The sequence below is a fragment of the Peromyscus eremicus genome, chromosome 9, assembly GCF_949786415.1.
Source record: "Peromyscus eremicus chromosome 9, PerEre_H2_v1, whole genome shotgun sequence".
NCBI classification, from domain to species: Eukaryota; Metazoa; Chordata; class Mammalia; order Rodentia; family Cricetidae; genus Peromyscus; species Peromyscus eremicus.
This window is the reverse complement of record NC_081425.1, coordinates 51,632,259-51,876,051: the sequence shown is the minus strand read 5'-3', so window position 1 is coordinate 51,876,051 and position 243,793 is coordinate 51,632,259. Positions and strand designations below refer to the sequence as shown.

General features: G+C 48.4%; 7 protein-coding genes and 1 pseudogene across 10 annotated transcripts; 2 read left to right on the top strand and 6 right to left on the bottom strand.

The window, feature by feature from the left end:
• Nucleotides 1–4,928: 4,928 nt before the first annotated feature.
• Nucleotides 4,929–52,388, bottom strand: Slc39a14 (solute carrier family 39 member 14). 2 transcript variants are annotated; one of them, XM_059273366.1, is made up of 9 exons: nucleotides 52,289–52,388; nucleotides 18,525–18,803; nucleotides 16,300–16,486; nucleotides 13,516–13,685; nucleotides 10,414–10,533; nucleotides 9,564–9,752; nucleotides 9,243–9,450; nucleotides 8,187–8,371; nucleotides 4,929–6,467 (listed from the first exon to the last, which is right to left on the bottom strand). In XM_059273366.1, the coding sequence occupies exons 2-9, from the start codon at nucleotides 18,786–18,788 to the stop codon at nucleotides 6,321–6,323; spliced, it is 1,470 nt and encodes a 489-aa protein (XP_059129349.1). In that variant the 5' UTR covers nucleotides 18,789–18,803; nucleotides 52,289–52,388; the 3' UTR covers nucleotides 4,929–6,320. The 2 variants fall into 2 exon arrangements, with proteins under 2 accessions (XP_059129349.1, XP_059129351.1); XM_059273368.1 differs by lacking the exons at nucleotides 13,516–13,685; nucleotides 52,289–52,388 and adding an exon at nucleotides 15,537–15,706 and having other exon boundaries at nucleotides 18,525–18,799.
• Nucleotides 52,389–58,570: 6,182 nt separating this feature from the next.
• Piwil2 (piwi like RNA-mediated gene silencing 2) lies at nucleotides 58,571–127,859 on the bottom strand. Of its 2 annotated transcripts, none has more exons than XM_059273364.1 (23): nucleotides 127,751–127,859; nucleotides 124,627–124,863; nucleotides 121,702–121,789; nucleotides 121,394–121,532; nucleotides 113,071–113,274; nucleotides 112,304–112,414; nucleotides 102,780–102,897; nucleotides 102,028–102,152; nucleotides 100,969–101,049; nucleotides 100,561–100,674; nucleotides 91,033–91,221; nucleotides 90,466–90,550; nucleotides 88,884–88,973; nucleotides 86,884–87,024; nucleotides 84,588–84,701; nucleotides 83,252–83,440; nucleotides 81,790–81,891; nucleotides 80,261–80,377; nucleotides 78,673–78,761; nucleotides 76,419–76,524; nucleotides 61,435–61,688; nucleotides 60,826–60,933; nucleotides 58,571–59,261 (listed from the first exon to the last, which is right to left on the bottom strand). In XM_059273364.1, the coding sequence occupies exons 2-23, from the start codon at nucleotides 124,816–124,818 to the stop codon at nucleotides 59,105–59,107; spliced, it is 2,913 nt and encodes a 970-aa protein (XP_059129347.1). In that variant the 5' UTR covers nucleotides 124,819–124,863; nucleotides 127,751–127,859; the 3' UTR covers nucleotides 58,571–59,104. The 2 variants fall into 2 exon arrangements, with proteins under 2 accessions (XP_059129347.1, XP_059129346.1); XM_059273363.1 differs by lacking the exon at nucleotides 127,751–127,859 and adding an exon at nucleotides 127,396–127,575.
• Nucleotides 120,926–121,014, bottom strand: LOC131920199 (small nucleolar RNA SNORA70; annotated as a pseudogene).
• Nucleotides 127,860–138,789: 10,930 nt separating the features above from the next.
• Polr3d (RNA polymerase III subunit D) lies at nucleotides 138,790–144,227 on the bottom strand. The gene is made up of 9 exons (XM_059273365.1): nucleotides 144,104–144,227; nucleotides 143,735–143,904; nucleotides 143,085–143,128; nucleotides 141,884–142,035; nucleotides 141,617–141,741; nucleotides 140,611–140,782; nucleotides 140,004–140,269; nucleotides 139,688–139,840; nucleotides 138,790–139,549 (listed from the first exon to the last, which is right to left on the bottom strand). Exons 2-9 carry the CDS (start codon nucleotides 143,897–143,899, stop codon nucleotides 139,427–139,429), a joined length of 1,200 nt encoding a protein of 399 aa, XP_059129348.1. The 5' UTR covers nucleotides 143,900–143,904; nucleotides 144,104–144,227; the 3' UTR covers nucleotides 138,790–139,426.
• Nucleotides 144,228–159,331: 15,104 nt separating this feature from the next.
• Nucleotides 159,332–169,183, top strand: Phyhip (phytanoyl-CoA 2-hydroxylase interacting protein). The gene is made up of 5 exons (XM_059274354.1): nucleotides 159,332–159,569; nucleotides 163,116–163,300; nucleotides 164,518–164,692; nucleotides 166,752–166,869; nucleotides 168,127–169,183. Exons 2-5 carry the CDS (start codon nucleotides 163,136–163,138, stop codon nucleotides 168,659–168,661), a joined length of 993 nt encoding a protein of 330 aa, XP_059130337.1. The 5' UTR covers nucleotides 159,332–159,569; nucleotides 163,116–163,135; the 3' UTR covers nucleotides 168,662–169,183.
• Nucleotides 169,184–176,345: 7,162 nt separating this feature from the next.
• On the bottom strand, nucleotides 176,346–219,582 carry Bmp1 (bone morphogenetic protein 1). 2 transcript variants are annotated; one of them, XM_059273361.1, is made up of 20 exons: nucleotides 219,411–219,582; nucleotides 210,991–211,104; nucleotides 207,699–207,863; nucleotides 207,405–207,522; nucleotides 206,941–207,119; nucleotides 206,450–206,555; nucleotides 204,357–204,481; nucleotides 203,716–203,831; nucleotides 193,683–193,785; nucleotides 191,849–191,965; nucleotides 191,507–191,652; nucleotides 191,203–191,398; nucleotides 190,456–190,581; nucleotides 189,630–189,790; nucleotides 189,089–189,269; nucleotides 185,125–185,250; nucleotides 182,496–182,623; nucleotides 181,906–182,119; nucleotides 179,697–179,947; nucleotides 176,346–177,061 (listed from the first exon to the last, which is right to left on the bottom strand). In XM_059273361.1, exons 1-20 carry the CDS (start codon nucleotides 219,580–219,582, stop codon nucleotides 176,927–176,929), a joined length of 2,979 nt encoding a protein of 992 aa, XP_059129344.1. In that variant the 3' UTR covers nucleotides 176,346–176,926. The 2 variants fall into 2 exon arrangements, with proteins under 2 accessions (XP_059129344.1, XP_059129345.1); XM_059273362.1 differs by lacking the exons at nucleotides 210,991–211,104; nucleotides 219,411–219,582 and having other exon boundaries at nucleotides 206,941–207,156; nucleotides 207,699–207,810.
• Nucleotides 219,583–220,524: 942 nt separating this feature from the next.
• Sftpc (surfactant protein C) lies at nucleotides 220,525–223,691 on the bottom strand. Its single transcript, XM_059274352.1, has 6 exons — nucleotides 223,637–223,691; nucleotides 222,145–222,303; nucleotides 221,675–221,797; nucleotides 221,345–221,455; nucleotides 220,864–221,014; nucleotides 220,525–220,651 (listed from the first exon to the last, which is right to left on the bottom strand). Exons 1-5 carry the CDS (start codon nucleotides 223,676–223,678, stop codon nucleotides 220,874–220,876), a joined length of 576 nt encoding a protein of 191 aa, XP_059130335.1. The 5' UTR covers nucleotides 223,679–223,691; the 3' UTR covers nucleotides 220,525–220,651; nucleotides 220,864–220,873.
• Nucleotides 223,692–230,199: 6,508 nt separating this feature from the next.
• Nucleotides 230,200–236,924, top strand: Lgi3 (leucine rich repeat LGI family member 3). The gene is made up of 8 exons (XM_059274351.1): nucleotides 230,200–230,624; nucleotides 231,441–231,512; nucleotides 232,140–232,211; nucleotides 232,532–232,603; nucleotides 232,700–232,771; nucleotides 233,556–233,725; nucleotides 233,873–234,037; nucleotides 234,823–236,924. The coding sequence occupies exons 1-8, from the start codon at nucleotides 230,419–230,421 to the stop codon at nucleotides 235,638–235,640; spliced, it is 1,647 nt and encodes a 548-aa protein (XP_059130334.1). The 5' UTR covers nucleotides 230,200–230,418; the 3' UTR covers nucleotides 235,641–236,924.
• Nucleotides 236,925–243,793: the final 6,869 nt, after the last annotated feature.

Genomic DNA, 243,793 nt, shown 5'->3' with positions numbered 1-243,793 from the left:
AAACGAATTGTGGAAAACAATTGGTGAGAAGAGGCTGTGATGTTGAAAACACATGGATCTCTGATAAGCCTTTGCCTCTTTCCCAACTGCTGCTGTTTTTCCAAATATATGTAAAATTTTATTATAATTTCCTTAGGCTTAATTTTCTTTAGGGGTGGCTAGGGAATGGAGAGTGTACTCTCTGGAAAAAGGCCTGAGTTCAGTTTCCAGCCGCTCACCACCAACTCCAGCTCCAAGGGATCTGATGCCCTCTTGTGGCCTCTGAGAGCACCTGCAGCCACATGCGCAATGCCCACCCCCCCATACACATAATTAAAAATAAAAGTCTTCTAAAATTACTTAAAATTTTATTTATATGCATGACTGTTTTTGCTTGCCTGTATGTAAGTGCAGCATGTATGTGCCTGGTGCCTGAAAAATCCAGAAGAGGGTGTCAGATCCCTTGAAAATGGAATTACAAGTGGCTGTGAACCACCTCATGGATGCTGGGAAACAAACCTGGATCCTCACCAGGATGCCCCAGATTGTTATTTATTTAGAAGGGGGGCACTTGTAGAGAGCCGTGCACGGCCGCGCCGCAAGGATGGCACCGGCATCCGGCTTCTGCCTTCCCAATGGCAGGTGCTCCTTATTTGGGTAAGGCTAGGATCTGGCTTGCTTCCGAGCACCTGGACCTAATCTGGCTTGCTTGCGTATGTCTGACCCTATCGGCATTGTCCACGTGGCACCACGGGGTTGATTGCCCAGTGGCTATAAAGGGCGTGGGCTGGCTTTCCCAAGAAGTAAGAGAGTGTGAATGAGTAAGAAAAAGAGAGAGAGAGAGAGAGAGAGAGAGAAGAAGAAGAAGAAGAAGAAGAAGAAGAAGAAGAAGAAGAAGAAGAAGAAGAAGAAGAAGAAGAAGAAGAAGAAGAAGAAGATGGCTTTCCCCGGGGTCAGAAGATTATTCAAGGTTCCTGAATAAACTGCTTGGAGAAGAGCCTGGCGTTGCATCTTCCTTGCTGGTCGAGGCGGACGCGACAGGCACTCACATATGCCTAAGCACTTTTGTGGAGGTCAGAGGATAACACACAGGGGTTAGTTCGTTCTTTCCATCATGTGGGTGCCAGGGTCCTGGCTCAGGTCATCAGGTGTGGAGGAATGGCCTTTACCTCGAGTCATCTCACTGGCCCATACACACACACACACACATTTAAAGCTGTCTAGAAGACACGGATTGTAATTTGATGTATTCCAGAAGAATGAAGACATTGACTTTCAATGGGTATTGTATGGATAAACCATCAGTCTTCAGGAATGTGTATCCCATGCTAGACCACAAAGTGTACATGCTCTTTAAAATAGACAGGCATTTGTTTTTCCAATGTTATGACCTGTGTCCATGGAGTATCTTTGCCATTTCTCAGAATGGATTTTGCTCAAATCAGACCTGGGTACCACTGACTAGAAAAGCGGCAGCGAGGAGGGAAGCCTAACGACTTACTTCAGAAGACATGTCCAGTTTTAGTGCATTTCACCCCCTCCCCCAACGGGCTTAGCTGGCTAAGAGTATTACAAAGAGATGTCAGCGGTGACAGTTCTAATCATCTTAAAGGCCTGTTTACTCCAGGGCCCTATTGTCTCCGGCGCCATAATTTCACCTCTTTTAAGTAAGTTTCTACATGAACGTGGGCCAGATAAGGAGACAGCAAAGCCATCACTCAGGAACCAAACCCAGCCTAGGAAAGTAGTTAAGAGCACGTGGAGGAAGAGTCCCAGAGAAGGGATGGATGCCAGTGCTGCGGCCCACATCCTTTGTGACACCACCAGCACATGTGCTGAAAATGAATGCAAATTAAAAGACCAACGGGAGGGGTTGGAGAGATGGCTCAGTGGTCAAGAGTCCTGGATGTTCTTCCGAAAGACCCAGGTTCGATCCCCAGCACAACTGCTGGTGGCTCACAACCCTTGCTACTCGGGTCCCAGGGGATCTGATGATCTAGCCTCAGGCACTGGGCATGCAAGAGGTACACAACGTGTACATGCAGACATAACACCCATTCACACACACACAAAGACCAATATGATTTGTGGATGCTGTCCCAGGATAGGTGGTTTTGCAGAGCTATTCTAAGCTGGGGGGGGGGGGGGAATACTGTTTTGCCTCAGGCTGGGGCTTAGAGCAAGTCTATTACTGCATCCCAGCACCACCAGAATAAACCTTAATGGGCTCTTGCTGAAATGTTAAGGTGTCAGGATACTATTAGAGGGTTCCATTTGTTAATGAGCCGACTCTGATACTCAGGACACTGCTAGTAACTGCTGACAATTCACTGTAAGATTTTAAAAAAGCTTTTAAAATCTTTATTTTGTGGGCGCTGGTGTTTTACCTGCACGCATGTCTGTGTGAGGGTGTCAGATCCCCTGGAACTGCAGTTACAGACAGTTACGAGCTGTCGTGTGGGTGCTGGGAATTGAACCCGGGTCCTCTGGAAGAGCAGCCAGTGCTCTTAACCCCTGAGCCATTTCTCCAGCCCCTTCACACTATAAGATTTATTCCTCAGCAAACTATGATGAGATCTCTGTGTAACCATTAGCATATGAGTCCCCTGGAAGTGTCGCATCCAGTAAGAGCTAAACCAGAATGGTGTGACATTTAAACACCACTTCAAGAACCTACACAGAGTAATTATCCATAAAAACAGCCCCTGATTTTTTAAAAAAGGGCAAGATGGCTCAGTGGGTAAGGTCGTTTGTCACCAAGCCTGATGACTTGAGTTTGGTCCCCAGAAACCAAATAGGAGAGAATACCTGTACACACGCCCTGGAATGCATGAACATGCCTACTCAAATACACATGCACACAATAAACATGACGAAAAATAAAGGAAAAGTAACGTAGAGTTCTATACATACAGTCTTTACTCTTTCCAAGGCCTCATCCACAGCTACGTCCTTTGTTCCTGAGCTACACACTTGGCCCAAAGTGAATCATTTTAAAAAGAAGTGTATTATAGGACATATGAAGTCCCTTCTAGATTCCCATAGGCAAAATGTAAGCCAGACCTGGTTAAAAACAAAACAAAACAAAACAAAAAAACCCTTTGTAAATCAGCAACACACGATCGCCACCTTGTGTCAAAGATTCTTCATTACAGCCCAGATCTTCAGGCCAAAGACCACACTTGGGACTCTTACCAATTCTTACAGAATATAGCTTTATTTATAGAATCTTACAAATAAAACACTTACAGTCCACATGACATAAGTTATTTTATTTTCTAATTCTTCTCATAACACCTGAGTTATTTTAAAAAAATACTGTGATGGAACTGTAAAGGGAACTATGAATAAAATCCTCTTTCTTTTTGCAAAAATCACCCAGCTTATCTGCATCTCTTTGGAAGAGGGTTCACTAAAGCTGGATCGTAGGCGACCCAAACAGAGAAGTCATTTAAAACCTAGGGTGAAGTGTTACTGAAGAACGCTCCCCTGCTGACACCAGACACGAGACACTAAATATTGGGGTAAGGGGTGGGTGACAAAAGGTGAGGTCAGGGATGAGGTGTGAAGTGACCAGACCCTATCCCTGGCTAAGGGATCCTCTATGTGACAAGCACTTTCCTCGATAGTGTTAGCAGGGGGCAGAAAGCTACAGGCAATAAGGCCGGAGGGGGAAAGTCTGCTAAACAACTCACCACCCCTTGGACTTCTAATATGTACAAATGCTTAAAACAGCAAGTTCAACATTTGACAGTCAGAAAGATTCAGTGGCCACGATTTCAACTCACTGGGCAAATCTGTGCCAACAGCCAGAGATCATCAGCTGGACCGGAGCACCCCACCCCACCCCCACCTGAGTCTGAAGAATGAGGCTCCAGGATTTCCCTTTAAAGGCAGCTGTCTGCACAAGAAAGTTCTCTTGAGTTCCTTGAAGTGTGCGTGGCAAGCACCCTATCTCATGTTTAAAACTCTTCTAAAGCCCCCGTCCTCCTTCAGCATGAAGGGGATTCAAGGAACAACAGCATCTAGAGGGGATTCTAAAATTAAATTCTAGTACACAAGAACGTGAACTAAGCAAAGCGGAATCTTCCAATCTTTTTTTGAGGTGTGTGTGTGTGGTGGTGCTGGGAATGAAATTCAGGGTGTCACACACACACTAGGCAAAAGCTCTACCACCGAGCCACACCCTCCGCCCACACATAAAAGAGTACTAAGTTTTATGTTTTTAATCTTCAGTTTGTCTGGCTGACATAGGATCTCACTATGTAGCCCAGGCTGGCCTGCGACTGATTCTCTATGAAGCCCAGGTTGGTGCAAAACTTGAGCCTCCGACCAACTCGGCCCCCTGAGGGCTGAGATTACAGGTGTGAGCCACCACGCTGTGCTCAGTCTTAAGAATTTGAGTGTCAATCTCTGCTAGGTCCTGACGTGGTTGTCGGAAAAATAAAACAGAAAAGATAAAGACTCCTCTTCAAACGGTGACAACAGTGAGGATGACGATGACATAAACTACTAGATTCTGACATAGAAGGAATTGGTTCTTTGGTAAAACTGGACCCCAATCCTACCAGGACCTGGTCCTGACATTCAATCTAGAACCGTGATTGCTGAAGTTTCCTCTTCCTCCTGCCTCTTCTCAAACCCACCCGAGGCAAGAGAGGTAAGGGCGGGAGAGAAACCGAGCAAATCTCTGTGTTCCCCGAGGTGTGTTGTCAGGGTTCCTGGTTTGCAAGCATGTTTCCCCAAGAAGAATGAACATATATATACACATGTGTTCACACATGCACACATATATGTGTTCATATATATACACATGTGTGTGTGTATATATGCATATATATGCTGTTTTTAATGGACAGTTTTCCTGGGTAAGAACAGAAAGACTCAGGTGTTGGCAATGAACCAGTTCTGTCAGCCATGCAAACAATGGCCCCTGGGCTGTGACTGAGAAAGGCTCCGGGAGAGACTGGCTCCCCAAAGTGGCTAAGGAATCTGCGTTATCAATATGATAATAATATATGAATTCACTTAGTGAACCTGGAGATTAGCTCCCCTGGAAGCCAGAGTTCTGAGGAGAGGGCTCCACAGTGTCTGAGGCCGGCCTGCGGTGTGAAATGTCAAACATAACCATCCATTTTTCCGGAGCCAAAGAAAGCGCTTTATACTCAGCTCAATTCAGGCTTCAATCCTGTTGCCTGGGGCCAGGGAGGAGGTGGTAGCTAGACAGTGTTGCCTTTTAAAACTCACTGGCAGCAGTGACGTCCGCAGCCCTGACCTCAAGGTCTGACCTCAAGGTCCAGAGTTCCTTGGTATTCAACTATTATTTCTGCAATTAACAAGTCCTAAGTCTGGCCAGCACTGACCCCATTTCTGATTACCTTTGTCACAATAAGGCATAAACAACTGTGTGCCGATTCTGCGTCAGGTTCACCTAGGCAGAAGGCTAGACCAGGGGAGATTAATTTGTGCAATTTCCCCTGCAAACATCTTAAATGTGCTCCTAGTGAGGCATCTAAAAAGTATCTAGAAAAGGAAGCCAAGAGGGTGTGTGTGTGAAAATCAGGGCAAATGAATTGATTTAGTGCAGACCTCTTGCCACTCCGAAGACTGTCCACAGTGGCTCACCTGGCTGCCTGTGTGACGCAGATGCTGCACACAACCAGCATCCAGCATCCTAGTGGGGACCAGAGAGCACCAAGGAGACAGGCCATCCACCACTAGTTCTACCTCCTTGTCACTCGAGGTGATCCCCTGCCTCATCTGCTCAGAATGCCAGTCTCTTTCAGAGAACAGTTAACTGAACAGACTGAAAAAAACAAACAAACAAACCAGGATTCTTATCTTCTGTCCTTTCTCTGTAAAAAACTGAGAACCCATGTCAAGATGGACTGACCTGAGGTCCAGGGTACACACATGCAGAATCACAGGCCCCCAAAGCTAGAAACCACCCTGATATTTCTAACTAAACCATGACCATTGGCTTCATCTTTACATTGTAAAAGATTCAACATCTCTCGGTGCTTCCTCCGAGAGAAAGAGATAGACGGGGGTGACCAGAAGGAAAAGGGAGGTGTGTCCTACATGAGGCATTTCAGTTCCAGAATCATCCGTGGAAAGGGTCGGGGAGACGGTTTGAGGCACTACCTAGAGATTCCCGGGGCAGGTTCTTCCTGGGACAGGATATTTTGAAACAGCTGACATCTGAATGCAGGCAGGCAGTCTGTGCCAGTGTGTAAAGAACTGCCTCTTCCATGATGCTTCATGGATGCCGAGTCCTCAGGCCGGGGACGTAAGGCCCAGAGTCTGATGCAAAATGCCACTGGCTCCCCGGGGGCGGGGTCCTACCCAATCTGAATCTGCCCTGAGTACATTGTGAGGACCAGCATGATGGAGAAGCCGGTCAGGAGGCCAAGATTCTGGATGACAAAGGGGACCAGGAAGCTGTCCTTCCTCTCATCCTCTTGACAGACCTCGTTCATCTCAGGGAACTGAGAAAGGAGAGAAAAATGTGAAGGTTACAGTTTCCGTTACCATCTTACCAGTTGTGGTGATTGGGACAAGTTATGGTTTGAATCCACCCCCACCCACCCCCAATTTCCGGTGGTGGTGTTTTGGAGGTTCTGGTGACTTCTCTAGAGGAAGTAAGTCACTGGGGGCATTATCTTTGGCCGTTCCCTAGAGCTCTCAACAATATGGCTGCCGGAAATGGGACCAGAACAATGCCAACACCAATTGCCACATCAGCATGGACTGGAGGAAACCTCACAAAGCCCCACCCATAGATGAGGAGTTCTAGGAAATGACTACTCAGACTTCCCCAGGGATGAGCCCTCTAATTGGATATCCAATACACATTATACATACAAGCATCATCAAATGGACTCAGCAGTTTGTGTTTGTGTGTACATAACATATATGTATTATATATATATGTGTATATATATATATATATATATATATATATATATATATATATCAGTGATAATTAGAGAGAAAGGCTATGAATTTGAGAGGGAGCAGGGCGGGGGAAGGACAACACAGGTTTGGAGGGAGAAGGGGCAAATACAGCAGTCATGAAATTCTCAAAAAATATTAAAACTTCAAAAGAGACATAATGTTACCACTATTTGTGATAGACAGGTTATAAGTAATGTTCTTTCTCTTTCATTCTTTTCTTTTTGCCTACACATTACAACTTTTCTATCAAATTTAAATAAGGACCCTGGCCCGAGTACAATCAATTTTCTTTAATGACACCATAACAGAGGGACCAAAGTTCACCCTTTTAAAGCCAATGATGGGCTGGAGAGATGGTTCAGTGGTTAAGAGCACTGGCTGCTCTTCCAGAGGTCCTGAGTTCAACTCCCAACAACTACATGGTAGCTCACAACCATCTCTAGTGGGATTTGATGCCCTCTTCTGGTATAAAGGTGTACATGCAGCTAGAGCTGCATATACATAAAATATACATATGCCTAAAATAAACAAACGTAACAACAAAAACCCAAACCAATCACTCACTGGGATAGTAGTTTACACCTGCATGCCTAGCACCCAGAGGCTAAGGCAAGGCTACAATGACTTCAAGGCCAGTCTGGGCTAAAAAGCGAGATTCTTGTCTCAAACACACACAAGAAACCCTAATGCTGCCTTGAAACTGTTGATTCTATCATTTTTGATTTTTACAAATGTGTTGGATGTGTATAGGCATTTTGCTTGCACATATGTCTATGGACCACATTGGTGCTTGGGCCCTCGTAGGACAGAAGAGGTTAGATCCCCTGGAATTGTAGCCTCAGATGGTTCCACGCCACGCCAGGGGTGCTAAGAATCAAACCTGGGTTTTCTTCAAGAGTAACTAGCACTCTTAACAGTGGAGCTGTCTCTTTAGCCCCAAATTGTTACATCTTAAATCAGCAAATCGTGCGGTATGTGAAAGAGACCTCAATGAAGCTGTTATTAAAAACAAAACTATGGGCTGGCAGGATGGCTCCGTGTGAAAGAGAGTTTGCTGCCAAGACTGAGGACCTGGATTTGATCTCAGGAACCCGTAAGATAAGGAAAACCAGCCCCCACAAGCTGTTTCCCACAAGAATAAACTCGCACCCATACAAAAATCAATGTAAAAAGAATGAAAAAGCAACCGTTCTAACTTGTGCCCTTGTCCCTCCTATTCAAGAGTCAATCATAAACCACGGCACACTTACCATATCAGCTAGAGCAATATACAAGAACATTCCTCCAGCCAGTGCAAAAATCCAGTTGGCAGAGAAATGACTTCCAGCCAGGATGCCAAAGGCCAGCCCCACATAGCAGCAGCAAGCAGAAAGGAAGTTGAAGAAGAGAGCCTGCTGGATGCTCATACCAGCATTGAGCAGGATAACAAAGTCTCCTACAACAGGGACGAGAATGGGAAGGGAGTTGAGTCAGGACACGGAACACTAATGCTTCAACTACGGAGGAAGCGTGGGATAAAATCCCAGGCTCAAGGACGGTCCTGGGATGAAGGCACCTCCATCTTCCATCTCTGGCTATGGCCTCCCGGCACAGGGTTTTGAAAGTCCATAAATAACCAGCAGTGGCCTCATTGCTCCCCACCTAGAGGCTGGAAATAATTCACAGGCTCTTAAAAGGAGAGGACCGACTAGCAACGGCCTCCTTTCTTTTTCGACCGACGGTGAACTAAAAATAGCTCCCTTTCTCCTAACGGGCGGTACAGAACTGAGAGAGGGAGATGTTAATCACCAGCCCATACATGCCACAGTTAGGACCCTGAGTTATCGCTGAGTCTTGAGTCCTGGCTTCTCAGTCTTCCTCTGTGAAACTACATACATCCTTAAGCTCTGTTTTTCATACTTCATCCACCTGCCACACTGGAGCTGACTCCCAGCTTCCGCAGGATGAAAAGGTCATATGAGATGATCATCTTCACTGAGTATCAATAGCGTATGGCCCCTAATGAGCCCAACATTTGTTTGCTAATAATCCCCTTGAGGATTCTAAAGGGCAGGTGCAGTTATTAACCACACTACACAGGCGAAAAAATTAAGCCACAATATATGGAGCTCATGGAATTAAAAATCTTCCTGTAAAAACCTTCACCATTCTAAGCTACGTCCTAGTCAACTGATTTAATTTGGAAGTTAGTCGGAACACGGTTGAGGTGGAAGAGGGACAGGCAGCAGGGAGGAGACACAGGAAGGGTGTCTCAGGCAACAACTGAGGCGGCTGGCCCAGAGGGATAGGGAACGTGGTGCACTCACCCAGCTCGTGTGGGAATTCCTCACAGAGAATGGCCACTGACGTGCTGATGCCTTGGAAAACAGACACAGTGAAGGAGGCACCAATAGCCAGGCCATCGATGAAATTGTGGAGACCGTCGCTCAGGGTGATCATCCAGGCCAGGGTACCAATGTCAGAGTATCGGACCCCTTTGAGCCAGTAGCAAGCACTCTGGGATGCCTGCAGGTCCTACGGGAAAGCACATCTCAGTGGACTTGAGATTACAGGGTGACTCCAGTAAGCCTGACTCCAAGAGGCCACGGCTTCCTGAAGGCTTCCCCCGGGAGCTGACGGCTGCTGACCTGCACAGACATCGAGCCTACGATGACCTTCTCGTCCGCGCCAGGTGCCTTGCCATCCAGGTCACTGTTGCAGTGCTGGGGAATCATGTGATCCAGGTCCCCATTCTGGAGCTTCTCCGTCACACCCTCCTCCTGGTCCTTCTTGGAAGGAAGAGTCTCAGAGGCAAAATGGTTATGCCCATGATGGTGCTGGAGAACGGCAAGGGATTGGTGTTACTGACCCAAACCACCAGCCCAACACAGTCAGTACCCGCTCAGAGGAAGCATGCTAAGGCCAGGGAAGATCTTATTCCCACATCCAAGGAAACCAGCTGGCCACACACGGGGATGTGGGGAAACGGTTGTATCTGAAGACGTGGACATGAAGATAAGGACTTCCTATCAGACAAAGAAGTAGTCTCCAGATGTCACTCGATCCAGTGAGGTGACCACTACTCTCAGTACTTAGATTCCTCCTTCAGGAGGGCCACTTCACTCAACTCTAGCAGGCAGTGACCCCATGCCAGGCACCGGAGGCCTCTTCTGGAAGCTACACTGGTCAGCGCTGTTCCTGGGTACATGTCACCAAGCCTCTTTACTCTCCTCTATGCAGAGACTGCCAGGCTTGCCCTGCAAATACCTTCATGCACTTAGGCATTTCGCTGACCCATGCCAGCATTTATTGTTTGTTTGTTTTTTTGTTTGTTTTTCGAGACAGGGTTTCTCTGTGTAGTTTTGGTGCCTGTCCTGGATCTTGCTCTGTAGACCAGGCTGGCCTCGAACTCCCAGAGATCCACCTGGTGGCTGCCAGTGTTTTTTTGAGGTTTAAGAGTTTTCCCCTAGCTATTCCATCACTACCCCAGGGTCTCACCTCATTTTTCTGCTTCAGGAGCATCTTCAGGATCTTCTCTGTAAAAAAGAAAAGGTAGAAGCCCCCAAACACCACCGCAGACTTGGAGACATAGTTGTCTTGAGGGTTGAAACCAAAAGCCTGTGGGCCCAGGAAAAGAGAGTGAGTGTAAGTAAACAAGCCTTCATCTCTCCCTGTCGCCTGCTTACCAATCTCTCCGCTCTAGGAAAGAGGCAGCCCGGGGAGCTCTGCTGTCTGCACATTCTCTTGCCAGCAAAAAACCTAATCTTGACATTCCCCGATGTGCCAGCACTCGCTGGGGGGGTTGGGTATTCTCTTCTGATACAAAAGCAGACCAGCTTTAGGATTTCCTGACCCTGGGGTTTGCAGCCAAGACCTTACGCGTGCTAAGGTCTACCACTAAGCTACATCTCTGGCCCATAAATAATTATATGAATCATACATATATGAGATATACGATTTATTTATATGTATGTGTCTGTGTGTTTGCGAATGTGCATGTGGGTGGCCATGAAGCGGGGGCATCAGGTCACCTGAGCCTGGGAGCTGCAGGCATCTGTGAGCCATGTGGATGGTGGGAACCAAACTGATCCTCTGAAAGAGCAGCAAGCATTCTTAACTGCTGAGCCATCTCTACAGCCTCAAGCTAGGGAAAAGATACTGCAGGTGGTTTCTACTTGTTTGTTTGTTTGTTGTTGGTCTCTTTTGAGACAGGATCTCATTCCATAGCCCAGGCTAGCCTCAATCCCATAGCAATATCCTACCTCAGCCTCTCTAAGTGCTAGATTATAGACGTGAGCTACCACGCCTCACTTGGCTTTCCTTCCTTTCTTCCTTCCTCTTTAACTAGGTGTCACTACACAGACCATGCTGTCCCAGACTCAGACATCAGCCTGCCTCTACCTCTCCAGTGCTGGGGATTAGAGGCTGCTTTTCTCTTTTAATGAGAACATTGCCTTAGTTTCTGTCAGTATTTAGCCACACAAGCACTCAGTCATCAAATCCCACATGTAAAGGGAGGCCACTTGAGTTTATTTTTGCCTCATCCAGTGTCCCTGGTTGATCTGCCCATAAACACAATGGTTTAGTGATGATTGCTAAAAAGGGAAATCCATTCCAGGTCCACAGTAAGAATTGCAACATTTTCCTGACCATAGAACCTTGAAAGGACCACAAACCAAAAAAGCGGGCTACGTCCCTGCAGGCATCGACCTTGGGGTGGTTTAAAGCTGGGCCTGCAGTTTCTGCAGCTCAGGAGGATGAGGCAGAAGGATCCCGGAGCCCAGGAATCTGAGGCTAGCCTGCCCAACAAAGATTCCAGCTCTTTAGAATGTAATAAAAAATATGTTTGAAAAGAATGGAGTGGAGGTGATGTTTCTTTGAGTTCCTTCTGGAAACTTTACTTATTAAATAAGGAAAGGAGAAGAGGATTCACTGACACAGAAGACAGGAGTAGCCAGAGACCTGTCCTAAATCGGCTCCTGGTTTACGGTGACAAGTGTCCAACGGCCTGTTTGTCTCTTCTCTACCAGAAAACAGGCTCACAGAAACTCCATTCCCAGAACTCAGGAGGCTGAGGCAGGAAGACAGAGCATTTGAGATCATGGAGTGAGATTGCCTCAAAAAATAAACTTCAGCCAGGCGGTGGTGATGCACGCCTTTAGTCCCAGCACTCGGGAGGCAGAGGCAGGTAGATCTCTGAGTTCGAAGCCAGCCTGGTCTATAGAGTGAGTTCCAGGACAGCCAGGTCTACTCAGAGAAACTCTGTCTCAAAAATTTTTAAAAACTAATTAATTAATTAGATTAAATAAATAAAAAGACCTCCAACTCTCTCTGGGACATGACACAGACAGAAGCTGATCCTACTGAAGGGGAACCCCAAAGTCCTTCGGGTGTTTAAAGTACCACACTTAGTCACAGCCCTCTAGCATCATCTAGAGGGCAAATGCTAAAGAAGTCCCATATTCAGGTGAGCTCTCCTGGAGAAGAGGTACACCTTGGGGGAAAAAAATGTGAAGGAAAAGAGCCAGGAGGTGAGGTGGGATTCAAGAGCACGGGACTCAGACTCATGGGCCCTGGGCTTGGGGCAGTGGCCTCTCGTGCAGGTCAGACTCTGTGGGTAAAGGTGACTAGGTAGATAGGTATCACAGCTGCTCCACTGGGAACACAAAACAATACTGTGGAAAACAGTGTTCTCAGAAGCATGTGAAACCGTCTCTTGCCTTTGCTCAGGCCTGTCAGACCACCTACAACGAAATGCCTTGTGCTCATCATAATTAGCAGGTCTGCTGAAGGCATCTCACTAAATCAGATGGAATGCCTCTGAAGCTGACTACTCAGGCTTGAAAACATTGGCTCCCTCCTCTTCTGTGGAAGATCATCCACACGAAGGTGCCACAGACATGCTGTTTCCTTTGGATTTCCTTTGCCCTCAAACTCCCACCAAAGAGAACTGGGTTTTTACTGAGGCCCGTGGATTCTGTCGTGGTTTTGTTTCTCTGAATTGAAGTCCCCACACTGAGAGTCAGAGCTACATTAGCTTCTTTTTCTTTTTTATTTTAAAAAAAAGTGTGTGTGTGTGTGTGTGTGTATGTATATATATGTTTTATGTGTACGAGTGTTTTGTCTGCATGCACCACGAGTGTGCCTGGTGCCTGCAGAGGCCAGAAGAGGGCATCCAATCCCCTGGAACTGGAGTTAGAGTTTGAAAGCTCTGTGTGGGTGCTGAGACTCAAACCAGGGCAGGTCTTAACCACTGAGCCATCTCTCCAGTCCCAAGATACTGGCTTTTCACTTAACAGTCCCAGCACTTTGGAGGCCCTCGTGTGCCTTTGAGGCCAATCTTACTGTTTGCCATTTTGTACAAAGAACAGAGAGGTGAATGGCTGGTCGAGGATGTAAACTCTGGAGATAGAAAAGATGGGTTTCAACCCAGCTCTTAAACCTCTCCAAGCTCCTGCCTTGGTCCTAGCTTTCCAAACGGAAAGGACCTTGGGAGCTAGTCCCTACGCCTTCCATGCGAACAGAGGGGCCTCCCCCTGTGCTGACTGTCCCCTAGCAGACAGGGGGGTGCTTTGGGGTGAGTGCTGCAGCTTGCCATACCTCGGGGATGAGCTGGAAGAGGGCGTTGGAGTAGAGGGTTCCAATCGCCAAGGCTATGAAGTAGAGCAGCAGCCTCTTGTAAAAAGTCTTCTTCATGAAGGGCACCACGCTGGCCCCCATGAGGGAGCAGAGGGAGATGACGGTAACGCAGAGGAGACCGTACCCCCATACTGCCAGCCCACCCAGGACAGGGAGCAGGGCAACCACCATTGGGGAAAGGAGGTGGAGAGGAGAGTTGTGGGTATTAACGAAGGAACCCGAAAAGAAAAACCAGAGACAAGTAGGGAGGGAGAGAGAAACAGGAAACTTGTTAGTGATTCGAGGCTGATGCAATTTTCTTCAATCATTGCAGGAGGGTATGAGGAGGAATTTGAGGTGGCCTTGGAACCCTGTGACACTGTCCCTGCTCCTGAGGTGGCTGGGTCATACCCGCCAGCTGGTGTGACTGGCAAACAGGGCGGGATGCGGCCTCATCACACACACCGCGTGCCCAGGACCAACACAGACTGTGAACTCAGGGTCTTTTAAAACAGGGCACGAGAGCAAACGGGAAGAAGAAGATGTTTGGTGGGTCGCTGGCTTTGCTTCTGCACACTGAAGCCACGTTGCGGAGGCACACGTGACACTACCCACGGGTGGGGTGGGGTGGGGAAGGTGTAACAAAGTCACGTGCAGGGCGGGACAGGTACGACTCGCCACCCATCAGATGCGGCTTCTGAACAGTTGTGTCTGTCTGTTCCTATGTGCTCTGAGAGGGACCCGGTGTAGAAAGCAGAGTTCCAAGGCCAACCCATCATCGAAATCTATTTCAAAGGCATTTTCCGAAGGTGACACATTCTGGGTTGTGAGCACAGCCCTCAGGAGGGGGCAGCACAAAACCGTACCAGGACGGCAAACCTCGTGCGACCCGAAGGGCGCAACACGGACAGTGGCAGTAGTGCCGGCCGAACGGGCAATGAAAAGTGTCATTTCAAATCCTTAAAAACAATTAGTAAATTCAATGGCTGGAGCTGAAAAAAAAAATAGCCCAAGGTGAGGTCTCCCACGGGAAGAACTTTCTAGGTCCACGTCAAGTTTTGAAACTGTTAAGGGAGCTGACCTTAATTCAGTGCTTCCCTTGTGGAAGGAGGAGGTGGGTGGGGCATGACACCTCATGTGGAAGCTTTCCTGGGTCAGTCTCTCAGTTGAGGAGAGCTGGGAAGCCAAAGACATGAGTTTTTATGAACGCCTTCACACCACCAAAGGGCTCAACCAGGTAGCTACATACTAGTTCTCCAAGAGTAGCACGTGGACTGGGCTGAAAAGGGGCAGACTGTCAACTTGGGTCTTATTTTTGTAGCTCCTCAGTGATGACAATTAACAAAACAAAATTACTGGACATTTAAAAACAGTGGGTGAGTTACCAGGAAGTCAGACCTGTCAGGGAAAGATCAAGATGCAAGGTACCAACGACTGAGCTTCTCTCGTGTATCGCGTTTGTTTTGGTGGGAACATATTTGCTAAGTTGCCCAAAAGCTGTGATCCTCCTGCCTCAGATTTCCAAGTGCTGCCACAGCTGCCTTGATTAAAAATCGGGCTCACACTTTTGAGGCCAGTTCTACACAGAGCCGCTGTAACCCCCCTTCATTCCGCCTCATTCCTCGTGGACGATCAAATGGAGTCCACACACGAGCAACCCCACGATTTCCCTTAGGATACAGGGCCTGCCTTGGACACTGCACCCACAAACTGCAACTTTCCTTTGGACTCCTATAAACGGGGGTTCTGGTGTGCAGCCAAAGGAGATTCCCCAAGAGGAATGTTAAGAACCTTGCATCTGATGTCACCCTGAAGAGGCCAGAGGCCAACCTGAGTGAACAGAGGAAGGAGAGAAGGTATTGGACCCCCTGATATAGAGAGTAGATTCATTTTCTGGGGTGGCAGTTATTGGGAGCCTTAGAGCATAGAGGGAGGATGTCAGCCGGAGGAGGGCTCGGCTGGGGCGGCCCGGGAAAGGCGAACGCGCGTCTGTTCTACTGCACCTCTGGGATGAGCTGGAAGAGTGCGTTAGAGAGCAGCGTTCCAATGGACAGGGCGATGAAGTAAGTGAGCACACGGCTGAAAAACGCTTTCTCTGTGCACGGCAGGACCAGGACTCCCAGGAGAGAGGCCAGGTTAATCAGTGAGACACTGAGGAACCCAAAGCCCCACACTGCGGAGGAACAAGAAACAGACGAGGGCCTCCATTACTGAGGGTGGGCGTTTCTGCTGCTGAGCGTGATCTAGGCACATAAAGGTCCAGCAGCCCCTCAGGAAATGCTTGGTGATTCCATCTCTTGCTAGGGAAGCCTCAGAAAAACAATGTCAAGGTTGCTGTCCAAGCAGCTTACCTTTTAGAGGAAGAGATTGGAGACTCAACATGGAGGCGTGTATACCATGGCTTAGACAGCACATGTACTTATCATGGCAACACATTAGGTCTGGTAGCTCTTGCTGGCTACATAGGACTTCCGAAAGGCACCCAAGGACTCAGACAGGGTGAATCCACTCTAGCTAGAGGGGCGGTACTAGGAGGTGGGGATAATGAAGTAGCCAAGGGAGGTCATAAAGGTTGGCACTCTTACAGTGTAATGAAAACAAAGACTTTAAAAAAAAAAAAAGCATATTCACATGCTGGCCAGAGCCCAATGCCCTGTGTTCACCAGCCAGCCCACCCAGGGTCTGGTGATGTAGTGGAACAGTCTGGTGCACATGTCAATTATCCAAATCTACCCTCACTCCACTCCCCCTCTATTCCTTACTTACCTTCAATGGCGCTAGGCTTCCCCTCCTCTGTCTGCTCGTTTTCCTCATTCTCCTGGTTTTCTGAGGTGCAAGCCCTGGAATCCAACTGCTGGAGAATGGTGGGGCAGAACTCCCGAAACTCACTCATTCCGATCTGAGACCGCTCACTGAAATTGTGGGCAGCAAAGAGGTCTCCAGAGCTAAAGCACTGAAACCAGAGGAAGAGGCGGGAGGGCTCTTAGAACCTAAAAGTCGCGCTCTACCCCGCTAAGTGGCAAGACACTCAACCCTCTGAGAAATAAAGAGAAAAACGGACGTGGCCAAATCGCAGAGACTCTGGAGACGCATCTCCAGGGATAGATGAGTAAGGAATCCCTGCACTTGAAAAGGTCAGCCACCAACATGCTTAGTACACACAGCTGAAATGGATGCAGGAAGAGGTTTGGGGAACATTCAGATCCCCAGGGGGACCTTAACCTCAGCTACTTGGGTGGCTGAGGCAGGAGAACTGCAGCTTCAAAGGATGCCTGGGCTACAAAGCAAATTCAAAGCCAGCCTGAGCAGCTCGGCAAGACCCTCGCTCCAAGTGAAGAGAGAATACAATAAAAAGAGGCCGAGGAATGTAATTCAGGCGTGGCGTGTCTGCCCAGTGTACGCCTGGAAGGTCCAGGTCCAGTCCTACTGGGAGTGGGGTGTCTTGGAAGACAAGCTTCCAATCACGCGACCAGGGTGTGCGTTCAGAAAAACTGGATTCTATCTGCAAACCTGGTATCAAAATTTGGCTGCATGTCACAACAGCTCAGGGGACTATTCTGCTAAAATGCAAATTATAGAAACTTCTGCTGGAGTACGGACATGTGCTGGTTAGCAGACACAGGCACCCGCAGTGACCTTGGGGAGTCTTGCATATCATGGGAAACTGATCTTGAGAGCTCTCCCCACGCCCTCTCTCTGTGCATTCGTGCGTGGACATGATGTATACACATATGCAAGAGGCCAGGAGAGGACACTGGGGTCCTGTCCTACTAGTCTCCCTACCTTACTCCCTCGAGACAGTGTCTCTCATTGAACCTGGAGCTAGGCTGGCAGCCAGCGGAAAACAGCAATGCCATTACAGATATTTCATCTGGGTGCTGGGCATTCAAACTCGGGTCCTCAAGCTTTCAAAGCGGGGGCTCTTACTACTGAAACACCTCCTAAGCCCCCACTACCGTTTTACTAATTGCTCTTTATTCACGGAAACCACAGTCCTTTCTCTGCCTGGGCTTTTATCAGGGTCTACCCATGAGAGTCAGCCCTCTGGGAATGCCAACAATATAGGTTTTTAGACCAATAAAGTCTAAGTGCTGCACTCTGTTGACCCCAGAATACTGCTGCAGACCCTAAGGCCCATGTCTAAGTCCCTGATGGCAGGCCTGCCTCTGACTCACTGCCCATGTGGCACCCTCGGCCTCCTCAGTGATGCTGACACTGGTCACACTTGAGCAGCTCTGCGTGCATCCTACACGGTGCCCTGTCCACTTTCTCCTTTCAAGCCCCAGCCTATTCATCCTTCTAGGTGTGGCTTCAGCGTGCCTCCTGCACAAACCCTCAACTATGCTGGCACCTTCACTTCTCACAGACGAACCCCATAATTACAGCGCAGCCCACAAAAAGTGGTACTTTGTTTTCATTCCAGCTAGCTGAGCTCCTCCACTCAACCATGGTATGCAGGTCCTCTGCAGAAGCAGCCAGCGCTCCTAACCACTGAGCTCCCTGACTGTGACTGGTGTTTCTCCACTTCCCACAATGCTCTGGGAGGAGCAAAACAGAATATAAGGACTTTGCTGGCTGACTCCTATTGGGCTGCCACAAATAGCCCCTGATTCCAAGTAGCTGTGATAATATGGAAGAACACAGAACCAAGGGCTAAAAGCCCCGGGTTTTAGCCAAAACTAGAGACGAGATCAGTAAAAGTCTGAGACTAGAGTCTCAGCCCCCATCCCAGGAACCCTCATGAAACCACTCCCCAGAAAAACAATTCCTCCTGCATCTGAGGGGACTGTGAGGCGCATCTGGCGAGGTGTGTGGACAGCAAACTCTCTGCCTGCGCTGTCCTGGGAGCCATGGTTTGTGAGCAGTGACCCAGGTGCGGCAGGAAACTAACAGGCAGGTAGGTGGTCAGGAGGCCTCACTGGACGTGCAGATGTGTCGGTCCCAACAAAGGTGACTGCCACCGAGGCCGACCCGACAGAGAGGAGCCTTACCGTGGAGAGGTTCCTGTGTCCTTCCCTGGGGTGCGTACCATTATCCCGGCCTACTCCCACATCCAGGTGGTTGAGCAGGGCCTTCAGCTGTGGCAGGGTAAGGCTGTCATTCTCCCCATAGCGGTTCAGGAGATTTTCCAGGAAAGAGGTGGCGCTGAGGGCTGGCATGGCAGCGGATGAGGCGTGAGTCTGGGGGACAGTCCGCCATATGCCAAACAGCACCAAGAGGAGGCAGCCAGGGAGGGCTGGGTGCAGGGGCTTCATGGTGACCGAGTACACCTAGAAGAACACAAAGCCAGGTGAAGGCAAGGTCTCTATCTCTCCCCCCAACACCCAAGTGACTGCCAACTCACCACCCCCGTGCCAAGGACAAGGGCCCCCTTCCCTCAGACTCGGAGTAGGACAAGCATCTAAGTGTGACGTAGTCTCCCTCTCTGCCTGCTCCACCTGGCTTTGGAGAAATCCTTTTTGAAGGGGTAAAACGACAAGAAAAGGGACATGCTGGGCACTGGGGTCCATGTGTCCCAGCATCGAGGAGAAAGGGGCAGGAGGATCAGGAGGAGTTCAAGGCCAGTTTCATCTACACAGTGAGCTTGGACTATAGAGGAACCTGTTCCCCCAAAAGGGAGATGTAGGGATGGAGAGCTTTCAGGTGCCCATACTCCTGTAAGAAATCCTGATAAAACTGAGTCAACACACACACACACACACACACACACACACACACACACACACACACATACACACCCCAAATGGAGAAAGGGGACTAGTTGGGAAGACAAAGGGATTCAGTGGATAGAGACAAGAGAGGGTCCTAGAGAGTGAATAAGATCAGAATGCATTATATACATATATAAAAATGTCATAATGAAACCCATTACTGTGCGTAATTGCATACAGTAATGGGTTTCATTAAGCTAATAAAAATATTGTGCTAATAAAAATTTATTATTATTTTATGTGTTTGGGTATTTTGGCTGCATCTCTGCCTATGTACTACCATGTGCATACCTTGGTGTCTCCAGAGACCAGAGGAGGGCATCATGTCCCCTGGGACTAGAGTTATGGACAGTTGTGAGCCACCACGTGGGTGCTGGGTCCTCTATAAGAGAAGCCAGTGTTCTTAACCACGAAGCTGTCTCTCCAGCCCCTAATAAGAAGGTTTAAAAAGAAGAAAAACAGCCAGGTGGTGGTGCCTTTAATCCCAACACTCAAGAGGGAGAGGCAGGCAGATCTCTATGAGTTCGAGGCCAACCTGGTCTACAAAGCGAGTTCCAGGACAGACAGGGCTACACAGAGAAACCCTTCTCAAAAAAACAAAACAAAACAAAAACCCAACAGAAACCTAAAAGAAAAAAAAAAAAAACAGAAGAAATGCTTATCATCTCTGTCTAATACTGAGAACACATATTCGAAGCTCAAGCTGGGGGGTGGGGGGGGTGGCAGCACATCTCTACAATCCCAGCACTCAGCAGGCCAAGGCAGGCAAGTCACAAGTCTGGGCTACACAGTGAAACATCATTAAGACAGGGCAGTAAACTTTACAGCTCTGTAGCAGAATGTTTCCCTAAGGTGCAACAAAAAAAAAAAAAAAAAAAAAAAAAAAACCCTGGTTCTACGCCCAGAACTGTAAAACATAACACAAAGACTTCATGTTCAAGGGACCAAATCACAGAATTTATCTTCTTTCTAGAATTTACATATTTCAGACTGTATCCAGACTTCTAGAATTTACTCTAATCAAAGCAATTTTAAAAATAAGAAGAAGCAGCAGCAGCTAGGGGCTGGACAGATGGCTTAGTGGTTAAGAGCACTTGCTGATCTTGCAGGGGATCAGGGGTCAGTCCTCAGTCCTCACAGGGCAGCTTGAGCCATGTGTAACTCCAGTTCCAGGGGATCTGGGGCTCTCTTCTGGTTTCCATGGACTTACACTCAGTGTACTTAACATACATGCAAGCAAACATTTATACACATAAAATAAATAACACTCACAGAGATCCACCTGCCTCTGCCTTCCTCCCAAGTGCTGGGACTAAAGGTGTGTGCCACCTCCGCCCGGCTATAATATCCAATTTTAAAGCAGAATTATTTCATACAGTTAAAAACTTCACAAGGAACAAAGAAATACGGGAGCTGGTTACGATTTTCCTGTTAATCATTTACTTCCCTTAGTACAGTTATACCTTAATCAGTGACAGCAGCACATTAGGGACGCCAGCCCATCTATCACTGTGATGGTCTCCTCCCTGGGGAGGTGGAATCCAGCACCAAATGCTTCACCACATACCGCTCCACCTCTGTCTAAAGGAACAGCATCTCCATGTCTAAAGGAACAGCACCTCCATGTCTAAAGGAGCAGCAGCATCTCCATGTCTAAAGAAGCGGCGTCTCCATGGCTAAGAAACAGGCCTGCCTGAACCCTGCCCCTGCTGTTTGAATTCCCACACCGTTCCTTACAAGCGAAAAGGCATTGGGCAAGTCACTCAGCCTCAACTACCTCCATTTTCTCATCTGTAGAGGCAGTCAGTACCCATCTCGCTGGATGACCGGCCCTCAAGACTTTAGGACTAAAGTGATGGCGAGGCCCTCGCCACTAATTACCTGAACTAAGATACTCGAAATCTGGCTCTACCCGTTCAGACTGGCCTGAATTACATAGTGAGACAAAAGGAACAAAGGAGAAAGGCCACAAGGGAAGGGAGATGACCACCCCTGGAGAAAGGGTATAGCTCAGCCGTAGAGCATGGGCCTCACACGTACAAGGCCCTGGACGGGATCCCTAACACTGGAAGAGGAAGAGAGGCTGGGTGTGGTTGTGCACACCTTTAATCCCTTGGGAGGCAGGTAGAGAAGATGGATCTCTGTGAGTTCAAGGCCAGCCTGGTCTACATCCTGAGTTCTAGGACAGCCAGAACAAATAGTGAGACCCTGCCTCAGAGAGAGAGAGAGAGAGAGAGAGAGAGAGAGAGAGAAGAAAAAACAAAAGCTAACCAGCGAGACAACAAAATCTGGCTATAATCATTCAAAGACAAGATTGCTTTGCCAAATTTGATTTTCAGTTCAAACATGAAGCTGCTAATGAAACTTTAACGAAACTGTTCTGAGACCCTGTAATTGCCTTTACATCAACTAAGACACACAGCTTCTCCACCCTGTCAATCATGTAAGCCACAACACACCTGAGGGTACTCTGGCTTTAGACCCCACACATGGGACCCAAAACCTGGGGACAAAAAGAACGTCATTCTTCAGTCAGGAGGCAGAAGCAGACAGATTTCTCTGACCTCGAGGCCAACCTGCTCTATCTAGCAAGTTCCAGGTAGCCGGGGCTACAAAGTAAGATCTTGTCTGAAATAAGTTAAGTAAACAAACAAATAATTTTCTAAGGGTTGCTCTTCGGTGGAATATACTTTCAGCCATACAACAGGAAGGACCAGACAAAGGCAAAAAAAGGCAGTCTGCAAAATGACTATTTTCCAACTCAATACTCTGGATTCACCACCAAGAACCAGGTTAATCTATGCTTTGTGGAGTGGATCTTAGGCAAAAATTAGACTAAAACCCACTTCAAAAGACTGACATGGTAGCATATGCCCACACTCCCAGGATTTGAGAGACCAAAGCAGGAGGGTGAGGAGTTAAGGCCCAGCCTCAGCTACACAGTGAGTTCAAGGCCAGCCTGGGCTACAAGAGACCCTCTCTCAACAAAGAAACATGGAGGGAGGAGTGAAGACTGGCTATCCAGCCAGCTAGCCGTGAGCCGTGTGTGCTCTTTTCTGTCAGCACGAGGGCTGGGCGTGTGAGGGGCAGAGGTCTAAGCAGATCTAGCTAAAGGAGCGGTGGTGAGCAGCAGTTAGGCAGCCTTTTCGCAGGGCAGATCTCGCTCTGCCTCTGACATTCACTCACTGCTCCCTTTCAAAGAAGCTAGGGAAGGTATCCCTGCTTAACAGATAAGGGAGCTGGGACCAGGAGGCTCGCAAATAGATCCAGTGGCAGCAAAGTCAGGAACTGAATTTTTCATGAACCGAAGTCAGGTCTGAAAGACATCCACGCCCTGGCATCCAGTGTGGACGCGGCACGAAGACAGAGAGTCTGTGCCCTGGCTGCCATGGAGAACCACGGAACTAACTCTGCTGGCCGCTGCACAGAGACCTGCCAGGTTCCCAGTGGGGACCCTAGATTCAGGCTGGGGATGCCCTGAAGATCTGGGGGGAGGGACAGCCGAGGTGCTGATGAGGCAAGGCTGTCTTACAGGGCTCCTGCTGTAGAATCCTCGAGCAGAGCACTGCTCCTACTTCAAATACCTTTCTCAGATTTCCCTTCCTTCAGCAACTTCAAAACAGGACTAAAAAAAGAAACAAAAGCCCTTCAAATGTGGGCGCCGTGGGGTGATTTTACTTTGGCAGCTCCACCTGGATGGGCATTCAGGTAGAGGCTGGCAATTACGATGGATTGGTTTTCTGGTGGCCTAGTGGCCCCTTGATCCCTCCCATGGCTTTGAGAGCATCCTGCAACGCTACAGAACTGGCACCTTTTGGCTGTGCCGTAACACAAGCCTGGGGCTACCCGGGTTTCTCCAGGAAACCTCTTCTCTCTCCCTCGGCTGGCCCGGCGGCTCCCTTCTCTAGAAAACACTGCTTTGGGCTTTGCAGATAGTGTCAGGGCTCTGAGGTGCAGGCCAGTCCCTGCAGGTGGGAAGACCCAGTGAAGCAGAGTTCTGTCACCTGGCCCAGCCCTTGAGCGCATCTCACCGGGAGTAAGGGAGTCTAAACACAAGAGGGGCCCTCAGGAGTCCTTGTCCCGAGTTCTAGGAACTGTTGAGGGCGCTACAAACTCAAGTGACCCTGGCCTTTGGGTAAGCATGAAGGGCGCTCTCTGCTCCAGCAGAGCTCTTGGTCCCCCCCCCCCCCCCTTAACTGTAAGGGGAACAGTGTTTATAGAAGACTCTTTGAAATTAGCCAGGCATGGTGGCTCACATTTGTAGTCTGAGCACTTGGGAGGCAGGAGGATTGCTACTGGATCTACACAATTGAGTTCCAGGCTACAGAGGGATGCGAGCATGTGAGAGCACACACACACACACACACACACACACACACACACACACACACACACACCAAAAAGCAAGTAAATAACAAAATCCAGGTACCCTGGAGGAAATAGAGAGGCAGGAAACACACACAGGTCTTACCAGAGGTCCTCACTCTGGCCTCAGCCGCACATCTGGCCGCAGGGGGGCCCCTGCAGTCCTCCCGGAAGTGCTAGGAAGAGTGAGGCAGAGGCAAGGCTCTGGTGTGTGGCCACTCAGTCCAGGCCCTGCTCACTAAAGAGCCTCTGGAGGTTTCCCCCCCTCTGACCACTGGGCTCAGGGTTGAAGGAAGTTATCCTAAAGCCTCGGGTCCATCCCCAAGCACTAGACCACAGCCTCAGGGGAACAAAACATATAAAAGGAAGTCGACAAGACACACGTCCTAGAATCCTGGAGCACTGTGATGTCCCCTTGCCATCCTCAGTCTCCTAAACGGGAGTCCTGCTGACTGTCACCCCCTCATGGGGTCCAGAAGCACCTACAAATGGCAGTTCTGTCTGCTCTGCTGGCACACGACTGCACTAGTTACGGGGTTCAGTCTTTCTAGACTTAACCAAGTGAAGGGAAGCACTTACTTTACTTTGAGGTAACTAGGTGGTAACTTGCCACGATGTTCAGTCAAGAAGCTGACCACTGAGGAGGAGAGAGCAGAAACCTGAAGGACCGTGGAGTGGCCAAGCCTCCCTTCCCTGGTCCCGCCAGCTGGCCAGGGGGCCCACTACTCTGTACCCAGACTCCCCGGAGCACAGCCATAAACACAGACACACAAACACACTCACACAGGCTCCGATACAAACTTGGCCAAGGCAAGAGTGTTTCTGAGGCCACGGAGAGGTAGGTGTACTTATGACCCTTCCCCTCCCTTGTCACATGGAGCACTTCCTAGGTGACCAGGCTGAATTTCAACCTCATATCTTGTTAATCTCTGAGGACAGGATGCCTGAAAGGCCAGAAGTTCCATTTCAGGTGGGCTAGCCAGAACTGGTTGGTGCTAAGATGGCTGCCAGAGTGACCGGACAACCGACGTCACTACAATTCCAAGTGTCTGCTGAATGACACACCTCCCAATTGCCTTCACCGTGACTAGAAAGCACGCCGCTCTCCTACTGTAACCCCAATTGTGACAACCTAAATGATAGGCCATTTCTCACCAAGGTCCCCAAACCCGGCAAGAGACAAATCCCCACCAATTCTTTGTTCTCTCCAACTGAGGGTTATGGGGACAGCTCCTGGAGGGATGGGGGAGAAGAAACTGGGACAAGGAGATCTGCCTCTCTCTGGTAGAGGGGCTCCAAGATGCACACCGACCTGGGGATACCTGCCAGTTCCAGGAGAGTCCTCCTCCTTCCAAGAGAAATGGGAGGTACTCTACCAAAATAGACTGAACCACGTCTGCACTACAGGGAACATCCACAAAAATCCCAGAGCAGAGACAGAGCCGCCACCCTGTCTCGCTTCCATTCTCCAGACCCGGAGCGCAGACCTGAACACCCTCTGTGTGCCTGGGGGAAGTGGGAAACAAATCAGCCACGCCTGGTGGGAAGAGAGCCGGTTTCCTATTTTAGGGACAATGAACATCAGGCAGACACAGGCAGAGCCAAGCATCCCAGCACCACAGGATCCAAGGACGGCAGTTCTGCCCATTGCCAGAAGAGAGGGAACCAGATAACAGCATTTGTGAGAGAGACTGAGGCACGAGAGCCACGAGTTCTGGGCCAGCCTGGTCTCAATGGTTAAACTCTATCTAAAGAGAGAAAGAGAGAGAGAGAGAGAGAGAGAGAGAGAGAGAGAGAGAGAGAGAGAGAGAGAGAGAGAGAAAAGGAAGAAAGGAAGGAAGGAAGGAGGGAGGGAGGGAAGGAGGAAGGAAGGAAGGAAGGAAGGAGGGAGGGAGGGAGGAAGGAAGGAAGGGAGGGAGGGAGGGGAAGGGGAAGGGACAAAGAAAGGAAGGAAACAAATCATAAAACAGGCCCAGGGAGATAACTCAGTCCCCAGCACTCATGTAAAAACCAGTCAGGTAAACTCCAGATTCAGGGAAAAACCCTACCTCAAAGAATAATGCAGGGAACAACTAAGGAAGATGCCCAGCATTGACCTCTGGGCTCCAGACACTCCTACACACACACACACACACACACACACACACACACACACACACACACGAGGCATGTGCCCAAATATACAATGACACACACATGCAGAATGGAGATAACAGCATACAAAAAAAGGAAGGGCAGGGAAAGAGGAACCAAATAGTACCACTGAGGCACTAATGGATTATAGTTGTCAGAGAACCAAATTTTGCCAGTAACTCAGACCAGAAATACCAACAAAGGAAGCTTGAGAAGACCAACGTAAACGGGTGAAAAGCAGCCATGAAGGCAGCTGTGGCAAAGATGGGCAACACAAAACTTCCCTGAGAAGAAGGGGAGCTACACCTGAAGACTGAAGTAACCCCCTGCCCTCCAAAGCTGTTCAAGACAGAGACACTGCCTCACTCAGACAGAGAACTCAAGGACCAGACAGGATTCTCCCTGGACTCATAGACTTTAAAAACAAAGCCGGGCGGTGGTGGCGCACACCTTTAATCCCAGCACTTGGGAGGCAGAGCCAGGCGGACCTCTGTGAGTTGGAGGCCAGCCTGGGCTACCAAGTGAGTTCCAGGATAGGCACCAAAGCTACACAGAGGAGCCCTATCTCAAAAAACAAAACAAAAAACAAAAAGGCTTTGGGGCTGGAACAGTGGTCAGGGGCTAAGAGTACTTGTTGCTCTTGCAGGACAGGGGTTAGATCCCCAGCACCCACATGGTAGCCCACAATCATCTGCAACTCCAGTTCCAGAGAATCCAACACCCTCTTCTGGCCTCCACAGGCTCTTGCACACACATAATGCACATACATTCACACAGGCAAACATATACACATAAAATAAACCTTTAAATTAAGGTATAGCGGGGAGGTCTTGGGAGGTAGCCCAGGCAGATTTGGAATTCATGGTCCTCTGGCCTTGGCTCCCAAGAGTAGGTGTATTGATGTGTATCACCATGCGTGAGTAAAACGGTTTTTACATGGGAGTTAATTCTGACTACTCTCGTCTTCCCTATAGAAACATTAAATAATAGAAGATAAACAGGAATGTCCGCACTACTCTCACAGAAAAGCTTGGTGGTGCACAACTCTGATCCCAGCACTCAGGAAGTAAAGCAGGAAGATCAGGAGCTCAGGGCTAGCCTTAGCTACATAGTGAATTTGAGGCCAGTATGGGTTACACGAGACCCTTTCTGGAGGAAAAAACAAAAACATTTTCCTTGTTGAGCCTTGAAGCTCAGGCTTATAATCCCAACTACTTAGGAGACGGAGGCAGGAGGATTATGAATTCAAGGCAAGCCCATGGGCCACAAAGTTGAGTCCAAGTCCTACAAGGTATGTTCAAGGCTGATTTACTCAACCTATTTAAAAAAAAAAAATTTTTTTTTTTTTTAAAAAGTGGGGATAGAATTTGGCAATAAATTGCTTGTCTAGCAACTGTGAGGTCCTAGGTTCAATTCCTAGAAATTTAAAAAGAATTTTTAAAAGTATTATCCCTTGCCAAGATATAATTAAGCTAACAGGTAGAGATTCCCAAGCATGAAAGAAATTCCCTTGCCAGGGAATAAAATGACTTCACAGTGAAATGTACCCCACCCCCTGCCGAGAGAGAGAGAGAGAGAGAGAGAGAGAGAGAGAGAGAGAGAGAGAGAGAGAGAGAATGTTGAGGGGGGTGCAAAGAAGGCAACAGAATCCAGGGAGTAAGTAGGACAACAGAGGTGCTGGCCCTCAGCCTGGTGTAATGACCTGAGTTCAATCCCCAGAACACATGTAAAAACGTTGGTTGTTGGGGCTGCAGAGATACCTTTAGTTAAGGGCACTTGTTACTCTTACAGAGGACCGGGGTTCTATTCCCAGTACCCCCATGGCAGCTCACAACCATCTATAACTACGGTTCCTGGGATCTGTGCCATCCTCGGGCCTCCACAGGCACCACATGGTACACATATATACGGGCAAAACACTCGTATACATAAAACAAAATTAAATCTTAAAAAAAAAATATCTTTAAAAGAAGTTGATTGTGGTGGGGCCCAACTGTAATTCCGGCACTCACACATCAGGAGAGAGGCTGAGACAGGAGAACCATTCAGTAGTTCATGAGCCAGCTAGCCTGGAGCACCCAATATGCAGACTAAGGAGACCCTGCCCGAAACAGAGGGAGAAGGAAAATGCTGTCCTCTGACTTCCACAATGGCACACGTTCACATACACACAAAAATAATAAAATAAATTTTTTAAAAAAGAGAGAGCCGGGCGGTGGTGGCGCACGCCTTTAATCCCAGCACTCGGGAGGCAGAGCCAGGCGGATCTCTGTGAGTTCGAGGCCAGCCTGGGCTACCAAGTGAGATCCAGGAGAGGCGCAAAGCTACACAGAGAAACCCTGTCTCGAAAAACCAAAAAAAAAAAAAAAAAAAAAAGAGAGAGAGAATGCTTACAAAGGCAGAAACCAGGGGTAGAAGAAACCCTTAAAAAAAGAAAAAATAGACAATCCGATAACGTAATTAGCATCATCAGGGTGTGGGTGAAAGGAGATGGGGGCAGGGTAGTAAGGCAAATGTCCTCCTTTGAAATAGAGCAAGAGTCAATAAGTACTGTCTAAAGAGAAAACAAGTAATTATAGATGACTCACAAACAATTAACTCTGCTGAGAGAAAATTAGCTCTTGCAAGTAACATATTTCTTTAAAACTTAATAATTCCCTTCAGTTTACTGCAGTTTCTCTTTCTTCTGCTACAGTCAAAGAGATGCGAAGCTTTCCCACAGGAGTATTTACATCTATTTTTCAATATCCATGTGTATATGAATATGCCTGGAAGGATATTTGGAATATTGGAAAAAAGACAATGTATTCTTTTTTTGTTTGTGTGTTGGAGACAGGGTCCTTCTACATAGCCCTGGCTGTCCTATATACACAGACTGGTTGTCAACTCACAGAGATCTGCCGACCTGTACCTCCCAAGGGCTGGGACTAAAAGCATGCACCACCGTAGCCCAGCAAGAGGGTGGATTTTCTGAGGCCCTGAATCGATTTGGTTTTGCTTTGTTCTGCTTCAGCTTATAGATCTACCCCAGAAAGTGATGTCGGAACGCAGTGATATAAGAAAAGACAGGAGTATCACCAGGGAGCAAAGACTGACTTCCTCCTTCCTCCCTCGCTCACTCCCTTTGTAATGGTGTCTCACGCAGCCTAAGCAGCCCTCAATTGATATGTAACTGAGGCTGACCTTGAACTCCTGATGCCCCTGCCTCCGCCTCCTGAGTGAGAGGCTTCTCAGAGCCACATGGATTTATGCAGTGCTGGGGATCAAACCAAGTGCCGTGGGCATACATACTAAGCAAGCTACATCCCATCCCAAACTTTCCAAGTATAGCATAAAATCTAGAACCCTACAGAAACACTTCACTATAATATCCTCCATATTTATGGTCCAGCTAACAATGATACAGTCACCTGTGTAAGTCTCAGTATCCAAAATTAGAAAGCTGGTAATTCCTCTTTTTTCCATTTCCCTTTATGGAGCTGAGGGCCTCACATACGCCAGGCAAATGCTCTACCCACCAACAGGCTATGACCTCAGCCCAAGCAGCAGCCTTAAAGCCCTATATTCAGTTAAATACTGTCTCTGGAGTTTACAGAGCTTTAAGGAGAACTATCTGTGATCCCAGCTGCTCAAGTGACCTGAGGCAGGAGGATCTTAAGTTCAAGCACTGCTTGGGCTACAGAGTAAGTTCAAAAACAGCCCAAGCAACTCAGCAGGACTCTGTCGTAAGACCCAGGTGAAGTGGTACATACCTGTAATTCCAAGCATTTGGGAGGCAGAGGCAGGAAGGTCAGGAGTCTATTAGGGCCAGCCTTAATCATTATATATGGAAGCTAGCTTGGGCTACAGGAGATCCTTTCTCACCTCCACTTCCCCTAAACGGATCTCCCCCCCCCCCCCGAAAAAAGGCTAAAAATGTCCTAGGATTGACCCCCCACCCCCCACCCCCACAAAGAAGGAAAAGGAAAGGGGGGGGTGACAGAGGCAGTGCACACCTGTAATCCCAGCTCTCAGCAAACTGAAGCAGGGGGATGACTTTGAATTCACCGGCAGCCTAGGCAACAGAGGGCGGTCCTGTGAAACAGAAGTAAAAAAGAGGAAAACTCTTCCTGACTCCGTCCCTATGCACTCACCGACTGAGCGTGGTCCAGAGCCGACACGCACGCACCCAAGACAAGCTATCCTGGGCCTCCACCCAAGTACAGCTAGGCCACAGCACAGCTCGACCACAGCCTTACTCACCCGGACCAGGCACTCAATGGTCGAATTATTCCAGTCCCTCCCACCGAACCACTTTACAGTCCCTAGTTCCTATTCCAGGCCCTGAGCCTCAAGCTATAGCATGCCAAAGGCCACCCAGGATGGGAGACTTCCACACAGCACAAGAGGGGCAGGGGCCTACTCCTTCACCCCAAGAAACCTCACACTGCTAAAAGGGGAAGGATGGAAGAACATAAAAAAAAAAAAAAAAAAAGTCAATGGTAACCCAGAAGCAGGGAACAAAATTCAGAACCAGTAGCCTGGGACTCACCACACAAATGTCTGCTGATCTCCCCTTGTGTGTGTCAGCACAGGAGAGAGGAGGTTATAAGGCTAGAGACCAGTGATCAGGGCCTGGGGCAGCCGGCATGGACTAGAACAGGAAGGCGTTTTTAGCCCCAAGCTGAGCCGGAATGAGTTTAATGACGGCCAAGCCCAGGGTTGGAGCCAGGAGGCGGGAGGGGAAAGCACACTTCAGAGCTCAGGGGCCACCAGAACTTCCAAAATTTCTTCAGGCAGGGGAGACATGGAAGGGGCCCAGGGGAGCAGGCAGCGCTTCCCGCCAAAGCCTGGGCAAAAGTTGCTCCTATTTCCATCACCTGTCCATCACCACTTCCCAGACACCCGATTGCAAAAGTGTGGCCTGTTGTTCATGACTGTTTGCCAGACCACAGTGTCCTACGTGTGGCCTGAGTAAGGAACGTGGTGCTCACTCACATCTATCACTTACTTCACCTCCTTAAGCAAAGGCTTCCGGCTTGTTATTCAGGGTCAAATAAAAAGCAAGGCCAAGTAACTAAATCGTAAACACTTTTTCTCACAAGCATCTCAATGACCCCCTCTTCAGGGGGTCACAGCCCACTCTTGGCTCCCCAAATATTTTGGATACTATATTTCTTTGTCTTTCAACAAGTCTGTTTAACTAGATTGTCATTCATTAAAGGCAAGGAGGGTGGTCTAGCATCCCTTTGTCAACATGAGTCTGGCATGGTGCTGGGTACACCCGGGCTAGACGCAGAGAATTTCTGATCAAGGATGAGAAGTTTAACCTCCCGCTTTACCAATATCTACAAAACCCCTACAGCCCAACACCCCTTTCTACAGACATTCTATGTCCCTACATGTCCCCACAGTGCTGTCAGGACTATCTATTGTTCCTTCCTCTAAACCTTTCTCTTATCATAAACACACACACACACACACACACACACACACACACACACACACACACACACCAGCACAAATGTGCAAGCACGTTTGTTTTGTCTTTTATTTTTCAGAATAAACCATGTAACCCTAGCAGGCCTGGGACTTCATGCAGCCCAGGCCAGCCTTGAACTCAAGGCAATCCTCCTGTCTCATCCTACTAAGTGCTGAGATTATGGGTAGGCACTGTCACACTGGGTACTTCTCTTACGTTAAATAAACTGAAAAGCTAATTTATACTTATCAAACCTAAAACAGTCCCAGCCCAGCACACACCAGCTCTCAAAGAGAAGAAAAAAAAAAAAAAAAGGAGTTCAAGCCTATGGACTTCAGCTACCATAGCAAGTCCACATTACATGAGATTGTCTCAATAAATAAAGACATAAAAAGCAAATACAACAAAACCTCTCTTAGCCTGAGAGTTCATTCATTCAAGAAATGGTCACTTCCTGCCCATGACCAAGAATAACGTGAGTCCCTGGGATGTACCTTCCCTCACACAACAGGGAAAGTAAGTCCCGGCCAAGAAACTCAGCAATATGGCAAAGCCAAGGATAATGGGCAGCTCAAGGGTTACCTGGCCATACTGAGCCCACAGAGATCCCACACAGAATGTTACACAGCCTGGAGACTCCTCGGAAGGGCTGAAGAAACGACTCTGAGCTGAGCTCCCAGGGCCTACTCCCAAGATGGTGTTGCTGAACTATGCTACAAGGGCCTGCTACTCGGGCATCTGGTAGCTATGGCATTAAGACATCCCTGCCAGGGAACCATTTCAGCGAAACAGATGTCCTCGAGTCGATCCTAGGGGAAAAAAAAGGCCCAGCCTCTTCCCACAAAACTGTTACACATGTGCTGAGCACATCTAACTGGCAGAGTCTGAGTCACACGGGGAATTTCAGTAGCGCAGGGTCTGAGTACAGTCTGGTTTTGTTTTCTTATGCAACGCTGAGGCTCTAACCTACCGCCTCGTGCATGTTAGCCTCCACCAGTGAACTACACTCCCAGGCCATGAATGTGCATTGTTTTGAAGATTTTTATTTTATGTGTATTTTACATGTTTGCACAAACGTTTGTCTGTGTGCCACGCGTGTGTAGTGTGGTGTGCAGTGTGTACAGCGTGCAGTGCCTGCTGAGGCCAAATGAGGGCACCTGATCCTCTGGGACTGGAGTTGCAGATTGGCTGTGAGCCACCATGTACCTGCTGTGAATGGAGCCCAGGTCCTCTGAATGAAGAGCTGGTGCTTTTAACCACTGCGGCCTCTCTCCAGCCCCAGGAACGTGTATTTTTGATCCTCTACCCTTAGGAAACAAGTTAATGTGTGCCCCACCCCTGACAGATAATGGAAAACGTAACAGAAGAGCAGCCTGATGTCAGAGGCCAGGAGGGCTCCCCTAAAGGAAAGCCCAGAAGCCCAGAACATGTAAAAGTAAGCGGGTGTGGGGGTGTGGGGGGTGTAGAACAGTCTATGAAGCTGTGGCCATCCTCAGGGACTTAGTGAAGACAGAGCATCTAGAACCTGAAGTCCACGGTGGCTAGACACACAAAGGTCACACAGGGGAGAGGATTACAGGCTAGAAATATGGGCCTTGAAGGATTCAAGGGAACATCTGGTTTGGCTGTGGTGGGAATCAAACTCAGAGTCTCCAGCATGCTAGGAAAGTGTTCTGCCATTGAGCTATTTTCTTTGTTTGCTTGTTTATTTGCAGTCTCACACTGTAGTCCAGGTTGGCTGGGAACTCACTACATAGCCTAGGCTAGCCTCGAACTCCTGGCAACCCTCCTGCCTCAACCATCAAAGAGCTGGGGGCACGAGCCTGAGCTACTAGGCCTGGCGTTCACATGTTTTTAATACAGGTCCGCCTGCCTGGCTGCATGGTGGAGAGTGGGCCGGAGGCAGGCAGAAGAGGAGCAGGAGATTAAACAATGGGCTACCATAGACGTCCAGGCGGAAACACACCCAGCTTGGCCTACAGGGCGAAAGTTCTTTGTGTTGGCTTCGGACTTAACAGCAACCCAGGCTATTGTGCAGACCTCCGAACTCTGCAAGCAGACTCAGAAAAGAGACCACCCCGAAATTCAGGCTAAGACAAGTCGGCTCAGCCGTCCTGCTGCAACAGGTAGGCAATTTAAGAAATGTGCACTTCAGCTCTGCAGTAAAACACACCCCGAGGGCCTTTGGCGGCGCTGCTTGGTGGATGGCCAAGACTACCTGCCCCAGCACCCCTATCCCCAAGCCCCTCCAATCTTACAAGCCAGTTCAAGCCCATGTCCTCCTCAAAGGCTCTAGATGGCCAGTCTCCACAGCTGAGACACCCTGGCATCCCATCATTAGCTGAGGGAAGTGTGTGTTTTTTTTTTAAAGTGTATAATCTTCAACTGAAAACTTGCTGGAAGGGCAAATTCCCAGCACCTCCAGGTAAACCGGAAATTCAGTTGGCCCAACAGTGTGAGTTTTCCTTGGGGCTCTGGCAATGTTCCAGGACACTAAAGCCCGAGGCTTGCCACTCCACTTCCATGAAAACCAAAGGGGCAATAAAAAGGACCACATGGCCCTTTCCACCTCGCACCCAACCTTCCTGACTGGTGACTGCTCGCTGCACACCACCTGGACACCCTGTACCCATGGAAGAGAGGGCTACGGAAGGACGTAAAGAAAAACACTTATTTCCCAATTGGGGAAGAAAGCGGCAGAAAGAGCCAGAAATGACATTCACCAATCCTAAATCTTCTCCCACTTACCCAATCTCTTGCATAGCATACTCTCTGACCAAGGTCATAACCAGCCAGCGAGTCATTGATTACTAAGATGTAAGGCTTTCTCCCACATCCTCTGGCTTCCTCACTGCATGACCACAAACCAGAGCATCTTGCTTCCTAAGATCCCAGGCACCAAACAGAAACAACCCAGTCTACTGCCCCTCGCTCTAGCCGCTTGGACTCTCCTTCCTCACTTCCCTGCCTGGCTTTGCCTTCTAAGCCCCCACCCCCCACCCCACTCCCCTGTTTGATCGTCAGGATTCTCTCCCTTTAGGATCCAGCCTGCCTTCCACCTTTATCTGCTATTAGCTATTATTCTTTCCCGGGCTCTGGTCTCCAAGCAGAATGTCACACACAGATACACACACACACACACACACACACACACACACACACACACACCCCACCCACTTCACCCCTGCACCTTCCACGCCCACTCCTCTGGACTCAGAAGCCTGATGAGGTGTGAGAAAGCTACATGTGCGTGCTCACCGTACCCACAAGATGAGGAGGAACGAGGGGTCCTGCAGAATCATGTCACTACTCCATTCCGACCTCCCCAGCACTGCCTCAGCCCAGCCAGACCCATCCTCACCTTCCTCTTTGTCTCAATGTCATGGCGCCTAGAACGACAGGCTTATATTTCAGGTTAACTGCCTTGGCTGTTTCTTAACAGCCCAGGAGGTTGGCAGGACCTTCACTGAGTACTTGCAATATAAAGTATATAAAGGAACATGCTTCTATGCTCTGGCGTAACCGCACCCTCCCTAGGCACGGCAGAAAGTTGAGACTTCACCGTGGAAGCACTGGGTAAGGTCACGAGGGACAAGAGAATCAGCACAGTAGCATCTTCTGGAAGCTCCCTGTGTCAAAGGGGGCCAAGGAGACCATGAAGACTCGGTCCTCCCCCAACCCCCGACATTTACCCATCTCAGTCCTGACCAGAGCTCTGCAAGAGATGCTGTCAAGTTCAAGCACAGATGGATTCCAGAGCAAAAGCAGGCAAGGTTCTGGTTCATCTCACACAAAGCTGCAGATCAGCACAGACTATGGATGGAGTCACACAAAGCTGCAGATCAGCACAGGCTATGGATGGGGTCACACAAAGCTGCAGATCAGCACAGGCTAAGAATGGGGTCACACAAAGCTGCAGATCAGCACAGGCTATGGATGGAGTCACACAAAGCTGCAGATCAGCACATGCTATGGATGGGGTCACATGAGCAAAGCTGCAGATCAGCACAGGCTATGGATGCAGTCACATGAGCAAAGCTGCAGATCAGCACAGGCTATGGATGGGGTCACATGAGCAAAGCTGCAGATCAGCACAGGCTATGGATGGAGTCACACAAAGCTGCAGATCAGCACATGCTATGCATGGGGTCACATGAGCAAAGCTGCAGATCAGCACAGACTATGGATGGAGTCACACAAAGCTGCAGATCAGCACAGGCTATGGATGGGGTCACACAAAGCTGCAGATCAGCATAGGCTATGGATGGAGTCACACAAAGCTGCAGATCAGCACAGGCTATGGATGGAGTCACACAAAGCTGCAGATCAGCACATGCTGTGGATGGAGTCACACAAAGCTGCAGATCAGCACAGGCTATGGACAGAGTCACATGAGCAAAGCTTCAGATCAGCACAGGCTATGGATGGAGTCACATGAGCAAAGCTTCAGATCAGCACAGGCTATGGACGGAGTCACATGAGCAAAGCTGCAGATCAGCACATGCTGTGGATGGAGTCACACAAAGCTGCAGATCAGCACAGGCTATGGATGGATGGGGCCACACAAAGCTGCAGATCAGCACATGCTGTCGACACACTGCCATCTCCAGGCAATATGGCACAAAAATGAATTCCCTAACAGGGTAGCTATTTATGCATGTACTTCCACTGCCTCCTCGACCTCCCACAAACTACTTGCCTATTAAAAAAGGATCAACATTCTAGCCAGACTTAAAAGCTTACTCTTCTGGCCAACACTAACCCTAGCTCCAGTTTAGGTAATTTTCAAACACAGAGAAGAAAGAAATAGACGTTAAAACAGTTATAGGCACTGGAGAGACAGCCCACTTGTTAAATGCTTGCCTTGCAAGCATAAGAACCTGAATTCAATACCTAGAACAAGAGGGGCTGGAGAGATGGTTCAGTGGTTAAGAGCACTGGCTGCTCTTCCAGAGGACCTGGGTTCAGTTCCCAGCACCCACATGGCAGCTCCCAACTGTCTGTAACTCCAGTTCCAGGAGATCTGACACCATCACACCAATGCACATAAAATAAATTAAAAACAAACAAACAAAAAACCTAGAACAAGTGTAAAAAGAGCCCAGGTGTGGGGGCACGTGCTACAGAGGTGGGGACAGGTAGATCCCCGAGGCTCTCTGACCAACCAGGGTAGACTACTTGAGAGACCCCCCTCCCCTCTGGGGGGGGGGAACGGGTGGAAAGAAAGGAAAGGTCAAAGGCTAGAAATGGCTCAGTGGTTAAGAGTGTATACTGCTTTACAGAGCAACAGAATTCTGCTCCCAGGACCCACATTGAGTGGTTGAAAATTGCTCATCACTCCAGCTCCAGGGTGTCTAGCACCCTCTTCTGGCCTCCACTGATACCTACACACCCATGTACACACACACACACACACACACACACACACACATATATACACATAATTAAAAATAAATAAAACCAGCCAGGCAGTAGTGGCACACACCTTTAATCCCAGCACTTGGGAGGCAAGTGGATATCCATGAGTTTGAGGCCAGCCTGGTCTTCAAAAGGAGTCCCAGTGTAGCCAGAGCTGCTACACAGAGAAACCCTGTCTTGAAAAAGCGAACAACAACAAAAAAAGAGTGGGTGACACCTAGATAACAATTCCAGGTTGTCCTCTGGCCTCCACACACATGTGCATGCAAACACATACACTGGTATACATATATACAACACACCAAAGAAATTAATTATAGAGGTACCATTCATCAAAAAGCCTATAGACAACCCAAAGGCCCCCCGAGAAGGTAGGTAGAAAACCTTCAGGAATTTCTCAGGACAGAACTGGATGTGAGTGAGTGCACACAGAGAGCTTTTAACAACATGTGTCCACTGAGTGCAATTTATAAGAGACCCCTTCTAGGAAGACCTGAAGAGCCTGTCTGAGCCTGGAACACTACACTGGAAACTTCTGGTGCCAAGAGCCCAACTAAGTTTTCATAGTAACGCCAAAGGAACAGGAGGAATTGGAGAAGAAATGTTGACATGTTGGTTTTGAAAAAAAAATCTCTGACCTGGCCTTCCACTGGGCATCTACCCCACTATTGTTAGAGTCCTCTCTTTTTAACAATGTAACAAATACATACAAACATTAATTTAATCAAAGTAGTACTTCACCAGACTGATCACATAATGTTCCTGGCTTTAACCCAGTTAATGTTCTCTCAGCAAAACTAGAATGAAATTCTAACCTTTTCCTGGGCTTTAAAAGTTACTGTGTTCAGCCAGGCAGTGGTGGCACTCGCCTTTATTCCCAGCACTCAGAGGGGCAGAGGCAGGTGGATCTTTGAGTTTGAGGCCAGCCTGGTCTACACAGCAAGTTCCAGGACAGCCAGAGCTGCTTAGTGAGACCCTGTCTCAAAACAAAACAAAGCCGGGCGGTGGTGGCCCACGCCTTTAATCCCAGCACTCAGGAGGCAGAGCCAGGCGGATCTCTGTGAGTTCGAGGCCAGCCTGGGCTACCAAGTGAGTCCCAGGAAAGGCGCAAAGCTACACAGAGAAACCCTGTCTCGAAAAACCAAAAAAACAAAAACAAAAACAAAAACAAAAAAACAAAACAAAACAAAACAAAACAGGAGATTGGGAGCAGGGGGCGATAGGTGGGTTCAGGTAGGGCCCTCCCCTCCCCACATCTCAGAACAAAGTGCCCAGGGTGGGGGCCATCTGATGATCTCACCAAAAATAACATTTTGCTTTCCCCTCATGGTAGGGGAAGTATAAGGAGCCCCAGCGGCTGTTTCTAGAATTCCTCAGCAGCCCATGGAAACTCTGAGTTTGCCTCCCATTAGCACACAACCCCCTCAATGTCCGGACTACGCGGCATGGCTGGGGGAGGGGCTAGAGTGGCTGCCCGGAAGAGGGAGTGGACGGTAACAAGGTCACAGAGCCGCACACACAGAAGGCAGCTCACAGTGGTCAAGGTCTCTGTCATGGGTCTGCTGGATGTCAGAGGGTGTCAGGAGAGGGAGGTGCAGAAACAGGAACACGGGGACTTTGTTCCCGGGGCTGGACAGGCTGTCCCACGGGGCATTTTGGTCAGCTGCCCGGGGCCTGGGGGGAGTGGGGTGACTGTACTTTTTGCACCTTTCTGGGAAAGGGGATGGGAATAGTCATGGCTTGCTGCCCTGGAAACAACCCAGGGACCTGGTTATCCTGAGAACTTGCCCGGCCTGTCACATGGAAAGTGTCCCAACACTGGGGAAATAGCACAGGGAATACCCGAAGGCTAGAGATGTTCTCTAGACCAGGGATGACAGAGCAGGGGACCAATCCACAGGGAACAGAGCCAGCCTCCCCAAAGGCCACTGAGGCTGCAACTAGCCCCCAAGCTTTGTACTTAGTTCTCTAAGAAAACAAGTGTTTGTACGGGCTGGCAAGGGAACCCTCTGACTTCCAGGAAAGGCCAGAGAAAGCATCCACAGTACAGGGCTCTCCTGACTGGCAGAACAGTTTGGGCTTCCAGTTAAACATACACACACACACACAGCTGGCTAGGTCAGCCACCCTCCCTAACAGGCCTCTATCCCTGGTGGAAGAACTGGCAGCCCCTCCTGCCCCACCCCAGCAAGACACGTGCACAAAGCATAAGAGATAAAAAAGGGTCTTACCAGAGTGGATGGAGAGTGAGATCCAGGAACAAGTTAGCAGTCAACAAATAGTTATTTTAGTTCGGTAACAAGGATTGACATATGCCAGGCAAGCACTAACCACTACATTATGTTCCTAGCCCTCTTTTTATTTTTTAAGACACTGTCTCATTAAGTTGCGCAGCCTGACCGCAAACAGAAGACCACCCTGCCTCTGCCCCGAAAGTGACTGGCATTACATGCCTGTGCCATCAGATCCAGAAACAAATACTGGATAAGGGGTTAAGTACCACTTACTCACAGAGACCAGGTCGTGGCCTCCTGCCTCCACCTCCAAGGATGACAGGCATGTGGCTTCCCAAATGCGAGGCAAGCACACTATCACGTGCATCCTTCTGCATCTTAGCATGTTTCTTTATTTTTATGTCTATCTGTGGGTGGACTTATGTGCCACAGTGCACATGGGAGTCTGTCCTCTCCTTCCACCCTGTGCCTTCCAGGGATCTAGCTTGGGTTAGTTACCACATCTGGAGACAAGCATCTCTACCCACTCACCGGCCTTGTGTTTTATTTTTCTTTTTGACTGTCCGTATGACCAAACACTCTTAGGTTTGCAAACAGTTATGTTTTTGTTTGCCCATTACCTACTCTCCCCTCGCCCCGTTTCTGCTGAAATACAAGCATCTCTTTCTTGGTGCTTTATTTAAGAGTGCATTGCTGAGGCCGAAGAACAACTCAGGTTAGCCTTTTTCCTGCTTTCCCAGAGGACTGGTGTTCAATTCCCAGCACCCATGTTGAGCAGCTCACAACTATCTGTAACTCCAGCTGAATGGGATTTGGCTCCCTCTGCTAGCCTCTACAAGCACATCTCTCTTTCTCTCTCTCTCTCTTACACACACACCCCCACACACCCACACCCACACACACACCACCTTGGTGTTTAAAGAATTTGTGCCCCTTATTCCAGAAAAGAAAAAAAGATTTCATTGTATATTAAACTTTGTCACATGTTCAAATGTTTCCCCAACTATTTCCTTTTTAATTTTGCTCAACTGGAATTGGAAACATAATATTCTATCTTCTTTATGTAGTTATTTTCATGTATACACGTGTGTGTGCTTGTATGTGTCCATGTGCACCATGTGCATGCAGCAGCCCATGGGGGGTTGGGAATCAAACCAGGTCCTCTGCAAGAGCAGCCTGTGCTTTTAACCACTAAGCCATCTTTCCAGCTCCTGATGACAGACACAGTTATCAGAGGTCAAAACACAATTTCTCTTCAAGTGTCTGCTTTTACTAGCACGATTAGAGAAACTTTCCCCAAGCCAGGCATGGTGGGACACACTTGCAGCCTCAGCGCTTGGGAGCAGAAACTGGGAAGATCATCACAAAGTCTACACAGCAGGTTTCCGGCCAACCAGGGCTACAGAGAGACTGATTCAAGAAAAGAAACAAACAACAACAACAACAACAGCTTCCTACTATGTAACTGCAGCCAAAATGAATTTCTTGCATTTAAAAACTTCAATCTCGAATTCACCCAGAATTTAGTTTGGCCTAAGAGAATCTATTTTTTTTCCTTAATAAATAGCTAGTTACCCCAATATTCCTAAAGCACAATTTACCTCCTTTCTAAAGTTCAATGTGGGGTTCAGCATCCGAGAATCAGAGTCTTTGGGACCAAACTTAACATCATCAGGTTCGATGTCAGGTACAATTTACCCACTAAGCCATCTCATCAGCCCCTCAATTTTTTTTTTTTCCTTTTCTTGAGACAAGGACTCTATGTATCTCTGGCTGTCCTGGAACTCACTATGTAAGCCAGTTGGCCTCAAACTCAACGGAGATCCACCTGCCTATGGGACCAAAGGCATGCACCGCCACAGTCTTTTTTTTTTTAAGTTTTAGTTTGAGATATGAGATAGGATCTTGCTTGCTTATTAAGGCCCTAGATTGAACCCGCCCCCTCCCAGCTCCACCCCAAACAGACCAATCACAACCCACCAAAGACAGCAATCTAAGACTACAAGAGCAAGGATTGTTAAAATGAAGGTAATACCTGTAATAACATATATACGAAGGTTAAGAGTTAGGAGGCCCAGCAAGATGGCTCATGGGTAACAGTGCTGGGACACAAAGCTGTCGACCGGGCTTCAATCCCTGTTGCCCACATAAATGGGCAAACGGTCAATGATCTCTGATCTCCACATATGTGCCATGGCAAATGTGCCCCCCGCCCCGTGCATACATATATAAAATAATGCTAAATAAAAAGAAGACTTAAGAGTGCTCTGAGCCACACAGACCTCTCCCTGAATCCTAACTCTACATTATCAGCTTCAAAGATCTAAGTCAAGACTCAAGCCAACAGGACTTAGTTACCTGGTAGAGAAAAGCAAAGGTTGTAACAGGCCCTCCCCTTCAGGATAGCTGAGAAAAGTGAGGTAGGGAATATTACATACCTGCTATCCAGAAACCACGCCATAAATGTTAATTAGAGACAGAATGAAGTGGGCGAGAGGAAAGAAGAAGGCTTGGAGGTACAGTTCAGAGCTGGAGCACTCAGGTGGTCCCTCAGCCCCACCCTGCACTTCCTACAGGGACACTCACACTCGGTGTCCTTTGTAGCCATTGGTACTGCAGAGCATCTGGTCCAGCGTGCCATGCCTTCAGACCCGAGGGACTCGCTGCTGCCGCACCAGGGAGCCCGGGGGCCTAGGGCTGGGCTCTGAGCCAGAGTATCCAGGCTGGCACTGCCTCAGGGCTGAACAGAAGTACCCTCCGCCCTCCTTTTTCATAGTTCCATGAGCCAGATTTTACAAATGCTGTCTCCTTGCATTCTAAGCGGAATGGTACCCCCAAATCACCTCTATCTGAACCCTCAGAATGGGATCTGAGTAGGAAATGGGGCCTGCGTTGCTGAAGTCAGGTGACGATCTCAAGAGGAAACGAAATCATCGTGTTATCTGGATGGGTCCTAAATCCAGTGAGTCTTGTCTTTGTCAGAGAAAGGAGAGGAGATGGGGGCAGACAAACACATGCAGAATTTGGAGAGGTCGTATGAGGGCCAAAACAGAGGCTAGGGTAATGCAGCCACAAGCCCGGAAGTACCAAAGGCCCCCAACCCCACCCCGCCATCACCACTACCCCCAGCCTCCCAGCCCTGACCCCGCCAAAGCTAGAAAAGGAAGGAAAGACTCTTCCAAGAACTGTTGGAGTAGAGTCTCACCCACACTTGATTTCAGACTTCTGGCCCCTGGAATTTTGAGAGAATAACACTGTTGTTGTTTGAAACTACCAAATCTGTGGCAACCTGTCAGAAAAACTAAAACTAGGTAAATACTTTGGTGCTGGAATCAAAGCTGGATCACTTTAGTAGTGTTCTAGGATAACTCCGGTGACCCTGGCTTTATTTGTGGGCAGAACTTGTAAATGACACAGCACTCCTGTGCTTGGGCTGCAGCTGGTGGTTGACACATAGGAAGCAAGAGTGGTGCACACAAGAAGTTAGGAGAATCAGGAGTTCAAGGTCATCCTCAGCCACATAGTGAGTTCAAGGCCAGCCTGGGCTACAGGAGAGAGACCCTGCCCCAAAAGCAAAAGGGGAGAGAAAGACCTGGGCATGTACCTTCATCAGCAGAGTGCTTGTCTAAGATTAAAACAAAAAAAAAAAAAACCAAAAACGTGGCTTCAAGCCCAACAACAATGGAGGTGGAGGCAGGAGGATCAAAAACTCAAGGTTTGAGGCCAGCCTATGACATGTGAGAACCTGTCTAAAAACAAAAACAAAAACCAAGAGAGAAGAAAATGGGGTGGGGGGGAGTTTCTAGGAACTGAAAGTGGTCCCTACCTAACAGCCAGAGGAGGGGAGGAATCCATCCTACATCTACAAGGAGCTGACTCCTTCCCAACCTTGCCAGCCACCCTTCTGGAAAAGAAGCACGGTCGGCCCCTCGGTTTTAGCTTTGTAGGACCCTCAGCAAAGGAGCGGGTCGATCGGTTGCCTAGCCTGGCCAACGGAGGTGGGCAATCACAAAACAGGTTGTTCTGCGTGCTGTGCTGCGCTACCACACTTGTCTGTTTTCACAGACAACACCACACACGTGTCGTGGCAAGTTCTGGTCACAGGTGGCCGGCCCAAGCTGCAGCCGGTCTCTGAGCTCCTCCCTATTCTAGGACTTCCATTAGCCCACCCTACTGACAATGCTAAGCACAGGACCACCAGAGCTGAGCGGGTGGGGAGCGTGACTATGGCTGTTGTCCACAAGTCCTCACCCACGTGTCCATTCTGCCCTTTAAACATCAGGACACAGTACGTTCTGAGTTAAAATAATTCTGGAGCTATGACGTTAATGAACAAGACTGTTGCTTAGGACAGTCGCCAAGCTAGGCAAGTGTCACGCACCTGCAAACCCAGTACTGGGGACATGGAGGCAGGAAGATCTCTGAGCCTGAGACCAGCCCGGGTTAAAGAGAGACCCCCCATCTCGAGATGAGAACTTAGGGGAACGGGAGGCTCGAGCTGGAACAGAGACAGCAAAGGAAGAGATACCATGATAAATGAAGACATCATGGGAATAGGGAGAAACAGGGCGCTAGGGAAGTTTCCAGGAATCCACAAGGATGACCCCACCATTGACTACTGGCAATAGTCGAGAGGGTGCCTGAGCTGGCCTACTCTGGTGATCAGATGACTGAATACTCTAACTGTCATCATAGAACCCTCACCCTGATGGAAGCAGATGCAGAGATCCAAGGCCGGGTCCCAGGCCGAGCTCCAGGAGTCCAATCGATGAGAGAGGAGGATTCTATGAGCAAGAGATACCGAGACCATGACTGGAAAAAGTTCAGAGACAACTAGCCAAACTAGTGGAAACACGTGAACTGTGGACCAATAGCTGAGGAGCCCCCATGGAACTGGACTGGGCCCTCTGGATAGGTGAGACAGTTGTTTAGCTTGAACTGTTTAGGGGGCCCCCAGGCAGTGGGACTGGGACCTGTCCTAGTGCATGAGCTGGCTTTTTGGAGCCTAGTGCCTATGGTGGGACACTTTGCTCAGCCTTGGTGCAGGAAGGAGGGGCTTGGACCTGCCTCAGCTGAATGTACCAGGCTCTACTGACTCCCCATGGGAGACCTTGCCTTGGAGGAGGTGGGAATGGGGGGTGGGTTGGGAAGGAAGACTGGGGGGTGGCTGGGAGAAGGGAGGACAGGGGAATCTGTGGTTGGTATGTAAAATGAATAGAAAATCTCTTAATAATAATAATAATAATAATAATAATAATAATAATAATAGAAGAGAGAGACCCCCATCTCAAAAGACAGGTGTGGACTAGGGGGATGGTACAGCAGATAAGAACACTGGCCCCAAGCCTAATGACCTGAGTTGCACCTTCAGAACCCGGAAGGGAAGGCGAGACCCGGTTCCAGCCAGTTGTTCTCTGACCTCTGCACAGGTGTGCGCATGAGCACACGCAATCATGCAAAAAGAAACAATTTAAACAGATGTGGCAGCTGCTTACTATCTTCACTGCTGAGCCTACCCACTTTGCGGAGTTCCAACTCAAAAGTATATATAGTTTTTCCTTTTCCCTTTCCTACCTCTTCTTTGCATACCAGCCAAAACCTAAGCAAACTTGGCCTGAAAACCCGGGCTGTTTTTTTCTGAAGACCCTCCCCACGGCTGTTGGAAAATCTCTACAGCTGCAATGTCCAAAGGCCTGAGTTTCTTCCTCTTCTCCTTCCAGCAAGTGTCTGCTTTATAGCTCAGCTGTCCTGTTTTCCTCTCAAACGCTAATAAAGTGGTCCTTGAGCTGTAAAAGGAGGGAAGGAAAGATGGGAGGGAGGGGAAGAGAGAGAGAGACAGACAGACAGATATAAGTGGCAGAAAGAGGGGGGCAGTGGTGTGAGGGCAGAGTGGGGCTGTCAGAAGGGACGATGTCAGCGGCATCCACTATATCCTGACGCCACTGTAGGCACAAACGTCCGTGCTCGCCGGGGACACTGGCTTCTACCCTCTGGATTCTGTCATCGAGAAGGTCAGCAAAGTCAAATCTACAGTCCACACAGAAGTATGTGTTCAGGGCAGTGTCGAAGAGGAGCACAGTCAGCAGATAACCTACAACCCAACATTCTGACAAGGGCTGAGTTTTTCACTGTTGAAGAAGGGAGGTATAAGTAATGGGAAAGACTTAAAAAATAAAGTGAATTTATGGTGGTAGGCTGAAATAAGAGGTATCAGTACAGACATGGTTTAAAATATAAACAGGGGGGTTGGGATGTAGCTCAGCTAGCATGCATGAAGCCTTGGGTTAAAACCTAGGGCAGATCCCTATGGTTGGTTAGTATCATTATACACTTCCCGCTTTGTCTGCTGAAAGGGCCTAGAAACAAAGGTAAGCCCACTAGTGATTAAAGGCATGCCTGCCAAGTAGACCTCAGTCTCTCTACCAGGCAGAAGTGGTTGATTCTAGGGCTAAAGAGGGAAGTGTCAAGATGAATGAGGACTGTCTTGAGACATTAAAAAGGTGATTGCTGGGGGTGAGAGTGTGGAGAAGCGGGCTTATCCGAAGAGCAGAGATGACAAGGAAGCTCTTAAAACGGCCATTGGTGGGGCAGGGACAGACGCAGCTCCTCCTCGGGAAGGCATTTGCCTCACATGTGTGCACCCTTGGTTCAATTGACAATACCACAAAAGGCAGGAGGGAATGGGAGAGTGAGTCATAAATAATGACCATGAGATCCTAACCAGAGAATAAGGCTAGCACAAGAGAAGGGTCACTTCCTCCTTCCAGCAGAATCTCAACTAATAAATGCAGCAGGAAAGAGGCAAACAGAATCATTAGGTAAACACCGTGACCACGCCGCGAACAAGAGCCACAGACGGATGCTCCAGGGTGACGGTACCAGGAGAAACAGGACCGTACAGTCTCAGAGCACTGCCTGTGCTGGCAAAGGGGAAGACAGTAACTTCTAGGTGAGCTGCAGCACACACCAGTTTAACCAAGGCATCAGTAAACGTCATAGGCACGGGCCTCTTCCCGCTCCCTGCCAGTCTGAATTCTGCAACAAGGGACTGAAGGCAGCGACACCAGTGTGTGTCCCGGGCCTTGGCCTGAGATGACCACAGAGCAGAAGATGCTTTTCCTAGGATGAGCTGACCTGGCTCCATGTCATCTCTCCTCTGTCCTCCCTAGGTGGTAAAGGAGATCCTAGGTCCATGATGGTTCCTACGCTGGGACCCTGAGTCATGAAAACTCACTGGAGGGTGAACAGGATCACTCAGCAAGTAAAAACATCAGCCTGCAAGCCTAACATCCTGAGTTCAATTCCAGAACCCCCATAGAAAAATCCGGATAGCACGGTGAGTGTGTGATGGCATGCGTCTGTAATCCTAGCGTTGCTGCGGTAAGATGGGAGACAGACAGAGGAATCTCCCAGAATCTCCCAGGACAGTTAGCCTGGAGTATGTATGCAGCATGGGCAGAAACACAAAGAGACCCTGCCTGCAGAGGTGGAAAGAAAGAAAGGCCCTGAAGCTGTCCCCGGACCTACACACACACACACACACACACACACACACACACACACTTCTTATTATGAACCTCTAAAAAGCAACATCAGCATTCTTGGACAATGTTCTTGCTCAAAATGCATGAGTACAATCTAGAAAAGATCAGGAAACCTATGTCAGAGACTGGAGGGGACACTAAGGAGAAATATCAACTCACTGTGATGGGGGAAGCACATCAGACTCTGAACACAGAAAAAGGACATTAGTGTAGGCACTGTGACATATTAAAAAGGCTTACAGTTTATAATGCCATGTCAATATTTGATTTCCTGGTCTTGGTAAATGAAGCCGCAGGGAAGGAAATCTATTCCTGCAACTGTTTAGTACATCTAAAGTCAATATCAAAAGTTTAAAAAAATAACAGCTGGGTATGGTGGCTCACCTGTAACCCCAGCATTCAGGAGGATCACTGTAAGTTCAAGGCCATCTGGGCTACATATGAGTTCCAGGCACGAGGTCCTGCCTCCGAAGGAAAAGGAAAGAAAAGACCTGTAACTATCTTCAGGGGATCTGACACCCTTCTCTGGCCTCCACCTGCACCTCCACAAAGCACACGCATAAATCGAAAAAAATGAAAAAAGAAATCTCCAAAATAAGTAAATGAAGTGTAATGGGAAACGACACCCAACCAGCCCATTATGTAGTGGTGTGCGAACATCTGTAACTCCAGTTCCAGGGGAATCCTACGCCCTCTTCTGGCCTCTATGAGCACTGCATGAAAGTGGTACACAGACATACATGAGGGAAAAACCTTCATACACATAAAATTTTTGAGTCAGGGTTTTTCTGTGTAACAGTCCTGGCTGTCCTAGAACTCGCTTTGTAGAACAGGCTGGCCTCGAACTCACAGAGATCCACCTGCCTCTGCCTCTGCCTCCCAAGTGCTGTGATTGAAGGCGTGCGCCACCACCGCCCAGCTAAAATTAAATTTTTTAAAGTATGAAAATGAATAACCTACATAAGTTACAAAAGTAAAAATAAAGAATTACAAATTTAAATTAGGTGTTACCTAAAAGACATAGAATTCTAAATACAGTTTGCAAATGTCATTTTTTAATGAATGCTAACTAAATTTTAGGCTGTATCTAACCTTTTGCATAGGCTGTAGTTATTAGCCATTTGTGTAGGAAATCCACTTCACAAAACTTATCCTATGCTGACATGCTTAGGAAGTGCCACTTGTGTGCAGAGTTATACCTTGCAGCCCCATATGTAATGGAAAAATGAGGAAAATTCTGGAAGGCTAAGGCAGATGTAAAAGATGACGGCACTTTCACTGTGGAACACTACTCAGCTGTAACAGAGAATGTAAACACATGTGACCGAATGGCGGGGTGCTAATAACAGCCGCCAGGAAACTGGTAAGCAATGTCTGAAACGCTGCCCAAGAACCTTCATTTTAAAAAGGCAGAGTGGGGGAACAGGATGATGAGTGCTTTCATTTTTGACTGTAGTGAAAATTATTTCATGGATAAAACAAAGAGGACTGGAAACGCACCTCACTGGCAGAACCCTGCGGAGTGTACACAGGGCCCTGGGTTCTGTCCCCGGCACCACAAACCAAGGAAAACAAGGGATCACAGGTGACGCCTTCTCTCTGGCATCTGGATTATCTCCTCCTACTTCCTCTCTCTCTGCCCGGAAGTCCCGCCTATACCTCCTACCTCGCTAATGGCCGTACAGCTTTTTATCACATCAATCACAGAAATACACCTCCACACAGTGTACAAATATACAACATGTAGGTGTGATTTTTGTATACAATCTCCAAGTCTAACCAGGGTTTAGTTGTTGTTAGAGACAATGTCAGCCTAGCATAATGGGAGCAGGTGGACCTAAATGAGCACAAATAGATTTTTTAAAAATATTATTATTATTCCATTTATTTGTATGCTTGTGTACACACAAGCACAAGCCAGAGGACAGCTTTTGGGAGTTGGTCCTCTCCTTGCACCACGTGGGTCTTGGGACTCCAACTCTGATGTTGAGCGGACAGTGAGCACATTTATCCACCCAGCCATCCCACAGGGCCCCCATCACCCCCTTTTGAAAGTTACACCTTCAAGTTCCTAGGAGAAAATGAATTCCTAAAATCTTTTATTGGACTGGTAAGATGACTCATAAGTCCTGTGGTCTCTATTTATGCACAAAGGCATATGTGCCCACGGACACACACATGCACACACCAAGTCAATAAATCACGTAATTTAAAAACAAAACAACAAACAAAAAATGCCTGTGGTTCAAGGGATGAAACCTAGGACTTTGTACATGCTAGGCAATGTTCTACCACTGGACAACACTCCCACCTCCCTTGTTTTCTTTCTTTCTTTCTTTCTTTTTTTTTTTTTTTTTTTTGATTTTTCGAGACAGGGTTTCTCTGTGTAGCTTTGCGCCTTGGTAGCCCAGGCTGGCCTCAAACTCACAGAGATCCGCCTGGCTCTGCCTCCCGAGTGCTGGGATTAAAGGCGTGTGCCACCACCGCCCGGCTTCCCTTGTTTTCTTTATGAAATAATTAAATAATAATAAAAGCAGCCAGGCGGTGGTGGTACACACACCTTTAATCCCAGCACTCAGGAGGCAGAGGTAGGCGGATCTCTATGAGTTTGAGGCCAGCCTGGTTTACAGAGTGAGTTCCAGGACAGCCAGGACTGTTACACAAAGAAACCCTGTCTTGAAAAACCCCAATAATAATAGTAATACAAATCCACTCAGAGCTATACTGACTACATACTCTCACCCCCTTAATTCACAACTTTCAATGGATGTTTTTGTAATAATATAGAACTCCCTGAAAGTTCTAGGGCTCAACCATAATAAATTTAGGAGCATCACTTTATTCCACCAAACTCTAGGCCCTCCTAGGGCTGTTCTGGCAGAAAGTTAGAAGGCTTATGAAACTCTGGCTGCCATGGCTAGGCATGGGGGCTCCCCTGGTAGGTGAGTTCCATACCTGCCAGGCCTTCTGGCCTGATATAAACTGGAAGGCCCAGTAGGGGGCTCTGCTTCCCCATGTGGGCTGGGCCCAACCAAGGGCCCCCTCTGGAGACTCCATGGCAGTCGGGGTTTGGAGTTCTTGGGATGGACAAGCATGAGGCCCTGGCTGGCAACAGTCCCAAGTTAGCAGACTCTGGACTTCTTATCTCCTGGCATTCTGACAGCCGCCAGCATGGAGGTCAGAGAAGGCCCACTGTAGACTCTAAGGGGGTGAGGGGTGACAGCATGACCCTTTCCTCCTTCCCTGCTTGCTGTCTTTGAACCCTCTCTTTCCTCCAGAGTCTGCAAGAGAAAGAAGTACGGGGCTTCCCCAGACCAACTACTAAGGCAGAAGCAGAAACCCCCCTCCCTTGGTGCATCCCATATGCTAAGCAATAACTGACCCCCTTCCTAGTGTTCCAAGGAAAACACGAGATTATTGGTCAATTCACCATATTTAAAGGGCGGTGAGCAGGACACTTCTTTGGTATTCCCCAGTTAGGCTCTGCCACTCGCAAGCACTGTGACTCTGGGGATACCAATTGACCTGGATCCAGTGTCTTTAAAAGTCACCCCAGATAACAGGCCGGCCTGTGGTTCTGCAAAATGGCAGGGTGTTACTTTCTTCAGGCGCTAAATGGAATAGAGAGAATAGAACTGGTAGAGTTGAGTGAGGGGAGCACATGCAATACATTCCACCCCAGGAGGGATTAGCTTGGGGTGCAGGAAAGAGGAGGGGTTAGAAAATCTTTGAAACCAGGACCCAACCTGTGAATGACAAGCATCCTACACACACAAGGGCGCTGTGGGTGGTTGGGGTGGAGTCCTTCCTGGCCATCACTAAACCCTAAGGAGGAACAGACTCATGGCAGAAAAACACCCATTTTCCCCTAAGATTGCCCAATGGATCTGTGAGCTATTCCCTGGCAGGCCACAGAAAAGCAATCTCCCCAGGAGGACAAGGGACACTTTATATCCTGCTAAGAAGAAGACAATTCAACTTATGTCTGGGTTCCAACCATCCTTACAACCTAGCCTACTTGAGCTGCTGAGACTCTAAACCCACAAAATGGTGGCGCTACCAAGGCGCCAGCCACATTCCAGACATGACCACAACGTCCCACCAGAGAGTGAGAACAGACTCACTGTTGGACAGAGAACCACACAGCTCCAAAGACCTGAGTACTCTGCCACTGTGTCCCACCTCTAACAAACGGCTCCAACTAGCAAGGAGACCTCCGGAGTTGCCGCTTAATTCTTCACTCCCCTCTGTCTTCACCTGAAAGGCAGAGCAGGTGGCCGGTGAAGGGTGAAAACCAAACACTGTCCAAGGGACCTGGGCTTTCGGCATCAACACTGGGTCTGCTACAGAGCTCTGGATCCCCGGGAGCCTGTAATTCTCCTCTTGTCTAAATGAAAGACCAGTTACATAGCCTCCCTCAGTCCTCGAGTTAGTTGGTTGCTTAGCCAATTTCTGGGTTCTTTTATCCCCGTATTTGGTGAACAACCAAAAGACAGATACAGCAGCAAGAAGTGTTCTGGCATGGTCCTTCTGGAAGAACCCATATCCTGGGTCAGTTCAGTGCCTCTGGTCACACCAATGAAAGTCACACAAAGAGGACCCATCTGCTGACTGGCACCACTGGCAAAGAGCTCAACTGAGTCACCAACAGAAAAGGGACCTTTAATTCTAGTTGTTGAAAGTTGTGATTCTGGCCATTCCTCTGGCTGCTTGGCCAAGGAGGCACGTTGGAACCGCTCAGTGTTTAAGGGTTGTTTTAACAGGTAAGGATTATGGAATTGTACATATTTCAGATCAACAATTCAGGCTGGCCTCAGTACTAACCTGAACCCTCCCCAAGGTCGCAGACCATGTTAAGAACAGGCACTGAACAGAGGTCAGGGTGGCTGGCTACTCTGGGGCCAGTTTCCATCATCCCCTAAAATCAACAACCCCAGTCACTGTATCCCAGTGACCAGGGGCTAGCTGGGTAAAAAGGACTAATGTCACAACTTCAAATCCAGAGGTTGCTTCAGGAAGCAGTGTTCTGCCAAAGTTGCTCCTGCCCTACCCTTCCATTTAGGTCACAGGAAAGCACCCTGTCCCTCACCAAACCAAACTCAGAGTCATCTTGAACACACAGGCCACATAACTATTTGGACAGTCCGATCAGTTTGGAACCTGGGAGACACAAGATTCTTAAAGCTGAACCCACAATCGAGAGGGGCACTTTTTCTGGTGCGATCTCACTTCAGGATCACAAGGTGAATCTGAATGGCTATTTGGGCCATAGTCCTAAAACTCCAAGAGGGAGCTGCGGGTAACCAGACCACCTAATTTGGTCAGTCCCAACCTAAAAGACTCCAAGAGCCATTCCTGCCGTTAGCCAAGTGGGAAATCAGCTCGGTGCGTCCCTAGCGGTTCTCCATTCCGGCCCAACCTAATCAGAAGGATTGGGCATCACTCTTCAGCCGGAGGGTGGCCTGGCAGGGGGCAGGGAGGAGGGTACACAGGTTCCTGGAATGTAAGGTCCAGGCACCGGGGCCACAGGCGAGCAGCCGCCACCGCAGAGCATCCGATCTGCTCATCTACTCCGCTTCCTCTGCGCTCTGTGTCCCCGGGCTCTTAGAAAACCCATCTCAGCCTTTCCGCGCAGCTATCGACCTCTCCGGCGCCCTTCTCTAGCTCAACACATCCCAGGCCCTCTAGCAGAAGGGACAGCTCTGTGACCTCCTTCCCCTCGCCACCGTGGCACGGCGATCAGGTGCCACCAGGACCGGGCTCAGGGAGTGCGCGGCCTCCAGAAAGGATCCCGGTCCTCGGTGTGCCTGTGTCCCCAACCCCCATCCGGTGTCCCCCAGCCAGGAGGTGCGCCGGTTCCCATCCTGCGTGCGCCGGCTCAGTCCTCACCTGCAGTCCTCCAGCCGGCAGTCGGACCGGCGCAGCCTCACTATCCAGGCCCCGGGGCAGCCGGCGACACAGCTACTGAGTGGGTGCGTCCCCGCCGACAGCCACGCGCCCCCTCTCTGCGTCCGGCCCCCGCCGCGTGCGCATGCCCGGCCATATACCCCGCGCGTCACCGCAGGGCCCGCCTCCGCTTGCCGCCCCGCCCCGCTCCCCAGGGCATGCCACGTGGGGCGGCCAGGGAGCAGCGTCCAGTTACCCCAGCCAACCTGGTCCTCTAACGCTATGCATCCCGGGCTCGCATCCTACCTCTCACGGCCTCATCCACCCTTCCTCTGGAATTCCATCCTTGACTCTATGAGGCACCGCAGGCCCCTCTATTCTCTGGAAACCTTCCATCTGTCCTTCTGTGCCCTTTGTGGGAAACTCTCACAGCCTGGCCTCCATCCTGAAGTAGAGTGCCCTTCTCTTGGTAGGCATTTGTGTTTTAACACTGCTGATGAATCTAAGAGGCGTCTCTCTGTTTTTCCCCAATTCTAAAATGTTCTCTAAGCAGGATGGAGCAACCCATAGCCTGTGTTTCCTTTGCATGTCTCAGCCAACCAAAAGAACCAAAATGTCTTGTCACGATCCAAATAAAAGATTATATTCACATTTCAGATTTTTTCAGATTTTTCGCACCACTTTCTCGCAGTAATCAGATTCCTAAGGAGCCAGTCAAGCCTTAGGTTTTGTTTGAGGAATGTCTTGGGAGGGAGTCTCTTCCGCTGTAGGAAAGGCCTATTGTGTTGGGTGTCGAGCCTCGGATATGCAAATTTCTTGAGAAAAATAAACCACCCACTAAACTCTTATTGTTCTATTCAGCGGGACGTTCTTAGGATTGTTTCCTCTATGGCTTAACCAGCTGTCACCTGGAGCTGGAAGACCCATTGGCAGTACTTTCAATGACAGAGGAGCCAGTGAGTACCCATGCTTCTGTCCTGGCACAGGGAAAGTGCCCAGCTGCCTGGAGTAGCTCTAGATTTGTGCGATAGAGACCGCATCCAAGTGTTGGGGAAAGTTCCCTCGAGAGGGAAGTCATGGGAAAGGAACCCAATGTTCCTAGAACAGGTGGCAGCAAGGACCCAGTGCTCAATGGCAGCTTGCTCTTCAGGGCTGCCTAGAGAAAAAGAGGTAAACACTAAAGTGGGTGGTGGTGGATGCGGGGTAACCGCCAGTCCTGGTGGTGCAGACCTATCATCTCAGCTACTCTGGAGGCAGGAGGATCTCAAGTTCAAGACCAGCTGGGGCAATTGCGTGAGACTTTCTCAAAATAAAAGGTAAAAGGGGACTGGGTACATGTTGGTCCAGTGCATGCCGAAGCTTGCATGAAGCCATGGGTTTGAGGCCAGCAAAACCAGGTCTGGAAATGCACTCTTCTAATTCAGCACTTGAGAAGTGGAGTCAGAAGGATCACAAGTTTAAAGTCACCCTTTGGTCTCATAATGAGTTTGAGGCCATGCCTGAGCTGCCTCTGTCTGTAAACTGATTGTGTCTTGCCTAGCATATACAAAAGATAAAAGTACAGAGGCCAGCCAGATTCCTCTGGTCACTCTGTGATTTTCTAAAATTCAGTTATCTCCACTCTGTAATTTCAGTGCTCCAGTGGGTAAGGGGGGGCGGGGGGGGGGGGAGCTGTGACAGCCCTCTCATTTACTTTCTGAGTGATTCTGAGGTAATGATAGCTCTTGCAGAATTTCCTCCAGAGCCCCTTCAACTCTGTAATAACACTGAATATTTGTCTTGGTTAAACTTACAGAGTTTTTCAGACATTATGTCATCCACATGGGACTCCAAAGTGCAATGGGCTGTCAGGAAAGGTCAGTCTCCCATCAGGCCTTTCCTCGAAGGAGTATATAAAAAGAATGAGAAGCCCACCTGGAGACAGGGTATCAAATACTTCAGATATGTACATCTCTGAATAGGAGGGAGCCCAAGTACATATCCCACAGGACTGCAGGTAAGGTGTCAGTACCATAGCTTGCGTCAAGCAGCTGTCAAAGACTGTGCAGAGTCCTCGGTGGGGAGCTGGCCACCATGTATGTAATGCCAGCCCTCGGTCGGTGAGGTAAGAGAGTCAAGGGGTCAAGGCCAGTTCAGCTCCACAGTGAGAGGCCAACCTGGGTTACAAGAGACCCTGTCTCCAAACAAACAACAAACAAACAAGCAAATACAAAGTACTAGCGGGAAAGAGAGGAGTGAGGGACACCCCATCTCGGGGCCTATCTGTGTGGCATTGTCACTTGTTTGTAGAACTGTCAAAGTCCACAGGGGCAACTGGAGGAGTTGATAAGCTATCTCAAGCTGATAAGCTATACACAAGAGAAATACAATTAATCATTAACATAGCTTAAAATCAAAAGGTCCTAAGTCTCTGTATCCGCCCCCACAGACATTTCTCCAGGAGGCATATCCTGATTAGATGACATACCCTGACTAGGTAGGTCCTACCTTGTCCATGACAGTGATGTCCACCACACATAGTAACAGTTTGGAGCCTGGGTGCTATGTCACGACCCATGTCCCTGCCCCCCCTTACTGTATTGTCCCCTTTTCCTCTCATCCCTTCTTCTTAGTGAGTTTCCTGAGTGTTGTGAAATATATTTGATCTGTTCTTTCAGACTTTTCAGAAACCCATATTTTTTAAAAAGCTATATACTTGGTGTCTCACAACCCTCTGTAACTCCAGTTCTGAGGGATCTGGTCCCCTCTTCTGGTCTCCACAGGCACTGCACACACATGGTGCACTTCCAGGCATGAAGGCAAATCACTCATACATGTAAAACTAAAAATAAATAAATCAATCATAATATAGTGCCACAACTCCAGTATAAATAATATACCAAGCAAAAATTCCATAAAATAAGGTCTAAGAGTGTAGTTCCTTTGGTAGAACATTTGCCTAGCATGCTTGAGGCTTTGGGTTCAATTTACAGGACCACAAAACAAAGGGCCAGGCATGATGGTCCATGTCTTTAATCCCAGCACTCAGGAGCCAAGAGCAGTCAGATCTCTGTGACTTCAAGGCCAGTGACAAACCCACTAAATATGATTTTGTGACCATTTATTGGCTTGTGATCTACAAAATTAATATGACTCATGGAACGTGGATTTTTCCCTTGAGAGCATTTCATTTCTAATACGAGCTTTTTATTAATACATTTATCTGTTTATTTATTGGATGTACATGTTTGTATGTACTTGGGCACCATGACATGTGCATGGAGGTCAAAGAACAACTTGCAGGGAGTTGGTTCTCTCCTTCCTCCATGTGGGTCTCGGGAATTGAACTCTGGTTGTTAGGCATGGAAGCAGGTGCCTTTACCCACTGAGCTATCTTGCCGAGACCCAAGTATTTTATTTCTACCCCTACCTTAGAACTTAACCTGCCTTGATAAGAGATTCCATTGGGGACCTGAACCCCGTAATAGAGCAGTTTGCACATAACAGGTTCTCTTTAAATATTTGTTGGCCTGGCTAGCAGCTCTCTGGAAATTGGATGTTGGGCAATATTTAAGGGAAACTGACATGGTCATGGCCCTGCCAATATATACAGATTTCCTGTAGGAGAGGTGAGGGAAACACCCTGCAGGAGAAGCCAAAGAAATGTGATACCCATCCTGTAGTGTGGGGGGGGTTGGGCTGAAGACTCAGAAAGCCAGTCCCCTGAGTCAGCTGTGCTGACAAGACTCCTCATCCTTCTCGTCAGTTCTGGACCATGTTGGTTTGGCCAAGAGTCCACAGCTTTTCTCCAGACTGTTAGATCAGTTCATTCCTCTGGGGAGTGGATTTTTTTTTTTTTTTTTTGATTTTTTTTTTTTTTTTTTTTTTTTGTGGTCTATGTTATGGTAGGACTTAACAAATTTAAGAGGATCAGAGAAAACATGACGATGTCCTTCACCTCAAATTCAGGCTGAAGGACCCAAGGACCCATGTGTTAACAGCCTATGCTGCTAGGCAAAGCTCAGTTGATGGCCAGAGGCCTCAGCTGTGAATCGCATGTAAGCTTCTAACCCGGACAAACAAAAGGGCAACTGGGAGAACACTCAGCTCTGCAGTAATTACCTATGGGAATTCTGACTGGGCAAACAAATATTACCAGTATCCCATAACCTTTTTATCCATGCTTTTGGTAATTTGATTCTTCTTATTCTATTTTTGTTTTGATATTTATTTTATGTGTATGAGTATTTTTGCTTGCATGTACGTATATGCACCAACTACACATTTGGTACCTGCAGAGGTCAGAAGAGGATGCTAGATTCCCTGGAACAGGAGTTAGAGAAGGTTGTGAGCATGTGAGTGCTGGGAACCTAAGCTAGGTCCTCTGCGGAGGCAGCCAGTGCTCTTCACCTCTGAGTCATCTAACACCTTTAATTTTTTTTTTTTTTACATTTATTTTGTGTATGGCAAGATGCCACAGTGAGTGTGTGGAGGTCAGAGGACAACTTAGGGGAAACCAGTTCTCTCCCTCCACCATGTGAGTGCAGGGACTGAACTCAGATTGTCAGGCTTGGTGGCAAGTGCCTTCACGGACTGAGCCATCTCACCGGCCACCCCATTTGTTCTTCACCAGTCTAGCTAAAGGTCTACCCATTTTGTTAGGCTTCTCAAAAAGACAACTTATGGCTTTGCTGAGTTTTCTGGGTTTTTTGTTTGTTTGTTTTTGTATTGTTTTTGTCTTCTCTTAATTTCTGCTCTGACCTTTATTTTTAGATTAGCTGGATATGTGGCACACACCTAAATGTAATTCAGCTAGCTCCCTGGGAAGCTTAGGAAGAAGGACCACTTAAGTTTAAACATTCGAGATCAGCTTGGTCAACATAGTGAGACCTCCATCTCAGAAATTAAAATTTTTTTACACACTATGGCATGTGTTTCTCCCTGCCTCCCTATATATAACAAATAAATGTACTTTTTAAGAACTTTTTAATGATAGAGAAGGCACTTGAAATTGAGCCCCCTGGCTCCCCTTGAGCTGATGACAACTGTTAAGACCGACAAACAGCTCAAGCTCATAGACACAACTTCAGTGCCTTACTGTCTGGTCCCCAGCCTGCTCGGGGGAACCACCTGGCTAAAGGTGGTGCTGCTCCCAACATGCAGAATAACAGAAGAATAATGCTAACTTTTGCTTCTCTCTGAAGAAAAAGCATTATCGTCATTTAATAAACAAACCGTATTCTTTCAGACACAACTACATACATAGATGGTTTTTATTTCACACCACAGGGCTCAATTGCTTGGCACTGAAACTGAAAAACAAGGCAAGAACATCAGGTATGGAAAAGCACAGCCATTCTGGCATTACGTTACGTACCTGCTCTACCTAAAGATAAAGGAGTGCTAGAGACAGCAACTTCTAAGGACAAACCTAAATACTTCCAAAGAAATCCAAGAAGTAGAATTTGTTCAGCTAAAGACCCATTTTTCAGTCTGTTCTGTTTAATTCTGTGGCTTTTCCATTTCAGGTCTCAGCCTAGCCTTGGTCACAGACTCCAAATAAAACCAGGGGTGCATTTGAAGAAATCTGAAGATTTTGAAACAGAAGGGAAAAAAAAAAAACCACACAGAAAACCAATGTTTCCCCCAAACACTGAAGCCCACAGGCATGAGGACAACTTCTTAGATGTCTCACTCAAATGAGAGCTCACATTTATCCAAGCCAACTTTGGGAAGCCTGAACCTGGATTTTGAAAATTTCAAGCAACATCAGCCCACAGCTAGAAGAAACTCTTGCAAAATCTCATTTACAGACATTTGTAGAAAAAAATCTACACTCTATCCAGAATGTTCCTATGCTGAATCCTTCTCATGTATTCTGATCGAATTAATGAAGATCAGCACAAAGAGCAAAGGTGTGTGTGCGCACATCTGTCAGGGGCTGAAAGGTGCAGAGAAGCAGCTTTGGCTGGACTCTCAGGAAGCCAGGGTAGCTGCACTCACATTCCTGAGACAAGTGGGTTCTAGGGCTCGACTGTGCCTTGTGCTGATTTAACTGCCTGTCTTTCACACATGCTCACAGCTGCGCTCTCTGAAGCACTATGATGCACAGGCCTTTCTATAGCCCTCCCCAGCTGCCCAATAAAGTAACTCTCTCATTTAGATATCTGCAATGACTTCCTATCACTTCTGGCACCAGAAATAGGATGGTCCTGTAGGCATGACCTCCAGGTATCACTAGGGCTCACGCTGCCTTGGGGGGCTATTTTTTTTTTTTTTTTTTTTTTTTGTCTTTACTTATTTTGGTAGGAGGATTGCTGAGGACTGGACTCAGGGATTTTACATGCTAAGTGCATGCTTTATCACTGACCTGGCCCCCTAGTGCTGCGTTCTTGATGCTGCGCTTCGCACAGGGGCAGCACTGCTGACACCACTCTGCTCTACAAGAGCAGCAATGCAGCTTGTAGCTGGTACCTAGAAACTTGCTTCCTTGACCGAGAGCAAGGTTTGGTTTTGTTGTGGGCTTTGGGGGGATGGGGGTTTTGTTTTTTGAGACAGGGTCTCACTCTGTAACCTTGGCTAGCCTGCAACTCACCATGTAGCCCTAGCTGGCCTTGAACTAAAGATCCTTCTGCTTCAGTTTCCCAAGTGCTGGGATAACAGACATGCACCACCACACTCTACTGTAATACCAGGGTTAAAAGAAGAGAAATCTAATTCTACAAGGATGGAGAAAGAGAAAATGCCAACATAAAACCCCACTCCCGTTTCTGTTGATTCTGTGAGAATGAGCAGAGCTGGAGTCCAGTTGCCCCTTGTAGCCAGTGTCCACGCTGCCAGTTACAGGAAGAACAAGTTCTCACACAGCTGGATGGCTGGTTCATGATGCAGAATCTGTCCAGACAGGAAGGCTAGCTTGTGGGCATACTTGCAAGGAGCTGGAACTCGGATAGTACCAGGCCAATTCCAGTACATGTGGCACAGTTTGAAAGTCAACCTAAAGTTAGGATGAAAATGTGTTAACACTTCCACCTTCACCTAGAGGTGGGCAGGGTTTCACTTTCTTGGGGATACAGCACACAGCACACTCACCAACAAACTGAGGAGTCCTGGAAACCCAATGTCATTTTCAGGAACTATTGGTTTTATATTTGCTTGGTTGGTTTGTTTTGGGGTTACATGCTCTCAACTATCTAGCCTAGGCTGGCTCAGAACTCCACTAGCCCAGGCTGGCCTTGAGCTGCCAGTGATCTTCCTGCCTCAGCCTCTCAAGTGCTGGGATTATAAGTGTGAGCCACTAGGTCTGAGAGAGTAATCATTATTTTTTAATCTGGAATTGTTTACATTTCCACTTAAGCCAAAGGACAGGTACCTTCTCATTTTAGGTATTTCCCTATTTGTTTGTTTGTTTGTTTTTGTTTTTAATTAAAAAAGGGGGGCTGGAGAAATAGTTCAGCAGTTAAGAGCACCTGCTGCTCTTCCAGAGGACCCAGGTTTGGTTCCCAACAACCACATGATAGCTTACAACCATCTATAACTCCAGTTCCAGGAGATCTGATACCTTTTCTAGCCTCCACAAGCATCAAGCACACACATGGTGTACATATATTCATTTGGGGAAAACACTGTACATGTAAAATACAATACAATAAAAGAAGAAAATCATCGCAAAGGGAAAACCTATTTTGTCTACAGGAAAAGGCTAAAAGGACATTTACCAGTCTACTGTGTCAGTACATCATAAACATGGCTGTATGTCCTAGTCATTCGCAGTGGTTATCTATCTTTCCATCTAGCTAGCTAGCTAGCTTTTTGAGATAAGGTCTTGTTATATAGCTGGGACTGGCCTGGAACTAACTATGTCCTTCAGGCTGGTGATTCTAGGTGATTTTCTGGCTTCAGCCTCCTGAGTGATAAAATTATAAGCACGTGTTACCACATGCAGCTGGAGCAGTCTGTTAAAATATAAATGCCCGTAGGCATGGTAGTGTGTCCTGTAATCTCTGCTACTCAGAAGGCTGAGTGTTAGGAGCATGACTTTAGTTCAAGAGTTTGAGACCAACTTGGGCAACATAACAAAACCAATGCTTTATAACACACAGGAGTGAAGGCTAGCAGGTACCCACATTTTCTTAAAGTTCAAGTGATTTTAATATAAAACAGGAATACAAATCACTCCTCAAAAAGATAACTACTATACTATCAAGATCTGGGAGAGTCAAGGGGTAAAATACTGCCGGCCGGTTCAGGTGGTGAAATGCTTACTGCATGAGTGAGGACCGGAACTCAGTTCCCAGCAACCACATGGTGAGTGCATGTAATCTCAACACCAGAGACAGACCTTGTCTAACTGGAGTTCTAGATCCCAGTGAGAGATACTGTCTCAAAAATCAAGGTAGACAGCTGCTAAGAAAAGACACCCTGATGCTGACCTTAGCCTCTAGACCTGTGTTCATAAGAACACACACAAAAGGAATATGCTATCTTGAGGGACAGTGACTAATGACTCAGCTATTAGTCGGGATGAACAGTGAGAACAAGTACATTTCTGACAGGCTCACCTCTGCATGTGATCAGGGCTCAGATTTGCAGTGTTCAGGACACAGATGTAGTGTGTAGGTATGCCACAGCCCTGCCGCACATGATGGGCAAGAAGGTAGAAATCCACCCTAGCAAAGAAAGAGCACCAACAAAACTTTTTTAGCTCGGTGGTGGTAGAGCACGCCTTTAATCCCAGCACTCAGGAGGTAGAGACAGGAAGATCTCTTTGAGTTCGAGGCCAGCCTGGTCTACAGAGCCAGTTCCAGAACAGCCAGGGCTACACAGAGAATCTCTGTCTCAAAAATCAAAAAAAAAATTTTAGGCCTCTGAACACAGCTTTGTGGTGGAGTGTTTGTCTAGCATTCATGAGGCACAAGGTTAAATCCCCAGTAACAAAATGTGTGTGCATGCCACGTGTACTCAAGTGTGTGTATGTGTGTGTGTGTGTGTGGGGGGGGGGGTTGACAGAGATGCACTTGTGCCCATGCAGGACTATTGCTCCACCACTGAGCTCAATCAAAGCTTGCTTTCTTCAACACCCCAACGAGGATTCCATTCTACACCTCTCCAGGAATATTCAGGCAACAGGCAACTTCTCCAGCTTACTCTTCCTCATTTTGTCTACTTACCACTCACAGCTGGTTATGGTATGATCAACCACAGTCCCAGGGGAGGGGGTCACAAAGTGATCGGGAGCGGCAAGGTACAGATTGGTGCTGATTTTCTTCTGAACCACAAACACCACCATCTTGGGGTGGTAGTTCTCAAAAGCTTCAAAGCACTTCTGCAGCTGAGGGATCTCATAGTTGGCAACTGTCTTTAGCTGGCCATCAGACACTCCATCTCGGTAGACCACGATCTTCTCTGGGAGACAGTGGTTCACCTGCAATGACAGCTGGAGGAGGTGACTCCAAGGGCCCTTGGCTCAAGGACCACAGTGAAAAGCTCACAGTCATTGTACAGGCTGGAGTCTGGGCAGGTGGGCCCTGTAGCAGTTAGCCCAAAGCACATGACTGCCAAGCATGCCATTTCTAGATTTGTTCAGAGTAGCAAACAGGCTTGATACAGCCAAGGTGCTATAAAATATGAAGGGAAACTCGGCAATGAGTAACATGCTCCCAGCCTACCCTCAAAAAGAGCTAAAGCCGTTAAAAGGCAATGGTAGGAGCCTGGCATGGTACACACATCTGCAATGGCAGATCTGAAAGGCCGAGACAGGAGGATCACCATGAGTTCTAGGGCACCTGGGCCATATGGTGAAATCTTGTCTCTGGAAAAAGGAAGGAAAGGAGGGAGGGAGAAAGGAAGGAGGGAAGAGGAAGGAAGGAGAAGGAGGAAGCAAGGACTCAAAATTTTTACAAAGATAATGGCCAGAAAAGGTAAGTCAGTGTTTATCTGACTTGGATTTAATGCTGACATCTGTCCAGAAAAGAACCCAGAGTGTTAAGGAAAGTCTAACACATGAATTAAGACTCAGATTTTAACACACAAGTAACATCCCAAGTTGCTGACAGGTGATAGCTTCTTTACTGAATGTCCCCTGACTAGTAGGATGTCAGATACACTTATGATACCTAATAAAGTAAGGTAAGGTAAGGCTCACTGCATCAGCCCTGAGAGTGCATTTGGTTACATTCAGTACTGATTACAGTTTAATGTAGGTTCTTGTCCCTTAAAAGATAAATCATGAGTAAAGCTTAAATACTCATTACATTCTGTAAAGACGGCTCTACAAGAAAAGTTTATCTCAAAAAAACTCTTTTCCAAAAATGATCTTGCTGAGCATGGTGGCTTGTAATCAAAGCTGTCGAAAGTCCAAGGCAGAAAGACTGCTGTGAATTTGATGCCAGCCTAGGCTACACAATAAACTGCAGGTTAGCCTAAGTTGTGGGGTAAACTCTGGTCTCAAATTTCCTCCCTTCAAGCATCTTTTTAAAGTTTTCATTCAATGTTTCAAGCTGGGTGGTGATAGTACATGCCTTTAACCCCCACACTCCAGGGGCAGAGGTAGATGGATCTCTGTGAGTTCAAGACCAAGTTGCCTACATGTTGAGTTCCAGGTCAGCCAGGGCTATATAATGAGACCCTGGTTTCAAAACTTTTTTTAAAAAAAAAGAACATTCCCCTTTTCCGAGACACCTCAAACATTCCAACATTTACAAACATCTTCACAATCACTGGAGCTACTATCCCTATCTGTGGTACTTTTTTTCTGCCTCTCATCTCTCCCCCTTGGCCCTTTTTTTTTTCTTTTTTTTTTTTAAATGTGACAGGACTTCAGTCCCCTCCTCTTAACAGTCTTGTATACAGAGTGACTGCAAGGTCTCCAGACTCTAAAGCAGGGTTTCTCAGCCCCAGGAGGCCAGTATTCGGAGATGGATGAGTGTTCACTATTAGAGCTGTCCTGTGCTCTGTACATCTGCGTTTAGTGCTGTCCCAAGTCTCTGCCCACTAAATGCCAGCAGCACTCTCCTCCAGTTATAACCACAGGCGTCTCCAGATACGGCCCCAGTGAGGAACTACAACTTTAGCCACAGAGCACACACAAAACTCAGCCACACTCAGAAGCTGATGCGCTGTGGTAAGAGGGGAGGTGACTCGGGAGAGCAGATGTGCCTTTCCACATAAGCAACAGAGGAAAAACACGGGACTTGGGGTCAGGAGCTCTGCTGAGTCTGACTCCACTGCTTCTTAGCTATGGCTTCAAATTCTGTTCTTGTTGAAAAACCTAGTAAAAAGATCACCTCACCACGTTCTCAAGGCAGAGGAAAGAAGTTATATGTACATATTTAGGTAAACACACTGGCTGGGGAAGTGACTCCGTGGGTAGAGGGCTTGTAGACTAGCATGTTCTCCAGGGCCCACATAAAAAGCCAGGGGCAGCAGCCTTGGGAGCAGAGACAGGAGACTCCCAGAGACTCCCAGGCCAGCCATGCAGCCCAACAGTGAGCTCTGACCTCCATCAGTCCCTCCATCTCAACAAGAAGCTGGAGAGTGATGAAGACACACACACATACACCACACACACTGGTATATAAGATGATGTACAGTTTAACATATAAATATATATAAAGGCTGTAGAGGCTGGGTGTGGCGGTGGATGTCTGTACTTCTAGCATGTACAATGCTGAGGCAGGAGGACTGTGAATTTAAGGCCAACCTGGGTTACACAGCCTGAGACCCTGTTTCAAACTAACTAACTTTTGTTGTCAAAGTTCAGAACAAGTCAGGTCAAGACAATAATGAGGTGAGTGGAGTGAAAAAAAAGTGGAACTCAAATTCATCTGAAGTGTTTTCTGCCACTACCTCGGTGTTCAGCCTGTGCTAACCTGTCAGTGAGTGAGTGGCACTAGACTATGTTAGCTTCCAGCACAACTGAAAGACCAGCTCCCAGCTATGGACTTACACCTAGTCAACAATGTTAAAATTCTCTAGGTCACCTAGTCTGTCCTTACTATGTAAAATGATAGTCGAGGGAAGGATCACTATATAAGGTCAATCACAAGCCTAAAGGAGAACTGCTAAGTGTATGGTGTAGAGCCCGTCAGTGCTGTGGACACATGGCACACTAAATGGCCAGTAGAGCACCATCTCAGTGCTCCTGGCACTGGGCAGCTGGCAGGGTCCAGTGGGCAGTACAGCTGCTGAGCTGAATGCTATTTGGTGTGAGCTCCACTCATTCACAAAAACGAATGTGTCATCTCCACTAGATATGTGCCATTGCACTGCCTCAGAAAACTGCAAAATTCATCTGTCTGTCCATTTGGAGACAGGGTCTCATCTAGTGCAGGCTGACCTCAAACTCACTGTGTACCTGTGGCTGGCCTAGAACTCTTAGTCCTCCTGTCTCTACTCTCTCTGCTCTGCAAAACTATTTTGTTAACATGCAAATGCTCATGGAGTTCAAATGAGACCTGGGAGCCAGACACACAAAGCGAATCTCCCCAGCACTGCAAACACCATCAAAGAGGAGTAAGTAAAACACTGCTGGCCGGAGTTCAGCTGCTACGTGCTTACCTAGCATGCACGGAGCCCTGGGTTCCACCTCTAGCACCAGATAAAACCCAGGTGTGGCGGTGCATGCCTGTAATCCTAGAATTCAGGAGACGGCAGTAGCAGGATCAAAAGTTCAAGGCCAGTCTCAGCTACAGAGAGAGTCTGGTGGTCAGCCTGTGCTGCCTGAGAACCTATCTCAAAAAGAATAAAAGAAAAAGTAAACCGCTATGGGAACAGAAGAGTGTAAGGGGAGGACTGTGTCAGGACACACAGACAATTCAGGCAGCCAGAGCAGGGAGTGTAAGACAAGGGGCAGGAAGGACAGCTGTGGCTGTCTGAGGCACGACACAGAGACTTGTAAGGTTCCTCCACTGACAGACTGCGGGAACAGGCTGGAGAGAAGAAAGGGGCTGTCATGACCCTTCAACTTAGGACCCGAAGACACAGAAGAGCTGGGAATGACGGTGAACACCTGAAATCCCAGTACGGGAGTGGGGGGTGGGGTGGGAGGTGGAGCTGAGGCAGGAGGCCATCCAGGGCTGGCTGGGATGGAGCTCATGGGAGAGTGCTTGCCTAGCATATACAACAGCCTTGGGTTCCATCTCCACCAGCACAAGAGGAGCAGACAGGAGTCGAACAGGTCCCCCTTGGACAGCAATCGTTTGCTCAAGATAATGTTGAACCCCAACCTCCTCCCAACTATGTGAGAAAAGGGAAGCTGGAATTGAAATACAGAAACAACATTGTCTTATAGGCCACAGGCACTGCCCTGTTCTGCTCTCTAGGATCAGATGCTCATCAAAAACACCTAGAAGCTGGACATGGCAGCATACCACTTTAACCCCAATAGTTGAGAGGCTAAGGCAAGAGGATTTGAAGAGGCTCAAAGACATGCTGGGCAACATAGTGAGACCTACACAAACACAGTGACTCTCTACACAAGACAAAATAAAAGATCGAACAAACAAAGGTGGTCCAGCCCCAGGTTCTGTCAGCCCCAGGCTGAGGGCACCTCTGCAGCAATTTCAGGTTGCAGCAGTCAGAGCTCAGGCAGAACTGTTAAAGCTCAAGTCAGGAGCAGGTCAAGTCAGCTCAGGGACTTAGTCAGGAGAGAGAAAGCTGCAGAGGCAGGTGTAAACCTGTTTTGATTTCCACACGCAAGTGGTAGGCAAGGCTGGTACCCAGCCTTGTAAAGCTGGAGTGGCCAGGAGCACACATGTAGACCAGGCAGCTGGACATGAGTGCAATGAACTGGATGTGCCAGACGGGATTCTCAGGATGGGCTCTGTGGAAAACTTCTCTTCTCTCCTGCTGGAGACCAAACCAGACAAGCACTCTGTTACCAAGCTTCATCCCCAGCATATCCCGAGACATTTTCATGAGAAATTTTGACATAAATTACGATAGCACTTTTCAGAATAAATTATGTGTAGTATTGCAGTAGACTCTTAAGTCAGATATTTCAGCCATTTGCAAACATGTTAAAAAAAAAAACAGCACTGGTCTCAAACTTTAGTAGTTACCACCTTTCATTTTAAACGCCATTTATTCTAATATGCATTGAACTTGGTAGTTTTGTTTTTGTGACAGGGTCTTGCTGTGGGATGGTCTGTATGTCAAATGTGTTGCTGATTGGTCAATAAATAAATCACTGATTGGCCAGTGGCCAGGCAGGAAGTATAGGCGGGACTAACAGAGAGGAGAATTGAGAGAACAGGAAGCTGGGTGAGAGAGACACTGCCAGCCGCCACGATGACAAACAGCATGTGAAGATGCCGGTAAGCCACGAGCCACGTGGCAAGGTATAGATTTATAGAAATGGACTAATTTAAGCTATAAGAACAGTTGGCAAGAAGCCTGCCACGGCCATACAGTTTGTAACCAATATAAGTCTCTGTGTTTACTTGGTCGGGTCTAAGTGGCTGTGGGACTGGCGGGTGAGAGAGATTTGCCCTGACCATGGGCCAGGCAGGAAAACTCTAGCTACAGGGTCTCATATAGCCCAAGCTGGTTTCAAATTCTGTATGTAGCTGAGCATGACATTCCACTTCTGATCTACCTATTTCCTGCTCTCAAGTGCTGGATCCCAGCTTACAGTTATTTCAACTTCATACATTTCCTTTCTTCCCTTCTTCCCTTTTTCTTCCTTCTTCACTAGCAGGGACTGAACTCAGGGCTATGTGCTAGGCAAGTGATTTACTACTGAGTTATGTGCCTGTCCTTCTTTTTACTTTTTGAAACACAATCTCACTAACCTCCAGCATGGCCTTGAATTCACATAGTAGCCCAGGCAGACCTAGAACTCTCAGTAATCCTCCTGCCTCACCCTCCCGAGTGCTGGGATTAGACATGCATGACTATGCCTGGTCTCTCATCTCTTTTTAGCACTGAGTAAGCTCCTCATTGTCTGGGTATGCCAGTCATTTAGACATTCACCCACCAAAGAGCACACTGGCTGCTTCCAGGTGTCAGTGAGCACGAGTAAGCAGCATCCAGGTAGTTTACTGTAGGCTCCTAGTTTTCAACTTGTTTGGGAAAATATCGAAGAACAGGACTCCTGGATTCTGGGGGAAGTTTTATGTTATATTATTAGTACGTTTGATTGTGTAATGGCAAACTTAGCGTTCTGACGGCTCTGCATCACCCCAGCATCTGGTATTCCCAGTGTCCTGGACTACTGTGCCATTGTCACAGCTGTATGGCAGGTCAATGTTGGTCTTCTGTGTAAGGCTCTAAGGGCATGGTCGATGTCTTTCTGTATGCTTACTTGACATTGGTGACATTCTTTCATGTCAGCTCTGGTCTTCTACTTTAGAGGAAGGAGAAGTGCAGTGAGGCAGGGCCTTCTTAGCCTTAGACAGGACCTATGTAGCCAAGCCTTGGCTGGCCTGATATTGATTATGTAACCAAGGCTGGAGTCAAAGCTGAGGCAAAATCCTTCTTCCTTAGCCCCATGTACTAGGATTCCAGTGTGTACCACCACACCCAACTGCTGTGTACCACCTTCCTCCACTCCTGGACAGACATCCAACACATGACACAGCCCTCTTGCCTCTGCCTCCCAAGTGCTGAATTATAGACTGCAGGCATGAGCCACCACAGCAGGCCATTTTGCCTCTTTTAATTTTTAGTTATTTATTTTGAGGCAGGGTCTATGTAGCTCAGACTAGCCTCCAACTGTGGAAGGACTGCTTCAGCATCATATAGCTATGAGCCACTGGTGACTTGTATAAAATGCAAAAGTAGCTGGCTGGGTTTTGCATCTTTACAAAGAATCATATTATTTTGTCAATTGTATGTATGTGTCTATGTGTCGCTGCTTATCTTCCCATGAGACTCACACAGTCCCAATTACCACAGCTTTATGGTGAAGTGTTTTAGTTCTGTAGCATCAGTCTTCAGACTGTCCTTAGGTATTATGGTGGCTAGCCTGTGTCTGAGAATCACTTTGTTGATGTCTACAAAAGAACTTGCTGAGATTCCACATAGACACATTATTTTAGGTGCCCATGGAGGCCAAAGAATTCAGCTCCTGTGGAACTGGAGTTACAGGTAATTATGAGCCACCTGATCCAGGTGCTGGGAACCAAACTTGGGAACTTGTGCTGTGGGATGTCTTTCTGTATGCTGTGATATGTGTGGATCTCATTGGATAACAAATAAAGCTGTTTTGGTCTATGGCAAGAAAGCTTACAGCCAGGTGGGAAATCCAAGCAGAGATACAGAGAGAAAAAGGGTGGAGTTGGGAGAGATGCCAGGTCATCACCAAAGGAGCAACAAGATGCCAGCAGACTGGTAATGCCACAGCCACGTGGCAACATATAGATTAATAGGAATGGGTTAATTTAAGATGAAAGAGCTAGTTAGCAGGAAGCTGAAGCCAGAAGCCATACAGTTTGTAATTAATATAAGCCTCTGAGTAATTATTTTATAAGCAGCTGCGGGACTGCAGGTGAAGAGATTCATCTGGACCTCAGGGCCGGGCAGGACCGGAGAAACATCTGGCTACAAACTTTGGTCCTCTGCAAGGGAAGTGTGGACTCTTAACTACTGAACCATCTCTGCAGCCCGGGTCTTACACTTTAAGCATAGATATGTGAGGTACTGTGAGCTAACTGTTACGCAGTGAAGGCTGTGTCAAGATTATTACTTTGTTGCATGTTTCAGGCCAGCTGTTCCCGCAGCATCTGTTAAAGACTTCAGTCTCCCACTGCCTTGTCTCCATTCCTTTAGCAAAGGTTTTACCACTACACTTGCCCAGTGTATTTCTGGGCTGTTCTTTTCCCTTAACTCGCTGCTTATCTTCCCATGAGACTCACACAGTCCCAATTACCACAGCTTTATGGTGAAGTGTTTTAGTTCTGTAGCATCAGTCTTCAGACTGTCCTTAGGTATTATGGTGGCTAGCCTGTGTCTGAGAATCACTTTGTTGATGTCTACAAAAGAACTTGCTGAGATTCCACTGACTCTGCTGTTATAACTGGGAAGAACTGACACCTCAATTATATCAAGTCTACCAATGAACAAAGAATTCTTTTTATTTCTTCATCAGTTTAATAGTTTCCACATGTGAGTCTTACCATTTTCTTTCTTTCTTTTCTTTTTTTTTTTTTGGAGACAGGGTCTCACTATGTTGCTCTGGCTGTCCTGGAATGTACTATATAGTCCAGGTTAGCCTTGAACTCATAGAGATCTGCCCACCTCTGCCTCCCAAGTGCTGGGATTAGAGGCCACACCTCTAAACACCATAGTCAGATTAAAATTCCAGTCTGTCAGTAGTTACAGTGGAAATCAAATTTTAATACATGAAGCTGTACGGGCACTCAAACCATATTGGAAACACAGTTTCCTATTTTTTAAACATTTTTTAAGATTTACTTTATATGTATGAATATTTTGCCTGCATGTATACATGTTCACCGTGTGTGCTGCCTGGTGCCCACAGAGTTCAAAAGAGGATGTCAGATCCCCTAGAACTGGAGAGAGATGGTTGTAAATCAACATGTGGGTGCTAGGAACTGAACCTGAGTCCTCTGCAAGAGCAACAAGTACTCTTAACCACCGAGACATCTCTCCATCCCCAACAGTTTCCTTTCTTATAGAACTGAACTTCAAACAAAACCACACACATCGCCGGGCAGTGGTGGCGCACGCCTTTAATCCCAGCACTCGGGAGGCAGAGCCAGGCGGATCTCTGTGAGTTCGAGGCCAGCCTGGACTACCAAGTGAGTTCCAGGAAAGGCGCAAAGCTACAGAGAAACCCTGTCTCGAAAAACCAAAAAAAAACAAAAAAAAAACAAAAAAAACCCACACACATCATTGCCATTAAGACAAAGTGAAAACATTTAGGAGAAATAAACCAGCTTCCTTTCTTTATCGCATTAGTTAAGACTTCCAGTATGAAGCTGCAATAAACAGAAACTGGAAGAGCAGGAAGCTACCTTTGTTTGCAGTGATCATGCTTATTGCTGTTTAGCAAGGCTGGTTCAGAAGGGGACTTCAATCTGTGTGATAAAAAATATCTTATCCAGGTGCTCCATGAAAAACCTCTACATTTAGTGGCATCCCACTCACGGGAAACATAAACTGCTGCTTCCCCTCTAAGATGAAGAATAGTAGTAGTTTCCCCACGACTGTCATTACCAAGAACCACAAACTGGGCGGCTCCAAACAACAGACATTTGTTATCTCACGGTTCTGAAAGTTGCAAGATGAAATCAAGATGTGAGTAGTGGGCTGAGGTGTAGCTCAGTTAGGAGAGTGCTGACTTCGCAGCATGAACCCCATGTCCGACCCCAGCACCGCATGGAGTATGTGTGGTGGGACACTCCAAGAATCCCTGACCCTGGGCAGCAGAGGCAAGACAACCAGAAACTCAACATCATCCTTGGCTACACAGTGAGTCTGAGACCAGCCTGGGATACACGAGACCCCTTTTGTTGTTGCTGTTCTAAGACAGGGTTTCTCTCTGTCTGTAGACCTGGCTGACCTCTGACTCCCAAGGGCTAGGTTTAAAGGTGTGCAGGGCCACCAGGCCTGGTTAAGACCCCCTTTTAAGTGTTTATAAAGTGTCAGTAGGGCCACGCTTTCTCTGAAGGCCCAGAGAAGAATCTGGTTGCGACCCCTCAAGCTTCCAGGGCTATAGCCACAACACTGGAACCTCTGTATTGCTTTCAGAGTGGAGTGTGGGGTGGGGCTCCTCTGCGTCTCGGCACTTTCTCACGGAAGTCCCTCTGCACCTGTGTCCAAGTTTCCCTTAGAGCAGCAGGCATAGCTGGATGTGGTGGAGCATATCAGGACTTCTGGATGAGACAAGAGGATTACCATGCAAGGCCAGCCTGGGATATGGGGAGTTTGAGATCAACCTGAGTTACACAGAGAAACCATACTTCCACACCCCACACTCACAGTCACAGAACAGTAGCCTAGGCTGCCCTCAAACTCAAGATCTTCCTGGCTCAACATGCTTGGTGCTGGGATTATGGACATGCCTAGCTCAACATTCATCTTTATCATAATAAAATGTAACATAAGAATGTCTTGTACTTTTTCCTCATAATTCAAAGACTTAACATTGGAATGTTGTTTGCTTCTTCCTAACCATGAGCTGATACGCCACCACTGTCATGGATTCCAGAGTAGACTCCCCACAAACATATCGAATGCGACACTGCGTGATTTTAGATGTTATGTAGTCATTTAAAATTACCCTCATATCTATTACTTTTACTGTTGCTTATTCCTTTAACATTTCTATCTTTTATCTAGAGTGTCTTTTGCCTGTGAACAATGTTGTTTTTAGTAGTTTACTTGGGTGTCAATCTGATGAGGAGGGCATCATCTCCACTTCCCATGTCCCTTCATTACTGGGGTCATTTGAGGTGGACATTAGGTCCAGTGTTGGTGGTCAGTGTCCTTCAGCACTCTGAAGTCACTGCTCTCTACCTTATGGCTGCACTGGTTCTGTTGACAAGTTACCCATTAATCCATTAAGGATATAACCTCTTCTTTGCTCTCCCAATTTATGTCTATTTTTATGCTTGCTCCCAACAAGTTTTGATAATGTGTCTAACTGTATCTCTGCACACATATACATAAACACATACACACTCATGCACATACACATATTTTCGTCTCCTGGGATGTGTTGGACTGTGTGTGTATGTAAGACACACACATACAGAGACAAACAGACAGACAGACACCAAGTCTCATTAGGCTGTACAGGCTAGCCTTGAACTCAGGATCATCCTGCATCTGCCTCCTGAGTGCTGAAATTACAGATGCACCATTGTACCGCCTGCTTACTGGACTTTCTGAATCAATGACATGACAAGCTCTCTGCTACAGGACAGTCTTCTCTGCTGTCTTCTCAGACACTGCTTTGGTCCTTATGTTTTTCTGCTGCCTTGCATATTTTAAAACATACTATTTTAACATTTTAAAATACACATGAAAAAAATACACATGAGGAAGAAAAAGGTAGTGTATGGAGTTAAAATACAAAATACAAGCCAGGTGGTGATGGAACACACCTTTAATCCCAGCACTCGGGAGGCAGAGGCAGGTGGATCTCTGAGTTTGAGGCCAGCCTGGGCTACAGAGCGAGCTCCAGGACAGTCAGGACTACACAGAGAAAACCTGCCTTGAAAACAAAACCAACAAAAAATACATATAGAAATACATATCTGAGGGGCTGGAGAAATGGCTCAAGAGATTAAGAGCATTGGCTGTTCTTCCAAAGGACCCGGGTTCAATTCCCAGCACCCACATGTCAGTTCACAACTGTCTGTAACTCCAGTTCTAGGGGATCTGACACCCTCATACAGATATACATGCAGGTAAAACCCCAGTGTACATTAAATAAATAATTTTTTTTAAAAAGAAAGAACTATCTGTTGGTCTCCCTGTTTTTTAGCTCTTGCATCTCTGTGCTTTAGTCTGATCACTTTCTTCCAACCTTTCTTCAGCTGTATTTAAACCACTGCTGCTACCCATGGCTCTGGACGGCAGCATCTCTGTTCACCCCAGGAAACTTATAAGCTGATATCCTACCCTGCTGAGTCTCAGAATGTGACTGCCTTTTTTTTTTTTTTTTTTTTTTAAGATAATGACATCAACACAGAGGTAAGAATGCATGAAAATTCATTTACAGGACAAAGAAAGACACCAGAAGAAATCAACCTCACTGCCACCTTCACCTCAAAGCTTTCACCTCAGGAACTGGGAGGAAACACATGTAATTCTTCAAGCCCTCCACCCATGGTGCTTTGTTATAGCATCCTTAAAACACTAACACACCTATCTATGGAGTGTGCAATCTTAATAATTGCAGTTTTCACTTCTAGAAATTGTGGATTTCATAGCTCCCAGTTCACTGTCCAAATTCTTAGTGCTTTTTAGAAAATCTCTTTGAAGATACTAAGTTGTTTTTATTTATTCATTCATTTTATTCTTTTTTCTTGACATTGATTTATAGGGGGACAGATGCATGTTACAATTTGTGTGTGTGTGTGTGTGTGTGTGTGTGTGTGTGTGTGTGTGTGTGTGTAGGCAAGCTATAGGAGTAGGTTCTCTTCTACCATACAGGTCCAGGGATCAAGCTCATATGGTCAGGCTTGTGGGCAAGCGCCTTTACCCCCTCATCTGTTTGAGACGAGGGCCTCCCAAACTGTAATCCTCCAGTCTCAGCCTCTGGAGAAGTTGGGGCAACAGAAATGTGTCACCACACACAGGGTATCTGATCAATGAACTCAATCTGTGAGTTACTTAGTTTCTTCTCATTTTCTCTCCTCACACCCTGGGTACTTGCGGGCTGCTCTCTGGGATGATGTCACTTCCTGCCAAGGACCTTAGTATCTGCTTCTGCTAAGGCAGAAGTCACAGGCCACCCCATCCACACTGTGGGATAAAAGGAGTCAGAGTTCACTTATCTCCATTTTTTTTTATTTGCTTTAAGCTTGGTAATATTTAGGATTCGCATCCCAAAGAGTGGGGAATACATATACTCAGGACAAGCACATTGAGGGGCCTCAGCTTTAGTTTTGGCCCTTGGAGCCTTTCTCTAACGCTCAGTAACTTTCTAACCTCTTAGCTGCATGTCCTTGGGGAAGGCACCTAAGAACCCTCACTTCTCTGCATTTCTGTTCTTTTGTTTGCATCTCCACTTCCTTATTTTTCTTCTTTCATTAGCTCTTTAATTAAACTGAAGCATACTGGGCATAATGACTCACATCTATAAATCTAGCCCAGATTAATAGTGATTTCCAGGGTAACTAACCTGAGCTTCAATATAACACCTCAGCTCAAAAAAACAAGAAAACAACAACAAATAAGGAGAATGGCATATGTGTGTTCCTTTTTCAAAACCAAAAGCCAAACATGACGTTCACAATAAGCAAATAACAGATAACGTAGGTTCTGGAGTGATCCCTTTAAAGATCTGGAGTTTTCCCTGGGTACCTGAGTACAGGCACTGACAAACTGGACAACATCACGATCCTGGATCAGTAGATAAAACTGGAAACTTAAGATAACTCAAATGTGACTTCTCATGGCTCTAAGGACCATGATTAACTTACTCCAGTGCTTTCTTTTCCCATCTGCAGCCTTGATCCTGTGGTGACTAAAGATCAGCCATGACCACAGGATGGGGAGAAGAGGCTCACAACACCTGAGGAAATCCCTCAAGTTGGGTTTGGTGGTACACGCTTGTAATCCCTGTACTTAGGCAGCTAAAGCAGGGCAATCACAGACAGAGTACAGCCTGGGCCACACAACAACTCAAAACAGTGCGAACTCTGCCCATTCATTAGCTATTAAGCTATCTGAACAGAGGCATCACAGGCTGCATACAAGTCAGACTACAAACATTACAGAGTTCAATCAATCAAAAGGTCAATTAATCAGCCCACCACACCTATGTATGCATCCCAGTGAACTTCTGGGTAGCAAGGCTCAGGTTATGGTTGGCAGTTCTCCACATGCCTTATCATATCTTGGTGCCAGGAAACAAAGTGCTCAGCTTTCACAGGAGAGAACTACTGACTGTGTTCCCTGTGTAGTACTTCCTGATTCGGATGGTGCACTCCTTCTCCTAACTGACTTTAATCTGTATCTTTTTTCCTAAGACAAACCCCAAACATGGATATAACAGCTTTTATTGAGTTCTGTGTCCCTTCAGTGAATTGTCAAAACTGAGCGAGATTTGGGGAGCCACTCAAACTTCCAACTGGTAGGCCTTCTGAATTGGGATAAGCTTAGGTAAAGTTCATTGTTCAGCCCTAGATTCTTGTATCAACAATGACATTTCTGAATTAACATTTGCTAGAAAAGCATAAGATATGAAAAATAGGACAGACACACATAAAAATCAGGAGACTTCCATCCAGAAAACCAGAAAAGGTAAGCATAAACAGATGAGAGGAAATCACCAAAGAAATGAATAGAAAAAAGCCACTCCCAAGCCGAATATGGTAGCACTTGTGAGGCAGAGGAATGTTGACTTTTATGAGTTCAAGGCCAGCCTGGTCTACATATGGAGTCCCAGGACAGCCAAGGCTACATAGAGAGACCTTGTCTCAAAAACAACAACAACAACAAAACAAAAGCAAACAAAAACAAAAATCCAGTGAGAGGTCTGGGAATATAGCTCAGAAGTAAAGCATTTACTTAGCATGTGCAAGGCCCTGAGTTTGATCCCAAACACCACCAAACAGAGAAGGCTGGGTAATGACAGAAATAACAAACCCAAGTTATCAAGATGAGATGACCAGTAAAGGGGACACAATGAAGGACTCTGGGAGAAGAGCACAAACCAATCATTTCAGCTAAGGGAGGGAAGAGCGAGGAGAAAATAGGAAAGTGGCACAGAGGTCATCTTAGAGTGAGGTCTGCAAGGAAACAGGAGTAAGAAAAGAAAGAACAGAGCTTGGGGATGAATGACCACATCATTTGGATCTTCTTAGACACAGAGTCCCTACTGTCTAACATGTGCAGGACACGGCGGGAATCGAATTCCATAAAGAAACAAGGTGGGGTTTCAGAGAATGACGTCAGTCACATGGAATCCTAAGTTTCCTGTTGTCTACTCCCTGTCCAAAGCCCCACTGGCCCCACTGCCTCCTTTCATGTCCTGGCCAGTGCAAAACTCAGAACCTGGCTTGCTCACTCTTTTAGACCTCATATCAGTTTAATGACAGCAACTCTCCATGGGTAGCTTTCTTTGAAATTATGAGACGTGATTTACAGTGCAGCTTTTGTTCTAAACCAAAATGAAGAGTCAGCAGCTAATGATAGTCATAAACAGTTGAGTAAATTAAATTAGTAAGTCTTAATTGCTGAAGTTTACCTCCAACTCAGCCAGCAAGGGCATGGGAATTCTGTGTGCAGGCACCATGGTCAACCAGGCAGATGTGAACTGACCACACCAGGGTGCAGTGTTGGGCTCTGAAGCTGCTCTACAGCAGACACCTGACACAGGACACTGAGCTCTCTACTGGGTTCCAGTTCTTTCAGAGATTCACCTTTGATTTCCTCCCGCCACACCAGGTTCCTGCTCAAAATTTAATAGGTAGCCCTTAAAACGCAGAAATGTTAGGATTTCTGGTCTCCTCACCTCATAATACTTTTTCAAGGAGCCCACCAGGCAGAGCTTCAGGCTGTCCACAATTTCCTGATGTGGCATCTGGAACACCACCCTCGAATACCATTTGGTGAGTGTGCTAGGCAGGTGCGGGGGTGGGGGAGGGGGAGGGAGAGACAGAGAAGACAGTGAGCAGCCACTCCCACAGGAAAGCCTGTGGGCTGCTGTGCACAAACAAGACTCCTTTGAACCAACTCAACACATCTACCTGCCAAATGCATTTGCGGGGTCAGTACAAGCCTGACTGAGTTCCATGCCCACACCCATGAGGAAGTAGAAGGAATAACTGACCTCACCACAGGGGTGGCTCTGTCGTCCAAACATGTGCCATAGCCCCAATACCACACACACACACTAGTTAATACTAATTATTATTATTAAATAGCATAAAGTGATTGGGAGATACATGTAAGCCATATTCAGAATTTTTTATAAAACTCTCAAAATGTGTATGATTATGGGTATTTCCTACAAAACTGCTTCCAATAGAAAGGGACTTGATAACCACCAGCACAGGATTATTTAAATAGTCAATTCAGTGCAGAGCAGAGATAAAGGGAGTTCCTCATATTGATGGGGAAAATATCCAATACATATTGGATATAAATATGTAAGTAAACTGACAAGTTGAGGGGGTGTGGCTCAGTGGCAGAGCACTTGTCTAGCATGTGTAGAGCCTTGGGTTCCATACCTAGCACTACACACAGATTGAAACTGATGAAGAGTGTGCACGGTAATATCCCATTCCTATAAATAAACACACATATGTGTATTAGCTCACACGTACAGTTACCCTCAGTGTAATATTTTAGAAAAATACATCATCTAGTGATGGGACCTCCTCAGTCTGTGTAAGCTTGCTCTCTGATGTTCATTCCATAAAACTGTATGCTTCACGAACATGCATGAGAGAACATGAAGGTCCATCTGCATCAAACCTTTGGTGAGAGTTAATGAAGGATGAACTTTAGGAACTTTTGCTTTCTAAATTTCTACAGATATGTGCAATGAGAATATCTTATTTTCATAATTATAACAAATAATAAAACCACTTCAGGAGCTGGACAGATGGCTCAGCGTTTAAGAGCACTGGATGCTCTTCCACAGGTCCTGAGTTCAATTCCCAGTAACCAGATGCTCACAACCATCTCTAGTGGGATCTGATTCCCTCTTCTGCTGTCCATGAAGACAAGTCACTCACATACATTAAATAAATTAATTAAAAAAAAAAAAAACTTCACTGGGGCTGAGAAGATGGCTCAGTTGGTAAAGGGCTTGCTGCCCAATCATGAGGACCTAGTTTGAGCCCCAATACTCTTGTAAAAACTGGGCTTGGTGGTATGTACCAGTAATCTCAGAGGTAGGAGGCAAAGAGTGGGCCAGCCAATTTAGCAGAATTGGCAAGCTCCAAGTTCAGTGAGAGAGAGATCCTGTTCCCCAAATGGGGTGGTGGGGATAGAGAGATGGCTCAGCAGCTAAGAGCACTGGCTGCTCTTCTGGAGGAACTGGTTTTGATTCCCAACACACACATGGCAGCTCACAGCTCTAACTCCAGTTCCAGGGGACAAATGCCCTCTTCTGACCTCTTAAGCCTAGTGTGGTGGCCATGTCTTTAATCCCATCACTTGGAGGCAGAGGCAGGCAAATCTCTGTGAGTTTGAGGCCAGCCTGGTCTATAAAGTGAGTTCCAGGACAGTCAGGACTACATAGAGAGACCCTGTCTTTAAAAAGACAACTAATGTTGACCTTTGGCATGAGAAACACACACATACACACACCTTCCACAATGACAATTCCATTTCTTTTTTTTTTTTTTTTTTTTCCGAGACAGAGTTTCTCTGTGTAGTTTTGGTGCCTGTCCTGGATTTTGCTCTGTAGACCAGGCTGGCCTCAAACTCGCAGAGATCCACCTGGTTCTGCCTCCCGAGTGCTGGGATTAAAGGCGTGTGTCACCGCCACCCAGTCGACAATTGCATTTCTAAATAGGCTAGTAACACAAGATGCTGGCAGTCTCTGTCCTTGTTAAGAGCTGCAGAGCACAGGGAGCAGATCCGTGCCTGTAAGTGTGGCAATCCCATTGCAAATACAGATATGAGAGGACAGAAGAAAGAACTTAGTGCTTCCTATACTATGACACAGAGTGCCCAAACTCATCTGACGGATTTATAATAACATCAGGCATCAAAAGGAGGTAGTCAACAGTAATATAACTGTGACTATTACTTACAGATTTATGCTGGCAACAAAGCCAACCACAGAGCGCATGCCTCTGCTGGGGTCATGGTATACATCCATCCCGATCACCATTAACTGTTTCTAGGTTGAAAAACAAAAACACAAAAGCAAAAGTTCAGACCCAAGCAATCCATTGTTCTATCTTTATTATCTCAACTTCAAAGCAACCTCCCTTAAAATTTACATATGAAAACAAGTTCTATTCCCATGGGGTCTTCATTTATCATGGTATCTCTTTCCTTGCATGGGAATAGGAAGAAGCAGAGTGCTAGAGCTGTCCCCAGAAATCCACAAAGATACCTCCACAACAGACTACTGGCAATGGTCGAGAGAGTGCCTGAGCTGACCTACTCTGGTGATCGGATGGCTGAACACCCTAACTGTCATGATAGAACTCTCATCCAGTGAATGATGAAAGCAGATGCAGAGATCCACAGCCAGGCCCCAGGCAGAGCTCCAGGAGTCCAATCGACAGAGAGAGTAGGGATCATATGAGCAAGAGCTATCAAGACCATGATTGGAAATAGCACAGGGACAACTAGCCAAACTAGCGAAAACACATGAACTGTGAACCAACGGCTGAGGAGCCCCTTGGAACTGGACCAGGCCCTCTGGATAAGTGGGACAGTTGATTAGCTTGAACTGTTTGGGAGGCCCCCAGGCAGTGGAACCGGGGCCTGTCCTTGGTGCATGGGCTGGCTTTTTGGAACCTAGGACCTAAGCTGAGATACTTTTCTCAGCCTTGGTGTAGGGAGGAGGGGACTGGACCTGCCTTGGCTGAGTCTACCAGGCTGGGCTGACTCCCCAGGGGAGACCTTGCCTTGGAGGAAATGGGAATGGAGGGCGGATTGGGGGAAGGCTGGGGGGTGAGAGGAGGGAGGACAGGGGAATCCTTGGCTGATATGTGAAATTAAGTTAATTATAAAATAAAAGTATTTTTTAAAAAAAGAAAACAAAGCCGGGCGGTGGTGGCGCACGCCTTTAATCCCAGCACTCGGGAGGCAGAGCCAGGCGGATCTCTGTGAGTTCGAGGCCAGCCTGGACTACCAAGTGAGTCCCAGGAAAGGCGCAAAGCTACACAGAGAAACCCTGTCTCGAAAAACCAAAAAAAAAAAAAAAAAAAAAGAAAACAAGTTCTATAAAAGAAACAGAAAGACTGCAAACAACTTGACGTTTTCTAAACACAATAAACCCGTCAGATCTAGACCAGGTCAGCAAGTATTTTCTATGAAGAACAAATGAGTAAATCTTCAGGCTCTGTGAGCTGAGCATCTCCCTAGGAACCTGGTAACTCTGCCTTTTGAGGGCCACAGTGGTTAACGGATGCAACCGATGCTGTGTTCCAGTCAACATGTACTTAAAATACTGAGAACCCAAAGAAGAAAATCTTCAAGTGTCAGAAAACGTTGGCCGTCACTTTTTCACCACTTGAAGATGTCAAGTACATGCTTAGCTCATGGTCTGTCTAGTAATATGCAGCAGCCAGCTGGACCCCAATCCACACTGAGAACAGAAGGATGACAAGAGGGGAGGATGGGAAAGGGCCAGGCACAGAAAAGACACATTTCAACATCACTCACCAGTGGAATATCCACTCCCCAGAGCTCACCACCCAGTTTACAGTTCATCTGCAATAGAATTTTCTGAGCCACACTCCGAAGCCTGGTGGGTTGACCGATGGTTCGGACATTGATGACCTATAGTGACAGGACCAGAACATCAATCTCTCAGGAGATGTTAACAGTTCTAAAGCACTAGCATCTCTTGGCTCCATGCCCTCCCTACCTGTCCCTCCCAACAAGGAATCCCAAAGCAGAGGATGCCCAACTCCCTCCCATGCAATGGTGCAGTGTCTGTGTACAGCCGCCCCACACCCTCCTGGTGCAGTGTCTGTGTACAGCCGCCCCACACCCTCCTGGTGCAGTGTCTGTGTACAGCCGCCCCACACCCTCCTGGTGCAGTGTCTGTGTACAGCCGCCCCACACCCTCCTGGTGCAGTGTCTGTGTACAGCCGCCCCACACCCTCCTGGTGCAGTGTCTGTGTACAGCCGCCCCACACCCTCCTGGTGCAGTGTCTGTGTACAGCCGCCCCACACCCTCCTGGTGCAGTGTCTGTGTACAGCCGCCCCACACCCTCCTGGTGCAGTGTCTGTGTACAGCCGCCCCACACCCTCCTGGTGCAGTGTCTGTGTACAGCCGCCCCACACCCTCCTGGTGCAGTGTCTGTGTACAGCCGCCCCACACCCTCCTGGTGCAGTGTCTGTGTACAGCCGCCCCACACCCTCCTGGTGCAGTGTCTGTGTACAGCCACCCCACACCCTCCTGGTGCAGTGTCTGTGTATAGCTGCTCCATACCCTCCTCTACATCCAGATCACCATTATTTTTAGGACTGACTGTAATCACTATGTAAATAGCTGTTATCCTGTATTGTTTAGGGAATAAGCATAAGGGTTTCCCTTTTGAGTCTGATGAGCTCAGTAGAGGTCTAATCTTCTTTTAGAATGTTTTAAACTGTGTTTGATGAATCAGCTCATGCAAATCCACAGACAGGCCAGGCATGGTGGCATGCTTGTAATTCCGGCACTTTATGTCTGTGTTGGGGTTGGGTGATGTAGAGGCAGGAGGGATAGGAATTCAAAGTCATCTTTGTGCACACAGGGAGTATGAAGCTAGTCTGGGTTACATGAGGCTGTCTCAAAAGACCACAAATACTGAGGGCTGAGCATACTATATTTAGAAAACTTGAATTATCATATGTCTGTAAATAATTCTATTTCTAGGGTCACTAGGCATATATGTGCATAACACACACATGAACATTCAAAATTTTTCATCTTATTCAGAGTGTTATTTTTATAGCTCCTTTTGGAAAAATATCTTCCCTTCTCAGAGTGAAGCCCACACATCCAGGCGTGGTCATGGGGAAGCACCCAGGGATTGTGAGAAGCACAAAGAGCTCTCCCAAGAGCCACCTGTTGCCGCTGGCTCCTCCTGATCAGAACCTCGCAGCATAAGGCTCTCCCCATCCTGGTCTCTAATGCTATTTCAGCTTCCGGAGCTTTAGAGGCCCTGAGCTGGGACTCAACCATTTCCTCCACCTCCACTCACCTGGGAGGGCACTGGGGACTGCACACAGCACAGCTTCTTGATGGCCCCATAGAGATCATCACGTGTGCCCATGATGATGCAAACGACCATTTGTATCTTCCCCTAGAGGACAGAAGCATACACTGCCAGACTCTGATCACTCTGGGGACTTTCATGGGACACAGATATGGTAGACATAGAACTGAAAAACAGATGGTGGGCATTTCAACCAGAAACGTCCTCTGAATCTGAACTAGCATTTGGCTCAGAGCTGCTGTTCAAGGACAGGTAATACACTCCTAACATCTACAGCTGGCAACGACTACTACTGTTTATTTACTAGGCGGCTTCAGATTCTAGATAAGGACCAGGCTTGGAAGTACAGTAGAGTTCTAGGAGTACTCCTCTAACTTCTCCCAATGACGTTCCTGTGCTCTTCAGCCAACTCAGCAACGTGTCAGACCACAGACTCCAGCGAGGAAGCACGGCACGTAGCACCACACGGAAGTGTGCAGGGTCAAGTCCACAATAGCTCATCCTCACCTTCCGTCTAGGGAGAACAGACACTGCCAGCACCACCCCTGGCAGGAGCCTCTATCTCCAGGACTCTTAGCCAGTGTCAAAACAGAGGACCTTCCAAGACTGGGTATCAAACAGAATACCACAATGCTAAGAGTCTCCAACTCTAGGACTGATCTTCCCAGAACAATCAACTCACCAGACTCTTGGGCTCATGGGATAATTATTGCCAACAACTTTTCTTCTCCCTCCATCCTCTCTTTTGTCTTCTTCCTCTGCTTACAAAGGGCTAGAGACATGGCTGGGTGGTTAAGAGCACTTGCTGCTCTTGCAGAGGACCTGGGTTCAAGCTCATAATAGTCTGTTCCAGGGGACCTGGTACCCCTTTTTTGGCACCTCAGGTGCCAGGCACACACATTGTGAACAGATATACATGCATGCAAGACAATCATACACACAAAATTAAAAAAAAATATTTTTATTTACAAAGAGATAAGAAGGTAGAGTCTGGAAACTGGGACGAGAGTGCAGAGACCCAGTGTTCTGATCAGTTATCAGGATCAGTTAATGTGTCTACGGTCAAGTTCACCACTAGGGCAATTTGCATTCTGGCCCAGACCATTCTGTTACAACTCAGAACTTAATCCAGAAGACAATACTTGGCCCAAGTAGTTGGTTCCTGAGCACAGCATGTTCTACAGATAATGAACTAAGCCAGCTGTTCTTTCAGCCAATTTCATAAGGAAATGGCCAGAGAGAGAGCACACAGGAGCACATGAAAGCCAACACAGAATGAGAAATGAAAATAACCAAAGAACATGAAGAATAGAATTTCATATGAAAATGAGGAGGACATGGGCCCCAGGGCACCACTAACAGACTGACAATCCAGATAATTTAAGATTAAGCACCCAAGTACTTTCAGAGATCTTGTAAGTTTACTCCAATGAAGTTACTTTATTACCTCAACTCCCAGGAGGGACTGAATGGTCCTGACGTAGGTCTCTATTCGGTCATCCTTCAGTTCAACCCAGGCTGGGGGGCTTATGCGGATGCCAATGGGGCCAGCTATCTTCTCCAACATGTTAACCAGTTCTCTGGCCTGGTCCATTGCTCTCTTTGGGTAAAAAAGTGCCCAGAAATGGATGGGAATCTAGGAATAATCACATGGTGTATTCAGACTGTGGAGATTTTACTATAGAGAATAAATGACTTTGTACTCCCTCTGCTTGAGTCCCTCTGCCTTATATAATTCCTATCATTTTCACAGACTTATAAACTTGGACAGTCTTATAATGGAATACTATACAACAATGAAAATGAAGATCTACTAACACACCCAACGATATGAATGAAACTCATAAACACAAGGTTAAAGAAAGCAGTCAGGCATAAAAGACTGTTCACTCTCTGAAATATATATATAAAAAACTACAGGCAAAAGAATATATACTCTTGCCAGTTCAAGATAGTTGTTATTCCCAGGGAATGGGGGTGGGAATAATCAGGAAATACAGTGAGGGGTTGAGTGTACCTATCAATTTCTGTTTCTTAGCCTTTGGTGTTGGTTATAGAAAGTCTATCTAACTTGTAAAAATCAAATTATATACTTCTAAGTGTGCTTTTTCTTTAACTATGCTGTATTTCTTTCTTTCTTCTTCTTTTTCTCCCCCCGCCCCATTTTTTTTTGTTTGTTTTTTGAGACAGGGTTTTTCTGTGGAGCCCTAGCTGTCCTGGAACTCACTCTGTGGACCAGGCTGGGCTCGAACTCAAGAGATCCTCCTGCCTCTGCCTTTCAAGTGCTGGGACCTTATAAGGGTGTGAACTACCACCACCCAGCAACTATGCTGTATTTCACTAAAAGCTTTAAAAGTTGTTATTTTCCATACATGACCACAAAGACCAAGTTGGTCGAAAACATCCAGAAATAACTGTCTACTATTTTATACTTTGAGGCAAATAACTAACATCTAGTTGTCTCTTAGGGGAGCCCTGTTTTCATTTGACTTCTTTCATGGATAAAAATAAGCCTGGGGATTCCCAGGGTCAAAGAGGAAGGGAGAAAAAAAAAAGAAGAGCAGGTGATGGGCTGACACCAGACGAATCACCATGGTAACGTATTTCCTTCTCTTCAGCCTGTGGTCAGACAGGGCTTCCCTCCAGTACTGTGCAGCTAGAAGGCCTTGCTCAGAAGTCACTCAGTGGAATTCAGATGGTACATCCTCTCAAAGAAGATACCGAATCACCCATTTCCACACTCTGGGGAACACTGATTCTCCAGCACTTCAGGAATCACTCACAGTCAGGATGGAAGCATCTCTGGTCACTTCTTTAACCCAGTTCAGGTCCTCAGACGTGACAAATGAAGTATTCCTTAAGTTAATCCTCTCCATTGGCAGAAGACGCCCTTCAATCTACACAGAAAACAGAGTGCCTCTGACATGGAACCAGCTACAGACTCTTCCAGAAAACGCTGGCACTACTGCCTCTGAAGCCTGCTCAGCTCACACGTGACCTACCACAGCCCACCCCTTTCCTTCTCTTTTATAGGTACTCTTGCTGGCCTCCAACTTGCCACTCGGTAGAGTAGAGAGTCAATGCCAGAATGGCTGTCACCAGAGCCCGAGGCTTCTACCACATGGCCTCAAGACTGCCCAAAACTAGGTCGGCAGGTTTGGGAGGAAGTGCCTTTACCTGCTGACATCCCTCCCATCATTTCCTGATAAGATGTTTTTGTCTGTATAATGTAACATGTGTGCAATTGTGTGTGTGTGTGTGTGTGTGTGTGTGTGTGTGTGTGTGTGTGTTGTGTGTAGGCCAGGGGTTCACAGCCGGTGTTTATCTCTATTGCTCTCTGCCTTATTTTGACACAGCTTGTCTCCCAGAGCTCAGACTATCTAGACTGGCTGGTCAGTGAGCACTGGGAATTTGCCTTACTGTACACAGTCCCCACCTGGTGTGAAGTGGTGCAGATACACAGCACCAGGCACATCTCTTTATGTGGTGCTAGGGACTGAGGAATTGAACTCAGGTCCTCATGCTTAATGGTATGGTAACCTAAGTTTGATCCCCAGGACCCACGTGGTGGAAGGAAAGAACCCACTCCTGTAAGCTGTCTCTGACCTCCACATGCATGCTGTGGCACACTCCTGTGTACATACATACACACAATAAATAAAATGTAACAACAACAAAAAAAACCCTTTTTTTTTGTTTTTTGAAGACAGGGTTTCTCTCTGTGTAGCCTGGCTGTCCTGGAACTCACTTTGTAGACCAGGCTGGCCTTGAACTCACAGAGCTCTACCTGCCTCTGCCTCCCTAGTGCTAGGATTAAAGTTGTGCATCACTACCACCCAGCCAAAATTAAAAAAAAAACAAAAACAAAAACAAACAAACAAACAAAAAAAACAGAGAAAAAGAAAGGCACAGAACTCTAAGAATCATTTAGTTTAGAGTTCAATCTCCAGCACCACAGAAAAATGCCTAAAAAATTAAACTAGGGCTAGCAAGGGCTCAGCAGGGAAAGGTACTCTTCTGACTGAGCTTGATCCCCAAACCACACAAGGTAGAAAGAACTGATCCTGCACGATGTCCTCTGACCTCCACACATGCACTGTGGCTGTCACACACACACACACACACACACACACACACACACACACGCGCACACACACACACGCACACAATAGGTAGATAGACTGATAGACATGAAACAAAAATGTTAATTAAAATAATGTAAGCTGGGCGGTGGTGGTTCAAGCCTTTAATCCCAGCACTTGGGAGGCAGAGGCAGGTGGATCTCTGTGAGTTCAAGGCCAGCCTGGTCTACAAAGTGAGTTCCAGAACAACCAGGACTACACAGAGAAACACTGTCTGGGAAAAAAAAAAAAAGAATAAATAATGTAAAAATAATGTTAAAAATAATCTGGCAGCTGGAGCTTGGTGGTACATGCTTTTAATCCCAGCACTCCAGAGATATAGGCAGGTGGATCTCAGTGAGTTAGGGGCCAGCCTGATCTATACAGCAAGTTCCAGGTCAACCAGGACTACACAATGAGATCCTGTCCCAAAATAAACAAACAAATCTGTGTTGGAAAATTAAAATAAGGACAGTTGTAAATTAATGCTTTGCTTGCTTGCTTCCTATTTGATCAGAAATTTGTAGCTCTGATCTTTGGGAAATACAGAAGAAAAGTCTGCAAATGAAGCTAGCAGGGGAAATTCAGATACTATGACTGACATGGGAAAAAAAGTGTAAGAATAAAACCAAGGGGCTGGAGAGATGGCTCAGTGGCTGCTCTTCCAGAGGATCTGGGTTCTGTTCCCAGCACTCACATGGTGAGAACTTACAACCATCTGTAATTCCAGCCATCTTCTGGCCTCTGCAAGCACCAGGCAAGAATGTAATGCACATTCATAAATGCAGACAAAACATATACATAAAATAAACAAAATACAAATAAACAAAAAACAAAACAAAATGAAATGAAGAGCAATGCAAAAACCTCACAGCTGGAGACAAGGGAGGATACCCCCTTGCCTCACAACTCCAGGCCCCTGGTTCGGGCGGATGCCACTCATGCACCTCTGGCTTACCTTGTGGACATCTTTTTGCAGACTGAGCCCCCAGCGGGTCAGCTCATTGTTGGCTGTATCATTTTGTGAAATTCTCTGCAGCAGGCATTCCAAAGCAGTGTGGTGCTGTTTAGGGCTCAGGTTAATCTGCTGAGTCAAGTCCTAGACAGAATTAAAAAGTAAGATAGCAAGTTCTAAGCATTACTCCCTCTAGCAGGCAGCTAATGAAGCCCAGTGGTATGAAATCTCATCAGTAGTGAGCAATCTCATGAAATTAGTGGAAAACGTCAAATATAGCCAAGGACTTTTGTACATACTTCTAAGGAATGTGAACGAGACACATGGAGAAAATTTAATAACAAAATTAACAACCTTCAGAAGCCCCTGACTGTCTCTCTTGCTGGGCTCATGCCTTTAATCCCAGCACCTGAAAGCAGAGGTAGGCGGATCTTGGGGAGTCCAAGGCCAGCCAGGGATGCATAGTGTGACCTTGTCTCAAAATAATTTTTTTTTAAAGTTACTGACTCTGCTCCATGACATCTGATTTCTTTCTTTTCTTTTTTTTTTTTTTTTTTTTTTCTTTCCGGAGCTGAGGACCAAACCCAGGGCCTTGCGCTTGCTAGGCAAGTGCTCTACCACTGAGCTAAATCCCCAACCCCGACATCTGATTTCTTTTGCAAGGCATCTTATGAATTTAAAACTCCTAAGAGAGTCTATGAACAGGAATGAAGGAGGCTTAATTACATCTATTTAAAATCTGGGGAAGAAGTCGGGGGAGGGCCATACGTTTATGCTAGGGCCAAACACAACAGGACAGTAAACCACATCCTGTATTAGAAAGTCAGCACCACCATAAGGCCCCCACCTCATCCCCCAAAAAACTTGCCCCAGTATTGCCACATTATAGGTGCTTTGAGGGGTAGTTAACAGGTGTGTATGAGGAACAGGAATAGTTAACAGGTGTGTATGAGGAACAGGGGTAGTTAGCAGGTGTGTATGAGGAATAGGGGTAGTTAGCAGGTGTGTATGAGGAATAGGGGTAGTTAGCAGGTGTATATGAGGAATAGGGGTAGTTAGCAGGTGTGTATGAGGAATAGGGGTAGTTAGCAGGTGTATATGAGGAATAGGGGTAGTTAGCAGTGTGTATTAGGAATGGGGTAGTTAACAGGTGTGTATGAGGAACGGGATAGTTAACGGGTGTGTATGAGGAACAGGGATAGTTAGCAGGTGTGTATGAGGAAACTGGATCAAGTAAGAGTTCTCTGTGCTTCTGAGACTCATGAACCATACAGCTGCTGTTCAGAGCCTCTAGGGTTGTAGAGATATCACAGATCATAAAGTCATTAGGTGGTTGGGTGTTGCTGAGAGGGAGCTTTGACCTGCACAGTAGGAGCTGCAGGTAACATGAAAGAAATCTCTCACAGGCCTTCTGCTTCCTCAGGCTCTCTGTAAGGCTACTCAAAATCTTACAAATCTGTGGGTGTAGACAGACCAGAAAGCAGGGTGCAGAGGGCAGCTAAAGCACAGAGCACCCCGTGGAGGGCAGCAGTGAAGGTCTGGCTACACACGGCCGGGAGTGGCTGAGGAGCCGAGCTGATGCTCCCAGGCCTCAGCTTCACTTTGCATCTCCCTAGTCACTGGCTTTTGCTTCCTTCTCTTCACATAAACTGATGGTTTAGAGAAACACTACAGTAATCTGGTGTTCTCAAGGAGTCTCATTACAGTTATATAACCAGTTAACGTCATCAGCTGACTGGGGTCGGGGGGAGGCCAGGGCTGTTCCTTTTCACTTAGATCCAGTGTCTGCACTGTTCGAAAGAACTCCAAAGCTCATTTTCAGTGGTAAAGTATGTGGCTGAGATTCTACAGAAAGGAAAGGGGAGAAGAGAAGAAGCGCTTACCCAGGGAGTCATAGCTAGAACCTGACCTATTTCTAGCTGAGGCTACTATCCCAAAGGTGGCTACTCAAAGCAGGCATCTCCCCCCAAAGAGCAGGCATCCCCAAACAGTGAAAGTCCGACCTTCATGGCCCTGAAGTCCTTCTTCATCTTCTCAGGGATCCCCGTCATGAAGGAGAGCTCAGGCAACAGCAGGATCTCACCCTTCAGCAGCTTAGACAAGAAAACAGGAAAGCGAGAGACAGAGATGGCATCCGGGCCCACTCGAGGTGGGTGCAGGTCTGCACTAACAAACCCACCACTGAGGAACGTCTACAGAATCCCAGGAAGAGGAGAAGAGGACAAGGGACAGTGCATGTGTTCGCCCCTGCATGTCCTCTGTCATGATACAGCTGCTGCTGTGCTAGGTTAATGGGGGCGGGAAGGGACTGTCACAGAAGAGGGAGAACATTTAAAAAACAAGTTTTGGCCCTATTGAGCCTCAACACAATGGCAAGATGACCCATCAAGCTCAATGTTTCCTGCTCTGGGGATCCTCAGCAGAAGACGGGGGGCTAAAGAGAAGGCTCACCAGTTAAAAACACTTGTTGCTTCTGCAGAGGAATGGAGTTTGGGTCCCAGAATCCGTACACTGTCTCACAACCATCTGAAACTCCAGTCTCAGGAGCTCAGACACCTTCTCTGACCTTAGTGGGCATCAGGCATGCACATGGTGCAGAGACACATAGGCAGGCAAAACATCCACACACATAAAATAAAAAAATTGAAATGTTTTCTAATTTAAAAAAAAAGATTAAGAACTGTGTCAAGGCAATTCTCTGGGCCATTCTGTTAAAATAAATGTCACACATTCCCTTTTGAATCTACAGATTTGCATCCTTTTTTTAAAGAGTCATTTTTACTGTTTTAATTATGTGTATGTATGTGGTGGGGTATACACACATGAATGCAAGTGCCTAGAGGTCAAAGGTGTCAGATCTCCTGGAGCTGGGGTTACAGGCAGTTGTAAGCTGCCTGATGTGGGTACTGGGAATTGAACTCAGGTTCTCAAGAAGAGCACTTTGTGCTCTTAATCACTGAGTCATCTCCCCAACCCCCATAAACTCAACATTTTTTTTTTGAGGCAGGGTCTCACTACAGAGCTCTGGCTGTCCTGGAACTAACTATGTAGACCAGGCTGGCCTTGAATTCAAGAAATCTGTCTGCCTCTGATTGTCTCCCAAGTGCTGAGATTGCAGGCATGTGCTACCACGTTCATATGTTTTTAATCTCTCTCTTTTTTTAATATAAGAGTGTTTTGTGTGCATGTATGTATGTACCTGACACCCACAGAGGCCAGAAGAGGGCTTCATATTCCCCTGGAACTGGAGTCAGACAATTGTGAGCTGCCATGTGGGTGATGAGAATGGAACCCAGGTCCTTTCGAAGAGCAGCCAGTACTCTTAACCATTCTATCATCTCCCAGCCCCCAGAGTTTTCACCTTTATATATAGAGAATTCTCCTTATGCCTTTAACCTAAATTGTTCATTTGGGTATTTAGCTCCTCCTGATGTGGCCTAGCAACTCTGGCTGGAGGAAAAATCCAACCATGCCCAGTGTGCTCCACCACACTGCACACATGCACACATGCACACATGCATGTGAGTGCACATAACAAGTGGCCAACAGGACAGAGGACTATTGCTGGGAGTGTAAAGCACTCACTGTGCCGTGGTTATTCTGTCTCTCACTGGGCCTGTGGATGAGCAGCGGCTGGTCATCTTCTTTAACTGTGATCCCGTAGTTTTTGCTGAAGTAGGACAGAGTAAGAAACAGTACCACCACTCCAACAACCACCCTGCAGCTCTTACCAATGCTCCTGCAGCTTACAATTTGCACAGTCCCCTCACCGAGAATCCATCAGATAATAGACAAAGAACAAAAGCTATAAGCCCAGGAGAGAAGCATGTGAAAGATGCACCTGGGTTCAGACAATACCACGGTAAAATAAAAGTCTAATAAAGAGTGGAATTTCACTTCTCTCACCAGACAAAATCAAAAAGAAAAATATAATTCATAGCCCAAAGTTCATTTATGTGGTTACTGCCAAAAGAACCAACTGTAAGAATAACATATTCAGGCTGGACCCCACAGACAAGCTCATTTGGCCTCAGGTGTTTAAGGATCTGTACAGTGTCTGGTACCATGCTATTAATAGTATTCAATGTCCCAAAGACTGGGAGAACACATCACACCCCTACCCTCAGCCCCAAGCGAGCCTCTCTCTTGTACCTGTAGTACTCCAGGAACGTGATCTCCTTCCCATCTGACATCACAAAGCTGTCTTTGGGGGTCTTGTTCCAGTCCACGTCGTCGATGCGGTAGGTGCGGTTGTTGTAGCGTGTGATGACAATGCTGCCGACCAGAAGCTTGCTACACTCGTCCTGGAAGTGCTCCTTGTTCTGCTGGTAGATAGCGTGCCTTCGGGAAAGAGGCAAGAGGCTGGGATGGCATCGTACACTCAAGGTTGTAAGAAAGGGACAGGGGACTCCCACCAATGAGGTAAGGGCCTAAGGCTGTGATCACAGCTTTGACTCCTCATTAGTTGCAGTCATGATGTAAGCCAACTACCTTTAATTTCATAGGATTTATTTTTATTGTTTTAATTATACGCATGTGGTGTGTGTATATCTACATGTGGGTGCAAGTGCCCAAAAACACCAGAAGCATCAGATGCCCTGAACTGGAGCAAGTGCTCTTAACTGCTGAGCCATCTCTCCAGTCAACCTCAACTCACTTCCTCTCTTTGAAACATGGTCTCACTATAATGTAGCCTTGGCTGGCTTGGAACTTACTATATAGACCAGGATGGACTTGAATTCACACAGATTTGCCTACCTCAAGAGTCCTGGAATTAAAAGTGTAGCCACCACACCCAGCTAACTATTGTTTTTTGTTGTTGCTGTTGTTGTTGTTGTTGTTTTTAAACAAAGAATACTTTTTTAAAGATTTATTTATTCATTATGTATACAGAAGAGGGCGCCAGATCTCATTACAGATGGTTGTGAGCCACCATGTGGTTGCTGGGAATTGAACTCAGGACCTCTGGAAGAACAGTCAGTGCTCTTAACCTCTGAGCTATCTCTCCAGCCCCGTTGTTTTTTGTTTTTTTTTTTTTAAGCTAAGGTACCACAAAGAAAAGCCACATATGTTGTTAAAAAAAAAAAAAATGCTGGGCAGTGGTGGTGCACACCATTAATCCCAGCACTCAAGAGGCAGAGGCAGGCGGATCTCTGTGAGTCTGACGACAGCCTGGTCTACAGAATGAGTTCCAAGATAGCCAGAGCTGTTTCACAGAGAAATCCTGTCTGAAAAAACAAAAAAACAAAACAAAAACTCCAGGCCAGAAAGACAGCCCAGTGGTTTAGAGCACATGTGATCTTACAGAGGACCAGGTTCAATTCCCAGCATGTAACAAGGAGGCTCACAACCATCTGTAACTCTAATTCCAGGAGATCGGATTCCCTCTTCTGGCTTCTGTGGGCACTGAGCATGCACATGGGGCACAGATATACACAGAGGCAAAACACTCATAACACATAAAATAAAATTTTAAACATTTTAATTAAATCTTCATGACCGCCAACTAAAACAGTGGAAAGTTCTGTAATTTGTCCATAATTTTTATTTTAAACCACAAGCTAAACTGTATGTGTGGGGCCTAAAGAAACATTACTAAATGGTTTAGAGCACGGAACATCTATGTCTCATAGTTCTGTACGGTTGCTCCAGCTCACAGAGAAGCCCTTCTTTGAGATGTGCTTATAGGGCGAAAGGATTTGTGGGTACCTCTAGTGAACTTTAAATTGTTGTTTTAATCCCTTTTTTACACCAATCTAAAGCAAAGTGGTGACTTGGTGACGTCAGTGCCTGCACAGTGCCTCCTGGGCTGAGGGGTGCTTGCATTTCAGCATTATCAGTGAAGCACCCCTAGAGAGGGCTGAGAAGAGTGGGGGACAGAGTTAAAATGTGTCACCCTGAGGTTATCAGCTATAAAAAGTTTAAAATACTGGTCTTTTCATACCCTAAGATAATACACACAAAAATGTTTTATTAGAAAAACTTTTACACATATAAAAAAATGGATAATTTAAAATCTAAATAATAATAATAATAATAATAATAATGCCCTTTAATCCCAGCACTTGGGAGGCAGATCTCTGTGAATTCAAGGTCAGCCTGGTCTACAGAGCGAGTTCCAGGACAGCCAGGGCTACACAGAAAAAACCCTGTCTTGAAAAATTAAGAAAAAAAAAGTGCCATTGAGACGTGTCGGTGAGTGAAGGCACTTGCTGCCAAGCCTGATGACCTGCACTGGACCCCCAGGGTCCATATGGGTGGAAAGAAAACTGACTTCTGCAAGCTGTCCTCTCTGACTTCCACATGCATGCTGAGCGCAGGCATACACACAAGCACACACAAACACACACGCAAATATATACATAAATATATAAAATGTAATTAAAGGCAAATAAAATATAATAAAATAAATGGATTTATCTTTATCAAACTGAAAATTTTTATGTGCCAAAGTGCTCTATGAAAAATAAGGAGCCAGGCGGTGGCCCTGCACACCTTTAATTCCAGCACTCGAGAGGCAGAGGCAGGCAGATCTCCGTGAGTTCAAGGCCAGTCTAGTCTACAAAGTGAGTTCCAGGGGAGCCAAGGCTACACAGAGAAACCCTGTCTCAAAAAAACAAAAAAAAAAAAAACAAAAAAACAAAAAGGAAAGGGAGAAAGAAAGGGAGAAAGAAAGAAAGGGAGAAAAGGAGAGAAAAGAAAAATAAGGCAACTAGGCCAGGTGTGGACATATCTTTAGTCCTATCAGGAAGGAGGCACAGGCAGGCAGATCTCTGTGAGTTCGAGGCCAGCATTATCTACATAGTAAGTTCCAAGCCAGTCAGGGCTACATAACCAGATCCTGTCTCAACAAGAAAGGAAAGAAAGGGGGGCTGGAGAGATGGCTCAGAGGTTAAGAGCACTGACTGCTCTTCCAGAAGTCCTGAGTTCAATTCCCAGCAACCACATGGTGGCTCACAACCATCTGTACTGAGATCTGGTGCCCTCTTCTGGCCTGCAGTCATACATGCTGTATACATAATAAATAAATAAATCTTTAAAAAAAAAAAAGAAAGAAAGAAAGGAAGGAAGGAAGAAAGAGGGGGGTTGGGAGGGATAGAGGGAGGAAGGGAAGAGGTGTGCTGGCTGGTCTCATGTCGATTTGGCACAAGCTGGAGTCATCTGAAAGGAGAGAACTTCAATTGAGAACATGCCTTCATAAGATCCAGTTGTAAGGCATTTTCTTTTGCTTCATTTCTTTCTTTCTTTTTTTTTTTTTTCTTTTCTTTTTTTGGCTTCTCAAGATAGGGTTTCTCTGTGTATCCCTGGCTGTCCTAGAACCCACTCTGTAGTCCAGGCTGGCCTCAAACTCATATCTTTTGCTTCATTTCTTTCTTTCTTTCTTTTTTTTTTTTCTTTTCTTTTTTTGGCTTCTCAAGATAGGGTTTCTCTGTGTATCCCTGGCTGTCCTAGAACTCACTCTGTAGTCCAGGCTGGCCTCAAACTCATAGAGATCTGTCTGCCTCTGCCTCCCAAGTGCTGGGATTAAAGGTATGTACCACAACTCCCCGCTGTAAGGCATTTTCTCAATTAGTATCAATTTGGGAGAGCCCAGCCCATGGAGAGTGGTGCCATCCCTGGGCTGGTGGTCCTGGGTTCTATAAGAAAGCAGGCTGAACAGGACATGGGGAGCAAGTCAGTAAGCAGCACCCCTCCATGGCCTCTGTTTCAGCTCCTGCTCCAGGTTCCTGCACTGTTTGAGATCCTGTCCTGACTTCCTTTAATGGTGAACAGTGATGTATAAGTGTAAATCAAATAAGCCCTTTCCTCCCCACATTGCTTTGGTCATAGTGTTTCATCACAGCAATAGAAACCCTAACTAAGACAGGAAAGACAACTCATATGAGAGGAAATATCTTAAACTATGTATCTGACAAGATATCTATATCTAAAATACACAAATCTTACAATTAAAAAAACGCATGTTAGGCACTTGAGAGATTGCTCAGTAGTTAAGAACACTGGCTGCCCTTCCGGAGGACCCAGGTTAAACTCCCACCACTCACATGGCAGATCACAGCTGTCTAGAACTCCAGTTCAAGGGGATCTGATACCGTCATACAGACACAGATGCGGGCAAAATACCAATGCATGTGAACCAAAATGAATACAATTTTTAAAAGTGCATTTTAAAATTGGGTCAAAGATCTAAATATTTTGCCAAGATACACAAATGGCCAAAAGGTGCAGGAAAAACTGCTCAATATCACTGATCATACGGGAAATGTGATCAAAGTCACAGAGAACTCACTTCCCTACAAAGGTGGTTAGACTAAAAAGAGATGACATCAGGGGAAGCTGCAGGCCCTTCCAACACCACTGGTAGGAACCTAAGTGTTGTGAAATATTAGTTTGAGATGTCTTACATTTGTTTATGATGCGGAACATTTGTTTAATGATGCAAAGATGTGTTGCAGTCTTCTATGTTGCATTTGTTTAGCTCTGTGAAGCTGTGTTACTTTGCCTGCCTAAAACACTTGATTGGCCTAATAAAGAGCTGAATAGCCAATAGCTAGGCAGAGAGAAATAAGTGGGGCTGCCAGGCAGAGAGAATAAATAGGAGGAGAAATCTGGGGAAAAGAGTAAGGAGTGAGAAAAGGAGGAGAGGAAGACACCAGGGGCCAGCCACACAGCCAGCCATGGAGTAAAAAGGAAAGAAAGATATATAGAATAAAGAAAGGTAAAAAGCCCAGATGCAAAAATGTAGTTAAAGAGAAACAGAATAATATAAATTAGAAAAGCTGGCTAGAAACAAGCCAAGCTAAGGCCGGGCATTCATAAGTAAGAATAAGTCTCCATGAATTTATTTGGGAGCTGGGTGGCAGGCTCCCAAAGAGTCAAAAAACCCAACACCACATAAGAAATGTCTGTCTGTCCTTGGGTTAAATAAAGGATTAAAACAGAGCACATGGGAATGACAACACACCAAGATCTGAACATGAAAGTTCACAGTCAAACAGTGAACACAACAAGTATCCCTCAAATAGCTCAGTAATCATGGCAAGGCCGGCAAGGTGCCTTAGCCTATCGACCTGTGCTTGATTCCTGGGACCCAAGTAAAGGTGGAAGAAAGAACCAACGCCACAAACTTGTCCTCTGACTTCCAAACCCAAGCAGCAGACACACCTACAAACATACTGCATGTACACACACATTAGTAAATAAAACATTTCAAAGATCACTTTAAAAAAAAAAAGAAAACACTTGGAGTTGGAGAGATAGATAGTTCAGTGGTTTTCCAGAGGACCAGAGTTCAGCATCCATGCTAGATGGCTCACAATCTCCTAACTCCAGGTCCAGGGGACCTGATGTCTTCTGGTCTCCATCAGTACACATACACAGCATATACTCATACATACATAATAAAATAAAAATAAACATTTTTAAAAGGGAAATATAGTATACCAATATGGTAGAATGTTGTTCCATGTAAAAAGGAATATTATATCATGTTTATTACTTGAGTGGATCTTGAAAACATACCAAGACACAGAATATTATATACAAGATAGTTTTTCATATGAAATGTTTGTAATACATTGTAATACAAATTAGTGAGGTAGGAGGATTACAAATCTGAGGTCAACATGGGCAAGACCCTATCTCAATCAGTGGGGAAAGAGGGAGAGAGGAAGGAAGGGGGGAGAGAGAGAGAGAGAGAGAGAGAGAGAGAGAGAGAGAGAGAGAACACAGAGTGATGGTTTCTGTAGGCCTGAGGGAAAAGAAGGAAACTAACTGCCAAGAGACGTAGGGCTTCTCTCTGCAGTGATGACAATGTCCTAAAACTGTCTGCAGTGACAATATACAGCAGCACTATACATACACTAACAGTCAAGGAGCGGCACCCTCCAAATAAGTATATTTCATAGTGCATACCTCAATAAAGCTCTTTAATAAGATCACATGGGTACAATAAAGCTCTTTAATAAGATCACATGGGGACCATCTAGATGGCTCAGTGGGTAAAGACACTTGCTACCAAACCTGAAGATCTGAGTTTGATTCCTGGATCCTCAAGGTGGAGGAAAAGAACCTACTTCTCCTTCAAACTCTCCTCTGCCCTTCACACATGTACGTACACATACATACAAATAAACATACAGATGTAAGAAAACTCATACAAAAGCTGGTCCGTGGCTCAGTGATGGAATGCTAGCTTAACATGTATGAGGCCTTGGGTTCTGTCCCCAGTCACAAAACAATAGTAACAATATAAAAAAGATCAGACATATACTTATTATCTCAGTCTTCCTGGGTCAGGAACTGAGTCTGCCTAGCAAGGCAGTTCTTACAAGGTTCTAAGGCAGCTGTAGCCACCTCAAGGCTGAATTGAACAAGATGTGTTACTGACATCAAGAAGTGAGCCACTCCACAGGGCTGCCCTGTGACATGGCCGCTGGCTTCCCCCCACGTCTTCCCCAAGAGACCCTGAAGAGCACACCCCAGACAGAAAGCACCATCTGTTCCTACTCTACCCTCCCGCATACTTTATAATTCAGATGGTGGGGAAGCCCCGCCCACACTCTTGTGGAGGCCTATGCAAGGACCTCACAGACCTCACGGCATCATTATTACGAAGAGTCTCTCCTTGAGCAAACTCTAGTCGGGCTCTTAACCAGCCCTCCACTTTCACCACTGTAGAATCTGACTGAGTCAGTTTAGCCAGAATTCCAGCCTTGATAATCTGATTGCCTTCCATATCTAATCAAAGCCTTTGGTCCCATCATACCCCCAGGTGATGTCCTCACCTGCCACAGCAAGAATCCTCTCCATTCTGCTTGGCTAGAGTCCCTCCCTGTGGTGTTCCCTGTCAGTAACCCCCTTCTACTCTCCCCTGCACTGTTACTGTTTTATCACACCCTGTCAGTAACCCCCTTCTACTCTCCCCTGCACTGTTACTGTTTTATCACACCCTGTCAGTAACCCCCTCTACTCTCCCCTGCACTGTTACTGTTTTATCACACCCTGTCAGTAACCCCCCTCTACTCTCCCCTGCACCATTACTGTTTTTTACAATCCCACTGCCCAAGTCGGATGTGCTGGTGTGTGCCTGTAGTGCCAGCCAACTCGAGGGCTACTGCGGAAGGACTGCTTCAGCCCAAGGAGTTTTAGTTTTGGAGACAGGGTTTCTCTGTGTAGCCCTGTCTTGGAACTCACTCTGTAGACAACGCTGGAGCTGGCCTCGAACTCAGAGATTGGCCTGCCTCTGCCTCCCCAGTGCTGGGATTAAAGGCGTGCGCCACCACTGCCCAGCTCCCACCCAGAGTTTGAGACCAGCCTGGTAACCCAGCAGAAGCCCGCCTAGAAGAGTGCCACTTTCCTTGGGGTCGTCAGAGTTGAGTCCATCCCTCCCACCAATGGTCCTCACAAAGTCCACCCTACCATTCCTGAACAAGTGTCACAATCTTTTTTTCTTTAACAGAAACGAAACCAGATAAACTATAGCAAAACTTCTGAAAAGACAAAAATTAACAAGTTTTAAGAGCACTTGTAACACAGGCAGCTGACTTGTGATACAAACAATGTAAGCCAGAAGATAATGGAATACAGACTTGATGCTAGAAGAAAATATCTACCAAGTGCAGAATTTTAGTCTAAAAAGCAAAGTAAACATCTAAATTCTCACCAGCAAATCCTAAACTAAATGACATACTATAGTGTTACTTCAGGCAGGAAGGAAACTATCCTAGAAAGAATCCTAAAATGCACAGAAAGGAACAAGTAATATTAGAGGAGACTACATGGAGAAACCTGCAGGAGACTGGGCCAGCTGAAACTGCATCACGGAGGGCGAGGGCCACTCTCCCCAGAGAGTTACAGGAAGTTGAAGGCTGCTAGTGGGGAGGGGCTAGCGAGGTCCCACCCTTCTCTGAGGAACCAATGGCAGCTGGGTGATTGATTGGAAGCATTTTCTTTAGTGGCACACAGCTCCTGGTCAATCAACACTAAGCTGCTGAGTCACAAAAAACGACGCTCAACAAAAGAATGCACATGCCGGGAGAAGAGTGACTGGTGGAGAGAGGCATGGAGGAAACAGGGTAGACGAAAGGGTGGTGGGGGCAAGCGAGCTCAAAATACAGCGCGCGCGCGCACACACACACACACACACACACACACACACACACACACACACGGCATGAAGCCGCCATTACTGTAGTTAATGTGTGCTAATAAGACAACAAAAAGAACTGTTTGGGGACCTTCCAAAGGGACGGGAAGCCTGGTGAAGATGACGCCTGAAGACTGAAAAACAGAACTCCACGTGCCCTGCTCGCTCAGTGGTCAGGGGACTGGAAGGCAGCAATGCTCCAATTCTGAGGGAAAAGAACTTCCCGCCTAGAACTTCACTCAATCTAAGGTAAACACCTGAGGCCCACAGCATTTCCTCCTATGTGCCCTTCTCCACGGCCTGCACCAGAGCAGAGGAACAACACAGAGGCAGCGTTAGGTCTCAGAGCTGACAGGTGGGAGCATCAGGAAAAAGGTGGGGGTAGCCTGGCCGGCCGGCTGGCACCAGTACTCAGCAGACACTGCAGACGGTCCTGAATTCCACTGGGATGATCATTACATCAGTTACTGAGAATGTAGCAGAAACAGGTAACACTGAACCCATTGGGTAAACCTATTTGCTCGCTACCATTTAGAAGCATGTAAGTTATTCCTGGGTAATGAAAAAAATCTACCATTTCTAAAGACTGAGTTGCTCTGACATCTAGGAAAATAATTTCTCTTTGGCCATTTCCTGGGTCTGTAATAACACAAAAGGTCTGGAGGATGAAGTGCCCAGACCAGTAGCAGGGTCCCCTGGAAGCCACAGATCTGCTCTAGAGCTGAGTGGCTTTGTACTACAAACATACAGAGGCCAGGCTGGACCACCGTGTAAGTTCCAGGCTAGCCTATGATACTAAAATAAGACTGTCTTATTTTAAGATACTGAATAAGACTGTCTTGGGGGCTGGAGAGATGGCTCAGAGGTTAAGAGCACTGGCTGCTCTTCCAGAGGTCCTGAGTTCAATTCCCAGCAACCACATGGTGGCTCACAACCATCTATAATGAAATCTGGCACCCTCTTCTGGCCTGTAGACATACATGTGAGCAGAACACTGTATACATAACAAATAAATAAATCTTAAAAAAAAAAAAAAAAGAAAAAGAGTAAGACTATCTCGAAAGTACAAAAAACAACCAATCACCTCAGCCTGTGTGTGACATAAGCGGGCGATGCCTGACTCAAGACTTAAAAACAGGGCTCAGAAGAAGAACTAATTTGATCTCACCCACCCAAGAAATACGACTTCTTGGAGAACAGCAGATGCCTACTCAGATGCTCATCTCACTAGACTTCAGCAAAGAGCACATTCTTTCAGCAATCTGTTTTGTTTTGCTTTGTTTTCTGAGACAGGGTTTCACACTGTAGCTCAGGCTGGTCTGGAACCCTTTATATAGCCCAGGATAGGCTTGAACTTAAGGTTATCCTCCTGCCTCAGCCCTGGGGGAGTTACCATACCTGGTTTCAATTCTTTTAATACATTTTACGATTAAAAATCCTACAGAATAGAGTCCACCCTGTTCTCCGACTGTCCATTTCTGAACTTGAGAAAGTCATCATCCTGTTAAAGGTGGATCCCACCATTCACTCACATGACATCCAGCACAGAGTCATTCCGAATGACTTTATGAGAGACATCAGCGAGCAGGAAGAGACCTCCATCTGTCCTCCGGATGCTAGCTGCATAGCCAGGCCATATCTGCAACCTGAAGAGAGGTGTTTCAAGAGCATCAGAGCCACAGAATTCCATGCCCCTACTTGACACAATACTGATACTGCCCTTCCCAGTAATAATGAGGAAGCCCTAGGGGGAAAACGTAATCAAATCAGTATCAGTACAAATTTACTAAAAATATAAACAAGATAAAAGATTTAGTTGATTAAATTGTACTTACGACCATAAAACACTGGTGAAGTTTATGTCCTAAGCATAGTGGACATAATGAAGTTTCTTTCCAGAACATTCAAAAGTGAAGGAGGTTTTAAAAAAACCCACCAACCTGTGTTGCTGTAGTACCATGGCACTTGTAGGGTCGTAGAAGTTTCTCCCCACTAGCTTCATATCCAGAAGTTTCATTACCCTGAAATAAACACGAGGGGTGAGTTCCTTTCTCCTTCCCAGTACTGGGGTGGAACACAGAGCCTCATATTCGCTAGGCAAGCACTCACCATCTAACTGTATCCCAAGCCTAACAGAAAAAGCTTGTTCAGTCTTAGCTATGGCTTCCTCTACAAACCTGAAGGTACAGAAAAGTTTTTGTTTTGTGCATAATGTAGCCTATATTTAGAATCATCTTGTAAAGCTAGCAAAGCGTCCATCTGGAGTATGTCCACATGACTGAAGGCTCTCTTAGTACCCACCTCACCAAACACAGGGCTATTTCATAGCCTCATTATATTACTGTTCACCATGAACTCAAGAGAATGCACATGAACTAGTTCCTAGCGAGGGCACTGCATATGCTCCAGCAGCTCACTTTAGGTTCTGGTTTATTAAAGGAGAGGTAGTTTGGGATTAACACCTGTGCAAAACTGAGAAACTCTCAAAAGAAGATAAACAATTGTAAGCCATGTATAATTCTTTGAGTCTAGAAAATATCTCCCAGCAAATGTTTGTACTCTGAGAAGCCCCTTTACTCCTAACGCTATTAAATAAACAATATTGACATCCGTTTTGGCTGCGTATGGTTGCTCATGTCTGTAATCTCAGCATTAGGGAAGTTGAGGCAGGAGGATCAGGATGGGCAATCCTCAGCTACATATCAAGTTTGAGATTGCCTTAATTACATGAAATTCTATCTCAAAACAAACATCTGGTCTGAAAATTCTTAAACTCATCCAAAGGAACCCATCTGCCTACTCAGCTACCCACAGGGCTAATTGCAGGGACCCAAACCTGTCCTGTCAAGTAAGAGAGAATTCTTGAGTGAGCGGATGCTAAGGTCACTCATTACGTGCTTCCAAGCCCACCCACAGATACGGTTGCTGTGTGCAGCACCATCCACACTTCCGGGGGGGCGAGCTTTCCTCCATGCACAAGACGGCAGCGGCCCCCTTACCGTCGGAAAACCACGTTGTAGAAGGGGATGCACAAGTCAGAGCAGGGCTCAAGAATCTTCGTCAGCTCGATCTTGATGTTGATCTCGGCGTCATCAGTTTTTCTCTGGCTTTTTAACTCAACAACCTAACAAATAAATATACACAAGTAACTAGAAACGACAGATATGAAGCCTTAGCCCTAACTCACCGAGTTCTAGAGCCCAAAATGTAGCTTCTACTTCCCCCTTATTTTGAAGCCGGTGCTGGCAAAAATCAGTGTGGCGATCAATAAATAAATACACAAATAAAATTCAAAGTTGAAACTTTAAATCTTTTTATTTTAAATTCATTTTATATGCATGTACATGTGTGCCATGTGTATGCAGGTGCCCAAGGAGGCCAGAAGAGGATGCTGGGTCCCCTGGTATTAGAAGGATGATTGAGAGCCACCCAGTACGGGTGCTAAGAACCGAACCTGGCCTCTCTGTAAGACAGCTCTTCACTGCTGAGCTCTCTCTCCGGGCCCTGAAGTTGAAAATTTGAGTGATTATTTGCCACAGAGTCCCAAAAGCTTCCTACCACTCTGCCTATGTGGAAAGTTACTTCTTAAACTTAAGTGGGGGGATTTATGCTGTGTTCTGCAGAAGTGTGTTCTCTGTCTAACAATGGGAAGGTTCAATTCACGTGCCCAGGGAGTCTGTACTTCATCACCACTCAAACCACTAGAGCATGCAGGAGCTTCACCCACACCACAATCGCCCCTGGGTCTCACTTGTTGAAGCTTAACAGGAAGATAGAGAATAGACCCATCAAAAGCAGTGACGTTTCCTGTGACAGCTTGATGGTCCTTCAACATGCCAAACCTCATGCTTTTGCACTCCACATTGGGGCTGCAAAACAACAAAGAAGATTTTAGTTCAGACTGACGCAACCAGTGACCTTTACTACAGCTGTTCAGTTTTTTGGTAACTGCACTCCACCTAGTGGTCACATTTATAATTACACAGCTGACTAAAGAGTGTGTCTCAAACATACCTGCTTGGATAGAAACATTAGAAATTGTAAATAATCTACCAGGCTTGGAGTGTATACCTGCAATTCAGCTATGTGAGAGGCTGAGGCAGGGGGATCATCGGTTTAAGACCTCACTGGACAACAGAGAGACCTGGAAGTAAGGAAAACGAAACAAAACGAAAAATAACCCAGTATTCGAGATAGCTAGCTTCACATGTCATGTATACCCTTCTAGACATCAGAGCATATATCAGAATACTGAGGCCATGTTGTAAGTATCTAAAGGGTTTTTTTTTTTTTTTTTGGTTTTTTGAGACAGGGTTTCTCTGTGTAGCTTTGCGCCTTTCCTGGAACTCACTTGGTAGCCCAGGCTGGCCTCGAACTCACAGAGATCCGCCTGGCTCTGCCTCCCGAGTGCTAGGATTAAAGGCGTGCGCCACCACCGCCCGGCCTGTAAGTATCTAAAGTTTTATATGACCATACAATCGTGCAACTCTGCTGTCATAAGACAAAATCAGACACAGCATAGAAACTGGTGAGTGTGGCAAAGTTCCAATGAAACAAGCCGTGGGCCAGGTCTAACCTCGGACTGACTGTGGTTTGCCAATCCCCACTCTGAGTCTTCAGAGGCACACATTTTTAAAGCGCTTTTATGTTTTTTCAAGATTTACTTTTACTTCTGTGTATATGTCCGTGTGTCTGCAGAGGCCAGAAGAGGGAAGCAGATTCCCTGGAGCTGGAGTTCTAGGGGGTTGTGAGTCACCTGATATGGATGCTGGTAACTGAACTCAGTCCTCCGCAGGGGCAGCAAGAGTTTTTGTGGTGGTGGTGGGTTTTTGTTTTGATTTGGTTTTTACCTCTAAACCATCTCTCCAGCCCCTAGACTGCTTTTGTTTTTGTTTGTTTTGTTGTTGAGACAGGGTCTATACAGACCAGGATGGCCTTGAACTCAAGGAGATCCACCTGCCTCTGCCTCTGAGTGCCGAGATTAAAGCCGTGCACCACAATACCCCACCATAAGGCATTTGTAAAAATGAGATTTTAATCACTTTTCACCCATGGAAATTTCAACTTTGTTTTAATTTAACAAACTGGCAGCTTAAAAAAAACCTAACAGCGACCTTATACAATGATTGTTCCACTATATCACACTAACATACAATCTTGTTCTACAACTATAAAATGTGAATAAATCCAAGACTAAAAAAGGATCAAGTATGTTTAGATATAGGAAGACTTAAAAAAAAATCAACATGTCACCCCTAAAATTAAATACTCACATTAACATTTCTCCTCAAAAAAAAAAAAATTCTAATATGCAGGTTGAGTATACCTTGTGCCAAATGCTTAAACCCAAAGTGTTTTGGATCCTGGAGTATCTGCATGTACATAATGAATTATCCTGTGGATGAGACCCAATTCTAAACATGAAACACACTCATGTTTCATATATACCCAGTCCAAAGGTAATTTTATATAATTAAAAAAAACTTTTTTAGGTCTGGGGGTTTTTCTTTCGTTGTTGGTTTTTTTGAGAGTGGGTCTTACTCTGTAGCCTTGGCTGGCTTGGAATTCCCTGTGTAGACCAAGTTAGCCTTGACCTCATGGAGATCAGCCTGACTCTGCTTCCTGAGTGCTAGGATTACAGTCATGCACCACCATGGCTGGCCCAGATTTGTTTTATGAGTGTTTCACCGAACTGGTATATGTACCACAGGGTGCCTGATGACCATGGAGGACAGAAGAGGGCTGGATCTCCTGGAACTGGTGTTACTAACGTTTGAGTCACCGTGTGGGTGCTGGGAACCAAACTTTGACATTCTATAAGAGCAGCAAGTGCTCTTAATTACCAAGCCATCTCTCTAGCCCCATACATAATACCTTTTAATAATTTGGTAGATGAAAGTTTCATGGTGTGTAATTTTCTCCATATGGCATCATGTCCACATTGAAAAACTTCCAGATTCTGGAGGATTTCAGGTTTGGGATTTTCAGATTAGGACAGTCAACCTACACTTAGAGCGACATTCTGCCATTTACCTTGCTGTTGCTATTCCATGCAAAGCTACAGCCTAGTGCACTGCATCAGCATTTTCCATATTATCAGCATCTTCTCACTTACCTCACATCACCTTCGCACTGTGGCTTCAAAAGTCCCTGGGGCTAGATGGATGGCTCAGTCAGGAAGGTGGCTGAAACCTGCTCTCGTTTGCTTTTCTATAGCTATGGTAAAACACCAGGACCAAAAGCACATCGAGGGAGGAGATGATTTATTCCAGTTTACAACTCAGGCACATTCCATCACTAAGGGAAATCAGAGCAGGAACTGAAGCAGAACCATGAAGAGTCCAGCTTACTGCCTTGCTCTCCACGCTTTCTTATATCACCCAGGACCACCAGCCCAGGGATGCCACTACCCACAGTGGGCTGGGCCCTCTCATGTCAGTTACTAATCAAGAAATGCCCTCCAGACTTGCCTATGGCAATCTAATGAGGGCATTTTCTCAGCTGAAGTTCCTCTTTCTAGCTAACTCCAGTTTGTGTCAAGCTGACATAGAACGACCCAGGATAACCCTGCAGCGTGAGGACCTGAGCTTGACGCTAGCACCCACGGTGGCAAACTTGTGGTTCCAGTGACTGGGAGCAATACACAGGTGGATTCCTGGAACCTGCTGGCCTGTCAGCCAGCCTAGCCTAATCAGAGCTACAGTCCTAGTGAGGGAGGCCCCGTCTTTACTGACCACCACCCAGAGCTGCCCTCTGTACCTGTGTGCATGCTCACACACAAACACCATTTAGACTACATAAACCTCTAGTCCTACAAGTCCATGGCTTTTCCATGGCCCAATCAATGCAAGAAACTCCTCCTGCTTCATGAGAATTTGCCAGTCACTCACAGAGAAAGCTCTTCCCTGACACCCAGCCCTGCACTCATGGTCCAGGCCAGGCCTGCTTCGGGGCTCCTCTTGGTTGTCTCCTCCTTGTCCTGGTGGAGATCTTCCTTTTGTGGTTGTTGTTGTCTGGTTGGCTGATTTTTTGAGACAGGGTTTCTCCATGGAGCAACCCTGGCTGCTCTGTAGACCTCCAGCTCTACAGCGATTCTCCCGCCTTTGCTGGGATTAAAATCCTGCTGCCTTCTTTCTCATTCTTTCCAGCTTTTGAAATGAGTGGTGGGTTCACGGCTGTTCTCATGGCTTATGTTCTCCCTGGTTCCTTTGATCTTAGGCATTTTCTCTGTAACTCTAACAGAGTTTATAGAAGACCAGTAAGGTAGGCTGAAAGCAGATCAAGTATTCTTTTTCTTGTGGCCAAAATCAACCTTGCTGTCCTCATCCAAGTGGACCCTTTCTTTCTCTGGTCATTACAATCCTTCTGGGTCATTTCCCTCTGACGTCACTTTCTTCTCTTTCCACTCCACTTCCTCCTCCTCTACCATCACTTAGTAGCTGTCCTTCAAAACCTCATGCTTCTTAGTAGAACCATTTTGGAAAACAGTATGCTCTTCAAAAAAACCCTGAAAACAGGGCTAGGAGATGGCTTAATTGGTAAAGTTCTTACACCTTGCACGCACAAGGACCTGCATTCAACACCCCCCACCCCAAACCCACGTAAAAATACAGGGCATGATGGTATCACCTTGTGTATGCACGGCATGTGTGTAGTGCCTATAGAGGTCAGAAGGGGGTGTTTACATACAGTGTTAGAGACAGTTGTGAGCCACCATGGAGATGTTTGGAATTGAACACAGGTCCTCTGAAAGAGCAGACAGTGAGTTTAACCAATGAACCATCCCTCCAGCCTCCAAAGCATGTCCTTGTAGCCCCACGGATAGGAGGATCTCTGGGGTCAACTAGCCAGCCAGTCTTCACCTAATTGGTGAAGTTCAGTCTGATCAAAGACCTTGTTTTAAAAGATATGAATGGCTTTTCCTGAAGATGACACCTGAGGTTGTTTTCTGGACTTCACATGTGTGTATATATGAACACTTACATACACATACATATGTTTATAAAAACCTAAAACTATGTATGACCCAGTAATCCCACTTTCAGATATAGACCTAAAAGATCTGCAATCAACTATTTCAACTAAACATCCACAAACAAACACAGATTTACTTTAGTAATTTCACAATAGCCAAGACACATTCATCAGCATGTGGACACAGAAAATGTGAAATGTAAAACAGAGTTCTATACCATATCTTTTACTGTTTTCTGAAAGTTCCATGCATGTATATAATGAATTTTAGTAGTGTTCACCCTGAGTACCCTACCCTCTCCCTCTTCAGATAGAACCATTTTTCTTAAGAAGTTCCCCCTCCTGAACATGGGCAGAGACCCCCACTTGACCAGAGGTCACACCAGCTGCCAGAATTCCAGGTAGGCTGCCCACCTTCAGACCTCTCCCACTCTCTCGGTGTTTCCGCAATCTCCTTTCCTCTCCTCATTGCCATGCCCCTGCCCCAACACAGGCAGAGACTCCCTGCTCAACCATGCTGGCCACCAGAAGTCTAGGTACACCACTTTGAGATTCCATTTTACACCTGTCAGAATGGCTAAGATCAGTAACACAAGTGACAGCTCTTGCTGGAGAGGATGTGGAGCAAGGGGGACACTCCTCCATTGCTGGTGGGAATGTAAACTTGCAAAGCCACTATGGAAATTAATATGGCAGTTCCTCAGAAAATTGGGAACTGATTTACCTCAAGACCCAGCTATACCACTCTTGGGCATATACCCAATGGATGCTCCATCCTACCACGAGGACATCTGCTCAACTATATTCATAGCAGCTTTATTCATAATAGCCAAAAATTAGAAATAACCTAGATGCCTCTCAACCAAAGAATGGCTAAAGAAAATATAATAGCCAGGTAGTGGTGGCTCATGCCTTTAATCCCAGTCCTTGGGAAGCAGAGGCAGGTGGTCTCCAAATTTGAGTCTAGTCTGGTCTACAGAGTGAGTTCCAGGACAGCCAGAGCTATACAGAGAAACCTTGTCTTGAAAAACCAAATATATATGTGTATGTATGTATGTATGTATGTATGTGTGTGTGTGTGTGTGTGTGTGTGTGTAACATATATATGTTCTTATTTTAGCTGCTGGTGGTGGTAGTGGTGGCAGTAGCAGCAGCAGCACAGGCAGATCTCTGTGAGTTCAAGGCCAGCCTGGTCTACAGAGTGAATTCCAAAACAGCCAGGACTGTTAAATAGAGAAATCTTGCCTCGAAACCACAAACAAACAAAAACAAAACAAAATGAAAAGAAAATGTGGTATATTTACACAATGGATTATTATTCAGCTATTAAAAGAATGACATCACAAAATTTGCAAGCAAATGATAGAACTAGAAAAAAATCATCCTGAGTGAGGTAACCCAGATCCAGAAAGACAGATACGATATGTACTCATTTATAAGAGGATATTAGCTGTTAAGTAAAATGATAATCATGCTATAATCCACAGACCCAGAGAGGCTAAGTAACAAGGAGGGTTCTAGGGGAGACTTAAGGATCTCCCTGGGAAGGAGAAATAGATTTTGTGGGTGGAATAGGGGTGAGTGGGGATGGGAAAAGGAAAAATCAGGTGGGATGGGGATGGATGGAGGGAAAGAATATGGGGAGAAAAAATGGAATTAGGAGGGCATTTGGGGGGTTGATGTGGAAACCCAGTGCAGTGAAAACTCCCTGGAATCTAAGAGAGTGACCATAGCAAGGACTCCTAGTAATGAAGGATACCGCCCTGGACTGGACATCTTCTGTAACCAGGCAAGGCTCCCAGTGGTGGGACTGGAACATCAACCCAGCCACAAAACCCTCGACCTACAATCTGTCCTGCCTGAAAGATGTGCTGGGGCAATGGTGATGCAGAACTTATGGGAGAGACCCACCAATGACTGGTCTAATTTGATGCCCACACCAGGAGAAGGAGACCATACCTGATGCTGCCTGGATGACCAGGAGCCGGAGGCTGGATAGCTCAGAGACACAGGTAGAATAAAACACGATTGGGAAAAAACAAACAAACAAACAATGAAATGATTCCTAGTGATGTTCTGCTATACTCATAGAGGGGTGCCTAACCCAGCTGTCATCAAAGGGGCTTCCTCTGGCAGCTGACAGGAGCAGCTTCAGAGACACATGGCCAAACACTAGATGTAGAGAGAGCCCAGGTTGGTGGAGTTCTCCATTGGGTCCCTCCCCTTGTAGCTTGGGGAACCTCCTGGAAGAGAGGGAGGAGGAACTGTGGAAGCCAGAGGAGTCCAGGAGGTGGTCCACAGAATCAACTAAGCAGGGCTCACAGGGGCCCAAAGAGACTGAAGCAGCAACCATGGAGTCTACTTGGGTCTGCGCCAGGTCCTCTGCATATATGTTACAGTTGTTGGCTTGGTGTTTCTGTGGGACTCCTGATGGTAGGAGTGGAGGTGTCTCTGACTCTTTTGTCTGCTTTTAGGACCCTTTTCTTCCTACTGGGTTGCCATGCCCAGCCCTGATGAGAGGCTTTGGGCCTAGTATTATTGTATCTTGTGCTGTAATCAATTGATGTCCCTGGGAGGTCTGGTCTTTTCTGGGGTTGGGGGTGGGGTGGGAGAAGTATTGTATGAGAGAAGAATAAATTTTAAAAGTGTATGAATGCTTAAAAAAGTCATAATCCAAAATAAATAAATAAAACTAGTAAGGTTTTTCTGAATCCTATTAGGAAAAGAAAAAAGAAAAGTTCCCCTTACTTTCATGTATTTTTAAAATTTTATTTTATTTTTATTATGTGTCTGCGCAGGTATGTCTGTGCACCATGTGTGTGTCTGGTGCCCAGAGAAAACAGAAAAGAGTGTCACATGACCTGGAACTAGAGTTACAGATGGTTGTAGCTACCATGTGGGTTCTGGGAATTGAACCCCAAGTCCTCTGGAAGAGCAGCCAGTGCTCTTAGCTTGAGAGCCGTCTGTCCAGCCCCCTACTCTTTGTGTATGATCCACTGAGTTTCACTGAGGTTTCTTGCATGATGTTATTTACTAGAATATAGGCAACCAATGAAGAAAATTATGCCCTTTCCCAGTGACCATCAACTACCAACTGTCTCTCTCTCAGGGAAGGATAGGGCCTCATCAGCCCCTTCTCCATCCATGATAAAACATTACCAGGCCCAATCTTGTGATGTTCTGCAGATGACCCAGCTGCAGTGAATTCATGAATGCAAGGGCTGTGCCACGTTGAGAAGTCTGTATTTTGTTTCTTCCTATCCATACTTCCTATCCACAGACTCTTACATTCTCTCCATCTCTCTTCCATATTGTTATATGAGGCTTGGTGGGAGGGATATAATTGTTCCATTTTGAGCTGAGCACTTCACTATCACTTAATTCTTAACACTCTGACCAGTTACGATCTCCGTATCAAATATATACATATAAATGAGACAAGGTCTCACTCTGCAGCTCAAGCTAGCCAAAACTCACTATGTAGCCAGACTGGCCTTGAATGAAAGACAATTCTGCCTTGGCCTCCAAGTGCTGGGATCACCATGATGTGCCCATACCTTGCTTCTGCAGCTGTAAAAATGAACTCTGTCATTTGCAGTATGGATGAGCCTATAAGACAGTTTCTTAAGTGAAATTAGCCAGACAATTACTAGAAGATCTCACTTACAGAGATGGTCCAGTGGTTAAGAGCATGTACTATAGCTGGGTGGCAGTGGCTCATGGAAAGAAAACAAAAACCAAAACCAAAACCAAAAAAACATGTACTGCTCTTGCAGAGGACCTGAGTTCTGTTCCTAGAACCTATATCCAGTGGCCCACAGCTGCCTGTAACTCCAGCTCCAGGTGGATCTGACATCTCTGATCGCCTTGTGTACCTGCACACATGTGCACATAATCACACACAGACACATAAATAGTGGAATCTAAACTCATACAGACTAAGGCAATGGAGAGATGAGGGGGGAGACACCCACCAAGGCAGCAGTGCTCTGTGACATGGGAGGGTGAGCCTCAGTGAGTGACAACAACATATGACATCCTGCTAGAGGGGACCGTAAACCTCACTACAGTAGATGACATTACAGATAAGTCAGTTAGTGTCACAATGTGTACACACAGGAAAACATGATGTTCTGCTCCGTAGTTACAGTAACTGTCAGAAAAACACAGGTTTCTATCTTCACGTTTCTTCAAATGTATTTCAAAGCATTTGTTTTTCATGATTCCAGCCAACAACCTCTAGAGAAAGGCTTTCCTATAACCTTACAAAGAGAACATAAACTACTATGAACCCTTACACTTAAAACGTAGGAAAAAAATCCTAAAATGTTGCTATAAAATTAAAGTTCTTTTCTTTGATTTCAAACCGAGTTTATTTATTTTTTAAGTTTTATTTTTATTATTTTTAATCATTTGTATGTGTATGTGGCTATGGTTGGTGTGGTGTTAGATCCACCTGGAGCTGGACTTACAGCTGGTTGTGAGCTGCCCAATAAGGGTGCTGGGAACCAAACTCAGGTCCTCTGCAAGAGCAGCATAAGCTCTTAACCACTGAGACATCTCTCCAGGCCAACATCCTTGAGTTTAACCCTGGACTGTCACTGGAGAGACATGAAATGTCGATTATGATAATGTGTGTATAGGAAGATCCAGGTTTTTGAGTTATGGATCTTTTTTTTTTTTTTTTTTTTTTTTTTTTTTTTTTTTTTTTGGTTTTTGGTTTTTTGGTTTTTCGAGACAGGGTTTCTCTGTGTAGCTTTGGAGCCTGTCCTGGAACTCACTTTGTAGACCAGGCTGGCCTCGAACTCACAGAGATCCGCCTGGCTCTGCCTCCCGAGTGCTGGGATTAAAGGCGTGCGCCACCACCGCCCGGCCGAGTTATGGATCTTATACAAGTGGTAAAAGTTTAATAAAAGGAATAAAAATTACAAAGGATGAGCCAAGAGATCATGGCAATGTGCTGGGTGTTGCTCAGTAGTGGAGCACTTGCCTAGCATGTGTGAGGTCCTGGGTTCAAGCACCAGTACTGCCAGAAACACAGGAAAGGCCATGGGAGGAGCCCATGCAGACCACAGGCTCTGAGCTTACAGTACATTACTTCCACTATAAATCCATTTCTAGCTTCACATGAGCCTGTGCCTATGAAATCAAAACCTGAATTTGGAAAAGAGCTAACGCACACAAATACTAACTTGAACTTCCTCCCAGAACCTTGAGTGCAGGTTACTGTATGGGGAGTCGTCAGTCTGGAGCAGCTCAGAGGAGTACTGAGTACCTCCAGGGAAACACAGTTGTACATACCTGAAAGTCACGTGATACTGATACACTGCTTCATTATGACACTGGATTTTGATGAGGTTCAGTCCTAAAGACTGAGGGGTTCCTTTTGATCCTTGCTTGACCAAAAGCTCTCTGGAAAAGAAGGAAAGAAAAGGAGAAAAAAAACACAAGCCAGGCATGATAATATACAACTTAGTTCCATCTACTCTGGAGGCTAAAACCAAAGATCCCTTGAGTCCAGAAGTTCAAGACTAGTTGGGACAACACACACACACACACACACACACACACACACACACAGCATATACCTCAATAACCAACTGACCAGCCCCCATCAACAAGGAAAAGACTGAGAAAATATTTTTTCCCGTTTCATTTACAGATACACAAACTAGGAATCAAGGTGTACAAATGCAGCCACATCTAATTACATAGCAAAGTCACCCAGGCTGCCCTACAAATAGTGCTACAGTAACCAAGGCCAGCTACCTAAGGATAAAGAATCTTCCACAGAGAGAGATGAGGAGCAGTTAATACTCCTCCTAGGTGACATCCTTATCTTCAACATGACAGCAAACTGTCAGTCTGATGTGAAAGGGACGTGACAAGCCAACTGTTTATATTCACAGTTAAAACCATTGTACTTCTTCAGGAATCTCTTCATCTTATCTCTCCTCTGTCAAAAGACAAACACACTCCAGCCCCCTTCACTCCAGAAGAATGTGGACTCACAGAACTGTACCCACAATTCTACCCAGCAGCCTGAGCAGAAGGTGACCTTAACTCACTTTTCCTTTCGCTCCATAGTCAGGACTGGAGGGGGATCTGCAGAGTGCAGTGAGGTCGGAGACAGAGCTGGAGGCTGTGGCAGCCGTGGGGGATCCCGAGCGGTCAGGCCAAAGGCGCTGGGAGACTTATCCACTCCTCGGCCTATACTACTGGCTGCTCTTCCCAGCGGTAACAAGACATCAGAACTGCCTCTTCCCAGCATTCTGAAAGGAAAAGGAGACAAATCAGGGCCTTTCTGGTCTACACAACATCTAGACCATCCTCTCAAGTGTACCACTGCTTTCCTTTTTAGAGACTAGCTGTGGAGCAGCAGGAAGAGGCCTATGGGCAGGCCACTCCACCCCACCACTGCCACCCATTGGACCTGTAACCTACAGGACCCACGCTGCCATGGAAACCCACCGAACCCACCATCCTCCCCTTGGCCAACCACCCCACAAAACCAGCAGCCCCTAGAGGCACAAGCACCAACTACTGCCACCGTTTGGAAGAAGAACATCTTCCCCGTGAACAACCCTCTTCAGCAACATCAGCAGATCCTATAGGCACAAGCACCACCCACACCAGTTGGCAGAACAAGCACAGGCAAAAACTACACCAATTAGAAGAGCAGACCCCATAGGTACAAGTAAAGCCCATACCAGCCAGAAGATCTGGACGATACGCTGGATCTAGACACCCAAACTGCCACAAATCTCAGCTGAGACAACTCTACTCAGCCTGACAACCCGCCAATCATCAGACCCCTTGGCCATTCAGGCCAAAAGACAATAAAGGGAACAGACAGTAAAGGAACAAAATACCCATCCAACAAAGACATCACAAGAATCAACACCTGTTCCTATAATTATCCCAAACCCAGATGAGTAAACAGCAGTGTAATACATTCAACAACATAAAGACCAATATGGCACCACCTGAACATCCCAACACAGATGAAGCAGAATAAAATGACTTTAAAAATAACTTTATGAAGATATAGAGGCCCTTAAAGAGGAAATGAAAAATTCTCTTAAAGAAATCTAGGAAGCCAGGTGGCAGTGGTGCACACCTTTAATCCCAGCGCTCAGGAAGCAGAGCCAGGCAGATCTCTGTGAGTTCGAGGCCAGCCTGGTCTACAGAGTGAGTTCCAGGACAGGCACCAAAACTACATGGAGAAATCCTGTCTCAAAAACAAGCCCCCCCCCCCCAAAAAAAAAGAAATCAAGGAAAAGACAAACAAAAAATTGGAAGAAATCAATAAATCCCTTAAAGAAAAAAAAACAATCAAACAGGTGAAGGAAACAATTCAAGACTTGAAAATTGAAATAGGGGCAATAAAGAAAAAACAAACTGAGGGAATTCTGGAAATGAAAAATCTGGGTAAACGAACAGGAACTACAGATGCAAGCATTACCAACAGAATGCAAGAGATGGAAGAGAGAATCTCAGGCACTGAAGATATGACAGAGGAAATAGATTCATCAGTCAAAGAAAATGTTAAATCCAAAAAATTCTTAACACAAAACATCCAGGAAATCTGAGACACCATGAAAAGACCAAACCTAAGAATAATAGGGATAGAAGAAGAATACCAGCTCAAAGGCACAGAAAATATATTCAACAAAATCATAGAAGAAAACTTTCCCAACCTAAAGAACAGCATGCCTAGGAAGACACAAGAAGCTTACAGAACACCAAATAGACTGGACCAAAAAAAAAAAAAAGTCCCCTTACCACATAATAATCAAAACACTGAACACACAGAATAAAGAAAGAATATTAGATGCTGCAAAGGAAAAAGGCCAAGTAACATATAAAGGCAAACCTATCAGAATTAAACCCAACTTCTCAATGGAGACTCTGAAAGCCAGAAGGTCCTGGGCAGATGTTTTGCAGACACTAAGAGACCATGGATGCCAGCCCAGACTACTACACCCAACAAAACTTTCAATGATCATAGACGGAGAAAACAAGATACTAGACAAAACTGAAAAATTATGGGCAGTGTTGGTGCTCACCTTTAATCCCAGCACTCAGGAGGCAGAGGCAGGCGGATCTCTGTGAATTCGAGGCCAGCCTGGTCTACAAAGTGAGTTCCAGGAAAGGCACAAAGCTACACAAAGAAATCCTGTCTCGAAAAAACAAAACGAACAAACAAAAACCTAAAAAGTTAGTTAAAATAACTTAAACAATACCTATCCACAAATCCAGCCCTACAGAAAGTACTAGAAGAAAAATTACAACCCAAGGAAGTGAGCTACACCCATGAAAACACAGGCAATAGATCATCTCACACCAGCAAATTCCAAAGGGAAACACACACACACACTACCAACAGCAACAACAAAACCAAAAAAATAACAGGAATTAACAGTCACTGGGTCATTAATATTTCTTAATAACAATGGACTTAATTTGCCTATAAAAAGACACAGGCTAACAGAATGTATATGAAAACATGATCCATCCTTCTGCTGCATACAAGAAACACACCTCAACCTGAAAGAAAGATATTACCTCAGAGTAAAGGGTTGGGGAAAGATTTTCTAATCAAATGGACCTAAGAAACAAGCTGGTGTAGCTATTCTAATATTTAACAAAATAGACTTCAAACTAAAATTAGTCAAAAGAGATGGAGAAGGACATTTCATACTGATCACAGGAAAAATCCATCAAGATGAAGTCTCAATTCTGAACATTTATGCCCCAAATACAAAAGCACCCACATTTGTAAAAGAGACATTACTAAAGCTTAAATCACACATCAAACCCCACACACTAATAGTGGGAGACTTCAACACTCCACTCTCACCAATGGACAGATCTGCCAGACAGAAACTTAACACAGAAATAAGGGAACTAACAGATGTTATGACTCAAACGGACTTAACAGACATCTATAGAACATTTCACCCAAACACAAGAGAATATACCTTCTTCTCAGCACCCCATGGAACCTTCTCTAAAATTGACCATATACCCGGTCACAAAGCAAATCTCAACAGATACAAAAAAAAAAACTTGGAATAACCCCCTCTATCTTATCTGATCACCATGGCTTAAAGTTAGAATTCAACACCACATAAGGCAGAAAGCCTACAAACTCACGGAAACTGAAAAATGCTCAACTGAATCACCACTGGGACAAGGAAGAAATAAAGAAATTAAAGATTTCCTAGAATTCAATGAAAACGAGTGTACAACATACCCAAACTTATGGGACACTATGAAAGCAGTGCTAAGAGGACTATTCATAGCACTACACACCCACATAAAGAAGGTGGAGAAATCTCACACTAGCGACTTAACAGCAAACCTGAAAGCTCTAGAACAAGAAGAAGAAAACTCACCCCGGAGGAGTAGATGCCAGAAAATAATCAAATTGAGAGCTGAAATCAATAAAACAGAAACCAAGAGAACAATACAAAGAATCAATGAAACAAAGAGTTAGTTCTTTGAAAAAAATCAACAAGATAGACAAGTCCTTATCCAAACTAACCAAAAGGCAGAGAGAGAGCATCCAAATTAGCAAAATCAGAAATGAAAAGGGAGACATAACAACAGACATTGAGGAAATCCAGAGAATCATTAGGTCATACTTCAAAAACCTGTACTCCACAAAATTGAAAAATCTAAAAGAAATGGACAATTTCTTGGATAGGTACCACATACCAAAATTAAATCAAGACCAGATAAACAATTTAAATAGACTTACAACCCCTAAGGATATAGAAGCAGTCATTAAAAGTCTCCTAACCAAAAAAAGCCCAAGGCCAAATGGTTTCAGCACAGAATTCTACCAGAATTTCAAAGAAGAGCTAATACCAACACCCCTCAAATAGAATTCCACACAATAGAAACAGAAGGAACATTGCCAAACTCTTTTTATAAGGATACAGTTACCCTGATAATCAAACCACACAAAGATACAACAAAGAAAGAATTACGGGGCTGGAGGGATGGCCCAATGGTTAAGAGCACTGACTGCTCTTCCAGAGGACCTGGGTTCAATTCCCAGTACCCACATGGCAGCTCACAACTGTCTGTAACTCCAGTTCCAGGGGACCTAACACCCTCATGCAGGCAAAACAAAACAAAACAAAACAAACAACAACAAAAAAAAAAAAAAAAAAAAAAGAGAATTACAAACCAATCTCCCTCATGAACATTGATGCAAAAATGCTCAATAAAATACTGGCAAACCGAATCCAAGAACACATCAGAAAAATCACCTACCATGATCAAGTAGGCTTCATCTAAGAGCTGCAGGGGAGGGGGTGGTCAACATACGAAAATTTGTCAATGTAATCCACCATACAAACAAACTGAAAGAAAACACACACACACACACACACACACACACACACACACACACACGATCATCTCATTAGATGCTGAAAAAGCCTTTGACAAAATCCAACACTCCTTCATGATAAAGGTCTTGGAGAGATCAGGGATACAAGGAACATACCTAATCATAATAAAAGCAATATACAGCAAGCCAACAGCCAACATCAAATTATATGGAGAGAAACTCAAAGCGATTTCACTCAAATCAGGAATAAGAAAAGGCTGTCCCCACTCTCTCCATATCTATTCACTATAGTTCTAGCTAGAGCAATAAGGCAACAAAAGGAGATCAAGGGGATACAAATTGGAAAGGAAGAGGTCAAACTTTCACTATTTGCAGATGATATGATAGTACACATAAGTGACCCTAAAAATTCTATCAGGTAACTCCTACAGCTGATAAACACCTTCAGTAATGTGGCAGGATACAAAATTAATTCAGGACTGGAGAGATGACTCAGTAGTTAAGAGTGCTGGCTGCTCTTTCAGAGGTCCTGAGTTCAACTCCCAGCAACCACATGGTGGCTCACAATCATTCATAATGAGATCTGGTGCCTGCTTTTGGCCTGCAGGCAGACATATAGGCAGAACACTGTATACATAATAAATAAATAAATCTTTTTTAAAAAATTAATTCAAAAAATCAGTAGCCCTCCTATATACAAATAATAAATGGGCTGAGAAAGAAATCAGAGAAACAACAACCTTTATTATAGCCACAAATAATATAAAATATCTTGGGACAACTCTAACCAAACAAGTGAAAGACCTGTATGACAAGTCTTTGAAGAAAGGAAATGAAGAAATTATCAGAAGATGGAAAGATCTCCTATGCTCATGGATAGGCAGGGTTAACATAGTAAAAATGGCAGTCTTACCAAAAGCAATCTACAGATTCAACGCAATCCCCATCAAAATCCCAACACAATTCTTTACAGACCTGGAAAGAACAATACTCAACTTCATATGGGAAAACAAAAAACCCAGGATAGCTAAAACCATCCTGTTCAATAAAGCAACTTCCAGAGGCACCACAATCCCTGACTTCAAGCTCCACTATAGAGCTATAGTAATAAAAACAGCTTGGTATTGGCATAAAAACCGACATGTGGACCAATGGAATCGAATTGAAGACCCTGACATAAATCCACACACCTATGAACACCTGATTTTTGACAAAGAAGCCAAAACTGAACAATAGAAAAAAGAAATCATCTTCAACAAATGATAACTGGATGTCAACATGTAGAAGATTGCAAATAGATCCATATCTATAGCCACGTATAAAACTCAAGTCTAAGTGGATCAAAGACCTCAACATAAATTCAGATACACTGAACCTGATAAAGTGGAAAGTAGCCTTGAATGTATTGGCACAGGAGACTACTTCCTGAATATAACACCAGTAGCACAGACACTGAGATCGACAATTAATAAATGGGACCTCCTGAAACTGAAAAGCTTCTGCAAGACAAAGGACACGGTCAATAAGACAAAACAGCAGTCTACAGAATGGGAAAAGATCTTCACCAACCCTATATCTGACAGAGGGCTGATCTCCAAAATATATAAAGAACTCAAGAAACTAGACATCAAAATAACGAACAATCCAATTAAAAAATGGGCTACAGAGCTAAACAGAGAATTCCCAATGGAAGAATCTCAAATGGCCAAAAGACATCTAAGGAATTGTTCAACATCCTTAGGCATCAGGGAAATGCAAATCAAAACAACTCTGAGATACCATCTTACACCTGTCAGAATGGCTATGATCAAAAACACTGATGACAGCTTATGTTGGAGAGGATGCAGAGCAAAGAGAACACTCCTCCACTGCTGGTGGGAGTGCAAACCTGTACAGCCACTTTGGTAATCAGTATGGCGGTTTCTCAGAAAATTGGTAATCAATCTTCCTCAAGACCCAGGAATACCACTTTTGGGCATATACCAAACAATGTTCAATCATACCACAAGGACACATGCTCAACTATGATCATAGCAGCATTATTCGTAATAGCCAGAACCTGGAAACAACCTAGATGCCCCTCAATCAAAGAATAAAAGAAAATGTGGTACATTTACACAATGGAGTATTACAATGACATGAAAATTGCAGGCAAATGGACAGAACTAGAAGAAATCATCCTGAGTGAGGTAACCCAGACCCAGAAAAACAAACATGGTATGTACTCACTCATAAGTAGATAATAGATATAAAGCAAAGGATAACCAGGCTACATTCCATAGACCTAGAGAAACTAGGTAACAAGGAGGACCCTAAGAGGGATGCATGGATAGCCCTGGGAAGGGGAAATAGATAAGCTCTCCTGGGTAAACTGGGGGTGGAGAGTGTAGAGAGGAGGGGGTGGGAACATGAAGGATCAGATGGTTGAGTTGAGGGAGGGACGGAGAGGGAGAGCAACGAAAGAGATATCTTGATAGAGAGGTCCATTACAGGGTTAGGGAGAAACCTGGTGCCAGGGAAACAAACTCCCAGGAATCCTCAAGGATGACCCCAGCTAAGACTCCTAGCAATAGTGGAGAGGATGCCTGAACTGGCCTTCTCCTGTAATCAGATTAGTGACTACTCCAATTGTCATCATAGAACCTTCATCCAGTAACTGATGGGAGCAGCTGTGAAGATCCACAGCCAAGCACTAGGCAGAGCTCTGGAAGTCCAGTCAAATAGAGGGAAGAGAGATAGGAGCAAGGTAGGTCAAGATCATGATGGGGAAACCCACAGAGGCAGCTGACCCAAGCTTGTGGGAGCTCACGGACTCTAGATTAACAGCTAGGGAGCCTGCATGGGACTGACCTAGGCCCTCTGCATGTGGATAACAGTTGGTCTGTTTGTGGGGCCCCTGGCTTTTTGGAACCTATTCCCTATGGTGGGATGCCTCACACAGCCTTGATGCAGGGGGTCGGAGCTTGATCCTACCTCAACTTGATATGTCACACTTTGTTGATTTCCATAGGAAGCCTTACCCTTTCTGAGGAGTGGGTTAGGGGGGTAGAAAGGAGGAAGCAGGGAACAGGAGAGGAGGGAGGGGAAACTGTGATTGGTATGTAAAATAAGTAAAAAATTTAATAATAAAAAATAAAACTGGCTGTGAAATTCATTACTGAAATGATTTGGTGGAGTGGAAGACAACACGGGAAGCCCCCAGGAGTGCAGGGCCCACCACTTGGTTCAGGGGATCATTACTGGGGTCTACTTGACCCCACAGCCATCAACAATGAGCCGCTTCTCAGCTATCATGTCTTCAAATTCATGTGCACTGAACTTAGTGAAGCATGGATCTTCCTTGTAATGGGTCATCTGGTGGCCGGGGAACTTGAACTTGGCTCTACACAGGGCCTCAATGACATTTCTTAATCTGCAGTTTGGTGTGGATGGACAGGATGACCTGGCCAGTGTGAACCCTGGCCATGGCCCTACAGCTTCCCAAAGGCACCACACATACCAGCTGGAGCCTAGATTGGGCATAGGACTGAGATCAGAGACATGAATAGCCTCCACAAAATTGTTTCCAAGGTCCCTTGGGCAACCATGTCGGTAACATGGTACACGCACTCCCGAGGAAGCTGCTCTTTGTAACCATTGCTACCATTCTTTTCTTGAAGGGGACACCCAAAGGGGCCCAAGCTCAGCCTTAGAATTCTCTTAAAATGATGACCCAATCACTAGCCACTCTTGGTATGCCCTCTCAAAGCCATCTTCCTAGGCAGAATTGAGGGGAATGTGACTCATATGTTACCATCAGGGGACCTTCTGAGGAATCAAAAGAAGTTGTGAGGTGCCCAGTGGGAACTATTCTCCCTCCCTGGGTTGGTGCCTCCTAGGTGAGCAGGCACCAACTAACTATCCCTGGGAGACAGCCACCATGGACACCCAGCTGGGAAATGCTCATCTGAATGGCAACACACCTGTCCCAGAGCTTCTCTCTGCATCCTACACTTGAGGTTACAGGACAAAGTGACTTTACCTACCTACTCCAACCAACTGAAGCCTCTGCCAGCTTGCTGTCCCCAGCTGCCAGTACCGAAGGATCAGGCAAAGAGGAACGGGGTTCTTCTCTGTCTTTGCAGGCCATGTTAGCAGACAAGCCTCGACCTAAAACGCCTCTGCCTGCAAGAGCCAAACCTCAGCTGTTACTACTGTGAGCTGAGCATGTTGTACAGTTACGTTTCTGAAGACAAACCATGTGGACATAAGACTCAAGCCATACTGGCCTCCACAGCACAAAAACAAAGCGACCACATATGCCTCCCCAACTTTCCAGTTGACTCCCACATACCTAAAGAAGGCGCTTCTCGTTTTGAAGGGGTCCGGAGGGCCGTATCAAGGCCCATGCCACGGAACATGGACACCAAACCCACAGACTCCTAGGGAAAGGTAATTATCAAGGTTATCCTAAGAAATGGATTGGAAACAATGGCTTTCTTTCTTTCTTTCTTTCTTTCTTTTTTTTTTTTTTTTTTGGTTTTTCGAGACAGGGTTTCTCTGTGTAGCTTTGCGCCTTTCCTGGGACTCACTTGGTAGCCCAGGCTGGCCTCGAACTCACAGAGATCCGCCTGGCTCTGCCTCCCGAGTGCTGGGATTAAAGGCGTGCGCCACCACCGCCCGGCGGAAACAATGGCTTTCTAAACAAAAATCACCTTCTTCAAATCCTATCAATGCTATAAAAATCAGAGATACCGGCTGGTGAGACGGCTCAGTGAATAAAGGCCTACTGCCAACCTGAGAACCTCAGTCTGATCCTTGGGCCCCACGTGGTGGAAGGAGAGAACCACTCTCCCAAGTTGTCCATGCTGTGTCATGTACACATGTGCACCCTTAACACACACACACAAAATAAATGCAAGTATCAAAACTTTTTAAACAATGGACAAAATTCTTCATAAAACTTTTCAATATTTATTACCACCTCTTAGTAGACTTTAAAGTAAATGTAGTTGGGTTAAAAACTATGAATTTAAGGGGCTGGAGAGATGGCTGTGCAGTCAGGAGCACTGGCTGCTCTTCCAGAAGATCAGGGTCCAATTCCCAGCACCGAGGAGGAGGCAGGAGACCCAACGCTCTCTTCGCCTCCTCTAGCACCAGGCACGCACGTGGTGCACAGACAGACATGCAGAGAAAACACCCATACACAGAAAATAAGAAATACATTCTCAAAAAAGTCTATGAATTTGGCTAGGCTTGGTGGCACACACTTCCAATCCCAGCACTCAGGAGGCAGAGGCAGATGGATTTGTGAGTTTCAGGCCAGCCTGGGCTACACAGTTGGTTCAAAGGACAGCCAAGGCTATACAGAGAAAGCCTGTCTCAACAACAACAGTAAAAACAACAAAATGATGGACAGTATAACAAAATGCTACAAAATAGTTGTCTGTTTTTCCACGTTTTTAATTTTTATTTACTTATTTTGAGGTATGGTCACACTATGCAGCCCTTGCTGACCTGGAACTATGTAAACTGGGCTGGACCTTAAACTCACAGAAATCCACCTGCCTCTGCCTGCTAAGTGCTAGGATTAAAGGCGTGTGTCACTACCCCAGTGACTTTTCTATTTAAGTTTTATTTTTAATTTACACATGACTGTTTTTGCCTGTATGTGTGTATGTGCACTATGTGCGTGCTTGACGCCCGTGGAGGTCAGCAGAGGGCATCAGATCCCCCACTACTGACACCACAGGCTGTCATGAACCAGCGTGGGAACGAAGAGCAGCATATGCTCTTAACTGCTGAGCCAGCTCTTCAGCCCTGCTTTGTTTGTTTGGTTGGGTGGTTTTATTATTAAATTTAAATTTAATTTTTAAATTTTAAAATATTTTCTATCTTTGTGCATTGGTGTGACTATGCATATGTGTCCACAGTGGGTACATATGCAAGTTGGAGGACAACCTCAAGAACGGGCCCTTATCTTCCACCTTGAGACCAGCCTCTTGTTTGTTTGCTGGTGCCTACAGCAGGCTAGCTCATCTGGGAGCTTCTGTGGATTCTCCCATCTCCACTTCCCAAATCTCTGTAGGAGTCACGGGATTACAGACATGGTTCCATGTAACTGTGCCACTGTGCCCAGCTTTCCCATGGGTGATGGAGATTCCAACTCCTTATGGTAACACAGCAAGCACCCTACCCACTGAGTCTTCTCCCCAGCCCTTTCCCAAGTCTATTTCCTAGATAGCCAAGGTAAAGGGGAACAAGAATATTGGTTCAGCAGCTTTAAGAAAAAAAAGAAAGATCATCGAAGGATATCAGAAGTTTAAAGTTTTGTGTTTTGCTTTTTTTTATAGGCTAGTCTCAAACCTGCTATACAATCAAAGATAAATGCTGAATTTCTGACTCTCCTTTCTCCACCTCCACAGTGCTAGGATTACAGATTTGTGCACCCACACCTGGTTCACGAGGTGGTGGGGATCAAATCCTAGTGCCATGCATGCTAGGCAAGCACTCTCCCGACTGCACTTCATCCTCAGTCATGCCATTTTGTGTTTTTTCTTCTCTTAAACAATATCCACTGAAACCTGCAGCTGCACTGCTGTGGTAGTCCTCAAAGTTTGCTCTTATGCCAATTAGAACTGCTAGGTGAATAAAGGCCACATACAAAGCAAAGCATGTCATCTGACTAAACATACAATATTGCTGTTGGCCTTCTTATAAAACCTTGTACCTAATCCTTCCAACTCTTCTTAGAATAATCATAACTCCATTATCTATATGCATTCCTTATCCTTGACATATTAATTATAAATGAACACTGTTCTTAAAATCACTATACAATCGGGAGATTAAACTTGCTCACACTGCAGTAGCAACATTGAGGATCCTCTTCATCATCAAGGAATTTTTGGCAAAGGATTTTTGAAAGGAAGAAACTGAACAATTATTACCTCAGAGGGAAGAGTTGTTGCCAACACTACAAAGCTAATCAGAGTAGAATCTGAACACTCAGAAGCAGCAGTCGGTTGTATTTAAACTCCTCAACTTTATATGAAAGGATGAAGAAAATATGAAGAAATGAGAGGATAAAGGACTGAAGCTAGGAACCAGCCTAAGGCACCCAAGTCCATCCAGTGCTTATTTTCAGGCACTTTCTCTAGGACTTGAATTGTACGACCTCAAGATGCAACTACTTGTCAAAAACAAACAAAACAAAAATAACAGCCCTTGATTTTATAGAAAGCATCCTAGTTTCCTAAGCCCTCTGAAGTGGTCTTACCTTTTGTACAGGCTGGAGCTGTGGGCTGGATTCCTCTGGCTTTCTAAAGACAAGGCCTCTGCCTGTAGGTCCTGCCCTACCCCAGCCTGAGTCCAAAGGTCTAGGAGCTTGTGGCCAACAGCCTGGCATCCGAACACACTGAGATGGATGGACAGGGGTGGGCCCCCTGAACAATGGCCGGACAGGATCCATCAAGAGACTGTAGAAATGATTGTTGATTCTCTTCTGATTAATTACCTGCCAGCATTTTCAAAGGATTAAAGATATACCATCTATTGTAAATAGAAGCTTTTCTGATGAGAGTTGAGAGATGTATTAATCCATGGGTGTAATAAGTCATTAGGAGTCAGTTCAATTCTATGTACATTAAGCAGAATGACAGTAACAAGAATCTACCCTATGACCTAGGATCTGTCTAGTCACATGTTCTTGGCCTGACAAATGGTGCCAGGGATGGATTTCAACTTGTGCAGTGGAACTTACATGCAATTAGAAAGTAGTTACTGCTCAAGCCATATCAGCTCCCAGCATGGAGGGTAAGTGGGCACGATGTCCCATCCCTAGCCAAACAGCTATTGGCAATTGATAGCTGGGGGTGGGGTGGGGAGTGGTCATTTTTCTTCAGCATTACAGCCTCTAGTAAACTGACCATACTCCAGGAAAAGGCCACACATCTGGGAGTATATGGGTCGCACAAATTGGATTTGATGGGTGTTTAAAAAAAGGAACACAGGTTAGGCAGGTAGGGAAGGGGGGCAGTTCTGGGAAGAATTTGGGGGAAGGAACAAGTACAATCGTAACACATAGGTATAATATCCTCAAAAAACTAAAAAAATTTAAATTCTCACTGCTTGCCTTTTCTTTCCTCCAAAAGAAGTCAGCTTAGTGACAGCACCAGTCTCCTGTAACAGATTCACTTCAAAGGTTTTTTTTTTAAATTAAAAAAAAATGTTTTCACCAGGAGGCAGTGATGCACGCCTTTAATCCCAGCACTTGGGAGGCAGAGCTAGGAAGATCTCTGTGAGTTCGAGGCCAGCCTGGTCTAGAGAGCGAGATCCAGGACAGGTACCAAAACTACACAGAGAAACTCTGTCTCAAAAAACCAAAAATAAATAAATAAATAGATAAATAATTTTTTTTTTCTCTAGCCAGTGGTGATGAACACCTTTAATCCCAGCACTTGGGAGGCAGAGGCAGGCAGATCTCTGTGAGTTCTGGGGTCAGCCTGGTCTACAGTGAGTTCCAGGACATTGAGGGCTATAGAGAGAAACCCTCTCTCAAAAAACAAAAACAAAAAAATTTTCTTTAGAGGCAGGGTCTTGCTGTATAGCTCTGCCTGCCTTTGAATGCTTGACAATCCTCCTGCCTCAAGCTCCCAAGTGCTGGAAAAACAGGCATGTGCCACCACACCTCTATTTTTAAAAATAAGAAAGGGTCTTGCTGTGTAGCTCAGGCAGGCCTTGAACTTGCCATCTTCCTGTGTGCTGGGATTACAGGAATAAGTTCCCATGTCTCATTAAGGCTCCTATTTGAGCTAAGAACATTCTAAGCACCTCCCACTAACTAAAGCCTTCCTTGAGTCTGTCTATCTAAACAGCCTCTCTGGAAACTGTCCACCAATTAACCACCTATTGCAGAAAAGAACATTTTTTATGTATGGGGATGATTTTGGTTGTGGTTAATACCTCTATACCATAAAATTATTGTCAACAAATATATGTATGATTTTTGCTTTGTTTTTCTCCTATGTCAGCTCCCCCTACCACCCAATCTATAAGTGCATTCTACTCTACTCTGTTGGGTTTAGTTGCTTTTCTGAATCTTTATCCAGTTTTTTCAAACACCAGCAGGACTGAGGTCTCCAGGGAACAAAACCTTCCTGCTTTGAGCCCATGCTACCTGCTGACTCTCACAGGCTCCATTTAATTCCTTCCCTCCCCAACTAAGGAGGGATGAACCCCTGAGCCTATCTCAAGCCTATCAGGCCTCTTCAAAATCATTTTATAATTTACAGATTTCAAGACTCACTCTGTAAGGGCTTCTTTCATTGTCCTGACCTGTTCCTGATCCTTGAAGAATTTTTTTTTTTTCCTTTCTTTTTTTTTTCCCTCCTGTGCTGGGGATCAAACCCAAGGCCTTATGCACGTTAAGCATTCCTTAGACCACTGAGCTACACTCCAACCTCAGGAACCTTTTCTGAGCTTTTTGAAAACCTGCCTGCACTATTAGCTACAGAGAAATCCAGCCACATGTAGAAAGAAGATAAGACACTCTACTCCTCAGTGCTGGTCCAGATGGAAGTAGCTTTTAAGAGCTTCCGAAATCCTTTGAGTTGAAGTACTGTCTCTGGTACTACAAAAGCTACTAAGGCCTTCCATTATCAACGACTACAACAGTTCTGCCCTTTGTTTGCTAAAACCGCTCCTTAGTAGCTTGCACTTTTTGCCACACACCCTAAGAATCTGAAACTCAGTTGTCTAACTGGTATATAGGAGGTGATGCTATAATACAGACCTCTGGGATCCTTTTTACCTTCCTATGAACACATACACACAGACCCGTACTCCTCTTCCAGAAGGTCCTTCCTTCAAGTGGGTTTCCTCACTGGGTTGGCTCTCACACACTGGCCAGTGAAGGCTGCTGGACCAGGCCTATCGTCTCTGCTTCTCCACGTGTGTGCCCTTCGGGCTGGGGCACTAGGCCTCAAACCCAACCCGAGGCCAAGTCCTTCAAAGTGAATCCCACCCGGGGTCCACAAGAGCAAAATACCTTTCGACCAGCTGGACTGTGGCCAGCCGCGCCTTGCCTAGACTTCTTTGTAGGTCTTGTGCCACTGAACCCCGAGCGGGTGCCCTTCCTCCTCGAGGCGCCTTTCTTCCCTCCGATTCCAGGCACTGCGTTCCTCCCACACACTCGGCCTGGAATAACGAATTCTAGCCCGCCCTGCCCCCCACCCACCTCCTCGTGCTGATGGGGGAGGGGCGTGGGGTAGGAGCTACCCCAAGGGGCGGGCCCTGGCCGAGAGCGCCCTGCGCACCACCAGGAGCTTGAGCCAAAGCCCATCAAGCCTGCCCCAGGGCGCCTTGACCCTCCTGGCTGTCCACATCTGGCTCTGTCCTCTCACCTGGCCTCGAGTCGTCAGGGCCCTGAAGCACGATGCCTTGGAAGAACACCACCTTCACCACCCGACCCGCCACTTAAAATGAGCCACGTGCCCCAAATCCTGATTTCCGGGTCTCCCTAGCCCAGAAGCTCAGCCCATTGGCCAGACAACATGCCGCTCATAAGGCTTCACCACCTCATTGGCTTGCCCTTTCAAGCGGTCTTAGCTGTGTGGAGGTTGATCTCAAACGGGTGCTGGAAGTTATGGGGGTAGTTTCAAAGTGTGTTGGGGGCGTGGGTGCTCCTGAATCCCTTTCAGTGGGCTGCTCCTGTAAACAAATTTAGTTAATAGGTTCACATTGACAGTGATCTGCTCTGTCCTCCCCCAGCTTAAAAGCTGTAAGTGGTAGGTGGTAAATAACAAAGCTTGATACAGGGCTGTAGCTCAGTGGTAGAGCGCTTGCCTTGTGCAGGACTGAGGGGCTCACCAAAGCCACCACAGTGGGGGAAAAACAAACTGTTCTCCAATCCTAATGAAGTCGCAGCTCCCTATCCTGTTTGGAACACTGACCAAAGCTTTCATGAAAGATCCACTCGATGCACTGTTGCTTAGGGAAAGAATTCAGAGTCCTCCAGATGAAGTGTGACAACAGCAGTTCCTTGAGCACACCGGACTGTACCCCAAACAAGCTGCTTTCATTACAAAGGATGTAGATTGGGTTCCTTAGCTTTTCGGTGGTGTTGAACCAAGAGTCGATGGCTTCAGTACACTGCTTGCAAGTAATCCATACACCGTTGAGTACTGTTGCACCAAAAGAAAACCCCACACAATCTTAGTGTTGGTTGGAGATAAAGATGGGAAACATTTGGAACCATCCGCATTTGTTAGGATTCTTTCCAGAGCTAAGCACTATCTCTTCCGGTTTATATTCCCTGTTGGGGCACTAAAGTTAATAATTAATGTGTCATGTTCAGGGTAGCAATTTTTAAAAGGCACACATAAATACAGCACTTGTCTAGTGTATGCAAGGCCCTGGCTACAATCCCCAGCACCTCTCCAAAATAACTCTTACAAAGCACACACTATCTTTCCAGGTGCATGCCCACAGAGAGGGTAGGGGTGCCTGAGGTAAGAATATATTTAATTTACTGCAGTCATTCTACAATGAAAAACATATAAAACATCACATTATATCCCCATAAATATATGCAGTGACTGACTTGTCAAAACAGCACACACATATTGTCTGAAATAAAGTATTCTGAATTAAATGACAGCTGATACATATTTTTTAACTCAGAAAAGTCATAACTCCATCAGGCTTTAGAACCTAGGGATAAAAATGGGTCCATAAGTATATATGGTACGCTTTTCCTAAACATTCATGGCTTCAAATAATGTGGCCCGTAAGAACCATGGATTCTGACTTTACTGTTGTTCTTCAGAAAATCAAATCACAAAACCACAGCAAGACTGAGCACAGGGAATTACATTACCCCTCTGGCCCAGAAAGAACAGGGAGATTCCATTTAAAGTAGACATATGACTTCAATACCTTAGGCAGAAGTAAATACAAATCTTTCCAGGAGAAACACACCCATAACCTGGTCCCCAAAGCTCCCACATAAAAGGTATTAGTAAATATGAGTCCATACAAAAGAATAAAAACACAAAGCATTAAGAGACAACAACAAAATCCAAAACTGGGCAAGAGATTTGAATGGACCAGCGAGGGGGTGTGTGGTGCCACGTAACTGCAGTCCTTACTCATGAGGGATGAGGAAGGGATCTCCAGTTCAAGGCCAGTCTGGGTTATACAGCAAGACCCTGTCTCTAAAATAAAATTAAGAAAAACTGTTGTTGGTTTTGTTTTTTTTCTCTTTTCGGGGTCCCACCACCCAGCTCCCAGATAAATCACACAGAGGCTTCTTCTTTCTTATGAATACCCAGCTTTAGTTTGGCTTGTTTCTTGCCACTTTTCTTAACTTAAATTATTCTACCTTTTGCCTCTGGGCTTTTTCCTTTTCTTTCTTCTGTATATTTTACTTTCACTCTTTACTCCATGGCTGGCTGTGTGGCTGCATGGCTATGTGGCTGGCCCCTAGCATCCTCCTCTCCTTGTTCTCTTGTTCTCTTTCTCCCAGATTTCTCCTTCTATTTATTCTCTCTGCCTGCCAGCCCCACCTATCCTTTCTCCTGCCTCCTATTGGCCAGTCAGCTCTTTATTAGATCACCAGGTGTTTTAGACAGGCAAAATAACACAGCTTCACAGAGTTACAAAAATGCAATATCAAAGAATGCAACACATCTTGGCATCATTAAACAAATGTTCCACAGCATAAACAAATGTAACACAGCTTAAAATAATATTCTACAACAGAAAACCTATTTGGGGCCAGCAAGCTGACTCATCTGGTAAAGGCAACTAACTACTGCAGCCAAGACTGATGACCCAAGTTCAACCACCAAAACCCAAAAGGTGGAATCAGAGCTAGAGAGACGGCTCATGGCTAAAAGCACTGGCTGCTCGTCCAGAGGACATGACAGGCACCCTCTTCTGGCACTTCTAGTCTTCCTGGAAACTGCACACATGTGGTACGCAGACATACATGCAGGCAAAGCATGAAAAGAAGAGGAAGACGAAGGAGGAGGAGGAAGAGGAAGAGGAGGAGAAGGAAGAGGAGAAGGAGGAGGAAGAGGAGGAGGAGGAAAAATGGTAAGCCAGAATGCCCTGCCCTAATTCGGCCCAGCTTACCCACTCTATTAAAGGCCTGAACAGAATGTAAAGGCTGAATTTCCCTCAACTAAAAATGTTCTCCTGTTTAACAGTCTTCAAAATGGGGTATCAGCTTTCTCCTGCCTTCAGATGCAAACAGAAACGCGGTCTTCCTGGGTCTCAAACCTGCCAGCTGCTGGACTACAGTTATCCCATTGGTTCTTGTCGCTCTCCGTCTTTCCAGCTCCCCTCTTCATCCTGATTAGAACCCAGAAAACCACTAAAAAAGAGCCAGCCCTGCCAGTGACCAAATGTCTTGCTGCTGTAGCTTAGATATGATTTGTCTCCATAAAAACTCACCTTCCAATTTGATTTCTGGATTGGTGAGATGGCTCAGTGGGTAGAGCCACTTACACTTAAGCCTAACAGACCCCAAGGACCCACGTGGGAGAAGAGAAGTGACTCCCACAAGCTGTCTTCCGGCCTCCACATGTGTGCTTCGGCATGAGTGCACCCCAAACACTAGATGTAATATAAAAAATTAAACAAAGAAATCTGATTTCTAATATGGCTAGTTGAATAGCCCATCAATGCACTCTTAGTTTCTCAAGTGGTGTAGTTTTTTTCAACTTCATAAAGCAAGCCTGGTGTCTCTTGGTTTCTCTGACACATATGCCTCTATTCACAGGTCGACTTTACCCCCATTATCTGCCTCAGTGGACCTCCACAGAACCCCAGAACTGTAAGCCAAAATAAACCACTCCCCTTCAGTCCAGACACTGTTCTACAGAAACACAAACCACTAAGATACTAGCTATGTGGATCCCCAAAAGGGAAGTTGATATTATCTTAATCTACTTAGCTCAATACCTACAGCTGGGCAATTTGCAAGGGCAATCAATTTACTTCTCACAGTTCTGGAGGCTGAATGTCCAAAATTGAAGGGCAGTGTCTGGTGAGAGTCTGCCTGCTCCATCTTAACACAGTGAAAGACATCACATCCAACACACGAGATAAGACAGGGAGAGCCAGGAAACACACACACACACACACACACACAGAGAGAGAGAGAGAGAGAGAGAGAGAGAGAGAGAGAGAGAGAGAGAGAGAGAGGAGAGAGCGCTCCCTTTTATGATATAATTATGGATCCATCAACATACTTAACCTATTATTAATGGAGTCAGAGCCCTTATTATCTAATACCAAAAAACCCTATGAGCTGACAAACTTTTAAAAAAACAAACGAATCTTTGCGGGGGGGGGGGGGGGGGGCTCATTCATATTAAAACCATACCATCCAAACTTTGACACCCTCTTGGGTCTACTAGCTCACTATTGTGGGCTCTTAGGTTCTACCCTTGGTAACAGCATGAATCTGAGAGTGGAGTCTCGGTGACTTCATCACCTCTTATGGCTCCCCATTTCCCAATGCTGTTCCAGTGATAGTTAAATGTCATCATGAGTTTTCAAAGGGACATTCAACAAAATCAAAGGTAGAGTCAGAAACTGATTTGAGTTGAATTCTGAGGAGGCCATTTCTTTGCTCCACAGTACCAAACGTCTGTGTTTAGTGAGCAGTGTTCTCTCACAACCTTGAAAGGCTAGAGAGCCTACTGCCAGCACAAGTTGTCTTTGTTTGGCTGAAAACATCTACAAAGTTGGAAATCATAGTTAAGATTCTTTTCAAGAGCCACAGTGGGGTGTCTCAGTCACCTCACTGAACTGGGGCAGCAAGGACAGAACCTGAAAAAGGGGCCCACAGTAGTGAGCTAGCAGCCTTAAGAGTGTCAAAGATTACGCCGGGCAGTGGTGGTGCACGCCTTTAATCCCAGCCCTTGGGAGGCAGAGCCAGGCGGATCTCTGTGAGTTCGAGGCCAGCCTGGGCTACCAAGTGAGTCCCAGGAAAGGCGCAAAGCTACACAGAGAAACCCTGTCTAAAAAAAAAAAAAAAAAAGTGTCAAAGATTAGGTGATATCATGGTATTATGGTTTTAATATGAAATGACACCCCCTCCCACCAAAGCCAAAGGTTCATTTGTTTTAAAAAAGGTTTGGCCTTTAATCTCAGCACTTGGGAGGCAGAGGCAGGCGGATCTCTGTGAGTTCGAGGCCAGCCTGGTCTACAAAGTGTATTCCAGGACAGCCAGAGCTGTTACACAGAGAAACCCTACTTTGAAAAAACAACCAACCAAATAAACAAACAAAAAAACCAAAAAGGTTTGTCAGCTGATAGGGATTTTTGGAATTGAAACATAAAGGGTCTGGCTTCATTAATAGTAGGTAAATATGTTGATGGATTCATAATCCAACAGCCCTACTGGGAGGTGCTGGAGGCTTGGGAGGAAGAGCCTAGTTGGAGGAAGCTGGCCATTAGGGGTGTGTCTTGGAGCTGGAAAGAAGACTCCGCAGCTAAGAGCACTTGTTCTTGCAGAGGATTCAGGTTTGATTCCTAACACCCATACAACATGTCACAGTTGTCTGTAACTCCAGTTCCAGGGGATCTGGCATCCTCTCTGGGCTCCTTGAGTCCAGACATGCACATGATGCACTTAAATACATGCAGGCAAAACACTCACATACAAAAAGTAAGTAAATAGTTTAAAGAAATAAAAAGTACACCTTCTCCTAGTCCCTTCCTGTCTCTGCTTCTCCTCTGCCGTGAGTGGGCTCCTCTGCTCCACTACATCTTCTCACTGTGACATTCTCCCAAACTACACATCCAGAAACAACGGAGTCAGCTGACCTGGACTGTGATCTTTTAAGTTCCTTCCAACTGTTTCTGCTGCATACTTGTCACGGCAATGAAAGCTGACACAGAAAAGTTCAAGGGCCTCATGCTGAGCCGTGTCTCCCTTACAAGAGACAGTTTATGTATTTATTTATTTATTTGATCTCACGTATTCTAGACTGGCCTGAGTTTAAGGCTAACCTTGAACTTCTGATCCTCCTACCTCCACCTCCAGAGTGCAGGCATTATAGGCATGTATTATCACACTGTTTACAAAGTGTTGGGAATCAAAATCAGGGCTTTGTTCATGCAAGTCAAGTGTCCTATCAACTTGAGCTACATCTACAGCCTGCCTCTCCCTTTTTTATTTTGGATTTTTATAGAGTTGCATTATATCCAAAACTGGCCTGGAACTCACTATGTAGCCCAGGCTGGCCTTCAACTTGCAGGAATCCTCCTGTCTCAGACTTAGTGCTTGGACTTACAGGTATATGCTACCATGCCTAGTTGACAGTTGAACTTTTATTAGTTGTGGTTGGGTCTGTGCAGTAGCAGCCTGTGCATGTCCTTTAGCTGGTGCTCAGTCTGTGGTGATGGGTGTGCTGCCAAGTCTAGGACACAAAGATCCAAGTACCAAAGGTGGCAACCTGAGAGGTACAGCTTCAGCCCATGCCAATTTCAGTTGGTTCATTAGAGAATGAACCTTCACTATGGACATCTACATGATTGACCCAACTGTTTCTATCAGCTTCTAACCATGTTTCATGGTTCCAAAAAGGGAAATCTCTAACCTGCCAGTCTGTAGTTTTCCAAATGGCAGACCAAACAGATAGGCTATTGTCAGCAGTCGGAGTCAGTAAAAATAGTATTGGCCAGTGCTATGAGAAAAGCTTTGAGTGCTGTCCACTGAGTGGAGCAAACACATCCACTTTCCATTCCACACATCTGGTGAGGACGCTGCCATAACAGCCCTTGGGAACACCGCTGGAGTCAGCTTAGCAAACATCAGTGAAGCAGGGTCTGGCATATAAGGACACCTCTGTGAACTGGGAGCTTCATGAGCCAGAGGCTTTGCTTTGGGCTGTGGAGCAGAGGATAAATTTTACCAAAGGGACAACTGCTGTCCCTCCTCCCAGTCCCCCATATCAACAGAGCTGAATGCCAGGCCAGCATACTGCAATACACTGTAGTACTGTGACATGAAAGGCTGGCGAGGCCCTTGCTGGATGTTGAATCTGAGTTAGCCCACCTCAAAAGGGGAATATCTGTCATGAGGCCTTGACAAGTACAAGTTGGGACACTCTGCCAATTTTTTTAAATTATTTATGTATGATGTATGTATGTATATGTGTGCATATGCCATGGCATGTGTGGAGGTCGGAGAACTATACAGTTGGTTTTCTCTCCTTCTACCATAAAGACAGGTCCCAGGGATTAAACTTAGACGTGAGGCTGGATAACAGGTCCTTTACCCACTGAGGCACATCACCACCACCCTACCCCAGGTGTTCAATTTTAATGAGAACCTAGAAGCAATCTTAAGAGTTGTTTTCAAAAGGGTTATGTCCGCTGGGTGTGCTGGTACATGCCTCTAATCCCAGCTGAGACAAAGTGAGGAAGATCAGGAGTTCAAGGCCAGCTTCTTCTACATAGAAGTTCAAAGCAAGTCTGAGTTACATGAAAAAAACTACCCGTTTCCAAAGACAAAAAAGACATGTAGTATTCCCATCATAGGAGCAGCAGAATCCCAACCCACCAGAGAACCACCACCCTATGGAGGCCATTTCCATTAATCATGCTACAATCAGCCAAGGGCCAAAGACTGAGTTATCTCATGGCAACCATTAGGGTTGTGGGGTCCCAAAGCTGCAAGCACCAAGTCTGTACGAGGCAACTTCTACCTGCCATGATTCCTTTGACATTTATGAGTACGTGTGACACATTAGTAGAAAAGAGTACTGTTTGTACACCCACAAGGGAAAACCACAAAGCAGTACAAAGCTCAACCCACAGGGTTAGCCTGACCCTTTCTTCTTTCTGGAAGAGGGAGGGATATTACAGTTGGATCAATTTTCTCACACATTTGCTTAGAAATGTAGGTGTTGACTAGAACACATGCAATCTGCACATGATAGTTATTTCTTGAGTCTTTCAACCAGAACTACTGGCTGCCTGTTACATGCAAGAAACTATTTTATGTACTAAAATATCACTTATGTACAAGATTCATCTGTGCTCTACAGTCATATTCCAATGGGGTTATCAGATAAAAAGTCAAAGTATCACGGGCGACAAATGCCGTAGAGAGAAGGGAGGCAGGGAAGAGGAGTAAAAAGCACCGGGAATGTAAATTTTCTGGTTTTTTGAAATAAAGCCTTGCTGTGTAGCCTAGATTTACCTGGAACTGGCTAGTCTCAGTCGCACACCCTCTGGCTGCAGCATCCTAAGGGCTGGCAACAAGAGGGGAGCACCACACTTGAGTTTGTTGGTTTATGTAGAGCGGCTCGGGAGTCTCAGAGAACCAAAGGATTCCAGAAATAAGACCTCGAAACACCTGGGGAAAAGTTGACCCTAGACCTGGGGGAAAGACACGGAGAGAAAAAGAGGTGCAGCCTACCCACCGTGCGACATGGCAGCAAGGTCTGTGTAGCTGAAGTGGATAACTCAGGAGACTGGAAAAGAATGCAGAAACCATAGGAAGGTTCCATGCCTTCTTATGATTATGAATAGACTGGCTTAGTTAAATCTTGCTGATCACAGTGTCTGCTACTGGGACCTATCTATCTCATACTCAATAAATTCTTTACTTTCATTCTAATTTAAAAGCAACATGGTGGAGGGAGGACTGGAGAGACAGCCCAGAGATGAAGAGCACTTATTCTTGCAGTAGACCTGGGTTTGGTCCGCAACACCCATGTGGTGGCTCACAACCACCCACAACTCAAGCTCCAGGAAATGTGACGCCCTCCTCTGACCTCCGCAGACACCAGGCATGCACTTGGTACACATACATCTTTTTTTAGTAAATTAAAAGCAAACTAGGGAGCTGGGTAAAAGTACTTGCTGCACTTGATGCCCTGAATCCCATCCCTGGAACCCATGCTTAAAGCAGCAGCAGCAGGGCTGGGCTGTGGTGGCGCACGCCTTTAATCCCTACACTTGGGAGGCCAGGGCAGGTCAATCACTGTGAATTCAAGGCCAGCCTGGTCTACAAATTGAGTTCCAGACAGCCAAGAATACAAAAAAAAAAAGAAAGAAAAAGAAAAAAAAAAACAAAAAAACAAAAGGCAGAAACAAGAGATCCTGTATCAACAGGGTAGAAAGTTGAGAGCTGACTCCTAAAGATGTCTTCTGACCTCCACATGTTAGGAGCCCCCAACTCACACAAAGAAATCCTTTTAATTAAAAAAAGTAACACTATATACAAGAACAGCTATGGCAACCACAGTCTTCTTTTAAAAAATTAAGTAAAATAAACTGAGTAAGGACAAGTGATTTTTTTTCCCCAAGGATACTCGTGGAGTTGAAGGCAATCCCAGGCCTGACTGAAGTCTACTTAGTCGCTTACACCAGGAAATGAACAAGTCTATCATTCTTTCCGTTTCCAACACAATATATACACACACAGATGCAGGTAGTAATACATTTGCATTCATTTGCACTCTTGTATCAACTGCCTTCCCACTCCCCGTTATTTGCACATATTTGTTGGTAGAGATGGATGCTTTGCCTCAGAGGCTCAGCCAACAGAGCAGACTTGCCTCACTTCCCAGCCCAGTGCCGATGGGCTCTCTAACTCGTGCATCTGGAACCTAGAGACAGGTGGTGAGAACCGACAGTCGCAAGCCGCACTGTTACGGCATTTTAAACGTGAAGTGAGTACACAGGTGTTACACGCTCTTCTTGAAAGACTCAAAGAACTCAAAGGTTTCTGCCTATGGTTGTTGCAGGCCTGCAATTAAAGCACTCAGGAAGCTGAGGCAGGGTTGAAAGTTTGAGGCCAGACTGAGCTATATAAAGAAATTGTCTCAATTAAAAAAAAAAAATTCTCAAAGAACTATGGATTGCAAAATAGCTAACATCTAAAGACACAAGGTCATTGGGTTAATCCAAAAAAAGGAGGAGGGCTCTAAATCACAACAGAGAGGATCCCACAGAGACACAAGGGCAGTACATCAGCTATTTAAAAGCACAAAGGCCTGGAGCCCAGATCTAATCAAAGCTGCCTTAGACCAGACTGGATTTCTGTGGCACACGCTCCCAAGGAACCCTTCCCTCCCATTCTCTATGAAGACTAATCCACGACCCAACAGAATGGATATGAGCTTTTGGTTCCAGGACAATGGTGTCACTAAAGGTTCAATCTCTTCACACAACTGGTTGGGCAGCCTGAGAGGCTCTGCAGGAAAAGCCCCAGTGGTGCTCAACAAACCAGACTAGAGAAGGACAAAGGCGACCTGGCAGTCCTCACTGAATCTGGAGTTCATCAGTACAGATGCTACATGCTAAGATATCAGCAGAGGAGAGCTCCAACTTGAAAATGCCTCAGGCCTACTGACAAGGAAGAAAGCCATGTTCTTCTGATCCCCAAAAGGAAGCAAGGTAACACCACACACAGCACAATGATCCTACAAAGGAAGCAAGGGACAGGCAGCACTAAGAACTTCAGTGGGAAGCAGACAGGACATGCTGAGCAGCACACCTGGTGATGTTAGGAGGCAGAGGGAACTTCTCCAACGCCAGCCTTCTAAAGCCCAATCCACCAAGCTTGTTGTTATTTTATTTTATTTATTTATTTTATTTTATTTTTTTGGTTTTTCGAGACAGGGTTTTCTCCGTGTAGTTTTGGTGCCTGGATCTCAACTCTGTAGACTAGGCTGGACTCGAATCACAGAGATCCGCCTGCATCTGCCTCCCGAGTGCTGGGATTAAAGGCGTGCACCACCACCACCCGGCCTGTTCTGTTATTTTATCACTACTGGATGTAGTGGTGGGAATTCTGTGGCACCAGACGTTTCTTTTGAGAAATATCTTTATAGAAGTTAATCTACTGGCCACACATTGCAGGAAAGTAGGCCTCAGTCCACTTCACCACCTAAAGGTGCCAGAAGAGGCCTCTAACTTCTTCCATCAGAAAGTCCAACAGGAAGCAGATGGCTTAAGACAGTAGAGATAAAAGGTCCAGAAGAGCTGACATGAACACTCACTCCATCAGCCCAGGGTGGGAGTGGGATGCACAGTAAGGATGGACGAGGGCTGGGCACTGCGGCTAGTGCACTTGCCTAGCATGCTCCAGGTCCCAGGCTCAGCACCAAAGAACAACAAAAAAAAAAATTAAAAAGCAATGAAGTCACAAAAGTAGGGATGTGAGCTGGGCGTGGTGATGCATGCCTTTAATCCCAGCACTCGGGAGGCAGAGGCAGGTGGATCTCTGTGAGTTAGAGGCCAGCCTGGTCTACAGAGCAAGATCCAGGACAGGTTCCAAAGCTGTACAGAGAAACCCTGTCTTGAAAAACCAAAAAAAAAAAAAAAAAAAAAAAAAAGTAGGAATGTGAGCAGAAACAGTTACTTCTTCAGAGTATAATGTTCATTAGTTTAGTAAATGACTCAAACAAAGGAAAAGGAAACTAACATTTATTGGGGGCACATATATATATATATATCATGTATGCCTGGCCTTGTGCAAGGAGTTCTCAGCTACAATATTCCATTTGATCCTCACACCGACCTGTGAGGTAGGTATTATCCTCCTGTTTGTCGGATGAGGAAGATGAGGCTCGGAAAGGTTAGGCAGTTTGTTCAAAAACACAGAACCAGAAACCAGTGAGCTGGAACTGAGTCCTAAGTCTCAAACTCTACCCCTAGTCTTTCCTACCTGCTGGACCCCTCCCCTTCCTATCCCCATAGCCCATGGCTCCCCACCAAGAAGTCTGCCCCATCCTACCTTGGGAGGATGCAGTCAGTTGTGGGGATTAAGACATAAATAAAAAATAAATAGCAGGGTCAAGTCCCAGCAGTGAGGATGTCCCTTCCATACCCATGCTGTGGGAAGGTCGCTGTGCCATTCACAGCTGCTGGGGGTGGGGGTGGGGGCTGCAGCATGGGCCCTGATCGGGAGAAACTGGAACCACAGCTGCCAAAGGCTGCAGTGGGTGGGCTAACCGGGTCCCTTCTGGGCTGCATGGCTTTGGGAACAAAACGTCTGGAGCAGGCAGCAGCCGTGGGCAGTCACCATCCTCCTCCATCTGTTCACTTCACCGGTGTTTGTGATCCAAGAGGGATTCAAAATCGGGAGAACACACAAGTTTGTGCTTCACATGTCCCAGGACTGTCATCTCCCCTGTCCTGCTGTCTCCAAGGCCCACAGACACCAGTTCCTGCCATTCAACAGAGATATCAGTGAGAACCACACACCCAACTCAGCCCTCAGTCCTGGGACCCAAGAGTCCCCTCACTGCCTCAGCACAGGCCACTTAGTACTTCCCAAAGCCTCTCCCTGACTCCCAGGGTCTCACCTGCAGGAAAGAGCAGGTTGTTCCCATGGTCACATCCAGGGTCACCTTGCCCAGAAGGAGCTGCACCTTCCCCGATTTTCGGATGAGCAGCTTGCCGACTTGACCCTCTGTCAGATCAGCCAAGGTACAAGCGTTCTCTGCCAACCTAGCTTCCTGTGGAAAGAAGCAGGAGACAGACACTCGGAAACAACTTTCATGAACGAACCCCACTCTGTTTCCCAAAGAGAAATGCATCTGCAGCAGAATTCTCTGCAACAAGGACTGTGTCCCAGAGCTATCAGCCTGCAATTTCCCCAGAACTCGCTCTTGAGCATACCCGGTCTTTCTCCTGCTTTATGACTACCATCTGTCCATCCTCGCCCTGCACCTCTGTCTTGATAGGCTTGATGTCCTGAGTGGGTGGCTGCCCAGGAAGGGTATCAGGCAGCTGAAGGAAGAGCAGCTCCTCGTCCTTGCTGAGGCTCAATTCCCTGAGCAGCTCTGCCACAGACACGTCCTTCGGGAGACCAGGGGTCTTCCTGGCTGTTTTGGGAGGGGCCTTCGCCTTGGCCTCCTCTTCCTCATCCCGTGGCTCCTCTTTCACTGCCCCAAGTGAGATAAAGGAAAAGACATCAAGTAGCCACCCACCACGCCAGCTCACCGTTCCCAACCCTTCACACCCATGGATCCCACCACTGCTCAGCCAGTTATAAAGAGGAGCAAGAAAGAAATTCAAGAGGCGTGCAACTTCTCTAAAACGGGACAGCTGTGGCCAAGTGTACTGCTATGCAATGACATGTCAACTCTGAGGAGAGTCTGTCTTGGTTCTGTGCCTGTACTTTTGAGTGGGAACGAAAAGGAGGCGATGGTGAGCAGCAGTCTTGGAGGTCATATGAGGGCTTCTGGGGACCGCTAGGGGACAGAAGTGAGCTGGCACAGGATACCTTTTACAGAAGGCGCGTCCACTTCCATGTCCTCTTCCTTGGGGCCGGCTGAAAAAGGCTTCTTCACATCTGGCTCTTCACTCTCCTCCTTAAAAAGCCACCCTGAGTGAGCCAGTGGCAGCTGCACTGGCATGTTCCGTGTGTCATTCTTGAGCCCCGGGTCATCGATGAACTGCCAAAGAGTTGAGTCGCATAACGTCAGCATATGTGCCCAGGTCACGGTCCACTCCAGTACCCATCTCTCTTTTCTTTCCTTTGTGAACGTGACCAAAAGCTCCAGCACACCAGTGAGCCCTGCACTCCCTGCCCTGGCTCCCTAAAACCCTGTCTGTTGTGGAATATTACTTCAACTATGCTAAGACGTGCTGCGTTTGTTATGCTGCATTTGTTTAACCACGTAAAGATGGGTTGCTTTCCCTGCCTCGGAAACCTGATTCGTCTAATAAAAAGCTGAACAGCCAATAGCCAGCCAGTAGAGGGATAGGTGGGGCTGGTGGGCAGAGAGAATAAATAGGAGAAATCTAGACTCGGCAGAGAAGAGAATGAGGCAGAAACAGAGAGAGATAACAGACAGACAGACACGGAGGAAGCAGGAAAAGTAGGACACACAGAATGAAAAAAAAAAAAAAAAACGTAAAAAGCCTCGAGGCAAAATGTAGATGAAAAAGAAATAGGCTAATATAAGTTATAAGAGCTGGCCAGATGGTGGTGGCGGCACACGCCTGTAATCCCAACACTCAGGAGGCAGAGGCAGGTGTATCTCTGTGAGTTCGAGGCCAGCCTGGTCTATAGCACGAGTCCCAGGACAGCCAGAGCTGTTACACAGAGATACCTTGTTTTGGGGAAAAAAAGGAAAAAAAAAAATTTATAAGAGCTAAGAGGGCAAGCCTAAACTAAGGTTGAGCATTCATAACTACTAAGAAGTCTCCATGTCATGATTTGGGGGCTGGGGGCTGGGGGTCTGAGAAAGCCTGTTCCACCTGTCCCCCAGACTCCTGGTACCTACATCATCCTTCTCCAGCATGCGCAGGATCTGCTTGGTTTCTTCGTCTGTTTCTCTCTTCTCTTTTTTGATGTTGATGATATGGGAAGGTCCCATGTCTGACATATCCACTGTCTTATCCCAGTTCCCTGTGGGAAATCATCCTGTTCACTAGGGATAAATAAGGAAGATGGCCACAGCAAGGAAAACCAAATTGGGAATGGAGAATTCCATTGCTCTGCCTTCTCAGGCAGTGTGAACTGAAACCCAGAACGGATCCCTTCTGGGTACCTTTTTTTTTCATCATTTCTGCAGGGCCCTGCTCGAAGATAGAATGGGACTGGATCACTTCCGGGCGGCCACGCCCCCGTCCGTGACCCTCACGTTGGCGGTCTCTATCCCGCTCACGCTTTTCCTTCTTCATGGTTACATCTTCCTTTGGTCTGGAAATGAGAACAGATAAAAGGGTCTGCCTGAGAAAACTAACCCTCCTTGCCCACCCCGTTTCATCCACCTGAGCAGAGTTCGTGAGGCAGTAAGGACATCAGGGGAAGCGGAACCCAATCCCTTGCTGGAGCCTTTCCTTCTTTCCTAAGGCAAGGCCTTTCATTTCCCTTTACTTTACCTTCTTGTCCAAAATGTGGGGGTTTGGTTTTGTTTTTCACTGCCTGAAAGCAGAAAGGCTGGGACGAAGAGGAACTTGAGAGACAAAGTATGAGGAGCTCAGCCCTACCTTAGCAGTATTGGAAGGTGGCCTAAACTACAAGACCTGGAACCTTCTGGATGATGGCTGTTCGGCCCCTGAAGTTTCCTTTTCCTCTCCTCTCCTCCACTTCTTTCTTCCCTCAGGTACTCTTTGCCATGTGTCCATTGCCACACCACAGAGCGAAAGAACCACTCCATCATGGACTAAAATCTCCAAAACCTTGAGATTTTCCTCTCCATAAATTATCTCAGCTATTTATTACAGTTAAAAAAATGAAGAAAGCCGGGCGGTGGTGGCGCACACCTTTAATCCCAGCACTCGGGAGGCAGAGCCAGGCGGATCTCTGTGAGTTCGAGGCCAGCCTGGGCTACCAAGTGAGTTCCAGGAAAAGGCACAAAGCTATACAGAGAAACCCTGTCTCGAAAAACCAAAAAAAAAAAAAAATAAATAAAATAAATAAATAAATAAATGAAGAAAACCTCTAACACAAAGTGCCTTGGAGCCAGGCATGGTGGTGTGGTGTGCACCTTAATCCCAGCACTCAGGAGGCAGAGACAAGCAGATATTGGTGAGTTCTAGGTCAGCTGGTCTACAGAGGGAGTTCCAGAATATTCAGGGCCATGTAGAGACCCTGTCTCAAAAACAAATGTGCCTCTACCTAACGTGGGACAAAGGGAGAGCCATTAGTGAATACACTAATGGCATAAATTAAAATTTCTGAGCCACACACCTAATTACGAGTTCATAGCAATACTGAGTAAGTATTCACTAGTCTTAGCTACTTACTCTTCTTTGATCTTCCGACTGATGATATTTGGGGTGAAGGTTTTCTGAAAAGTAAAATACAGTAGTGTTTTCAAAGTGCTATAGGGACCAGTTTCACTGGGGAAACAATTCTGGAAAGGCTTAGAAAGATAGATCTGTCAGCACTCACAAACGGATGACACAGTGGACAATTCCTAGAATCACCCAAGGCAAAGCTAAGTGACTTTATTCCGTGTCATTCTGCTTTTTCCTTTCAGACCTAGTCATTACATCTACAGTTTTGTACATAATGGAAGAGGGCAAAGATCAGCTAAGGTCACGCCTATGAGTCATCACATACTAGATTATTAGTTTCGGTACCGGCATCCACAGAGTTCTGAACACTCAAAACTGCCAGAAAAGCTTATGGCTGCCTGACTTCCGTGGGATTTTTAAAAGGTGTCCAAACATAAGAAGCCCTTCTGAAGGTCCTGAATTAACTAGGTTCCCTGCCTTTTAATTGCAGGTGAAACCATCTCCGTATTTGGTACCAGCACCTTGACTTGAAGGTCTCCGAGAGGTTAACATGCCATCAGGGACACTGTAGGCCCTATAAGGACATCAGGAGTTGCATCCCTACGGCCTGGAACTCAAGGTTATTTGGGTTTCTGTACAAACAAGCTCGCAGGTACCTTCTTGACTCCGCCAAGAGTGAGGTCCCGGGAGCGAATGGAGGGAAGGCGGCCCGGCGTAAGGGGGGGTGCGGGCCGTCGGCCGATCAGCCCCCGGCCCCCAGAGAGAAGGGGTCGCGGCCCTCCAGGATTGCTGGGCTCGCCCGCAGAGTTTCCTTCCGACATGGTTCCTGGAGGAGAACGGGTAACCAAGTGACTCCACGGGCAGGACGCGCGGACCCGGGGCGGAACCCCACCCACGTGGCCTCCCGCCCCCCGGCCGTGCGTCGCTCCCGCTGCTCCTCAGCTCCTCCCCGTCCCACGTGGCGAGGCTTCCCGGAGCGCCCCACCTCCCGCCGCAGGCCCTCTTCCCGGGACCGCCTGACGCACCTGCGCCGAGGCTCCACGCCGAGTGTCAACGACCTCACCTCCGACACGACCCGCCACGGGCACCTGCTCTCCCCGCCGGGCGGAAGTCTGCGTGGCAGGGACCGGGCGCTGCCATCTTGCCCTGGGGCGGAAGTGACATCAAAGGGGCGGGACCCGACCATAGTATTTATCCGACGGCGCCTCGCTGCCCTCCGCCTTCTCTTCCCGGTTCTTCCCGGAGTCGGGAAAAGCTGGGTTGAGAGGGCGAAAAAAGGATGAAGGGGTGGAATGTGAGCTGCGGCGGGATGTGACTCGGGGGGGCGTGTCTCGACCCTTGGAAGGGAGTGGAGGCGTGGTCCTCAGGGTCGGTGGCGGGGCTCCAAGGTCGCCTACCTGCTGTGTGTGGAGTCCCACCCCCATTGCTTAGCTTCTGGGAGCAGTGGGGTCGCCGCTCGGGATGGGGCTGGGGACAGAGTAGCCTCAGGCCAAGGCTGGCTGCAGCTTCTCTGCATTGACCTTGGAGTGGTCACTGTACCTCCGGTCTTGTCCTTTCCTCGCCAGCACCTTCCCTTGCCCTCGCCTTGGGTCCTGGGGTGTGTCACGTTTAAACGCAGCTGGGGCAGAGCAGCCAGTAGCTCGGCTTGGCTTGGCTTGGCTTGCCTGGGCTCGTGACAGCTTGGTCAAAGTCTGGGGAGTTGGGTTTTATTTGGTTGGTTGGTTGGTTAGTTGGTTTTTTTGCTTGTTTTAAAACGACCCTACTGTGTAACCCTAATCTGTTCTGGAATTTAAGTAGACCAGGCTGGCTTCGAACTCAAAGTAGTCCTGCCTCTCTACCCCCCCTCCCTCAGTGCTGGGATTACAGGTGTGCATCACCAATCCCAGCTGAAAAAAACTTTTATGGTGATGGATGGTTGTAATTTTTTTTTTTTTTTTTTTTTTTTTTGGTTTCAGGGTTTCTCTGTGTAGCTTTGCGCCTTTCCTGGAACTCACTTGGTAGCCCAGGCTGGCCTCGAACTCACAGAGATCCGCCTGGCTCTGCCTCCCGAGTGCTGGGATTAAAGGCGTGCGCCACCACCGCCCGTCTGGATGGTTGTAATTTAATCCAAAAGAAAAAAAAGATGTTCTTTAATTTTACCCCCCACTGACCCCCCCCCAATATGAATAAAAAACTGTAGCAACGTTATGTATTTCTAGGGAAGGAAACTATTCCTGCTAGAATTCCATTAACTGCTAGTATTAAAATATTTGTGATGTACTGTTATATTGTGCTACAATATTGTATCCTCTGTTGGTGTCAAATGATTAATGGAAGGGTACAGTTTATCTATTTCCCCGATTGGGCACTTCATTTATATGGGTATTTCCTTGTAAATAACAGTAGTGTACATTTGATACATTCAACTTTTTGTTTGTTTTTAGATTATATCCCTAGGAAAGAGAATGTGTACATTTTAAAAGTAAGTTTTGAAGTCATACATATGCAGTTATTTAAAAAAAAAAAAAAAGAGGAAAGAAAAAATGATGTGGAGAGGCAGGCATGTTGGTGCATGCCTGTAAACCCAGCACTTGGGAGGCAAAAGCAGGCCAGTGTCTGTGAGTTCAGACCAGCTAGGCCTACAAAAATGAGATGCTGTTTCCTTTACTCGCGCCCCCCCCCCCCCCCAGCTGAGGACTGAACCTGGGGCCTTGCGCTTGCTAGGCAAGCACTCTACCACTGAGCTAAATCTCCAACCCCGAGATGCTGTTTGATAGGATGATGATTATGATTGAGGATGATGGTGACGGTGACAATGTTGCATCAGAGCCCAAGTTCTGTTTCCTTTGTTCCCCCAATAGTAAGATCTAGCACTTACATTAAAACCAGAATATTGACATTTTTACAGTCATGGTACAAGACGTTTTCAATAGGACAGGAGTCCCTGTAGCTGCCCTTTTAGATACAACCTCCCCTACTGCTGAACCTTCTCTTCCCCCACTCCTTCCACCACTAATCTGGTCTCCTTTTTTTTTCCTTTTGGTTTTTCCAGGCTATCCTGGAACTCGCTCTGTAGACCAAGCTGGCCTCTAAATCGGAGATCCACCTGCCCTGGTCTCCCAAGTGCTGGGATTAAAGACAAGCACCACCACTGCCCAGCTAGTCTCCGTTTCTATAATTTTGTTATTTCATGTGACTTGCTTTGTTGTCGTTGAGACAGGGTCTTACCATGTACCCCTGGCTGAACTGAAATTCACAATAGAGACAAGACTTGACTTCCAATTCACAGAGATCCATCTGCCTCTGCCTCCCCAGCGCTAGAATTAAAGGAATGTGCCATCATGCTCAGCTTTTGTGGCTACTTTTTTTTATCCCCATAATTCTGTTTCTACTATCCAAGTGGTATGTATCATTGGTTTGTTCTGTTTCCGCTGAGTATCTATGGTTTATTTAGCCCATCCTTTGAAAGACATCTGGATTGTTTAGTCTGTGGACACTATGAATAAAGTTGCTGTGAACAAACTTGCAGCATTTTGTATAAATACAAATTTTCATTTCTCTGGAAGGAGTGCACCTGGTGATTTGTATGATTGATGATTAATTTTGGAAAAACCAACAAACTGACTTCCATAGTGGCTAGACTATTTTTGATGAGAGTATTTTGTGGTTCATCATCAATACTACTAAATTGCTTTCAAAATTATTTGCACTAGAGGGCTGGAGAGATGCCTCCATGATTAAGAGCATTTGTTCTTGTTCCCAGCTCCCACAGAGTGGTTCGCAGCTGTCTGTAACTCCAGTTTCAGGTGATCTGGTGCTCTCTTGGCTGCTGGGGGTACCAGGCAAACTCACAGTACACATGCATACATGTGAGCAAAAACGCTCGTACACATAGAATAAGAACAAATAAATCCCTTTTTAAAGTATTACTATTTGTAATAGCCAGAACCTGGAAACAACCTAGATGCCCATCAACTGAAGAATGGATTAAGAAAATGTGGCACATATACACAATGGAGTACCACTCAGCAGAGAAAAACAATGACAGCATGAAATTTGCAGGCAAATGGATGGAACTAGAAAATATCATCCTGAGTGAGGTAACCCAAACCCAGAAGGACAAACATGGTATGTACTCACTCATAAGTGGATTCTAGATATAAAGCAAAGAACAATCAGACTGCAACCCACAGAACCAGGGAGACTACATAGCAGGAAGGACCCTAGGATGACTGTGGCTTATAATAAGTTTTGGTTTTACTCAATCACTGGGCAAGCCTCAGTGAAACATTTCACAATTAGGATAAGAATTTATACTGTATCAAGCTGATAATAGAAAAATAAATTTTTAAAAAGTGAAAAAAAATACTGTGCTAGCTGGGTGGTGGTGGCATACACCTTTAATCTCAGCACTCGGGAGGCAGAGGCAGGTGGATGTCTATGAGTTTGAGGCCAACCTGGTCTACAGAATGAGTTTCAGGACAGCCAGGACTGTTGTGCAGGGAAACCCTGTCTCAAAAAAACAAAACAAAACAAAACAAACAAAAAAGTACTGTGCCAAGATGCATCATTACTAAAAATGTAAGAATAAAAATGGAGGGCCTCATGGATCCCCACTCCTCTCTGAGGACTTTGCAGGTAGTTAAAAGTTGATGGGAGGAAAGGAAAGACCTGTTTCTTCAGTGGTGTTGTGGTAAGATGCTCATGTTCCCTTAAACAGCCCTAATGAAGCTCACGGAATCACTTGCACAAATACAGAAAAGCAGAAGTGCAGCTAGCTGGGAAGAGGAAGAGGATTAGTGGGACAGTGTGCTGCCTAGTTCTATGTTAACTTGACACAAGCTAGAGTCACTGGAGAGGAGGGAGCCTCAACTGAGAAACTGCCTCTATAAGATCAGGCTGTTGGCAAGCCCTTAGAGCATGTTCTTAGAGATTGATGGGAGAGGGCCCATTATGGGCTGATGCAGAGGTCATGAGGAATGTTATTTATTGGCTTGCTCCCCATGGCTTGCTTAGCCTGCTTTCTTATAGAACCCAGGACCACCAGCCCAGGGGTGTCCCTAACCACAATAGGCTGGGCCCTCTCTCATCAATCACTAATTAAGAAAATGTCCTATAGGCTTGCCTGCAGCCTGATCTTATGGAGGCATTTTTTTTTTTTTCAACTGAGGTGTCCTCCTCAGATGACTTAGCTTGTTTCAAGTTGACATTAAACTAGCCAGGACAGCCACCATGCCTGGTTTATAGAAATGGAACCTAGGACATTGTGCATACTAGGCAAATTATCTTACCAGCTCAACAACATCCCCAGCCATATCTCTGCCATTTGAGAGATTGCTTTCTAACAGTGATTATTATAATCTATCTAGGGACTTTCTCCAGCCTTCCTTTAATTAAGCTAACAGACTCTGAGCACATTGTTCCCATCTCTCTTCATTTTCTCCCAAAGATTGAGGGCTAGATTCTTTCATCCAGCCTCAATGGGACCTTGGAAGTTATTTTTAGCTGAATCCTGTATAACGAATATGATTCCAGGAGACCTAGTTTTGTGATTAGTAACCTCTTCCATGTTATGCTCATGAATGTCATGGTCAAGATGATCATCATTCTTACTGATAAGTAAAGAAACTAACAAACACTGGGGAGTCAAGGTTGGTTTGGGAAGTTATAGCCAGATTCTGTTAAGAACCACATGTCTGTGAATTCTTAATGAGTATCAGAAATACAAAGTGAGTAAGAAATCTTTAAATACATATCCTTAAAATAAAAGGAATCTGTGGTATGAGAATACTGCCCAAGTTCAAGCTGTGACTTGTTTTCTGTGTAATTTAACCTAATCCCTTTGCTTCCCTTGCGGGCGGTTAGTTTACTGGTTTCTCCTCATTTGCCTGGACTTCGAGACACTCAGTCCTCAGGGTCCCATCCCGCCCCGCCCCCTTGCCCACCCCTCTTCCCCACCCCCACCCCCCCACCCCCGTACTTTCTCCATTATCATTATCTAGTTGATCTGCTTCATATTTATATAACTTTAATTTTTAAAATTGATCATCACCGTGTGAGTGTGGGCCCACGAGTGCCCATGGCGTGAGTGTGAAGGTCGGAGAACAACTTTCAGCAGGCAGTTCTCTTCTACTGTCTGTTCTGAGGAGCTCCTTTACTCCACTCAGCCATCTCCCCTGCCCTGATCTGTTTCCAAGGAGACACTGTATGCATTTCTCAGGGCTCCAGCAGGGAAGTCCCTTAGCCCCACATATGTGTATCTGTCTGTCCACACTGCCACTTGGATGTCTGCTAGGCATCTGTGGTGGTTTGAATAGGTTCGGCCCCCACAGACTCATGTGTTTGAATGCTTGATCCATAGGGAGTGGCACTATTAGGAGGTGTGGCCTTGCTAGAGTAGGTGTGGTGTGGGAGTCCGTGGGAGTCCAGCTCCGACCTGCTCCCACCTTTAGAAGGGTTCTTAGGTGGAGGAGTAGGTTGGAGCTGGACTCCCAGCACGCTCCCACAGTGTGGTATTGTTGGAGGAGAGGTGTGTCACTGGGGGCATGCTTTGAGGTCTCAGATGCTCAAGCCACGCCTGCCCAGTGTGGCAATCTCTTCCTGCTTCCTGTGGATCAAGATGTAGAACTCTCATCTCCTTTTCCAGCATTATGTCTATCTGCACACCACCATGCTTCCCGCCATGACGATAATTGACTAAACCTCTGGACTGTAAGCCAGCCCCAACTGAATGCTTTCCTTTATAAGAGTTGCAGAAAAAAAAAAAAAGTTGCTGTGGTCATGGTGTCTCTTCACAGCAATAGAAACCCCCTAAGACAGCATCTAAAACCTAGGGCTACATCCAAACTTTAGATATTCTATTACAAAGTGGTCCCAATTTACTAAATGGCAACTATGTCCCTCTAGTTGTTACATCAAAAATCTGCCCCCAAGCCCACAGTGGGGACTGAAAGCAGGGCCAGAGGCATGCTAGGCAGCTCGCATCTCCAACTCAGTGTAAAAACCCTTGCCGTTCTTGACTCCCTTTTCATAGACTCCCTTACTACATCGGCTTTTCTAGGTTTTTCAAGAATCTTACCACACATCCACCACCTTTCTGATGCAGGCCACCATCACTTTTGGTGGCACTTTTTATTACAATAACTTCCTGCCTGGACTCCCTTCCAGATGGGCCTCCTGGTCTAGTCTCCACAGCACAAGTGACACAGTACCCATCCGGTCACATCTGTGCTTAAACTCCCCAGTGGATGCCTATTTCAGAAGGGCAGCTTTAGGATGGCTCCCTGGCCCCGCATAATCTGCTTATCCAACCACACACTCTCGCTGGCCTCCACTCCTGAGTCCCTCTCTGACTGGTCCTGCTACTCGAGGCCCAGCTCGAACATATCTGGCAGGCTTCTGCTTCAGGATTCCTGCACCTTCTGCTTAGAATGCTCTTTCCCCTTAGAATGCTGCATGGGATCCTCCCTCCCTTGAGTCAGGTTCCTTATCCCCCAGTCTCTTTCACACAGAGGGCTTCTCTGGTGGCCTTACTTAAAATTGTAAAACAAAACAAAAAACCCTCCTCTGACTCTATTTCCTGACTTATTTTTCTGTCACCTCCAAACAGGCTATAGCGTCTGGCTTGTTTATGTGTCTCTATTCTTCCCACCAGGAAACAAGCCCTATGAGAAGAATAATTTCGTGGGGGTGAGGTGGTTGTCCATCACCTATTCTTCCTGCCTCAAACAGTGCCTGATACATAATGAGTGCCCAAGAGACCTTTTAAAATGAATGAACGACTTCCAGTTTGTGCTGACACTATGGAGCAAGTCTGGCTGTGTATAGAAATAGCCGGGCGGTAGTGGTGCACGCCTTTAATCCCAGCACTCGGGAGGCAGAGGCAGGCGGGTCTCTGTGAGTTTGAGGCCAGCCTGGGCTACAAAGCGAGTTCCAGGAAAGGCGCAAAACTACACAGAGAAACCCTGTCTTGAAAAACAAAATATATATATTGTTTTTAGGAGGGAAACTTAACGCTGACACCATTTATGTAAAAACCATTTGGGGTCTAGGGCAGGTGCATGTGAGTAAAGCCATTGCCTGGCATACACAATCCCTGGGTTTGATTCTCCAGATGCACAGAAATAAACACATAAACAGATAAATGCTATTTTTAAGTTATATTTTCATATTTTCTCTCTCTGGCTCGAAATACTAGGATCAAACCTAGTACCTCATACATGATGCTAGGTAAGGGCTCAATGTTTGATCAGTGGTAGTGGTGTGTGTTCCTAAATACATAAATACAACTTGCTCAGTCTGTATAACGTTACTTGTATGTGTGTTTTCAATTCTGACCATTTGGTTTTTCTGTTGTTTGCTTGTTTTGAGACAGGGTCTCTCTATGTAGCCCTGGCTGTCCTGGAACTTTTTTTTTTTTTTTTTGGTTTTTCGAGACAGGGTTTCTCTGTGTAGCTTTGCACCTTTCCTGGAACTCACTTGGTAGCCCAGGCTGGCCTCAAACTCACAGAGATCCGCCTGGCTCTGCCTCCCGAGTACTGGGATTAAAGGCGCGCGCCACCACTGCCTGGCCTCCTGGAACTCTTTATGCAGGTTGGCCTCAAACTCACAGAGATCTGCCTCTGCTTCCTAAATACTGGGACTAAAGGTATGCAGCACCACACCTGACCTTGACCACTTGGTGTTGAATAACAGACTGGTGTACTCTTCCCTGGGGAAAACTATTTCTCCTCCTCTAACCATTCCTTAATTGGGTCTAGTTCTTTGTCTGGGTTTGGGGGCTCATGGACTTGGCCTCTTCCGTGTTAGCATGTCAATTGGTGTCCTTGTTCAGGTCATGTTTAGGCAGCCACACTGGTAAGACTGCATGGATGTAGCTTCTCTCACTTTGCTAGGAGGCACAACCTCATGGCAAACTCCCTGTTCTTCTTACAGTCTTTCTGCCCACTCCTTTTTTTTTTTTTTTTTTTTTGGTTTTTTGAGACAGGGTTTCTCTGTGTAGCTTTGCGCCTTTTCCTGGATCTCGCTCTGTAGACCAGGCTGGCCTCAAACTCACAAAGATCCACCTGCCTCTGCCCTCCGAGTGCTGGGACTAAAGGCGTGCGCCGCCGCCGCCGCCGCCGCCGCCGCCGCCGCCGCCGCCACCGCCACCACCACCACCACCGCCCGGCTCTGCCCACTCTTCTGCAGTGAGCCCCGAATCTTAGGCACAGGAGTTGTGGATGTATCAGCTGGTACTGGGCTCCACAACTGTATTTTGATCAGTTGTGGGTTTCTGAGTGGTTCCTATCTATTGCAAAGAGAAATTACCTTGTTGAGGGGTAAGAACTACACTTATCTGTAGGTGTTAGGATAAGTAATTAGAATGTAGTTAGGGATTATGCTGGTTTAGTAAACTGGTGGTTGTAGATTCTCCTCCAAAATCCATGACTTCACTAGTTCCAAATAGTTCCAGTACCAGGCATTAGTTCCCTCCTGTTGAGCGGGCCTTATGTCCAATTAGAGAGCTGTTGGTTACCACCAAGGAGTGGGTGTCGACTGCTGCACCCTTAGGGTTATTGTGCCATGGTCATTGTGCTCCATAGGTGTCATAGCTGAGTGGGAGTGTTGGCTGCTTCCCTCCTTTGGAAGCTTGTATGGCCTTATGGTACCATGAAAGCTAGTCCCCAGGGAGGAGACTTTCAGGACATATCCAGCCTGGGTCCTCTGGGTCCTGCATCCAAAGTGCATGGTGTCATCAGTGATGGGGATTTAACTTTCCAGAGTGTCTTAGTTCATGTTCTATTATTGTGAAAAGGCACCATGACCCCTTCAACTTTTTTTTTTTTTTTTAAGATTTATTATTTATAGCCAGGCGGTGGTGGTGCATGCCTTTAATCCCAGCACTCGGGAGGCAGAGCCAGGTGGATCTCTGTGAGTTCGAGGCCAGCCTAGTCTACATAGTGAGTTCTAGGAAAGGCACAAAGCTACACCGAGAAACTCTGTCTCAAAAAACCAAAAAAAAAGAAAAGAAAAAGAAATAGGTTAAGTTATAAGAGCTAGCTAGCAAGAAAGCCTGCCATAGGCCATATAATTAGTAATTAATATGAAGCCTCTGAATGATTATTTTGTTTGTTTCGTTTTTTTCGAGACAGGGTTTCTCTGTGTAGTTTTGGTGCCTGTCCTGGATCTAGCTCTGTAGACCAGGCTGGCCTCAAACTCACAGAGATCCACCTGGTTCTGCCTCCTGAGTCCCGAGACTAAAGGCGTGTGCCACCACTGCCCATTGAATGATTATTTTATAAGCGACTGAGAGGTTGTAGTGCCAGCCGACTGAGAGGTTGTAGTGCCAGCCGGGCAGGCCCAGCCAGGACCAGAGAAACCTTCCAGCTACAAAAATAAATACATCTAATTTTTTTTGTTGTTTTTTGTTTTTTTCGAGACAGGGTTTCTCTATGTAGCTTTGGTCCTGTCCTGGATCTTGCTCTGTAGGCCAGGCTGGCCTGGAACTCACAGAGATCCGCCTGGCTCTGCCTCCCGAGTTCTGGGATTAAAGGCGTGCGCCACCACCGCCCGGCACATCCAATGTTTCTAAAGACAGGTTCTTTCTATAGTATATCAGACTCTATGTACTATCTATCTCTCTACCGTGTAGAATATAGTCTTTGCATTCAGATCTGAAATTGAATCTAGTTTTCTAACTTTGGGGCTGGGCCTTCTTTCCATCTCCCTCTCAGTTATGAGGTTGATGAATCAACCTCTCAAGTCTGCCTTCCACATCACATGTCTGGCACTGTGTCTTGGTGCTTAATAAGTGCCTTTGTTATTATCGAAGTCTTGGCTTAGGTATAATGTTTAACGTGGAAACTTCCAACAGTGCACAAAAGCGGAAGAAAATAGCTCATTAGCTCTCCAGGAGCCCACTCTTGTTTCAGCTCGATGACCACCCACCAAGGTCACTTTGGAACAAACCATATCTAGTACATTGTTCATTTTTCAATATTACAATATATGTTTCTAAAGCAAAGGGACTTTAAAAAATAACTACAAAATCACTACAGAGCTGGAGAGATGGCTCAGAGGTTAAGAGCATTTGTTGTTCTTATCTTGTTCTTGGGAGGACCTGGCTTTGGTTCCCGGCATGCACATGGTTGCTCACAGCCACCTGGAACTCGAGTTCCAGGGGATCTAATTCCCTCTCTGACGGCCCTGGGCGCTACGGACACAAAGTGCACAGACATGCATGCAGGCAAAAATAAACACATAAAATAAAAATCTTTAAAAAAAAATACAACGAGCTGGGCGGTGACGGCGCACGCCTTTAGTCTCAGCATTCAGAAGGCAGAGCCAGATGGATCTCTGTGAGTTCGAGGCCAGCCTGGTCTACAGAGCAAGATCCAGGACAGGCACCAAAACTACACAGAGAAACCCTGTCTCAAAAAACAAAAACAAAACAAAACAAAAATTAAAAAAAAAAGTTATCATCAGAGCCAGCGATTCCTAGATATTACCAAATGTCCAGATAAAGTGGTGGTGCATGCCTTTAGGCCTACAGAGTGAGTTCCAGGACAGCTAAGGCTATACAGAGAAACCCTATCTTGAAAAAAAAAATCAAAACTATAACATATCAGTTTCTACAATTGTCACATAAATGGGTTTGTTTGAGTAGTGTTTTTTTTATTATTTATTTTTATTTTATGTCCATTGATGTTTTGCCTGCATGTATGTCTGTGTGAGCGTGTCATATCCCCTGGAACTGGAGTTACAGACAGTTGTGAGCTGCCACATGGGTGCTGGGAATTGAACCTGAGTCCTTTGGAAGAACAGCCAGTGCTCTTACCTGCTGAGCCATCTCTCCAGCCCCTTGGATAGTGTTTTTGCTTTGTTTGCTTTGGTTTGGTTCTTTTGGGGCGGGGTTTCAGTGACAGGATCTCATTCTGTAACCCAGACTGACCTGGAACTCAAGACAACTCTTTTGACTCAGTCTACGTGCTGGACATATGAGCCATCACATTTGGCTGATCTTTTTTTTTTTTTTTTTTTTTTTTTTTTCGAGACAGGGTTTCTCTGTGTATTGGCTGATCTTTTAAAAAATTGTTTGTTAAATCTGTATTTTGATAGCTTACTTAAGCTTTCCTATTTTTTAAAAGTGTAAATAAGGCCTGAGAAGAAATTTTGTCATAAGCATGTTTCATGAAGAAAGAATCAGATGAGTAGAGAGGATTCCAAAAGGGACCCAACAATGGAACACAAGACAGCAATTTAGATTGTATCATTAATAAAAGGGTATTGTTAAGTCAGAAAATCAGGTTCCAATCCTTCCTCCCACTTTTGGTAATAAACCATGTGCGTCTATCATATACCTATTTCTGAAAGATGGGAAAACTAGTGATTTTAATTCCCTCTTATTTTTTTTTTTATTAAATACAGTGTTATGCCTGCATACTGGAAGAGGGCACCAGATCTCATTATAGATAGTTGCTGGGAATTGAACTCAGGACCCCTGGAAGGGCAGCTGGTGCTCTTAACCTCTGAGCCATCTCTCCAGCCCTCCCTCCCATCTTAATTTTTACAATGAAGTACTCACATATTTCTACAGTGTCCGTGTGTGGCTTGCGTTAAGAAAAAGTTATTAAACTAATGTAGCTGGCTAGGCATGGTGACACATGCCTTTAATCCCAGCACTGGGGACACAGAGGCAGGCAGATCTCTGTCAGGTCAAGGTCTATAGAATGGGTTCCAGGCCAGCCACTGTGTCATAGTGAAACCCCATCTAAAAGAACAGAGAAGCCAGACAAAAGATAGCATCTACTTGGTTGTTTGGTGGATTTCCTATACGCAGCTAGTTATACTTGGCTGTGCTTTGTTCTGACCATACCTTTCCCTCCTGCTCTGAGTGGAGTCCTTGTGAGGCATGAAGAGGCATGAGCCATAAAGGGTTGCGCCCTCACCTGCTCATCTGGCTCACGGGCATACAGCTACACAAAGGGTCATTCATGCGGCTGCTCTTCACCACCACGGAGGCTCATGATCTCAGGCAGACTTCAAGTGCCATCTTGAGAAGGTGAGAAGCATACATGGTTCAGGACTCTTCCATTTAAAGGAAGGGAAACAGTCACAGAGAATCTGCCTTTTCCTCCCTTGCTGCCCTTCAGGTTGGTCTTAGGGTTTTAGGCTAGACAACTGAAACTGTTCCTAACTGGGCGGTGATGTCTCAAATCTCTTCTGAGTTTCAACATCTTAGTGTGGGCGTGCGAGGGGCAGGGCCCCGTGTTTGGCCAAAGGGGTGCTTAATCCTGCCCGTGTGACACACCACTCCACATTCTGTGGTACATGATCTGACCAGACTCGCTCAAGTTCTCACGCCCATTTAAGGAAGGCCGGGCTTCTGCCTGGCTTTGCACCCTGTGGATTCTTCATTCTGTCTTCGTCACCCGTAGCTGACCCTTGCCACCAATAAATACAGACCCCACCCAAGTCCCTTGATGCTCAGCTCACACCTGCTTTCTGGGGTCCTCACTCCAGGGTCAAGTGGCATCTGCTGTTCCCACATCTTTCCCTTTTCACCCCTTCTCATTTGCCACCTCCTGTGTGCTCTGCAGTTGGCGACCTCTCTTCCTGCTCTGAATCCTTTTCTGTACCCAGAACTTAGCTGGACACCATCTCTACGCACTGACGGGGGTTAGTTCCAACATCTCCACAGGTGCCCAAACCAGACGATGTTCAAGTACTTTACATAAAAACAGCATGGAGTCTACCTGCAACTTATGTGCATCCTCCATAATTTACTTCTACGATCTAATTCAATCTAAATATTATGTGAGGTTTAAGAGATAAAAGTCTGGCCGGGTGGCGGTGGCTCGCACCTTTAATCCCAGCACTTGGGAGGCAGAGACAGGCGGATCTCTTGAGTTCGAGGCCAGCTTGGGCTATAGAGTGAGCTCCAAAGCTACACAGAGAAACCCTGTCTCAAAACAAAACAAAAATAGTCTGTACATGTTCAATACAAATACAATTAAATTAAATTCTATGTAGCTCAGGCTGGCTTCAGATTCGCTACATAGCTAAGGATGATCCTGAATTCTGATCTTCCTCTGCCTCTGCCCCCTAAGGTCTAGATTACCAGCATTCATTGCCATTCCTGGGGGGAGCTTTGTGCATTCCGGGCAAATGCTCAAACGCTCTACCAACTGAGCAACATTCTCACCCCCACTAATTCAATATTGGAAAAAAAGTTTTAAATGTTATTGTATGTGGATGGGTGTGTTGCTTGCCTATATGGCTGCTGCACCTGGTGTGTGACAAAATTTTTCCAGGGAAGACAAAACACATACATCTACTCACCCCAGATAGGGAGCTCATGACAGACCAAAGTACGGATACCACCAAAGTCCAATTTGGTGAACCGATGAGTTTTATTGGGGTTACTTACAGGAATATGGGTGAGCAGTTACTTGCAGGAGCAGAAATGGCTCAAAGACGGCTGCATCACCAAAGCCCACCCCAGCAGAACAGCTTACAAAGCCTGCAGGCAGCTTAGCAGGTTGGAGGGTGTCCTTTCCAGGTTCCTCGGTTGGTCTAAAGCTCTTCCAGAAGCTCAGCTTTTTCCAGGCAGCTGGTCTGGTCTCAGCAGCTTCCTGGTTTGTCTGAGAGTCTTCTTTGCAGCTCAGCTTTGCTCTTCTGAGAGGGAGTCTCAGCTTTTATTGTTTACTCTGGCAGAGAGGAGCCTAGTGAATCTGGTCAGTTTCAGGGACTTCCTGGATTTATTTTGAGTTGTTTACCTTCCTGCTTAAGGAGCTCCCCTGTAGGATGGAATGTTTCAATCTTGGATGAAACTGTTATACAACAACACCCCATGTGTACACTGTGAGCAGAGGCCAAAAGAGGGCATGGGATTCCCCTGGAACTGAAGTTACAGATGGTTGAGAGCTGGGAATAGAACTTGGGTTCTTTTCAAGTGCTCTTAACTTCTGAGCCATCTCTCCAACCCCTAAAAACATCTTTTTTTTTCTTTTCTTTTCTTTTCTTTTTTTTTTTTTTTTTTTGGAGACAGGGTTTCTCTGTGTAGCTTTGCAGAAGGGCCAACTAAAGGCTCCTTATTCTTTAAATGTACCCTCTAAATATCCCTCCCACCTCTCCTAGAAGACTGTGGGCTCTTTGCAGGGCAAAGACTGCCACCAACGACGAGAAAGATAGCAGCTCTGACTAAATGACAGACACTTCTCAGGTGCCAAGCCCAGAGCTAAGTGATTTACATAGTGATCTCACTCCACGATAACAATAAACCTGTATTATCATCCCACTTCACAAATGAAGAAACCCAAGCTCAGAGGTAGAGTCCCTTGTCCGAGGTCCCCCAGCTAGAAAACCATAGAGCTGAAATCATTTCCATTTCCCTCAGACTTACAAACCCCTGTGCTTTTCATCATGGTATCAACTCTTGGTCACTGTTGCTTTGGTCACATTTTCTTGAATGTTCCCTTGGAGACTTGCAGTCATCCTCAGTGCTGGGTGGTAGGCAAGCCTACTGATAGTCGTCTCTGACTGCGGTCTCAGGGTTTTGGTGGCCTCGAGCCTGGAGGGTGGCTGGGATGAGAACACTCAAAGCTCTGTGTATCCTTCCACCCCCCACATTCTTGCTTCTGTGCATCCCTCCCTCTTTTACACGCCTGTCTCCCACTCCTTTTCTTGGGGACATTTAAGCAGCTAGAAGATTCTCCCTGGACACTCCTGAGTCTCCGAGGCTGCGGGGCTGGTTTCTCTTGATAAGAGTTGGTAAGAAAATGGAGCCGCGCATCAGTGAAGGTTCCCTAGGAGATCACCTAGACTGAAGATAAGGTCCCTCCAACCCCAGCTCAGCCACCTCTTTGGGACCCTTCCCCTACCCAGTCTCCTGAGCCCTTGGATTAAGCTCCACCCCTGTCCCAGCCCCTTAAAGTTTGGGGGCTGCATTCAAGCCCGAGATTTCCAAGTAGGGGGTGTGTTGGACTGGTTCGGGAGGCATCTTGTCCTGGAAGAATGGGGGAAATGTGGCAGAAGCCACAACTGCAGCCTCCAAGGACATCTGTATAGCTCCCCGGGGACCCTCTGCCCTTTCCCCCTCCCACAAGCCTGGGCGAGCAGGGACCAAGCTTGCTTGTTATCACCTGACGCTGAGCAGCCTCTGATCCCATTGGTGGAGCCAGATTCGGTCTGGCTCTCCCGTTCCTTCTCGATTTCTCTGCCTCTCTCTCCTCCACGCTGCTTTGATTTCGCTCTTGCTTCTCTCTTCGTGTGCTGGACTCACTCGCTGGGCTGCGAGCAACGTCGTCTTCTTGCCGGGGCCAGTAGCGGTAGCTGCAGAGCCGACAGGAGTGGCTGCCTGTGGGGCATGGAAGCAGCCTCCCCTGTAGCCCAGAGAGAAGCGAGCGTGCCCGGCTGCCTGTGACCTAGGCGTCAGGCTGCTGTCCCCTGCCTGGGGAGCTCATCATCCACAGAGAGATCTCTCCTTTCCTTCTCTTCCAAATCTCCCTCTGCAAGGCCGGCTGAAGCCAGGTAAGTGCGCTTCTTCCCCCAAACCACCCTGCCTGTCCTGAGAGGTTGAGAGCTGTGGCCACCAGGGTCCCACAACTGTCCTGGCTGTCCACCTGGGTTGCCAGGCCTGGAGACCTTGTCCCCTTTCCCTTAAGTCCTTGGCAAAGAGCTTAACAGCTGGATCTGGTCTCCGGGGCGACACAGTTAGTTACCCCGTGACCATTCTGCGCAGTCAGCGATGCCAAAAGGTTCAGCTGGGTGGGGGAGGTTTCCCTATGGCATGCCAGTGGCTTTGGGGAATGGGCTTGGGGAAGGGGTCCCAGTGTGTACAACGTGTCTGCATGGTTGGGAGGAGGCTGGAGGCTAGCTTGCGTAGATAGGTCTGTCTCCACGCAGTTAGGTTCCTTTGGGGTTTCTGACCGGCTTATGGCAGAACATTTTTACGCGTGAGGTACATGTGTGCGGGGGCAGCGTTTATCTGAGTAGCCTGTGGGCATATGTGGGCAGGAGCCCCAAGAGGCAGTATTTTTAGGGGGTGGACATGTCACTTGTCATGTGGGTGGGAGTACATGTTGAGGGAGTACTGTGGCAACCAGGCTGTTTCTATGCAGGGAGGGGCAACTTCGGGGCAAGACGAGGTGGGAAGTGTGGGCCCAAACCTCTGTTTGTGGGCAAACTTGAGTAGGTGTTCAAACCTGTTGGCCTGTGAAGAAGCAGGCTGACCAGTGTGGCCAGAGACAAACATGTTTTCAAAGTCTGTGTCTTGGAACCTACAAAGGCTCCATGGAGAATACCAGAATCCACGCAAGGATTGACTCGTGCTCAGATGTGCGTGTGTGCACAGGCAGCTATGCGGGTTGCTTACCTTCTTGGGGGGGAGACAGCATGCATGTGTGTTGGTGCCTGTGGCTTCCTCTTTTCCCCAAATATGACTTGTGATGATGAGGGGCACATGCATGCGGGTATGTGTGAGCCTGTGGACATAAACATGTGTGCGTTGGCATGAAGGCAACCAACAGCTTTCGAAGGGGAAATACTGGGACATTCTTAGAATGTGCAAGGTGGAGGAGGGTACATCCATGCGTAGGTGAGTGTGGAGGAATGAAGATGTCTAAGGAGGCGTGTGGGCACCCCTTGCGCATGTGTGTATGTGCATGCATGCCTGCCTGCGTGGGGGTGTGTACATGCTTGCTTAGGGTGGATTCACATGGGACTGTGGGTGTTCCTAGGGTGTTGCCTCAACCTGTCCCTCACAGGCTGCCCTTCCCTAGGCATCTGGGTGTACAGAGACTGGGTTGATACCCGCCCTTCGTCCATGCTGGCTGGCTGCCCTTGCAGGGTCGGGTGCTCCCACTCTCCCAGACCTTAGGCTAGGGTGGGGAGCAGCTCTCCCAGAAATGGAGAGAAGGAATGAGCAAGCACCTGACCTGGAATCTCCACCCACCACCAAAGCTGCCCTTGCCTCTAGGAAGACTGGAAAGTGAGGAGGGATCAAGGCAGGGACAGGTGTCTGCTCAGGGCAGGTGTAGGCTGGATCCCATGTGGGTGGGAGCCACTCAGGTCCTCAGGTGGGAGTGTGTGTTCATGTTGGTGGGTGCAAAAGCTCCCTCAGAAGCTCCTCGACTATATCCAGGGCATTGCTAACCCCTCGCTGCTCTATACCCCTCCCCCAAATTACATACAGAAATATTATTGTAGGTATGTTTCCAGATACCCCATCCCATTTTTTTTTCTCATTTTGGATGAGATCTGGTAGCACTCCTATCTTTATTGACCATAGATTTCCTATGCATGAAGCCAGGGGTGTTTGGCTGCAGGGTGGGAAGCTAAGAAAATATTGGACTTAAGGAACATCTGGGCAGATAAGGCCGTCAACCTTACCCTCATTCTTTCCTGTACCTGCCTTCCAGGCAGTCCACAGGTTAATTTAGTGGTGCCAGGCTCCGGAGCAGGCTTAATTGACAGGAAAATGTGGGTTGGATTTTCTAGGAGCTATAAATAAAAGTACCTGATTTTGCAGGCACAAGGTGCCCTCACCCTAGCTCCTGGGCAAGGGAAGCAGAAGAAGGATGAGAGCAGAGAAGGAGGTGCTGTGAGATGTGCTGGGTGATGAGCTGCAGAAGAGAAGCCAGGAAAGACCCCGAGCGAGTGCGCCAGAGCTCTGTGTCTCCCCCAAGATCCTCATTCCTGAGAGAACCAGGCTATAGGCAAGCCCAGCTAACTCTAGCCCGGTCAAACACGGTCAAGAGAAATAATGGTGTAGTCTTTTCATACCCAAAGGGCACAAAGTCGGGGTAGAGCTGAAGGAATGGAGTAGGAGGCAAGGGAAGATTCAATCACTTGAAAAACACTGATAGGGAGAGAAAAAGTAAACAGTCATATAACATGTACACACTGCACATGCACACACACAACCTTAGTCCATAGTAAAGAACTTGGCCTCCAGAGTGCAGGTAATTTGCTGGTTATGTGGACATGTCAGTGTCCCCAACCTTGGTTACCTGTCTGTAAAATAAATAAGGAGAATAACAGTACCTGTATATCCCCCAGACTTGTGTGAGATGTTATTAGTTTATGTTGGCCCCCAACAGATGTCAGTGTTGAAAGTAATTCTTTAAGAGGCTCACATCTTTAATTCTAGCACTCAGAGGCAGAGGCAGGCAGATCTCTGAGTTGGAGGCCAGCCTGGTCTACAGAGTCCCACGACAGCCAGAGCTACACAGAGAAACCCTGCCTCAGAAAGACCAAAAGTAATTCGTTAAAAGAGCGAAGTGAGAACACACTTGTAATCTCGGTGCTTGGGAGGCTGAGGCAGAAGGACAGTGAGTTCAAATCCTGGGCGCATAGCAAGACCTTGCCTCAGAAAAGAAGGGAGAAAGAAGTGAAAGAAAAATCAAGTGAATCTGTGAAAATAGAAACCACACGTCAAAGTAATGGACCAAAAAGGAGCTTAAAGCAGGCTGTGGTCCATGCCACCCCCACCCACCACAGATATATCCATAGCATTTGTCCCTCCAGCCCCCCACAGGGTCCCTCGATGCTCCAGTCACTCCCAGGAAGGAGAGAGGCTGGAGCCTCAGGGTCTCGGCCCCTGTGGACTCTGGCTGCCCCAGACCTGCCACCTGCCTCAACCCTCAGGCACCAGCCCCTCAGCAGGTGCTTCCTGCGTACCTCCTCCTCCCCATCCTCTCCACTCCCACCCTTTCTCTTTGCACGCCTGCTGGCTAAGGGCCCCTCCCTCCTCAGCTCCATCTGCTGCAAATCTGTCCCTGCCCAGTGTTGGCAGCATTCCCACTGCCTCTACCACCTGTCAGGTGCCGTCTGCTCTGTGGACCCTCTAAGGAGAACCAGGAGCCCCTCCAGAGGATGCCCCGTCTCACCTTGGGTCCCTCCTATCCAGTCTAGCCCCCCCCTTGCAATCTTTTCTATCACATTTATGAGGCCAGGGGCATTTGATGGGTATGTGAGACTCCACCTCACAAAGCATGATGGGAGCAGCACATTCCAGAAAACTCTGTGGGATGGGAGGGAGATGCTAATCTTTCCTCTGGCTCGCATTCCCCACAGGAGCCAAACCAGAGGGGAACATGGAACTGCTGTCCACCCCCCACAGCATCGAGATCAACAATATCACTTGCGACTCCTTCCGTATCTCCTGGGCCATGGAAGACAGTGACCTGGAAAGGGTCACTCATTATTTCATTGACCTCAACAAGAAGGAAAACAAGAACTCCAACAAGTTCAAGCACCGGGTGAGTAAAGGATGCCCTGGTACCTCTCCCCGCCCCTATGCTACGTGGAAGCAGAGTGATGGGCGCTCTAGACAAATAGTGACGAGGCAGATGCCTGGCCGAAATCCAGATTCTTCTCACGGGGTCGCCTTGCCAAAATGATCTGACCTTTCTGCGCCTTAGTGTCTTCCTTGGTAAAAATGGAATGACCACACTCCCCTTGTAGATCTGCTGAAAAGATTCCCTGAGAGATGTTTCTGTGCTGTTTGGCCCCATGCCTAACACAGCTCCAATGCTGCTGTTCCCCATGACTGGAACTTCAGACGGAAGCAGGGCACCTGGGTGTGCAGGATGGGGCCCAAGACCTCACATGTCCATATCATGTGCCAAACCCAAGGCTCAGAGGTCATATGTGTGGTTGGGTGGGCAATGTAGGCCCCTTTTAGCTGAGTATGTAATACTGCACACAGTCCTAGGTATTCTCTGCTCCTTCCCTGCCCGCTAGTCTGTTTTCTTGGTGGAGAAAGACGTGAAGGAGGAGGGTTCTCTTTGGTGTGTCCTTTCCCCAGGTTAAAAGCCAGCATGGGAGCAGGTAGGAGGGAATCTCTCATCTTCTCCAGCTGCATGCATAGGCAGGGGAGAGTTCAGTGTGAAGGAGCCGACTCCCAGGGTGACAGCTTGCTGTAGGCGTGCTCGCGCACTCCATCCATCTCCCTCTCTCTCTCTCTCTCTCTCTCTCTCTCTCTCTCTCTCTCTCTCTCTCTCTCTGGCTCCCCAGATCTGGGTGTCTTTTGGCAGGCCAGTTGCCACGGTGACGTGAATGTTCCACACCACCCCCTTGGCCCTCCCCCCAAAGAATAAGGCATATTTTTCTCTTCCTCCCTGGCTTCCCAGCATTTGCCGTTGCCGTGGAGACAGCACTGCGGTGTGCAGATTTCTCAGAGTCTCCCTCAAAAATGAAGGTCTTGCCACCTTCAACTTTGGGGCCCTCTTCCCTAGTGGCCTTTCCCATTAGTTCTCAAGAGAATGGGGCTTCGCGGAGCTTGAAGGAGGTAGCCTCAAGCCGCTGTTTGTTTCTTCAGTGAAATGGTGGCCAGGTCATAGAGCTATGGAGTCTCTGAAACTCTGGCCTTCCTTGGGAGGAAGAGGAGAGACCCTCTGAGATGCGGGAATAATGCCAAGATGGGGTGTGACTTCAAGACTGACGCTTGGTTCTCCATCTGTACCTCACTTCTCAGGATGTCCCCACCAAGCTCGTGGCCAAGGCAGTGCCTCTGCCCATGACGGTGAGAGGCCACTGGTTCCTGAGTCCCCGTACAGAATACAGTGTGGCTGTGCAGACAGCGGTAAAGCAGAGTGACGGCGAGTACCTGGTGTCTGGCTGGAGTGAGACTGTGGAGTTCTGCACGGGAGGTGAGACCCTGATGTTGTATTATAATACCCTGCCTCCATAACACCGCTGGCTTGGTTGGGCCATGATGGGACTCTTCATCATTGCCCAGCACACTCAGAAACAGCTGCTGCACTCTGGGTGCCGTGCTTAGGCCAGACAGGGGACACAGAGCCTGCGTAGACAGATGCACACTCTGCCCGTCAGCAATACCACCTGTGTGAAGGGATGGAACTACTTTTCTGTTTGTTTTTTTTTTTTCAAGAGAAAAATATATATATATATATAAAGTTACTTTATTTTTATTTATATGTACATGTGTGTCTGTGTGTGCACACATTCATTTGAGTGCCCACAGAGATGAGCAAAGAGTGTTGGATCCCCTGGAATTAGAGTTACAGGTGGTTGTGAGCCACCCCACATTGATGCTGGGGATTAGATTCCAGTCCTTTGGAAGAGCAGCAAATGATCTTAACTGATAAGCCGTCCCTTCAGCCCCAAGAATATATATTTGTCATCGTGGTAAATAAATGTAGCATAAAACCGAGTATGTGAACCATTCTGTACTTAGAGTACAGAAGTGTTAAGTGGTTTTATATTGCTTTTGTGCAACCGATCTCCAGGACTTCTCCATCTTGCAAAGCCAGAACACTATACCCTCGGAGCCTCCACTTCCCATTTCCTCTCCTTTGGGCCATGCCTGCCTCTGTTCTTTCTATCTTTATGATCTTTGACTCTGCAAGGTAGCTCATATGAGTGAGATCAAGTATTTGTCCTTTGGGGACTGCCTTATTTATTTTCCCAGAATATCAGTAAGGTACACAGGTGCTGTATCATTTACCAGAATCTCCTTCCCACATAGGGTTAGCAGTATTCCGTTGCATTGACTAGATCATGTTTTGTTCATCAGTCATCTAACAGTGGTCATTTGGTAGCACAATAACATTTTGTTGGTCCTAAGTATCTCCTTAGCCTGGAAAAATGGTTCCCATCTGATGGTCTTGTAAGGTCTCTTAGGCAGAGCCTAACTCACAAATTCTCGCATGAACAAACACTACTTTGTGTATGCTTGTCACCGAGAGCCAAGGAGCTGCCCCAAAATATTCTATCCCTTTGGTGTCCATGTGAGATCTGCTCCAGATTGCTCTCTGTCACAAGGAAGGGGCAGAGAATGTTCTCTGCCCTGGGGCCTCCGAGGCTGCTGGCTCCATCCTCTGCCAAAATCTGTGCCCCTAGTCTCCTTGAGTTGCCATAACTGGACTAGAGAGGTGCCCCTGCTCCTTGTAGGAGAGGCATCTTGGTTGGCACCCCCTCCCCGAACTGCATATGCAGTGGGTGTTTAATTTAAACTGAGCGTCTGGAAATGCTGTAGTTGGGTCTACCCTGCTTTTTCCTGAGACCCAGCACACAGAAATGCGGTGGTTGCAATAAGTAAATGCCTCATAATTTGTTCCAAGGTACTGTGTAGCCTAACAACTCTGCCTAGGTACCAAGACCCCTGGTCCAGTGTCAGGGGACAGTTTTCCTGTCCTGGTGTCAGCCTTTTTTGTTTCTGCCACATAGCGAGGGTCAAGTAGACAGCCAGTGCCTTAGCCCCGCTTCTGCTGAACACTCACCTGAGGCCCAGGCTCTGTTTTTTGATTCATCATTAGCCCCCACTTAAAATTACAATTAGCCACTGCACTGGCTGTGGGGCAGGCTCTCACCTAGTTTTGAAGGGCCCGCCCCCAAAGGACCCTGTGGTTTCCCTCTCAAGGCTTTATTTTTCCCGTTGGCCCTCTTCTCACTGGGATGACAGTCTGGGAGACCCTCGAGTGATAGCAGGCATTCCTCCGTCCTCTCTGGACTCAGAGGGCCCTGTGCCTCTGGCGATGCTGACACAGAACAGACAACAAGCAGTTCTCCATGTTCCCAGCCAAGGCCAGCTGGCCTGTCCCATCTGAGGCCAGGCTATTGCAGAAGCTCCCCTGTTGGTCCAGAGGACAAGGTTGCCTGCAGGCTGGGTGGATGGTGTAAAGAGGAGGAAGTCGTGATCCTGCAGTGGAGCCTTTGCTTGCCTCACCCCCGCCTGGACTCTTACAGATTATGCCAAGGAGCACCTTGCCCAGCTGCAGGAGAAGGCTGAGCAGATCGCTGGCCGCATGCTCCGCTTCTCTGTCTTCTACCGCAACCATCACAAGGAGTACTTCCAGCATGCCAGGTAGGGCAAGACAGACCTCCTAAGGCTTCTCCCTTCCCAGCTCTTCCTCCATCCAAGAATGCTGAGGCAGAAGTATAGCTGCAAATTTAGGGCCAGCCTGGGCTACATAGCAAGACCCTATCTCAAAAAAAAAAAAAAAAAAAAAAAAAAAAAAAAAAAAGCGACTACTACTTTGAGGTTGGAGCTAAGGAAAGATCAAGGACATTTTAGTAGGGCTTCCTGGCAGAGGACCCTGCTGGCAAAGGTTAGGTAGTAAGTCCTGGGTGTGACCCTGCCTTCGGGGACAGTTCCTTTACTGGGGTCTATCGTGTACGTCAGGACCCAGGGACACAGGGGAGGTGGCAAGAAGATGGTAAAATGGAAGAGTCCTGAGCACAGAAAGTTCTGGAGACTCTCAGTTGGCTAGCTTTCTAGTTGAGTGCTAAGGAGTCCCGAGGCCCCAGAGAAACATTCGGGGGAAACCTTTTAGGATACTGACGAGAGGCAGGTACGAAGCCAAAGGACTGGGCTTGGAGGATCCCACCCACACACATGGTCCAGCCAGAGTGGCCTCGATCTTATTTATCAGTGGCTCACATATACATTGCTTCCGTTTGGGGGGTGGGGGTGGGCGGGGGCAGGGGAGAGAAAGAGAGACAGACAGACCAGTACGCACTTGAGCCTACTGATGCTGAGCCCAGGGCACCAAGGGCTGGCAAGTCACTTGTCTCCCGGGACAGCCAGGACCAGGCAAGAATGAGGCTGGACCAGGGCGTCCTCACCCTCCCCCACGCCTGCTGACACTGCTTCAAGTCCACGTCCTTCCAAGCTAGGTCAGGGCAGTCTGCCACGGCTGCTGTCTTTATCATTACTGGCAGTTGTGGTGGGCGTTCCCCCCCCCCCCCCCCCCCGTGCCCTAAGAAAATGGTAAAGAACTGGAGCCTTCGGTATTTCTATTAAAGAAGAGGCAATGGTCCCGTTTAGGATCCCTTTTTCAGAGTGAAAGAGAGACGAGGGGTACCCACCTGTGCCGGGGCTCCTGATTAGGGGCCAGGACAGACAGACTAAGGCAGAGGTTCCTCTTATCCTCAGAGTCTGGTGAGGGAGACAGCGTGAAAGAAGGACTTAATGTCTGTGACTAGTGGAGGCTGCAGGCTAATAGGAATGCTGGAGTTGGGCTGGCTCGTTCTCTTCTCAACTACACACTGCAGCCAGGCTCCAGCAGCGCTAACCCATGGCATTTTCCCCTTCTCTTTGGCGTTCCTCCCTGGTGGGCAGGACCCACTGCGGGAACGTGCTGCAGCCTTACCTGAAGGACAACAGTGGCAGCCACGGCTCCCCCACCAGTGGCATGCTGCATGGTGTCTTCTTCAGCTGCAACACGGAGTTCAACACAGGCCAGCCCCCACAGGACTCCCCTTATGGCCGCTGGCGCTTCCAGATCCCTGCCCAGCGCCTCTTCAACCCCAGTACCAACCTCTACTTTGCGGACTTCTACTGTATGTACACAGCCTACCACTATGCCATCCTGGTACTGGCACCCAAGGGCTCCCTGGGGGACCGCTTCTGCCGTGACCGTCTGCCCCTCCTGGACATTGCCTGCAACAAGTTCCTGACCTGCAGTGTGGAGGACGGGGAGCTGATCTTCCGCCATGCTCAGGACCTCATCCTGGAGATCATCTACACCGAGCCGGTCGACCTGTCCCTGGGCACACTGGGAGAGATCAGCGGGCACCAGCTCATGAGCCTGTCCACTGCTGATGCCAAGAAAGATCCCAGCTGCAAGACCTGTAACATCAGCGTGGGCCGCTAGGGACTCCTGGGGAGCTGGAGGCCTGGGGAGAGATGGCAGGAGGGCGGGGAATGTGTGGCTTAGGCTTGGGGAGCTGGCTTTCTCTCCCCTCCCCCTGCTCCCTCCACTCTGTCCATCCACCCCTCTCCCACCCCGTGTTGGAGACAACAGAAGGTGGTCCTCCTAGTTAGCATGGCCCATTTCAGGCCTGGTGGACTTGGGGTGGGGGGGGGGGTTTCTCAGCAGGAGATAACTTCCTTTTCTGTTTTCCTCTTCTGTTTGGGGGCCTCAAGCAGGCCTCCATCTCCCAAAGTCCTCCCTGCCTCCTGGGCCAAAGCCCGTGTGTGACCTGGCCTCCATGTAGATGCAGAAGGTTGTGGGGCACCTTCTTCTTAGCCCCGCCCACCCCACTCAGGGCCACCTCAGACAGCACCCTCCCTACTCAGCTGGGCCCCGAGGTCTGACTCCTCCAGGCCAGGACCCTCCCTCTATAAATAACGTCCCGCACTGCTGCCGCCTCACCCTGGCTGCTCCTTCCCACCCACCCACACCCCGCCCCCCCAGAGCCCTCTTCCCGCATGGGAGAACCGTCTATCCATACGTCACTGTGTCACTGGTCCACTTGAGACACCCTCCCACTCTCTGGAAAGGTACCCTCTCTCATTTCCTAGTTTGGAGGGCTCTGAGCTCTGGAGATCTTTACTTTCTTCTGTCTGGGGATGATACAGTCCTTGGCAAACCTTCTCCCTTGCTCAGAGAGCACCAGGGCCTGAAAAAACAAAAACAAAAAAACAGCTACTGGGGTCGAGGAGGGGGAAGGAGACCCCTGAGACCTCGTCCTCAGCCGGAAGTGGGCCACCTCCTGTCTCCTTGGGCCTGACAGAGCTGGAGAACTAAGTGTGACCCACAGAGCCCTGGCTCCCCGCCTGGCTGTGCATTTTGCTCGCTCACTCGCCCGCTCTGCCTTCAGGTCATGACTATTCTGTGCCGTGTGTGAGCCAAACTGTGGGCTCTCCGTCATACCACCTCCTGCTCCGAACACCAGCCCTATCTGGGCTGCTCCCCTGGGGAGTTCTTGATGAATCCCACCCCCCACAGTCCCCCATGTTTTCATCTTGTTCCACTGTTGTCTGGGTCAGGAGGGTGGTGAGGGTGGATTCCCTGAGACGAGACAAGCAGGTGGAGAAGTGGAGTAGAGGAAAGGGAAGTCATAGTCCCGTTTTCAGAGGTGACGGAAGATGATACACAGGCCTCTGTGAAGGACAGAGGAGCTGGCAGGCCCACAGGGCCATACCTCTGAGGGACAGGTGAATGGCTGGTTACCAGAGACAGTCCTGGTAGACAGTCAAGTACCTCACGGGGATGGGCCAGGAGGTCTGGGATTCCGGAAAATGTGTGTAGAAGAGGATCTGACCCCAAAGCCTCTTGCCCCCCGCTGACAGCATTGCTATGGGTGTAGCCTGCTGCCTTGTCCTCTGTCCCTGGGTGGGGCACATCCTCCTGTGCTGTGCTTGCCATGTGCATCAATAAACCACCATGGCCCAACGGCTCTGTCTGTCTTGGTCCATTTGGGCAGCTACAAGGACATGCCACAGACTCTCACCGTTCTAGAAATTGAGACTCGATGTCTGGGGAGGGCCTGCTTTCCAGGTGCATAGACAGCCATCTTTGCCTTCTTTCTGTGCACCTCACAACCCCGCCATGATAGAAGGGGTGAATAGGGTTCCCTAGCCTTTACATTCTTTTTTGGTTTTCTGTGTATGCCACCACACCATGTGCATGCCCGGTACCCGGGCAAAAGAAGGCACGGAAGGTTGTGAGCCACCGTGTAGGTGCTGGGACTTGAACCTGGGTCTTCTGGAAGAGTAGCCAGTGCTCTAACTGCTGAGCCATCTCTCCAGCAGGGCCCCCTTTTAAAGGCGAGGGTTTCTAGTCCAGTCTAGTCTTTAACTCCCTATGTGGGCTGAACTTGAACTTGTGATCCTCCTGGTTCTGCTCCCAGGGTGCTAAGATTACAGACATGGACTGCCATGCCCGGTGTATGAGGAGCTGGAGACTGAACGCAGGGCTTTTCGCATTCTAGACACGCACTCCACTGAACTACAACTCAGCCCACACTCCAGCCTCTTCCATAAGGGCACTAATTCCATCCACAAGGCTCTATCCTTAGGAAAGGCAATGCCTCCTAAACCCATCACTATGGGAGTTGAATTTCGATAAGAACTTTGGGTTTGGGACACATGCAGGGCAATCAGGGCAATGTGGTAGTGCCTCTCTTTGAGACTGAGGAGTGATGGATAGAGTGGTTGAGTTGCTTTTCCACCAGGGAGCTCACACGGGCATGCCACCTGAAGCCCTGGAACTGCCCCAATAATGAGCCCAAATCCTACAGTGGGTAGCAGGGCTCAAAATACAGAGCCACAGCTTCACCCATGGAAGAGACTTCGGAGATCATCTGGTCTCACCCCGTGCTTCCCAAATGCGGCATGGGGGGTGTCCAGGGAGGCCTCTTTGGGATGTGTGCCAAAAATCCCCAGGATGGAGTCCTCCCTATTGCCACAGCCTCCCATGGCTCAGACCCAGGTGCCACTGGATTTCCCTCTCCCAAGAACCTTGTATCCCCTCCTCCCTGGCAGGATTCCTCACTGCAGATCTGAGTCACCTCTGTGCCTATTATTATAGGCTTATTAAAATGGTTCTCAGCTGCAGTGGGAATGTTCCAGAACGGTCGGAGGCACCTTACCAACACTGCCTGAGTCAGGGCCAGGTTTACATGTGTCATGGGGCATGGCTGCTTTGGGATAAAGGAAAACTGAAGGGCAGTTCACCGCTGCTGAGAGAGCCTCGTGTGCGGGCACCGGGTTGGTATTCCACACAGCAGCTAGATTGGTCTACACAGTACTTCTTTTTTGTTGTTTTTTTTTTTTTTTTTTTTTTTGTTTTTTTTTTTTGTTTTTTCGAGACAGGGTTTCTCTGTGTAGCTTTGCGCCTTTCCTGGAACTCACTTGGTAGCCCAGGCTGGCCTCGAACTCACAGAGATCCGCCTGGCTCTGCCTCCCGAGTGCTGGGATTAAAGGCGTGCGCCACCACCGCCCGGCCTAGATTGGTCTACACAGCGTGGTATTCCTCACATACAGGAAACAGGCACAAAGAAGTTTAGAGGCTTGTACATGTCTACGGAAATTCATAAACAGGAATATTCCATTCGGAGCCTCCTGTGGCTGCCTCTTTTAGAGTATGTCAGTTTATGTGTGGGATAGTTAGACACAGGCAGGACCTAGCTCCCACTTAATGGCCCTTCCCACCGCTCTTCCAGCTAACCGACCACGTGCCTAGCTTCAGAATGACGCCAGGGGGGGCTGTAGAGTCAAAAATGTCACCGAGGCTTATTCTAAAGGAGTGGGAAGCAGTGAGCCCAGGGTTGAAGGACCTGCGGTGACTGTTTTGCTTCCGGGCAGAGTGCATTCTCAGAGTCCTTTCGACTTTCCTTTTGAGAGAGGGACTAGCTCTCAGAGAGTCCTTCCACTGGGGGACAAGGTTAGAGAACGGGAAGAAGATTGCTTCTTCCTCCATCAGGATGGCCATTCCCAGCACATGACCAACCCTGGACTGTAAGTACCCTGTAGAGAGAGAATTGTCAGAGTACCCACTACAGGCTGTGCTGGGATTCTTTCTAGCTTAGGGTCCATCTGCCTCAGGAAAAGCAGATGCATACTCAACATACACACCATCCACGTAGGAATACACACCCCTTCCCTTGGGCTGGCTTTGGAGGAAGCATAGGAGGCCCAAAGTGAGGTCCACGGTGGATTGCAGCTGAAGGACCTGAGTTTGTCTCCAGTGCTGACTGTAAGGGGTTATACACAGGTGGGCGTTCCCCCGTATATAACACAGGCACAAACACATGGTCATACGCATTTCCCTCCAAAGCACATGTGACCCCCATATTCTCCTCTGCACTACTGTGCACCCAGCTCCCCTGCTTCCTCTTTCCTCCCTGGCCAGTGTCTGTACTTTCAGTCCTTGGTGGAAAAGAGCTCTGCCTGCCAGAGTGGAGTGAGCAGAAGGCCAGCTCTAAGAGCTTCAGAATGTCCTCTGCCTTCTGTTTGTGACTTCTCCCATGTTAGGAAAAGAGGTGGCGGGGGTCCCAAGGAAAGGGACAAAGAGGGACTGTACCCTGAAATCGAGAGAGGCCTGATTGAGGAAGCTGAGCTGAGGTGATTGCCCATTAAAAAAGTGTGGCCGCAGCATCTGGAGAAGATTGGAACCAGATGTTCCAGGATGGGGGCAGGGAGGGTGTCAGGCAGGAACAGCAGCTCTGGTCAGGAGGTTGGGTTGTGGTGCGGTGGGGGGGGGGGGGGCGAGGCAGTGGGGTGGCTCAGGGCACTCTGGGGAGAACACCTGGCTGCCCTCTCCCCCCAATTCTCCAAGGCAGGCACTACTATTTTTGCAAACTGGAGCAGCCAAACTTTTCACAGATTCCAGAATCCGCCTTGTGCGTAGGGACAATCATGTACAGGGTGGAACTTGGGAGGTACCCAGAAAGGCCACCAGCTGGCCAGAAATATGTCCTTGCTGCCCCACAGGCACCTCCTTGCTACGGGCTAAGCATCCTCCCCCTCTGGCAGAGGAGGAGCCCTGAGCTCCGAACGTCTAGCTGGAAACCAGTGTGCCCAGAAGTTTGTTTCCAAACAGGAATAGAGAGCAGTCCGGGATGGGGAGCTCTTTGGCAGAGAAAGCCTGATCATTAAGAACCTACTATTTGCTAGACACAGTGACAGCCTGTCTTCAGAGGTCACTTCCTTCCTTCTCCGTAACCGTGGCAGGTGTTCCTGTCATTAGCATGATGGTACGGCCCAACTGAGAAGTTGAGTCATCCAGGGTCACACAGGCACCCAGTGATAGAACCAGGGTTCAAAAACGGGTTGTTGGTGTGGAAGCTTGGGATCTTTCTGCTTCTGAGAAGCATGAGAGGAAAGGAGGGGGGAAATGAAAGCAGGGGGCAGAATTGAGCACCCAACTTTTCTAATTTGACTGTGGGCCCTGGGTTCTTTTTAAGGATCCCAGGGGCTTCTACATCCTAGCTTGCATCCTGGTGGCTTCAGAATGTAGATGTTGGGGTTTCTTGACTGTCTCTGTAACCGCAGGGAAGCTGACGGTCGGTGGCAGGTTTAGGGAGCAGACAACCAGGGGTGGAGCATGTGGCCAGTGTCACAGAGGTACTGTCCTCCAGCTGTGCTGGCCTCTCCGCCAAGGTTAGAGATTTGCTCCCAAACAGCCCAGATGGAAGGCTCTCGGCTTGCTTCTCTCTTCCCGACCCTGGGACTGGAGGTGAAATGGACCTTCTCCTTGGTTTTTCCATCATCAGCTATCTGGGTCCGAGGGACACTCAGAGCTGGGAGACACTATGGAGCCACTGGGCCTTCCTCAGCCATGGCATCACCTGTACTGCACTGCACTGGAGTTGACCTAGTTTGGACTGCTAGGTGTTTAGGGGTGGAGGTGGTCTGGTCCTGGGGAGCATCGTGATTTCCTCAACTCTTCAACAACATTTCCATAAGCCAAGCATGGTGGCACACACCTTTAATCCCAGCACCCGGGAAGCAAAAAAGGCAGATCTCTCTGAATTTGAGGCCAGCCTGTTCTACAGAGAAAGTTCCAAGACAACCAGGGCTACACAGAGAGACCCTGTCTGGAAAAGCAAAAACACAAAACAGACAAACCACCCCAAAGATGTTTCCACATCCTGCAGTGGTCTTGGAATAGCTCCCAACACCCTAAGGAGGAGAGCCTTGCTCTACATCCTCCTCCTCCCCCACATCGTACTTTGGTATTCTGTCCTCAAAGTCCCCCTCCTCCTTCCTCATCGTCACAGACTATCTCCATCATTCATGCTTTTGGATGCCATTGCCTGACAGCAAGCATTTGGAGGTGAACATCGGGGCATCCAGACTTGTCCCCCTGCTTCTCAGCTCAACAGTGATGGAGAACCTTGAGACGGCTCCAAGGACCTACTCTGTGGTCTTCACTATGCACCTACTCCACACTCTTGTTTAAGGCTCTGGTCTTACACAAAAGCTAGGTAGGTCTCTGTGATGCTCTGCACCCTCTACTGTTGGCACAATGCCCCCTGTTTGTCACTCCCTGGAACTGAAATGCCATAGCTTCATTAGCAGTCTCTGGTGGGCCCAGAGAAGTTCTGAAGGCTTATCCTGGAGTCCTCGGGGGAATACAAGTCTTCTTGGGTGATGGCATCTTGGGACATGTGCCTGGGGTGGCTGCATGGGGGAGGGGTCATCTGTCTCTAGTCATGCTGTTATTGTTGTTCATGAGACACACGCACACATACACACACCCCTCAACTGCCAGAGTGGATGCATCTCAGTGTCTGGAAGCCTCTGGGTTTAGACAAGGTTGCGATCTTCTTGGCTTCTTTGGGCATATGCTTTAAGATCTGGGATTGCCTTCCTTTGGATTTTACAAGAATCTGGAAGGCTGGTAGAGAGAACTGTGACCACTGACTACATACTCTGTCACGGAGGAGCCAATGCTAAGTTGGTAGGTGAACAGAAGGTACGGGAGATGCCATGTGACTGGCATCATTCAGGAGCCCTTAAATTCTGCTCATGGCCCTACAGGCTGTGTTGAACATCTCACCCACAGGAGGGGGACTAAGGGTAAGTGATAGTACCTCTGGGCATCTCCTGTATGCATGCAGGTCTCCAGAGCCTCATTTGTAGTCCTGTCTAGGGGGAGATGGCTTCAGGCTGGAAGGGGAGCATTTGATGTTGTGGAAGGCCGTGGGTGCACTGTCTACTTTCTACCTAAAAGGCCTATATGAGGTCCACCATGCCATGCTGCTCCCCAGGGTGGGTCCAGATGGCCTGGTAGAGTGCCTGCATCTGCCACAGGGAGGAGCTTGGGACTGATGGAAGAATCCTAGCATCTCCAGGAGTCCTGCCTCGGGGCAAGCCACTGGCCTGCTCCAGCATCAGGGTATAGCCAGAATAGGGAGAAAAGCCTTGCCCTGCTTTCTGTGAGGAGCAGTCAGAAATCCCTCGGAAAGGAGGGGGCAGGGCTCTCTTTTGGCTTCTCCAGGCTCCAGTCTGGGCCTCACTGTTGGCAACAGCAGAGAGGAGGAGACTGGACAAGACAGCGGCCTTTGTCGCCTGGGGAGAGGGGCCCAAGCTGGAATATTTACTCAGTGACTACTGAACCATCCGGGCTGTCCTCTCTAAAAAGAGTAGAGGATCCCTGGCGCTGGTACCCAGCATCTGCGGGTCAGGAATGGACCTAACTTAGTCGATGTGGGTCTTCCCACTTGCCAGCTAGACACTCTCACACACCCCTCTCTCCCCCCACCCCAGACCAAGAGACAGAAAAGCCAGATGGACAAACATACCCTAAACCTCTTTTATATGCCTCCTCCCTCCCCCAGACAGCCTCTTTATAGAATGTTCTACCCCTGTTGTGTGGGAGGGCTATAAGCAGTGTGTGTGTGTGTGTGTGTGTGTGTGTGTGTGTGTGTGTTCATGTCAGTGTGAAATCACACCCTCAGGAGTCCTGGAATTTTGAGAGGGAAGGGCAGCCAGCAAAACCAGGTGTTTTGGCTCCAGACTGGCTCCAGACACCCAGCAAACCAGCACATCTGGAAGAATCCACATGTCCCCACATCACAGACAACATCTGGCACAGGATACTGGCTGTAACACTTTCTGTTTATTGGCTGGGATGCCCTGGTATGGCTGATGAGCCAGTGGGCCTAAGAGAAGCCCCGTCTTTATTCATCCACATCCTCCTCTCCAACTCCCCACCATGGCTCCGAGGAGGTACCCACAGATATTTGTGCCCCAGGAAACATGGAAGCGGGGGCCGGGGGGTCAAAATAAAACCAAATTGAGGCTGGAGAAGGGGCAGGAAATGAACGTTACAATGAAGATTAGGGCCACCAGCTATCCACAATACGGTGTGTAGAGACGGCAGGGAAGGCAGCGGGATCCTGCACAGAGACTGTCTTGGCCCAGGCAGGGCCCCAAGGAGGAATGGTCACTTCAAGTGTCTTGGTGAAAGCTCCCGTTCCCTGGTCCCTCTGATGGGAGGCTTCAGGAACTGGCTTATAAGGAGTCCGATTCCCCTACCTCCTGAGGATACCTGGCCCATTGGCCCTGTAGGTCCTGGTGCCTGGGGGAGAGGGACAGTATGTCACCATCTGCCTGTCACCCCCATTGTCCAGTCTGGGTGACCAAGGGAAGCAGGACTCCGGTTCCTGCTACCATGCAGGGGCGGTCACTTCCTGCTATGGAGTGTGTCCTGGAACTTGGTGCTTGTATACCGCAGGTGGAAGCCTTTCTTGGAGATGGTGTCGTCAGAGTGGAACTTGACCAGGACGGAATCTCCGGCCGAGTACACTTCCTCAGGAGGCTGCCAGGGAGAAGGATGGGAATGAGGAGTTGGGATGGGTCTGCTGCTTTCCCTCCCGGAGGTCCTCAGTGTCTGAAGATTCCCCATGAAGCAGAGTGGTGTATAATCCTGGCACTTAAGAAACAGAGCCAGAAGGAGAGCAATCTGGGCTCTCTAGTGAGAATATATAGATATATATATTTAAAATCTTTTTATTTATTTATTTATTTATTTATTTATTTATTTATTTATTTATTTTTAGAAAGATAGATAGATGAGGTGCCGGAGAGATGGCTCAGCAGTTAAGAGCACTTCTTGCTCTCTAGAGGGTCTGAGTTCAGCTCCCACAATGAGTGTCTCACAACCACCTATAACTCCAGTTCCTGAGAATCTGATGCCCTTGTCTAGCCTCCTCAGGTACTGCACAAGCCCCACCCCATCCCCTACATACACACAATTAAAAATAAAACATTTTTAAAAATGAAGCAGAGTTTCATGCTACCAGGAATTTAAAGTGAAATCTGGGGAGGGCAGCTTGCTTTAAGATCAGAGCTGAGCAGGTGGAGTGGCCTTTAATCCCAGCACTGGGGAGGCAGAAGCACGCAGATCTCTGTGAGTTCAAGGTCAGCCTGGCCTACAGAGTAAGTTCCAGTCCAGCTAGGAATATATAATGACACCCTGCCTCAAAACAAAACAAACTCACCAAACTCAGCTCAGAGTCAGCCATTCCTCTATTTATTTATTCATTTATTTACTGTGTGTGTGTGTGTGTGTGTGTGTGTGTGTGTGTGTGTGTGTGTGTGTGTGTGTAGAGGGTCAGAAGACAGCCTTGGGTGTCATTCATCAGGTATCATTCATTATTAATTAACTAACTGATGAGACAGGAGCCCACTGGCCTGGAACTTGCCCAGTAGTGACTGTCCAGTGAGCCCCAGGAGTCTGCCTGTCTCTGTCCCTCTGGTGCTGGGATTACAAGTGCACTCTACTTAGAGAAGATGGAACAGCTCTTCTCTGCCCACCCAGCTAGGCAGGGAGCCCAGACGTAGGTGCTGCTGTCCTCCACCTATTTCCGCTCCTGCCTGGTTCTAGACCTAACTTTTTGCTTTGACTCCAGACCCTGAAGAGCTGCCTCAAGCCTGGGGCCGGGGACTGAGGAAGATAGGCAATGTCCTTCTGAGGTGGCTTTATGCTCGGAGCCTCCAATCATAGAAGGAATCATTCCCGACAGCCTTGAAAACATTGCCAGTAACTGTGCCAAGAAGCCCTGCCTGGGCTCCTGTCCACATCCCCTCTGCTGGCCACAGCCTGGGGACATCTCTGGAAGCGCCCCTTGAAGACATTTCATTTGTGGTGTTGACTAAAAGGAAGGGGCAAGGCAGAGAGGAGCCAGGGATGCCAGAGAGGCTGGGCAGCCAGGCTGGGGCTCCACATAGCCTCTCCTCCACAGCCTGCTCCACCACGGCCCGGCCCCTGCTGCTCATGCTAGGCTGAAGCTCAGTCCCCAAGGCAGTGGCTCTCCACCTTCCTAATGCTGTGACCCTTTAATACAGCTCCTCATGTTGTGGGGACCCCCAACCATAAACTTATTTTTGTTGCTACTGCATAACTGTAATTTTGCTTACTGTTAGGAATCTTAATGTAAATATCTGTGTTTTCTGATGGTCCTAGGCGACCCCCGTGAGAGGTTGTTCAACTCCCCCAAAGAGGTCTCGACCCACAGGTTGACAACCACTGCCTTAAGCGGGAGGTTCAGCTGATGCTGGGCTTGGCAGCTCAGGACCGCTCCACTCTGGGTAAATTTAACCTTTTCTGGGGCAGAAGAGGAGAGAGAGGCAGGAGCCAGGGACTGCATCAGAGTGTACATGTGAGTGTGGATGTGCGTGAGGGAAATGGGGAAGGATGACAGGAGGAAAACAGGAGAGAGGACAGGGAATGAAGGGGAGGGAGGGGGAAGAGGGAGAGGGAGAGGGAGGGAGAGAGGGAGGGAGGAGGGAGGGAGAACAAGACCAAGACCCTAATCTGTTACTGGGAGGAAAAGAAGTGTATCTATGGGCTAGGTCTGGCCTTTCTTACAAACCAGCCCAAGTGACTGGGCCCACAGCTTCTGCAATACACTCTAGACAGTCACAATCAGTCCCCAAGCCCTACGTGGAGAGCGGCAGCAATGGCTTTAGGACACTGTGGCCTCTCACCAGGGGAGAGACAGACAGAGGAAGGGACCGTGGTGTTTATCGTCCAGCCGGTCTGGTTAGAGTGACAGCTCAGGGCTCCTGTTTCTGATTCTGGCACTAACCTCTGCCCCACCCCACACCCCCAGTTAAGCCCGGAAATTGGTATGTGTGTGTGTGTGGGGTCAAGGTTCAAGTGGTTCAGGGAGAACCCTATCACCTCCACTTCCAGATACATGCAGTTCTGCAGGCCAGACCAAACTGGTCCCAAGCGCACAAAGGTCAGGGTGGGGCCTGGGCCAGGCATTGTGGAAACCTTTACACTGTCCGGAAAGGCCCCTGGTTCCCTGCGTAAGGACAGCCCCAGGTGTGACGGCCTCTGCAAGTGCTCCCGGGTTTAGCACGTTAGCTTCTGCAGAGGGCCAGGCAGCGGGACTAGGGTGAGAGTGGGAAGGCAGTGTGAGGTAGGGGGTCGGGAGGGTGCTCACCCCAGAGCCACAGTAGCGCCCCAGTCTGGGAGCTGTGCTGTCGTAGCCATCGAAGAGTTCCATGTAGTCGTAACCGCAGTCCGTCTCCTCCTCCACCTCGAAGGTCTGGAACACCAACTCCACACCATAGCCCTCCTCGGCCACAATGACCCACTCGCAGTCCACCCCTCCAGGGTAGTTGTTATCACCAAACTGGGCGTGGGAATAAAGGTCTTTGGTCTTCACATCTGCCCGCACTTGGCCCCCACACTCTGCAGGGAATGAACGGCAAGACTGACCACCACTGATGAGGACACCATATTTACAGGTCTGTGCAGCACCACCCAGAACCACAGGGACAAATTCCAGGTACAGAGGCCATGTAGCCAGTGACAGGTGGGATCTGGCTTAGCCTCAAGCAAATGCCCTGCTATGTCACCTCCGAATGGACACTTAAGGAGGAGGCTAGGAGACACTTTAGGGTGAGACCACGGGTAAGAGGTTACATTGAGCAGTGGTCTTGGGAAAGGTGAGCTTTATCTGAGAAGGAATTATTCCTGGGTTCTAGCTGAGGGCTGTCATGGAAGAACATGGCCCAGCACTGTCAGACTGGACACTTAACAGAGAAAAGCTATACATTGGTGTGTAAACTGATTTTTTTTTTAAAGATTTATTTATTTATTATGTATACAGTGTTCTGTCTGCACATAACCCTGCAGGCCAGAAGAGGGCACCAGATCTCATTACAGATGGCTGTGAGCCACCATGTGGTTGCTGGGAATTGAACTCAGGACCTTTGGAAGAGCAAGCAGTGCTCTTAACCTCTGAGCCATCTCTCCAGCCCCAGTAAATTGATTTTTAAGTGTTGGCTCAAGTTTAAAAAAACAAAACAAAACAAACAAACAAATAAGCAAAATACCAACCAACCAACGACAACAAATAAAGCCCACCACCCCATTGTGGGTCAAACACTGATTGACGGAATTCCAGCCTCTGGTTTGTGAACGTGTGCTAGGCAAGGCAAATGGCATGCAAAGCGTGGACAGAGCAACTGCCCTCCTGGGCAGCATGTCCCTGGATTTCCTCCTATACCGGGGAAGAGGTAAGCTAGGCAGAGTCTGTGTTAGGATGGAGGCAAAGGAAAAGGTGGAGGGCTGTGGGCCTACCAGTTCTGGGATGCCCAGGACTCACCAGTAGGCAATGACATTTGATACTGATATCCTTGACCTGCATCCGGGTCTCTCGGGACTGGCCTCTAGCTTCCCTCTGCAGCTACATGGCTCCCACTGCCATCCTCACACTCCCTGCTCTAGTCAGACCAGATGACTTGCTGTCCACCTGGTATGTACCATGAGCTCTGCACCTCCCCACCCCCCACCCCGCCCGCCACCAGAATGACGCCAGCAACTCCCCCGAGTCAGGTCCCTTTCTTTTTTCCCCTAGCCATGTTTTGTCTTACGCTGTAATCATCAATGCCTGGTTTATCTCTCTGCTAGACTATGAGTTCCTGGGGCAGGCAGGGTAAGGGCTGATTCACTGCCACGTGCCCCCTGGTCAAATAAACAAGCTGAGTGAGCTCCTGAGGGCTGGGATCTGGATCTCCCGCTAGTCTCATTTTCTGACCTGCACTTAGAAGGATGCCTTATACATGTTGCCTGCGAATAAACAGCTGTAGATGGAAAGAAACAGTATGTTGTAGGGATGGCGTGTGGGTAGGCTGAGGCTGATGCATTCTTTTTTTTTTTTTTTTTTGGTTTTTCGAGACAGGGTTTCTCTGTGTAGCTTTGCGCCTTTCCTGGAACTCACTTGGTAGCCCAGGCTGGCCTCGAACTCACAGAGATCTGCCTGGCTCTGCCTCCCGAGTGCTGGGATTAAAGGCGTGCGCCACCACCGCCCGGCGGCTGATGCATTCTTGAACATGCTACAGTAGGGACAGTCGGGGATGCTCTCCCCAGTCCTAGGTTCCTTAACCATGCCTTCTCCTGATCACTGTCACTATACCATGTTTTCTGACCTTCCTAATCCCTGACTTCTTCCCCATTCCTTAGTGTTCACTCTGATGATCTGCTCCTCAGAACACAACAGTGGCCCTGGGGTTACAGGCTCTGCTCTATGGACCTGCAAAGGCCCTGTGTAAAGTCAAGGCCAGGGTTGGCAACCAGAGTCAGCAACGTACCTGGAACAAACATCAGCGTAAGGGCATCATCACCTAGCCCAAGGCTGGCCTCACCTGTGGAGTGGGATGCCTGGAAGCCTTTCCTCTGGACCGAGTTGTCTGAGTAGAAGCGTAAGAACATGCGGCTGCCCGTAGCCAGAACCGGCTCAGGCTTCTTGGTGCCACAGAATCGGCCAAGGAGCGGCGCCTTGGCATCACGCCCATCGAATACCTCCAGGTGGTCATAAGCACATTCAGGCTGAGACTCAATATCCATCTCCACGAAGGTCTGGGGGGTACAAGAAAGGAGTCCAGATTAGAGGCATGGCTAGGGCACCTGGGAGGAGTCCCCAAATCTCTGCACCCCTGGACCCCAGCTCATACACAAGCATGGTAGCAAAAGGGCTGTGGGATGATGGTGAGGGAGGACTCAGGACTCAGGGACGGGCAGTGGCAGAGATATCCCCCAAAATATATTCAGAAAGAGGGCTCCTGTTCAGGAAGACTTGTTTCCATATGGATGGGTAGGCCCTGAGGCTCAGCCAGGCCACCCCGTCTGCAGTCAACACCTTGGACTCACACCAGTCTTTACAGATGGCAGAAGCAAATGGCCACTTGATATCGAAGAGCAGGGTGTCCATACAGGGTGCCAAGTGGTATCTTACCAGCTTTACCCGATGCCCAGGGGTGCTGGAGATAGCCCATGTACACTCCTTCTTGCTGGGGTACTTGTCAGGCCAGTTGGGACTGGTGATGGTGCCACTGGTGGACGTCAGCTTGTGTTCACAGCCAGCTGCAGGATGAGTGACAGAGGGGATCACCAGGGACCTCCCACCCTGACGCCTCCCATGAAGAAGGCGCTTCCCTCCTGCCCATGCCTTTGCTCTGCCTTGTGTCCTCCGTCTACAAGAATGGACTGAAGATACACATTCCTTCCCCATTCAGCTACCCCTGCCGGCGGAGAACTGAATGACTTGGTGTCTAATGAAGCCTTGGTTAAGACCCCTAGGCACAGCAGGTGAGGTCCTCTACCCTTCTGTGACCGTCTGGCCACACCACTTCTGTCCAGCTGTCACACCCTTCCTCCTCTCCGCAACCTGGGAGCTTCTGTACACTGTGAGCTGAGTCAGCCATCGTCACCGGAGACTTTGGTACCTGACTCAGTCATCCCCAAACTCCACTCCTGCTACCATCACAGGTGACAGAAACAAACGAGCGGCCAGCTCACCCAGCATGGCCTCTGTGACTTCTGACCTCCTCGGTTCTCATCTCTCCTCACAACCTCACTCTGGGTTTTCCCAACATGCATCACCTTCTCACATTCTCTTTTCCCCAGCATGCTTACAGGTCCCTAAGCATCCACAAGGGATTTGATCTAGAACCCCTTACAACTACCAAAATCCAGAATGCTCAAGAGTCTTATATAAAATGGTATAATATTTGCCCACAGGATTAACTGTACTTTCAGAAGGAGGTTGGCTGAGTTCAAACAATGGACCCTCCACCTAGAGGTCTGTTTTCCTCTCTAGCAGATCAGTTGGCTGCCCTCTGCTGCCGGATTACAAGGTTGGTCACCAGATTACTGACATCCTACCCTTCTCCCTGAGAAACCCCATTCAGCTGGGCCTGGGAGCATATGCTGTAATTCCGGCTACAAGAGAGACCAGGGCAGGAGGATCACACGTTCAACTAGCAATTTAGTGAGACCTTCCCTCAAAATAAAAAGTAAAGAGAGAGCTGGGAACGCAGCTCTGTGGCAGGACCCTCGCCTGGGGTGTGTGTGAGGCCCTAAATTCAATCCCCAGCACAAAGAAACAAACAAACAAGGAGAGAATTCTAGAGAGTTGGCTCAATCAATAAAGTGGTCGCCAGCCGGGCGGTGGTGGCGCACACCTTTAATCCCAGCAGTCCGGAGGCAGAGGCAGGCGGATCTCTGTGAGTTCAAGGCCAGCCTGGTCTACAGAGTAAGATCCAGGACAGCTAGAGCTACACAGAGAAACCCTGTCTTGAAAAACAAGAAAGGAAGGAAGGAAGGAAGGAAGGAAGGGAGGGAGGGAGGGAGGGAGGGAGGGAGGGAGGGAGGGAGGGAGGGAGGAAGGAAAGAGAGAAAGAGTTTGCCCACCCACATGAAAGCCAGGTGTGGTACCACACACCTAAAGTCCCAGCACTGGTAAGGCAGGGACAGGAGGATCCCTGGAGCTTGCTGGCCATCTAGTCTAGCCAAAATCATTGGGCCCCAGGCTCAGTGAAAGACCCTGTCTCAAAAAATATGGTGGAGAGTGACTGAGGGAGACACCAGATATCAACCTGTGGTTTCCACATGCACACCCACCCCAAACACACACACACACACACACACACACACACACACACACACACACACACTTAAAAATAAAATAAATCTTTAAAATAGTAATTTTAAATTTATTGTTAGTATTACTGTATATATGAACATGTATGATGTGTGTGGATGCATGTGTGTACACACATGTGGGGAAGCCTGAGGACAACTCTGTGGAGGTGGCCCTCTCCTTCCACCTTTATGCAGGTTACAGGGATGAACTCAGGCTGAGCCATCTTGCCAGTCCCTGAAGGTATTTTTTCATAATATTTTTAGTGTGCCTGTGTTTTGACTACAACCAATCCCATGAGGTCAAGGGTAGAATTCCCTACTTGGATGGTGTTCATGATGGTGTTCAAAAAGTTTCAGATTTTTTTTTGGAACATTCTGGACTTTGCATGTTCAAATTAGGGGTGCTTAACCTGTATTTGCGGGGCTCTGGTGTCAAAAAAAAAGAGTAGCAGCCGCCCTGCTCTGAGAGTCCCCAGAGTGAAGTGTGGCCCACAATGGCAATGCACCCAATTGTGGTTGCTGTGGACATTTCATCACTTCCCAGCGCTCATGTTCGTCATTTTACACAGGGACAATCCAGGCACAGAGTGAGTGAGGAGCAGCCACTCAAGGGCACACAGTCAGCCAAGTGACAGACAGATCCAGGCCGGGCAACCTAGCTTCAGAGTCTGTGCCCTTAACCGCTATCCTTTCTGTTCTGGGGGGTCAGAGGAGGCTAGAGCCAACAGACGGGCTTGGACTCGGGTTCTAAGAGCCCAGAAATGGACCTTCATCCTCTGCGGACAAGGGGGGTGCACCTGTGCACATGACCTGGCTACCACAGTAAGGGAGGTGGCAGGGGCTAGCTTTCCACTGCTCGGGATGGAGGTGTCTGCGTGCGGATGCTTCTGGGCAGTGCGAGGTACCTGACAAGCTCTGGTCACCCTCTGCACGGGTCTTACCTTCCTTGCAGTCATGCTTGTTGTCATGAAGGATGAAGCCACTCCGACACTGACACTCGTAGCTGCCAAACGTGTTCACGCAGTCCTGCTGGCAGCCGCCATTGTCCTTGGAGCACTCATCCTTGTCTGTAAGGAGGCAAACAAGAGCATCGGGTCTGCGTGGGCTGAGGTCTGGTCGCCGCCCCGGGGCCCCGGGGGAAGTGGGAGGCCTGGCAGGGCTTCCTCCTGTGGGAGGGAGGGCGCAGGAGGGCTGGGCGTGGGGTGGGAGGTCAGGGTGATGATGGAGTTCTGGACACTGAGTCAGTGGAGCCCGCGGAGCGGGGGCCTCTGCTTTGGGCAGAGAAGGCAGAAGTAGGTGGAGGGAGGGCTGGGGTCTGGAACTGACCAGCATGGGAACCTCTACCATTACCTGCTTACTGGACAGACGGACAAGTGGAAAAACAGACACAGGGACAAGCAGACTGCAAGAGAAAGGAGCAGGACGCAGGGGTCCCTCTTTTACTTCACAACAGGAAATGTCACAGACACCATCAAAATGGGAGGGGGCAGGGAAGGTTCCCCTGTCTGCTGAAGGGGGCAGGGGAGAGGAGAGCACCAGTTCTGTCCAGCCAAAGGAGGTGGCTGGAATGGCAGAGTGGAGGCAGGGTGTGGGTGGGCTCCGAAGCCCCCAGCCCGCTCCGTCCGAGGTGAGCTTCCTGAGTAATGAAGGGTCTGGGGGCCTGGCAGGCCTCACTGGGGGGTCCGGTTTCTTTTCTGCACTCGGAATTTGAGCTGGTGGGGGCGTCCCCGAGGGGGCTGCAGAGCTGGCCTCTTTTCTGAAATGAGAGAGAGAGAAGGAGAAAAGGGACCGAGGAGTGGGGGCGGAGGGCAGGAACCAGGGAGGGAAACCGATAAAAACTAGACCCAGGACCTCCGGACAGGTGGACGGGGCAGAGTGGGGCAGGAGGGCAGGCAGACCCACATGCAGGACGGCCATGTCACTACGGCTGGGTTAGCAAGAGGCACAGCAACAGGGGACGAGACGGAGCCTGTGGCAAGGAGAAGGGCTGGAGGGGCGGCACCCTCTGAGGTGTGCGCCCTGGGGAAGAGAAACTCAGAGCTGCTGGGAGAGCGGAGCAGTGGAAAGGGCTGTGTAAGAGCTCTGCTCACCCTCATTTTGACAGCTGCAGAAAGTGTGTGACACAGACATACACATAGACACAGGCTCCCCGTGCGACCCCGTGCATGGAAGAACTGCTGTACAAACAGGAAACACAGATAAACATGAACACATGTCCTGCATCACCCCCACACAGGCAAACACCTATAGCATACCACGGAGACTCAGGCACAAAAGTCACAGTCACACACACATATACACACACAAAACCTACCCACCCATCTGTGTGTGGGTGCACACACAAGACCCATATGACCTTGCGTGGGGGGGGGAGCATATGCAGATAGAAACACACGGGCAGGAGCAGACACATACAGGGAGACAGACATGCCTGCTGCATATGCAGGAACATGAGGACCCAATGTGGTTGCAGACACTCATCCACATCGAGGTGCTCATGCCCATTACGTGGGCATTTACACAGAGAGTTACTCACACTATGATAGGTATACACACACACACACACACACACACACACACACACACACACACACACACAAGATGCACAGTCACACTGCTGTTCTAAGCTGGTGTGTCTGGCACAGAAGCAGGCAGTCAGGACAGATGTGTGGACCCCAGTTGCACCCGGAGTTCCAGAGATAAACCATAAAGTGGAAAGATGGCTTCTGGCATTTCGCCGACCAGGCAGGTCTGTGATAAATGGACACTGTTCCTAATCTAACCTGAGGAGAGGAGCCTCTGTCTCCCAGAAGGCCCTGCTTCTCCCACCTATGCTCAGGTGGGCTAGACCCATCAAGAGTCCACAGGAGCATGTGGCTAGGAGGTAGACTTGTCAAGCCCCTTCCCAGAGAGAGGCTCCTCTGGAGAGCAGAGCCTGACCAAGGAAGCTGCCATGGCACAGGTGTGTGAGAAACGTTCTGAGTGTAGGTGTGGGGGTACCTCTCCTGGCGCTCTGCTAGGAGCTCCAGGGGGCTCAGCTCACGAAGTAAGCCACAGCTTCCCTAGCTTGTTTAGACTCCCATGCTTTCTTCATGTATGCTCCCCAAATACCTAGTCCAGTGCCTGGAAGACAGGTGGGGTAAAATAAAAACGTTAAGTCAATGGGTAGATGGCTACGTGAGTGAGTGACTGAAGAAATGAGTGAGGGACTGTCGGTCCTGTGGACGGCTGGCTGCCTTAACATTTGGGAGGGGACTCTGACACATTAAAGAGCAGATGGCCCATCTGTGACTGGAGAACACACTGCAGGGGGTGGTCAGGGCAGGGGAGGCGGCACAGACCCCAACAAGGAGATGGCACTCACCCTACAGTGCCCAAATGCCCCGGAGATGCTGGGGTCAGACCGAAGGTCTTCAGGCTCTTGCTTCTCCTTCTTGTCTTAGGGTCTCCTTGATGGGTGTCCCAAAAGTCCACACAGCCCCCTCCTGGGGGCCAGAGTCACACGCCCCAGGCCCTGAGGCTGAACTCTGGTGCCCATCGATGAGGGTCTTCGGCAGGTTTCTTGAGCAAGGGACAATGCATGTGTGTGCATGCATGGATGTGGGTGTGTGTACGCATATGATGTGAGCCCATGCACAGGCATGTGTATATCTTGTACAGTGTTGCGTCTTATGTCGGGGACGGGGAGACAAGGCAGTAACTCCAGACAGACACGAGCATGGCCCTCATCCTCTCCAAGACTGGAGCGACAGAAGGGCAGAGACAGGTAAGAGTAAGCAGGTAATGGTTTCTCTGAGAAGCCCACCTGGGCAGGTATTATGTCCCCTCAGCCTCCAGAAAGCACCTTTGTTCTAGGTGGGCCTAGGGAAGGAGGGGCTCGGTGTTACACAGAGAGGGGCCCAGCAAGCAGTGGGTCGGGGGCTGGGGGCGATAGCTCCACAGAGCACGTTAAGCAGAGCGGGGCAGCTGGCAGTGCCAAGCAGGGGAACCAGTGCACAGGGGCGGGTGCATGGCATCCAGGTGGGACAGGCAAGGGTGCAGGGCAGCCACAGAGGGGGCTGAAGGATGCAGGACCCTGGGTGAGGAGGGGAGAAGGGAGGCAGCATGGACGAAGTCATGGGCTTCCTGCTTCCTGCCCACCCTGTGGCCAACCCCACCAGGAGAAGTCGGGGTGAAGGTCCCTCACCCACCCCTCCCCAAGCCACCTGCTCCAGCCAGCCCACCAACTTCCTGCTCTTTCCACACTCCACTGCAGAGCATCCTCACCCCTCACTGCTGGGTCTGGGCCCTTTTGCTCCTGGCCTCACACTGACCCGTGACCCGAGACTTAGGGATTCCTAAAGCAGGGGAGAGGTCTCTCAAGACCCCAAAGGTCCAGTTTGGGAAAGCTGGGATTGGACCACCCAGAGAGGGACTTCAAAAGGGCCAGATGAGGCTAAGGGATGGATCAAGCCACGCCTTCCACGGGCAGGGGAGTGGGCAGCTTTGGTAGTAAAGGGCGGAGGCGACTCCTCTTTTGGGAAGGCCTGGCATGAACCCAGTGGGCCGGGCGGGGTCTGATTAGAAGTCCAGCTGCTGCCAGATGAACTGCCCCACACAGTCCAAGGCAAACACCCTCCTCTTCTCTGTTCTCAGGCAACTCTGTTCTCAGGCAACTGAACTCCCTGTCCCAGGACCTCCCCTTTCAGGCCTTGGCTTGCAGGCTTCTTCAGTTCTGCACTGAAATGCTCTGCCCCTCCCTAGGCCTGGCACAACTAAGGTCTGAAGGGCCTCCCGATAAAGATATTCAGATGCCCCAGGGGCTGGCCTGATGGAGGCAGGGGGCAGGTTAGGAGACCAGGCAAGGCAGAGGAGCCCCCTTTTTTGGTGGGAGGTGGGGCTAGAGACCAAGGAATCCAGGGTTACCTGAGAAGAAATGGGCCTTGAAGCCCTTTTTGGACACGGTATTGTCAGACTTGAACTCCACGCGCATATTGTTGTACTGGGAAGTGATGACCTCTGGCTTCTCGGAGCCACAGAACTTGCCATGCAGCTTAGAGTCTGCTGTGAGTCCACTGCGCACCTCCACGAAGTCATACTTGCATACCTGCGGGAGAGTCCGGCTCTGGCTGCCTCCTCCAGGAAGCCTCTCTCCTTGATGACTCCCTTCCAGGGAAACTGTCAGGCTAAGCAGCTGTTGCCCCCATCCAACGCTGATATACGAGCCCCGGGGCAGCTGGCCCCAAGCCTTTCCTCATTCCACAAGCTTCCAACTCCATGGCGGTTCTCACCTGCAGATGCTCCTTCAGGGCCCCACAAGCCCTCCAGGCTTCCATGTATTGGGCAATCTTCCTCTCGGTCCCCAGAGCCTTTCTATCTGATTCTCTCCCCACGGTAGAAGGGCAGGCACCGAACCAAGACCCTAAGCCCCAACCTTCCGACCCACCTTGGCTCCAGAGGCACTTACGTCATTGCCCTCGGTCTCGAAGAAGTCAAATTGTAGGGAGATACGGTACTGGGTGGGAGCCACCAACTGCCAGATGCAGTTCTTGTTGGGAGGGTACTCTTTGGGCCAGCCGGGGCTGGTGATGGAGCCATTGAGCTTGGTGAGGAATCCACCACAGGCAGCTGGAGGGAGAAGGGAGGTGGCATCATCCACCAGGAGTCCCCACTCTAGGGAGGGGTCTGAGTCCTAGGCTGGGCAATAGTCAGGGTGAGATGGGGGTCTGTGGCTCCCACAACTCAGGGCGTGGGACAGGTGGAGGAGGTCTTTGGAGGTGAGTCCAAAGTTTGAGAGCGGAAGGGCTGGGCTGCATATATGGTCATTTCTACCACCTCTTCTGGAAAATGGGCAAGGTATCTGCTGGGAGGGGCCATGGAAGGGACTGGGAATGTGTATAAATGGGCAGTCCTGGGAGGCACCTAGAGGGGCCTGTTCAAAGGTGGCAAGACCAGCCTGATCTGGAACTGCTGCCCTGAAGGTCTGTCACTAGCTTACAGGCCTGGACTCTGAAAAATAGTGGCTTCCAAACTGTGGATCATGACCCTCTGGAAGGTGGTGACATGCATTACCAGGTCAAGATCAGTATTAACAAAGGAGTCAGGATAAGATCCCCTAACGCCAGTGTGTATCACACTCTGCCAGCGTTCTGGGGGCTGACATGTAGAACAGCTTTCTCATCCATGGCTGGGAGCGGTTCTAGGGAACGTCTCCAGCTTGTCCTGGAATGAGATCGACCCAAGCAGGGCACGGGAAAGAAATCAGTGGCCCAGGGACAAAGCGGCGCACTCACCCTCACACCGACGCTTGTCTGGGGCCAGCTCATACCCGGGGTCACAGCTGCACTTGTAGCTGCCCAGGGTGTTCAGGCATCGCTGCTCACAGCCCCCGCGGTTGGGCCTGGAGCACTCATCCACCTCTACGGGGAAGAAAAGGGTGTCACAAGAAGGAGACTCTGCTCCTACCTGCACTGGGCTTGAGGTTCAAGCCTCGAGCCTCAGGGTTCCTGTGAAGCCAACCCCCATTGCAGGGGGACGTCAGCTGAAGGCCTCACTTGTCTGTTCAGCCCTGAGCTGTCCCCCAGATCCCACGGCAGCTGAGAACCCATGAGGATAGACTAGGGAACCTTTCTTCTGAGCACTGAGGCTAGCTGGAAGCTCCCATCAGCTCCTAAGTACCAGTCCCCACCAAAGTACTGTCCTCTCCTCTCTCTTTCATTTACTACATGACACCTAGTATGGAGGGAGCCATTGTGTCCACTGTACAGGTGAAGAACTGAGGCTTGGAAATAGTGTGCCCTAGACCACACTGGCTAAAACCAAACCAAACCCTGTCGCGCTCTTTTCCCAAGCCTTCCCAGCTCTGCTCCTCATAGTCCTGACCTTCACTGCTGCATACCCACAATGGTTTAATATCCCGACCTCAGTGTCCCTGCATTTGCCTCTCTCATGGAGTCTTCTTCACATTAAACGAATGCAGAATAAAGAAATAAGGGACAGGGCATCCCCAGAAGGAGAAGGTGGGACAGCGGAGGAAGCACCTTTGAAAAAGTTGACAGCGAAGCCAGCTTTGTTAATGGACCCGTCGGAGACGAACTTGAGCCAGAGCCGGCTAGACGTGCTTTTGATGTCATCGGGCTTCTCGTAGCCACAGTAGCGCCCAATGAGGTTGCTGCTCTCACTGTGCCCATCACGGACTTCCAGGTAGTCATAGGCACAACTGTCGTGGCGCTCAATCTAGGAGTCAGGGGGCTCGATCAGGGAAAGGGAGCTCTGGTTTCCAGGATCCCCATCTCCCGAGCCTGTCCTAGAGACCAACATAGGCATTGTAGGGTCTGTGGCTACCTCAAAGGACTGGAACGTGAGGCCCACGTGGAAACCTTCAGACACCTGGATCCGCCAGATGCAGACTTTGCTGGGCCGGTAATCGTCGGGGTAATTAGGCGACTGGATATGGCCGTTATCCTTTTTCACATCACCACCGCAGATGGCTTTGGGAACACGGGATCATGTTGGTCAGCATGTTTTGCCCTGCCTAAGTACCCCTTCCCCACTCTTCCAGCAACATGCCCTGTTCCCCATTACCCACCCTGCTGACCCTGATGGAGGACCCACAGCAGGGACCCTGGAGGCAACCGGAGGGAGTGGCTCTGGAATGTCCAAGGCCCCCTTCCCCCTCCTCAATACCTTCATAGACGGCAAAGAAGCCCTTTCCAACCCAGTTGCTGCTGCTTCGGAATTCCACCCAGAGGCGGCTGTCGGTGGACACAATGGGCTCGGGGAGTTTGCCCCCACAGAACCGGCCTGCAGACAGTAGAGACAGATGACTCTTGAGTTCCAGGTCTCTCCATATAAGGCCCAACTTCCCAGAGGCCCAGGGCTCCAGTCTGCAGCCACTTTACTGTGCATATTCCTAAGACCACCAGAAGAGCCAGAAACCCCTTAAGGGACAGGACAGAGTTGAATGACATGATTTGGGGTGGGTGGGTGGGTTTTTTATTGTTGTTGTTTTCTAAAAGCAAACAATATAGCCCAGGCTGGCCTTGAACTTTTGGTTCAAGGCCTCAGTCCCCCCCAGTGCTGAGATTTTAAGCACAAGAGATTGAACCCATGGCTTTGTGCATTTTAGGCAAGCACTCTACCAGATGAGCTACTCCAGGCCCAAGCCTTGAACTTTGGGTCTCAGCCTCCGAAGTCCTGGGATTAAAGTTTAATTGACCTTTTAAAAAGCCTGTTACCATCATGACTGATCTTTATGAGATCTCCATGCAAACAAACTACGAGAGGGAAATAGGCACGGCTTTCTCTGCATGCACTGTTACAGCATGCTCTCCCAGGCAGCCGCCACTGGGTCACATTCAGGGGATGCCTATGGAACCCCAAACTCCAGAAAGCAATCCTGTTCAAATAAAACTCAATAAGAATCAGCACAAGAGGTGAGGCTGGCCATTTGTGGAATTTTTCAGCGTCAAGGATTGATTGGGGATGATTTGTTTGTTCCTAATAAGACTGAGTGTTTCTCAACTTTCAGCAAGGGACAGAAGGTAGGTGCTAGGAATGTCAGTTCCGAGAAAGAAGGTGTAATCTTGGAGATCTAACACCCTGCAGAGGAAATGTTGGAATGTCAGCTGCTTTGGGTGACTGACAGGTCTACTGGGATATCAGAAATGGGAGTGAGGAGATGACTGTCTGAAAGCGTCTGGCTGCTTCCCCACAGACTACGGGACACCGGTGCTGAGGCTGAGGAGTAGGTAGCCCTGAATCACGTCGGACCACATACAGATGGAACAATGAACGGCATCACACAACACCTCAGGCTTGATGCAGATGTCCTCTGCGCTCTAACTCTGTGGCCACGGAGCCTGCCTCTTTGTCCAGTGGTGCTTTGCCTATCGTCGTTGTAAAGATAGGGCCTTGCTATGTAGCCCAGGCTATCCTCAAACTCAGGATCCTTCTGCCTTGGCCTCCCCAAAGTTGGAAGTATGGCACTACTATGCCCAGCTTTGTCCTGTGGCTTTGACCCCTTTATCTCAACACACACACACACACACACACACACACACACACACACACACAATTAGTGACAAAGTATCTTGTACAAATAGAGCCAGGAGACTGTTCCAAGCCTACAGTTATCAAGGTGAGTAGGTTTAAAGCCAGGCCATGTCATGGGCATCCAAAAGTTGGGCCTTGTAGATCGAGAGAATCCCAGTAAGGGTGTGAGCCCAGAGCTACGGGATGTGCAGAACAGCCTACCAGACATCTTTGCATACTCCAGGGACTCCTTGGCCTTTAAGAACATCTTCAGAGGGTAGCTTGAAAGTCTGTAGTAAGAACTGGAAGTCTGGATCACAGACAAGAGTTGCCCACTGTCACAGCAATAGTTAGTGATGGAACTAGCCAGGACAAACTATAGCAGAGCTTGTAGGTCTCATATCAGGATGTCACCCCCTTAGGGTGGTATCGGGCCACAGAGTGTTCCAACAAGGAACTAGGGTGCTGAGTGCCCAGTGCCCTTTACCTCGGAGGGGCGCCTTCCTCCAGAAGCCGTCCCGCACCTCCACATAGTCATACCAGCACAAGCGACTACGATACAGGTCCATGGACGTGAAGTTCAGAATGATCTAGGGAAAAGCAATAAGGGGTGAGGAGAGAAGGTTACAGTGCTCCCACTCTGGACCTGCCCCTGGGGCCAGGTAAGTGTCACTGCCTGGCAGGAGTGAGAGCTGACCGTTACCAGCCATGGCCAGCCCTGTTCCCACACTGTCAGCCCTGTCAGCCTCACTGAAAACCCATCCATTGTTCCCATCACAGACACCCAGGAGATACCATGGCTTTCACTGCCTTGCACTCCCCATCCCAGTATAGGGTTATTGTCTTGGGTTCAATAACCAATCAGGTTCCCTCACAGTCAATATAAATCGTCCTTACAATGGAAGAGGGCAGGACCAGGGAGGGTCCAGGATGGTGTGAGGGGTGCTGATGGGGGGGTTCTGAAATGAGAAAGAAGGGGCCAGGAAGGAGGTTGAGGCACCAATCATACAAACTCCCCGGGGCCTGATGCTGGGAAGGGGCATGGTATCTGGAGGGAGTAATTATCAGGTCACAGTCGCTCTCCTGAATGGATTTAATGCATGTCTCTGTCCTCACAGAGCTTATGAAAGGATGACATATTTTTGAAAGATTGTGCAGAAAATGTAAACTACAGCCCAAGGACCTGGGTTTGAATCAGCCTACATTTCCTGCTAAGTCCCGGGGTGAACCATACAACTTCCCTGACCCAGCGTCACCCAACTCATGTGACAGCCTCCGACACCACAGTACTCCCTGGAGGCAGAAAGGATCCCACTGTCATACTGACTTGACATCTGTCACAGCCCCTTGGTAAGTCTCAATGCTCCATAACCACGGCCAAGAACTTAAAAAAAAAAAAAAAAAGATTTTACTTTAGAGACAGTGTGGTAGGTAGTGCATGCCTTTAGTCCCAGAACTGGGGAGGCAGAGGAAGGAGGATCTCTGTGAGTCTGAGGTCAGCCTGGTCTACAGAGCAAGTTCTAGAACAACCAACACTAATTACATAGAGAGACTCTGTCTATTATTATTATTATTATTATTATTATTATTATTATTATTATATTTATTTTGTTTTCCAAGACAGGGTTTCTCTGTGTATCAACCCTGGCTGTCCTGGAACTGACTCTGCAGACCAGGCTGGCCTTGAACTCACAGAGATCCGCCTGCCTATGCCTCCTAAGTGCTGGGATTAAAGGTGTGCACCACCACTGCCCAGCGAGACAGTGTCTAAAAAACTTTTATTTTTTTCATTTAGTTTAGTATATGTGTATCCGTGTGTGACTGAATATATGTATGCGTTCCAGAGGCCAGAAGAAAGCAGGAGGCCCTGGAACTAGAGTTACAGGTGGTTGTGAGCCACTCCATGCAGGTGCTGGGAACCAAAGTTGAATCCTCTGCAAAAGCAGTATATGCTCTTAAACACTAAGCTAGCTCTTCAGCATCCCCCCACCCACCCCACCACCCACCCAGACCTTTTTCAAAGGCAGAGGCTTCAGGGAATCCACTTGCTTGGAAATAGCCTGAGGGACCCCCAAGTCTACTGTGCTGACAGAGACCCCACGAGGTTCCAGGGGCAGGTTTGATGCGACCTGTGGGATGTGTACGGACACGGGCCCCACCTCCCCTCTGCTGGTGGAGATCCCGATGCCCAGACTCCAGGGCAGGCACCAGTACCTGATGTCTGTGTCCCGGTCAACAGGTGTCTGGTCAAAGAACTGGCTCCTGGACACTCTCCCAAGCCAGCCTTGCCGGTGCTGGGTGGGGACGTTCTTTGTTTATTTACTTATCTAGTGTGTGTATGCACAGGCACACAGAGGTCAGAGAAGCACTTTCGGGAATCAGTTCTCTCATTCCAAGTATCAAACTCAAGTTGACAGGCTTGGTGGGCAAGTCATCTTGCCAGCCCTTCTGAGGGATTTTGGTTTTGTTTTGTTTTTCGAGACAAGGTTTCTCTGTGTAGTTTTGGTGCCTGTCCTCAATCTTGCTCTGTAGACCAGGCTGGCCTCAAACTCACAGAGATCCTCCTGGCTCTGCCTCCCGAGTGCTGGGATTAAAGATGTGCATCACCGCTGCCTGGCCTTCTGGGGGATTTTTAACCATCACTTAAGTCTTTTTTCCTGGCCTCTCAGCTCCATGACACCTTCTATCCCGTTCCCTATATCCCTCTGGACCACACCCCAGCACACTATGCCCTAGGCTCATTAATAAGCACACACCCCTCCCTTGATGTCTGCTCCTAGGACCCTGCTCCCATCTCCGCACTCCATCTGTCCAAGCTCACACAGTTCGCACTGTGACCTTCAAGGTCTTGAGACTACAGGGATTTCTACCATCCCTCCCTGACCACTCCTTAGTCCACAGTCCTCACTTCCCTTACTTCATTTGTGCATGTTTTATCAACTGTAGTGACCTGAGATGTATCTGTGTTTTTGAAAAGTGAATTCTATCTTGTGCTCATTTATTAGTCGTTATTATGGGAAGTTGTTGCTATGATCACTAACATCAGCATTTTCAAAGAGTGAGGCTGCAAATCCATTCTGACTCTGCCCATGGAGCCACAGTGCCGCATGCCCCCACCCCGGTTGATCTGGAACTCTCTGTGTAGACAAGGCTTACAGAGATCCATTCATCTGGCTCTGTTTCGAAAGCATAAGCCCCTCCACCCAAGTTGTCCCTTTTAGAAAAAGGACCAAATGCTCCCACAGAGGAAGCAGCTAAAGGCCAAAATGGCAGCCTTCAAAGGGAGTTCATGGCCAGCCTGTGCTGGCACGTCCTCACACTCAACCTCCATGGTGTGAACTCTACACTCACACACCTCTTCCAACTCACTGTTCTCAGCTAAAAACTACAAGCGGGTCACATCCAGATCGTTGTCTTCTGTCTACATGGACAGCCACACCTGCCTGTGTGTGTCACCATGTGACTTGGGACGCCATGCTACCTGCCCACTGGGCCCTTGGCACTGCTTGGCTAAGTCTACCTTCCCCAAGCTCTCACCTCTCCTCTCTCTTTCAGCCACTTTTTCTGTCCATTCATCCACCCTAGTCCCACCATCAGCTTTTCGTCTGGGATAAGTTCAAAAGTCTTTGCTCTTGGCTTTGCCCTGCCTGAGCCACAACAATCAGAGTAGTTTTTATTATGTAAACCTGATCATACCCACCCTCTGCTCAAAATCCTTTAATACGAGTATCATATGCATAACTCAGAACAAACGCCAGCGTCCTCACTTTGAAGGACCTTTTTCCATCTCATTCTTTACCTCTGACCCTGTCTCCCACACGGTCCATGCTCATCCTCAAGCACACCTCACCTATCCCAGGACCTTTGTCCTTACAGCTGGAAGCTCTCCCCAGCCGCCGGCAGGTGTTCACTCACTTCCGGCTAGCTTCTGTCCCCAAACACCTGCCCCGGATGAGGACTTCTCTGAAAATCCCACATGAGTCACTTCCCTTCTTGTCTATCCCTCCCCAACGTGCATCACTATCTCCTGCTCTCTGGGACTTTCTGATACATTCTGTTTCTCCTCCGACGTGGAAACGCAAACCCAGACAGGCAGAAATCTCCTTTGTGGCACAAGATCTCCACATGTGGCACTTAGTAGGTACTTAAAAACTATTGCTCAAATACAATTTTGCTTTTAGGAATCTTCAGGCAGACCTGCCTAAATGTAAAGTATGCAAGTATAAAGATGTCTACTGAAGCATTTGGGGTAATAATGAAAACTTAAAATCAGCTGTCCTTCACTAGAGCCCTGCAAGGGGGTGGTTGAAAAATTACATGAAGAGAAATGAAGACAGTCAGGCGGCGGTGGTGACGCACGCCTTTAATCCCAGCACGTGGGAGGCAGAGGCAGGCGGATCTCTGTGAGTTCAAGGTCAGCCTGGTCTATAGAGTGAGTTCCAGGACAGCCAGGGCTACACAGAGAAACCTTATCTCAAAGAATGAGAGAGAGAGAGAGAGAGAGAGAGAGAGAGAGAGAGAAAGAAACAGGGAGAAACAGAGAGAGAGAGAGAGACAGAGAGAGAGAGACAGAAAGAGACAGAGACAGACAGAGACAGAGAGAGAATGAAGAGGATGAAGGGTAAGCAGCCATATAAACAGATGGGGGGAATCCACACAAGCTGACCCAAAGCAAAGACAGGATTTACGGTCAAGTGCAAGGCAAGCTGCAGACAGCCATTATGTGACTGTGAGTCCTTTGGCTTTATGTGTGTCACACAGACAAACACATCAAAGCATTCCTCCTGCTTAGTCCCTGTTGAGAAGGGGGATATAAAAGATTAAGGAGGAGAATATTCATTTTTTACATCGTGTTTATGGACTGTTCAGGCATTTTATATCATGCACATGTTATTTTTATATATCTAACAAATGACAAGAATATCCTTCACGGAATGCCAGACGGAGGAAGGGATGAGGAAAGCTGAGGAAAGCTGAGGCGCAGCGCCCCGTCTCCCACACTCACACACACCCTCTGCCCCTCGTGCAGGCGGCCCCCTGGGCTGCCAGTCTTTCTTCCTGCTCAGCAGCTGGAATAAGAACAAACATCTACTTTCCCCCACGCTCCAAAGTCACCACGCCCAGAGGGCAGAACCCCAGAGGGCCCACCCAAGACCTCCCAAGGGGCTGGACAGACAGAGGTCACCTGACCTGGGGAGGAGAGACCTGTGTTGGTGGTCAGTAGCACCCTCAAGGGAGGCAAGCAATGGCTATATTGAGACCAGAGGTGTCTAATTAAGAGCTGTACTAACTTCTGTCATGTGGACACAGCTGTGCCCCGGTGGCAGGGGCATTGCCCTTTGCCAAAGAAAATCTGGCCAGCTCTACTGTTTCCTGGCTGAGGACTTGGGGCCTTTAGCTAGGCTTTCTTAAGCCTCCGGATAGTTGTCTACAGATTGGATGGGGTCTCAATGGCTGCAGTGGAGACATGGCGGGCTAAGTGAGGTACAGTGTAGCCATCTGTGAAGAGGTCCTCTCACACATGGTGGTCCTCTCAGGGAAGAACCATTTTGGAGAAGAGCTGCAAGAGGCCATTAACTACATCATCGCTTAGACCACTCACTGGCTTCAAGGTGGCCTCACCCCACAATCTTAGACGTGTCACTGAATTCCTTGGTACTATTTTCCTTATCTGTGAGTGGGTAACAGGACCTGCCTCACAGGGATTAAGGGAAATGAGATGAGTAAAGCTTACATCACCATCTGGTGCAAGGTGGGCCGACAGTAAGCCTGAACTTCACTTTTAGAATTCAGTTTACTGAAGTCTTTGCAATACCGGGGACTGATTGAATCCTGTGCCTTGCACATGCTGGGCAAACGCCCTATCACTGAGCTGCACATTGATAGCCCTTCTTATGGTTTGTTTGTTTGTTTTTTATCTTGAGACAAGGTCTCATCAAGTTACCCAGGCATGCCTTGAACTTACAAGCTTCATGCCTCTGACTTCCAAGTAGGTGGGATTCTAGTTCTGTGCCACACCACTCTAAGCTGTTTAAAACATTTTGAAATACATAGTGGTTCAGATCGGAATCCTGAAAGTAGAGAGACAAGTAGGGCATCTGAGAAACTGACTAGCACTTACCCATCAAACCACTGGACATACAGAGAAGACAACAGCAGCCAACCTCTGTTGAGATGTCTATGTGCTATGTACCGCGGCAGCCAACCTCTGTTGAGATGTCTATGTGCTATGAACCGCTCAAGCTCTTTCTGAATATGAGTTCCTTCAGTCCTCACAAAAACCCACAAACCACTGGGCCCATTTTGTAGGTAGGAAAACAAAGACACAGATTGCTTCATTACTTGGGAAACACTGCCAAGTCCCAAGGCCAGCTGCTAAGTTCTTGAGTGTCGACAGGCACTTGGGCCACCATAAGGCTTTTTGTGTTTTTGTTTTGTTTTGTTTTTTTGAGACAGGGTCTCTCTGTATAACAGCTCTAGCTGTCCTGGAACTCGCTCTTGTAAACCAGACTGGCCTCGAACTCACAGAGCTCCACCGGCTTCTGCCTCTCTAGGGCTGGGATTAAAGGCATGCACCATCACCTCCCAGCTCTTGAAGTAACTCCTTCTCAAAGGTGACATACCCATGACATACCAGGATGGGGCTACCATCCACACTTCTGGCCATGGGCTAAGCACTAGAGTAGAGAGTGAATGCAAAACAACCTCCCAGCAGCCAGATATGATGACCGAGTCCATCCACTCAGGCAGGTGGCCTTATTTAAGGGTTACTGTTGAAAGAGCAGACTTTTAAGTCCTACGGTTTAGAACTCCCTGGTCACATTTACATGCAGGCGCCATGAGCCTGAATTGTTCCCTCCCCTACACAGTAGAGGTGACAGTGCCAAGCTTGAAGATGGCTGTGGACATCAAGAGACAGTACGTGCCATGTGCCTGATGCTTGGCATAAAACTGTTCTAACAACAAATCCAGGGCCCAAGGTTACAACTGTAAAGTCAGACACAGAACAAGAATAAGAGAAAATGGCCATTTTTATGAAAGTACCAGCCTCCAGAGGTCATTTCAGGGTTCATGTCCCCAGGGTGCCATCTTGGTTTTTTTGTTTTGTTTTGTTTTTCAGACAAGATTTTACAGTGTAGTCCTGGCTGTCCTGAAACTCACTGTGCAGAGATCAGCCTGCCTCTCCCTCCCAGCGCTGGGATTAAAGGCGAGTGCCATGGAGCTAGGCTGGAGTCACTGTTTTTTAATTGATACATTTCTACAACCATGCATTGGCACATTTATAATGTTTATCTTGAATCCACTTCTTGCCCTGGAGCTCTGAGCAGGGTTCTGAAAGGGGATGAAGGTCTTTTGGAAATTATGGAGGGCTTATCAGGGAGGCTCCTGAACTAGGGCCCTGTGATCACTTGAGAGAAGAGTCGGACCCATGCAGTCAGAAACTACTGGGGAGAAAGCTGGTCCAGCCCACCTGGCCTCACTCCTGATGACTGGGTCACACTCCTGACCAGGAAAAAAAAGCCATGATCTACCCTGACTGCTCCTCAAGGACCGGGCTCTCTCGTACATCTACACATCCCTGCACTTAGTAGGCTCACAGGTTTGCTGAAGAATGCCAGAATGGTTGTTGAAATGCTGCAACAGGGCCTCAGGACAGAAGAGCGGTGTAATCACAGACTAGTGTATCCAAATCCAGCTTCTATGTGACATGGGACCAGGTACTAACTTTCCTACGTTCACGTTCACATAAACAAAACAGGGACCAAGACTATAATGCTGTCATGCTAATTGAAAAGCACAATCCAGGTTGAGGATTACAGCTCAGTAAAGCCTTTGCCTAGCTAACTCTGGGTTTGATTCTCACCACAAAAAATCATGACACACAGAAGTCACTGAACACATGCTCAACTAATCATACACTTAATAACTGTTAGCTGTTATTATTATTATTGTTGTTATTATTATTCATACTCGTGGATGAGATTTCCAAAGACTGGAGTAGTAGAGACCCTTGGGAAGGCAGCCAGGGCTCAGTCTGTTCAAAATAGCAGAAAGGCTTGCAATTTTGAGATTTGGAATGAGAAGAACAAGGGACGAGATCGCTTTTGAGGGAAGATGGCAGACTGCCAGCTAAGGGAGAGAGAACAGAATTACCCAATTCTCAATAAGAGTCTGCCCCACGAAAGCATGATCTTCAAGCTACAAAAACAAAATCACACATCGTCTGGGAAGCCACTGCCCCATCAGACAGTTGGGAGAGTAAGGAGCTCCTAAGTTGACGCTTGTCTCTAAGCTTCACAGATGACATCAGAGGACAGTCAAATGACTTGCAGATGTGATCAGTGAGTGTAATCTCAGCAGCTCCACAGCAAGAGCTTTCTCAAGTTTCAAGGGTGCATGTGTGTGTCCGCATGCATGTTGAAAGGGGGTAGGAGTAGATTCTGGGAATGGCAAACCGTGGAGCTGAACGTCAATCCGTAATTAAAAAGACAGTCTGTGGTTACTTAGGAAAGTGCTTAGGGATGTGTGGGGGTGGGGTGGGGTGGGGGCGGGGTACGGTGCACTGAAATAAGGCCCATTGCTGAGTACACTTCTCTCTTCCTTTCTAAAGGGACTTTTCTCAGCTGTCGGGATAGCGGGGGTGATGTGGAAATGCATCCCAGCTCTGTGTACATCACTGCCGGATAGGATCCTATGCTAGGGGAAGCTGACAGAGGTTTCTGGCTGGAGGACAACGTCATCAAAACTGGTAAAAACCTGCAACTTATTAGGTCGATGGCAGTTTGGAGGGAGATCTTAGACCCACTTTGGCCTGTTTCCTGCTCAATATTCTGATTAAAGCTCAGGACAGAGTCGCAGATGGCACACCTATCTAATGGGCAACGGCAGAGGTAAGAGGCTGCTAGTGTCCTGCTGGACAGTGGAACTCTTGATTCGAAACTCTCTTGCACCAGGTGCTGGAAGGCTCCATGAAAATAACAGTAACACCAAATTAAACACCTCGTTCCAATTACGGAAAAGAATGTAACAGCTCACTCTTGGGAACAATAAGAATATGAAGGACACAGAAGGTCCGGGGTGGGCTAAGAAATCAAGACTCCATGTGACAAGCCCACGTGTGAGTCTAAGAAGTCAGAAGAAGGGCTGGAGATGTGTCTCAGCTCCTGCAGGGGACCCAAGTTTGGTTCCCAGCATCCCTATCAGACAGCTCACAACTGCTTGTAACTTCAGCTCCAGGAGGATCTGATACCTCTGGCCTCCTTGGGCACCTGCACTCACACATACACACACACACACACACACACACACACACACACACACAAAATATACTTTAAAAACAAGGGGGGAGAGTGGCCTTCCTGGGTTGGGAGGGCTGTCTGGAGAACAGGAGGTGAGTTACCCTCTTGAGAAACCCTGAGGGTTTTCAGGGATGGAAGCTCCCCTTTTCTCCAAGAGACTCTGTAGCATTAAGAGTTGGCAAGAGGCCGGGCGGCCGTGGCGCACGCCTTTAATCCCAGCACTTGGGAAGCAGAGCCAGGTGGATCTCTGTGAGTTCGAGGCCAGCCTGGTCTATAGAGCAAGATCCAGGACAGGCACCAAAACTACACAGAGAAACCCTGTCTCAAAAAACAAAAAAAAAAAAAAAAGTTGGCAAGAGAACAGAACAGAATAGTAAGGGAAGTCCCAAGCCCTGGTCACCTCAGGATTCAAACAAGGCTAATCAGTCATGCAGTGGGAGAGAATGGACTAGGCAAGCTCTCTGCCCCTCATGCATTTGGTGCCTATTCAGCTCACATGCATGAGCAGCAGGCAGAGCAGGACCTGAGGGTTCCGGACAGCAAGGGTGGGAAGGATAGCCATGACCAGAAGCGTGGCTGGAGGCATCTGTCTTGCTCTTAACTGTTCTCAGGACCACAGCTTGTGAGAATTGGGCCCTTTGGGAATCCCTGACTCAGGCTCTGATGATACAGAGGGGAGGGAGAGCCAAGGGCTGGGGCTGAATGGTTCACCCGAGGCCACCCAGGGCATCCCAGAAAAGGCTGAGATTGAACCCAGCCCTAGGTTATCCTGTCCTTGTTAACTGTATGACCTGGGCAAGTTACTTAATTAATTTTCCTACGACTCAGTTTCCTCCTCTGCAAAATGAAGACTCAGGGTGACCATACAAATTAAAAGAGGGGCCATGTAACAAGCACTTTAAAAAGCACTCAAGAAGAGCTAGACAGTCACAACGGAACTACATGGCAACTGTACATAGCAACACTACCTTCAGATTACCACTGACGTTCAGCTCGTCGGGGAGGATGGGGAGAAAGCAAGGTTAGAATTGGCGGGGGGGGGGGGGGGGGGGGGGTGTGCCTCCTCAATGCACACTTAATGCATTTACGCCAATGACCGGGTAGGTCACCCTTGTGTCCGAAATCCTTGGGCTGAGGCTCCTGGAGGGAGGGAGATGCTCTCCCACTTCTGGGGTCCCACTAGAGGAAGGAAGACTCAGACAGGTAGTCAATCACAGTTACCTTCTCCCCAGGCGTGACTGAGATGCGCCATACACAGTGCATGTGGGCAGAGTAGCCGTTGGGGTACTCGGGGGAGGAGAAGTTGCCGGTGCTGTCTTGGAGGGTCTCGCCACAGGCTGTCAAGGCAAAAAAAGGAACTAGGCTGCTGACTGTAGGTGTCAGACCCCCCTCCCCCGTCTCTGGCTCACCCCTCAGCTCTAGAACCCATAAGGGAGACAGGAGTGACTGAAGAGAGGGCTTCTGTCCCTTTAAGATGTACCCCTCCTCCTTACATACAAGCATAAACCATCCTACTTCCCTGGTCTAGTGCTGCCAGGGTAACCAGATGCCCTGTTGTCAAGGCAACATGGATTCCAGAGTTGAGGTCAAGCTCTTTTGGTGGGCCTTGCCTCCTCCTCACTGTCCAGGAGAGACGCTAGTTGTTGCCTCTTTCTGTCCCTACTCATCCTCACTCTTCTAGGCCCTCCCTACCACCTATCGGCCTAGCCCGTTCGGTCCTTAACCAGAACACTGTCCTTCCTTCCCAACATCGTTCTCTGAGACTTACAGCTGTGACTTTCTAGGTGGTCCTGGGCCTTGGTTTCTGCCTTCCTTGGACTCTACCCTCCATCCCTCCTGGTCAGTCCCTTCCCTGCTCTCACCTGGGCATTTGTAGAGCTTCCGGGCCTGAGCAATGTCCCCTTTGCTGAGTCTGGTCCTTTGGCCGATGGACGGCTTCACCCCATTCACCTCATACTTGGGAACAATGGTGTCCAGGAAGATGCCCCTAAGAAGGACATGAGCAGACTGAGGGCATTGGTCTTCTGGAAGGTGGATAAAGAAGAAGGGTAGCGTGCCCATCTACACCCACAGGGCATGACATTGCCAGGGCCCAGACATTCCTCAGCAGGGTCAGAGAAGGGTAGAGACGTCTCACCCTGTCATTACAGCTGCCCACTGACCAGCAGCCACCCTTTTCCATGGCAGCAATACCACAGGAGCTGGGGGCAGCCCAGAAATGCTTTGAGGACCAGGGACCCGGGCCCTTGATGTTGAGCCTGGTTTCAACTCCCAGCCCTGGGAGAGCTTTGGGCCCTAATTTGTCATCTCCACAACGCCTCTCAGCTCCCACCTCCAGACCTCAAATGATGACTCAGTCCCAATCAACGTCCCTCTTGACTTCTCAGGGTCAACTCGTTACCCTCTCACATGGCTAGGATTGGAGCAAGACCGACCGACCAACTGCAGCTTCCACCGTGGCCAGCCAGCTCCCAGGGCACAGTGTCCCTATTTCCCAATGCCTTCCTGCTAATCTCGGTGGCATTTCCATAGAGGAGGAACAAAGAGGAGACAACAGTTCTCCCCATCCCCAGGGTCCCTGACTCACCTCCAGCTGGCCAGGGCCCAGCAGGGGGTGTGGGTATGATGGGAAAGAGAAGGAGGGTCTGTGGGGGTGGAGGACTGAATGACTTCACTCTCTTCCCTGGTCTCTATTCCCAGGTCGGGAGCAGGAAGAATGGGTCTAGAGGAGTTTAGAGAAGGGAGAAGGACCACCACCCAGAGAGGGACAGGGATGCAGGAAGGGTAGGCCAGGGAGGGGTGTGAGGAGTGGGGGGCACGTCCCCCAGTCCTGTAGGAGGATCTCACATCACGTCCTGGTTAAGGAGGTATCTTGTGAACTGGCAATGGGGACCAGTCCAGGGTTAAGGCCAAGCTTTGTTCAAATTAGCCAGTCACAAAGCAGACCCAAGCCATCTCTGCTCTGTAACCGGCTCCTTGAGAAGCTGAGACAAGACAACCAAAAGGCAAGACAACCCGTCCGCAGGTTAGGGAGAAGGCTCACTAAGTAGACACTTGCCACCATGCCTGTGAAAGAGACTTTGACATCCAGAACCTACATAGCGGCAGGAGAGAAACTACTCCTGTGAAGTGTCCTCTGACCTCCACAAGGTACCATGTGCTCACCTATACACACAAATTAATAAATGTAAGGGGGAAAAAAAAAAGAATTCTAAGTTCAAACTCTGCCTTGGGTTACATAGTGAATTCAAGACCAGTCTGGGTAACTTAGTGAGACCCTCTCTCAAAAATAAAAATTAGGGGCTGGAAAGATGGTTCAGGGGTTAAGAGCACTGAGTGCTCTCCCAGAGGACCCGGGTTCAATTCCCAGCACCCACATAGCAGCTCACAACTGTCTGTAACTCCAGTTCCAGAGAAGCTGACAGACACACGTGCAGGTAAAACCCCAATGGACATAAAATAAAAACAGAATCACTAATAAACCAATAAAACATAGGACTGGTGCTATAAGCCAGGGGTATACCACGTGCCTAGCATGCACAAGAGCCTGGGTGCAATTCCTAGTACTTCAAAACACCAACAAGGTGGGGAGAAGCAGACAACCAGAAAGAGGTGATCCCCCTGGGAATCCCAGGAAAAGGAAATGTACCCTGGTGGCAGATGGGAGACCAGCTCAGCTCCTTTGGGTTGGCTGGCACGATGTGGAGACCCCACCCGGCAGGACCTGTGAACTCAGGTCTTCTCAGCCACAAACCCTTCCTTCACACAGCAATGGGCAAAGCCTGGGCCTGCCAGCTCCACACTCATGGGAGAGGCTGCAGGCACCCAGAGGACTACCCTCATCTTTGGTCCCTGCTGGGGCAGGGCAGGACAGTGAGACTAGGAAATCAGCCAAAGAATGGCTTCCAGAAGGCAGGCGTGGCCTCCCCTGGGCCAGGCTCAGACCATTTCTCACCTGGAGAATGTGTTCCGGGCATAGTGCATGATACTGTCAAAGTCGTAGGTCTCTCCCAGGGATTCCACTTCCTGAACCTCCATCTTCAGGAAGTTATACTCCTGCCCTGCAAAGAACGTGAGAAAAGTGGGGGTGGGGTCGAGGGCGTGGCTTGCGTCCTCCCTGTACCTGTGAGGGACTGTCTATCTGAAGGTGTAAGGGATGCAGAGGGAAAAGGAAACAGGGACATCCATACAGGAGTCCTTCCCAGCAGAAGAGAGCGGAGAACTTGCTGAACAGGGAGGGTCAGGAGACCACAGACAGGAAGGACGGAGGAAAGAACAGAACTTGCAAAGGACAGGTAAAGAGATAAGCCTGTGGGGATATCCAGGGACAAGCTGGCTGCAGCTCAATCCTTCTCACCAAGAGAGCTGGCTTTTGGCTACTCAGCCTGACCCCCAAGCAGCTCCATAAGCCCTAGGACGGGACGCAGCCCCTGGGGTGGTGTGTACCTGGCTGTATGTTCTCGCGTACAATAGAGACATGGCGGTCCCGGTCGGGCCGCGTGTGCTCGTGCCAGAAGCCAATGACATGGCCCAGCTCATGGACCACGATGCCAAACTTGTCACAGTTCTTGCCGATGGAGATGGCCTGGGGGCCCCCACCTCGGCGACCCACGTAGGAGCAGCACCTGGAGGGCGGGGCCAGCTCAGGGGGGTGGTCCCGAGCTGGGGGAGTGCATCCACTCAGGGGCCGGGCCAGGCTGCCGGGGGGTGTGCAGGGGTGCAGAGGGGGTGGGGATGGCCCTGAGCACCCAATGCGACGCTGTATGCCAGGGTCAGAGCCATATCAATGGGTGATGCCCATAGCAGGGAGAGGGGATGGGCAGGCCCAGCTGAGGGCCGCAGGAGTGCCTAGGGCAGAACCTGGCTCGGGATCACCGCCAAGGGTAGAGTGCCCAGGGGTTCCTGCTCACCCGCAGGGTCGATAGGTGAATACAATATAGCTGTCCTCATCCGTGCGCTCCAAGAAAGTGACACAAGTATGCTTCTCCCAGTGTCTCATGGCCTGCCGGAAGACCGCCCTCTGGCTGCCTGTGGAAGGATAGAAGCCAGGCTGTCTGTCATATGTGGAGTGGGGGTGAGGAGGCAAAGACTGATAGAATGTTACAGCCAATCTGCAGGCACGCTGCCTGGCCAGGAGGCTGTGCACAGGCCAAAGGTAACAAGGCCAAGGCCAGGGGCAGGCTCGCTCACAGCGGCACACTTACCCGTGAAATTCCCTCCAATAACAAAGGGGATGACCCCATCGGGCCACACTCGCTCTGGTCTGGACGTTGCTGCCCGCCTGCTCCGAGACCTGCCTCTCCATCGGCCCCTGGTTTCCCTCTGTGGCTGCCCACTAGTGCTCTGACCACCCAGGGCAGAAGAGTTTCCTAGGATTGAAGGAGGAAAGAGGTCAGCGGTAGGGAGTGAGTGGCCAAAAAGAGGAGGAGATGCAAAACAATGGAACCCATCCTATTAGTTGCAGAGTCTGGGTTTGCAAATTCGCCTACTTTGCTAAAAATTTATTTGTAAATTTGAGAAAATCAATACTATCAGGCTTTCATGATCATCCATGGACATGCACGGGGCAGTTAAAAAAAAAAAAAAAAAAAGTTCAGTGGTCCAATGTGTGCACATTCCCAGCCAAGGTCAAACAAGGTATCCTGTCTGCCTGTTTCACTTCTCACACTATAAACAAGTCTCTTTTTTTTAGATAAACTGAGTGCCACTTTTTAAGTTTTTTTTTGTTTTTTTAAATGTTTAAAATGGTTCTGAAGCAAAGCGCTCATGTGCTGCTGTCTTGTGTTCCCAAAGCAAGAAAGCTGGGCTACAAGCCCAGCCTGGTGATGCCAACCTGTCATCTAGCTCCTGAGGAAGCTGAGGCGGGAGGGTTTTGAGTTCAAGGCCAGCTTGAGTTCTACAGTGAGTTTAATGCCAGCCTGGGCCACTAAGAGAGATCCTATCTAAAATTAAAAAGTAAAAATAGAGCTAGGCAGCCAGGCAGTGGTAGCACATGTATTTAATCCCAGCACTTGGGAGGCAGAGGCAGGCAGATCTCTGAGTCTGAGGCCAGCCTGGGCTACAGAGAGTATTCCAGGATGGCCAGGGAAACCCTGTCTCGAAAAACAAAATAAAACAAAACAAAACAAAAAATGGAGCTAGGCATGTACCTCGGTGGTAAAATGCTTGCCTGGCATGCATGATGGCCCAGGTTCAATTTCCACTATCACACATACATACAAAACCAAAGCCAAACCAAAGCTGGGGTGTATCTTACCAAGAAATGCCCGTGTTCAATAAATTTGTTCTGGCTGGAGTCCATGCTGCTAGCCATGAGTTCAGTGTTTATGGACTAACTTCACATTAAATAAGGTGTCTTTAAATGAAACACACATAAAATGTGGCCATAGGGTGATCAGTTTACAAAACTGTAACCAAAGGCTGGTGGGAGCTTGCATTTCTCCGAGGAGCAATGACTCAGTATTTGCTAATTCATTCTTCATGGAGACTGTAAAGTCACTATAAAGTTCTATAATAGCTGTGAAGCTGTGCTCTAAGCATCTGGAACGGCCACGGAGAGCAAGAATGGGCTAGGACTCCAAACTAAGACAATGAGGTACTCTCATTTCCCAGGAACTGCGAGGACTCGGGGGATCCGGGGTTTGGAACATGTCCCCTCTTGTCTAAGAAGCCTTGATACCAGTGAAGAATACAGAGTCGTGTGCTTTCTCAGGGCTTCAGGACCCACATTCCCACGTGACACAGCAGCTCTATGGCATTGGGGCGAGCGCCACTGTCTGTATCTGAATGGCATTGGGGCGAGCGCCACTGTCTGTATCTGAATGAAGAGAAGACTAAAGCCAAAGTTGTGCCCCAAGTCACCTGGAGGGCTGGCAGCAGGCCCTGGTAAGACTTCCGCCTGGTAAGACTTCCGGTGTGGGGTTTTTTGTTTTGTTTTGTTTGAGACAGGGTTTCTCTGTGTAGCTTTGGAGCCTATCCTGGATCTCGCTCTGTAGACCAGGCTGGCCTCGAACTCACAGAGATCCTCCTGGCTCTGCCTCCCGAGTGCTGGGATTCAAGGTGTGCGCCACCGCCACCCGGCTCAACCGCCCTCTTTGGACTGTTAGCTTATAAGCCCCAAACTGCTCACACCAGGATTATCCCTCCTGCTGGATAGAGGAGATGGCCTGGCACAGCCACGTATGCCCCGAACTGTGAACCTCAAGAGGAAGCTGGCACCTGTAATAGGGAGCCTCCGTGCAGGTTTTCCGAAGCATGCCCCAGCTCCACCCCGATGTTAGACTGTCCCTCAGCACAGCAGTAAGAAGGATGGGAAAAGCCAACCCAGCCATTCTCTTTCCCCGTCACCGATGCCACACGGGTTAGTAGGTGCTTGGGCCACCAGGAAACAAGGAGCTTTGAGCCCAGCTTTAGGACGCGTACATAAATCCTTTTCGTGTGGCGTAGAAAGATACTAACTGGACACGGGACAAGAGAACACTGGGAGGAAAGATGAACAGTTGGGTCTTGGAGACAGTTTGGTCGGGGGTACTGAAGAAGGTCCTGAGGATGGCCCCAAAGAATGCACAGGAGCTTGCACACCGGGACCAGGTGACCCAGGAGGACTGTGGTATTGGGCACAGCATGATGGAGACACTGGGAGACAATGGTTTGAATTCTAGCTCCAGTCCTACCACCCACACACTGTGTGTGTGTGTGTGTCTGTGATACTAGGCCAATCACTTTACCTTTGTGAGGCTTAGGCCTGGCTTCTGGGAAACATGAGTGGTCCTGACACCCCTTGTCCTGGTTGGATTTTTTTTTTTTTTTTTTTTTTTTTTTGTCAACTTGACACAAGCTAGGGTCATCTGGGAAGAGGAACTCTTAGTTGAGAACATGTCTTAAGATTGGCCTGTAGGATGAGTCTGTGGGGTATTGTCTTGATTAATGACTGATGGGGGGGGCTGCTTACCGTGGGTGGTGCCACCCCTGGGCACGTGGTCTTGGGGTGTCTAAGAAAGCAAACTGAGCAAGTCAGAAGGAGCAAGACCATAAAGAGCAGTCCTCCATGGCCTCTGCTTCAGTTCCTGCCTCCAGATTCCCGCCTTGAGTTCCCGCCCTGACTTCCCTCAGTGATGGAGCCTGACCTGACTGAGCACTGTAAGCGGAAGGAAACCCTTTATCCTCCCTAAGCTGCTTCTCCTCATGCTGTTCCACCACAGCAACATAAACCCTAACTAAGACACTCTTGAAGGTGGTTGGAGACAGTCAAGCAGGACAATACTTTGGAAAGTACTGTGTAAGCCCTTGCTTCCCACGGGTGTTGACATTATTTCTCCTCTGGGGAAACAGAAAGATATCCCAAAGGAAGACATCCCCTGTGTTGGGTTCAAGTTCATGGCCTCTGTCATGGGAAGGCCTGCCTGGAAATGGGGGTGGGGTGGGGGCCGAAATCCTTGTTTCCCGAATCTGAAACACACTTCCGGGACACAGAGAGGCGGCCGGTCGCCAGTGTACCTGAGGCTCTGACGGATGAGCTTCCGGCTGTCCGCTGTCGGAGAGCTGTAGCCTGCGGTACCCAGAAGGCCCTCAGGTCCTCCTCATCCAGGGCAATGTCCCCAAGAAAGGCAGCTGGAGAGACAAAGAAAGCAGCCAGAGGCTGAGTTAGTCCTCTTCCCCGAGGCTGTGCACATGGTGCGTAGAGCCCTGACAGCGGATCCACAGCCCTGACCCCTACAGCCACTCTGATCCTCAGATGCCACCCGAGAAAGATGGCAAAGGAGAACGACAGGTCAGCTTCTAGAATCTCTTCAGGGATTATATTTGCTTTTTACTTCAAAGCCCAACAAGAATGAAGTGTGATAACACATGCGTACAGCCACAGCTATTCAGGCAGCTGAGGCAGAAGGATCACTTGGGTCTGGGGTTTGCAGACTAGACTTAAAGAGTGAAATGGCTCGGTGGGAAAAACGTGCTTGCTTCCAAACCTGATAACCCGAGGAAGGAGAGAACCAACTCCTGCAAGCTGTCCTCTGATCTACACACACACACACACACACACACACACACACACACACACACACACAGAGAGAGAGAGAGAGAGAGAGAGACAGAGACAGAGACAGAGACAGAGACAGAGAGACAGAGAAATGCAGGGAGTAAATAAAACTGTTAATAAATAAATAGTCCCATGAAGACATAATTGTATCACTCTTCACATTATCTTCAGAAAATAATTAGTACCCACTATGGGCCAGACATGAAGTCAGAGGGTAGGAAGGCAGAAGAGGCTCCCTGGCCCTACGGAGCTAACCTTAACAACACAAAGTTCACACAAACACTGACTCAGAGAAGTCCACAGACAGACATGTGCTCTGACAGTGTTGAAGAGAAGATGCCCTGGTGTCTAAGAGCCCACGTGTTAAAAGGCTTGGTCCCCAAGGTGGCGCTGCTGGGAGGTTCTGTGCACCCTTGGGAAGTGGGGTCTTAGAGGTGCTGATGTGACTGTGTGTGTGTGCCCTGGAAGGGGGTCGTGGGACCTGGGCCCTCCCCTCATCCTCTCTACCTCTTGGCTGATGTGACGAGCCATTTTACTCTGCCAAGTGTGCCCACCACAGTCTGCTGCCTCTAAGAGGCTCCAGAACCAAGTTCTCCACTCTCATGGACTAGAAACTCAGGAACCATACGCCAAAACAAACCTTTTCTCTAAGTCAGTCCTCTCAGGCACTTGGTTACAGCATCGGAAAGTTGACTAACTAGTAGTCTATTTGTGAGTCCACGTTCTGTGCTGAGTATGTGGTGTCACACAGTAAATGTCACTCAACCAAATGGGGGAGGACGTGAAGTACTGTAAGATGGTTGCTATGCTTACCCGGTCCAATAAGACTTGGCACAGGGAGGCAAACCTGGGAGGCCAAGACTTATACCAGGAGGCTCCCGGCTAACAAGGAAAGGTGTAACAGCTCGCAAATGAATTCTAAGTTTCTGGGTCCTCCCTCTGGGAAGCAAAGGCCCAGGGGTAGGACAACCCTCCCACCCCCAAGAGGTCATTTCCATTTCTGGGCCTGGGAAAAGAACCCTCTGGAGAGATGGGTTGAGTGGCCTGTCTTCTTTCTGAGACGTCGAGGGTAAGAGGGAGCAGAGGCACAGCACTGTCTGTCTTGGAAGGAGCCCAGATGTGAGCTTCACACTGGGCTGGGCCGGGCTCGGGGATGGGGGGGTGGGGGGGTGGGGGGAGGTGGGGGGGGCGGCCAAGCTGGAGAGCAGCAGCTTCCCTGCAGCCGCCACCGCCGTGACATCTGCTTCTCATCCCAGCAGAGTCAGCACTACACAAATTGTTTTAACCTTGAGGCCTTCCACACGGGTTCCTCCTCCCCGGTTGGCCCCACTGGGTGGATACATATACATTTACTTTATCACACACTTAGTCACAGATGGCTAATGTCCCTGTGGGCATATGGTGACATCCAAACCCATGCTGTCTGTGCAGAGCCATCGAGGTCAGAGACTACACCCCTGCACATGCAAGCAGCACCCAGCACTGGCTTTTGGGTAGAAGAGGCAGAATGAATGAATGAAAATGAATGAATGATCATGCCAGTTTTCTTTTGGTCTGCAAATACGTGCCCAGAGACACGTGCTCACTCAGACACAGATCACCTGAATGCGGGAGCGACCTCAGCAGTCATCAAGCCAATCTTTCATTTGACAGTTTAGGAAACTGAGGCCCAGAAGGAAACTACTTGACTATACTGCCAAGCCTCTGGAAGGCTTGCTTTACACTCAGACTTTACCAGTGGTAAATTCCTAGTCCAGTGGATTTGCTCAAGTTCATTACCTCTCTCGGGAACCCATATTGTAAATACGTATAAACGAAAATAGACACTCAGACACACACACACATCCACACAAAAAAAATATACACACAGTCACAGAGTTCTAAAAAGACACAGATACAAGCTCCAACACACACAAGCCAGTGGCAAGCTCTGAGAACTCATTAAGACAGTAATAGTAACAATAATGACACCTTGTGTAAATGTCTGTTGAAATTTACCCAGCGCTTTCCAGTTCGCAAAGTGTTGGCTCATTAATGAGTCCATTTAATCCTGGCCCACCCACAACATGCCCAGTAAGCCATATGACACCCCTAGGAGTGTCCCATTACAAATATTTGGAGAGATAACCTCACAGCTGAACGCTGCTCCCCTCCCTTGACTAAAGAGATCAGGACCCCGGGGCCAAAGAGAGAGATGGCATGTCCAAGGTCACCAGCCTGTAACTAGTCAAGAGTCTCTTTTGGAGCATGCAAAAGGGGATGAAACAGGTGAGACTCCAGAGAGGAGATGGTAGGTTCCTATATGCCAGTGCAGGAACACCTCACACTACTGTAAGCTTTGTACTTGTACACATACATGGCACCTCCAGGCTTCTACACCCACACCTATGAGCATCACCAGACACACTTGTCCCTCAGTCTCCCTACAGTATCAATTTCAGGACCCCTACAGATACCAAAATCTCCAGATGCTCAAGTCCATACATAAAATGGCATTGTGTTTGCATAGAACCTAACCATATCTTCATTCGTTCTCTCTTTTTTCTTCTTCTGAGACAGGATCTTTTGTAGCCCACTCTGGCTTCAAACTCCCTATAGAACTAAAGATGACCTTGAAATTCTGATCCTCTTGTCTCTTCTTCCCAAATGCTAGGATTACATGCATGAACCACCCTACCTGAATAATAGTACTTGGGCTCAAACCCAAGGCTTTGTGCATGCTAGGCAAGCCTTCTAAAAATTGACCATATCCTCACCCTTCTACATACTTCAAATCATCTCTAGATGATTTACAATACTTCATACAATGTGAATGCTAAGTAGTTATTATACTGTATTTCTTAGGGAATAATGAAAAAGTCTGTAGATGTTCCATTCAGACCAATTTTTTCCTTAAATAATTTTGATCCATGGTTGGTGGAATCTGTGGGTGCAGAACCCACAGATTCAGAAGGCAGTTGTACCCATGGGGCTGGACTATCAGCAAAGAGCAGTCTTTGGAGGCAGAGGGGGGTCTTTGAATCTCAGTTTGGCTCCCAGTAGCTGACATTCATGTAAATTCTTTAAAACCTCAGTGTTCTCCTATATAAAAGAAGGCACATAGGCTGGGCGGTGGTGGCACATGCCTTTAATCCCAGTACTCAGGAGGCAGAGGTAGGTGGATCTTTATGAGTTCAAGGCCAGCCTGGGCTACAGAGTGAGTTCCAGGAAAGGTGCAAAGCTACACAGAGAAACCCTGTCTTAAAACCCCGCCCCCCAAAAAAAAGAAGAAGAAGAAGGCGGCACATAATAGAACGCATCTCCGAAGATTACTGCAAGAAATCATGTATGTAGATGAAGCATCTGCACCAAGCCTGGAGCGTTTAAAGCAAATGCTAAAGAGCCAGTTCACCGTGCTCACCACACCAGCTCCAATCCTGGAGACTCAAAGTCAGCTCCAACCCTTCTCTAGACATACTCGGTCCTCTGCACTCACTCCCCAGCTGAATGACTCTCTAGACAGAGACTACAGAACCACGGTGGCCTGTGCGAGACCAGGGCAGTGTGGGACCAGGGCAGGGCAAGTAGAAGGAGCAGGGCTAGCTGCAGAGCTCAGCTGGATGCCCTGTGGTGATGTCATGGCTGAAGAATGCATGGGAACAGAATGGGGGTTAGGGTGGGGCTGGAGAGGAGCCTATGGCCAGGAGCTGGGCTGACAGCTGGTCCATCTGGGATCCTAACCTTAGCAAGCTGGACAATCTAGATACAAGAGGGTTCAGGATGCTTTCCTGGTCCAAAGGAAGCCCCAGGGTCAAGGTCAGGGTCAAAGTAGCAGCTGTTTTCAACACAGGATCAAAAGTTCTTGTTTTGCTCTCTGGCTGTAAACCGGCCAGGAAGCACTTGAGGGTGCTCCAGGCCCAGGGCTGGAGGGGAAAGATCACGGAGACACATCAATGTGCATGTGGACCTAGGGAGCAATCTTTGTCCCCTAGGTCAGCCTCTGGACTCCAAAGTTCCCTCCCCCTTGGCATGGCCAGGCCTCCCCTCCTGTTAGAGCCTGGCTGGTGTGATGGAGCGCCAAGGCCATGTACGCAGGACAGGCATGTATCCCCCCTCAATGAATGCCGACTTGTAGCCGAGGGAGGATGTACTTGTGGCCCCGGAATACGCAAATGGACTTATTCTCCTGCCTACTTACACACCAATGCACACTTGTGCCTGTGCTCACCCAACAAGAAACGGACCCGCCATGAAGCAAAGACACATACACAAATGTATACAACAACCAATCCCCTGTGCGAGCGAGTTCCAGGGTGTTCTAACATATAAGAAAAAGAAAACAAGAGCAGTACACTGTATCCCACAGTCCACGCTCAAAGGAGAAGGGCTTCTAGGACCGGACAGAAGCGTGTGCATGTATAGGGAGGAAGAGGCCAACTGAGCCCCCTACTCCTCCTTAAGAGAGAGGCTGCTCCACTCCTTCAGCAGCTCCACCAATGTTTTCCCGCATCACTGGAGAAACGGAATTCATGAGCTCCTGCTTCCTGCCAGCTGTGGTGGCGCACACCTTTGATCCCAGCACTCAGGAAGCAGAGGCAGGTGGATCTCTTTGAGTTCTAGGCCAGCCTGGTCTACAGAGTATGTTTCAGGCCAGCCACGGCTACATGGCGAGATCCTGTCTCAGAACAAGAGAAGGATCCCTTCTTCCTGGGGTATCTAACTGGTCTCCCTCCATTAGGACCCATGGAGATGTGTTTTCCTCCACGCCTGGGGCACCTCAAAGTGAGGGTGACTCAGGCAGGGAACAGGGGCTTAAGTGGGTGGAGTGACTCACTCCTCAGAGTGTCTGCAAGAGGGAATGTCGTCTGGTGAGAGATAAGGTCGTGTGCTTCCTCTGGACTCCACACCTGGGCCACAAGGACCCTGGGGTAAGGTGGTAAGAAGGGCCCTTAAGTACTGTCCATCTCTTCTCCTGCAGACCCACTGGTTGCCAGCTGAGGTCTAAGTGGAAGCCATGTGTGTCAGTGGCAAGACATCTGGGGCAGAGACGCTACCCTGGCAATCTCTGAAATCCTCTTTCATGGCTCTGGCATTCAACATATAAGAAACCAGGTTTTCCAAGAAATCCTCTGACAGCAGACTTGGTAGAATCAGCCTTAAGCACACAGTAGCCTAGGTTAGCTTCTGGTCCAAAAGTTCAGAAGCTTCCCTAGGACGTCAGGGGTCTTAATTTTTGTCTTTACTTTAACAGCAGCCATAAATGGACATAGTGGCTCACCCCTGTAATCTCAGCATATGGGAGGCTAAGGGCAGAGGATGACGAGTTCAAGGCCAATTTAGTGAGACCCCATGGACAGAAGTGAAAAAAATAAATCTAACTCAAACAGTAACTATAGAGATATTTTCAAATGATGAGGCCTGGCTATGTTTAGAATAAACAGAGAGATCCCATTTAAGCTGGGAGAATCAAAGGGCTTTCACTTCTAGTCCTCTGTGCGGGAAGAAAAAGGAAGAGGAGGAAGGAGGAAGGAGGAGGAGAGGTCTACCAGCCACTTCCAAAGGAAGTACAGACAGGCACCTGCCCTGGGCACCCCTAGCATCTGGTGGTCAGGGCTATGGAGGGGAAGAAGCAACGTCAGGCAGGAAGAAGCAACATAAAGAAGCGAGTTGGTGGGTCTGTAGAGGGGACAGCAGATGAGGTGTATGTGTATGTACACTAGTCCAGTTCCCTCCAAGGGTGGGCCACAGGGCTTAGGCATCAGTCACACCCAAGAAGAAGGCCTGATCTGACCCTGAAGTTTGGCCCTGTCGGGCTCTCGGCCCTCTCAGCCACCTCAGGCCTGGCCAAGCTTCCCAACCAGCCTCAATTCACCCTGATGGAGAGCTTTCTCCACAGCCCTTGTTTGAAGCTCCAACTCAGCCAGCCCCACCCTAGCATGAAATCTGAGACTGAGGATGGAGCCCTGAGCCTCTTGCTAGTCCCAAAAATCACTCCCATTTTCAACATCAGCATGGCTTCCTACTCATTCTTTGAGGCTGTGCTCCTGGCCCACATCCTCCACAAAGCCTCCACTTTGCAAACCTTCCCAGACCCCTGCGATCGCTTCGCTCTGCCCTTCCCATCACCAGGATTGAAGAGGTGACAAGGGACCCCTATTCTTCCTGGCTAATGCTGTGTAACTTTAGTGTGCTCTTGGGTCCTTGCTTAGATGGTGATCTCCCTAAGGACCGAGATCTGTCTGGCATCTCTCTGCACCTCCGACATCAAACCCAGGCCAGAGACATATCAGGGAACGTGCATCACAGAATGGATAAAAGACACAGGACAGGGTCAGGGAGATGTCAGCTCTTCCTAAAAACCCAAGCTTGTACTCTCTCAAAAGAAATGAATCTAGAGCCAGAGGCACAGAGCACAAGGGGTAAACATTTATTTAGCGCTTATTGTGTGCTGATAATAAATGACTTACATGTGTTCTCAGATTTAGACCTTACCACCAGCTCTATGAAGGGGTGTACTGTCGGTCCTGATTTACTAATGAGAAAACTAAAGTTCAAAACTATGTTTAGTTTTCCTGGTGGCTAGTGAGTCCTTCAGAATCCATGCCCTGCTCATTCCTCCTCCTGTCCATCCACCACACACACTGAGTTGGAGACAGCTAAACGTCCTGGTTTGCCCACAGCCTATCAGGCATGGAAGAGGAAGGAAGGACTGGAGGATTTGGCTTGCCCTGCCCACACTAAAATGGTCCCTATCCACCCAAGGGTGGATGGATCAAGACCCTGTGGTCAGAACTATAGCTGCCTGTCCCAAGACTCTGTGTTCACTTCCTTTCCTTGTGTCCCTGTCCCTGGCTCTAGCTCTTCACAGACAGGCTGAAGTCAGAAGCAGGAAGTTGAGGAAAAGTTGTGACATCTTGTCCCCAGCTTGCTCCAGGCGTTCTGCTCAGGGACATCCATCAGGCCAGTGGCCTGAGTGCCTGGTCATCTGGTCACTCTAGGGGGATCACTCCAGGAGGGCCCTCATGGACAACGATCACACATACACACACACACACACACACACACACACACACACACCACACACACAAAGCCTTGACCTTGACTAATTAGCCTCAGGTGTCTGTGTGGCGAGAGAGCTGATGTAGAATATCCAAGTTTTCTTTGTGTGGCTCATTTGCTATCCCAACTTGGCTCTGGCAGAGCTCTCCTAGCACACAGGGGCACAGGTAAGTCCTCTCCTGGCCTGATTTCTCTGACGTTGACAGCTGTCTCCTGAGTACCCGGAGAGCTGCTGCAGCTGGTTAGAATCACAGGGTTGCCCCCAAGGAGTATCTCACGGAACCCCCTGAAAAACTTTTCCTTCCACTGGGCTGAGTATCCGTGAAATCTATTCCTTTGGACTGCAGGGCTTCTGGGCATCAAACCAGACAGATGTGTAGCACTATGGCAAACAGACAAGCGGGCAAACACCAATATTCCACAAAGCGGGAGGGATAGGGGAGAAGGGAAAAGCACACGCGCGCACACACACACACGCTCACTCACACACGGAGTTTGGCCAGTAAAGTTTCCCTGTGGAGAAAAAGCCTCCTTGCCAGCGGGATTCGTTGAGACCCAGGGAGATTTCCCCAGGAATCCTCTTCGAAGGCAAGCGGCAGCCGCAGCAGTTTCCACCAACAGCAGCAAAACTTCAGTCCTAAAAGTCCCCCAAACTTCCCCCTCCCTTTCCCCCTCGGTCTTTTGTTCCCCCACTGCATTGCCAACCAAGCAGCTCCCAGCTTCCCACACTGGACTGTCCTCCCCCAACCCCAACCCCAACCCCTGCCCGGCCCGCAGCCTCGATCCCGGCCTGCTCACACCCGGCTCCGGTGCGCCCCTGAGGGAGCCGGGGGTCGCTCACCCGCCTTGCAGGGGTCTTTGTAGTTGAGGACCTCCGGGGCGTCCTCCTCGCCCAGGTCGTAGGTGTAGTCGGCCAAGTCCAGCGGCCGCCCGGCGCGCGGGAGCAGCAGCAGCAGCAGCAGTAGCAGCGGCAGCGACAGCAGCGGCAGCGGCGGGCGGGCCACGCCGGGCATGCTGGCGGGCAGCGGTGGCGGTCGCGCCCGGACGCGGGAGCGGGGCGACGGGGAAGGGAGCGCTGGAGGCGAAGGGGAGGCGCTCTCCCCCCGCGGCCACCTCTTCCCGTCCCGTTTCCTGTCTCCCGCCCCCCGCTCGGCCCGGCTCGCTCCGGCCCTGGGCTCCGGCGTCCCCTCGCCCTCGGCTCGGTCGCTCCCTTTCTTTTTTTCCGCCGCCCTCCCACTCCCCCCCCCCCTTTTTAGGGAAATGAGCTCGCTGGAGGGCGGGTTTTCGCCCAGCTCGGCCCCCCTCGGGGCCGGGACCGTGCTCGGCCGGGCCGGGAAGCGCGCCAGCCGGGCGGGGAGGGCGAGAGTAGCGCCGCCCGCCCCGGAGGGGGATCGGCTGCCTGGGGCCGGGGCCGGGGAGGGGGCGCGGGCCCGGGATGCCCGGAGGCACCGCTCCCGCTAGGGGCCCCCTAGTGGCCGCTGTCCCGCGCGGGGCGGAGTGCCTCCGGGCACGGGACACACTGTCAGGTCCGTTCCTGCCTCTCAATCCCTGGATCAGCGGTCGTTCTCTTAGCCTGAGACTCCAGTCTGTCTGTCTCAGACCTGCTCTCTAGCTTCTCGCTGTCTCTCTGTCTTGCTGTCTCTCCGCCTGTCTCTGTCGCTGTCCTTCCCTGCGGACACACCGCTGGAGGGCGCCTAACACCCGTGTATGGCACCTAGGTCCGGTCTCCTATCCCCGCATTTTGCCCCCTTCTCCACTACCTGGGTTAGGACCAAATCCCCATCACTCTTAGGCGGAAAGGATGTGGCAAAGCGTCCCAACTCCCCCAAACCCTTTCCTTCCCAGGACGGCTCCCGCCGAGAGCGGAACTGAGAAAATGTTCAAGAAAAGAAATGCCACCCTTTGTTTTTCAGTCAGGCTGCTTTATTGTTTTGTGGTAGGAGCCCCCTGGCTCGTAGGAGACACCTCTCCTCTACTGGCTTCTACTCTGTCCTGTCGGGCATGAACAAGAGCAGCTTCCTGCTGTCTGCAAAAGACCTTTTGCTGCAGGTCTTTCCTGTCCCGATGCGGTTTCCGCCGACCCTGTGGAGCAAAGAACTGATGTTTATCATGTGAAGGAGGGATACCAAGGAGCCGCCCGCTTGATTCCAAGGTGGGCTGTGTCTGTGAGTCTTCCATCCTCTGAGCTCCCGAGACCACCGACTTCAAGAGGTCCCTAGTAGGTCCGTTGACAAAGCAGGCATTCCAAGCCCTCCCAGTGTTGCTCAGGCACCCTGAAAGGTACCGTTGCTCACCTGAGGGGTCCTAGATATAGTATAGTGGTAGCTCTCCACACAAGGTGCTCACAGCAAGGCCTAGGAAAGCCAGGTCTCTCCCAGAAGACTCGGAACCGGTATCATGTGCTTCCTCCTGGCCCAGCTTAGAGGTGGATGCTGAGGGCTTGGCCTGGAAAGAGCACCTACGTTCAATCTCACCTGCAATCCTTATCGTGGGACCCTTGGCCAGGCAAATTCTCTGGGGCTCAGTTTCCTCACCAATACAGAGGGACTGGGCTGGAATCAGAAGCCCACAGGTGGTGTCTGAGCTCAGCCAAAGTCAACAACTTAGCAGCAGGCCAGCCAACAGCTGGGGACGGTGTAACACAGGTGAGTGTAGACAGAACACATCTGGCCCAGGGGAGTCAATACCATACAGATGGCACTAGCCATCATCTCAAATATTCCTCTCCCCAGCTCTTGGAGGAAGACAGCTCACTCCCTTCACGCACACACCCACCTGGAAATTCTGGAATTTTCTAGTAAAAGCCTCAAGACTAGGGATGCTGTCTGGAGCCATCTTCATGATGTAGCAGTGGGTTCCCGGAGCTGGCTTATAGGCAGTCAGGAGCTAGGCATGCAACACTGGAGGTCATTCAGGAAAGTCCCTTTCCTTGCTCACTCCCCAACCCTGATTCTCCACTAATTCCCTTTAGAGTGGCCGTGGGAGACACATATGAGTCAGCGATTCAAGCATCCGAGGGGAGGCAGCCAGGCACGGAATGGGGAGAGACCTCTGGAAAGAGGTGGTACAACTGGGCAGTTCTATCGGTGCCTCAGGCCTACTCACCCGCTGGTAGTCATACACAACAATCCCAGTGGAACCGACGGAGAAGGTAGCGATGGTGTCCATGTGCTCACTCAGGGCTAGGCGTTTCTGAGTGTCCGGTGCTCCAATGCTCATCTCAAGAACCTAGGGAGAGGGTGTCAGAGTGCTGCCTGGCATTCCTCTTTCTTCTCTCAGCCTTTTGGTACCCATATCTACCCAGAGTCCTCTATTCAAATTCCTGAGATCCCAAGAAGGCTAAACAGAACAGGTGTTGTAGGGACTGGTGTCTCACACTGTAGGCCAGGACCTGGAGGGAAACCATCTATACAGGACTGCTACCCCATCTCTGCTTGTATCACTCAAGATATGCTCTTGTTTGCCCACTCCCTTCCCTTCCTCTCTAGCAGCTGTCCATCTGTCTGCCCATCTTACCCAGCCCTTCTGTCCGACATACCTCGTAGCTACTGTTTGCCCAACCCAGGCCTGCTCACCATCTCGGTATGTTTCTGACTCATGTGGAGGCCCATGAGCAGGGCCCCTACGATCACCACGACAACAAGGACCACCACCACCACCACGATGAGAAGGCGTTTGAGGTGCACGGGGCAGCATGGGATGCGGAACTGGCTCCTGGGACCTGCTGAGTAATCCTGAGAAAGTGGAGGAATCAGAGGGAGAAGTAGGCAGTTGAGAGGATGCCCATTCCTCTCCCTACACAAACCAGACACCCTCTCATACCCCTTTAGGCTATGAATATGCAGAGAAGGACTGGGGAGATCAGAGAAGGCTTTGGGGAAGGTGGTTGGATTCTAACAAATAGGATTTGTTAGAACAATGGTATCGTTAGTACCATAGATACTTGGAAAGTTAGAAGCAAAATCTAGATTTGGAAGGATCCAAGAGAGCCAGTTAGCAATCTTATCTTCTGTTTCCCCAAGGCTCCTGGCACCTCAGACCTAGCCAGTGTTTTTTGTTCCCTCCAAGCATCCAGGTAGCTCCATCCCCACACCTTTGTGTAGACTCCTGTTCCTTCCATGCCTTCCTCCTCTGCCTTGTGAGCGCCTGTATATTCTTCCTAGTCCAGTTCATGTGTCATCTTCATATTTTTTACATTTATTTGCACGTGTGTGTGTGTGTGTGTGTGTGTGTGTGTGTGTAACTCAGAGACAACATCTCCCCTTCCATCATGTGAGTTCCAGAGATTAAACTCAAGCTATCACAGCTGGTAGCAAGCACTCCTTTCTGCGGAAGCATCCTTCTCCTTTTTTTTTTTTTAAAGACCATATCTATGGCCCAGGCCGGCTTCCAACTCCATACATACATATCTAAAGATGACCCTGAATGATTCTCTTGCTTACACTCCCAAATTGTGTGCACCCCCATGCCTGGTTTATGTGGTCCTGGGGACTGAACTCAGGTCCCTATGCTTGAAAGGCATTCTACCCACTGATCTGTGCAGCCCAGCCTCACATGCCATTTTCTCTGTGGCGCTTCCTATGACCTCCTAACTACCTGGTGATTCTATCAATGTTCTTCACAGGCCTTTCTATTGACCCTATGGCTCTCAGTCCCTTTATACAGGAATTCATGGCTGCCATGCCTGCCTCTGCCAGGGACTTCTGTTTTGTTTTGTTTTGTTTTTTTGTTTGTTTTGTTTGTTTTTTGAGACAGGGTTTCTCTGTGTAGCTTTTGGATCCTTTCCTGGAACTTGCTCTGTAGACCAGGCTGGCCTCAAACTTACAGAGATTCTCCTGGCTCTGCCTCCTGAGTACTGGGATTAAAGGCGTGCACCACTGCCGCCAGGCTGCCAGGGACTCTTAATGATCATAGTGTCTTCATCCTAACAGCCCAGTCCTAAACTGAATCTATGAGTCTAGAAGAAGAAAAGAGGCCTATGGAGGATAGAGCGGCAAGTCCAGTACACTTGTACACACAACACAAAACCAAACAAACAAAAAAAAAATCATACAAAATGACACTCACCGGGGGACTCTCCATCAAGACCTCTTTGCTACCCACATCCATTTTGTAGGCTCTCTCGTCTTCTCGTCTATCTAGTGTGGCCAGTGTCTTATATATATCATCAGAGAGAGGGGACGAGGTGAAGGACCGGCTCTCCTGTCTGCCAGCCAAGTCCTTGGCTTTGAAGCTTGTTTGTTCCTGGCTTTTAGAGCCTAGGCCCTGATAAGCCAGCTGCAAGAGCCCCCAAGGGCCCTTGGCCTAGGCACATGAATCCTCTTGGCCCCGACAAGAGCAAACCTGGGTGAGGTGAGCAAACTCACCCTCAGGCCACCTGCTTCTCTCACCGTGGGTGTCTTTCTGGCATGTCTGCCTCTCTTGCTGGCACCTGCCCCTGCAGCCCTGTGGCTTCTCTTCTTTTGACAGGCCAAACCTTTCCTGCGGTAGCCAAGAATCTGGCCATCCTTTCCACCAGATAATCTCCCCAGGCTCAGGCATGAGTTCCATTCAGGGACTGAGAAAGTGGTGATTACTGGTGGGGGTGGAGAGGTGTCTACTGGGGAAACAGGGCCTGGGACAGCAGCTGGGGGTCTTTCAGTGTGGTTTCTTAGACAGGGTCGGATTCCTCTTCACCCAGCCTCCCACATGGACTGTCCCTAACCTCAGATTTGCTCCAGCCACTTTCCTTATTCTGTCCCCACTGCTGGGAAACTCTTACTCATGGGTGATGAGTCCTGTTTCACTCTTTGCTCTGGACTTGTCTGTAAGTTGAACACTGATGACTTATCTAGGCCTTACTCTTTGCCTTCCAGAGCTGAGGATCGAACTTAGGGTCATGAACATGCTTGGGAAGCTTTTTACCACTGAACTACATCCCCAGCCCCTGGCACTTTCTTAAGCCAAGATGACCTTGCACGGGGCTGAGTGTGGTCCCAGTCAGCTATCTTTGCCCTTCTACTACTCTGTCTACCCTTCTGACCTCCTTTTTATATTTTCTAAATGTGTCCAGTGTGATTTAACCAAATCCCATCCACTTTCATGACCCCCTGCTTCTCCCCTCTCCCGCCTTCTCTCTTCCCCCAAATTCTCTCCTGTGGCTTGGGTACTGACTCACATCTACCAGTGACTTAGGATTGGTGTTACCCCTTCAATTGGGCCTTAGCTACATGCCTTCAGTTCCCTTTTAAAGATGTATTGATTTGATTTGATGTGTATGAGTGCTTTACCTGCCTGTGTGTCTGTGCACCGCCTGCAGCCTGGTGCCCTTGGAGACCAGAAAAGGACATCGGATCCACTGGAACTGGAGTTACAGACTGTTGTGAGCTTCCATGTGGGTGCTGGGTATCAGACCTAAATGCTCTGAAAGAGTAGCCAATGCCTGTAACCACTGACCCTTCTCTCTAGCTCTCTCAATTCCCTTTTAGTTGCCGGCCAGGTGATCTCGAGAAGTCTTTGCACCTCTCAGCTTTTATGAATGTGTAAGCCAGGGCTCAGTACTTCCTTGTATTGTCCTGACACTCTTGTTCTCCTACACAGCTTCCCTTTGTATCATCCAGATTGTTTCCAGGACTCCTCATGATCACGCCAAGTCTACAGGTGTGCAAGTCCCTTACACAAAATAAACTATAAAAGTTACATACATATGCATAATCTCATGTGTTCTTTAAAATTGCCTTTGAGCAACCAACAGCTCTCTAATTTGACTTCAAACCCCCTCAACAAGAGAGAATCCATACCTGGTACTGGAAATGTCGCTAACTACTCAGTGTTAGTGAAGTCATGGTGACTGGAGGAGAATCTATAACCACTAACTTATGAAACCAGCATAATCCCTAACAACAACCTGTAAACATTTCTTTATACTCACAGATAAGTGTAGTCATCGCCCCTCATCAAGAAAACTTCTCTTTGCAACAGAGAGGGACCACTACAGAAAACTAGCACCAATCAAAATGCAGAGCTGTGGAGCCTGGCCCCAAGGGATACATCTGCAGAACACGACACACAAAAGGCCCAGGGACCATTGCAGAAGAGGGAACAGAAAGATTGTGAGTGCCAGAGAATCAGGATCAGGGAATTTGCAGGGAGACTCTGTTTCCTAGTAACACCAGAGTTGAACAAGGGGGACATCAACAAATGTACCAAACTGGATGGGGAAAGCCCACCAGGGCTAAATCCTACACAAAGAACTACAGGAGGCTGAGGAAAGCTGGGGGGTCAGAGAGATGGCCTTCCCCAGGAAAGGTCACACCAATTTGTTTTCCAGTGCCAAATGGTCAGCCTTAGAAACATACATACAGTATCAAAATTAAAAATACAAAAAAAAAAATTTAAATCTTTCCAAAGAAATTGTTCTTGAGATTTACGTTTTGCTTAGATGCGTATCTGTGCAGCACATGCATCCAAGCCTGTGGAGGACATAGGAAGAGTCAGATTCCCTGGAGGTGGAGTCATACACCGTTGTAAACTGTCTGACTTGGGTGTGGGGAATTGAACTCTGATCCTCTGCAAGGGCCATCTCTCCAGTCCCTTGTTTTTATTTTGAGACAGCCTCATTTTCTACCCAGGTTGGCCTGGAACTGGCGGCAATCCTCTTGGCTTAGCTTCCTGAGGGCAAGATTATGGGCATGTGCCACGGTGCCCACTCAGCTCCATCTACCCCTGAGTTGGTGAAGGCCAAACCTAGAGATGCAGAGAGCCAACTCTGCTGGTCTTTGCAATGTCACCCAGCTCCCTAGCCTAGGCTCCAGGCTCCCTAGCACTTGCCCTTCCCTTTGATCATGAGCTGGCCCCCTTCTCTCCAGCCTTGGCCACCTCCCCTGTCCCCCAAGGATCCCCTCACCAGCTGGAGGGCCTCAGTCTCAAGGTTGTGAAAGAGCATGGCATCTGAGGTGAGAGCTCCTGAGACGCTTTGTGAGGAGGAGAAGGAAGGAAATGTTTGCTCCCGCCATCCTCCTCGCCCCTCTAACTGCCCCCTTAAATATTTGCCTAAGCCTCCCACGGCTCAGCAAAGTGTCCTAGAATGAGGGGAAGAAAGGGAGGGCTGAGGGAAGGGAAGGAGGGGAAAGCCAGTGTCCTCTCCCCTTGGTTGTATGCAGGTGACAGATGTAAAAGACAGCCTGCCTGCACTGCCCACCTCTCTGCCCATCCCCCAGGCTCCCACTCCCACCCGGGGTTGTCCTGGAAACCTCAAGATTGATGGCTGACTCACACACACTGGGCCTGAGCCAGGTGGGCAGTGTGCCAGCAGGAGAGCCAAGAACTGCGGGCATCGCGGGGTCCCTGTGGGCATCTCGGGGGGCCGCAGTGTCCAGTTGTGGTACTTATTCTGAACAGGAGCTACGGTTGGGTTGGCTATCATCACTAAGTGTGGAGGGAACAGCTCTGTTCTCTCTCAGGTCCTCAGTCTCTCCTGCAGGAGGCCCTTAGCCTGGGTTCTCACAGCATTATGACTTAAAGACAACAGCCACAACTTGGTTTTGTCTGTTCGGAGGCTGGGGAAGCTGCTGTTCAGCTTTCCTGAGTGAATTTCAGATGTTTCTCAACACCTGGTAGGGGGCTTGGATTCCTTGGAAAAGAAGGGAGGACGAGGGGGAGAGAGTGATTGAGGGAGGGGGAAACTGTCTCTTCAGCCAGGCAGATGCAGCCCTCAACCTTGCCCCCTAGACCAGCCCTGGGCACAGCCTTGTTTATTTGCCTTCACTGAAGCTAGTCCTCACTGTGACTACCACTCACCTAAAAAGGCCGAGAGTCAATGGCACCTGCTCTGGGACCCCTCCATCCTAGCCCCAGACTCTGAGATCCTTTCATTGCCCCCCCCAACAACTTAACCCCCCATTGAGCACACACACTGTTACGAAAGGTGGGAGGAAGGTTGTCAACTCTGTCTTCCCAAACAGAAGAAAAGGAATATCCTTTCTTTGTGCTTTTGTGAACCTGTCACAGGGCAAGGAGCATGCATGCAGCCCCTGTGTGATCATATGCAACCACAAGACTGCCACCTAACACAAGGAGGCTCCTTCGGTAAGGTACATGAGATCTGTGTTCCCCTGGAAGCTCTGGAACCCACGGGAAGTCCTGCTTTTCTGGACTTTCCTGTGTTCATCTCTGAAATGAGACTACTGTCACCTGTCTTCTCTCCATCACCAAGCTGTCCTGACACCCCAATGACTTCATGGACATGAAAGGCCAGTCGTCATCACTATCATCTACTTCACCCACAGGATGCCTCTCCCTAGCTAAGTCGACGACAAACTCCTCCCCCTTGTCTCTGGGTTGCCCTCTGTAACAACTGAGGGCCGTGGAAAGCCTTACAGTGGCCACTATCCCTTTCCTGCCCCCAGCCCCTCAGCTGCACGATCCAGGACAAGATTCACTCTGGCCTTTGTGTGCTGGGCAAAGCCGTGCCAGGGACGAGTGGGGATGGCTGTCCAGCTGCCCCAGCCATCCTCATTACCCCTCCTTTCTCCTTTCCCTCAAGCTGGCATGCAGAAGGCAGCATGGGCAACTGGACCAGCAGAGGCCAGTGGGTGTCAAGAGGCAGGAGTATCCCAGTCTGGAAGAACAGTCTGGGGGACTTTAACTCAGAGCAGAGATTTCCCCTAATGGCTTGAGCTGGGACAGCTGGGGAAGAAGCTTTTCTTCTTAGAGGGGGGTCTCACGATATGGTAAGGCTGGCCTTGAACTCTTGATCATCTTGCCTTAGCCTCCTTCTAGAGCAGTGGTTCTCAACCTGTGGGTCAAGACTTCCTTAGGGGTCGGACGACACTTTCACGGGGGCCACATATCAGATATCCTGCATATCAGATATTTGCATTAGGATTCATAATAGTAGCAAAATTACAGTTATGAAATAGCAAGGAAAATAATTTTATGGTTGGGGGTCACCACAATATAAAGCACTGTGTTAAAGGGTCACAGCGTTAGGAAAGTTGAGAACCATTGCTCTAGAGTGTTTGAATGCAGGCATGCCACTATACCTGGCTGGGCTGGTTCACACACCCCTTTGGTTTTTTTTGTTTTTTTTGAGACAGGGTTTCTCTGTGTAGCTTTGCGCCTTTCCTGGATCTCACTCTGTAGACCAGGCTGGCCTCTAACTCACAGAGATCTACCTGGCTCTGCCTCCTGAGTGCTGGGATTAAAGGGTGCACCACCACCGCCAGGCCCTTTGTTATGTTTTTGAGACAAGGTCTCAAGTATCCCAAGCTAGGCTCAAACTTGATATATAGCTGAGGATAACCTTGAACTTCTGTTTTTCCTACCTGCCAAGTGCTGGGATTACAGCCATACATCTAATTACCTTTTTAAAAAAAAAAAAAAAAATGAGGTGCTGGAGATCAAACTACATTCATGGCAAACACTCTAACAGCTGAACTACAGCCCCAGCCCTATGTTGGAGGCTCTAACCCAGGGCCACCGAACTATATCGCCAGACATCTACATCTTTAACAAAAATTATCACATTATTTATTTATTTGGGGAGTCATTATCAAGCCCTGGCATGCATGTGCAGATCACAGGATAACTTTCACAGTTTCGTTTTCTCCTTCCACTGTGTGGGTCCCTATGGATGGAACTCAGGTCATCAGGCTTGGTGACAACCGACTGAGCCATCTTGCCAACCCATATGCTTTTGCCTTTTTAAACAAAAATAGCTGTAGAAAGAAGTGTTGCTGTTATATTTTTGCAAATCTCTTTAGTCTGAGGTTTCATAAAAGACTTGCCATGTAGCTCTGGAAAATTCCAGAGTACTTTTATGGAAGTGAAAAGGACAAATAATGTCCTTCTTAGGTAAAGTATATTGACCTCAGAGACTCCGTGGAAGGTTCTCAAGGAGCTTTAGACTTCTAGAGTTACCCTTTGAAGAGCACTGGTATAGAAGGATTGCTGTGAACTTGAAGTTGGACTTCTAGGCCTAGGGCTACACTTTTCTTATCTGTAGAAGGGAATTAATGTCCCTTCCCTCCCAAAGGGCCAGCCAATTAACCACGCCAAGTACACGGCAGAGATATGAAGTTTGGCTTCTTTTCCTTTTCTTGTGGCCTCAGTTTCCTTGTTGATAAAACCAAGACCTGAGCTGGAGCACATCCAAGGTGCGAGCAGCTCCATCGGACCGTGGTTGTGCCGTGTGAAACGTTCCCGGATTCCACACTTCCCACTCCGGCTCCAGCGGGCTACCTTTCCCTTTTCAGCTCGCAGGCACAAAGGCACACTCTGTTCCTCAGCTGATGCAAACACGCTCGCACCCCCAAGCTCCCAATCTCTCATGCCAACCTAGATGTACATGAGTCACTTGCGACATGCCCCTGAATTCAACGCCCCCTCACAGCCAAGACATACACACAGGTGCACATAGGTCCGCAGATCCGTGTGCACCATGCACATGCACTTCTCCTACAAACGCATTCGCTTCGCACACAGCCCTGGAGATCAGACACAGAGGCTGGGATGGCCTGGTAGGGCACGCTGCGGACGGGTGCAACCACTCCATCCTTTGGCTGCTCTCCCGCGGGCGCCGGGCCTGGGCCTCCCCGCTCCGCCCCCGCGCGCGCCCCCGCCGCCCGCACCGCAGTCCGCGTCCACCAGCCCCGGCCGCCGGTAGTTGCGGTCCCAGTTCCGCGCAGCGCTTCCGAGCTGAAAGGACTGCAGCCACCGCCTGAGGTCAGGAGGAATAGGTGGCGCCTAGAGTGCGGGTGGCCCAGAGCTGCGGCAGCCCCCGGAGGTGGAAGCTCCCGAGAGGAGCCGAGCAGCTTGCAGGGAGTAGCAGGGCGCCGGCAGGCCGGTGTAGGGGAGACCCTGCAGGAGGCATGGCCGGGCTACGAGCCAAGCTGGGCCCAGGGCGCGGGCTACTGGTGTTGTCCACGCTGGGTTTTTGCCTGATGCTGCAAGCCAGTGCCAAGAGGCCTCCTAAGACGCCCCCCTGCCCACCCAGCTGCTCCTGCACCAGGGACACCGCCTTCTGCGTGGACTCTAAGGCAGTGCCCAAGAACCTGCCTTCAGAGGTCATCTCCCTGTGAGTGTGTACCTAGCCTGGGGGTGGGGGGTGGGGAAGGGAAGGATGGCACGGAGGGCTCTGGAAGAGAGAAACCCTGCTCCTCTTTGCAGAGGATACGGACCTGGAGCACTCTCGGGGTTCCTCAGAACTGAGGAGTTCCAGGCCCCAGTCTGCGGGGAGCTCTGTAATCATACAGCAGCCATAGCTAGGGAAAACCAGAGTTCATGGCCAAGAATGAATCATCACCACCAGTAGCATAATGAGACCTACTATGTGTGGGTTGGAGGGAGTGTCTACATGAGCATGCTGGCCCTTCCCTGTGAGGTCACACCAAGGACAGAAAGCAGGACAACTGATGGCATGGGGGGGGGTGGGGCGGGTGACAAGTGAGAATGCCCTCGTGGGAGCTTGGCACGGGCCAGACTCCTGCCACTGGGTCTGCTGTTCTGCACACAGCTGGGCCAGCCTCACTTGCAGCAACTGGCCCATGACCCCCACCCTGGCCTGTGGGACTAGAGAGGCTGCCAGGTCCCTCATCTTGCTACCCCATCCCTCAGCAGCACCAACACGCTGTGGGTGTTGGATAATGGCATTGGTGATGGTAATGGAACCTGCTGTTTTGGCTGAGAGGGAAGGTGAGGCTGGGGCCACTGGTGCTCCTGGAGGCAGCAGAGGAGAAGAGTGGTGAAGGAGGGTATTGAGTTTGGGAAGTAAAGGGCAGATGCAGGTCGGGATTCGGGGCTGCTGAGAACAGACGCCGCTGCCCTGTCTCCCTCTGTGCCCAGTACAGGTCCTTCAGACGTTGACACGGTATTGACTGTGTGTTCCTTGCAGGACCCTGGTGAATGCTGCTTTCTCGGAGATCCAAGATGGAGCCTTCTCCCACCTGCCCCTGTTACAGTTCTTGTATGGATGGGCTTTGTGGAAGGGCGGGCGGGAACACGGTAGAACCAGAGAGATGCTGAGCTTGTGTGAGCGTGGGTGGAAGTGGTGTTTGAAAATGCAGATGCCCTGATAGAAGGTGTAGAAGGTGGAGTGGCATGGGGTCAGGAGTCCAGGCATCGGGGAAACTGCACACAGAAGCCAAGAATGTGGGGTGTAGAACACAGACTTGGCTTCTCTAGAGACTCTTGGGCCAGTGCCAAAGACTGGACACTTCGGGGGTGGGGGTTGGGGGTTGGGGGGCTCCTCTTAGATACAGGTGACTCCAGGGATCAGAGTTTGGGAGGCATGGTGGACAGCTGTCTGTGCAGGGCTGGAGTGGGTTGGGGTGCGGGTGAGAAGCCAGGAAGAGGAGATGCTGTGGAATTGGGCCAGGAGCCAGCTCGGCAGGGCAACATTGCCTCCCACCATATTCAGGAGCAAACCGGGAGCTTGCGATGTGAAAATCAGTTCACACCTGGTCTTGCTGTTCCAGGGGTCCTGAGGTCTGGAGGAAGGGCAGCCAGATGTGGAGGCAGCTCAAGGGTGGGGCACTGGGCATGGGGAGCAGGCACACCCTTGCGAGTTCTAATTCTGCCTTTGTCTCCCCAGGTTACTCAACTCCAACAAGTTCACGCTCATTGGAGACAATGCCTTCACAGGACTGTCGCACCTGCAGTACCTGTGTGTGGGAGGGAAGGGTCAAGGGCAGGGTAGAGGGAGGGAGCCCAGGCCCCAGTGGGCTGAGAGCGCAGTGGGGTGGGAGGGAAGAGCCCTTGAGTCTCCTGACAGCAGGATGGGGCAGAAGGCCACTTCGCCCATGCCCCTGTCATCTTGCCTAACACCCTGTCCCTATGGGTGTGACCTTTTTTTGCACACTATGGAAGCCTGTTTCTGGCTCCTGTGCTGGGGTCTGGCCTCAGATGTAAGGAACTCGCGGGGGGGGGGGGGGGGGGGGGGGGGTTCGACCCTGAGTGGCAGCTGAGGCGGGTTCTTGTCCCCAGCTTCATCGAGAACAATGACATCTGGGCACTCTCCAAGTTTACCTTTCGAGGACTCAAGTCCTTGACACACCTGTGAGTACCTGATCTCTATGCCCACGTGGGACTGGAACCCGTTGTGTCCCCTGGACCTGGTCATGATCTTTGGTGACCCTGGGGTCTCTCTTGCAGCTCACTGGCCAACAATAACCTGCAGACACTGCCCAGAGATATCTTTCGTCCCCTGGACATCCTGAGTGACTTGTAAGGCCTGAATCCTGCCTCTTCCCACAATGCCACAGAGAGCATACCCCCGGAGGGAGCAGAGAGGGAGTCAGAATCAGAGTGATCAGAGACTTGGGGGTGGGTGGGTTTGGGGACTTTGAGGAGGTGAGGTCAAGTTAGATATAGCTGAGAGCCTTCCAAATCGGGGCTCTTGAGTCCCCATAGCCTTTCTCAAATGCACATTAGATATGTCTGGCAAATACATGTGGTTTTTTTTTTAATGTATGGTTGATTTGAATTAATATTAAAGAACTTTAGCATATCTGCAGTCATTTGCCATTATTTATACAAAAATAAAATTGAATTCTGTCAACAGGGAAGCAACATACAGAGGGATAGATTAGCCACTGCCAAAGAAGCCTGGCACCAGGACCAGCTTTACAGGCCTGTAATCTCAGACACTCAGGAGGCTGAGCAGGGGGATCATAGCAGTAAACTTCTGTCCTATGATTAAAAAGTGAAAACAGGGCTGGTGATTTAGAGCACTTGCTTAGAATGTGCAAGGTCCTGGGCTCCAATGCCTGGTGTTACAAAAATTAAAAATGAGAACAAACAAAAAAACCAAAGACACCTGGCCAGGTAGGTAAGCAAGCAGGGCCTTAGGCTCAGCCAGCACACCTCTGGCCATGCCTGTGCTGTGTGGGGGCTGTGTCACCTAGCTATTTGTGAGCATCTCACAGCAGCTTCTGAAAGCCAGGCGGGCTGGTGTGCAGAGCAGCTGAGGGTCTGCCCCCTCCCTCTGCCCCCACCCCTCACAATCCAGAGACCTCCGGGGCAATGCACTTAACTGTGACTGCAAGGTGAAGTGGCTGGTGGAGTGGCTGGCACACACCAACACCACCGTGGCCCCCATCTACTGCGCCAGCCCGCCCCGCTTCCAGGAGCACAAGGTGCAAGACTTGCCTCTTCGGGAGTTTGACTGCATCACAACCGGTAGGATGGGGCCCTGGCCTCCAACAGAAGGCCACCCGGCTGGGCACACCCAGCTTCTATCGCCACCGGGTCCCCACGACCACCCCGTGGGCTGGCGCCTTCCTCCTTGGTGTTGATTCCACTCCCCTGTACCTCCCGTCCCTGCAGATTTCGTCCTCTACCAGACACTGGCCTTCCCGGCGGTGTCAGCGGAACCCTTCCTCTACTCCAGCGACCTCTATTTGGCTCTGGCCCAGCCAGGTGCCAGCGCCTGCACCATCCTGAAGTGGGACTATGTGGAACGACAGCTTCGAGACTATGATAGAATTCCAGGTACCCGCATGTGGCCTGCCTAGGCTGGCCCTATCCAGGGGAAGGTGATAGGAGGCTATGTTGTCCAACTCCAGTCAATGCCTAAAGGAAGGAGGATGGATTAAAGAAAATGGTTTCTGGCCCATAAAGATTTTCCTGGGTTTGAGAAAGGCCAGTATCTACAAAATAATGTGTATAGGATACACGCCTTTAATCCCAGCACTTGGAAGGCAAAGAAGGTGGATCTCTGTGAGTTCAAGGTCAGCCAGGGCTACATAATAGAGAGACTCTGACTCAAACAAACAATAAATAAATAAAGTCAATACTGAGAGCTAGGGATGAAGCTCAGTGGATAGAATGCTTGCCTAGCAAGTATCAAGTCCTGGGTTCATGATGGTTCACACCTATAATCCCAGCATTTGGGAGGTGGAGGTGGGAGTGTGGAGAATTCAAAACCAGGCTTGACTGTATAGCAAGAACCTGTCTCAGGAGAAAAACAAAACAGAGCTTGCCAGGTACGGTGGCTTACACTTGTAATCCCAGCACTTGGGACGTAAAGAAAGAAAATCACTGCTAGTTCAAGACCAGCCTAGTCTATATCATAAGGGCCAGGCCAGCCAGGGCTTCCCTGTCTCAACAAACAAAACACATTACGGACCCCTGAGTCCTGCGTGGGACTGCGCTGGGAGTGGACTTCCATAGCAGATCTCAGTTGTGGGCCATGTTTGGGGGTTGATCTTTCATCTGGGTGGGAAAAGGCGGGAGCTACCAGACACTGCCTAATTCCACGTGCTCTGTCCCGGCAGCCCCCTCGGCCGTGCATTGCAAGCCCATGGTGGTGGATGGCCAGCTCTATGTAGTCGTGGCCCAGCTGTTCGGTGGCTCGTACATTTACCACTGGGACCCCAACACCACACGTTTCACCAAGCTGCAGGACATCGACCCACAGCGTGTGCGGAAGCCCAACGACCTGGAAGCCTTCCGCATCGACGGCGACTGGTACTTTGCAGTGGCCGACAGCTCCAAGGCGGGTGCCACTAGCCTCTACCGTTGGCACCAGAATGGCTTCTATTCCCACCAGGCCCTGCACGCCTGGCACCGTGACACTGACCTCGAGTTTGTGGATGGGGAGGGCAAGCCACGGTTGATTGTGTCCAGCAGTTCTCAGGCACCTGTCATCTATCAGTGGAGTCGTACTCAGAAGCAGTTTGTGGCCCAGGGAGAGGTGACCCAGGTACCCGATGCCCAGGCCGTGAAACACTTTCGTGCCGGCCGAGACAGCTACCTGTGTCTTAGTCGCTACATCGGTGACTCCAAGATCCTGCGCTGGGAGGGTGCCCGTTTCTCTGAGGTGCAGGCCCTTCCCTCCCGGGGTTCGCTGGCCCTGCAGCCCTTCCTGGTGGGTGGCCACCGCTACCTGGCACTGGGCAGTGACTTCTCCTTCACGCAGATCTACCAGTGGGACGAGGGGCGACAGAAATTTGTACGGTTCCAGGAGCTGGCTGTACAGGCCCCTCGGGCCTTCTGCTACATGCCGGCTGGAGATGCCCAGCTGCTCCTGGCCCCCAGTTTCAAGGGACAGACACTGGTATACCGACATGTTGTGGTGGATCTCAGTGCCTAGAGGGAAGTTAAGTCCTTTGGGTTCCTCAGGGTGGCGCTGTATGGTGGGTGGAGACTTCTGTGAGCAACTTGTGGCTCCAAGTGAAGTCACACGGGGTTAACCTATATCTGTGCCCCCCCACACACACACACATACACAGAGAGGTGGGCCTGGGCACATACCAGGGAAGCCATTCCCATTACTGTAATCACCTATGTATGCCCCGGGCACCCAGTGTTCAGGTTCTCCTCTATGCGTGCACCAGTGGTCCCCTTTATCTACAGTGCCCCCATGCTCCACTCCCTGGCTGATGTGCCTGAGTGACGCAGCGGGTGCAGGAATGGGTGAGCCATGACCTTCTCTTCTCGGCTCAGCCTTGTGCCCTCTGGCCTTTCCTGTGGATGCTCAAGGTGCTTGGGTACCTGTTCAGCATCCACAGTGGCAGCCTCCCTCCAGGTGTGCCCACACTTCCAAGTGTGCCTGCCCACGCCATGCTCCTTCTGCATGCACCCGTGGACATACTGTTGGACATACTCAGTTACGTGCTTGTGCAGACCCGGCCACACTCCTGTTTCCATATATGCACATGTCTGGGAGGGTGCACACGTGCTGGGTGCTAAACAAACAGGCTTCCCTGCTGTCACCTAGCTGCTCTTCTTGGAGGGTGCCCAGCGCACCCTCACCTCCTCTGCTCACCCCAGTGTGCCCCCTAATTAGGTGGCTAATAAGGATAACAGTAAGCATGGCCATGGCCTCCTGGGGACAAAGCACCTTCATCCTCAAGCAATAATAGCCACAGAGGCAGCAGCAACCGGGTTCTTTGCAGTGCAGTATGCCTTTCTTCTCACTGGCGTTTTCTTCCGTGACTCAATCCCAGCTCACCTGGACACAGGTGGAAAGGCTTTCTCTGGATAGCTATTGCTTTATCAAGATCGGGCCGTCTCCTCTCTCTCCCCCGGCCTGTGGGACGTGGACCCTGAACTGTGACTGCTCCTTGGGTGGATATCAAAACTGGCCAAGACAAGAAGCCTGAGAACATCTGAGCCACTCCTGTGAGTGCCCGGGACACGTTGGGGCCCCTGGCACCTCTCCATTACACGGAGATGCGCCCCTGGAAGCGTGGCTCAGTGGAGGCTGGATGTGGTTGGCAGGGAGGACACCTGGGAACCAGGCTTCTGCTGCCCTCTGCTGTCCATGGGGAACAGCAGCCCAGAAGCAGGAAATGGCCAGATTGAGAGGATTTCTTACGGCCTAATGCCCTGGGGCACCTGGGGGCAACGCTATTCACTTGCTTCAAATAAAAAGTTCCACCCTACCACTAGGTCGCAGGTGTCCTCGGGGTGTTTTCTTAGGAGCAGAGCCAGGGTGGTGTCACCTGTCCCGGCTACACACAGGGACCACACCAGCTTCCAGTTCCTCTTGGCTCCTTTCCCTCTGAGCAATGGGCATCCTCAAAGTCAGCTGGCACTGGGGTCAGGAGTTCACGGTGATGCTGCTCGGGTGTTGGGCTGTGTGATGAGTCTCTTCCACCTGGGTCTGACTCACAGCCCAGTGTTCCTTCCTGGAGATTAACTGGTCTGGGACCTGCTAAGACCTAGGTCTGTCCCTTTGTCAGGATAACTTTAAGCAACATGGCAAGGACATGCTCAGACCTTGGCAGCCCTGTCTTTCTACCACTTCCTTCCTGAGCTCCCCACTGGGCTAATGTCTGCCATTCACACACACACACACACACCCCAGGCAAGATGAGGCACCTTGGAGTCCTAGGTAACATCTTGGTCCCTCTTCTTCCCATTTTTAACCAGCCCCCAGTTCTCCATTCTGTATTTCTGAGGGTTTCCAAATGAGCATTCTTTTCTCCCCTTGCCCTGCTACAACCTTTATCCAAATCTGTCCTCATTACTAAGTCTCCAGGTCCCTCCTGCCAGACTGTTTCTTAGATCCTTCCAGTCTGGCCTTCCTGAAACATCTCTCCATTATGTCATCCACTACCCAGGAGCCTGCTTGGGCTCCCTGCTCTTCTGAAAACAAACCCATGGCTCTGTGCCTGACATCAGGCTCCTCCGGACTTGGTGCCAGCGGATGCAGCAGCATGCGTCTCTCTCTCCTGCCTGCTTCCATTCTGTCCATTTCTGAGACGACAGTGAGAGCCTGTAACAAAAGGATCAGGGAGATCACTAGGGAACGTGGAGCATCTTGGGAAGAGCACATAGCTCTGCGCTGAAAAGACGGCCATGCTCAGCTGTGGGACTTCTCTCCTTGTCACTCCTCCACCCAGACTTGAACAAATGGGAACCCTTTGCCATCTTCTGAGAAATGAAACAGGGGAAGGGACAGAAATGGTAGCGATGACAACTCCAGCAGTGGGGTGCTGGAGTGTGTACCCTGACACACACGTACATACACAGGCTTCTTCCCTTTTGCTTCTCATCTGTTCTCCATGGCCCCTTTCAGCTCTCACATGTCACATAGATGTCTGTCTTAGGGTTTCTATTGCTGTGGGCAGACACCATGACCATGGCAAATCTTACAAAAGAAAACACTTAACTGGGGCTGACTTACAGTTTCAGAGGTTTAGTCCATTATCAGCATGGTGAGAAACATGGTGGCATGCAGACAGACATGGTGCTGGAGAAGGAGCTGAGAGTTCCACAACTGGATCTGCAGGCAGCAGCAGGAGGAGGAGGAGAGAGACACTGGGACTGGCTTGGCCTTCTGAAACCTCAAAGTCCATCCCCAGTGACACACTTGCTCCAAAAAGGCCACACCTCTTAGTCCTTCTCAAGTAGTGCCACTCCCTGATGACTAAGCATTCAAATATATGAGCCTATGATTCCTATTCAAACCACCACAATGCCCTGTGTATCACATATCACTGATCTGTCCCAAGGGGAGGAGACCAGGTCTGAGAGCTCCAGAATATGGATCAACAGCATCCTCTGAACCCCACAGTCTGGACCACACATGAGCAGATGTGGGCTCAATTACTTTGCTTGGTGTTAACTAATTTCCCTGAAGCTCAAATCCTGCAAAGCAGATTAGCAAACCTACTTTGTAGAGTCCTGCTTCAGTTCACTTGCTGAGGAAAAGCACTGAATGGTAATTGGTTACTTTACGTGGTCTATATGTGTCTGTTTCCTCGTCTTCAGAGTGGGTCTAATGATGCCTAACCAGCAGGGTCAACTATCCTGGGATAGACTAGTGCATGTGAGGCCCAGCTTACCTCTCGTGAGATTTAAGTGCATTAAATACAGATTGATGGATGTCAGTCCTTTTGAAGAATGTGCCCGGCACATAATTATGAGCTATTTGATCTGTAGGATTGTATTTGAGATGGAGTGCCTCCAAGAAGTGGGGTTTATGAGAGGGGAAGGAAGGCAGCCCTTGGTGACAAGAGCTCTCTCAGAGTGGGGGTCCTCGCCACCTCCACTCTCAGAGTCCCTGCACACCACCTCCCATCTGTGGCTTCAGGCCCCCAGCCCTCCCCACTATCCCTGGCCACAACTTGAAGTAAGTGACAGTTCTAGATTTCTATCTGCTCAAATCCCATTCCTATGCTCTTAGCAGAGTGGGGACCCTTGAATCCTCTCTATTCCATCCCGGGATTGCCTCCCTCCCTCCATTTCTTCCTTTTGAGATGGTCTCATATAGCCCAGGCTGGCCTTAAGCTCACTGTGTAGCCAAGGATAACTTTGAACTCCTGACTCTTGCCTCCACTTCCCAAATGCTGAGATTACAGCTGTATATGACCATGCCACTTTTACGTAGCGCTGGATATTGACCCCAGGATTTTATGTATACCAGACAAGCACTATACCAACTCAGCTCTATCCCCAGGCAATGTCCTTTTTCAAGTGGGAAATCAATGCACCCTTACCCATGCCCACTGAGGTTGCCAAGGGAAGTGGGTTTAGTCTCCTAGACACCTTGGCCTTCTGTTGCCCAGTTGCAAGATAAACATTGCTCCTAACAAGCCACTCCCTTCAGTGGAGAAAGACATTCTCTCCATCAAACCTTGAATGCCCAGCTTTCTGTGGCATGGCTGCCTGGTCACCTGCCTGGGGGGGGTCAGCCATGAGTCCATGGAGCTGCTTAGCAACTCTGGGTAACTGGACGCTTGTGTCAACCAAAGGCCATAAGAGCCAGAGTTGACTTACTCTGTCAAAGGCAAGGAGGTGACAGCTGGCTGCCAGCCTCTCCCTCCTCTGTGAGGAGCCCCGCTCCCAGCATCAGACCTCTGACTTCATGTCCTTTAACTTTCTCAAGCACAGGCATCACGGCCAGGAGTCTCCGTGGGAGAGACTGTCCCAGCTGGGAGAGCTCAGAGTGGACACAGGCCAGCTCTTGCCAGCAAATGAAAATGAAAGCAGAGGGTAGCTCTCTCTCTGTCTCTCTGTCTGTCTCTGTCTCTGTCTCTCTTTCTCTCTTCCTTGACAAGATTTCACTAGGCAGTCCAGGCCACCCTTGAAATCAACCCTCCTGCTTCAGCTTCAGCTTGGATTTGGATTACAGGCGGGTACCCCCATGCCTAACTCAAAACAAGGCTTCGTTTGGCCTGGGGTGATGTCTCAGTGAGTGGGTAAAGTGTCTACTGCACAAACACAAAGATCTGAGTTTGGGTCCCGAACACCTATGTAAAGAGCCAGGCATGGAGGCGCACTGGAGGAGTGGAGACAGATCCTGGGGTGTCTGTCTTCTTGGGGGCTTATGGGCCAGCCAGGCTAGCTGAAATAGTCAGCTCCAGGAATAATGAGAGGCCTTATCTCAAAAAATATGCTGGGCGGTGTTGAGGCACACCTTTAATTCTAGCACTCGAGGCAGAGGCAGGCGGATCTTTAAGTTCAAGGCCACCTGGTCCACAAAATGAGTTCTAGGACAGCCAGGGCTACACAGAGAAACCCTGTTTTGAAAAACAAAACAAAGCCGGGCGGTGGTGCCGCACGCCTTTAATGCCAGCATTCAAGAGGCAGAGCCAGGCGGATCTCTGGGAGTTCAAGGCTAGCCTGGTCTACAGAGTGAGTTCCAGGACAGGCACCAAAACTACACAGAGAAACCCTGTCTTGAAAAACAAAAAAAACAAAAACAAAAAAAAAAAAAGGAAAGAAAAACAAAACAAACAAACAAAAGAGGACGGCAGCCGGGCATGGTGGCACACGTCTTTAATCTTACATTCAGGAGGCAGAGGCAGGGAAATCTCTGGAAGTTCTAGGCCAGACAGGCCTACATAGTAAGATCCTGTCTTAAACCAACAAAAAAATCTAGAGAAACAAATGGGAAAGACATCCTGCTGCCCTCTACACGTCCCCTGTCTGCACACACACATGCCTATACTGTGAGGCTGTGATGACAGAGTCAGGGAGGGGCTTCTAGAAGTCACCCAGTGGGTGAGCATACCAAAGGGTTTGGATTCACACGGGTTTCTCAAGTGATGGGTGTCTCTTCCTTCTTTTATATAGCGCTCTACGCTTCCTAAGTTGCATCCTTCTGCCTTCAAGGAGATACACAAAACATTTTGTTTGTTTGTTTGTTCGATGTTTTTGAGACAGGGTCTCACTGGGTAGCCCTGGCTGTCCTGAAACTGGACATGAAGCCAGACCAGGCTGGCTTCAAACTCGCAGAGATCTCCCTGCCTCTGCCTCCTGAATGCTGGGATTAAAGGGGTGTGCCATCACACCTGGCCTTACCTGACACCTTTTGGCTAAATCATCAGATCTAAAGGGTCGGGGAATTGGCTCAGCAATTAAGAGCACTGGCTGCCCTTCCAGCACCTACTTGGAGGAGAGTAGTCACCTGCAACTCCAGTCCCTCTTCTGACATCCACAGGCACTGCATATGTGTGCACAAACATACATGCAGGCAAAACACTTACACACACACACACACACACACACACTGACACACACACACACACATATATATGTATGTGTATATATATATATATATATATATATATATATATATATATATATACATATATATAAATAATTTGGAAGGCTGGACATGTGGCTCAGCCCACTGCTTACCTAGTATACATGAAGCCCTGGGTTTGAACCCTAGCATTGTATGAACCAAACATGGTGATACATGCCTGTAATGCCAGCATTTAGGAAGAAGAAGGAAGATCAGAAGTTCAAAGCCATACCTAGACTACATAGGACCTTGTCTTTAAAAAAAAAAATGGCTTACAAGATGGATGATGTCTGGGACCTTCTCAGGCCTGGTGTTTCTTGTTTCTCCAAAACAGTGTGGGGGGATGGGCAAGAGGAGCAAGAGAGACGGAAGGCATGGGGGAGTTTCTCCTGTGGGCAGGTTTCATTGCTGGCTCCCACATCCAGTAATACCAATAAAATTGATGATAATAATTAAGACTGTATAATCACCGTGTGTTTGTTTATTCCCAAGAAGCCTCCTTTCCCTGGCTCCCATCATTACCAATTCCATCCTCATAGTTGGTGGGTGTTAACTGTGCTCTAATAAAAAGCAGTAACTGCCTGTGTGTCCACCCCCACACCCTGGGGTAGCTTGGCTTGCACCCTTACCTCAAGGCAGCAGAGGTGGGGGAGGGCACTGATCTCCTGATTTTCAGAAGGAACAACTGAGACAGGAGGCAGATGTCACAAAGGAAGAGACCCCCTGTGTAAAAAAACCAGTCTTCCCTCTGTGGAGCTCCCTCTCTTCTTGTGGGGGTGCTCACCCCATCAGGGAAACTTCTTCAGGTCCACGTCCCCTCCCAAGGCCACTTGTTGCCGGGTGCTGCTGATTTCCTAAGAAAATTGACCATGCCACACATTTGGCCACTGACCAGCAATAAGTACCACTGAGTAACATTGGGCCATTTACTTCACTGAGAACATTTCTTAAATGTTTAAAAAAAAAAACAAAAAACAAGATCTTTGCAAAGATTGAGACCATGAGTAAACTCAGAGAAGCTTCTTCTTGTAGTAGACAGTTGACACAGACCCACAATTGGACTACACACAGAGGGTGAGAGACTTTGGAGTACTCAGAGCTAAATAGGTTGTCTATGTCACAGCCTTCGGGGGATCTCTACAGAAGCCGGCACAGGAAGGGTGTAAGAACCGGAGGTGGTGGTAGATGCCTTCAAGGACACAGTGTTCTCCAGATACAGTGCAGGAAGATGCAGGTATGAACTCACAGAGACTGTGGCAGTGTGCACAAGATCCGCACAAGCTCAAGCCAGGGTGAAATCCCAGCACAGAGGAGGGGATGTGGGCACCAAGTCCCACCCCTAGTCAAGAAGCTATTCAAAATTGACACCTGCTGGGAGAGAGAAAAATCAGTTTTCTCCAATAGAGTGCCACTGGGTATATCAACCACTCCAGGCCAGGTCCCATGCTCAGGAGTAATGGGCCAACACAAATCAGACTCCATGGTTTTGTTTTGGGGTGTGTGTGTGTGTGTGTGTGTGTGTGTGTGTGTGTGTGTGTGTAGGTTTTTGTTTTATTAAAATATATATATATATATATATATATATATATATAAAAATAATTTATTTATTTATTTTTTGCCAGGCAGTGGTGATGCACACCTTTAATCCCAGCACTCGGGAGGCAGAGGCAGGTGGATCTCTGTGATTTCGAGGCCAGCCTGATCTACAAAGTGAATTCCAGGACAGCCAGGGCTACACAGAGAAATCCTGTCTGGGGCCTGGGGTGGTGGGGTGGTGGTTGTTCTCACATAACATATCCCTGTACTCCTCCAGGTTTCTTCCCCCCCCTCCCCTCCCACCTGGAGCTATTCTCTTTCTGTCTCTCAATTGAAAACAAACAGGTTTCGAATGGATCATAATAAAATAAAATATAACATCATAAGATAAGTCAAAACCACATTGGAATTGGACAGAACAAACAGAAGGAAAAGAGCCTGAGAGACGGCACAAGAAACAGAGACCCCCCTGGTTCACACACTCAGGAATCCCATAAAAACACTACATTGGCAGCCACAGTAAAGATGCAGAAGACCTGGTGAAGATTCACGGTGCATTCAGGCCCCATGCTTGCTGCCTCAGTCTCTGTGGGTTCTTAGGAGCATCAACCATGTTGATTTAAAGGGCCTTGCTTTACCTGGTGTCCTCCATCCCCTCTGGCTCCTACACTCTCTCTGCCTCCTCTTCCATGCGGTTGCCTGAGCCCTGAAGGGAGGGATTTTGATGG

Coding starts and splice junctions, on each gene's coding strand:
- Slc39a14 (XM_059273366.1), bottom strand. CDS start 18,788: ATGAAGCCCCTGCACCCAGCCCTCCCTGGCTGCCTCCTCTTGGTGCTG. Junction 16,487..18,524: donor GACACAGGAACCTCTCCACG/GTAAGGCTCCTC, acceptor CTCTGGTTTCAG/TGCTTTAGCTCTGGAGACCT. Junction 13,686..16,299: donor GAAGCCTAGCGCCATTGAAG/GTAAGTAAGGAA, acceptor GTGGGCTGGCAG/TATGGGGGTACGGTCTCCTC.
- Piwil2 (XM_059273364.1), bottom strand. CDS start 124,818: ATGGATCCTGTCCGGCCATTGTTCAGGGGGCCCACCCCTGTCCATCCA. Junction 121,533..121,701: donor ACGAGAAGCGCCTTCTTTAG/GTATGTGGGAGT, acceptor TGGCTCTTGCAG/GCAGAGGCGTTTTAGGTCGA. Junction 87,025..88,883: donor AGGACTTCAGGGCCATGAAG/GTCGGACTTTCA, acceptor AATTCTGTCTAG/GACTTGACTCAGCAGATTAA.
- Polr3d (XM_059273365.1), bottom strand. CDS start 143,899: ATGTCGGAAGGAAACTCTGCGGGCGAGCCCAGCAATCCTGGAGGGCCG. Junction 143,129..143,734: donor CTCTTGGCGGAGTCAAGAAG/GTACCTGCGAGC, acceptor TTTACTTTTCAG/AAAACCTTCACCCCAAATAT. Junction 140,270..140,610: donor GGACGCGCCTTCTGTAAAAG/GTATCCTGTGCC, acceptor CACTTGGGGCAG/TGAAAGAGGAGCCACGGGAT.
- Phyhip (XM_059274354.1), top strand. CDS start 163,136: ATGGAACTGCTGTCCACCCCCCACAGCATCGAGATCAACAATATCACT. Junction 163,301..164,517: donor CCAACAAGTTCAAGCACCGG/GTGAGTAAAGGA, acceptor CTCACTTCTCAG/GATGTCCCCACCAAGCTCGT. Junction 166,870..168,126: donor GAGTACTTCCAGCATGCCAG/GTAGGGCAAGAC, acceptor CCTGGTGGGCAG/GACCCACTGCGGGAACGTGC.
- Bmp1 (XM_059273361.1), bottom strand. CDS start 219,582: ATGCCCGGCGTGGCCCGCCCGCCGCTGCCGCTGCTGTCGCTGCCGCTG. Junction 189,270..189,629: donor TCGAGACCGAGGGCAATGAC/GTAAGTGCCTCT, acceptor ACTCTCCCGCAG/GTATGCAAGTATGACTTCGT. Junction 182,120..182,495: donor CTGGGCATCGGGTAAAGCTG/GTAAGATACCAC, acceptor TGTACCCCCCAG/ACCTTCGTGGAGATGGATAT.
- Sftpc (XM_059274352.1), bottom strand. CDS start 223,678: ATGGATGTGGGTAGCAAAGAGGTCTTGATGGAGAGTCCCCCG. Junction 221,798..222,144: donor GTCAGAAACATACCGAGATG/GTGAGCAGGCCT, acceptor CCCTCTCCCTAG/GTTCTTGAGATGAGCATTGG. Junction 221,015..221,344: donor GAAAATTCCAGAATTTCCAG/GTGGGTGTGTGC, acceptor TGCTCTTTCCAG/GCCAAGCCCTCAGCATCCAC.
- Lgi3 (XM_059274351.1), top strand. CDS start 230,419: ATGGCCGGGCTACGAGCCAAGCTGGGCCCAGGGCGCGGGCTACTGGTG. Junction 232,604..232,699: donor CTCAAGTCCTTGACACACCT/GTGAGTACCTGA, acceptor TCTCTCTTGCAG/CTCACTGGCCAACAATAACC. Junction 233,726..233,872: donor GTTTGACTGCATCACAACCG/GTAGGATGGGGC, acceptor CCGTCCCTGCAG/ATTTCGTCCTCTACCAGACA.